The 288,358-nt window shown below is 44.6% G+C and overlaps 2 protein-coding genes across 4 annotated transcripts; both read left to right on the top strand.

The window, feature by feature from the left end:
* Positions 1-46,760: 46,760 nt before the first annotated feature.
* Positions 46,761-144,900, top strand: GALNT13 (polypeptide N-acetylgalactosaminyltransferase 13; the record flags this gene model as incomplete). 3 transcript variants are annotated; one of them, XM_080346946.1, is made up of 11 exons in its annotated part: positions 46,761-46,902; positions 79,229-79,397; positions 96,075-96,241; positions 97,879-98,086; positions 99,655-99,825; positions 107,803-107,920; positions 115,082-115,262; positions 126,377-126,516; positions 129,650-129,748; positions 135,358-135,492; positions 144,760-144,900. In XM_080346946.1, the coding sequence occupies 11 exons, from the start codon at positions 46,761-46,763 to the stop codon at positions 144,898-144,900; spliced, it is 1,671 nt and encodes a 556-aa protein (XP_080203072.1). The 3 variants fall into 3 exon arrangements, with proteins under 3 accessions (XP_080203072.1, XP_080203070.1, XP_080203071.1); XM_080346944.1 differs by lacking the exon at positions 144,760-144,900 and adding an exon at positions 141,956-142,141; XM_080346945.1 differs by lacking the exon at positions 144,760-144,900 and adding an exon at positions 141,986-142,141.
* A 21,381-nt stretch (positions 144,901-166,281) lies between these two features.
* On the top strand, positions 166,282-213,176 carry KCNJ3 (potassium inwardly rectifying channel subfamily J member 3; the record flags this gene model as incomplete). Its single annotated transcript, XM_080347116.1, has 3 exons — positions 166,282-166,959; positions 171,191-171,407; positions 212,593-213,176. 3 exons carry the CDS (start codon positions 166,282-166,284, stop codon positions 213,174-213,176), a joined length of 1,479 nt encoding a protein of 492 aa, XP_080203242.1.
* Positions 213,177-288,358: the final 75,182 nt, after the last annotated feature.

Raw genomic sequence — 288,358 nt, forward strand, 5'->3', positions numbered from 1 at the left:
AGGATCTGACTGCATTATATTGCTTCTGTAGACCTGAACCTGTTGCTTTGCCTTTCCTGCTCTGTTCTCCACATGTTAATCTTGTGCCTTTAAAGAGCTGTTAAATTGTGCAAAGAATATTTTATATCTGCTTGAGGTCCTGAGATGAAAAGTACTTGGCTTCAAGTTTCATTTTAATTATTGTCATATAAACAGTTAAGTAGCACTCTAGGAAAAAAACAGGAAGCTTTTTGTGTATCTGGGCAAGAAAAGAAGTATTTTTGTACAGTTTTTGAACTGTGAATGTTGTATCTATATGAAATGACTGAAATGTTAAAGCATGAAATTGAAAACCACATAGTAACTTAAAACACTGTCTATAGGATTTCTGTGAGATATAGGTTGATTTGGTTTAAAATTCTGAGGGTTTTTTTGCAGAACCACACCTGTAAGTGTTGTACCTGCTCAGTGCTTCTCCTTGGCTGGAGCTCAGGTTTCTCCATGCGGTTTGGGTGAAGGAGCCGGGATAACAGATCATCCTGGTTCCTTCATCTTGTAGCAATCGATGTGAAGATTATTTTTCACAAGCCCCAGTTCAGCTTTGACTTCCTTAGGCACTTTTGCTCAGAAGTGAAGATGCTCTGTAAAGCTTTCATAGTTCAAATATTTCATTTGTCTGATCTGGGTATTTCTGTGTGAATTTCTCACTCACTGATTGTGACAGCTCTGGGGAACCTGTGACTGTGATGCAGGTTTGATTGCCTTTGCTTTTGAGACATACCAGGCACTCCTACAATTTTCATGGTCGCTCCTCTGATTTTTGTAGTCACTCTTACAAATCACTGTTTGTAACTTGGGCAGATGTTGATGAGCAAATGTTCTGATGCCCTGCAGAGGGTTATGGTTGGTACAGCTGTGTTTGAATGGAGCTCATCTGAACCCAAACAGACATCAGGGAGTCACGGCTTCCATCCCCGCCACTGCTCTCTGTCTTCATTGCACCATAAAGATGAGGAGATGAGGTTCTCAGGGCCATGGGTTAGTGCCAGGGTTGGGTTAACAGTTGGACTCATGATCTCGAGGGTCTTTTCCAACCAAACTGATTCTGTGACAATGGCTGTTCTGGAGAACTTTGGGCTGTTACTGTACGCCGTGGGGATGGCCCTGGTGTCAGTCTGTGGTACTGGAGTGCCTTACTGCTGATACTGGCACTAGTGGCTCTATTAGTGCTGGCTTTGAATGTGCTGCCTCTTGGCTTCTGCAGGCTGCTTAAAATGAATGCTAGACCGTGCAGCTGTACTTTGCACTGAAGAGTCTGGCTTAGTGCTTAGACCTGCCTGTAGCATCAAACTCCTCTGCCCTTGCTTTAACCAGGAGGGGAAGGAAAACCCATTTACCAAACACTCATCGCTGCAGAGCACCAAAGGGCGGAGCAGCATTTTGCTGCCTACATGCTCTCAAAGTTCAGGCAAACCATTTCAGAACAAGCATCTTAAATGCACTTTCCCAGCTCAGACTGTATTTTGGGGAGAAGACCAAGATTAGCTGGTGAGAATTGTGCACGCAGCCCTGTGTTCGTGTGTTTGCTTGCAGAGATATTTACAGGCTCCTTATATTTGAATTTTGACTTGAAATTATTTTTAACTCTTGGGCAGTGTTTTTTTGCCCAAAGTGGTAAATCAGCAAGGAAATATGTCTATCACCTGTCCCTGTGGAGGGGAACAGCAGCACAAATCCTCCTTCCATCACTCCCCACAGACCTTCCCTCTCACTTGATGTCTGCTGCGATGTCTCCAGCTGCACATAGAGATAAACCAGATTCATTTCCACAGTGTCGCTGTTATTCAGTTTAGCTGTAGAGTGGCAACAGGAGCTGTAATGTGAGTGTATCGTATCAGTGGTGACACGTGTGGTTTCGGGGCCCTTCAGAAACGGGCTCAGCCATGCGGGAGATGAGCTCTCTCCTCCTCAGCCCAGGAGCATCATCTCCCTGTCCCTCACAGCTGTGCCGCAGACATTGATCTGGGTTTTTTGTGTGTCCTTTTTTGTGTGTTTGTTTTGTTTTTTGTGAAGATGACCGTTTTGCCAGCTTGAGTGACTTGCTTTGTTGTTGTTGTAGCCTGTGTTTTCCCCACTGTCTGGAGCAGGGATGCTTGGAGTTCAGATTGGTTGCATCATGCCCCATGCTGCTGCAACAAGTATTTATATATATAAATATATATATATGCTGCTATATATATCAGCAGCTGAGATTTTGCTGCCAGGCTTTCCCATGCATGTTCTGCCCCAACACCTGGTTGTGTGTATGTCAGACACACTGACCAATTCCTCCTCTCCGAGACAGACTTACTGGAATACTGAAAATAGATGCTCGACTTTGTCTTCTCCAGGTGCTGGTGCACCCAAGGGGAAAGGTGCTGGTCTGCTCTCCTGTGAGCAGCCTGTCCCTTCCCGCTGGCTGCAGAGGAGCCTGGCACATGAGCTTCAATTAGAATCACAGGATGGTTTGTGTTGAAGGGCCCTCCCCAGCTCCCCCAGTGCCCCCCTGCCATGACAGGGACATCTTCACCAGCTCAGGGTGCTCAGAGCCCCGTCCAGCCTGGCCTGGGATGTCTCCAGGGATGGTTCATCCACCACCTCTCTGGCCAACCTGGGCCAGGCTCTCACCACCCTCAGGGACAACAATTCCTTCCTCATATCCAGCCTGAATCTCCCTCCTTTAGTTTAAACCATCACCCCTTGTCCTATCGCAACAGGTGCTGCTAAAAGGTCTGTCCCCATCTTTCTTACTGTCCCCTTTTGAATCTGGAAAGGCCACAATAAGGGCTCCCCAGAGCTTCTGTTCTCCAGCTGAGCATCTCAAACTCCCTCTGCCTGTCCCACAGCAGAACTATTCCAGCCCTTGGCTTGTGGGCTCCTCTTGGTCTCTTCCCTCCATCAGCAGGCTAACTGCTTGCCTGAATGAACAAGAGGGAATTCACTGTAAATCAGCTCATTTTAAAAAATATATATATTTTAAAATATTTGTTTAAAAATGTATCTTAAAACATTTAAAAATATATTTTAAAAATATGCCTTTTAAAAGATTTTTTAAAATGGGATGACTTGAATTGATACCCGGGACTACTACAGCCTGTAGCTCTGCCAGCCCTGAGCATCTCTGCTGAGCAGTGTGGGGCTGCAGTGGGGATATTGGGGACCCCCCAGCTCAGTGGGTTTGGGTTCTGCTGAGCGTGGTGCTTCCCCCACTCCCCTCTTCGCCATTAAATGATGGATCATGTAATGTTGTTACAGTCAGACTGTGAATATGCATTTCACCACGGGCACAGGCTGGGTGCATTTTTTAAATGGAAGATACCGTATAACCTGCCTGCGCTTTCATGTCAAACTGGTGTACTTGTCTAATAGGTCACAATTATTGTGAAATAGTGTTTCCTCCTCACTGCCCTTTCAAGCTGTTTGGTTTTCAAGCTTTTAATAAAACCTTTTTAATAAACACACATGACATTACCTTATAGCCTGAGGATACGGATAATGTGTTATCTCTTTAGAAATACAGTCAAATTCAGTGGTATTTGTTCCTCTATGATACGCTACCACTAATCCTCCTGTGATTTCCCCGAAATGCTGTCATTCTGCTTCTGATATGTGAGATCAGCTCAGAATCCATCCCCAAAGCGCCATGTTGAAACCCTTTCTCCAGCTCCTTGGGACTTGCTCCCTTGATGCAAATCACTTCATTATTTTGGCCAATGCCCTTCATGTCAACCCCCATCTTCCATCTTTTGCAATTAATTCCTATCTAGCATTGATAAAATGCTTTACTGAAGCTCATCTGAAAGCCTGTTTTTCTTCTATCTGGAAAAATCTTTGCCTTAAGACATCGGGTGTGTTCAGCAGCAGCGGGTTGTGCTAAGCACAAGTGGTGCCTTATTTTGCATCCTCCCTCGTTGCTTAATTAATCTGGTGATGAAACTGCTTGTTGGCAAAAGTAATGCTGGACACTTCAGAGTGGCCAGAAAGCTCAACAAAAACCTACCATCCTGGCTGATAAATTTAGAGGCATGCTCTAATTAAGTATTTTGAAATATTAAGGATGACTCCTACAGTGTCCTTTGCAGGTGCTGATTTCCAGGAATTAATTGCATGCGTTTAAGATCTGTGTGAAGATGGATGCAGCTTTCGAGTGATGTGCTATCCAGAGTTGCAGGGTTGCTGACTTGCAGGGGAAATAGGTTTAAATCCTGTGTTCACTCTGGAGGATTTCTCTGTGTCAGTTAAGGAGCTGTTTCCAAGGAAACACCTGCAATCAAGGGCAGTAAGCAATTAAGTGTGTTAATTATAGCGGGTGGTGCCATGAGACCCAAACCAACCTTGCTGAGGTCTGGGATGTACCCTGGGATGTGACATGGGGAGAGATATGGAGAACTAAACTGAGTAACATGTAGACAGAGGTAAAAATAGACAGAATCCCATGTAGGTTTGTCAAATGGACTGGTTTTTCAAGTATTTTAATAGCAGAACAACTTAGCAAAGCTTCTGTGCTCTTCCTCTAAAGACACAGTGCCAGGCGACCAACATGCCATAAAAATGTTCTGTAATCAATAGAGTAAGACAAAAAAAGCAATTGAATTCTCTTATATTTACTTAATCACATAGCATTTGATGCCTGACCTTCAAGTCTTTTGGACTATATTAGATTTAGTATCTAATTATCAGCAACATGAGCGCTATTGATTTAATATCATGATGCTGGAGTGATCTAGTTGTCAGGAAAAAAACTTTCATAATTGTGTAGGATTGGTCCTGAAGAAACTTTCAGAAAAACAGATGTTTGGAATGAGCAGTGTAAAGCTCATGGGGGAAAGATTTTGCTAAGAGAGATTTTGTTCACTGCCACTGCAGTATTCTGGTGCTTTTTTATTTCACTCAGTTATAAAAAGTGCTTGTGGAGCATAATTTTGTAAAATTAAAGAAATTACGTCCAAGAAAGCAGCAGCGTAGGACAAGAAAGGCCTTGAGAGGCTGGAGCGAGTGGAGAGAAGGGAGCGGAGCTGGTGAGGGGCTGGAGCACAAGTGTGATGGAGCGGCTGAGGGACCTGGGGGTTCAGCTGGAGAACAGGAGCTGAGGGGAGACCTTCTGATCTCTGAACTGCCTGAAAGGAGCTGGGAGCCAGGGGGGTCGGGCTCTGCTCCCCAGGAACAAGCGTCAGGAGCAGAGGAAACGGCCTCAAGTTGCCCAGGGGAGGTTGAGGTTGGATCTGGGGAACAATTTCTTCCCCAAAGGGCTGTGGGGCATTGGAACAGGCTGCCCAGGGCAGTGCTGGAGTCACCAGCCCTGGAGGGTTGGACAGACGGACATGAAGTTCTCAGGACATGGGGCAGTGCCAGGGGTGGGTTATAGTTGGACTCAACGATCTTGATCCAACCAAAATGATTCAATGATTCTATGAGCTATGACTGACCATGCATGATGGTCATGGACTTCATGATCTTAAAGGTATTTTCTAATGAAAATGATGCTTTAAAACCTGAAATTCAGAATAGTGTTGCCATGCCATACATGTGATGTAACATCTTCAGCATCTAACACAGGTGGTGTCCCCAGCTCTCCCATCACTGACTGCAGGGCATCACTGTGACCGTGCTGGGATGTATTCTCCATGTTCTGGAAGCTGTTAACACCAATATTCTTGGCTAAGATGCAAGGTTGTCACACAATGGCTTTTTGTGGATGCTACTGTTGCCAAGCAAGGTCGGAAAAACTGTGTTTATTCTTCACAGACAACTGGGGATATTATTGGTTTCTCAAAGTGATTCGACCTCTTCAGGTATTGCTCATGATGTACCTGCTAATAATGGACTCTGTATTTACCACCTTTTATCTTCCACCATTTCCAAATGTTTTAAAGGATGCCTAACTATTCTTGTACTTCTCTGCCTGAATCCTAAGCAGATTTTAATGCTGTTTTCACTCTATACTCAATTATTTTATTGCAAGTGTTGCATAGAACCCAAAGCAGTCTTCTGTGTTGAAGGGAAATTTCTGTAATATATTAGATATGAAATCTGCCAGATTTAGACACACTTTTTTTTGTTTAGAGTCTGTTAATGCAGCTGCTCCATAAGGGGAAGGGGGTGTTTTGGACCCTCTCACTGAACAAGCCATCTCAGGCTCTGGAGCTCAGTGTCAGGGTTGCAGCTCACACTGGAAAAGGGAGCAGGATTTTTCCTTTTTTCCTTTCTAAACAGAGAGTAAAAAATATATATATCTGTAACAGTTGTGTGCTGTCTCTGACAATTGCCTTTCTACATGCTGGGAAGGAAATTGGGCACAAAATGCCCATTAAAATAACAGTAGTTCTCATGCTCGGTTCCCCGTGCACGTTACTGTGCACATCCCCATTTATATTCCATCACATGCTGCAAGTGTGAGCGCGTCTGGAGCAGGAACAGAAGCTGCATTGAGACCAGGAGTTAATAACGCATTTTTCACACCTTCTATGCTGTTTGGGATTTCTTCCCAAGCTGTGGCCAGGAGGATTTAATCTTGCTGACATTGCTCTAGCCCGAAAATGAAATCTGTTAAGTATTTTGTGATCTTCCTTACCTTCCATCAGGCTACTCTGAAAGCGTGAAAGGAGGAAATTGAGGTGGTTTGTCTGTGTTTTTTAGCTGCTGTTCTCCAGTTATGTGTTTGTCTAAAGGACTCAGTATTGCTGTTTGTAGTCAGGTAGAGAATACTAATGGAGGTAACTGGTGTTTTACTGCAAAATGGGTGGGAACATAGCAGTAAATAAGCTCAGTATGTATCTATTTTATATGCTTTTTTATATCCTTTCTTTTGGTGTTGTGTGCATAGTATTTTGCCTGACAAGTATTAACCATTACAGACTGTTTTCTTTGAAAAATATTGCTGGACACACCAGGCTTCCCAAGGGAACCTCATTTTCCAGTGGTGGTGTATCCAAGTACATGGGCAGAATAATTTTGCAGTGGCTTTGGTGTAAATTCTGTCTTCTGTGGACATGTTGCTCAGTACCTATGTGGTTGTTATAACTGGTCTGTGATGATCTAATTTACATTAGTTGTTGAATTCCCCACTGGTGCGGCTGCACCCACTGGGAGTCTTTGCATGCCTACAAGGTCCAACATTGGGCTACGACACCTCAGAGTGGATACTGACTCTTCATGCAGTTTTGAGACTCTGTCTGGAAGCTTATCTTCATATTATCAGCTCTTCTGGAAGTCTTATTTGAATATGCAAATAGCTTAAGAGGAAAGGGAACCTACTCTTCTAATAAAAGATGAACAAGGGTGGAGGGAATGCTTGCTCTATTCTGCTAAAAGATATTAAGTTCTTCTAAAGACAACAGGTAAAACCTTATCTTATGACTTAAGATATTAGATCAACTCCATCTGTTCTGAGGAGGTTGTTTGTATATAAAAATAAAGTTGAGAAAATCCCAGTTTGATATGCCTCATCACATCCTTAGGACTGACCTGTTAAGCCTTGAAGACCTCTCCCAGTCTCAGGAGGCAAAGCTGGTTTACCTTCTGTAGAGGGAAGGTTTCTTAGGTGTGGTATCATCAAAGCCTGGCCTGAAGAACAGAGATCTGAGCACCATTTTCTCCTCAGATGGGAAAATCTGGGCTTCTTGAATGTGTTGGCTCCTGGTGGCTCGTGTCACGATAGCTGAGAGCAAGAGAACAGGAGTAAGAGGTCTGAAACAAATGCCAAATGAGTATATTCAAGCAGGAATTATTCCAAACTCATCCTAATATTGTCATTGACTTCCACTGAGGTTCAAAATGCACTCAGAATATCATGGGATTTCTGAGATGTGTTAGAAAGGAAGATTATGAGAAACAGACTGCTGCTACAGCTCTTCTCTCCTAACAGGCTACTAACTTTGGAACTGCTGCTTGTTGGTTAAAAAATAGCAGCACTGGAAAGCATTGGAATGGTGGCATGATAATGCGGCAAATGAAAGTGAAGGATAACTGTAAAGCATTAGAAGACAAAGGCCCTCTCAAGTTATTCCAGATATACGCAGCCCACAGCTAATCAGAGAATTTGGTTGAATTTATCAGCTTTTGTCAAGTTTTAGTGGCCGTGCAGACCCACTTGTGGCAGGTCTGTGGTTTGACCACACACGGGGTCAAGCAGGGATTGATCTCACCATCACCTGCTGGTTGATGGTCTGAGTGTCAGTGTGGAGTTAGAGGTGAACCTCCTCTAACTCAAATGTACAGAAAACTCTGATTTTGTGTGCCAGTCCCACCCTATATGTGGGGACATTTGCATTTCTGATGATGAAGGTGTAGGGATGTCTGCTGGCAGTTGACTTCTGCTTCATCAGCCCCGTTTGGCCCTGCTAACGAGCTGCTCTGCCCCAGGGAAGCTGGCTTCGCTAGGTGAGAAAAGTTATTTATTCTCCTATCCTGTCTCGTTCACAGTCTTTCCCGAAAAGAAATTGTCAATCACGCTTAATTGCACTAAATTATGTGTGGCAGATTGGTAGAGAAGTGCGGCTTGCTCTGGGCTGAGATGAGCCCTGCAGAAGCGAGCTCTGGTACGTGGATTGGAGATGAGGACGCAAAGCGTGTGCCAGTGTGACCTGTTAAAGCAATGCTGGAGCTTGGGGTAACCAGAAAATGGGGGGATTACTCCCACATTTCTTGAGGGTTTTTTCACCAAAGCATTTTCCATTTTTTTTTGGCTGAGATGCAATATTTCTTGCATTTGTAGATATAACATAAAGCCTTTGATTAGCTATACATAAGACCTTAAATTCCTAGCTCATCTATGCAGCAGGTTAACATGTGAAATAGGCTAAATCCCAGGAGAAGGTGGATGTTTGCTTTAAGCCTCTTGCAGTCAATGACTTTAGAAGTCTCCTCTCCCCTGGGCTGTCCATCCCACTGCCACATTAAGGCCATGGCTTTGTGCAGAGCCCTAGGTCTTTACACCTCCCAGGAATTCACAATTCACCTTATTAATTACTCAAGGTTTTTTTTTAGCCAGTCCACTGAACACTGCAAATGTGAAATGATCAAGAAAAACATGGAACATAAGCAGGAAATGTTTTTGGTGCAAACGATCCCCCAAGGGCTCAAGCTGTGTGCGATGGGACGGAAGGAAAGTTCAAGAAATGTCACGCAACTTGAACCTCTTGTGGATGGAGGCGGTTTCACACCAGCAGGGCTTCCCCCCAACATGTATGCTCCCTCTGGGCATGAAAAAGCAACTCGTAATTTTAATGCAACTCTAACCTGAAATGTTCCTCTGAATTTTCCAAACAGAAATAATCAAAATACCCCTTTGCACTACAAGCCCTGGTGCACTGGAAAGCCACGCTACAGGCTTGCATGTAGCCCATGCTGTGTTTAGGAAGGTGGCTGCTCCATAGGATGGGGATGCAGAAGGGTTTGGATGCTGCCACAGGGGATGGGGAGGCTGATGCTCAGTAGGATGGGGAAGCAGAAAGGTTTGGATGATGCTGCAGGGCATGTGGAAGCTGAAGGCACTGACACTGCTGGACCTCATCCTGCAGTGAGTGTGAGCTGTGTGGCCAATGCACAAGATGAGTTGAGGTGTACAAGCACCTTGGTGGTCTCTGGTCCCACCTCTGCCCAGCTCCAGGGCAGCTGGACCAGGCTGCTCTGGCTTGTCCAGGTGATTTTGGGTGTCTCTGAGGATGGAGATCCCACATCCTCTCTGTCGCCATCCCAGAGTTTGGCTGCCCTCCTGCTCAGTGTGTGCTTCCAAGCCTCCAGCCAGGGTTTCCAACATCACAACTTGTCCCCACCATCCATCCAGTGCCCCTTGGAGCAGAATCCATCCCCAAGGCTCCATGCCTGGTGGGTACAGGGTTGCTGCCTTGCCATCAGGAGCACAGCCATGACTTGCTCCGGCTTTGCAGGCACCTGCTTTGAATAATAATTACTGATTCCCCTTAATGATGTTCTTCTTTTGGTATGTGCCTATACAGAAAAGTACCTTCTCCTGGGTCTTTTCCTTGGTACCTTATTCTGTTTCAGCCAAGCTCAGAGCTGAATTTATCTGCAGTCACTGGCCTTAGCAAAGCACAAAACAATCTGTGTCATGTCCTCACCACTTATCTTCACTCCTGCAAGCTGCAGCTATCAGTTAATTCAATCAGGACTGATTAGACAGTCAATGAATAATTAGTCAGACAATTTGTGTGGCACACCAGAAAGCCTAATCGCTGTCAAAGGAGTCCCAGTGCTTGCCACTGTTTTAAAATACAAAATAAAATGGATATCACGGCTGAGTTGACCTCAGTTTCTGCTCTGGAGCATCTCTCACAGTTTCTGTTGATGCTGCTGTGAAATTGGAGCTGAAATTGGGAACCACCAAGCACAGCCCTGTGGATCTCGCAGCATTTTTGGAGCGTTTTGTCAGTTGTGCTCTCAATAGTAATAAACACCTTGTTTTAAATTTAGTTTTACACTTCCAATATCCCGTGAAGGATATCTAGTAGCAGAAAATATCATATTCTGGAAAAGACTTTTACTTGGTTGAAACAAATCCAAGCAGAGGAAATAAAACCCTCTGAAATCCTGCCTGGTTCAAAGAGTCCCATTGCTCTATAATGAGAAATCAGACATTTCTGGAGTATTTGACACTAAAAACATTCATTTTTCCAAAAAGATAGGAAGTGCTAATCCCATAAAAAGATTACGTTTCTGAGGATAATGTTACATTTCTGAGGATAATATTTTACAGAATCCATATGCTGGGATCTGTGGTGGGTGATTGCTTGTGTATTTATTTAGGGAAAAAGTAGGGCACAAAGTCAATCAATTGCTGACCTACCACTTCCAAAATGGATCTTGCAAAGTCTCCTTTGTTTGCCTTGGATGTGACAGTGATTTCAGGTTATCATAAACCCGGGTTTCCTTCCTGAGCTGTAGGACATGGCACAACCAGATGAAACCGCTTTTTTAATCTGTACTTTTGAGCCGGCAGCCCCTGGTGCTGGGCAGCCCGGGAGCCCCCGTGTCCTCAGTTCACATGTAGAACTAATTCCCATCCAATCCTCCCATCTGGTTTTGCTGCAGCCCCGCTGGTGCGGGGACACTGAGCCCCGCTGTGCGCTCTGACCTGTTTATCCATTGCGAACCGAGCGAGTGCTGCAGCCAGCTCACCTTCCACAGGAGCTCGTGGGGTTTGCTGCAGCTTATTCACTGCTATTTAAAGATTGTCTGATATTTGTGATCACCACTACATGTAAACAAAACCAATCTGTGCTGTTTAAATGACTGATCAGATCAGTCTCATGTTGCTGCTGCTTTTTCCTCCCTAGACATGTGCAGAAGCACCTGGAGCATAAGTCTTTTTGGTTTGATTATACCAAATTCACTTTATGTGAACTATATGTTATGACATATGTTAAAGCATCACTGGTTGGCACTTTCCATTGGTTGGATATATGCCTGGTGCACTTTTTGTGGCTGTTATTTGAACAAAACCGAGTTGCTTAGGCTGTAGTGGGAATCGCACAGAGGCAGATACTGGGATTGTGGAGCTGCAGCAGAGGAATCTGTGTTCTCGCTCAGGGTTTGTATCGACTTTGCTGGTCTGAGGTCATTTCTTGGCTTGCACTTGAACCTCTTCAAAGTTTCTAGAAATTTTCTTTAAGTCTTGCAATACTTGGTATTTGGAAAATAAAGAAATGTAAATGGCAGAGTGAGGTGACTGTGTGAGACTTTGGGGCTGGACACAGATGGAGGATGGGAGCGCTCTGTGCAGGGAACGACTTACCCTCAAACACAGACACTAATTCAGGCCCCCGCAGAGCAGGGCTGCACCAGCATGACACTGTGCCTGTGCTAATTAGCCAGGTTAATCCTCAGCATTTAATTCAGTAGCGCTAATTATTGTAAGTCGTGTGATATAGCTGTTCTGCTCCCAGTCTCTGACCACGTTTGCCCCACTTTGGTACCCGTGGCTCTCGCAGTGATGCTTTGGGCACGTTTGCAAGAGCTCAGTGGCTGAAACCAGTGATGTCCCTGTGGTGATGAGCTCCCATGCACAGAGCTGTGTTTGCAGGCTCAGTAGCTGGTGTGTATCAGCGGTGAGGAAAAGTTAGCTATGCAGGAGAAAATTAAAAAGGGACAAAGGGAATAACCTTTTCCAGGGGCCAGCCATATTCTTTCTCCTCAAAACTTCATCCTGGTTTGCTTAACTGCAGGTTGGCAGTGGTGTCATCCAAAGTAGAGGGTGTCATTTGAAAAACAAATGCATATTATAGTCTGGAGATGGGTTACTTTGGTGACTGGTGTGTGAGAACCCAGAGCCAGATGAACAGCAGCTCTCAGGGCTGATGGACTTAACCCCTAAAACCTCAATACCTGTGTTTCTTCCCTTCAGAATAAATGTGAAAAGTAATTTATTTTGATATGCAGCAGCACTCAGCAGGGCAGAAGCTGATGCTGCGATGGTTAGGTGATATTAATTAGCAGTCTTGTGTTCTTAGTTCAGCAGGGTGGGCTTCCCACGGCGTTAGGGAAAAGGAGCCTTTGGAGGAGGATGCGAGATGGTGCTGGAGATGCTGGAGTGGCCTCTCCCAGCACAATGGAGGGCAAAGGATCACTTAGGGACCTGAGGAGGTGAACGTTTAATTTGGGTTGAGACCATCTGGTGATGCTGCAGCATCTCTGCTTCGGGAACCAGACCCCGAAGTGTGTGAGTATGCACAGAGACCTTTTGCATCAGGGCTGTGGAGATGGCTCTTCTGGAACACAAAAATATCAAGTATATACTTGCTTACTGCAGTCAGCAGCATCTGTGCCACATGGGGATCATGCTGTGCAAGATGAGCATGAAAACTAAAGCATCCTCCTAAGAAACAGTCTAAAGGAGGCAGTTTCTACATTAACTTTTCTTCATTGTCTTTGTAAATTTAGAATATACATTTAAGCTCAGGAGTAACCAGCTCCCAGAAAGAAATAAACTCATGGCCCAGAAAGGTTGAAAAATTAGGAAGATACTCAAATAAGCAAAACATCAGACATGATGAAATAAATATTAAATATGAACACAACAAAATCTAGGACCTCAGCACAGGATTTGTGAACACTTATGTGCTAGTAGAATGTTAAAAATTAAATCAAGGAAGCCTTAATATTTTAACAGTCAGTTTAAAATTTAACCTGTGTGTTTCTTTTGGTCATCTGTGCTGCACGGCAGCTGGATTGCTTAGTGGTCCCAGCATTACTGAGTGCAACCAGATGCTGTGATTTCCCCTAAATGCAACCAGAAGCCAGACCAGTCTCACCAGTGGCAGAGGGTCCCGTCCTCCTGGGCTCTGTGGTAGAGCAAAGATGCTCAGCCAGACCTGCAGGGATGCTGCTGCAAAGCAGGATGAGACGTCACCTGGGAAGGTTTATCCGCCAAAGCGGGTCAGGAGAGGTTTTATGGGTAAGCCTGAGGGCTTAGGCTGGGCTGGGATCAAGCTTGGAGACCTCCTGGAGAAAAGCTGCTCCTGGACAACACGTGTCCCTGCAGCAGCAGTGACGAGATGGCTCTTGGAACGGCTTCGAAAATAGAAACGTGCAGCGGCACAGTGCGTGTCTGTGGTGTGAATCTGCAGTGTAGCAGCGGCCTCGGGGATAAAAACACACTTGTCTTATAGAGTTAATATACACTATTCAAAGAGGAATTCTGAAATGATGCAAGAGACATTTCCCCCAACATTACCATGTAATGTTTGCAGTACTTTCTGTTAAAGCACAGTAAAAATAAATACACTTTTAACACTCTTGGTTTCCCAAAGAAACGGGCATGAATGCAAGAGGACCTAACTGGGGAAAATAATTTAAGATTGCATTTAAGTATTTATTAATTGATGCATTCATTTGCGTATCAACTCAGATTTGTAAGTGGTTGTGTTTCTAGGCTGAGCGTCTCTTGGGCTGCTCACGGTGCCTGTGAAGCTGCTTTGCCATTCAGCAGGGATGCGGTTTGTCACCCTCGGTGCTGAGGATCTTGCTGGTTTTTACCTGGGAGCTTAAGCAGAGAGTCAGGGAGGAGTTCGGACACTGAGCTGTTGTTTTAGGCACTAAAATACCTGAATCCTGCACACAACATTGCTCATCCTAAAAAGGTCCAGCTCCTCTGCTGGACCTCAGCTGCGAGGCAGGTTTTGGGGACAGTCTTGGGTCCCTCTGCAGGGGGATGAGAAAGTCCCCATCCCCTTATCTGTAGCCCGGCACATCCCTTCTCTGGTCTTATTTCCCCTTCTGAAAGCTGCGTTTCTGCTTCTAATACTTACAATGTAGAAGAAATATCCTTTAATACCTGGCTTGTGGCGTACACCTTCCCATTATCGCCTTTGATATGGTTTTTATCACTGTATGATAAATCATAAGGAGAGAATTTCTTGCGAGAAGAAATAACACACTTATGTTGTGGAACCAGAGCACAGACCTAGAAATGCGAAACCCAGGAATAAAACTCACAGCTTGGAAAAGCTGGGTATTAATAATGTACGATCATATGTACACCGATATCCATGGAGAAAACGTTACAGCTGGAGGCAGGTTTGCACTCACTTTGCACATCTCAGTACCAGGCTGTGGATCCAGCTTTTCCCCAAGCTGGATCCTAGTTCTAAGGTTAAGCAGTCATCATGTAAAGCCTGACAGCAACATTGACTTTGGTCAGTCTGGTGTTAACCACTGATTGGAAACGGGGACTATCCAGCCCTGTGCAGGTGGAGCTGCAGTCAAAATCAGAGCTGAAGGCAGAGCTACAGTCTTTCTGGTTGCTTATTTTAGGGGGGAAAATATTGACACAGGGCATATACCACTTGGTAAAGATGCAAGGCCAGCATCATTAGTATACAATCAATGAGCAAAATAAATGTCGGTGCAGAAAAGGTTACAAGTAATCCGTGTAAAATTTCCCAGCCCAGGTGAGGCTGGATCAGCTCCTTTCAGAGTTTCCTGAAGCCTTGCCCCTAATTTTTAGCTGGTGATCTACAGGTAAAAAAGGTGTTAAATGTCAGAGGCCCTGAAACCTGCTGTGCAGAAGAGCCAGGAAATGAATATTCTGAGTTAATCTTCTTAATAAAAATACATTTTTAATATTAATTAAGAGTCCCTTAAAGGATTGACTTTAAATCAAGTTCTGCCATTTGCTGTGATTTTTCAAACCAATGTGGTAAAATCGCAGCAGCTCAAGCCCTTTCAGCTTGCATATGAAAAACCTCATTGTTTAATGTTGCTGTGTCTTAATTCACTTGTAATTTTTAATAAGCATTTTAAAGCTACAAGCGGTTGTTCTTTTCCATGGCAGCTCCTAAGGTTAGATTGCATTTTCTTGCAGAAGTTAAAAGGGAAGGTTATTTGGCATATTCAAGTGTTTTGCTGTATCCCATCAGTTTCCAATTCCAGCCAAACATTGATCTGTGTTTTATATTCTTCAAAATTATATTAATGCTCTGTACCCACAGCTGTACCCCTGTTTCTTCCCTTAGAAGAGAGACAACTGAAGGACCTTTGGTCTCCATTCTTAGCTGCTAATTACACCAGATCTCTTTGCCTTTTACCCTTTTTTCTGTAGTTTTGCACACAGTACCTGACTGCAGACGACTCGTGCACAGCTTTGCAGATATTTGTGCTTGGCAACGGTAATTATAACTTGGTTATGGCTCACAGAAGAAGCTCATTGGGAGTAATAGTTAATTTTAAATCCTAGAAGGCAGGAAGCCACAGAAGCTGCGGTACTATGGCTATGACTGAGTGGTCTCCATCGTCAAACCCATCATTTCATCCATCACCTTCCTCCTGGAGAACCAGCCAGACACGGTTCAACTCAAGGCTCCGTGTTAGGCTTTCATGGGCAGTATGAAACACATCCTCAGCCCTTCCCAGCATCACCAGTGGGATCCCTGCCCCAAACTGGTGTGGCCATGGGCTGATGCCCATGATGGAGTCAGATCTTTGATTCCTCTACTGTCTCAGCAACTAATGGAAAACAGCACCGTGACCAATAGGGTGGGATTTTTTTAAGGCCCCCAGAGAATAATCACATTAAAGTAGGTCTCATAAATAATTCACCACTGCTGACTTAATGCCTTTTTTGTGCAAAGGCCAATTATCAGAATAAACATTTAGCTTTATGTAGATCAGTAAATGAAAAAAGTCACTTCTATGACATGTAATACATGCTTTCATTTTTAAATCGGGCTACCAAATACAATTTTAAGTGCCTCTCTCCCCACTATTTTTTAAAATGTTCCATTAAAAAAAAAAATCTAAAAATTAATCTGCCAAGAGAGAGAAATGTACTTTAGACATTGTTACAGCTACTCTTGTTCTCAGATTAATGAAGCTTTATATTAATGCAACAGTTATTTTACTGGCTTCATGGAAAGGTACATCTTTCAAGTTTTATTGCTTTAGTGGTCAATGTTCAGAGAACTTCTTTGACTTCAAGAAGAAGTGATGGGATTTGTGGAACTTGTGCTCTCCTGGATCAGAGCTCGGTGTGATTTAAGTGGCGCTGTTGATCTTGCAGAAGAGTCTCTCAACCATTATTCACTCCTCTGAGAAATATGTGACTGTTGAAAGCCGTTAGATATTTACCACTATTGTTCGGGTTGTCCTGTAGCAAGATGAATTGCCCTGTTTTACTGATCACAAATCAGCATCACAAACACTACGTTCTGTGATTGCACTTCATGTAATAATTTATATTTTCTTTAGTAAGAATGTGGCTTATGGGTTATAAAATAGAAGCAGTAGAAATATTTAGTTAATGGGTATTTTAAGCCAATGCAAAAAAATGATTTGCATTAGAACTTCTCCAACCCACCTGCTTGTATGGTTGTATCCGCTTCCCAAGCAAAGCAACATTATTTTTATCAAGTCCATCTGCTAGAATTTAGAGAGGGTAGGGAATGTGGAGGAAAGGTGTCATATTTTACAAATAAATATTTGGAAATATAGTAGGAGTATACATTACATGCTACCTATTTGTTTTGGATAAAGTGTACTATTTCCTTGCAGACATTGCTGGGTTGTCTGGATGAGGTTAAAGGCAGCATGGCCTAGGGAGACTGATGCACTTCACCTGATGAAACAACCTGTATGATGAAACAAGGTGCTCATAAAGTTGTTTATGAAGATTGGACTTGACGATCTTTTCCAACCTCAGTGACCCTGTGATTCTATGATCTTTGGAATCTATCTATATATATGAATCCAGCTGCCTCTGTTTCTTTGATGTGGCCAAGCTTATACAGACTGATAAGACTTTAGCTATAGGATTGACTTTTTGGACAAGTTACCAAAAGGTGCTGCAAACTGATTAATATTTACCAGCAATAAGGATGCTGTGCATCTGAACTTGTTTTGGGGAGCTTAATTTTATTTAACAATCCAGACTAAGAAGGGTTCTCTGCGATGTACTCTCATCTGTCACCTCCCATCCAGATGTTCCACATTAGGTTCCATGGGCTTCAGAAAATAGACTGGAAACCACATATTAACTGAAGTATGCGACTCATTAACTGAGAATTTCAGAAGAAATGATCAGCAGAATTTGTTCCCATCTTTATTTTGGTTGTTTTGTGTTCGAGTCTCGCATACTCAGTTCCAGCGTTCCTATCTAGGTTAGGTGTTTGGGGACTTCTCCATCTCCTGCTGTGATTTCTCCGCGTCTGAGTTTCTGTTCGCCAGACAGTCTTTGCTGATAACGTGTGGCTTTGGAACATCAGGTGGAATTCCTATTTCACTTGTCTTTCCTTTCTTCTTCCCCAGCGTTGTTTCTCTCCCCTGGCCAGTTATCTCTGAAGAGCACATCTATCTCTTCTATTTTCTCTTTCTTGCTACCACTGTTATCTACAGCTCAGTTTCTCATACCGTTATGAAAATGTTTACTCCCTCTTTTCTTTTTCCATTCCACCTGCACTCATACAACCATTTTTTCCCTTTGTTTACATCTCACTGATATTTTGCATTAAGTAAAAATGTACTGCTTTTGCTTAAAAGAAGTAGATCTGACTGCGTTTTCAAGGCCTTTTGGTGCGGGACTGTGCGTGGGGCGGCAGAAGGTCCATGGCCTCCTGCCCTCAATCCCTATGAACCCCTGCAGAAAAACTGCAAAGCGAAATTCAGAGTGATTTCCAGCTTTCTGATCTGTATCAAATGGATGCCATTAGTACAGCTTGTTGTACAAGATCCATCAAGATGTCTCACGAAAAGCTGCAAAAATTGCCTCCCATTTAAAAATTTTATTGCTACATTCAAAAGTCAAGTTTTGACAAAAATGTTGAAGAATTCCAGGAATTCAGTGAAAACTTTTGATATATTTTTTCTGCTCTTGAGATCTGCATTAACACTTTATACCACTTCAGTTGGCTGGTTTATATGCATATACATGTGGGCACATAACTGTGTATATGTGCGTATATGTGTGCATATAACCTTACACAGGGATTTTTGGTTTTGTTTCTCTTCATATGACTTGAGCCTATTAAGTGATTAAAAATATGAATTCATGGGCTTCTGCATAGGCGTAAGTTTATGGTTATGTAGTTGCGCCAAGTGTTTCAATTGTTGTTGATCTTCAGGAGCAATGATGCCACAGTGACATTGGGGACACTGCAGGAGCTCCTGTGATGGGCAGCAAACCATGCTCAATACATATGCTTTTGTATTACCTGCCAAGATGACCCCAAACCACAAAACTTCTTCATTTTAGGAAACAACCATTAGTCAGCAGTGTCTCCAAATTCTTGTGCAGTTCTGAAAATTTCTAATTTGTCATAATGAAATCATTACAAATGACATTGTCATGAATATCACCATGCTGTTTATCATCATAGCTACAAAAGCATACATACTGTTACAGAATTGTAGAAAAATAAGTACAAAGCGACGCAGAACGGCTTAGTGGCTACAGTGTATGGAATAAAATAAGTTAGTGATGAATTTTTTTAACAATATGTCGTATACATATAGGAAATCAATGACTGCATTGTTTCACACCTGCAGTATTGCTTTGCTTGTATTTTTTCTGGCAAGTTTTGATTTAATAGGTGCATTTTTCAACACCTCTGTTAACATTTAACAAAAAATTAATAACTAAATGCAGTAATTTCTATTGAGTGCCAGCGGCTCTCCTGCAATTCCTACAGCTGGGACTAACAAATCCATGGTCTATGGCGCATGCAAACAGGCTTCAAGTGATTAAATTTCCTTCTTTATTATTCCATTCTGTTTCCCTAAATGATTTCACAGATATAATTGGGGACCTAGTCTAGTTCTTACTTTATATCCAGTGAAATATGGTTCAAATGGCTCTTTGAGTACCTTTGCAGACAAGAAAACAAAGAACCCACACACAATTATCAGTAATTAGCATTCTTATAAATATCTAGCTTAAAATGGCTAGTAACTGCCTGTCTGTTTCCAGGACAATAGTGAAATATCAGTCTCCAAACACGTTCTTGCAGTATATTTAAAGATTTTCAGGTGATTTTTTGTTAGTTGGACCCAGTAGCCACTGAATAGATCAAGAAGCATTTATGTTTTATTCACTATTCAGCTTCAGCTCCATTTAGTTCAACATAAGGGGGATGTAATATTAGAATTTTCCTGCAAAATGAATTATTCCTTGGAAGTGATGAATGGTTTGGGAAAGCGCTATCAGAGCTGAGAGCAGTTTTGCTAAGCTGTCCTACTCTCCATTGTCACATTATCAAAATACACCGCAATAAAGGACACTTTGCATTCTCCCATTTTATACTACCAGCCCACCAGTATCCTCATAACACATAGTACATACATTATTTAATATGCCTGTTGCTCAGAGTCTCTGTTTATATTGACTTGAAGTTTAACTTCATCATTAGCTACCAAAGAAGTTTCCATATACACAACTATTTTAATCGAATTGAACTTGTATGTCTATGGCTTTTTTTATAATGCTGCAGATTATTTTTTCAATCCTATTCTATGTGAAAGCAAATCTCAGCTGCAGAGTCAGAAATGAATCCAATGTCTGAATGGGCACAGCACAGAGACTCAACGACATTCTGACCTCTTTGACATATTATCTGAACGTAAAGTTTAGACAAGCTGGTGGGCAGTAGGTCCTGGTAATGTCTGGAAAGCATAATGCATGTAAGAGTGTATAATGACCACTTTTTAAAGCAAATTTACTCATTTTGCTAAGGGAAGGACAAAGAATTGAGCTGCAGGAGTTGAGCTGATCAGTGCCACCAGCAGTTTGTGGTGAGCTATGGGCACATGGGGCTGTGTGTGCCCATCGCGGTGTCTGGAACCGCCGCAGCACGTGTGCCCCTCTTTTCTGTCCTCTGCAAAATCTCCTGTGCTTTGCGGTCAGGTTTGCATTTACACAGGTACCAATGGAAAAATTGCAGTGTCATGCTTTAAGTTCAAAGCATGCAAAAATATTTCTGGAAATACTTTAAAAATGTGGGGAATAATGATATTTTTTTTTTTTAGCCACCCCATCTGTAGCGGCGTTTGAACATCACAGGTAAACTCATTCTGGGTTTGGAACAGGCACAAGAAATTTACATCCAAATTCTAATGTGTTTAGACGCCATTAAGCTCCTGAAAACACAGAACTGGAATGAAACGCCTTCCCAAGCACAACCACAGCGCTGCAGTCGCGGTGCCGGCACACGTGGGAGCAAAAGTGCTGTAGACAAACACAACAGGCTGAACAAACAAGCAAGAAATGCTCCATATGCGGAAAGGAAGCAATTTGTAAGCACCGTGTTCTCCAGCAAGGCACAGAAAACAGACACCAGACAAGACGCTCAGCAATAACCGTTTCATGGAATTTAAATATAGCCATATGTCCCTGACTATCAGTAGGTTAGTTGTCGCTTTGTCATTGCTGATGGTGTCTCTTTTTAGCTCCTCTTTTCCGTATGTCACTTTCTGAATAAATGTGTTGACAATATTAACACATAATATTTTCTAGATTGAAAAAACCTCCAAGAAGATGCAGTACGGTGGTATAATTTGGGGATTTCTGAACATCGGAGTACCTAGTTTTTAGGTTTCATTTAATTGCAAATATACATTGGTGATGCTCTGTGTAAACATTTGGCTTGGAGTTGTACTCTGCAGCTCAGGAATCAGTATTAATGGTGATTTGGAGACATATTACTATCAGGTATTGTAATATACATCATAAATGTCCATTTGAAGCTAAGATGTTTATGCCCCATCATCCTTGTAGAGATTGACTTGTTTTATTTTATTCTCTTCAGTTAATTTTCTCAGCCATCGGTGAATTATTTTTTGTTTCGAGTGTCTCATTTATTAAATGTCTATGTAATCATTTTTACATGCTTCTGAATATCAGTGTCTGTAATCAAGTGTTTATTCACTTCACTTCATCCCAAGCTTGTCTCAGAAAAGGTTATTGGAAAAATCTTAAAGTTTAAAATTGCAGAGTGAAAAATACCTCTCTGCTTCTCGTAAAAGGTAATCTCCAACCTTCTGCTGCTGGCACACATCCACACAGCTGAGCTAGGTAAAGAGCGAGTCCCTCAACAGATGGCCATTAAGTCCATCCCTTGAATGGCAACCAGTTTGGGAGCATCAACCTTTCCGTGATGCGAAGGGTAAAGCGGGAGGTGAAGTCACTGTTCACCTCGTATCCAGCCCGTGAATTTTCTTCCTGGGCTTTGTTCACACCCTCTACAACCCAGACAATCTCTGGATCATGGTTACCATGCTTGATAATTGCATCCTGTAAGCTTTAATTATTAAATGGAAAGTTTCACAAAAGGAGTGTTCACCTTTGATATGGAGCAGAAGGAAACAGACTCTTGTTCAGATAGAAGATCTGAGTTTCTGACAGTCGGTGATAACTGAATTTTGGGTGTTCTAGATTTTCTACTGAGGTGACATATCCATGGAAGCACAAATCTGAAGCACTTGTTTATAGCTGGAGACAAGCCTGGCTAATTAGCAACCAGTCCTTAGCAAATGCAGGTTTTGAAACATGATTCAAGATCGGGACAACACTTTCTTTTGATTTGTCTTATCAGAACACTTCAAAACGTGGTATTTTGAAAGAGCGTTGGTGAAAAGTGGTTAAACACCTGCTCATTCACTCACATCCACTTCAGGAAGTTTGGAACAGCTTTCACAGGCTCTTTCTTCCTTTAAAAACATTGGTGGTCTTTGTTCAAGAGATGAAGGCAGCACAGGTACCGGGAGAACATCCCTGCCTGTCTCTATGTTCTTGTCTAAAATACACACTTTAAACATGCCTCCTTAGAGCTGACATGAGCTCTGGGCTAAATACTCAGTGTGTGCACATGCCATTTTTCTTTCTAGTTGTGCTGTCTCCCCTGACCATTCTGCTGCCTCTGTATTTTTAGATATTTAATATTGTGTGTCACAGTAATACAGAGTATCAGTACAGAGCGTCTGGAGATCTGTGCACGATGCCATGCAGGTCTTTTCTGGGCATAATTCTCCAGGTTTCACCAGTGCCCAGGCTGTGATTCCAGAACATCTTGTATTTATCAGCTGAATTATGTCTGTTGTTCTCCTACATTGCTGTGCTCACTTAAATATCCAAGGGCTTCTCTCTCTCTGGGGCAATCATTACCTCTAATAGTCTCTTGGATACTTTAGGAGAATTTCGACATCTGTTGAGAAACCCAAACTAGTTTGGATATTCTTTACTGTCATCTGTTTTGCTGATGTCCTAGAAAAGTTTTAATTAAAAGAGAACTATTTGTAAACAAGCTGATTTGGCCAGTGGCTTTCAAGTATAAAGCTTAGTTGTGTTACAACATTGATTTGAATTTCTATTTCAGTCTGTATTACAAGCTTTTTGTCTGTAATCCCCTAGATTGCTTAGAAAGGTGTTCTTTGGCCATGGAGTTCTGTAGCACTTTAATGTGGCCAGTTTGATCTGACCTCTGCTTTTTCACTGTGACATTTCTCTGAGTGTGACAGTCTACCTTAGTTACATTTAAAGAAGAGAGATTTCTCCAGTTTCTTCCACGTACGGATAAATACTTTAGATTTCAAGAGTCTTTATCCTACCAAATTACCTGGTACTGAGCCTGCCCCAGCTCTCTTGCAACTTGGCTGCTCCTGAGATAATTAGAGTATTTATATCTTTGGCTGTCTGATCTTTGCATTCTCTTAGCTCATCTGTTACACCCCACATTTTAACTGCCAGAGTTTATTACTTACACAGCTTTGAAAGAAAAAAGTACCTGTGCCGCATCTCTTGTGCTGTTGGCATCGTAACATCCAACCTCTATGGTTCCATTCGCTATTTTTAGCTATTAAAAGGAAATTTTTCATATGCTTGCCACATTGGTTATTTCTTAATTACTTGTCTTTTTTTAATAAAATGGTGGGGTTGTTTTTCTTTTTCTTAGATGGTCCAGTTTCTCCTGAGGTCTATTGTGTAAACACTCGGAAAAGTTTCAGACACACAACTGGCGAGTGAACTGCGGTGCTACTGAAACACTGGACTCAATAAAGACATCATAGCTTCTCTCCATAAATAAATCAGTGGCTTTTTTGTCTCCTGCTAAACAGACATCCTTAAGATGAGAAAATCCATTACCATCTTAGTATAGTATTGGAAAAATGGTTATACGTTAAATAGCTAAAACGGGTATATTAAGTCTTTAATTAGCCTTTTACTAAAATACTGTCCATGACTTGCACATCTCTGTAACTCTTTCTGTCTGCAGTTAAGAAAAAGATCTTATTCCTGGGTGGAAATCCAACACTGTAAGTAGACCTTTTTAATAACTGATGAATATATCCATCTTTAACATTGATTTTCACAAATGGCTAAGCAAAATCTTTTGTAAGGATGATGGCATGAAGATTACTCCAGATATTTTGGTGAACAAATGATGAAATGAATCAGTGAAATTTCATCTTTTGTTTTCCCATATATCTATCTATCTATCTATCTATCTATATATATGGTAAGCTGGCTACCAAGCGCATCACATGGACACTGGTATCTAAACACCATCCTCAGTTGTATGACGAGAGTTTCTTGCACAGAAAAGCACAAGGGTAAGCAGTTCAGAAGGAAGAAAAGGACTTTACCTGTTTGAGTCAAGAGAAGTGCGCAGAAGTGTTACTTCGCAACAGCTGTGCAGACGAGAAAATAGAATGAGAACTGAATTTCAATTAAAATTCAGAAACCTTTCATAAGAAAGAAAGCTACAGAAAGGAAAGAATTGGTGGATAATTCAGGATATTATTGAATGTTTAACTGCAGGAAATAGCAGAGCTGTTTCAGCAAGAGGTCCTTACATTTATTCATTAATTCTCACTTTGTATCTGCAATAGGGCAGCACTAGATCTTTCTTGCCTATCCTGTTTAATCCCTGTGATGTTTCTCTCGTGGAGACCAAAAAGACCTGGGTCACACACAGACCTGTATAGAATGTGCAGCAAATAATAAGCTTTATTATAGCAGCTGCCAATGCAAAATTTATTTCTGAAAAAGAAAACCTCTGCAAAAATAGCCATAACCTTGGCTTTCTAGCATCCATTATTTTTCAAGTTAACCCATGTAAATAATTTGAAAAGTTAACACTTACTGCACAATATAAACCCACCATAAACATTTCTTGCATTATTATGATAGTCGTGATAACACATTTCCCATTGCAGCTCCTTATTTCATAAAATATAATAACCACTAAGAAGTATGTGGTTTGTTGTTTTGGTCGATATACTAAGCATGAATACAGATTTTTCTTTTTCCTTAAAGCCATAACATTTAGCTCATCAGACATCTGCATCACTTGACTTCATTTGACCGTTGTGCTTGGAAAGTACATATCTATATATATTGAGAGCACTTTAAATGCGATCAATATTCAGCACGTTGCCAATAGTGGTTCTGTCTCTCTGTAATTCGAAGTTCTGCTGTGTGTCTGCAGGCACAGGCCTTTGGCTGGGTTCACCGATCCCTCCTTCCCCTGCGGTCTGAGGATTTAAGTGCAACCATCCTTGGAGCTCTCTCAGTGCCACAGGAGGATATTCTAAAGTTTAAAGTCAGGCTCAACATCTGCAAACATCTGCCTGAGCTCCCTGTAAAGCCAGTTGTGAGCGCCTCCTCCGGAGAAGGAATCTCAGTGGAGATTATTAACTTAATTATGCTCTCATTAGCATTTGTGAACCTGTACGAAGGAGTTCTCTACACAACATGCTGCGATAGGAGTTTTGAAACTTTTAAATCATTAATCTATTCTGCAATTGCTAAACTTTGGTGACAGGGCTGTGCAGCCTTGCAGACAGTGAGTGCAGCAAACAGCCGCATGTCCAAGGGTTTTAGATTTTGTTTATATATTGCTGTGTTCTATCTTGGCAAGAAAATGCCTTATTTTCCCCTTGGTGATTTTCCCCGAGCACTCAGGAACAGGCCAATAGAGGCAGCTGGTGGCACTGGGGTCACTTAGGAACAGAACCATTAAGTGGTGCAGGAGCCTGGAGCATTGATTTGGGGAGCGGGCAGGCTCCTGCCAGCCTGGGTGCTCCACAATCACCGCATGCAGATATTCCCAGTTGGCACCAATAGCTCTATAGCACGAGGGAAAATGGTGACATCTGCCAGGACGTGTGCATGGAGAGACACTACGGTGCACTACAGACACCCCATCAAACCAAAGTGCTGTTAGTAATTTTACAAGAACAGACTTCACATCGGCTATTAATGTAGTTACTTGGGTTGGAAGGGAAGTGCTGGTTTCTATTTTCAAACACTGAAAGAAGGTTATGGCTGGCGCAGGTTGAATAATTCTTGTACAACAGAGGCATTACAAAGTGATTAATTGAGCAGGATGAGCGGTAGTGTTAGGAATCCACACGTATTGTGTTAACGACGGGTTTCTTCAGCTTTGTCCAGAGCGCTGCCGTTTAACTGGGCTGCTGCGGCTAAAGCACAAAATGGGGGAGAAATTAAGACATTTAACAGATGTACAGTATAGTTAATGTCTGCATAATTTTATTTAATAATGTTACAATTTTTTATGGAAATATCTATGAAATGTCAAGAACGGAGTGGACCGGTCACTGTTACTGCTTTAGCATTTTAAGACATTTTAAACTCCCCTTTATCTCGTTATTCCTGCCCAGTAAAGGACCAGAGACATCAGATTAAAAAGGTTTACTTGGATAAATACGTATGGTAAAGCATCTCTTTTTTCCCTCTTCAAAATCATACTATGTCTTCACTTTAGTGCAAATTATACATATTTCTACCAGGTATCTACTGCTTTGTCCTTTACTGTTAGGCCTTTATTTCATTAATAACTCATACCAGCCTACCACTTTAGGCATCCGCCAGCTTTGACTGGTTTTGCTCAGGGATATCAAGCTGAAGAGGTTTTCAGGAGCGATCTGGGAAAGCAGATTCTGCTCCATTTGGTGCCTGAGTTTCTTTATTGACTAATAGGAACCTGCTCTCCCTTGGAAAATAAGGTGACATACATCTGCTATGTTTGTGATCTTCCTTTACACGGAGGCAAGCAGATTTGCCATCCTCTTATGTAGGGGACTGAAAATAAGAATTGAAACCATATAATAGATACTTTTGCACCGTTGCATTAGCCTGGGGTGGTTTTGGAGGCACCAGCTCCAATGAGCTCCCGATGGCTGTTTCATTGGTATAAAATCAATAGGGTACATATACTGCTCTAGAACAACATGGAGCATCAAGGAGCTGTTACAGAATGTGTGAATTTAGTGATATAGATAACATAGAGCAGCGGTGCCACACTGTCACCCCCGTGGATAAAAGAATAGCAGAAATAGAAAAGAGATGCTGTTGTGGATCTATGCAGAGAGAAGCGAGAACACACCTGGAAGACAAAAGAGAATAAAGAGAGAAACTTGGGTGTTCGGAATGACTAAGATGGTGTCTTTTAACCCATTGTCTACTTCAGTGTGCAAAGCAAACCAAAATATTTAAGTCAGTCAGCAAAAGAAAACACCACAATGAAACTCAAAGGGAACTGGAATAGTTTTCTTTCAAATCAATGCATTTTCCAAGTGGTAACTGTTTTTTAGAGATATGAAATAGGGAAATCAGAGGTACAACATTGTATTAATATTTTCCCTTTATAAAAAAAGTATTGAGAAAAAAGAATGTCAATAGCCTTCAAAGAGTAGAAAAGCAGACAGGATGTTTTGTATGAACGTGGTTTGAAATGCTGATTTCCAAAATCAAATAAGGAACAATATTTGTGCGAGGAATCTTCATGAATTCCTGTCATAACGTGCAGTGTTCATGTCATGGGCAGAAAAGCCGGGGAGAGAAGAAGGAATTTGACAATAGGATGAACATGATGCAAAAGGCTTATAAAAATTATAGGAAATATTAAATGATCCTTTACATAGAGACATCTGAGAACATCTCCTCTACTCATTTTGGTAAGCACAGAGTAATGAGATCAGATTGGGTTATTTTGCTCCTACATGTACAAACGCCGATGCCATCTCCCCAGCAAACAAGATAAATTGTCAAAAAGCATTAAAAATGAATGAATAATGTTACAGCTTTGCAGTAGGAAATCATAGTTTGGGTTCAGATGCAAACAGCATTCTTTTAAATCAGAAACATTTATATGCTGCTCTATGTTCACATAAAATAGAATAATTTCAGATTATGTCAATAATCTGACTTGAATCAGTTAATGAGTAGGAAGAAAGTCTGAAAGTAACTAATTCTCAGCTGTAAATAATGCACCCTGTTGTGTAAGAACTGAATTAGAAAGGTTTTCCTTTCCTTCTCTTTTGATAGTACACTTCACTTCTTTACAAGTAATATTTCTGTTATCATTATAACAGAACCAAACCCCTCTGCCTCTCAATGGAGAAAGTGCAACTGTGCGAGACACCAAGTTTACACCCAATGGGTAATGACTGCTCATTTAATTGTAAGAAAGAATGTTTGCATTTATTTTTGAGCCAAAAAGACTGCTGGCCGCTATTACACATATGAAAACGTGATATCTCATTTAAATACGTGGCAGCAGCTACTGACAGAAGCAAAACTAACCCCAGAAAACACCGGATATAGAGTGTCTGTTTTCCAAATATGAATGAGGTCACCCTTGGATGTGATCGATGTGTTATTAAAATGAAAGATTTCCCTAGGCAGAAAGCCATTAAGCCTGAATTAATGCCACAAATATCTAACAGCTACTTCAGGTGAATAATTCTGATTAAAATATTGCTGTAGCTTTCTCGACTCACACTCCATGAATACGAGCCTGGAAGTTAAGAGTGCGACGTTTAGCACATACTAACGTGTTTATATATGATCCAGTGGAGAATTTGCTGTGGGTTTTGTTATTTGGCGCTGATCCTCTGGCGGGGAGCGGAGGTACCGCTGGTGCCACAGGGACAGTCCCGCTCCAGTGGGATGTGAGCACTTGGATTTAATTTCCTCCTGTGCGTAAGAGAGCTCCAGCCTGCGCTCCCGTCTCCTGGGAGGCTGCTGCCTAATGAGGCAGGAAAGAAATTTCTCTCAGTCCATCCTATTCAAGCCGTATCGCTTTGTACGGAGCCATTAAGTATTAATTGAGCCAGAAAGCAGGTAGAGTGATGCTGTGGGTAGTCGGGTCCTCAGCCTGCCTCCAATCAGTGGTTAATTTTCTCCTGTTAAGTAGCTGTTAGAGTGGAGACTTGGCCCCAGGCTTGCTCAATGGAAGCCTATGAAATGATGTCCCTTGATGGCACGTCCAGGGACACAGCACGGAGATTGTCACCCTCATAGAATCACCTTGGTTGGAATAGACCTTTAAGATCATTGAGTCCAACCATAACCCAGCCCCGGCACTGCCCCTTGTCCTGAGAACCTCCTGTCCGTCTGTCCAGCCCTCCAGGAATGGTGACTCCAGCACTGCCCTGGGCAGCCTGTTCCAATGCCCCACAGCCCTTTGGGGAAGAAACTGTTCCTAGATCCAACCTCAGCCTCCCCTGGGCAACTTGAGGCCGTTTCCTCTGCTCCTGGTGCTCGTTTCTGGGGAGCAGAGCCCGACCACCCCCATCTTGGTGGGCTGAAAAGCGTTATCAGGTAAGCATGTGAAGTCCTGTTGAGATGCTCAGAAATGTCCACGAGACCTCCCATGCAGCACTGGCCCCATCGCCACCCAGTTATCACATGATATTTATTGATACCTTTATTTTTTGTAAGCACCAAACGCATTTGAAGTAGTATTTGGCTCACAGTCAGAGGATGGGTGATCTTGATTTTAAAGAGAATGCTCATTTTACTGCCAGGTTCCAGATACAAAAGCATCTGTAAAAGAAAAATGAGAAAAAAAGAATACAGGTAACTACATTTCGCCATTGCCATCCCAAAGGAAGATAAACGTCCTCATTCGCTGCCGAGGGAGTAACTGGACGTGCCTGGGTTTGCCGGCCTCCCTGGGCCCGCTGTGAATTATTTCTCCTGTGGCTCACGTGTTGTTTCAAGCGTGACCTGCAGACAGTGAGATCAAACTCCTGTTCCCATTTCGTGTTCGCTATTCAAGACTCTGCCATTTCTAACACTTTGACTTTATTTTCCAGAACTCTAATTGAGTTTGCAAAACATTATTCTTCCTCTGAGTTGAGAGCAAAAAGACAATAATGTCTCCCATCAATGCCTCTGAGGTTTCCAGGAGAATATGTGCTGAAATCCCCAAGGCCATTTTATGGTGTGAATTCAAGACACTTCTTATTTCTAATAAGAAAGCTATATGACTTCCAATATTCATAAAGCATTGTTTCTATATAAGATTTTGAACTGCAATTTGCCGTTCTTGCAGATGGAGATTTGAAGCACAGATTACAGGAAAAAAACCCCAAACAATTGATAGGATAATGCTAGTAACAGAAGTTTTAATTTTAAAAAGGAGATCATTTGAAGGGCAAAGATAAATTGTATTGACAAAGAAAATTGAGTTTTACTAAAATGATGCCTGCATTTACCATAGAAGTTTTACTATGAACAAGCTAGAAGAAATGACTAGAGCAGACGTGATCAAAATTGTTGCTGCGGTTTGGCAAGGTGGCAGATCTTTATCTGACACCTAGAACGTTGTTAAGAATTAAAAACAAATATTACAAAAGCATCACTCTTCCTCCACAGGTGAATACACAATCCAATTTTAGCATCCGAGTGCACATACAGAAACGTCCTTTAGAATTTGATTTACTCTCCATGTGGGACAAGGATGCTTCTCAATTAAGCACTCAGTTAAGGACCCTGTCTTAATATAATGGCCACAGTGGTGATACACAAGTCAAAATATTTTGTGTCACATAACCAGTCTTCTAGGAAGTGAGTTTTATTCTAAAGTAAATCAAAAGCTTGGCTACCCCACCTTCTCTCTACTCTGAAAAGGTACACATCACCTGGGGAAAAAAAACGTACCTAACCTTCCTGTTCCACCGCAAACGAGTTTTCTTAGCTTAATTGACTTAATGTGTTTTTATGCCCTTCGTGTTTTCAACAACCAGTCACAACGAAAGCACTTCTGGTGATGGTAAGTCATGGGTAATGAAAAATCTCCACTTCAGCCACTCCCACAATGAATGAAGCAGCTTTGCTGGGAAGGGTAAAGGAGTAATAAACTTGTAATAAATGTCACCAAGATGTGAGCCCTTTATTGGAAAAAACCTCGCGTACTGCTCTTAAGAACTGCAGCTGTCAGTTATACAAATGGTAATGTGCATTGAGGGAAAGTAAGCTATAAATCCTTTATTTCTGAAATGAAATTTTATCAAACATGAAGAAATAGGTTGATGACAAAATTAATTCTCTGGTAATGACAAATACAGGTGCAGCTGGATTACAGTGTTCTGAATTCAGGGCAAAAAGGATCTTCCCGAATATTTTCTTGCGTCAGAAGCTCTTTCCATCCCAAGGTGCCTGTGTCCTTTTCATCGTCCTCACCCTCAAACTGAAATATGGAACATGGACCATGATTTTTACAATCACTGACTGGTACTGAGCTGAGATCTGAGATTCTTTCTGGGTCCACAGCTGTAGAAAGAGACTCAAATTCAGTGTCAAGCTTTAGACTCTATTCCATGTGTTTTCCAGCTTTACTGATCTTACTCATATTTTTAAATTTTAAGCAGACTGGTTCATCTAAATAATAAGCAAAACATGGAGCAGTATTGATGCTAATGCCCTGACTTCACTTCCATTACCGGAGAAATGTATTCTATTCTTTAATTAAGAAAACAGAAGCGGAGGTAAATGATTCCAGAAAGACAGGGCTAGCAAGAAGCAGCCCCGGGTTCACTCTTTGTAAATGTACAAGAAAAGACGTGCAAGAAAAAAGGAAATGAAATCACCAAGCCCAGGTGACATTTGTCTAAAGTCTGAAGTAACTGAACTGCTGCCAAATGCGTGTGATTTATCATTAGACACACCTGCTGCATCAGCTGAGTGCACCGAGTGTCATACCCTGCTTTAAAAAAGCTCTAGGAATTGTGTTTGAGACATAAAAGGAGTACAGGACATAAAGTATTTAAATACAAGGGTATTTCAACCTTCTCATAGAGGGCAGGAAAATTTATCTCAAAGGTTATCCAGTTTCTTTTCCAATGGCAAAACCAGGTTTTACCCGTAGTCGTAGAGTCAGTCTCTGTCAGAGGAGATATGGTATTAACTGACGCATTAGCTGGAATTGCTTTAATGGTATCAATGATATTTCATGGGTTTGATGAACAGTTACATTTGGTTTACCTCTGGTTCTGAATTTGAAAAGGTAATACAGCAAAAGCAATAAAATTGAGTAAGTAGAACAGTACAGGCTGCTATTACCTAACAAATACTAAACGAATTACGCTGAAAGGTAGTATACATGCTATAACTGTCAGTCTGTTATCTATCAGCCCATTTTATTTCTATTAGGCGGTAGGAAAGAGTTCTATACTTTGTGTAATTATTGATGTAAAATTCAGACAAAAATGAATTGGCTTCTTCCTTCAGCTTTGTTTTTCTTTCTGTGTAAGATCACACACAATTGAAAGGACCTTTTCTAGGACAGAAATATATTAAAAATACTTCTTTTTTCCTTCAGCCTCACCTGCCAGAACCAGGAGGTTACCTTCTGGCACAACACATTGCTGATAAGGTCATGGTAGATACTCCAGTAGAGCTAGGAATACAGTTTTTTGGCACAACGATATATGCATTTTAAGTAATGCAACACAATATCTAAAAGCACTTGCCAAGAAAAAGCACAGGTTTTATTTAAGTGCTATTTGGTTCCAGGCTGTAAAGGCTGAGCAGATGTGAACTTAAGCAGGTTGCACACTCGAACTGCTGATGCCCAGCCTGACTGTGATAGCGGTTACACATCTGGAAACAAAGGGATGCTCTATATTCCTGTTTTTTCTGGGGAGAAAAAAGTCTAGTAGGGAAAAAACACACAAACCAACCAAACACACACCAAAACACACAAAAAACGCGCAGGGAAAGATGAGTGGAGAGGTGGAGTGATTTTCATATAAGGGGAAACTGAAGTGACCTGGACTTTTCTTCTGCATGTAAAAGCTGAGGGAGAAGAAAGACTGAAGCCTGTGAAATCACAAATGTCGTAAGAAAAGGTATTTAAAATGATTGTCCACTGCTGCTGGGAACACACAAATGCAAGACCCCCCAGCAAGAATGCCAGGCAGCAAGAGCACAGCTGCTGTGGAGAAGCTGAGCTACTTTTATACAAAATGTAGAATTAACCTTGGAACTCTGTGGCTCAAGCTCTTGTCCAAACCAAAAGTCAAACCAAACTGAAATAGATGTTAAGAGAAATTCATAGGCAATCTAAAAATAGATGTTAAATGTGACGGTCCGAATGCAGCCCCCGCACTGGAAACGCCACACTGCTAATTGCTGGAAACACAGATTGCTGAGACAATAATTATTTTATATTTTTACTCTTTATTTTATACTGTTTTCCAAACCTCCACTCCAGATCACCACCTCTGATCCAATCCAATATGTCCATTCTTCTCTTATGTGCCCTTTACCATCAGACTTTAGATATTATGGATATTTTTTTCCTGAAAATGGGATTCCGTTTGTCACAGTTACCGGCATGTGGCCCACTCACAGTACATTATAAACCTGATGCTTTGGTGCAAACCCCACGCTGCTACGCAAGCCATACATTTAAATTTGCATACATACCCTTGCATGTTTTGTTCATTCTCGTACCTCTGAGGCTTTATTTTGCATTCTTAATTTGTCAGGAATACATTGTATTTAAAGGACGCTAATACTGTGTAACTCCATATAATGTGAGTTTGGAGAAATAAGCCTTTCCCTGGCCTTATGAATCACTTGGCCATGATATATTAAGGGATAGAAAAAACCAGAAAATAATGGGTGTCAGATAAGATAGTGCAGAACTGCTGACAAGACCATTGCTTAATACACACAGTTGTAGTCAAATCATCTGGAGCTGGGAACGATCAACATCTTTAACGGGCCAAAGACAGAAGCCTTGGCACACACGGGGGAAATAACCGCGATTACGGAGGAGCCCAGTTCTGAACATCCAGGGGAAAATGTGCTATAAAATCTTTTTGATCCAGAAAATGCCTTTTATACCTCAGTTTAAGGATCTGTGTAGTTGTACTGTCAGGAGCTTGTTGAAAGTGTCCTAGTAACATCTGGAGCTTTGTTATTTTCATGAATATAAATATAGCAGTTGTCTACAATACAAACTAAAAGGAAACCCATACCAAGAAGTGAATGTTTCTGCTCTATGACAGTTTGTGGTTACTAATCTGGTGGTGAAAAAAGTCCCTCCATGAGATAAAACTGCTCTGAAGTGCTTTTAAACTGCTCTTTCCAGGAGGTGGCATGTCCACACAGCACGAGGACTGAACGAACCTGGCACTCACGCGATTTTGCTGGTTCTTTTGGTAGTTATTACTTTTGATGGAGATTGTTGTTTTAAGGGTGCCAAACTCTGGTGGATTGTTATTCTCTTCTACCACGATAGCTCACTTTTTCCCACGTGGAACAAACACACTACTCTTAATATTGACAATGAATAAAGAATACTTCGCACTTCTCCAGGCAACATCCATTTCTGCATCTTAACACACTTTGCAGGAAGCAATTAATGCTTCCATCGCCGTGCGAGGTTAGAGATAAGGAGGCTGCAATGCAGACAATTTGCCTTGCTCATCCTCAGAGCAGCACACAACGGGGGATTTCCAGCCTTGTGCTCCAGTGCTAGACCCAGTTCTCTGCTTTCCTGATACTGAGTCTACCTTAGGAGTCGCTTAGTACTTTACAGGCTTTATATCATAACATTGAACATCCTTTGTACTGCAAAGAGATGTTAAAAGATTCTGAGCAGCCTTTTGGTATGTTATGAGAAGAGAAACGAAGGTCATCAAATAATTTCTTTAAATGTTATTTTAGAACATAGTGAAAATGTTTTTATTAAGTATATTGTGGGGGGAACAAGGAATACAAAGTGCCAAGAGGCTTCTCATCCTCATATCAAAGCAGATAGTTATGCAGTTAGCTTTCAGCGGCAAAAAGATATTATTCAACTGGCAATAAAATAAGACAGGACTTTTTCACTGCCACATCTGGTCACACACAGACGGGGAAGGGGGCACCCCAAGATAAACCCGCTTTATCAAAATACAAAACTTCCCAGAGTTTATCTGCTACCCCCTGAGAAAAAAGTGGATGTTTATGCAATCTGTCCCTGGCTACTCATGTAAACAGGATGGACAGCCTTTTTTCTTATGCTTTCCATTTGCAATAAGTGAGATTTGCCTCACAAAAGGAATAAAACTTCAGCCAAGGCTGGAAATGTACTGCCAGAGGTTGGGCCCCTAGAATTGGGGGTTGATGGTCTGAAAAACACCATAACCAAGTGTGCATGAGGGGACTGCTCCACTGGGACAGAAAGACTCTGGAAGAGGCAGGTGCTGTCTCTGAAATGTACCTGAAAATGGTGAAATACATCAATTCCAGTGAACATGCTTCAACGAAGTGTAATTTATTTATTTATTTATTTATTGAATGGAGAAATACAATGTTTTGGCATTTTACCGGTGCTGGAGCAAATGGAGAGAAGGGAACGGAGCTGGTGAGGGGCTGGAGCACAAGTGTGATGGGAGCGGCTGAGGGACCTGGGGGTTCAGCTGGAGAACAGGAGCTGAGGGGAGACCTTCTGATCTCTGAACTGCCTGAAAGGAGCTTGGAGTCAGGGGGGTCGGGCTCTGCTCCCCAGGAACAAGCGCCAGGAGCAGAGGAAACGGCCTCAAGTTGCGCCAGAGGAGGTTGATGTTGGATCTGGGGAACAATTTCTCCCCCAAAGGGCTGTGGGGCATTGGAACAGGCTGCCCAGGGCAGTGCTGGAGTCACCATCCCTGGAGGGCTGGACAGATAGAGATGTTCTCAGGGACATGGGTCAGTGCCAGGCGTGGGTTATGGTTGGAGTTGATGATCTTAAGCGTCTCTTCCTACCCAAACGATTCCGTGAGTCTCCCGCACGCAGGGCTGGCACTGAGATCCAAGCTGCCTCCTACCCACCCGTGACCAGCCGGTCACCGACGCGCACAAGCCAACGGGGCACGCCGGCGGGGTCACTGTCCCCGTGGAGGCGGGGCTGGACTGGGCTGGACTGGGCTGGGCTGGGGGGACGCTCATTTTCTCCAAATCCCCCCCGAAACAGCGGGATCGCCTCCCGGCGGGGCGGCCCCGCCCGCTGCCCTCCGCGCCGCCGCTGTTTGCGGGCATCGGAGCCGCCCTTGCCCGCCCCGCTGCGGGGACACCCCCGCGCCGCGCCCGCTCCGCCGGGCCGAGCCGCAAGTATCGCGGGACCGGGCGCTGCCCGCGCCGCCGCAGCCATTTGGCGGCGCGGCTGAGAAGGAGAAGGCGGCGGCTGAGCCGCGGCCACCGAGCCCGGCGAGGCAGCGGAGCCGAGCGCAGCGCAGCCCCGGGGCCGCTGTCCCGCCGCGCCGGGCCATGGGGAGGAGGAGGGCGGTGGCCCCGCGCTGTGCCCCGGGCGGGCGGCGCTGCTGAGCGCGGGGTGTCGGCGGGGCCGCTGCGGGCTCGGGCTCCCGCCGCAGGTGAGCGGGGACGGGGTCGGGTCCCTGGCAGGAGCGGGGTCGGGTCCCTGGCAGGAGCGGGGTCGCCCCGCTCGCCTCGTCCCCGGCTCCGTTATGAACTTTCGGTGCGTGGCGGCGGCTCCGCGGACGAGCCGGGGCCGGTACCCGGGGAGCGGAGCGGCGGGCGAGGCGCTTCGCGATAAACCCGTCCTTACCGCATCCCCGCGGCTTTTCCTGCCGGTTCCAGGCAGGTTTTTACCCGGTAGAAACCTCGCCGAGCAGGGAGGCGCCGATCAGGCAGCTATGCGTGCTAAACTGCGATTAAACCCGAGCCCTGGCTTGCAGGTCTCTCCCTAATGAGCTGGTGCCGGCTCCGCTTTGTGAGACTGCGGGCACAGACGTGAGGCTGTGCATCTACACATAGAGTGTGTTTACGGTGGTAACGTTTTGTGCTGTGAATTCCGGGTTCCCGAGCTCTCCGAGCCCGGTTTGTTGCCGTTCTCCCTGCGCTGTGTCCGCGGGCGGCAGCGCCGGCTCTGCCGGCCGCTCCCGCTGGTTTGCGGGGATGGAAGCGGGGAAAACGCAGCGAAAATGAGACCGGGCACAGCTGCTTTGGAGCTGGGGCTTTTCTTCAGAACGCCGTGAAGTTAGAATGCCAACTGCTTGCCCAGGAATCCGGTAAAAAACTTCCTCCGAGCTAACAGGAAATAAAGTTTATTTTGCAGGTAAGAAATGGATCTGAAAGAGTAAAGAAACAAAATAGCTGCTAGAGGTGTCATTATTTCTTCTTTGTTGCAAAATGAGAATGGGCTGAGTATTTGTTTGGGTGCTCCAGGGTGGCTGGAAATAGTAAAGGAAAAGATTAACGGGAGATTAAGTCGTGCTCAGAATCATGCGGAGGAAAGCAGGAGGCAAAGATTAGTTTAACTGGTTGATGGTTACTGGGCTTTGAGGAAGGAGACGGGGCCTTAAAGCTTGTAATGGTTTTCAGGTGGTCTTTTAAATTTTCCCGTGTTGTGCCCTGGGTTGACAGCGGGTCTGATCACCGCTGAGCATCGTGTTCTGCATTTGCCAGTCAAACCACACAAAGGTGCTGAGGCTAATGAGGACAGCTTAAAAATGTGGAATAACTTGAAAAGTGGCACTTTATCTTTTGGTAATGTTTTAGCCATGCCTGGTACTACAAATGCTTTAGGATATATTTTTTTTCTTGTTTAGAAAAAAAGTGGTTTTGGATGGCATTAAACTGAGAGCGTGTAACATGTCTGCGTTCCCCCGGGGTGATTTTTTCGAGGTTTAGAAGGGCTCTGTGCTGAAAGCAGTACTGTAAGAAAACAAAGCGTGTGCTGTATCTCCCATCTCTGTGTCCATACACAGCGATGAGTGTTTGCCAGTTCCTGGGGTGAGCGACGCTCCGGAGATGCTGGTGCTGGTAGAGCAGGGAGAGCCGGGCTCACGGTCTTACCTTCCTTACCAGCTGTGGCAGAAGCTTATGAGCGATTTATTTTTGGGAACGTGCGGAATTGGGTTGCGTTACTTTCCTCGTAATGTTAAGTGTTTTGGGTTCAGGCAAAATACGGGAGAGATCTACCGATTCCCCACTGTCAGGTGATGGAAAAATTAAGACTGAAGAAGAAAAGCGGAATTGCTTGTAAATAAAAAACTGGGAAAACTTGTAATCTTTTTCTGTGTAAGATAGAGTTCTTGTGGGTTCTGTACGTAAGCAGGTGAATTCAGGAGAATACTTTTCCTGAAAATATGGGAGAATTGGGATCCATTTGGCTGTACATCACTTTTATGAATGTAAGAAAATACAGGGTTTTTTGCGTGTTTGTTTTTTAATCCAATATAGCGAGAGCTGTGCACTTGCAACAGAGCTGCTCTCTTCAAAAACTTAGACATGAGTGGGGAACAGAAAAGGGCATTGGACAGTGCAGACTATTGCTTTTGTGATGATCAGTTTTAAATTGGAGCAAGAGTGATGTGACAGCTTATTGTCAAAAATGGCCTTTTTAGTATTCTCAAACTTTTTTCCAAGACTGTTGTTCTGTTGCATGGGAAGAAGTGCAGGAGTTCTGATTTCCTGGTGTTATAAGTGAGTTCCTTTGGCCTTGTGATGTAGATAAAAAGAACCAACAGGTCATTTTCTTCACAAACCAGGTGAAATACACGTTTTCCATTGACACAGTCACACGTGTTTGTGGTGGGTATGTCCTCCCTTGCCTTGTGGTCACTGTTTGCTTGACTGATCTCCAGTTCCAGTCCCTTCATGCACAAATATCTTGGTCCATGTGATCAGCAGGACTGGTGCAATGTGGTCAGTTGTTTTTTTGGTGTTAGTGTGATGTTAATAACGGGGTTGGAGTGCTTGGGCAGCTCCTCTGTCTCCATGGGCTGTGTTTGTCCAGGGTTGGTGGGGAAGTCCCTGGTCTATGGCTGTAGCCCAAGTTCTTCCTCGGACACGTGTCCTGTGGCTTTTTCCTGGTCACTGTGTCACCGCCTGGCTTGTTCCAGCATTTTTTTCTTGTTTGAAGAGCTGGAAAACCCAGGGTGGTATCTGTCAAGTCGTCAATACCACTCAAGTACTCGTTACTATTTAATTTGGCTGGTGTGTGGGAGGGCACCCGCCACCTGAAACCAGAATAAATAGGTTTGTCTGCTAATTAGCTGTGATGAGGTCGTGCAGCAGCTTGTGAGGTGGTGGGATGGAGAGGGCGATGCAGACCAAGTTGAGGAGAACCCAGTGAGGTTGGTCCCCAAGTCCTCGGGGTTATTTGATCTATTATTAGCTGGGCTGCACTTTGAGGGAATAACATGCAAAAGGGACTGAGAGGAGGACTCTGGATTTCTTCCAGTACATTATAGCACCTGGGATTGTTTGCTGATATTTGGGTGGCCCATATGTTTTTAGGTGTGTTTATTTTTTTTAGTTGGCTTTATGTTGGTGGAGCGTTGTGCCCCCACATTGGTAGGAACAGCCTAGTTCAGTAGAAAGTCAGTATCTGAAAGCAGGGGGTTTAGAGGGAGCGAACCCAGATAAATCCTTCACAAATCTGAGGTTATTTGCAAGCCAAGTGACTCTGAGGTGTCTCTGGGCACAAAAAGCTTCTCTTGCCTGGGTGGTGGGATGTGGCGCTTTGGGGATGGATCCCCGGAGGAGCCGCTGTTAGTCCTCACCCAGCTCTAGTCCCAACAAAGCAACGCGAAATAAAGGGAAGGCTTTTCTTACAAAGGCGTTTGGTGCAGATGAATTAATCCTTTTCCACTTGAATTTCTGAGTCATGGAAATGCATTTTAAGATGAAGAATAAGTCTATTTTTAAATGTCAAGCAGCTTATTTCAGGAAAGGAGAGAGGGGGAGAAACTAATTCTTAAAACACAAAACACTGGGTGGCTTTAATTGGAGATACCTGACATTTTTTTCACTTCTTTTCTTCTTGCTAAATGTGAAAGAGCTTCCTGTATTGATCTTGGAGATTTATAGTTCTGGCATTAGAAGTTCTTCAGATAGCTGTACATGAATTAATAAACTGCTCATATTATTAAATGATGATTCATGGTTTTTGGAGACTGTAGTACATATTAAGGTTTGGTTAGATCAATGTAGTAATACAATTTTTGTAGGCAAAATATCTTTTAAATGTATTTATTTTAAAATTAAGGTGTGCTTTAGAAAGGTAGGGTTGCAAACCTTAATAGTTTTCAGAGCAAGCTTGCCTCTTCGGATTTTTAATGGCAGTTGCTCTTGTAGCAGCTCTGATAAATTTAATTTATAATGCGATGTAGCACATTCTACCCAAAGTTTAACCAGTGGACTTTAGCTTGTGAGATCATATTCTGTGATACCACGGATGAAGTTACAATTTATGAGAGGTCTGTCCGTTCCCGCTGGCTAATTGCAGGACTGCACCGAATGGCATCGGATGCTGGCTCTGCACACATTGACAAAAATAACAACGCCAGATCTTTCTGTGACCGGTGCTTAAATATTGTTTGGTTTTAGTCCTGCAGCTTCGGGAAGCGCAGCGGAGCCGCGAGAGGCAGGACAAGCGCACCGCGCTTTGACTTATTAGAGGTGAAGGCTGGGAGCTGGAGGTTTTGGAGGAGCGGAGCTCTGCTCTGCCTGCCCGAGGCTTTGCGGTCGCTCTTGTTTCTGCCCGGGCATTTCTCCCAGCAAACTTGTTTGTGCTCACTCGTGGGCTGACCTGCCGGCCCCTCACGGGGCTTGGGCTGGACGGAGCAGACGTGCGGGTAGATCGGCTCTGAGAGGTGCAAACGCTGCTTCACCGCAGGGCTTTGTGGATGCTTTTACTACTGAGGTGCATTCATTCTTTAAAAATTAAGTATTCTGCTGCTATCACGAGCTCAGCGCTCATTAATATGGACATCACTTGAGTGTCAAATGTTGCATTATAACAAGGATTTGCCAACAGCGGTAATTTAATGTGTCTGAGTTAACTGGTCCATAAAATGATCTGGTATTCTCGTCTATAGCACTCCTGTGGTCGCTATTAGAGCAGCATCTACGGCCATCTGAAGGTTTCTATTTCTTTGCCTTTAGCCTGAAATCATTCAAGTCCGTACGAGAGGAGTATTTGAAAGGCGGTGAATTGAGATGCTTGCCAGCACGTAGAGATGTCAAACGGGATAAATTTCAGTGCTGATGGAGGTGTGAAGTCACATACGCTAAAAGAACGGTCGGCGTGACAAATAGCAGATGCGCCAGCAAATGCAGCATGCCTCGGTTAGATAATGAAAAGGCTGGAAATTGCCCCTGGAGCCAGAGCAGGAACGAATCTCCATCCACTCTCTCATCTTTCTAATGCACCTGCTGTCTGAAAGCTGCACACAGGGATGGGTGTGTGCCCCAAAAGGCCACCCAAGGCACTTTTCTGCCCCCTTTTCCTCCCCCAGCAGTGTATTTTTCCCCCCGCTCAATACTGTGCATTTAGAGGGATGTAAAGGAAGAGAGGGAGAGGAGTTGTGTGTGTGGTTTGGTGCTTTGCAGGGATATTGGGGAAACAGTCTCTGTGGAAATATGCGGCTGTATACAGTGCTGTTTAGTCAAACCTATACTATAAAACACCCATGCAAATAAAAGATTTTCAGGAATAGGCATTTTTGATTCTGTTTTTCAGCCGTGAAGTGTTGCATCTGTGCCATGTGCTGCCTGACTGCAGTAATAACTGTGATGGGAATGGAAGTGCAGCCCCGTGCCCCATCATGGCAGTGCTGGTGTCGCTAAGGCATGTTCTGCTGGGTTCTCTGTTCCTCTCCTGGCCTCGTCCTGTTGGTTAAAGCTCTTCTAGTGGAACTTGTCTATGTGTGCCCTGACCAGGAGGCAGATTCAGGTCACCTTTTTCTTCTCCTGCGATACAGGTGTCAGGCTGCTGGTGGGATTCTAGGCTGTTTTGGTGTCCTGTGTGGTATCGTCTGGTGCATCCTCAAGGCTGCCGGTGTAATTCTAGGGTGTTTTGGTATCCCTTGGGGTATCGCGTGGTGCATCCCAACAACTGCTGGTGGGATTCCGGGGTGTTTTGTTATCCCGTGGGGTATTGCCCAGTGCATCCCCCTGGTGCTGTGGGCTCAGCTCTGGGACAGGCTGGAGGAGCCAGGAACCACTCGGCAGTGGGAAAAAGGAACCCCCTCCCTGAGGGTGAACCCCAAACCCCGCTGCTGGAGAGCCAGGCTGGTGGCCGGAGGGACCCGCGGTGGGGGAGCGGGCAGCTCAGGGGCTTCGGCAGAGCCGGGTACCCGCAGGAGCATCCCCTGGTTGCTAGGCAACCGCTGCCTGATGCTGCACCGCAGCTCACTGGAGATGCATGCAGATGTGGCCACATCTGGCAAAAGGAGGAGGTGTGGCGTTCCTCCTCACATCTCCTGCAATACCCAGTAGATTAAATCGCCTTTTTCTCAGGGCCTGGCTCCTGTTGGCACTTCATTAAGCTTTTAGAGCTGACATTAAGATCAGTGTTGACTTGAAAAGTAACGTTCAGCTCTGTTTTAGAGAAATTGACTGGTTTGTTTTGAAACAAGTACTTTCATAATAATAATGTTTTGCAGTTTGTATCCTTTTGAATCTAAACATCTGGAGTCATTAGTCAGTTTTGCTGGTCGGGGGGGTATCCGTGGCCAACAGAAGGTGCTTTGCACAAGTTGCAGTCTTGCAGGTTTGGTAGATGAGGCTGAGATCAGAGTAGTTTTGATGTTAATTTGGAAGATGTAGTCACAGTTCTAGGGTGTAGATGGGCTCTGGGACTCTAACTGTGCTTCTGTAGTAAATCAGTAAAAGCGCTGAGTGATAAATTGCGCGATTCTTCTGGTTTTCCTTGGAGGAACTTTTGTAAACAGTTTATTTCTGTCTTGCCCAAGGATTAGGACGCTTAATACGTGCTGGCTCTTAAGAGTGGCAACAGATTAAGGGGCCATTCAAGGATGTGCTGATACTAATTTACAGGAACTGGCTGTTTGAAGAAGTGTGGAGATAAAATTTGATTATGTTTCCTCTGGACGGGTTTTTTGCCTGTGGTGCTTGAAGCGCTGCTGTGTTGGACCTTCTCTTAGCCCTACTCTGTGTTGCTGCAATTTACGGCTCCTAAGCCTGAAATTGCCACAATTCTCCTCAACAAAGTGTAAAGACTAAAAAGCAGCTGGATGAAACCACTGGTTTGTGAAACAGGTGGATGCTCCTTAAAGGAGCCCAGAGCAAGACATGGTACAAAAAGCCACGTTCAATGCCCTGGAAAGGTGTTCCTCAGGCTGGGGGCTTTCAGGTAACACCTGAGATGAAGTGTTTATGTGCAGCCTGGTTTTAGTTTTAGTACTTTCAGTCCATTGAGTCACAAGACGTGAAGATTATGCTTCTGGCTTCACAGACTGCTCTTTCACTTGGGCAATGCTCATTTTTCTCTGTCTCTCTGGTGTAAGCGCTGGGGAGCATCTCCAGGGTGGGATGGGCTGGATGCTGGTCCTGCCAGAGCAGCATTGGAGGGGAACGATGGCTTTGAGGGGTCCCAGCAAGTGAGACCTGGGGGCTGGACCCTTTTCAGCACCACAAGGGAAATACTGGCTCGAGAACTCGGGCTTTTGTTGAATCAATGCACTAACCTGGGCTACGTGTCGGGTGGGACTCCAGGAATGTCGCTGGGGAGCAGAAAGTCTGTGCCCTACAGAGGGGATAATACATAGATAGATAGATAGATAGATATTTTCTTTTATTACACAGAGATATTGTTAAAGCGAATTGAAAGCTTTTGAGGCAACTGGATAGAGCAGTGATGGGTGCCATGGCTTGGAGCCCCTGAGAAAATTAAATATTGTTCATTCTAGGCGTGGATTGAGTGGTATAAAATAAACAGGGCACAGGACTGTGTGGTGAGTGGCAATAAGCAATCCTGAACAACCGCTTCCTTTTCCCCAGGCTGGTCTGCCGAGTGCGCTGCAGAGGGGCTGGTGTATTTTTAGTGCGTGAGAAAGGCAGGTCCAGGCTTTGCAGCTATCTTTAATTCTGCCAGTTTTTCAGAGCTTGGATTTGCAACCTCCATAACATTCTCTTACCACAGCACTTTATTGTGGCAATTTTAGGAAAGGCTGGCAATGCAGATGATTTCTAAATTTGCATACTGTTTTCTATTACAATCCCCTGGTTTTATTGCTTGTAACACTGCCAAACTGCAGGTTTTTTTGGGCAGGAATTTCCCTTGCTTTGTTGCCACTGGTTCCTATTTTTTAAATTTGCTTTATTCTTAAAGTGGTAGCTGAAAAGCCCAGTATATTTATCACAGGATGTTTTGGGGTGAAGGGACCTCCCCAGCTCCCCCAGTTCCCCCTGCCATGACAGGGACATCTTCACCAGCTCAGGTTGCTCAGAGCCCCGTCCAGCCTGGCCTGGGATGTCTCCAGGGATGGTTCAGCCACCACCTCTCTGGCCAACCTGGGCCAGGCTCTCACCACCCTCAGGGCCAACAAAATACCTGCTGGTGCGTTTTCTCTGGGCAATGAAATACTTTATTGAGTTTCTTCTTTTACAAAAGTTATTTCTAGGGGGTGCGGAGTAGGAGGCTTGGCTCTTTGCCATGAGTAATCCTCACATTTATAGCAGAGCAGCCCAGGGCTGGATTAATGGTTGGAGCTTGAGGCCAAAGGCACTTTGCCGCATCTCGTCCCCGTGGTGAGATGCGGGGTGTACGGGGGTGGGTTTTCCATCATTGCTGCTGTCCACCAGCCTGTTGCACCAGCTGGATTCAAACACTGCGGCTTCTGTGTGTGCCATTTGTTTAAAAACTGCATGGCATTGGGAATAGGGGTTTCCGATGGCCGGTCCGTGAATGTGCCCCCTCATGAGGTTTGCTCGCTCCTATTAAACCAGAACTGCTGAAGGGAAGGAATTTCTTGTGTGTTGTGAAGAGCCTGGGGAGGCAGCGCCTTTGTGTCCCAGCTGGTGCTGGACAAATCCTGTTCCGCTCAGCGCCACAAGAGCCCATTCCAGCCACCTCGGCTCCCTTCTCTTTTTCCTAATAAAGATCTCTGTTATCTTTTTTTTCGTTGTAATTTCCTATAATTAAGCTGTTCCCATTGACTAACATATAAATGAGTTGTGCTAACCTGAGCCAAGGATTCCTGAGCCCTTGACATTTTCAATCAACCGACTGTAAATCACTTCTGCAAGAAAAAGAGCTACAGGTTGTGTTTATATACAAGACAGGCGGAAAAAATTATTAATGATTACATAGTAAAATAGCGCTTCAAGAATAATTTGAAAAATTATTTAAATCATTCCATCTTATTGGTTCAAATGAACTGTGGTTAAATTGTAATATACATTTATTTTATTTAGGGACTGTATAAAATGGAGATGACTGTTTTTTCACCTGCTGATTGAAGGAGGAGATAGACTGGAGGAGTTGCTGGGTTCTCGTGTCCCCATGTGCCACCGCAGTTCATGTCACAGTGTGTTCCTTGGGGACACCTCGTTGGGAGGGACAGAAATCAGTGTCATTCCAAAGTGACATTGCTGAGTGAGGTGATGTGGCAAGGGTGTGACGATGGTAAAGCTGGGCCAGCAGTGACTTAAGCCAGGAAAACTACCACTTGTGCTACCGCTGAGGGTTTTTCAGAACTCAGATAAAAACCAGGATGTATAAAATTAATTAAGATAGGCAGGTTAAAATGTGGACAAAATGTATGCGTGCTTTTATTTTTTTTTTTAATCTAAGAAATGTCTTCATGTACTAGAAAAGACAGTCAGGCCGTTTGTTTTTCTGTTTTGTTTTCTAGGCGCTCGGGAGGTTTTGCGGTTCAGTGCCTGGGGCCATGGCCCAAGTGAAGCTCCCAACCTGCACGTGGGACACGGCCCGTAACGGTGAGTGTCACGTTTAAATCACACAGAATTGACTGGGTTGGAAAAGCCCTCAGAGATCATCCAGTCCAACCCTTGGTCCAACTCCAGTCCATTGACTAGATCATGGCTCTAAGTGCCATGTCCAATCTCAGCTTACAAACCTCCATGGCCGGTGAGTCCAGCACCTCCCTGGGCAGCCATTCCAATGCCTGACCACTCTCTCTGTACAGAATTGCTTTCTCATCTCCAGCCTCAATTTCCCCTGGCAGAGTTGAAGCCCATGGCCCCTTGTCCTATTGCTGATGCCTGGGAGAAGAGCCCAATCCCCACCTGGCCAGAACTGCCCTTCAGGTAGTTCTAGAGAGTGCTGAGCTCAGCTCTGAGCCTCCTCTTCTCCAGACTAAACCAGCCCAGCTCCCTCAGCCTCTCCCCATAGGGCTTGTGCTCAAGTCCCTTCCCCAGTCTTGTTGCTCTTCTCTGGACCCACTCAAATACCCTCATCCAACTTGCAAATCTGCCTTAGACTTACGCTCCTGCTTATCTATTGGTGACCCAACTTAGCGTTGCAGGCAGGACTCCAAATATGTAGGTGGTGAGTGAGGCGTAATTGCGCAAGGCGGTAGCGAGGTGGTGCTCAGAATTGTTCTGCAGGTAAGAGTTAATCACTTTTAGTGCTCAGAGGCTGTACTTAAAATAGCATTACAAACATATTGTTCGAGGAAAATGAACATTTCAGTTTTGCTCTTTGCGCTCCTCTGTCTAATGTTCAATAAAATGGTGAATATCAGGACAGTCTGTTAGCATTGCTTTGTCTTTTTGTGTAATCTTTATGCAAATTTGTTACCTTGCATGAAAGGGATAAATATAAATATAAAATATTTGTTTCTAAATGGAGGGCAGTAGAATGGTGAATATTAGAATAGTCTGTTAGTGTTGCTTTGTCATTTTGTGTAATCTTTATGGAAATTTGTTACCTTGCATGAAAGGGATAAATATATATGTGTATATATATTATATATGTTTCTAAATGAAGGGAAGTTATGTAGACATGCGGAAGTCAAAATGATATTTGTAGAAGGATGGTAGAAACCAGAAAATTCCGGCATCTATGGGAAGGAACAGATGCTTTAACCTTCTCCACCCTGCACTTTGCTCTACATTTTTCAGTGCGATCTGTGTATTTGTTATTATAGCTAATCCGTACGTCTCTTTGCCGGCAGTGGGATGCTCGTCCCTGCTCCCCCGTGGGGCTGCACCCGCGGGGCCGTGACTCAGCTGGGCCGGTCCTGCCTGTTCCCGGGGCGGACGGACAGACAGACAGACGCCAGCGATGAGGAGGTTCCTCTACTGCAAGGTGGTCCTGGCCACTTCCCTCGTCTGGGTGCTCGTCGACGTCTTCTTGCTGCTCTACTTCAGCGAGTGCAATAAATGTGACGACAAGAAGGAGCGGTCCCTGCTGCCCGCGCTCAGGGGTGAGTGTCCGCTGGGAGTATTTGACTCCATATATCCTTCTCTCTGCTGTCTATGTCATTTTTCCAGTTCAAACAGACAAAATACCAGGATCTGAAGTACTTTGTTTCCATAGCGCTTTAGTGGTTTCTGAATTAGTTTCAGTTTATTTTAGTGTTTGAGCTTTGCCTGAGTCTTGGATGTTTTCCTCGGTGAAACTCTGATATGTGGAAGAGAAAACCAAAGTAAGTACGTTAAGGACCATTGTTATCAGAAGTCATTTAACCTACAAAAGAATTGAGGCTGTTTTTTTTATTGGTGAAAGTTCCCTGTAAGCTTGCTTCTAAACTCTGCCTGAAACTATCATTATAAAAGATGCTTTGATTCCTTCTACTGCATGAAAACATGAGGATCAAGTCTCCAATGCAGATGGAGCAGAGAGTCTCATCTCACCCAAATATTTTTAGCAATGTCATTTACTAAAGGGGAGTTTGTGGAAACTGAACCTTGATGGACCCTACGAGTTCTCCCGCTCATAATTGCTCATTTCCAGAGCAGCCGCAGTGATTTAGTGCTTGCAATGAACCTGACGTGACTGTAGGAACCGTAACGTGGGCTCCCGAATGCAGTTCAGACTATAAAAATAAGTAAATCTATGGGAAATTCACAAGAAGAAGAAATATTTATGAAATACAGGTGTTTGTTTTTCCTTGTAAATTAACATCCTATTGTTAAGAAGTTCAGGTTTGGCATATGGGAGGAGGAGGAGCCTTTGAATCTCTAATAGGATTGAAACAAGATTAATTACAACTAGTGCAGCTGCTTTTGTAACGTGTTTAGTGTTGACAAGAGACAAAAATTGTGTCTGAGGCTGTTCCTCTCATCATAAATACATAAATACACTGAAGCACCCATCCTGAGGTGGATTTATCTGCAGGATAAATCGTGGTCATCCCTCTAAAAGCACTTCGGGGCTGTGGTTCGCTTGAGTTGATCATTTTGCAATAATTCGAAATGAAAATACCATTCAGCGATGGGTTTGTGCCCTGGTAGTCCTCACTCAGATTGTATTTGGGACACTGTGCTTTGACCTTCCAATCACAGAAATAGCTACATGGTATTAAAAATTAAAAGAACAATTCAGTTGTTTCTCCAAACAAAAATGCTGATGTTGCTATAGTTGTTGGGTTTTTTTTCCCTCTGTTTAATTGAATTATTGTATTTTTAAACAAATATTAGGCAAGAATCTGGCATGTTGTGAATAAAACAACCCATTTTGCCTCCACCGCTGCAGAAAAGGGATCATAGACTGTTTTTGAAATATGCCTCAGAGTTTTCTCAGGATTGATTCCACCTTGTGATCGGTCTTTAATCGGTTGTGTTTTTTGCGGTGTAATTGGGTAGTTTGTAAAGAGAAATATTAGAATGATAGACTTTATTTAAACAACTCTGAAGTCAATGAAAAGAAACCCCAAACCATAAGCGCGTGTCCCTGCTACCACGACTCACATTTAAATGGGAATGTCTGCAGCTCGCCAGTATGAAATCACCTTTTTGACCCATTTTTGTCAGCACAACACCATGCTCTACTGGCCTTTATTTTGACACGCTCTGCTGCCTGGACTACTTGAAATGACTTATTCTTTCTTTACATTTAACTTACTGAATGTCACATGCTGTGCGTGTTCTGAAGAGCCGAGCTTTCCACACAGAAGCTCTAAGGGCAGCGCCGCTGCTGCTTGCTCTTCGTTTTCAGAAAGCGCTTATTGAAAACGTGACATTATTTCTACTTGAAAGCCTGGCAAAAGCAATACTGAGTGTGTTACAACTGTGTGTGTTCTGCTGTGATCCTGGAAGAATACTTGATTATCATGTACTTTAATAATTTTGTATAAAGTGTGCGATGTGTGGGGACACTAGCGCCGCTTTATTGAAAGCTGATTGCTTGGCTTTTTGGTGGGATTACTGAAATTCCAGATGGCTTCTGCCACAAAGGAACATCCTGAGAAAAAGCAGAGTTAATCTACTTTATTCATAAGTTCTTGATTTCTTTTTAAAAGGGGAAGATAAAATAAAGCAATGCTCTTATGTTTAAAAACACGTACTTCACCGGTACCTCTACTCTGCTTGGTGACATTAAATTACAGCAATTCCTGTAAACAAGAATCACTAAACATTCTCATCTAAAAGATTTTGGCTTTAAGAAAACATTATTCAGCAGATGGGGGCTGCTAATTCACTGAACAAAGACTTGCATAAAGAGTTGCAACAAACTCACTTTTTCTTATTGTCAGTTGTAACTGTTTAGGTAACTTAGCAGGTAGTTTGTGGGGTTTCGTGTTGGTGTATCCAGAGACTTTAAACACTGTACAGGCTGTTCCAAATGAGTGCATGTGCCCTGGAGTGAAACTTGTATTCCCGTCTGCTACATTCAAAATTAATTTGTCTGACTTTTGGGGTTTTTTTCCACTATCCTAAATATTTCTTGTTCTAGTAGATATGCATACTGATGTGACATCATCATAATGATAATAAATATATATATATATGATAATAAATAAATATATATATTTTTTCTTTGTTACGGAGATTTACCAAAATTTCTTCATTTATTTCTGCTGAATTACGTGTATTCTGGTGGAATAATTAGAGGAGTTTTTTAATCGTTATCTTCGATCCAGCAGTTTACTGAAGCCACGAGCCTTTAAGTTGAAATGGAGCTGCTTTTTTGCTGTAAAGTACCTGCCCGGGTGCCATCACCTTTGTCTTGTTAATAGTGTGTTTGTCAGGCTCTGAATACCTCTAATTGAGAATGCAGATGAGCTGTGAGCAGAAAAGGTGACATAATTACAGTATTTCCATAAGGAAAGCCACAGCAAGAATCAATATACTAAGAGGAATTTGAATGGGATGTGGCAATCCAGCGTTTGAAGTCACTTAATCCATCACCCTTGTCATTAATTAGGAAGATTCTGCTGGTGCAGAATGGGGTGTTTAGAGGCTAAAGAGGTAAACGTGCTGTAATTGTGTTGTAATTGTTGCGTATGAGGTGATTGGGCAGCTCTGTGTCCCCATCCGGAGGGTCGGGTTGTGCCTCTGCTCCTTTCTTCCGAGGTTTTGGTGCAGCGTGAACACTCCTTGGGTACCCAACACAGGGTTCTTCGGGTGATAAATGCTGAGGAGGTGACAGAGGGTTATTTCCCAGGACACGCATCAAGCAGACTCTTGGGAAGCTCTTCCCAGAGCCATCGATAATGCAGAAGCAGCATCGTGGTCCCATCACGTTCCCAGAGGGGCAGCAAGCTGCACAAAACCTGGAAACTCAGGTTTTACCTCGAATTTCAGGAGGTTGGGAGTAGGTCTGACCATGCCTGAAGAGCTATAAGCAAGAGGGAGGTTTCATTTCAGAAGAGCGACAAGAGAGAGGGAGGTTTAGTGGAGAGCATCATGTTGAGTGGGAGCTGGATCTGACTCCTCCCCAAACAGAAATGAGATAGTGCTTGTTCTGTCCCATGTTCTTGTGTGGCTTCCAGCGAAGAGTTGTGCAACTTGGTCACGTTCACTGCCAGGGTTAATGACAACTCTGTTCCAGATCTTTCTCAAGGAAAGGTCTGTTGTGTTTGTGGGGTTTCTTGTTTTTTCTTCCCTGTAAGGTGTGTGTGTGTGGGAATGTATCTAGTTTTACTCAAAGTACGTCTTATTTAAAGTACTGGATGGGCAGAATGGCAGATAAGCAGAAAGGCAACTGCCCAAGGAAGGGAAGCAGAAGCATTTTCTTTAATGCACAGCTTACTCAGCACACTGAGCTTACAATGAAGGAGATGTTTAAACCATACTGGAACGCCATTAAATTCCAAGGTGTGAGATTAACAGGTGCCTTGTGATGAAGGTATGGAAGAAGGTACAGTGTGTAAAAGCTGGAGCCACGGTCCTTTTGTGTAAAAGATGGCTTGAGTGTTCTCTTTATTGGTCTTACGGCAATTTAGTGAAAATGTTCTTATTAACTCTGGAATTCTAGTTGTCTGGACACACAAATGAAGTGCTCTTCAACACATAATTGATGCATAATTCTAAATAGCTGGGAGAAGGGTTTTACACCCTGAAACAAATTCATAAATGTTATATATAATATTACTGGAGCTGTAGATATTTGCTACATATGTAATAGTAAAGCCAGTTGCCACCAGGGGTGTCGTAACATGTCTAATAAGGTGACCTGAGCAGTGCAAGAGCAGTACTTCTTTGGAAAAGTATTTACTCCAGAAAACACGCTAATCTCTAATTTCAACTTCAAGTATAATATGTTAGTTAACTGTAGTATTCGCTGTTTGGAAAGCTGCCTTTGGAGACACTTGTTTATGGCAGTTTTCTGTCCAGATTAAGATTAAAATATGTAGTGAGTTCAAGGGAAGTAAAATATTGCTTTCCAAATAACAAACCGGGGAGCAAGTGCCATGAACAAAACAGTAATTGTGAAGAAAGTGTGATTAATTAAAACGAATGTATGTGAGCAATGAGCATTTTGGTGTCTAATGCTTTTATGCAGATTTACTTTCTGTGTTAGTTGTGTTCTCAAGAGCTGCAGAAAGTCTTTGTTATAAAACTAGTAGAAATTGTTAAAATGATATTTTGAAGAAAACTCGGTAGAAGAGGATGGTTCATTTATTCAAATCCTATAATGTATTTTTTTAAAGAGAAAAGCTGTGTGTTATGATCATATAAAGCAAGTGAATGAAACACTTGGCCGCTGTGATAAAAGTTTGGGGTTATGGCCAAGTTTAGAAAAGAAGGCGTTCATTTGGGTAGTTTCCATAGTAACGTGTTTATCTCTCAGATGACTGTGTGCATTGCACTGTCTGCAGTAACAATAGCAGCAAATATTTTTAATAGCACGCCATAAAGATTTAATAGATGGATGGATGAGTGTGTACGTTGCACTGAAATCTTGTCACTCATTTGTTGACAAATAAAATTTCAAAGTGCTGATTTGGATGTTGTGACAGCACATTAAGTTTATTTATAGGTCTTCATCACACAGTTCAAGAAAAGAGCTTTTCTGAAGCTTGTGGAAGTGTCGACAGATACCAGATAGTATGAGGCGATTCTCGAGGTCTCTTGGTGCCACGTACAATGGTCATGGCTGCAAAGTTGTGCTGCCCCTGGTGCTGCTTTGGGAAGGACCGGCAGGATTAGAAAAAAGAGAAATATGTATTTCTTGTGCCAGAACCAGAAAATTGCTGCTGCTTCTGGTGCTCAGAAATATGGGGACGCATCAGAAATACGGGGATGTGTCAGAAATATGGGGACTTGGCCTCAAGAGACCCAGTTTAAACAAACAAAAACCAAAGCGAACAGAAGCCCAAACCAAAACCAACCAACCAAAACCCAAACAATTAAAAAAACCCCAAACCAACTAACCAAAACTCAAACAATTAAAAAAACCCCAAACCAACCAACCAAAACCCAAACAATTAAAAAAACCCCAAACCAACCAACCAAAACCCAAACAATTAAAAAAACCCCAAACCAACCAACCAAAACCCAAACAATTAAAAAAACCCCAAACCAACCAACCAAAACCCAAACAATTAAAAAAACCCCAAACCAACCAACCAAAACCCAAACAATTAAAAAAACCCCAAACCAACCAACCAAAACCCAAACAATTAAAAAAACCCCAAACCAACCAACCAAAACCCAAACATTTTTGACACCCAAGCATTTTTGTTGCTTTCCTAATCATTTTTGTACAGATCAGGTTTATCTCAAGGTTTATTCCTGAAAGTATTTGATGTAAAAATACATCATCTCTCAGATTTTTTCATTGAGTGAACTTGTACAGTGCATATATGCTGTGTATATATATATCTATATGTGCCGTACACTATCCAGTATCACATGTATATACTCACTGTGTACACGTGTTTAAGCTCTAGAAGTTGCTCAGGTCCATTGAAGGACCGTTGTATCAGAAACCAATATGGAAATCTTGGAGCTGCTATTGAGGAAAACTTGTTGAGTTATTTTCACGTACTTTGCTTGTTCTATGAAGTAGATGCCATTAAAAATTCAAGTTTGTGTGTATTTCAGCATTTTTGTGCATCACCCACTCCTGCCGTAGTATCTTAAATGTGTCCAGTTTATTGAGCTGGGTTGTGATTGGAGTTTGTGAACAAATATCCATGGGAATTGTTCGGGCGATATTGAGAACTGCAGTTGTACCTTGTTGACAGCAAACACAGGAATATTGGGGGATGTCAGAAGCGCTTTCCATCCGTGGGAGCTGACAGAAAACTGATGTTGGAATGACATCATTGGAATGATGTTCTCCCCAGCTGCCAGAAGTTGGGTAACTGCAGAGCTGCGCTTTAGAGCCACCTGGAAACGGGCGCTTCCCAGTCCCCAAATTACTTGTTAAAATGGGATTTTTTAAAATTTTTTTTCCCCTGATACATTAAGTGGTTTATAATGATGCTTTTTAGCTTTTTGGTTGTCGTATTGGAACTAAATTGTTAGTGTGAAAAGCTTGCGCGGGTCTGTTTCTTAGAGGTATGAATAAAATGTTGTTAATTTTACATAGCATTTCGGATTTTAATTGAGAAAGCAATGAACTGTTGGGGTTTTTTTTTTTGGGATTGGTTATTTTTGCTATTTCTCACTTTTTTGAAGTGCAAAAACTGTGTCACATTGACAATATTATCCCTGGTACCCAAATAATTTCCAGGTGTCCTCATAAAGCCTATCTGGATTTCTGCAGTGCCCTGGGTATGAGAGCACTGCCTGGCTCATCTGAACTCCATCAGCTTATCAGGCTGTACCATTCCTTATTCCTTTCAATTTACCTCGCTCTTCTGCCATGTTTTCAGTTAAGTTTTTAATGCTTTAGTTTCATTGCTTTCATTTGTCATGGCAGAGCTCGTGAATGATGCGTAGGCATAGATATGTCTTGATGTTTGGGGCTGCATAGGTTTAACAAACGTATGTATTCTCCCATTAACAGCTTAAATTTTTATGTCTCTTAGTACAAGAGAATAGTAGTTTCCATCTAAATTGGGGATGATTTGCTTACTCTGGTAGACTGATAAGTATTAGTGGTTTTAATGATGCAGGTACAATGTAAAATTTTAAGTACAAAACCTAGGAACCTGTAAAAAGCTGAAAATACTTAAAGGGAAATGATGGTTGAATGTGCAAGGCAGGAAAATGTATCATCATTTCTAGAAACTTTAGAGATGCCATTTGAGAGGCAGCAGGTTTGAAATGAAGATGCAATGCGGGGGGGGGGGGGGGGGGGGGGTGGTGATTTTGCATTATAACCAATAGTTTTCTCCAGAACAGTTATTCTGATGGCAAGGTGTATAAACTGCAAGGCAGAACAAAGTAGCTGCTCTTTCAGCTGTGTTGAGAAATGTCAAGTCATCCCTATGAGGATTAACAGCAACCCAGAATGTGGAAGATCAGCTTTCCTTTGGAAGGGCAGGATGCGCTTTTCGGCTGCTTTGAAGGTTTTTAGGTTTTCTAGCTCATTTTTTTGTGTTCAGCAGATGGATCTTAAGATTACTGGGAATTCTCAGGTGTTATCTTTTCTTTTGGCAAAGCCCCTGTCCCCATCTGGACCCACTTGCTTGCACAATTTCTTGACAATCGGCACCTCGGGAGAAAATAGCTTTATGGAAACTGGAAAAGTTTCATGGAAACCTCATGTGCTTCTACCTGATGGCAGAAGCTTTTATAATGGGTGTTATCTAAAAATTATGACTCCTTTCTTGTTATTGATGCCACATTCCCAGACTGCTAATGAAGCTCCACTGATTTCAGGAAAAGTCTGCAAATTAGGGTCAGTGCGCACGAGGCTGTTTGTGAGAATTGAGCCCTGTAAGGGGAGCCCAGGCTGCCTCCGGCCCTTCCGAACCCCGTGGTAAATAAGCTTTAAATCGTTCTACAAATGACACTCCATATTCAATTCTCTTCCTTACTGTTTGAAGCTTCAGTGCAGCAGAGTTTTTCATCTTGATTGAGTTCTGTAGAGGTTGTAAGAAATACAACAAAACGCTGGGGAAATCAGAATTACGGAGAAGATGTACAGAATAACAAGCGACGCGCCGAGTCGGATGCTGCAACTTTGCTGTTTTGCAAAAAAGTGGTTTTTTATGCCAGCTGTAAACCACTGTTTTTATGATTATTATTTTTTCTAGTAGGGAGTTTTGGGGCAACTTTTGAAATAAATAGTAATCGGTTTTTTCAGTAAGAAATACTTTAAAATTGTGTTTGTCAGTATTAGTGCAGAATAGAAGTTGAATAATAATGAGAAATCATAATATCTATTGTAAAGTAGTGATTGTTTCTCTATCCGGATGCCATCCTTTGAGATTGTTTTAATAGATGTCACGCGGAGTATTCGTGTCTGTGTAATGAAAGTTTTCAGCTACACATGTTCTCCAGGGCCTTGATTGCTAAACCTGACAAGCTAAAATGAGCTTTCATTTGCATAATAAAGACTGAAGAATCGGAGTGAAATTCATTCCAATGTTGTCCTTCTTGTCCTTGGGATCCTACTCTGTATTAAAGCAAATAAACAACCACCAAACCGGGTTCTTGCCGTCGAGTTGCCACACAGGAAAATGCATTTATGTGAGTGAAATTAATACAATTTGGTATTTTGTGCCCTTTCTGCTATGCCAACTGCTGGTGGCAGAAAGGTGTCGTTTACCTTTAGTATGGGCTAAAAAGGGCGCATTGTCTGATGAAATCTAGGAGGTGTTTCAAGACTGAGTTGTGTGGCCCTGGTGTGATGGTGCATTAGAGCGAATTACTGCAGCCGAGTGGTGGGACTTGACCCCCAATATTGAGTTGTGTTCTAAAGAGCTAAAAGCTTCCCCAAGCCTAAACAGCACCAGAAAATATAGAACAGTTAATCCATGTATTCAAACTGTTTAAAAACTACCTGCAAATGTACAGAAAAGTATTTTTTCATTGATTGATATACATACGCATAGAACCGTTAATGCAAATACTCACCCCCAGTTCATACCTTAACGTCTTTTTGAGCATTTTCTATTAAATTTACGGGTATTTGTTCCCCTTTAAAAAGCAGAATGCGTTAGCAGCGTGTTGCGCTCTATTTCGCTGTTATCCTACAACTGTGAACACTGATATTCTTTTCTAACCCCCACACTGAGGGATCGGTGGGTTCGGACTGAACACAAGTTCATTTTCCCCATGCCCAGAGGAGCTGCTGCCATCAATTAGATCTTCCACATTGCTCTCTTTTCAAACTGTTTTTCCTGGCTTATCTGCATTTTTTTCACTATAAATATTGGCTGGGTTTACTTAAAGCATGATAGAATCTTATAATTTACTTTAATGTGCAAATTCATCTTTTTGCAGTGAATTTTTATAACTTTATTCTTAGGGCTTGATTAAGGTCAGAAATAAACTGGAAGCATTTAACTCCTAAACTGCTCGGTTTTCTGCACCTACAATGCTGAGTGTACCTGCCCCAAATGTTCTTTTTCTTCCCTTTTAATTTTGTTTGCTTGTTTTTTCCATGACATTACGTTTGTTTTTTCCATGACGTGACGTTTAGTGTTTTGCAATGGGCTGTGTTGTGATCTCTCCCGGTGGTGTTTTCTTCTTTCATCAAGAAATAGTACTAATAGTAACACTCACTTTCAAGTTTACAAACATTTGACCAGCAAAGAAACGTTTTCAAATAAATTAAAATACAGATTTGGTAGGTAAGTCTAGTACAAATGTACAAGTTAAGAAAAGTTCATTTATAAGGCAAGTTTTGCTCGTAGGCTTGTAGGAATAAGAATAAAGCTGATGTTTAATTCCTTCTTTCCCCTCTTTAATGAGGTTGTGTCTATCAGTGCAAGTGTGTTAAGTTTCTGTGCACATGGAGCCAGCGCTGCGTTAACACGGTTGGTGTGGATTTCATTTGCTGTGCTGTTTTACACCAGAGACAGCAATTCAGAACAAGCCGCCCACGCGCTGCCTGAAACCGCTGGAATTATTCCTGGAAAAGTTGGGCTTTTCAGTAATTTTTCCTGTGGTTTGCACAGCTTGCTCTTAAATGTGAGATAATTTAAAATCTAATCATCCAAAGAGTATTTTTATACGCACAGTACCTAGGTGTGTGCTTTGGCTACAGCACTGAGAAACAGCGAAAGAAAATATCTGTAAAATTTAGAATTTAATTGAATTTTTAGATGAATTTAGATTAAATTGGTCAAATTCTGTTGTGAAGCTGCCGTGGTCAGCAGCAGGTTTTGCCGTGCGATGCCGAAGGAAAATATTTGCTGTATTATGTTATAGAATGTCTTAACGTATCAAAGATTAGTGCGGAGGGGTATATTGTATTTTGTAAAGGAGCATTCTGCTTTCACACAGAATCACAGAATGGACTGGGTTGGAAAAGACCTCAGAGATCACCAAGTCCAACCCTTGGTCCCACTCCAGTCCATTGACTAGATCATGGCACTAAGTGCCATGTCTAATCTCAGTTTAAAACACTCCATGGCTGGTGAGTCCAGCACCTCCCTGGGCAGCCATTCCAATGCTTGGCCACTCTCTCTGTACAGAAATGTAAAGATACATTTATGCTTAGCTTCTGGTTTTCCCTATTCAAACTGAATTTCTAAATTGTTTCACCATTGGGCGGCAATGAAATGGTTGAAAACCTGTGAGTTCTTTTTTTTTATCATAACTAATCAAAAGCTGTTGTTTATAATTATTTGCCAAGCGCATCAGGCAGGTGTGTGCAGGAAATTCTCTTTGCACCCTCAGTTCAAAAACTTGCATTTTTTTTCTCTTTTTTTTTTTTTGTATATATTATAAAATTGGATGGAGTCTCCTGAGATTTTCTTCCAAAGAACTGGAGCCGTGTCTTTGTTTTGAGCTTTATAGACTTTGAGGTGTTTTCATTTCAGTCAGTACATTTGGACAGGAGCATAATATGTTGGTTGTTGTTTTCCTGACGCAAAACAAAGTAGATTAGATCTCTAATCTCTAATGCATTTCTGTTGAATTTCACTTCCTTTTATAAGTGGATTATTTTACTGTGTGCGAGGGTTTGGTTTTTTTGTTCTTTTTAATGAAGTTGAACTGGGCACTTAAAACATTTAAACATGAGCATGTGTACAGTTGGTATAAAAACCGTAACAGTGCAAAGGCTGCATCAGTCTGATATTGCATTGCATTCCTTTTGTAATATGCCAAAAGTAATGATAAAACTTGATTTTTTGTTTTTCTCCTCTTAGTTTTAGGCAAAATGAATCACTTTGTTCTAGCGTGTCTAGATCTCCTCCTAGGGAATGGCAAATGAAGACCTATTCCACAGAATAATCATTATTAAAGATGTTATGTGCACCATTTAGGAATATTGTGCCATTGTCACGCAGTGAGATCTTCATCACTTGGTCCTTTAAAATCCAGAATCCCACTTAGGACGAAGTGGAATTATCTGGGATATAAAATCCTCTTGTGTGCCGGACAACACATTGATTTGCACCAGCTTGTTATGGGGAAATAGACACTTATATATTGCTTTGCTCATGTGCTTTACTGGTTTATTTAGTTGTGCTTTTATTCAGTTGATTCAACTTGTTTAATTAATGTACCGTGCGTAAAATAAGTAAATAATCTTTTAAAGTGGTTTACAAGTAAGTGAGGTTTTACTCGGGGTATATATACATGTGAGGGAAATGGAGGAACTTATGAGTAGCAAATATTGAGAATATTTATGAAGAGCAAGGAGTTGTCAAAGACAGCAATGAAATAGATTAATGCAGTTTATTTAGAGGTGGTGGCTCTTGTTTGTCTGGTGATTTAAAGGCTGCGGTGGTGGTTGCTTGTCTCTAAACCGCAGTTTTTCAGTGCTCTTTACTTCAGAAGCCCATGGGCTGCTGCTTACTTTTGTCAATTTGGTGTTTCCACTAGTATTTTATTTAGGAAATGGCACTTTCCAAGCACGTAGCCTTTAAAGCCCCGGGGTTTTTGCTGTTTAACGTTATGGGACCTCCATGGAGGTGGTGCTGTCTTGGCAGAAATGATGAAAGCAACATTTAAATAAAATCCCCCAGAACCACACCAACCACCCCCAAAATCAACCGGAACACGCACCAAAACCACATAGACCTCCCTAATAAAACATCCTGTGTAATTATTCTGGTGAATTCTGTTGTAAATGTCACAGGCTCTTGCACAGAGATAATTCCGCTCTCCAGAATGTGCTGAATTACACGAACAACGTTCTTTGTGCAATGTTGATATCTGAAAACCAAATAAAACTTGAGTCATAAAAGACTTTATCCATTAAGCGATAAGAGCCCTTTGTAATAAAAACTTGTCAGTCTTCCATGGTTTAGGAATAATTTAACCATGTTAAATTCTCCTGCTTTAGGCTTTATATAGCGGCAATCTCCCTTATTTGCTACTCCAGTGGAAATCATAAGTTTAAATACGGCGTATTGGGACTTAGCACTGGCGGGTTCAGTGGTTGGTTCCACTTTTGATAGTCTTAAAATTTAACTGTGTTAAATTATCCTATTTTGAACTCCATAAAATGTCAATTTGCCTCATTTTGCGACTCGGTGGAAGTCATAATTCTGAGTCGGGTGGTTCAGCGGCTGGTACGAGTGGAGCTGCTGGAGGCCAAGAGCTGCGGGTGGTTTTGTGGACCTCAGGCCTTGTTTTGTCACAGACATCGCGGTGGAGTTTGATGGTCCTTCCCCACCAGGACTTGTGTGTGGCTGGTGGGATGGGTCAGGGCACTGATCAGAGGATGGTTTATATTGGAGGGATGTTCCCAGCTCCCCCAGTGCCCCCCCTGCCATGACAGGGACATCTTCACCAGCTCAGGTTGCTCAGAGCCCCGTCCAGCCTGGCCTGGGATGTCTCCAGGGATGGTTCACCCACCACCTCTCTGGGTGCCTGTTCCAGGCTCTCACCACCCTCGTGGAGGAGAATTTCTTCTTTATATCTCATCTGCATCTCTCCTGGGTCAGTTCAAAGCCACCACCCGTTGTCCCGTCACTGGTGTCAGCCCTAGGGTGCTCCAGGGTGAGGGGTTGGGTTGTCTCCTTGGAGGAGAAATGTCAAAGTAGCTGCATTGAGCAAAAATGGGGTAGGAAGAGGCTTTTGTTGGCTTTTTGTTGATTTGGCTACTCAAAGGTCTGTTTCTGATTTGAAGGTTAAAGATCTGTGTCACCAAGAAATGTTTCATTTGAGCATTTAATATAATGTCCTCAAGGATACTGTGTGGGATGGTATTCATTATTTAGGTATCTGTATAGTCCTGAGCGTTCGGTACTTTAATCCTTTTTTATATGACATAACAAGGCAATGAAATTGAAATATATGCCATGTAAAAAGCATATTTATATATTGTGTTTGCTATACTTCAATAATCCTTTAGTTCTTTTGTTTTAAGTGTGAGCAATTAGGTTGTGTTATGGATGCTGAACTGCAACAATTCACCCTCTGGAGGGGGAGGAGAAGGGTGTGGGGGTGTTAAAACACATCCAAAATTTTTTAAATTGCGTATTGAAAATTGCCAGGAAGCTCAGGTATACCTGTAGATACAATTTTTCTTATAGAAAATGTAGCTAGTTTTTTGTATGTGTTACTTTGTGCTTTGTTGTGGTTTTGAGTATGCTGGTGTTCAAGGAGAGCATAATGCCGTCTGTACAATGGGGATTTCTTCAACTGCCTTCCAACTGCTGGTCATGCCATCTTTAATGAGGTGGTTGTGCTTGAAATCATTTCCTTTTGGGAATGTTTGGGGCTTTCTATAGATACAGAAGTTGCTCTGATATTCTGAGGGTGTGCTTAGTAAAAAAAAGGAAAAAAAGAGAAGAAAAAGGAAAAAAAATGAGAGTTTGAACTACACATTAGGCAAGGCAGATGCTACAATAGTAAATGCTGTTTATATTACATTGCATTTTGTGATGTGGTGACACGGTAAGTCCCAGAGAAAGAACTGCTTCCCCACAGCAGATCATGCAGATCATGCATCGCAAATTTAACTTCTAAACTAAACTGGGCTATTCTTTCTTAATGCTAGTCCATGGTAGGAGGATTAAAATAAATAAATAATTAAAATGAGCTAAAATGACTCATTCAGTAAGTGTGATGAATGTACATTCTTTCACTTAGAAGTGTAGACAACTAACGCTATAAAACCTTAAATATTGGGTATTTCTGTATTTCTGCATTTCTGCTGGGTTCTTTTGAAATCAGAGGGAAAATGGAAGACGGAAAATCATGAGAAACGAACAGTTTAGAGGTCAAGTAAATGCGAAAGTGGTATGATGAGAAAATAGTGAGCATCAATGACTTGAGGACTTCTCTTCCTAAAGTCTGTCAGGTGCTTCTAGTAAACCATGGATAGGTGGCCATTTCTGAAATAGCATTTTAAAAAGCCAGCAATTTTGGGAGTAGGAGTTAATAGCCTATTTCTTTTCTAATACTATAAGGTATAATTAAAACCTGTTGCCAGAGTGAAAGTCTAATTGCTAATGTGAATTATTATACCAAGGTGACCTACAACAAAGGAGAGTATCAGGCATTCAGTGGCAGTTTGGAGCTCCCAACTCTGTATTTTCAGATCCCTACTGCTTTAGAGGCAGAATTGCTAGACAATAAACATGGAAAAAGAAGGAAAAATCTTCCTAAATTGTCACATAGCGTACGGTTAAAACGACCTCTTGAAATGGTAGAAGTAGATAAATGCCACCATCAGTTTTCTTTGTAAGTTTTAACTTTAGCTCGCAAATACCTGTACACAGGCTCTTTATTACAAATGTTTTTCCCTTTGAGCTTTCTGTAATTAAGGATGGCATTGATCTCCAGGCTGGGTGATGTGCAATCCTTGCCGTAACAGCAGGAATTGTAAGTTAGAACAATATGGAGAATTCGGTTCAGTCTGCCAGCAGCGAGCTCCACACCTTGGGGTGCAGTTTGAGTGGAAATTTAAATGTTCCTCTGGTTGGCTTGTAGGAAAAGTTTAAACTCTTGCGATTAGTTCAAGTTGTGGGTGGAATGGTGGCAATGGAAGGGAAATATTTCCATGGGTGTTTCCAGGACCGCTGCTGCGTGCTGATCTCTGTTTGTGAATATAAGAAAACTTTACGTTTCAAACTGCCCAAAACTACCAGCTTTGCAGATTCCTCCGGGGATGCATTTAGTCATTCTTTGCTCATGTTCCAGAATATACGCTTATTCCATAGAGTGCTTGGTCACCCTTATGTTGGAGTGAAATACATACATGAAGAAATAGTATCAATAACAAATTAAGTGCAACTCTAGAGCAGCAGAGCTGTTGGAACATCTGGCAGCAGCGCTCGCTCCCTTTGGAGCTCAGGAGTTCAGCTGGTTCAACCCAGTCACCTCTTGGGCTTGGTCTTTATTCGCTAAAACTGAGATTTTGTGTGTTGGGCTGAAGATTGGAGACTAACACGGTCAGTCAGTGTGCGTGAGAAGCGTGTGCTGTGATGGAAACGGTCTCGTTTGTTTATAAAATTCATGTATTGTGCAGTTGTGAATCTATTCCAGGCAAAAGCGCGGAGCTGAAATGGGGCAGAATGAGCCCTCTCCATGAGTCGCTTTAAGGTGCTTTTAAGGATGTATTTTGTGAAAGCTTTGTGCAGGTTGGTAAGGCGAGGCTTTTATTTGCTTGGCTTTAAAACAAGCGAGTAGGAGGGGTATCGATGTTGTCTTGGCTTATTTGCTCTGTCTGCGCCTTTAGAAAGCGTTGCAGACGCAGCGTTTGAAAACACCGTCTTGTGAACGTAAAACTTGTGTTTTATCCTGCAAACGGAGAGGCCGGTAATGAGATTTTTATCTAAGTGCTTCTGGGAGTGCCCCAGTGATAATCTCATAATTAATTCCACCTGGAAGAGGGCTGCAACCAGCCGCTCGCCTCTGTTAATTGGCGCTGGGTCGTCTGTCATGGGTGCAGGTGGAGACGGATGGGGATGCGCTCCTGTGATCCGCTTATGATCCAGTTCTGCGGCACACGGACCTTCTGTTCATCAACCAGGGACTCCTTGTGTTTGCTAAATTGTTGTGGGATTTATTATTATAACCTAATGCAGCCACCAGGTTATGTGGGGAGGAGGCTAAACAAAAAAAAAGGCAGCAATCTCTTAAGATTTTCTGGCACACAAATCTGATGTCTGTGTATTACCTGTATTTTTGTTGCAGTGTAAAAGGTTGGTGGATGCACAGAGCCATGATGCGTTTATAAGAGAGCAGGCGAATTAATGAGTGTCTTGAAGCTTTGGCTGTTCTGGAGTCCGTCCTTGTGTCCCTCTCTCTATCCTGTCCCCAACCAAAGAGCATAAGAAGACTGAGATGCCAGTGCAAAGCGTGGGTACCAAATCAGGGTGTCCTGCACCCCAGGACCCAGGAGAAGTGTTTGCTGGGAGGAGAGGGTGAAACAGTCCTGGTAACTGTGTTTACATCAGCCATATGTTAGCGCTGAGCTGTCTATAGGTACCTGACGCGGGAAGGTTGGTGCTGAAGTGATTTCCCAAAGTGACATCAGATTCTTCTTGTTCTGGGAAGGTGCTTTCTGGAGGACACAGTCGTCCTTCTTCAGATGTCAAAGTGTAGGTCTGCAATGCTGACTTCTTGTAGTGCTCATGCGTTCACGGCTATGAGAGCTGCTCTGGTTGTCGACAGATGTGGCTTTACTAGTTCTAGCTTAATAGGAATTATAATAGGAAGGAGAGACAAAAAAGGGGAAAGAGACAAAAGTCTTTCTGTGTGGCCAGCTTGGGACACTCGAGTAAACTCAGGAGGCCATCAGATATATGCAAATGGGATTAATTTAGTTTTATTTTACCTGAAGGAAAGGGTGTACGTCTGTGTGTGTAGTTGCAGTTGTGTAGGAGCGTCATTCACATCAGTGGTTTGATGTTCCCGTGGTTTGAGCTGCTTGGAAATGTTCTTGGTGTTCGTGAGGAGCAAAATATTAACCTACTGATTAAACAAATAGTATCCAAATTAATTTAAATTTAGTTTTCAACCTTTGTGTTTTACTTTTGAAATTGCTGTTCTGAAACGTTTGGAAACAAATCTGCACGGCTCCCTTGTGCTGCAGGAAGAGTTCACGGAGTCACAGAACATTTCTGTGGGAAGGGACCCTCAGGATCATGGAGTCCAACCACAGCCCACCCCAGCACTGCCCCGTGTCCCTGGGAACCTCATCTCTGTGCTTTTTAAACACCTGATTCAAGCCTCTTTGTGCTTGATTTCACTGTGTCTGTGTGAAAGGCCCCTGGATATCACAGCTTTAATCAGGATTCATTTCCTCGCACTGAAAATGTTTGTTCTTAAAGGGATTATTTTCAGGGAACACAAGTCATTACTCTTTGTTGTGTTAGTTACTTGCGGAGCTGATGGGTTTAAATTTGACATTTTTTAATCTTTAGACCCTATGCCACGGGCTACCATAATGATGCTGCTAACACATCCATTAATTTAGCTAATGCTGCGCCAAATTTACAGTTCTCTCGTCTGCCGCAGCCATACATAACTGCTGAAACACACACAAGATGTCACGCCCCCACAAAACCTCCCCAGAAGAATAAACATATTGATGTATCCTCTAAATGCAGTCTGTCTGTTTTCCTGCAGACTTCGCTCTGTGCTGCAAATACATTTCACGGAGTTTTGGAAGCACATGTTTAAAACGTAATTAAAATGAGTTTGTGTGGAAATTTGCTCCTCTTTCTTTGCCCGCACACGTGCACACTGGCGCGGATTCCTGCGCTGTGAAACCCTCTTTGCTTGTGGGTTCCTTTGTCTGAGATCCGATCATCTTTGACAACTGGGTTTCTGGTTTTGCGTTTTTAAATTTGTTGGTTTTGACAGCACATTTCCTATCCCTCTTCTGCCTTTCTAGATTAATTTTTGCCACTATATTCTTTCAAATCTTCTTTGGTTATTCTTTATATACATGTTTATAGATGAAGTTCTTAGGGACATAGTTTAGAGGTGGACTTGGCAGTGTTGCATTAATGGCTGGACTTGATGATCTTAAACGTGTTTCCAAACTGAAACAGTTCTATGATTCTGTGATATATACTCACTTTTTTTTAAACTCGGTTAATATTCTGTGGAATTTTTGGTATTTAGCTCTATCATCTTAATGTCTCTCATCAGAGGTGTATGATTTTTAATTTTACCTCTGTTTGGTTATATGTTGTGGAATTTGTACGTGCCACTTCTTGGCCGTTGTTAATGCAGCAAAGTGTCCATCCCAGGGACTGAGTGGCAAATGGGCACCGCTGCCAATCTGATCCATCCCTCGGCAGCCGCTTCATTCTTAAGATCTAAATATCACTGTCTGATCCTCTAATAAGTCTAAGATTTTATTTTTAGTTTTTTCTGCCAGTAGACAAACTTGTATCTTCGTGCACATTGGAATAAATAGTAAATAGTATTTTGGAAGCCCAGACTCTGCAGGCGGTGCGGGACGGTCCTTTCCCCACTCAGATGTGTGAGGGTTATGTCAACAGCACGTTGTAGTTCATTCATTTGATGTTACTAATAGAAATTTTATACTGAATGAGGAATGTATGAGGACTGTGATTTGCATGCGGTAAATGGGCCGAATGGTGAGATTGAAAGACTGTTTTGTTTTGGTTTTTAAGACTGATTCTTTTCCATTCTAGCAGTTATAACATTGTACAGCAGACGTTCCATGTGTATTTCTCATGTTCTGTACAGACCAGTCTCTTGGCTGGTGTATGCAGGGGGAATTTGTGGATTCAATCAGTCACTGATGGTGTGTTACTGTAATGAAAAGGATAATCTTGTCCTTTCTCCATCCTTAGTTAGCTTTTGCTAATAGGATTAATGGTGCATGCCTGTGGCCAGAAAGCTGATGTTTCAAATTTGATGCAAATAGCATAACCTGACGCATTTAATGCCTGCAAGTTAGAAAAGCATCTGTGACACCACAGTCATCATTTAAGATGTCACCACTGTTGTCATTTAAGGCCAAATCAGATGTCATCTGATATCAGCTTGGCCCGTAGTTCCCGGTTATTGAGTCGTGAATGGGAACTGATGGTGATGTTTGTGACTATGGAGGTTTTTCGGGAGGTGTCCTGATGGTCCCCAGGGGCTCCAACAGCCACCTCTGCCATTCTGAGTCCATTTCAAATTCTGTAGGTCTTTGTATTACAGTCTTTAATTTTTTTTTCTGGTTTTCTGAATAATAAGCCATGGTAAAATTGTTACACATGCCTATGAATCTATTTTCATTTCTCCTGGCCTTTAATTAGAGATGAGATAATTTCTTTCCAGGTTCTTTTCAGTATCCGGCTCTTTAGTGTTTTTCTTGCCAGTAAATCCTGGTGTGTGATCCCATTACTTCTTGCTAGGAAGTGACTAATTGGATTAATAGATGATTTTGCCCAAAGCGTGACCTGGCTGTGGAGGAGACATGATGCAGGAGACTGCAGGTGGTTTATTATTTATTATTTTCTAGTTATTTTCTCAGTTATATGGTGCAAGTTTAGCAATGACGAACTTAAGTCTAAACTTCAAAAGGTGTCACTTGCTAGACCAGTGTGATTTACCATCTGTGGGAACTGGCAATGTGCCCTTTTTCTGCCCATAAATCATGAGTTGCAGTGATTTGTGACACGGTGGTACAGGACTTATTACAGCCTGCACAAGTTAGTGAGTCTAAACTAGTCATAAAAATAAGATTTATCACCAAGTAGACACCATGCTTTAGGTCAACAGACCTAAGCAGGGAAGTGTTTTTCTTGATAATGTATAAATTTTCATAAATTTTCAGTAGCTTTTCTTATAAGGGAAACTGAACTATGATCCTTTTGGGTGCAGCAAAATTTCCTTTTTGCGTTTCGTTTTCATGGCACTTAACAAAGCGTAATATTTGTTAAAAGGCATATCCATTTTTACAATCATGTCAAGTTTAGCCGGCCTCTTTGCAGTAATGAAGCACTTCATTAAAACTGTTTTTCCTGCAGAAAACCCTAAGAGGAGGGTAGCAATAAGCAGTGTGAAAACACAGCGGTTTGAGCTGCAGGATGCGGAGATGGAGACCTGAGCGCCAGGCTGCCCGGGGCTGCTGCTGCTGGGGGCACACGGCTCTGCAAAGTTTGGTTATAAAACATGGTGAGGCCACACCTGGACTATTGTGTTCAGTTCTGGGCCCCTCAGCTCAGGAAAGAGATTGAAGTGCTGGAGGGTCCAGAGAAGAGCAACAAGACTGGGGAAGGGACTTGAACACAAGCCCTATGGGGAGAGGCTGAGGGAGCTGGGCTTGTTTAGTCTGGAGAAGAGGAGGCTTAGAGGTGAGCTCAGCACTCTCTAGAACTACCTGAAGGGCAGTTCTAGCCAGGTAGGGATTGGGCTCTTCTCCCAGGCATCAGCAATAGGACAAGGGGCCATGGGCTTCAACTCTGCCAGGGGAAACTGAGGCTGGAGATTAGAAAGCAATTCTATGCAGAGAGAGTGGTCAGGCATTGGAATGGCTGCCCAGGGAGGTGCTGGACTCACTGGCCCTGGAGGTTTTTAAACTGAGATCGGACATGGCACTTAGTGCCATGATCTAGTCAATGGACTGGAGTTGGACCAAGGGTTGGACTGGATGATCTCTGAGGTCTTTTCCAACCCAGCCCATTTTGTGATTCTGTGATTTGGAGCAGGAACTCCCCATGCTGCTGTTTGTCCCATGTTGACTCTTTGCCAAGGGAGGACTCGTCTCTCCTGATGTTCTTCGAGCACAGCAGGACCTTGTGCTCCCTGGATTCGCATCTGTAGGTGGATTTGCCCCTTGCTAGCGAATTATATGAATTTTTCCTTCTTTTTTGTTCCTTCTAAAGCAAATATCTTAAGGCTCATTCACAAGGCAGTGGCTCTTCAGAAATAAGCTCTTTTCCTTTTTTTTTTTTTTTTTTTTTAACACTGAAATATCATTTTCTGGGCTGGACCAAAGGACGTAGCCTCTGTGCAAGGCTGCCAAAGTACATAATTACCCCCTAAGCCTCCTATCAAACACCGATTAGGGTAACGCAGTGTTACCTGCTGGCTCACCGTGTGTCGATTCAAGTGGTGGTTGTCCTGAAAGTAATTAATCCCGGTGTTCATAACTAAATGGACTTGCATGGGTTGAATTGCTTTTCCTCAGGCTCACCTTATGTGGGGATGCTCAGCAGGTTCCTGCTGAGTTTGAGACGGCAAAAGGCACCGTAGGTTGGCGGTGGGGAGGAGGATGCTGCTCTGTTCTCAGCATCCCCCCCGTTTCCCAGGGGACTTATTTGCAAAGCATTTCGCAAAACTAGTAAGAAAATGCAAGAGGTGTGTTTTTTTTCTCTCAAAAATTTGTTTAAAGTGTAGCATGGTACACTAAAAATGTCAAACTGTTCAGCCCTGCAGGAAAAAACCACAGATGATAACAAAGAATCTTTTACTAAGGATTTACTGAAGATACGTGCAAGTCAATTCAGGCGGCTATCAAACATGCCTTTGCTCATGAATGTGAGGAGAGCACACCTGGTAATGAAAGTGGATGTAATACTGAGATGGAAAGCAATTATATGTCAGTAGTAGTTTAACTCTATGAGGCAACTCTGAAGTACTGGAACGACAGCCAAGGTGTGTCAGGGAAGGTTTAAGACGTACAAGTAAATGGAATGCCTCTTCCCTTCATTCCATGCAGTTACTGTCTGATTAGTTTTGTCTTGCAGAACGCTGGCTTGGCTGCCACTGTTCATCTTACGTTTGTTACTCAAATATTTTGGGCTTAATTTGTAACAGTGAATTCTTCAAAATAAAGAGCTACTACCTGGAGGTGCTGTATTCTTTCTTTAGAGAGAGCTTTTCATTGTCATGTTCATAAAGATACTGTTTATTGACTGGTATTTGGAAGGGCATGGACTAGAATGGAGCATTGTTTTTATCCTCTTAAAAACACTTTGTTCGGTCCAGCATCTGTGGTTTCTTAACTTTATATGACAGCTGATTTACTAAAAAGAGCAATTATGTTCCTGAAGGGCATTGAACTAGTATGGTGTTTAATTAGACTTTGAATTTGTTATCGAGATCCAGCAGTAGCTGTTACCACAGTGCAGTAAACAAGGCTGGTAGCTGCGGAGACCTTTGATTTTAGATCTCATCACTTAACTGTGTGTAGGTTCTTTATGAATTCATGAAGAACGTTCATGAGGGTTGATGTTTTGCTATTTTTTTATGAGAAGATGCCTTCTTTTGGATACTATGTCTTGGAAATGGCAGCCAGTAAGTAGACTTCAGTAAGTAGACTTCACATCCATCCTAAATGGAATAACATCTTTTTAAAAATGTCATGTTGAGTTTATAGACCCCTCATCCCCTGTGGGTTTTCTGCCCTGGGCCGTCAGTAGCAGAATCAGGGTTGGCTGATGTGTCTCTAGACAACAATGCTAAAAAAGTGTGTTTATGGCAGAAGTTACACAGAGTTCTGATGCTTTTAGTGTTGGAAAGCAACATCTGTTTGGTTTTTTTCCAGACTCATGGAACTCTTAGGTTGAGAAATGCTGTGAAGTGAATGATCTATTTAATGATGTTTATGACAACTTTATAGGATTTATTGCTACTGCATAATTAAAACTAGAATTCTTTATGTTCCGGATTGAGATAAGTGCGTGTAGTTCTGAGCAGCAGAGATACATCATGTCAATGGTAAAGGACTGTGAATTGATCCTTTGGTTTATTGGATTCTGTTTGGTGTTTATGCCAAAAAATTATTTGTGATAAAATATCAGGATGGTATTGAGATTCTTACAATAAATAAAAATGTAGAGAAATATAAGCATAGCTGTATAGTAATGATTAGGTCTTCTAAAATCTCCCATTACTTTTGCTTTTTACACAGAATTATATAGGATCCAGGTTCAAAACAAAACAACCCCAAACAAACCAAATCAACCCAAACCAAACAAACCCAAAGCAAAGAAAGCAAATCCCAACAAAACAGTGCAAAACCAACCAACCGAAACCCCCACGTTTCTGTATAGCGGGCTGGTAAAGGTTATTTTGACTGAGATGGCGATGCAGACAGAAATACAAAATACCAGTGGGGGTGGATTTGATGAGATGCACCAGGTGACTCTTGGGGTTTTTTCCCGCAGCTCCGTGATATCCATGGCAAGGAGATCACAGCTGTCTGAGGGCAAGGGGAGGATTTGGTGGGTTTTGCTGGATTTTGGGTCAGTGCTGCTGCGTCCCCATGGCTGGAGGCAGCGGGAGGCAGCGCTGTCAGCTCCGGCTGCGCGGCTGTAAATAGGATTATTGCCTTCAGCCGCCTTGTTTGAAGGAAAAATGAAAGGAGATAAAATAAGCAATGGAGTTAATGAGCTGAAATGCTATACAAGTAATTTAATCACAGAATCCCAGGATGTCAGGGGTTGGAAGGGACCTGGAAAGCTCATCCAGCGCAATCCCCCCATGGAGCAGGAACACCCAGATGAGGTTACACAGGAAGGTGTCCAGGCGGGTTGGAATGTCTGCACAGAAGGAGACTCCACAACCCCCTGGGCAGCCTGGGCCAGGCTCTGACACCCTCACCCCCAACAAGTTTCTTCTCAAATTTAAGTGGAACCTCCTGTGTTCCAGTTTGCACCCATTGCCCCTTGTCCTGTCCCTGGTTGTCACCAGAAGATCCTGGCTGCATCCTCCTGACACTGCCCCTTTCCATATTGATCCCCATCAATGAGTCCCCCCTCAGTCTCCTCGTCTCCAAGCTCCAGAGCTGGGAATTTTTCCTTTCCGATAGGTTTTGTTCCTGGCAGCTGCAGAAGCCAGACCCTTAGAAAAGGAGTTTTCTGCTTTGTTGTTGATGTTGTTCAGCTCCGTGCGCTGGTTCCTCCCCGCACAGGTGGGGCGTAACCCCTGGGCAGGGCTCTAGCACGTCCTACGGAGGCAGATTTGGGATTTTTGGAGGGTGCTGGTGGTTCTGAAGATCTCCAGTTGGATCGTTGTTCTTGGGGGTAAAACAAGATTCACCTTGTTATCTGTCATGGGTAAGTAGAAAGCGGTATTTCCACCTTCCTCTGTTCGAAATTTCAACCAATTAATAATACATGAACAAGACAGGAACAACTTATTGCCTGGACAGTTTCTGGAACAACAAAATGCTTTTTGGTGCTGTGGGTGTTTTCCATTAAGTTTGTACACGGTGCCGCAGAGCAGGTTTTTGGGGTGTTCCCGGGCAGGGGGGACAGTCCCCTCTGCTCTCTGCAAAACAGCATCGTTATCTTTGCCGTGTTATTTGTGACTCAAAACCAAAGCGTAGGTGTTGCAACCAAAATATAAGGAAGGAAGATGAACATCTGAGGTGAAAAAACAATCAAAAAAAGGCACAGATGATGAGCCCTTGCATCTTCTGAGTGTTGCCGTGCTTATTTGTGCAACAGCCCCTGTGCAGTGCTTGACTGAATCGTTAAATAAATTGAATGCTTTCAAATCTATTGGGCTTTGCTTCCTCCCCCTTTCTTTATCTTGAATTTTGTGCTTGCTATTCTCCACTCCACCAAAGACCTCGGCACTTCTAATAAGCCCTTGCGAGGGGGTTGTTTTTGTTTCCAAAGGAGCCCTATCTGCGCTGACAGATGATGAAAAATGTCTGCAGGCAGAATGCTGGAAAAATAGCATTTTCATTCTTTGTGGGCATGCTTCATGTCAGTTCCATTATCCCCGCGTGCACCAAGATGGTCATTGAAGAGATGAGCTGTTAATTCTGGTGCTTGGAGGCAAAGCTATTTTTGATAGGCGTATTTTTTTTATATTTATTTTATTTTTTTTAAAACACACACTTCAAAAATATTTGAAATCCGCTTCAGTAAGTTAACAAGCAAACCTGCTGAATCACTGCTCCTTCTTAGTTACAGCTATTAAATAGAGTTAACCGAGGCACCGTGAGGTGCATACAGATGCATGTGGAATGTCTACGTGTATGTGGATCCTTCCCAAATCACAACAAGGTGGGGAACTCTGCAGATTACTTTGCTTTTGAGATCTTGGAAGATAATCACAAAATAAGGCTTTTGCTGTAAATTAAAGCAGCTTTACTAGAAGTACATGAATTTGGTTGGTCGGTTGGTTGATTATTGTTTTTTCTTTGGTACTTGATTCAACCCAAGTTCGATTTCATGGAGTGAAACCCGTGGTTCAGGAAAGGCAGACAGGGCTGATTTCAGGTAGTTTGGCCTCTCTGTGGGGACAGACTAAATCAAGTAATTCTACCGCTTGGAAAAGCAAGGAGCAAAGGAGGATAAACGGAGGATTTGTAAAGGCATAAACAGGCAGAGAAGGTTGATTAGGGCTTCACTCTGTCTCCCAGGGTAAAAGCCAATGAAAATGTGAGGTAGCAACTCCAGAGCAAATAAAAGGACGCAATGCTCAGGTAACTCATGCAGTTCATTGGCAAAAAGATGAATGGATTTAACAAGGGAGCGTGCAAGCAGATGGCCAGCTGTCAAAAACACCTGTCTGCGTGCAGGGTGAAGGGAACATCTCTGCAAGAATGGTTTTAAAACCCATCTCATCCTTTATGCCATGATCTATTGGTTGCTCTGAGACATCGTACCGAGCCAGACAGACCCTTGTCCTGTTCTAGGAAAGGATTTATCAGCTTGTGATTTAATGTAAACCTTTCCCGGATGGACACAAAACAAGGGAAGGGGTTTGGGTTTTGGTTTGCTGAATTATAAGAGGAAAAACTGGAAGAGACCTGAAGACACCTCATTTAATCAGTTCTGCTGTTGGTATTGTTTGTTGGTATTGCTGTGTTTTGCATAGTTCTGTTGTAAAGCTGAGATTTCTCAGGTCCCCCCGTGTACTTGTCCACCTGGGCTCAGCCCTTGAATATTCTCAAAGAGCATCAGTTCTGCAGTTTTTATGAGTTTAGCTCTTGAAGATTCTTCTATTTCCTCAGGTCTATCAAGGTACGAGTATAATTCAATAACTCATTTCGTTGCTTGGATTTCATTGAGGTTTCCTTGACAGGCTGTAAAAACTCAAAGCAAATATTAAAAAAACCCACAACACTCCAAAACCAGTAACCCAATTAACTCCAATTATTTGATTCCCGTGTTGTGGGGGAAGCTCAGGTCACATTCTGAGATCCACTTCCATCCCTGTTCTGCTCTCATTTTCCTTCATTTTAAATTTGAAGCTCAAGTTCGTTAATCAATGTGATTTACAGGGGAGAGGAGGAATTGAGGTCTCTGTTTCGTTAAAGTTTTCACAGGGTGAATTCTTAATAATAGAAGATTGAGCTAATACAGTCATTTTGGACAGAAGAAATGTGTGTGTTTGTCATAGGCACCTGGCAACTGCAATGGGATTAATGTGATAGCAGCTATATGCAGCCATCCTTCTCTTTGTTTTCTTTACTATTTAAGATGTGTATAAATATATGTATGGGTATAAATGTAATTACATACATATGTGAAAGTATTTTCCTCCTGCCCTTTTCCTGAACCACTGGCTGCATCTCCAGCATGTCCTCGTGTTGGGATGGATGCTCTCCTTTCAGATCCACAAGACGTGTTGCCCGAAACTCATCCCTACCGAAAGCAGAAGGGCTTTCTGATGCTAGTACTCACATTATTTTCTGAAATATTTCACTTTCTTCAACTTACCCTTGTGGTGGAGTATTCCCTTAAGTATTTCAGATATCTGGAAATTAATGGTTTTGACTTAGCGTCATCTCGTGTAACCAGTATACAGGAAAGATAGTTAATGAGCTTTGATGACTGCTGAGGATTAAGACATTATTTCTAAATGCACTAAAATATATGTAGGTCAGAGAAACCTTATGAAATGTTTGTGTTTACAGAGCTGGCAAAAAACTGTTAATGATGGGCTGAGACTCGTTTCACTCTGCGAAGGGTAATATGGTCAAGGTAAGTTAGAAATATTATGAATCCAAATATGGTATTCTAATTAAGTGCTCGTAAAAGTGAATTGATCTGGTATGCATAAATGATTTCCCCAGTTACTTCAGCTTATAAATCCTCACTGGTTTTCCATATGTCCCATTCTGACCCCCGTGTTGGAGGCTGTTCCCAGGAGCCTGTAGTGTGGCTGAGGATGCCGCCCAGCTCCCCAAATCCCTTTTTTCTTGATTTTTCCTCATTTTTTTCTGTACGTATGGTCAAAACCGCCACCCATCCTGGTGCTGAGGGTCAAGATGAAGTACAACGTGAGGCCAAATTACCAGCACCTGTCCCTAGAGCTCAGGAAGGTCTTGTACAGCAAATAAAAACTCCATCAAATGCCCAAGGAGTGGGGTGAAAACCAACACAAGCCCATGGAGACCCATCAGATCACAGCATGAGGCAGAAATAGCAAAGGATGGTGAAGCGAGACCCTGGAGTGTTGTCCAAGGGCAAACCTGGTGAGGGAGGTGGGGTTTTCAGCGCAGAGGAAAAGCAGATAACAGAGGAGTCCAAAGTTTTCTGTTTCCTCTTTGTTCTTGGTATTCAGTGAAACTCTCGCCTTACTGGCAGCAGAAGCACTGCCAAAGTATTTATGGATCAGACGTGCTAATGAGTTTATTGATTGTCGTGGTTGAGACAGACAAACGACACAGACCAAGTTCTTTCAGGATGAAAGTAGTAGATGCCATTTATTGCCACAAGTGCATTTTTATACAGTTTTACCAATTCATGTGTCTCTTCACTATTGGTTACAAGTTACAGCAGTAACATGTCATTGGCTATTTTTGCTATCATCAATGTTACTCTTCTACTCCCTTCTCTCTCATGGGTGCATCCTTAACATCTCTGGATACTCCTATCTTTCTCATGGGTAGGCTTTCATATCTTCAAGGCTAATTTCTGTTCCCATGCCCTCCGTCAGGGAATCCACGGACCCACTGTAGTCCCCCACAATCGATAATTCTTTACTTTTTATATAGAAAAAATTAAATGTGTCAGCTTCTTCCACACTGGCTTCAAGGATCGTGGCTGCCCCCAGTCCTGCCAGGTCCCCATTGCAATTGCAGGTTATTCAAAATAGGAGCCTGGGGGTGAGCTCAAGTCTTTTACCTGTGGGGACCTGTCGATTTCTGTGGGGTGAACCACCCTTTTCCTTCGGGGGGAAAAAAATGAAGGCAACAGGGCCTCGAAGATCTTGTGCTTTCCAAGTTGGAGGATTTTCGGGATGATTTTCGGAATGATTTGCAGGTCCTGGGCAGCCCCTGCGTGCAGAGCACGTTTGCCATCGCGCTGCAGTGGGATGCAGTTGGTATTCACTGCGGAGTCATTCAAAGTCAATTATCTTCGCTGTGCTATTGAAAAGAGGTATAAAAGCTGTGTAGAAACGGTGGTTTTGATGGCAAATTCTAAGTGATATTTTTGAAGATGTGTTCTGTAAGGAAATTGCTTGCGATGCTCATTTTAGCTCATAAACCCCAGTGCAGGTGAAGAAATTCGTAATCAGCAGCGTGTGTTCGCTGATTGTTGCCTCTTTTACCATTCATACGTTCTGAATACCTAATAAACAGATTTATGTCTTTAATTCTCTAGATGAAGGGATTCTGCATTATGTTTATGTCCTCTGATTGAGGAGTGCATGTGTGCGTTTTACATAAAGATTTTGGGATGGAAACTTGAATACAAATTTGGTGTTTCGTAAAATATTCTGAGCAGCCTGATTTGAAGTGTGCTGTGTGAATGAGGTGTGCTGTTCTGCCTAGAGAAAGGGGAAAGCAGAGCATGGAAATCCGGTGAAACCACAATATCAGTGTTTGGAAAAACAATAACATTGTTTTGTTTGCTTCAGATAAAAAATAGATCATTCAGAAGGAATATTTATAGCGGCTTTGTGCTTCTAGAAAGACAATTTTGGTGACGTACCTCGAGTTAGCGATGTTCTGACACCATCTGTAGATTCTCAAGACTATGCAGTGCTACCGAAAATTCAGTTTTCTTAGAAAAATTTGGACATATTGAGTATTTGCAAAAGCTCTTGATTTGCTAACTAGTCATGCCATCTCTGGTATTATGATGTTTACTTGGTTCTCATTCTAATATTTGACATACGGCTTGGAAAATGGAAGGTGATATTTCTCCTGACTTGAATATGGTTGGATTCTTGTGTGCTTTGCATCTGCTGGGTTTGAGATGGTTGAGATGGTTTGTCACAGAGTCTCGGGGCTCAAAACTTGTTTATTCAAAAATGGGAGAGAAAATGCAAGAAGAAACGGTCCTGGGTATGGATTCAAGGTACATCTCTGAAAATGTTTGTATATATGTGGTTGTTCATTCATAAACCCTGTGCATCTTCTCTGAAGATTTAATAAGCTGAGGTGGCTGCATTTTAACCGTAGCAGAATTAAATCTGTTTCTCTATCACTGAGATGTGTGAGCTGTGATTGAAATTCAATCTGGTAATACTTTGCCTTGAACAAAACTGCGAGAGTGGAAAGGCTGTTTAGGAAATTTCTGATTAGTTTTATATTAAACTTCAGGACGGGAAAAATCTCTTTGAAGTTGTATCTTGATGGACCTTGGTAAATAATAGAAAAACACAGAATCTTGTAATGAAAATCATTTTTGCAGATGAAGGAATATATAACTCATGCTTCCAAGCTAAATAAACAGAAGTTTTCAGACCAAGTTTAATCCGAGTCCCTGCGATGGAAACTGCAAATGAGCTGGGGTTTCTACAATAATGAATTTACAGTGAGTTTGTTGGTTTAGTACAAGGAGAAACAGCAACTGTTGTAGTAATGACCATGCAAATAATGGGTTGCTCAGTTATTTTCATTTTTTTCCCCCTAAACAATTTGTTTTAATGAGCAGTTTCTGATTTCTGCAGGAGAAAATTGCCGCTGAGATATTTTTAGCCAATCCCGAGGTATTTCAGCAGCAAACAAAACTATTTTGGTGTGCTGCATTTGTTTTGGGTGCCTCACTGTGCTCCCCAGTACAGACCCTTAAATGCAGCTTTGGAGGCAGAAAACCAAAGAATTCCCCTTCCGAAAGGTGATGAGACTGAAGGATGCCACCACTCCTTTTCCTCCCTTTTTCATCCCTTTCTTTCAGGAATTCCTTTCCATTTGTTGTGTTTCCTGGGGAGAACGTTGTTGGCCAAGCTCCTTTCTGTGATTTACCCGTTTTTCCATGGTTTCAGCAGAACAACCCGACTCTTATTTTTCCAGCTCCCCGTTGCTACTGAGATAAATTTGCCCTCTTTGCCTCTTCCAGCAAAAAAGAGGCAGAATTTATTTCCACCAACACCATTTGCAAATTGCCGTCTCTGAGGAGCCTCGTCGTTTCTCCAGAAAGTGATGATAGAGCGGAGCTTAATTACCGGCCATTAAGCCCAAATATTTTATGTTTGCATTATGCATTACATAAATACACCTTATGAAATGTTCTGAGAGGAATTTAGTAGCATATATAGCATGTAATTGTGTGTGTACATGTGCAGTGCAGGTTTCTGAGCGGTTCTGGGGGTGAAGCGTCGCTGGGGAGGTGCAGGATTGTGCTAAAAGCACAACACAGCTCTTCTTCTCCTACTTTATTTCTTTCCACGGGCACTTGTCAATGGTTTTGACTGTGAGGTGTATTTCTAAGAGGAAATTCAGCCCGTTAGGGAACATATATGGCAGTGTAGTTGTTAATTCTTTTCCCAAAGCCAGGTGAGAATCTTGGGATCATGGAACATCAGGTTGGAAGGGACCTCAAGGATCATCTGGTCCGACCTTTCTTGGCACAAGCCTGGTCTAGATAAGCTGGCCCAGCACCCTGCCCACTGAATCTTAGTGTCCAGCATTGGGGATTCCACCACTTCCCTGGGGACGCTATTCCAATGGCTGATTGTTCTCAACAGGAAAAATGTCACAGAATGGCTGGGGTTGGAAGGGACCTCTGGAGATCATCTGGTCCCTTGTGTCCCGTCAGAATCTCCCCACCAGTAACTTGTACCCATTGCTCTGTGTCTTCTCCATGGGACTCCTTGTAGAAAGGATGCTGCCCACCCCAACACGCATCCCTGGGGATCCCGTTGGGCACAGAGGGCGTTGGAGTCACTGTGTTTTAAGATTTAAGCATCTACCCAAGAGCAATTTCATCTTTGCAAGTAATCACAGCAAAAACTCATCATTTCTTCCTGTTGCAGCACGTAAAGGTGCTGCTTCTCATCCAAGGGAAGGATGAAAAATATACCGGATAATACCGTAAAATGTTCCTCGCTCAACCAAAGCGTAAACTAGTATTGCCAAAATCAAATTTCTGTGCCCAGAGTCTGTAACGTTTATTTTTAAAAAGCCTTTTATGTAAATTTCTGTGAGGTTGTTGTAGGAAACCCTGGTGTCTGGTTTGCTTGGAAAAATCATACATTATTTTCTGAAAAAGTCACTTAGGCTCCTTCCCGTGCATGTTGTACAAGAGTTTATTCTGCCAGCATCTTATTTTTTTCATTGCAAAAATAAATTATTGAATTATTCTTCAGCTAATAAAGAAGCCTTCCTAAGTGACAGTCTTTCAAGATATGTAGCATCAAGTGTCTGAAAATAATTTTGATACAAAAGATGAAAAATTAATGTGATTGCATCAAAATAAAACTAAGACTGCTACATCCCTTTATTAAGACAAAATGCTAATGTTGGACTACGGCACAGAATTTCACAGATTTCACGTAGTGTTTTCTAAAAAGGCAGCCCCGTCTTGTTCATTTTTGTGTGCTTGTGCGAGGTGATACTATGATTTTCCTTAAAATTCCAAATTGACTGTACAGATGTTTATCAAACCTACTCTAATAACATGTAAAAGATCCTCTGCCAAGGTTGGGATACTGTTATTTTTCAGGATGGGGTTTTTTTGTTTGTCACTGAAAACTGATGGAGTTATTTACTTCCAGGGATGGGGTGATGCTATCTCATGCCTGGTACTTAAAACTAAATTAAAATAATAGTTGATTAGAATTAGTTTAATATACTTATTCTTCAAATATTTTCAGTAGCTATAAATGTGTCTTCTGAACCTTTTCTGTTTGTGGAATCTCACGGAGAACCTGGTGCTGTGCTCTGAAACCCTGGTGTCAGTCTCTTGAAAACAGTGATCTACTGTCATGATTGCAACCAAAAGCTGCAAGCGGCCAAATCTGGGGTTTTTAATCATCTTAGAAAGTAACTAAAAATAAATTCAGCTGCACGTAGAGATCAACCTTACAGCGGAGCACAGGGAAAATCGTGCATTGTTGTTTTTCTAACATTCCTTGTTGAACACCAAGAGCGGTGGAACCCGGTTGGTGAAGAACAAAACTGCTGCCCACGTGGTAAAAGTTGCTTTTTGCACTCTTGTCTTCCAGCCGTTATTTCTCGGAACCAGGAGGGACCTGGCGAGATGGGGAAGGCCGTTCTCATCCCCAGGGACGAGCAGGACAAGATGAAAGAGCTTTTCAAAATCAACCAGTTCAACCTCATGGCCAGCGACCTGATCGCCCTCAACCGCAGTTTGCCCGACGTGAGGCTGGAGGGGTGAGTCTGGTTCATTAGCTGCCGTCATTAGCAGTCGCCAAAGGAATCTATTTGAAAACACCAGGATTTACCAGCTCTAGGTTCGATTTCTCATGCAAGCTTTCTTAGGAGAAGAGTTACTGCATTACAAGCGTTATTATCCTGGGTGATATATCTTGTGAACAGATGAAAATTGCCAGCTTAGAGCAAATATTTTACGTTGCGGCACGTAACAAAATGCCCTCTGGTGTGTCTTATCACCTGCAATCAGTTCAATATTTTTTTTCTTCAGGGAAAGCTTCACTTTTAAGGTTTTAAAATGATAAAATTATCGATGTCTACTTTACAAATTTTCATAATTTTGCTGTCGGCATTTAGAAATTGATATTTTAATGCTGGTAAAGACAAAATGCTACCAATACTAAAAACTACCTGCAGGACATAGTTTCCTTTTAGTTTTACCCATAGGCATTCCTGGAATAAGCAAAATTTTATAGAACATCTTTCAAAATGTTTTGCAATGGTACCAAAACCGAATGGCGTTTTATGGGGGCTGTATTTTGTTTTTAAGTCTAGTAACGTATTATCGTTATTTCTGAGTAAAGCCTGAAGTCTGTGTGTTGACTTTGAGACTGAGGAGCAGCTTGGGGGGTGTTTCACCAAATCCATTGCATTATTTTTTTAATGGAATTTCCAGATTAGTTTTCCAAGTTGCAACAGTGGCCTTGTGTTTACACATATATTTGACATCAAAGTACAAACGTGCATGTTTGTCTCCATTGAAATAGCGATTCTGATTGCTATCTAAAGTATCTGTAACAAATCACGGTACTTAAAAAATCAGGTCTGTTGTAGATGTTTTCAGCCATTGGAGGATTTTGTCCTGTCTCCCCACAGCAGTGTTAAAGCTGACAGAATAGGGCTATTTTATTTGAAACTTTTGCATAAAAGGACATTCTCCTAAGAATCTCCGGCTGAAATTGCCTGCGTGGGGGAGTATCCAAACTTACCTACTTCGGCAAATACATTTTTAGAGGTGGGGGATTTATTTTCCAATTATTTCTTTTTTTATAGAAACCTACTATTGATTGATTTACCTTTTTCCAGTTCAGTTTTTCCCCTGTTCTACCTCAGCTACGTGAATGGTCTGATTTATAGGTACTACAGCATATAACATCTAAAAATGGAGAGAAATATAAGCATAACTCTATACAAGTGGTTTGGTCTTCTAACATCTCCCATTACTTCTGCTTTTTAACCTGAATTATCACTTAGCTAAAATCTTGCTTATTATGCTTTGTTTGAAATGAAATTCCTCAGGTTCTCATGAAGTTTAGAACAAAATAAATGCTTTGTCCCCTGGGCTGTGTGTGTAAATGCGCTACATGCTCATCGCTCGCCGGTGTGGCCTTTGCAGCCCATGAAGGGACAAACCCCGGCAATTGCACACGCCAGAACCAGAGCCACTTGCAAAGCCTCCTGCTCTGTTTTGCTTTGGCCTTGTCCTGGGAGCAAACCTTGGCTAAAAAGTGCATATTTTGGAAAGACAGGTGAAATGTTCAACTCATTGAATAGTTCTGCTCAGTCTAAGGGTGATTAGCTATTCAATACCGAGAGGAATCTGTCTAAATGCATTTTCCTGATGAAAAGTTCAATATTCTTTGTTGAAAGCACAGGCTATTAATGAAAAAATAAAAAAATCTCGTTTTCCTCTTCAGACAGACGCTTTCTGTACATATCCCGTCTTTAGGGAGTATTAAATTGTTCTATTAAATTGTTCTGAAAGCCAATTTATAATGCTTTGCTGTTAAGGAAGAATATGATTTTATGGTTAATATATTTAGTCTGTGACAGAAAGACATATTTTTATTGACGTAGGGGACGGAGGCATCCGATTCGCATTGGGTGTCTTAACTCATTGTGCCTTTTGTATTATAATGCAAGCGTTTCTTTGGGAGGCCAGGAAGGTTTCTGTGGCAAAATTAGATGAATAGAAGGAAAGAAAAATAAGAAATGTTCTTGCTGGACATGCTGTGTAGTGGGAAATTCATAATAACCTGTGTAGGTGTGGATAGTGCTGTGCACGAGGAATTACCAGCTGGTGATAAGGTCAGTGTTGTCACGGTGTAAATGTGTTAAGTGCGCTAAACGCAGCAGAAAACTTGAAGACGGAACTTTGCTGGGAGGTTTTGGGGTGGGATTGGGGAATTTGGAGCCAGGATCATCCCTTGGAGCTCAGCATCTCCCCATGGACACAGCGAGTTTCAGTGTGGGGCTGGTTTAAGGCTGAGATATTGGTAAAGTCACCACATGCATCTGGTTTTTCTCAGTGATGTCCCCTCCTGCTCTCGGTGCTGTCAAGTAGAAGCTTAAAGCAGAAAATGATGTGTCTGACTTCCCACACCCTGTCCTCAATGAAAAGATAAGCTCAGCTTACATGTTGGTCCTGCGTTTAGGAGGTTTTATGGTTTTCAACTGTGCTTTAACCCTAAACGCAAAGTGTCATCTGGTGACGTTTCCCCCAGCCTTTATAGCTCTACGAGAATTATTCAGTTTTGTGCATGATAATATTATGTCTATGTAGCAAAAGAATGTCTACAAATAGGCGTAAGAATTCTGGCAAGAAACAGCCCAAGAAAAAGAAGAGTCTTGTTGCAATTTCTCATTCTAGGAATTCATTCTTCAGCCGTGCTACAGCACAATTGCTGGCAAAGTCATTGGGAAGAGGGCAGGGAAAGGCAAGTAGTACAGTGATGTGGGAGCTTTTTCATTGTTGTGAGGTGTGTGTATATATATTTTTATATATATAAAATATATACATAAGATAATAATTTATATATAAATATATTATTATTTTAAAATTATATGTAATTTTATTTTTATATATATATGTGTATATAATCCATTCCTATTCTGTTCCTGTTCTGACCTTCTTCATTCTTTTCCCCCCTTAGTTCCTCACTGCCCATGTTTATTCACGCAGATAGTATTATCATGTCCTCCTGACGTGCGTGTGGAGGTTTCTCCTGCTTTGCCAAGGCCGCTGTCCTCTGCTTTGCTGTGCTTCAAGGGGTCAGCGTGCAGTGCACGGGGCCGGAGGAAGGCTCAGAGATGCTGCTCGGTCCTTGTCGCTCCCTCGGTTTGGTTCTCGCATCCCACAGCGGCAGATATTCATAGTACCGGAGCCCTCGTCTTCGGGATCGTCGCTGCTTTTGTGCCTCCAAATGGTCAAAGTCGTGCTGTGGCGAATGGAGGGGGTGGGTGCGAATGGCATCGGAGGCTGAATAAGAAAAACAAAATTAAACGGGGAGAAAAAATCCAAGAGAATCCTTGTTTTTTGACATTAGCGCATGAAAGAGCCCCTGAAACTTTTTATGACCTTCTGCTTTTGATTAGATGTTTGGTGGCTGTCAGCTAATTCTGTAACCACAGTACTTGTGTTTGTAAGTTGAGAGAGGTGTTTTTTTTTTTTCCCCAAAGGAAGAATGTTAGATTTCTAAAAAAATGTTGATTTTATGAGTTTCAGCAAAGCAGGGAAGGCTGAGTTGGTTGCTGGCTAATGATAAACTCCCTTTACGGTTTTGGGAAATACGGCGTCTGTCTCTTGTCTCATCCTCCTCGCACACAGGGATGTTTGTGGATAGACCTGGGGTGATGTCCTGAGCTCAACAGAGTTTGCTCTGACACCTTTAGGAACAAGGTCTCCAAAATCACCTCCAGTGTGCCATCGAGTCCCATCGTGTTCTGCTCTGTGTCGATATTGTAGTTCCAGCTGACGAATGCGACTGTCACGCAAACACTTTAACTCGCTCCCCATCGCATCTCGTGTCGTCTACCCGAGAATGTCCCTTGGTTGCCTGAGTTCTGTTGGTAATGCCCCACTGGAAGATTTTAATCAGTGTCAGGTCTAATTTGAAGTAGCTATTGATTAAACCTTAAACCCGATTTAATTCAACATAGAAATGTTTAATTCTATTTGTAAGCATTTTCTCTGACAAGGGAAGAAATCCATTTTCGATCTTTTCTGGATGAGCAAGGTTGCAAGTGCTGTTCCACAAATTGCTAAACCATTATAATTGGATTTTCTTATCACTGAAATTTAGGCTGAAGTTAGCTGGTGCCTTGTGTGTGTGTGTATGTGCTTAGGAGGATGTGTTTCTGATCAGAAACAAACTCGCCATTACTCTTTCTTGAATTGTAACGTATCTTAAATTCGGTTCCATGGTTTTGTGTTGGCTTCTTCAAAGCAAAACCCTTGACAAGTGGTCCCAGGGTGGGGGAAAAGGCTCTGAAGCAGCAGAGTAGAAGTGGCAATCAGTGCCTGTGGAAATTTCCTTTGTGCAACATCCTTTAAGTGCCTTGAACTCCGTGTTACAGGGCAGAAGGCTTGATGAGATTTGGTGTTTGTTTTTACAAGACCACTATTTGTTTTTCATGCAATTTAGCCATGTTAAAGGAGAGTAGATTGTTTTGTTTCATGTTGTTCATGTCTAATCCATTTGTTTTGCAACAGCAAGTGTTGTATTAGTTCTTTTTCCAGCTCTAAGTCGTGGCAGATCAAGTACATAAGAGCTCCTTTGTTGCCAGGTTTGTCTGCTTGCAACTTCATATAATGAAAGGCTAACTATTTTTCAGATTTTTCTGTGTATATAGTCGCGCATAGCGAAACTATAAACCACCCATGAACAAGCAAGCTCAGGGAGAAATCACTAATTAGTTTTGTTTAGAAATTACTTTGAAATGACAGTTTAGAAATTACTCTACCTTGTTTGGGGAAATCGCCCAGGGTGACTTTTGGTAGGGAGAGAAAGTACATACAGGTAATCTGGGTAAGATCAAAGCCAATTCCCAATGTATAAATTAGCTAAAGACTGTTAAGATTAAAAAAAGTAATTCTCCAGCAATGAGAAAAATATGTTTGTGAGTCAACAGATGGCTTCTCAACTGGGTTTGTGAGTCTTTCATCTGTACTTTCCCACAACAAAAGGAACAATTAAAATTTGTTGCTATTTCCCCTTTGCTGCTGTTTCTCCCATAACGTTTGGGCTTTGATTCCGCTCTGGTGTTCAGCTCTGCTGTAGCTGTGCCGCGCTGGGTTAGAGAGATATATCTTATATATATGTGTGTGTGTACATATATATATGTATATGTATATCACATAACTCTCCCTGCAAGGGGGGCTAATGAAAGGAGAGGAGATGCGTTTGGTCACATTTACAGATAAATGTAAGTTGGCTTTTGCAAAATGTGTCCTTGCTGTGCAGCATCTTGGTATATTTGCGCAAATTCCACTTAAAATATATTTTCTAACCATTGAGTAGCTGGTGTTTCTAAAGGTGACCATAGTGTACCACATTAACTTACCAGGTTTTTATTTATTACTCGTATTGTGGCTGTGCCCATTGCAAGCCTGAGATTCCAGAAATGCTTATAGCTCTTTTATTACTGACTTTGTCTTCTTAAATTATTTCTAATTGTTGAACTCTTGATTCCCCCATCCTGCCAAAGCAACAGCAGCTTCCACGAGGTTCTTACACGTAGGATTGCTCCTACAATTAAACATCTCCTGCTGTCAGAGTGTTGATAGAGGGTGATGGATGCAAGGAGGGCTCTGGCAGTTAGTGATTTGTGGTTTTAATGCATAAGTGAGAATATTATCTATATATACATGTGTGCCAGGTGAAGCCTGCTGTAGGTGATGGGACAGTCGTGGGTGCGAAGGGAAGATGTTTGATCCAAACGCCATCAGCAGAGCACCCGTGTGTGAGAAGAGAAGCAAATGCGAGGGCTCAGCAGAGGTTTATTTGTACAGCTCATTTAAATGGAAGCAACTTACCCTGGTTAATCTGAAAATGGATTAAGCTTCTCTGCATCTGGAGGTGCACATCTACATCTGAGATGCTGTTAGGGAGAAGGGGTTGGGTCTGGAGGTTGTGTCGGTGTTTTTGGCTGTTGACCTAGTTAGTTCTCTGTATTTAGTCTTGGAATTTATTTGTAGGCATGGATAGATGTGTATCTTTGAAGATGTCCTTTGTTCCAAACCTTTGGAAGTTTGCCTTCCAGAAAGGTAAACGTACTTGTTTGACACAGTTTGGTGTGGACTGTGGTCTGCTTTGGAGTACAGCACTGAATATGAGGAGGTGTGATTGTAAAATAGAAGCAGTCAGCTCCTCGTCAAGTGGTAGAATAACTGAAAGCAAATTCCAGTTCCTGGCAGCACAGCGACCTTGGCAGAGGGACCCCCGGAATGGCTCAATTAGGTGTAAGGAGTGATCTTATCAATAGAGGACTTTATATAAAGAAGAGATATTTATTTCCTCTATTGTTGGTTTCAAATTACTTGAAATATTTATAAAGTAATAACCAGTTTGTATAAAAGAAAGGGTATTTAGTTCCTGTGACAAACACCTCAGTGTTATTTGCAGTATTGTTCTCTTCCCCCCCCCCACCCCGAGTAATGGATTTGCAGTTTCTCTTGCCCCCAGCCCTGGTGGGACTTTTCCTCCTTCCCATTGCATCTTCTGCTGAGGGTGGTTAATTGAAGGATTTAATTTGCATGGCTTACTTATCTTTTAAAAATACACGGCTATTTCACATTTTTAAAGTTTGGGGAGGTTACCCATGTTGCAAGGATCAGAACGTTCCTAGTCTTCCCATAAATATCCTAAATAACATAACAATAAGTTAAACCTTTAGGTGTTTAGTCCTGCTGTGGTGTGTGCTTTGGGAAAATACGCAGTGTTTGAACACAAAGGGTGGACGTTTGTGTTTCCAGCAGCTGGTCCAGGGACGGTTCCCCATGTGAAATTGCCTCCCAGTAGCGGAGCCGTCCCCTCTGCCCGGTCCTCGTGGCTCTCACGGGCCCTGCGGCTGCTGCTGTTGGACCAGCCAGGTGTTGCGAGGAGCAGGTTCAGCTTTGTGATGTGCCCGGAAGGGAAATGTGGGAATGAATCTCTAGGTTCACTTGAGGAAGTGAGAAGAGGCTGCAAAATTGCATTCAGCAGCAAGAAACAAACTAATCACGGTTTCCTTACCAGAACAAGAGTCCTTAATGATTAAATCATGTTGCTACCTTTTTTTCTTATTTTTTAAAGAGGACTGAGACAAGCAGGTGCCGTTGCAGCCTGTTCGTTGATGCTTCTGCACCCGGATCACCACTATGCATTCATTTCTGCAGGCAGCTGAGCACTAGACAGTCAAAGCAATAAAGAACCTTGGTTTGGATTTTGTTAGCAGGTATGTAGAGAGCTTCAGCATCACAGTAGGTCTCTTACGAACTCCAAGCAGCAGTAAAGACCAGTGTAAAGTGACTGCCTGAGGCAGTAGAAGCTCTGGCCACCACCCAGCGTCTGCCCTGCTGGAGCTGGTCATGGTAGATGCAGCACTGGGCACCTGCTGGTTTTGGGGTATCTGTCCCACCCTGCCGACAGCACGGTCTTGTTTTGGGGAGCTGCTTGTGGCATGGAGAGGAAATTCACTTTGTCGCAAAGGAGGAGTCTGAAATAGTTGTGAGAATGCCAGGAAATAAGCCTGCGTGGATAACGATGCTCCTGTTTCGCGTCCTCCCTATGGAAGCTCTGCACCTTGTGCACCTTGTGCATGCCTTCAGAGAAATCAGCTGCTCTCCACCTTATCCCCTGAACGCCATTGAAAATTCATGCATTATTGTTGCAAGTAAGAACACAACAAGAGAAAGTGATTTCCCAGTAATTTATGTGGTGGTGTGCGCAGACCGGAAAAAGCACTTTGAATTCAAGAGGCTGTGTTTGTTGACTTCCAGAAGTCGTGCTGACTTGGTTGTGGTGCGGCACCGATCCCCCTGGGTTGGCAGATGGAAGGTGGAGGTGCAGGGATGTGCAGAACTTCACTCCCTAGCTGGGGCGTCTGGAGCCGTGTGAAAGCAGAAGCATGTGAAAATGATTGCTTTGGTTCTTGCATCCTTTGTTACATATAAGGTGTTTCGGGGATTCAGAATTCATACTTGTTAAAATACTTTCAAAATTGCTTAACTAGGTTGAGTTTAGCTCGGTGCATTTCAAAGGAGATTCAGCAATGATATAATGAAAAATGACACTGGAAACAGAACAAAATTCATGATCAAAAACCATCCAGGAAAGCCTGATCTGAACCGTAATTACCATTACAGATCTTTGATTTTTGTTGGAAAAAGTGGAGAAAGTACAAAGGGGCCTTTAGTATCGTCCTCTGAAAAAGAAATAGTGTCCTCTATGTTGTTTGCTTTTTATAATACAGTGCCGGCTTACCGTGTTCCTCATCAAACATAAAAAGAACTTCTGAGTGTTTAGTAAGTGACTGCTGAAGTAACTTCTGAAATATTAAAATGGAGTTTGGGGTTGAAAATCCCCAAAGAGGATTAGATATTGAAGGCTGTACACGGAGCTTTATGAACAGCGGTAGCTGAAGGTGTGAGTGAAGGGTCTGTGCTCCCACAAACCGCAAACCTATTTATAGTGTGTAATGGAACACCAAAGAACAATTTTCATAAGGTATTTTCACATCCATCATCTGCTGGATGTAAAAATTGGTTAGCTTGGGAGGATTTTGATACAGGGAAATTCAGTAAGACAATGTGGATGCAGTTCCAACACAGCTCTGCTTTAGGTGAAATGAATTCTTGTTCAATTAATTTCTGTTTGCCTTTCATTTGCATAGATTTCAGTTTAAAATATGAACTGGTGCAATTTACATTATTAAGGCAGCATTTAAAGCTGTGTGCTCTGAGGTGCTAGTGCTGTTCTGGCAGGAAACTCAGACACTCAGCTGCCTTGTCTTCTGCTCATAATGCTCCACCATAGAGTTCATCTTCACCATTTCCCTGGGTAACTTACAGATCTTATTTAAACTAGATGGGAAGAGCCTATTTCAAGCTATTTTTGTAGTAGGAGAGTTGTTGCTTACTCTGGAAACAAACGATTTCTCGCTGTGGAAGCTAACTTGGACTGCAGCATGGGCTTTTTAGGAAGCAGAACCGAACCCGAACAGTGGCGACCTGCACGTGAGAATTGCATTGAGAACTTGGAAAGGGGAGTTTGTGATGTGGAATTGGCCTCTAAACGCAGTTTTCTGTAAAAGCCCGGCCTGGCTTCCGAGGGCTCTGTGGGTGTTTGAGCAGCTCTGATGGCTGGACGGACCCCAGCCTGCATTTGGCTTCCCAGGAGGTGCTCGGGGTTCCAAAACCACTTTAGCAAGGTGAGACAGAGATTTTTTTTGCCGTTCTTTGCAGAGGGAAACCAAAAGTGGCCTCCCACTACCACTGAACATCAAATATGCTGATTTTTTTGCCTGGATATGTTTTAAATTTAGTTCACCTTTTCCTTTTGTTTCTAAATGCTGTTGAAGATCAGAGGCAGATGGAAACATGTTGAGTACTTCTGTGGGTATCACCGCTGTCCCACTGGAATAACGCGATACACAAGTGCGCTCTGGAAAGCACACAGCAAAGCACAACATTCGTTATGTGCTATTAGCATAGGATAAGCATCCTGATGTGCCTTGGCATATAATCGATACGCACTGATGCGATTTGGCATCTTGTGAGGTATCTGAGCATGATGGCGGCGTGTTCTGGGTCTGGAGGGAGATAAAGAAAGACGAGTGGCTGCAGCTTCGCTAAGGAGCGATGTCTTCATCTCTGCAAGGGCGAGGGACACCTGGGCATCCAGACTTGCTCTTGGGGGTAATGAGAACTGGCCGATTTCAGGCTTTCTGCATTTCATCAGAACATTAGGATGAGAGGAAATGGCCTCAAATTGCACCAGGGAAGGTTGAGGTTGGATCTGGGAACAATTTCTTCCCCAAAGGGCTGTGGGGCATTGGAACAGGCTGCCCAGGGCAGTGCTGGAGTCACCATCCCTGGAGGGGTGGACAGACGGACATGAGGTTCTCAGGACATGGGGCAGGGCCAGGGCTGGGTTATGGTTGGACTCAATCTTGAGGGTCTCTTCCAACCAAAATGATTCTGTGATAAGAGGGGTGCCTGGATTTCAGCTCTTGCACCGCAAAGCTGTGGGGTGATGTTGGAGAGGGAACAGGGGGGTACATGCCCAAGGTGCCAGCGTTGGTGATGGGTGCTATGGGAACATCTCGGGCTGTTCCTGCCTGTTTTTTGAGGGCATCCAGTGGCTCAGGAGGTGTCACTGGCTGCTGAAGAAATGCCCATGGCTGTGGGGTCCCAGGGGTGGCTGTTTCTTGACCTTGGACTGGGGCTCTTCATGTGGCAAAACCGGTGCTGGTGTGGGGAGCAGCAGAGCCTCCTGTGAGGGAAAGCTGCTTGTCTTGAATGGGCAATCTGGGTTTTTTAAAGGCTTCATTGAGAGCTGCATGTTAGAGAAAATGCACTACTACACAGCAGCGAAGCCACACCAGCCCTCAGCTGTGAGATTTAAACACCAGAATAACCTAGAAGGAGTCAATCACGATAAGCTGTTTCATAATCTTTCCTTCAGGGTGTGTTTTGCCATCTGTTTTTGTTGGGAAGGTGCAGGGAGTGGGGGATGAGGATGAAGGATGGTGACAGAAGAGGGATGAAGTAGTTTTGGTAGGTGCGATGAGCTATTTAAAGGTGAACTCATCAGTTTTTGTCTAAAATTGTTCTTGATCATTCTTAAAAAATAATGTGTGAATATGATGCTAAATTAAGACAGTAAGATAACTGCAAAGTATGAAGTTCTCTGGAAGGTGACCACACCTGTGAAAAGATGAATTTATTGATTTGCTTTATAACTTCCGATGTTTTGGCAGTTCACTTAACTGCAGCGTTGTCATTTCTAACAGGCACTTTTGCAGAGGATCTTGCTGCGTTATGATTAATTTATCACTTCTGGTTATGCTGCTTTTTGCTATGGGTTTATGTGCATTGCTGTGACATTAGGAGTGAGTTTTTCCCGTGTCTCGATACTGCTTTCAGTTTCTGAGCGATGCCCTTTTACCGATAAGGGTGGAGGCAGCGAGCGGACACGGGGGTGATTCTGCCTCGGACCAACGGGGGGTTTGTGGTTCAAGATGATCATGTTAGCTGGAAAGAAATACAGCAACAGATTGTGATGTGATTGAGCAAGTTTTTTAAACCGAACTGATTTTTAAATGCAAGAATTCAATGGGGAAAGAGGCAGGAACTAAGGGGCAAAAGAGAAACAAGTGCAAAAAAGAGAAATTACGTGTCACTGAGGCAGAGAAGTGAGGAGATTCTAGAGTCATAGGATCATTTTGGTTGGAAAAGACCTTTAAAATAATTGAGTCCAACCATTACCCAGCACTGCCAAGTCCACCTCTACCCCATGTCCTGAGAACCTCATGTCTGTCTGTCCAGCCCTCCAGGGATGGTGACTCCAGCACTGCCCTGAGCAGCCTGTTCCAATGCCCCACAGCCCTTTGGGGAGGAAATTGTTCCTAATGTCCATTACTTTTACATTTCTTTCAGATGTTTCCTACTTACTGCACGTATTAATACCTTCCCACAATCATACGTACATTGTGATGCTGCAAATTCCAGTGGAATGTAGTGTTGCCTCAGAACATTGTTCATCATAAATAATAAATACCTGTGAGGAGAGAGACCTGGCTAACCCACAGAGACAAGTTAAGGTTGCCTCTGTGCCTATATGTCAGTTCTTATGTATGTATAGATAAACCATCTACATACATGCTTGTGTAAATATATATAAACCTATGTTTCCTAGCTAACTTGGATAATTCTACTACAGACTGGTTTCCCGTGCGCTGCTGGCCCTGAAGTGTATGGAAAATCTGGTCACACAGAGGAATCACATCAGGGATCTGCATTACCAGCCTTTTCTTTATGGCTGTTAGTCATTTATGTTTTCACTAAAACAAAGCAATAAAAGGTAATGACTAAATAATCATCAAGATCCCTCAAGTCATATAAACTACAAATATTTAACACGGTTCTGTATGTTCCCAAATGCATCATATACAAAATGCTGCCTGATAAATTTTATATAATATTTATACTCTCATTTCTTTCCCTCCATATACTTTGCTTTCACGGATGATCTTTTACCTTGAGTTTCTTCCCTGAGAAGTTCAGCCCAGCTCTGGAAGGGATAGAATCACCGTGCAGCCCCGCACGCTCACATCGCCTGCACACGGCTGATGGGCAGGATGACAAATAGGTCATCTCGCTCTGTTTCCATGTTATTGATCTTGGAAAATGTGTTTTTCTCACATTTAAACAGCTGTATTTCCTTCATGTGTATTCATAAAGAAACATCTGATGACTGCGTGAGAAAAGCAGTGTTTCTGGGGAAGAGTTTCAATGTCGGGGCATGTTGAACAATCAATCTGCACTGTAACTGCGCAGGCTGGCGGAGAGGGAGTCCTTGTGTTCCGTAGCCTGTGAGTAGCAGATGACTTATTTATTGTTTCTTCAGCATGTGGTGTGTTTTTGAATTAGAAAAAAATGCAGCGTGAGTCATTTGTCATTTCAGGAAAGCGACGGGAAAGGTTTTTATCTTCTGTGCAGTTACAAACACTTCCAAGTGAGCAGGGGATCTGGTTGGGGCTGAAAGCCCATTAGAGGTGAGCTGGAAGGGCAGGATGGAAATGGGTGGTGACTGAGCCTTCCCTGGGGAAGGACACAGGGAAAACAGAGCCCACATCCCCAGGATGTCACACCTGTCATGGGACGTGCTCCACCAAGAGAGGTGGTGGCTGAACTATCCCTGGAGACATCCCAGGCCAGGCTGGACGGGGCTCTGAGCAACCTGAGCTGGTGAAGATGTCCCTGCTCATGGCAGGGGGGGCACTGGGGAGCTGGAGAGGTCCTTCCCAACACGAACCATCTGTGATTCTTTGGGCATGGGGTTCAGAGCGTGGGACAGGGTACAAATCAGTCACATTTTTACGGATTGTGATTGTTTTCCATCGCACATCTTGCAGATGGCAACGGGAATTGCTTTAAGAGCAAGAACAGTGATTATACACCCACTGTATGGCTACATTATTACTGATCTTTGCTGTTTAACTTTTAAAGTGAATCAAACGCTCATCAAAATTGCTTTGAGTGAGTTTAGTGAAAACTAATCAGTGTCTCGCTTCCACCAGAGAGCAAAAGGCTGTTGGTAAAAGCAAACACTTCCAAACCAGAGCAGTCTCAGCCTTGCGACAATTGATATTTCAGTTTCTGTATCTCCTATCTGCTCCTTCCCTCATCTCCATTTGTTTTTAACCACGTGGCTAGGGATGTTTTTTGCTTAATTCAAGCGATAAGTGTTTTCACTGTAGGAATGATGGTTCTGGACTCGAATCATCCCAATGACCAGTGCAGGAGTCAGCTGTGATATACACTCACCAGTTAACGAGCTCTAATGATGTCCTGTCTGTGCACAGTTTGCCAACTCCAAAGCAGCTGCTTTTGAAAAATGTGGTCCTTAAGTCAGTGTCCTGCTGTGCTGGAAACCTTCTGAGGACAGGAGGGAAGGAGGAAGGAATGAATGCTCTATAAGAAATAAAACATGAAATGATGCAACATGAAATATGCCCTGAGCTTCTGCCCCGAAATGTTGCTGCTCTTTAAGTTGGGGTTCTTAGGGACATGATTCAGTGGCAGCGTTGGGTTAACGGTTGGAGGGTCTCTTCAAACCACAATGTTTCTATAATTCTATGATTCTACAATTAATGTGTTGCTGCCCTGTTATACTTCACGTTCCTCTTGCAGGCAAAGTGACCGAAATCATTACAGTGCCCACATAACTTATGCTGTCATGTCTATGTTGTGCTTGTGGCTTTAGAGGGAGCCCTAAAACTTGGACAAAAAACCCTGTGTTTTGTGCACACAAATTATGAACAATCTCAGCAGGTCTCGTTCCTGGTGCCAGAGCGAGAATGGCAGTGCCCATCTTTAACAGTGCCTGGTTAATGTCTTGCCCTTGGCCTCTGATTTGCAAAACCAGCACAAGTGGGGGTCCAGAAACTCCCAGCAAACAGAAGAAAATGGTTGTGGAGCCGCTCTCTGCTTTGCTGGGTCTTATGGAGGTCGGCACAGGGCACGGCTTGCCAGAAAGACTGGGCTAAACATTCCCCTTGGTGTGTCAAGTGCTGCAATAACATCTAATAAGCTATAGATACACGAGGATTTAATGGTATCATAGAGACAAACTACCAGCATTTACGTTTTCTGCTGAAATCAAATGACCCAAATTAAAAGAAGCGGATGGATTTAATTTAGTCTCTGATGAGCAGATGTGATATCAACAAATCCCTGTACGTCACTTGGTGTACCTGGGGAAATATACATAACAGACCTGCAGAACAAACTGATCTGGAAATTGAATAATCCTCCTTCAGAGGGGGTAAATCCCACCTTGCAATTTTCTGGGAGACTAAGGAGGGATGTGCAGCAGAGTCTTTTGGTGTGGATAGAGGCAAATGCCATAAAAGAGAAGAATTCCTCACTTCATGGTACAATATCTGATGTGGAGTCATTATGAAAATTTAGAAGCAGGACATATGGAAAGGATGCTCTTCATGGATTTTCACGACCTGATTTCTGGTAATTTGGATTGCTCTGTCTGCTGAAAAACGTTGGACGTGCGGCCTCTTCATCAGTGTCCTCAGTTCACCCAGCCTGGAACTTCTCTGGGTACCATAAGATACCTTGGAGAATAATGAGAATGGCAGTTAAAGGACTGAAGATCCTGGCAAATCCTACGTGATGATAAACATTCTGTTCCTTACTATTCCATTTGCACCGCAAAATTAGTGTTGAACTCCAAAAAAAAGGGAATATACTTTCTGTGTCTCATTTCATTACTGACGTGCAATTCTGAATATTTTTAAACATAATCTTTTGCAGCGGTTCTTTTCCGGTTTCAAAAATTGTGTCTGTTTTAGCTGTAAATAAAATGACTTGTGACATACAGGATTTATTCCAGCTGTGTAGATACTTCGAAGTGGGATGTTGAGCTCTGGAAGACAACTCCGAGTGTAAACAGCCCTTCTGCTTTTCAGTCCTTGATATCTGATTTCAGATGCCAGGGGTGACGTGAGACGCCTTCCAGGGACAATTAACGTCTGCGAGGAAAAACATGAATCCAAAATGCCCTTTTTTGGACATGTTGTCCTGCTGGGCTCATCCTTTTTGAGATGCCTCTGGGTGAACAGAGGGTGTCGTCCTGCATAGTTAGTCAAGGAATTTTGTTTGTCTGAACTTTTGAATGGAAATTGCAATTGATGGAGAGTTGTAAAATTACTTATATTGCTGGAGTTGCGAAGGTGGGATGGCTACCAGCAAACTGCAGTGCTCCTCAGCAAATTGATGTCAAGACTGATGGGGATGTGTGTGTGGGGAATATATATTTTCATATATATATCTATAGAGAGAGAGAGAGAGTCACTATTAGCATTGGACTTTCTGCTGTCAGATCTAGTTACTAATGACTTATATGTGTATATATAAGCATGTATGTGTATATATATATATATATATTCATATTACCTATTGATGTGTGTAAATATATATGCCATTGTGTGTATATATGTACACCATAAACATTTTATCTGTGCCACAGAAGCTGGTGATTGTATTCTTCTCTATTCTCTCCTCACTTTGTACTTTGAAAAGGGTGGTCACGATGTTGTTTTATCTATTTTTCTTTAAATGTCACCATGGCAGAAGAAAAGGTTAAAGAGTTTTGTTATGGTAGATGATGTTTGAGAAAGAAACTGGATGGACAAGGTGTCTTTTCTTCAGGGACCTTATTAATTTGTTCCTTGGCCCTTGACAGAGAAGTTTTCTGTAGGGAGGAGGCTGCTAATGAATAATTCACTAATTTAGAATTTCTTTTAGAGAAGCTTCAAGTTTGCATTATTACAAAAAATACACTAAAGAGCTGTACATAACTTGTTCTTGCTTTAGAGTATCAGAAAATGGTATGATAGTGAAATAGAAAAGTGGAGACAATTTAAAGTCACAATGGTTAAGGATCCATATTAGGTGTGTTTAAATGATGTGACTTGACCTGTGTGAGCAGGTTGATGTAGGCGAGTTTGTATCTTTGAAATGTGTCCAAGATCTGTAACAAATCTGCACAATTTTGGGCTGTATTTTATAAAACGCAAACAGTTTTACTTCACTTCCACAAAAGCATCAATATTTACTATCTGTTGCTCACTTTGCCTTAGTTTCTATGTTTTCCAAAACCAGGTGAAATTATTGACCTCTTTTTCTTCCAATGAACGGGCATATAGAATGTACGAGAAATAGTCATTTTTTGCTTCTTTTTGAGAAATTGCCGAAGGCGGGAAGGTCTCAGATGCCTGTGTGCTTTAAAACACAGAATTTGGGGGTTGTCCCCATAATGACTATTTGACCTGAGTGTAACTGCTCTGCACACTCTGTATTCCCTGCCCTGCATCCTGGGGCAGTTTAGGTTAGCGATGTTGGGCCCCGTTGGCTGGCTGCTCGCTGTTTCCAGCCAGGAGAGCTGTGACCGTGTCTCGGGATGCTCTGCCGTGTTTTCTTAGCGAGAAAACAGGATTTGAAATTCTCTTTGCCTTGGGGCTTCTGGCTCAAAGAGGCCAGGAACTGGTTTGAAGTGTCCTCTGCTCACCAGGCTTGAAACTCCTTTGTCAGGCTGTCCCAGCGGTAGAATTTAATTAAAGGTTGACCCTCCTTTTCTGCCGTGTTTTGTTTGGTTCTGTTCTTCTATTTCGTGGCAGGTGCAAGACCAAAGTGTACCCCGACGAGCTGCCCAACACCAGCGTGGTGATCGTGTTCCACAACGAGGCCTGGAGCACGCTGCTCCGCACCGTCTACAGCGTCATCAACCGCTCCCCGCGCCGCCTCCTCGCCGAGATCATCCTGGTGGACGACGCCAGCGAGAGAGGTGGGTTTTTGGGGTGGTTTAGCGCTGTTTTGGGGATCCCGCAGGGACGAGGGTGAAGCTTGCGGTGGCTTTTGTTGGGCTGGGCTGGACCCATCACTGCTGGGGCTGCAGCAGACAGGCTGGGGGGTACAGAAGGGGTTAAAATGCATTTACAGCGAGTAATGGAGCCAAAGGTTGGTTATCAGGTTGTAAACCATATATACGGTGCTCCTGTCCAGAGTTCTATTAATGCTTTCTTGCACTGTGGCTTATCATTTCACATTACCGTAAAAGACAGTCCCTTTTTCACGTCTCTTTCTGTCACTGTCTCTTCAAACCCCCGTTCTGTGCTTCGGTTTTCCTGATGTCCAAACCAAGCCAATTTCCCTCTATATTTGTGATTCATTTCTTTTGGTCTTGCCGTTTTTTTTCTTCTGTTAAACCCAGGCTTTAGGAGGCAAACAGTCTGCCGGTAGAACCGAGATTACCTGGAGAGGAATTGCGTGACATTCTGGGAATGGAATTAATGGAACGATGAATTTTCCTGGAGTAGCCAAGTGTATATAATGGCAAATAAAACATATAGCTGCAACCATTCAGGGACAGAGGGTGCAAGCCTTTGTTTCTGCCCTGTGTATCATTAACAAAACTCTTAATTGCTTCAGGAAACAAAGAGGCTTAATGTTTGTCTGTGAAGACTTTAGCCTGAGTAACTACAATTTTTCCTAAAAGCAAAGTTCTGGGTTCCTAAACAGCTCAAAAGGTGAAATTCATCAAAACTACACATATTTGTATTTAACCGTAGAAAAACCAGCAAAAGCGTGATCATTTTGCGCTCACTGTTCATTGATGGATTATTGCAAGGAGAGCAGTCCTGGCTTTTTACCATCTCTGTGAGGTTTTTGGGAGATGCTCCAGTAGGTGTGTGTGTGCCCATGTGTGTGTGCCCGTGTGTGTGTGCTCGTGTGTGTGTCCGGGCTGTTTCCCGTGGAACCGCAGCAGCGCAGCTCTTGCTCTTGGAAAAACCTCTAAATGTGTCAAAACGCGTTTCCCGTGTTCTGGCAAAATCCGCGCAGGACAGTCCTGGGAGGGGCCGGCACGACACGTAGACTCTCTTGTTATATTGGAAGCACTTGGCAGGTGCTGAGCTTAACTAAGAATCATGGGTTCAGTCATTTTAATTTGTAATTTAATTTTAATTTTATATTTAATGTTAATTTTAATTTAAATTTTTATTTTATCTTTAATTTTATTTTAAATTTTATTTTTTAAATTTATTTTTAAAACTTTATTTTTAATTTTAAATTTTATTTTAATTTTAATTTTATCTTTAATTTTTATTTTTATTTTATTTTATTTTAATTTTTATTCTTATTTTTATTTTTTATTTTATACTTTTATTTTTTATTTTTATTATTATTTTATATGTTTTTATTTTTATTTTCTATTTTAATTTTTATTTTTATTTCATATTTTATATTTTAAGTTTTATTTTATATTTTTTATTTTTATATTTATATTTTAAATTTTAAATTTTAATTTAATTTTATCTTTAATTTTGATTTTATTTTATTTTAATTCTTATTTTAATTTTAATTTCAATGTCAATGTTAATTCATTTTTTCTTGTTTTTCACTCCTTCCCCTGCTCTGGGGCAGAGTTCCTGAAGGCCTCCTTAGAGAACTACGTGAAGACCCTGGGCGTCCCGGTCAAGCTGGTGCGGATGGAGCAGCGGTCGGGGCTGATCCGCGCGCGGCTGCGCGGGGCCGCGGCCGCCTCGGGCCGGGTGCTCACCTTCCTGGACGCGCACTGCGAGTGCACCCTGGGCTGGCTGGAGCCGCTGCTGGCGCGGATCAAGGAGGACAGGTGGGGGCGGCGGAAAAAATAGACGCTAAAATAATTCCTTCATCTGAAAATGATTTTTTTTTTTTTTAATTTATCGGGAAGATCTAATATTTGTATCAAAATCTCTTTTCTAAATAAATGTGTCAGAAGCTTTTGGTTCCTACAGCAAGATTTCTGTTGCTGACGGTAGAACACTAATACTAATACTAATGCCAGTGATGATACCAACTTGTGCCGTTTATTTCCCCGAGCTCTGGGGGTCCCCCACCCTGAGGGGCGTCTTTGGCCCTTTGTTTTACCAGACACAACTCTGTGTGACCTCTAATATTCTCTGACGTGTGCTTTCTTTTCTCTGATTTTGTTGCTTTGCTTTTTCTTTTTTTCCACCCATTTTTCTTTTCCCCCCTTTTTTCTTCTTTTCCCCCCTTTTTTCTTCTCTTTTCCCCCCTTTTTTCTTCTCTTTTCCCCCCTTTTTTCTTCTCTTTTCCCCCCTTTTTTCTTCTCTTCCCCCCTTTTTTCTTCTCTTTTCCCCCTTTTTTCTTCTCTTTTCCCCCTTTTTTCTTCTCTTTCCCCCTTTTTTCTTCTCTTTTCCCCCATTTTCTTCTCTTTTCCCCCTTTTTTCTTCTCTTTCCCCCCTTTTTTCTTCTCTTTCCCCCCTTTTTTCTTCTTTTCCCCCCTTTTTTCTTCTTTTCCCCCCTTTTTTCTTCTTTTCCCCCCTTTTTTCTTCTTTTCCCCCCTTTTTTCTTCTTTTCCCCCCTTTTTTCTTCTTTTCCCCCCTTTTTTCTTCTTTTCCCCCCTTTTTTCTTTTCCCCCCTTTTTTCTTTTCCCCCCTTTTTTCTTTTCCCCCTTTTTTCTTTTCCCCCCTTTTTTCTTTTCCCCCCTGTTTTAACCCCTCTTTTTCCCCACTTTTCTTTTTTCACTTTTCTTTTTTTTTCACTTGTTTTCTTTTTTCACTTCTCCTTTTCCTGCAGTTTTTCCTTTTTTCCTTGTTTCTCCTTTTTCTTTTTCCCTTGTTTTCTCCCTTCTCCCTCTCCCTCTCCCTCTCCCTCTCCCTCTCCTTCTCCCTCTCCTTCTCCCTCTCCTTCTCCCTCTCCTTCTCCCTCTCCTTCTCCCTCTCCTTCTCCCTCTCCTTCTCCCTCTCCTTCTCCCTCTCCTTCTCCCTCTCCTTCTCCCTCTCCTTCTCCCTCTCCTTCTCCCTCTCCTTCTCCCTCTCCTTCTCCCTCTCCTTCTCCCTCTCCTTCTCCCTCTCCTTCTCCCTCTCCTTCTCCCTCTCCTTCTCCCTCTCCTTCTCTCTCTTCTCTTTTCTCTTTCTTCCTGCTTTCCTTGTTTTTTTTCCTTTTACTCTCCCCAACCCCCTCCCTTTTCTCTTTCTTAAGGTGTTGCCTTTTCCCCCTTTTTTTTCACGTAAAAGGCCCTGCAAGTGAGACCTGGAAGCGGCCGTGTCCCCCGCGCAGTGCCGAGCAGCCCCTGGGCAGAGCAGCATCGGAGAAGCCTCAAAATAAGCCCAATATTCAGCATAACATGAAAGCATATTTTGTTTAAAAAAGAGCCAATTTTTTGTTTGGTTTTTTTTTTTCTTTTTCCAACAGGAAAACCGTCGTGTGCCCGATCATTGATGTGATCAGCGACGACACGTTTGAGTACATGGCCGGGTCTGATATGACGTACGGGGGGTTTAACTGGAAACTGAACTTTCGGTGGTACCCGGTTCCCCAGCGGGAGATGGACAGGAGGAAAGGAGACAGGACCTTGCCCGTCAGGTAAGGACAACAGATCAAGAGCACTTGTTTATGTAGATAACAATGCTTAATAGCTAAGATTTTGCTGCGATATCAGAGAGAACACATCAGGTAGTTGTGGCACATTGCTCAGGGCAGAGAACACCGAGATCTGACCGTCCTTAATGCTGCAGCATAGCTGTCAGAGCTGAGAAAACTCATTTATATCTTCTCTTCAACATTCATAAATTTAAAATACCACCTGCTTTTTAAATTCCCCCTGTTTCTGCAAATAGCCTGTTGACCTTGTGTGTTACTGTTTTTTCATAACTTAAGGCAAATATTAGACTATATTTCGGAAATACACGTTTCTGAACATTGAACCCAAGTGTTTGGTTATGGTGGTTTACACTTCGAATGCATGCGTCTAGTGCCTAGGAAATCAAACCGATGACCATGCAAACTCAGTCAGAATGATCTAAGAGTATATCTTGAATTCCTGTGGTTGTTCCTGACTTGTTTAATTGCTCAAACCAAGGGCTGTAACAAAACCTCTAGGAAAATTTTAAATGAAGCTGAAACAGAGCACATTGAATATGTTACTTGCAATGGGTTATTTGCTCAGCTCCAATAGCTTCTGTGGTCTTCATAAAACAAGTAAAAAAGCTCTCACAAGTGGATGTAATGATTTCAAACCTCATTTATGCCAGAAAATAGCCCAAATCTGTCATTTTGTGTCCTTCAAAGCCTGGAGTCAGGGGAAGGGCTGGATTGTTTTGCATTTTAGATGTGGTTCTTGTCAGGAGCAAACAGGGTCCCAGGAGCAGGAGCATCCCGCCTCTTCTTTCCTTCTCTTGTAATGGAGTCCTACTTACAGTTAATCCAGAATCAGACACGTAATTGACTCTTAACATTATTAAAACAAAAAAATAGCTGGTTTTTTTTCCCTCTCTCCCACCAGCTTTTGGCTGGGGATTGTCTGGGCCTTTTTGGGATTCTCCAGGTACCATCAGCCCTGAGGTGTCAGAATCACGGACGGATTCTGCATGCCCAGAGGAGAGGCAGGAGAATCCCTGGTGCCAGTCAGGAATGGTTTTGGCAGCTCAGGCCACCCGAGTATTCAGAAAATGGGGGGGATAAAAATAAACAAAAGCCAAACCCATTCCAAAAATGTAGAACCAAGTTGGTGAGTTCATTGTTTTCGTGCCATGTTGCTTTCTGCATTCTGTATCGTCATTTCAGCCTGGTGCAGATTGACTATGTCCTTATTCGTATCTTTCTTTGTGATCAGTGGAATGAGTCTAGAATATACAAACATCACTGGCTTACGTGTTTATTTGCATATATATGTAATATAGCAGCTGCACTCAAATTCTGCTTTTTGTTACACTAAAAGTCTGTGTGATTGACAAAAGTTTTACTCAAAATATTTCTCTTTCATAATAACATTAGTAGATTCCTGCCTTTGCTTTCTACACTTAAAATCCTGAGGCGTGCATTTGCAAGCTCTTGAGTTATTTTCTATACAGATGTATTATTTCTGTATAACTGGGTGTGTATTTGTGGCGAAGGTCAGGACGGCTCGCTGCCGAGAGCTCAGTTTGGGTGACAAGGTGCTGCAATTTCTTTCCAGTTCCCGGACATTTGCCGAGGGCCCCAAAGGAACTCTTAGATGGCCAAGTTAGGTATTTGAGTCAAGTCTCCGCCTTTGTTGGGATCTCTGGATTTAGTGGGGAAAAGGTTAGTTGATCCAGGGACTCTGGTATGTTGTCACACAGCGCAGCTGTGCCAGAGCTTCCTTACCCACACCCCGCAGAAAAGGGACATTGCTTGACGTATTCTTAGCAAACAGAAAGGTGGGGATTTGGAAGTGTCCCTCATGCTAATTAGTGTCCCTCATCCTAATTAGTGATGCCTTGCCCTGGGCAGGTGGGGTTCTGATCCCAGATCCCTGTGTGGGTGCTGCTCTTGCTCTTCACACACCAGTCCCGGCCACTTTTGCTCCTTATTTTCTCCTTCAGGTTCTTAAACCCCAGTCTGACATCCCTTCTCTTGTTCTCATGGGTTTTTTCCTCCCTTATGTAGCTTTCTCTCAGGTCAGCGAACACCCCGAGAGCATAACCTTTCCCAGAATAGTCCAAAACGCTCGCTCTTCCCCAAAGAATCACAGGTTTTGCAAGGGCAGCAAAGCCTTTCCAGTTTGCAAATGGTCTCAGTTTAAAGGCGGTGGGTAAGGGTGGGCAGTTTTAATGATGGGGCAGCGAGTCCTGGACCTCCACCCCGAGCCCTTCTCAGTATCCCCCATCCTGGGGAAGGAGAGGATAGAAGTCAGTGGGCATTGGATACTGAATTTTTATTTATTTAAATGTACCTACAATTTTTTTACATGTACAATGATCAGAATCAAAAGTAACCCTGGGGAGCTTTCACTTCACAAGGTGTCTTTGCTAGGACCGAAACTATAAGGTGAGAACAGGAAGGGGCTGCTTAGAAGAAATCCCTGAAGAAAAGGTTGATCCTGGAGACAGAGCTGGTCAAGGGGAATGTTTCATTCTGCGGACTTCCTTAGGATCAGGTGAAATGTGGTTTTTTCAGGTGGATTTGCAGAAATCAAATCTGAACTGTGGCTTTGAATGCTGATGTGACCTGAGCTGTGGAGCTTGGAGGAGCTGCCAGGTGTAGCTTTAGGGCTACGTTCCTTACCCTGAGGGTACAGAAACCCCAGGGACTCACATCACTGGGTATATATGTATTTTTATTTCATTTGAATAGCAAAGGCTATTCATTGCTGTCCTCAGGCACTTCAGGATTTTATCCTGTTCCCATATAGTCAGTGCTGTAACTTCCACTGTCACTGGAGTTACGTCCAGCTTTGTGGACTTTCTAAATGATTAGACCTTGCCAAAATCTGTTATTTAAAGCCCATTTCTGTTCCCAGAGGGCTCTCCAGGTGCAAAACTGGGATGATTGCCCTGTGCAGAGGTGGAGCTTAAAGCTGAAGCTTCCAGCAGCTGATCCGCGGATGTGGGGAGGTCTGGAGTTGGGAGGATGTGGGCAGTGCAGTTCCCACTCAGCTGGGGCCGGTCCATTGGTGGCTGTTCATGGGTAGGGTCAGCAAAACCAACGGTCCTGCTAAACCTTTCATTCCTCTTTTGCCTCTGGAAAATCCTTGCACATTATCTGTAGTTGGCAAAACATGCTTTGTCTTCAAGTGAACTCATTTCTCCTTCTGTGGTTTTGCCTGCGGCAACAGGAAACTTGACTAAAATCAGTTGACAAACATCTTGTCTTCTTACATCTGCGGTATTGAAGACATGAAGTGTTTCTGTGCTGGGCATTTACAGGCTCTGCATGGCTTGTTTCTGGTGATGGCTTTAAACTGGAAGAGGGGAGAGGTAGATGAGATACAAGGAAGAAATCCTTCATGAGGGTGGTGAGAGCCTGGCCCAGGTTGGCCAGAGAGGTGGTGGCTGAACCATCCCTGGAGACATCCCAGGCCAGGCTGGACGGGGTCTGAGCAACCTGAGCTGGTGAAGATGTCCCTGCTCATGGCAGGGGGGGCACTGGGAAGCTGGGAATGGCCCTTCAACACAATCTGTTCTGTGATTCTATACTTGCCCTTTATTTTTTTAAGCTGAATACAGTCCAGGCTAGTATTATAAATACTACAAAACTGTATTTTTTTTCCAGAAAAATATTTTCTAAAGTATAAATTAGTTATTGAGAGAAAAAATACAAGAACAAATATTAGGAGGATATTGTATTTATCTTCTTACCAGGGTAGATTAAACTTAGAGCTGACTACATTTAACACTGCCTGGATGATGTACATCAGTGCTTGAAACTGGTGTATGATCCTTATTCCAAGCTATATAAATAGCGATCTTGTTCATTAGTGGTGTTGTCCCTGTGACATGACCTGTCTTTGAGGAGCTCTCAGCCTGGGGATGTGACCTCAGCATCCCCCCACGAACAGCTCCACGTCACCCCCTTGCTGTCCCCCCAACATCGGTGGGATGCAGCAAGCCCCATGCTCCTGAGATACTTTGATGTTCTGCAGCTCCTCCTATGGGGAGTTAAAAGTGCAGATATATGGGAATGGGAATCCTGCTTACTGCCAATAATTACAGGAATGAGAAGCAGACGTTATATCCAAAATAAAAGTGGGTTTGAATGATGATTAGAGTTAATCATAGCATATTACTATATTTGTTAGTATGACTCTGTGTAGGCAAAATATAGCTAATAGGCACAAAGCTGAGAAAGGAGCTGTAGGGACCCGTACACTTTCTAATGTCACTTTTTGAGCTGGTTTTGCAGTGGGAGCTGTGCAGATCTGTTTGTGGAACATTAAATTTACATAACAGAGAGTAGCTGCCCGCCGCTCTTCGGTTATTTGAAAATCTGTGGTGTATATTGGTGCATAGTTACATTTTACAGCATGAAACTCAGCACTTCTAATTTCAGTTAGTGAATATTAGGGAAACACTGTTTTTCATAAACAGCTGCTGTTTCAGAAGAATCCAGATCTGTGTGTACAATTCATTCCAAAATCGCTTAAGGCTGAATCTTTGCAAGAACGGGAGATTTTGCAAAGACTCTTCCTGCAGGGAAAAAGAGGAGGAGGAGGAAGGAGAGGAGGCAGAGGATGAGGGTTCCTGTTGCAGACAGGAGTGGGGATGGTTTTCTTTGCCTGAAACCAGTGCCACTCCTCACGTCAGTAGCTGGTGAGGGTGGGAGGTTGGGATCTGGGGTTTGTTCGCACAGCGCTGGGCACGGACTCATCACAATTTCTGTTCTCTGCTCCCCAGGAACAAGCGCCAGGAGCAGGGGAAACGGCCTCAAGTTGCCCAGGGGAGGTTGAGGTTGGATGTGGGGAACAATTTCTTCCCCAAAGGGCTGTGCGGCATTGGAACAGGCTGCCCAGGGCAGTGCTGGAGTCACCATCCCTGGAGGGGTGGACAGACGGACATGAGGTTCTCAGGGACATGGGGCAGGGACAGGGGTGGGGGAACAGGTGGACTCGATGATCTTGAGGGTCTTTTCCAACCAAAATGATTCTGTGACTCCAAAACGTTTGTGAGTCACTGAGAGTCCTGTGGGAACTGGGCCAGTTGTCGGGCGGGTGAATAACCCCAGTACTGACACAGCTTTTGGGATCAGTGTCAGTAGTTTTGCACAGACTTACAGAGTTTCTAGATAATCAATAATAGACATTTCATTTAAATACACTGTTTTTGCCTCAGTAATCATCTGGCACATGAACAGTTCCATTCCAAAAGATTTCGGAGTCAGCTTTGTGTTGTGCTGCCCACACTAGATGGTGTTTATCTGTCACGATACCGGTGTCAGGGCACAGCACCCGGGCGTCCCCACCTGCTCCACAGCTCAGGGTGGCTGAGGGGACCCGCAGGATCCTTTGTGGCAGAAACCCAGCAAAGCAGCTTGGGGACCGGGGGAGGTTTAGCCCCATCCAAATGATGGACAGCTAATTAACTGAACTTGCAGTGCTGGGAGCACAGGGAGAAAAATAGGAATGAAGTGTTGGTAAACTCAGGGTCCGGTCTTATTGCATTGCTAAACCGCTTACTTTTCTGGGAGTAATGTTAATCAGCTCCTGCAGAAGAGGAACTAATTGCACAGCAGGCAAATTACCTGGATTTATTGAGTTTAAGTGAGGCCTCAGCCTCTGCAGCCCAGCACCGTCCTGCGGGTCTGAGCGCCTGCACCGCGTGTGTGCAGGGGTGTAACACCCACACCAACCATAACCTGACACAGTAATGACGTGTGCACATAGCGGTGTGCGTTAGCTAATTAATGTGGTGTGTAGGACACATGAAAGCCGCTCAAGGAGGATGCGGGAAGTGCCCGAGTGATTCTGTCCTGCCACGGGTGGTGGCGCCCGTGAAGCCCAGTTCTGGTGTTTGCCTGCATTGCACATAAACCGCTCCGCTCCCGTTGTCTTGCTTTTGGGAAAAATTCCAGGAGCTGGTTTTAGATCAGTGTTTGCACAGGGCTTTCTCCAAACACAGGAGCTCCCATGGAAGCTGAGCTGTAACTGGGCAGAAGCGCCAGTGCTGGGAATGTTGCACTGCAGAGATTCAGGTGCCTGATGTGACCCTCGAGCATCAGATATTCCACGCAGGCTTCACAAGAAGTTCACCAAATAACCAAATAAACAAGTTAATTTTGGTGAGCGAATCCTTTGCAGACAGGCCAAGGCCACTAACATGTTCGTGTGTGGTTGTACTTGGTGCATTGAGCCTTTACAAAACCCAACCTCGCCCACTTTGCTGTTGGTTTTGAATCTGAGGGCACAAACATGACCAATACTTGACTGGCAAATCTTGATCCACTGCCACGTTAACATCCCCAGAGCTCCTCACTGGCCGAGCTTGTAGTTATGAGGATGCTGAGACCTCAACCCATCTGTCACCCGTTTGTGTGATGGAGCTCTGCATGGACACATTTGGGCTTAAAACCCATCCTTGGGGCAACCCCTCTAGCTGTGCACTTGAATATGTGTGTGTGTGGGTACCGTGCATTGTGTGGGAGCCATGGGTTGGTGTGTACATCATGTGAGAGCTGTGGGTTGGTGGATACATGGTATAAGAGCTTTGGGTTGGTGGTACATCGTGTGTAAGAACTGTGAGTTGGTGTGCACATGGTGTGTAAGAGCTGTGTGTTGGTGGGTACATGTTGTGAGAGCTGTGGCTTGGTGGGTATGTCATGTTTAAGAGCTCTGGGTTGGTGGGTACATGTTGTGAGAGCTGTGGCTTGGTGGGTATGTCATGTTTAAGAGCTCTGGGTTGGTGGGTACATCGTATGTAAGAACTGTGAGTTGGTGTGCACATGGTGTGTAAGAGCCGTGGGTTGGTGGGTACATGTTGTGAGAGCTGTGGCTTGGTGGGTAGATGGTGTGTAAGAGCTGTGGATTGGTGGGTACATGTTGTGAGAGCCGTGGGTTAATGGGTACATCATGTGTAAGAGCTCTGGGTTGATGGATACATAATGTGTATGAGCTGTGGGTTGGTGGGTACGTGGTATAAGAGCTTTGGGTTTGGTGGTACATCGTGTGTAATAACTGTGAGTTGGTGGGTGCATGGTGTTTAAGAGCTGTGGCTTGGTGGGTATGTGTTGTAAGAGCCATGGGTTGGTGGGCACATGGTGTGTAAGAGCCATGGGTTGGTGGGTACATGTTGTAAGAGCTCTGGGTTGGTGGGTACATGGTGTGTAAGAACTGTGGTTTGGTGGTACGTGATGTGTAAGAGCTCTGGGTTGGTGGGTACATGATGTGTAAGAGCTCTGGGTTGGTGGGTACATCACGTGTAAGAGCTGTGGGTTGGTGGGTACATGGTATTAGAGCTTTGGGTTGGTGGTACCTCGTGTGTAAGAACTGTGAGTTGGTGTGCACATGGTGTGTAAGAGCCGTGAGTTGGTGGGCACACGTTGGTGCAGTAACTCCAAGCCCTGTTCCTGCCAACTGCAGCGAGCGCTTTTCATTTCATGTCAACTCTAAATGCAGAAGAACCATAAAGCAGATATTTATAGGGAAACAGGACATCTTAACACAAAGAGAAGTTGCACTCTGACTGGATTTGCCCGTTGTAAGGATTTATAATCCTGTTAGGAGAGATTACGCCTGGTAATTTTATGCACATTTAGTCTCCCTGTAAGGCAAAGCTGAGGCATTAAACTCTCTCCGCTAAGCATTTCAGATTGGATTTGCAGTGCTGTTCTGGATGCAGGAGGCCAAAATTCCATCCACTATCCCATGACAATGCTCCTGAAGTGCCTCTGGAGATGGGATTGTGGGGGTGGCGGCTGCGGGGAGCTCTGCCTTGCTCCTCGCTGATATTTAAGTTGCTGTACGTAGAATTTATTTATAGTCAAAATGTGTGAGGTAGTGAAATGTACTGTAGTGTCACTGAATAAATTCCACAGTGTCTTTCAAAAGGTATTTTTTCTTTTTTCCTCTTTTCTTTTGTTTTCTTTTCTTTTCTTTTTGTTTTCAACTAGGACCCCTACTATGGCTGGTGGCCTATTTTCTATTGACAGAAACTACTTTGAAGAGATAGGAACTTACGATGCAGGAATGGATATCTGGGGTGGCGAGAATCTTGAAATGTCTTTTAGGGTAATTGCCGTTTTCCTTCATTTTCTGTCAAAACCCACAGTTGTGCTGTAACGCTGCGGACAGGGCGCTTCTGCTTGAGCTGTCACGCAAGTCATGGCTTCATGTCAATCCTCCAGATATTTGGCAATGCCTCATTATAGTATTTTGGTCCTTTTTACTGCATGAAATGTTTTATTACTGTTTGACGATTTTTACACTTTCAAAATAATATCTATTTTAGTAATACCTTTATAAAAGAAACAAGACTTTCCATGAGCTAGTGAAAATGCTAACTGGCCTAAACGAGATGTACATTTGTATAGTATAAATAAAAATAATTTAAAAAAATTCAAATATGTATTTTAACAGCAATTTTTGAAAGTGTATGTCATTATGAACTTGCAAGTTCTGGCAGAAAAGGGGCTGCACTGGGGACAGGGGTGTTGCCCATGACAAGGATCAAATCTCTTGGGGTGAAATGCATTTGGTCATTGTCCTTCAGACATAAAGGAGAATGGGAAGATTGAGCCTTTGATAAGTAATCGTTAGAAAGGATGTTGGAAATTACTTTGGACATCTTTGATGTGTAACAATTTATGCATTTTAAGTAAATATACAAAATAAACCCTGGTGTGCCTCTGTAGTACCCATAGCACATCATGGGGATATCCTCCTTTTTTATTTCATATTTTCTGTCCAGCCTGGGCTTGTGGACCATTTTCTATGGACAGAAGCTCTTTTGAAGATATTTGTGAAGCAGGTATTTCTAGAGAGGATCAACTGAGAATTTGAAAGCATTTTCAGGCCATTTTCTATAAGCTGTAATAGTTTAGAAGGGTAGAGTTACTTCTTCTGAGCGTTAACGTCTTAGATCAGTGGATTTCCACATTTTTTGGTGTAGAGACCCCTAAGAATATTCCTCAGATGTATGTAGGCCCCTATGTAGGAGTTTACTTTAACTTAAGCCCTTTAGTAAGCTTGTTTTTCACGTCTTTAGAAGTGATCCTAGCAGCCCAGCACTGCTTTAAAGTGTTAAAGATGTGCCTCCCGTAGACTAAATCTGTGTATTGCTGCTTATTTTTCAGCAAGTGTCAGCGTACGTGATTTCCGTGAAGTATGTTCACCTAGTTTAGTGAAATGTTAAGATCAGAATTGCTGCTGCACATTAAACCCTGGCAGAGGGAAGAATCTCAAAGCTGGCGTTTGTTGTCACTTTTTCAGGACCAATTTTGTGTCATCATTGCAAAAGGTCCTATTTTCATTAGCGAGGCGTCTAAAATATTTAACTGGTTTTTTTGGAAGAACGCTGGGTTTACATCATCAAAATTATACTCCCCGAAAAACCAACTTTAATAAAAAGGGGCAAACAAGGCGATTTTTATTAAGAATAGCTGGAAGCGGATTCTCTGTGGGCTCCTTTTGGCAGGGGCTATTTTTGTTAACAAAGATACAAGCATTGATCATTTTTCTGTCAGGCCTTGTAAGCGCAACAGAATAAAACAATTTCCAATTCCACGGCCTTTTCGTGCTCCCTGGTGTAATAGATTCATTTTGGCAGAAAGCGTTTGATCTTCTGCTGAGAGCAGCATGTGAGCAAATCTGCAGCTTCCAGCTGCACTAAACTCCATATCCTTAATGCACGCTCTTGCTTGAATAATGCCAATATATGTGCAAAACCTGAAGTTTAGCAATTTAATGGTGGTTTTCTGTCTTCATCTCATGCTGTTCTGCTCTGTCGGGATTCCTGGTGTGGGTCATTCAGCTCCTGGGTGGGATGATTTGGGGTTTGCGTAATATTAATAATATTTGGAGGGTTTGTTTTTATTATTATTTTATTTTCCTCCCCTAAATAATCGCTGCTTGAGTCTCACTTCAAATTGGACTTGAATTCTATTCAATTGCCTGTGTGAGTAAGCCAGCGATGGGCTTAATTTATATGAATTTAGAGAGGGTGCTTGTCATGCGATCTGAATTTTGTCTTTAAATTAAAAATGTCAGTATAAAATATGTGGAAAAACAAAGGCCAAGGGTTGCCATGCTCTCCACAGAGAGCCCCAGGGATAAAAGCGGGGAAGCAGTTCTACCCTTATTAAAATAAAATAAAACAAACATTATTTTATTTGTTAGAACTGAGGCAGAGCGGGCGAGGAGAAGAACTGCGTGAGTTTTGGGGCACTATTAGAGGACATTATATGCTCAGAAGGTTTTCCCAGTTGAATTTCAAGAGTTATTACCAGCCTGGAACACGCACATCAGCCCAATAAGAGGGCAAAACCAGAAATACAATGATGTGCTTCCAGTGCCAGGAGATGACCATGGAAATGCCAGCAACCACGCAATTTCTTGGTATTTAGAGCTTTCATCTGTAAAGAAAATCACCAAAATAGTTGAGTACATCAAGTATCAACAAAATACCAAGGCCTGTGGGTTTAAAAAATGTATCTGCTGTAAAACACATGCAGCAAATTGGTAGCGAAGAGCATGGAGGGGCTGGGGAGGCTCCTCCAGCCGCCGCCTGCAAACCTGCACTTTTAATTTGCTCTTGAATTCTGTCAGTGGTTTTTTTCCCAATCAGAGCATACCCTGAAAACCTGATAGTCAGAAAGGAGCTCAAGTAGCTTTGGAAAGGGGATTAAAAATAATCAGTTCATCAGAAAAAAAAAAAAAAGAACAAATAAAAAAAACGGTTATTTGCTAGAATAATCCAAATAGGCCAAAGCAAGGCTGGAGAAAGGAAATGCCCACTCTGCTCCAACAGCAATGAACTGCTGGGTATTCTCTGTTTTCCGGCAGCTGCAGAAGTGCAGAAGAGGGTGTGCAAACGTTTCCTGAGTGCTGTGGTTTATTCATATGTTGTTCTCCACGTCTGAAATTTCTGTCTTTACTGTCGTAGGAAGTCTTGTATTAAATGAATAATGAGCAAGGACATTTAATTCACTTGTAACTTAGTGTAGTATTCAATCCATGGAAATACTGATATGATAGCACATGTAAATTTCATGTCAGATTATTTTCAGAAGTTCACCCTGACGTTGACGTTAATTTTGTGTGTTGGCGAGCGGAATTTGAGGTATATAAATCGCAATCACCTGGCAAGCAGATTGGAAATCTCTCTCTCTCTGCTTTTCAATATTCCTTAGCTGTTTCACTATATTAACTAACTTTAGGAGCAGAGTTTGCTCAGAGATTGTACTCAAAATACATTTGTATGCTTACATTTAAAGCACACGTTTTTCCCTTCCTTTGGACTGCATTAATATTTCTGTATGTTAGGATTATTTGGTTTCTATATGGAATCAAGATATACCGGTCGATTTCATTATAGACATCTTTGGTATTACAGTTTTCAGGATTTCTTTCTTTTTCCTCATTGTGACTCATGCATCACTGTATAGCAGCCAGCAAGCTTAACTCATTTAACGTAACTGTGTGTACGTGTTTGCTTGCTTGCTGACTGCACTAGTCTTTGGGGTTTTTTTACCGTAGCTTTGATCTGTGCGTGTACACAAGATGTTTAATCTGACACCATCATCAATAAACACTCGTGTACCAAAAAGACCCCTTTATGTAAAAAAATATTTTCTAAAATGGCATAAATAGAATTATGAACATGTAAAGCGTTTCCTTGTGGTGTTTCTGTAACCTGAAGAAGTTTATCCTGATATCCGATCTAAACCTCCAGCCACCCAAACACACGCAAACATGGGCAGAGCTACATGAGTATTTTTACTGCTTGTTCTAAGATGAGGAGTGAAGCCCCAAAGTTGTTTCATTTTTATTTGCCTGCAGATTATTATTAGCCTTAAATATTTCTGAGATTTGCGGGAACTGGCATTGACTCAGTGTTGGAAAATAACAGAAAAGGAGAAAACGCTGAGGGCGGGCTGCAGGGAGGTCACACCGAGTTTGATGCGGTCATTTTATGCAGTAATGGGAATGGTTTTAAAATGTCTGCGAAATCAAAGGTAGTTCTAAATAATTCATGCCTATATTGAAACAGGGATCATTTATGTGGGCAAATACAAGCCTTAGTTTCAATTCTATGGCATGCAATGTTTTACCACAAACTCTGAAGGAATTAGTATTTGTAAGCAAAAAGAGAAGTAGGAGATGAGTTAATCTCGTGTGGCTTTATTAAAAGCTAAATTACAACCTGCTGGGTTTGACCGCTCGTTTTCCAGACCGAGGAAATGGGGCAGATCTGCTGCATGTTCTGCAGCAAAATATTACAATAAGGGGCATTTTGGAAATAATCTCCCGAGTCGGGAGGAGATGGAGATGGATGGGAACTGGTGATGCTGAAGGCCGAGATGTCAGGCGGGGGACAGGGCATGGTCAGAGTGTCTGAACTGGAAAGTTGCAGCTGGATTTGGGTTTATTTTCACTGAATAACTTTTCACAAACGGTGGGGAATAAACTCCTGGAATGTGCTGGGTTGGAAGACACAGAGAGGGGTTTGAAGTCTGATGGAAGTACCATGGTTAGTGGATTTGGGAGAATCCGCCCAGGGGGAAGGAGAAGGGTTAAACTCCAGAGGAGAGGGGAAGGGAGGCACCTTCAACCTTCCAAATTACGATGTGACAGTAACTGGTTTATGAACAATTCAGCATGAAAATTAGAGTTCAAACTATTTTTTTAATGAGATACCTCTATCATGTGCAGGAATATTTGCAGCCTGGCTGTGTTTAGTCCTTCGGTGCTTTTGGTCACCACCAGGGCCTGGATTGGCCATTATGGTGGAAAGGAGGTTGGTAAATAGGAATATTGCTGCCCCCAGGGCTGGGGTTCACACAGGGACTTTGGGATGATGAGAAGGACTGTAATAAAGCAATAATTCATGCAATCATTGCCACGTTCGGAAAATCTGGGCACGTTGGAGGAAAGATATAGGTCATTGGAAAAATCTGATTCCCAAGCTGTTGGATCAAGTAGATTCTACTCTTGGAAATTTTACTGGATTAAAAAATGTTATTAATATTAAAATTGAAAAGCCCGCAGCAAAATGTAATGGCAGTTTTTCTCAAAAACTCTTGGAGAATTAACACGGAGCAGCCACCAGTGTCAGTAAAAAGCTGCTGGTGGGTATTAAATACCTGGACTGTGGTGTTGGCTACAAAAAGCTCTTCAGTCGCAAAGAATCCGGGACAATTCTGGTGTTCAGTATAGTTGTGATGAGGAGTGATCACATGTGTTACTGTACTGTGTCTGCTCTGTGGTAGGAACACAACTCTGGAATCCCACAATCCTGAACCGTGATGAGTCGTTTTCCCAGGGAATACTGAGGAATGCTGGCTTGCCTTTTTAATAATATTGAAAAGATTAAAACCCTTTTCTTGTGAACAGAGCTGCAGATTCATCTGCATTCCTGTGACAACTGGAGGAGATAGCAGATCGTACAAGCAGAGCCAAAAATGGGCTTCAAAAACTGCACAGGGATACAAATCTTTAAAACAATGCTGGCGTGGGAGGGATTTCCTGCCGGGGTGGTTGTTGGAGTGGGGAGCACGAGCAACCTGGGGGAAATGCTGAGCTTTTGGTGGAAAAGCTCCTATAATTTCATGTGCTCGTTAGTGCCCTGGCCATAACGAACCTGTAGCATCTATGGCAGTTTGGTGCACGTTCGTTCCCTTTTTGGCGCAGTCGCCTGTTCCTCAGCATCAGCAGCTCCAGGTCTCACCTGAACTGGTTGTCACTGAGCCACAAAGCACAAGATGTTAAACACAAGGATATCTCGATGTTGTTGTTGCTTATCCCAGCAGAGTATATCACTTAGCATGCTAATGAAATTATATAAAAGGGTTTGCCCTGATGAAGTAAGATCTGCGTTAAGTTACTATGGTAACTTCTGCCTGTGTGGAGGAGCTCTAATTACAAGGCTGCACCAGCTTTCCTGCTTAAAACACCCAATGTTTCTTAAATTCTCTGTTTTATTACCAAGAGGTATTGTAAATGTCAGTCCTGCTGGCTGCTTAGGAGGAGGCTAAAGGAAAGGGTGGGCTGAGCCTAAATCAGGAGCTGGGCAGTTGGTGAGTCCTTTCGTGATGCCAAAAATGTCAGGGAAACTTAATGAGGAGTGAATCCTGAGGAATAAATATTGTCTGGCAGAACAGCAGAGTTGCGAACACTGTGGGCATCCCATGGGAATCCTCGCTGTGTTGCCCGTGTTGTGTCTCCAGTTCTGCAAACCTGGACCTTCAGCCTTTGGTTTGTTCCGTAGTTCTGTTCAGAGCCCAGAGAGATGGAACGTTGCAGAGCAGTGGTTAACATGCACACTGATTCATATCAGACCAAAACACTAGTGATTTGACAGGAAAATAGGTTATTTCATTTATCAACAGGGTTTTATAGCCCAGAATTATTTTATTTTATATATATATATTTGTGCAGATATCTTGAAGGCACCGAGATTACTCAGAGTACAGATTTTGTCTCCAGTAGCAGAAAGGGACAGTTTACACCTAGAACTTCATCAAATTCTCTTCTTTGCCTGTAACTATTTTTGGTTTTTTTGAGTTGATCATGATATTCACCAGCATAGGAACCAGAGAACATACATTTTGTGTCCGTGCTTCACCTCTGTGGTTTTGTCATGTTCGTGGCTGTGTGATGTTCAGAGTACCTCTGCTTGCTGCTTTCTGTCGCTGTCTGTGATGCTCACCCACATCTGCTGGACCTTTGCTCGGGGTGGGCATCAACATCGCTCTGCTTTCAAAAATAGAGACAGATATCTATTTATATATATGTATGAAAGTGAAAGTTCTGTTTCTTTACATATTTTGAAAAAAAAATCTATTAGATTATAGAATATATTATAATATTAATATTAACATTAATAATTTTAAATCCTGGAAAATTCAAATACACAGATGACATCCCTCCCCTAAGCTTAACCCACTACAGCCTGGCTCCTTCCTAAGGCCACGGCTGGTGTATATTTATGTTGTGAGGCCACAGAACCATGTGAACCATTCACCCACGTTGCAGTTAAAGCGTTTCCACTGCTACCAAGAGTTGTGCCCCTGCTCTTTCCTTATAAACTTTTACTTTAAATTCCCTGTTTGAATTGTGACCTGGGGGAAATAAATCAGGAGTGAGCCGCTCCCGGTCCCCCAGAGCATTGCTGTGAACCGGGTGTGTTTCCTAGTTGTTTGGCTCATCGTTCTGTGCGTGTTTGGGTTCCAGATCTGGCAGTGCGGCGGCTCCCTGGAGATCGTCACCTGCTCGCACGTGGGGCACGTGTTCCGCAAGGCCACGCCGTACACCTTCCCCGGGGGCACCGGCCACGTCATCAACAAGAACAACAGGAGACTGGCTGAGGTCTGGATGGACGAGTTCAAGGACTTCTTCTATATCATATCCCCAGGTGAGAGATTATTTCCTGGTCGTATGGTGTTCTCTAAAGCTGTCTGGAAAATGGGAAAGTGTTAAATGTAAAGCACATGCGGGTAAGTGCAGATGTGCATGCGTGGGTATGTACTAAACAGTGAGAAATAACAGCGGAAGTGCTTTCACACAATCACACAATCCCAGGATGTCAGGAGTTGAAGGGCCCTGGAAAGCTCATCCAGTGCAATCCCCCCATGGAGCAGGAACACCCAGATGAGGTTACACAGGAAGGTGTCCAGGCGGGTTGGAATGTCTGCACAGAAGGAGACTCCACAACCCCCTGGGCAGCCTGGGCCAGGCTCTGACACCCTCACCATGAAGAAGTTTCTTCTCATATTGAAGTGGAACCTCCCGTGTTCCAGTTTGTACCCATTACCCCTTGTAGAGTGGGGGCTCCAGAACCTGTTGGTATCTCCAGATCCTGTTTGTCCTCTACTGTCAGTGCTTCTTCCAAGTCACCATGAGGATGAGTTGCTGCCGTCAGGTGGAAGAACAGGTCCACAGTGAAAGCTGCTGATGTTTGTCACGACTAAACGGACACCACGTGCCACATATGATGGACATGCACGGTGGGTTCCACTTGTACTGGATTTAACAAAACGCAGAGGATAAACATACCATGAGTGAGAAACAACCGCGGTGAGAGCATCCTCTTAAATATGGAAATTGAACTTTGTGAGATAGGCAGGATCATGCCCTTTATAATTGGTAATTATATCTACCCAATTAAAGCTGAAAGAATGGGGCGTGTGACAGAAAATTCAGCTGACTGTTTCTAACATAATTGGTTTCTGTTCTTCTGCAAGAAGAAGGGAATAAATTGGAAAAAATAAATGTAATGCTGACAAATGGATGTCTAATATGTTGTAAAAGTGAATTCAAAACCCATGTAAGACGCAGTCAAGTTCAAACCATAAATATATCACATGGGCTTAGCTATTCCTTAATTCACTTCTCCCTTATTAAGTTCTTATTTTGTGCAGTCTCATAATAGCAAGTTCCCATTGCATTTTTGTTGAATGAAATGCATTTCTAATAATTTACCCTGAAAGCATACATTGTCATCTGAGTGTGAGGCATGCAAATACTAACAATGTATATTCACCACGAAATGTATGTGGTGAATACTTTGCGCTCTCCGTGCTTTTGTATTCTGCTTTGACAGCAGGTTTTTCTCAGCTGATTAGGAGTTAGTTGCTTTGAAGCATTGAGGTGAGCTGAAGCTCTAAAAGTAGCATACTAGGGGCTATTTAAAATACAATACAATTTAAATGAGATATTAGCAAAGTGCATTTAGAGGTGATGAGAACATTGATATATAATACATGGTAGAATAATTTCAGTTTTAAGAAGAGTGCCAGATGAAACTGCTGCTGGATAGTTTTCTAAAATGTGTTAATATTTCAGTTAAGAAAGACTTCCAAATTGGCCGTGTTGTGATTTTCTAATTCCTAAATGCAGCATTTCCAAATCCTGGATGGGAACTATTTCTGTCTCACTCTTTCTCTCTTCCATGGCTTTTCTTTTTGTTTTGGGGGCTTCTAAACAAGGATCCATTTGGTTGTGGCAGGAGTCCCTATAGGCCTTGATTTTTTGTTCATTTGGATTTTGTTACCTGTTTGGTTGGTTTTTGTTTGGTTTTTAATCCTTCATTTCCAAATAATTTCTACTGAGCTATTCTGAGTTGCTGGAGTGAGGAATTTAGTACTGAAGAAAGGTTAAGTTTGAACGTAGAACTTACTTGGTATGGCCTTCTTCAGTCAAAGCAGTAGGTGGGTGGATGAGTAGATGGGTGGATGGATGAGTAGATGGATGGGTGGATGGATGGATGCTCTCCAGGTTTGGAGGAGTGGTGAATACTGACCTGTCATCTTCTGGACTGGCCAGTATCTGCGGTTCAGCTGGGTAGAAAGTGCCCGAAATGGATGTTTGGAATCATGCAGATGCTTTTGATGCCCAAAGCCATGGTGAAACTGTCTAGAAGGACACCTGCCACATAGAGGCCAAATGAATGTTTGTTCTGAAGTTTTCTCATTAGCGCTGAGTCTGGTCCCTGTTACGTTAGCTTCTGAAATCACTTTGAATAGTCAGTTTTGCGCCACCCTTTACAATTTCCCAGGTTCCAGCGTGCAGTGGGGGAGGATTTTGTCAGCAATATTTTTTAACTTGGATGTCCAATATAAGGCTTTCTAGCCTGCGTTTCATCAGCCCGGTTCTGAGGTGAGCAGACATCCCTTCTCCCATTGAACAGACCAATTCCTGCCGCAGGCCATTTTAATTTAGGCTCCAGAGCACAGGTATAAATGTGAGACTGTCTTTAACAACCGTTTTTCAAGTCTGATATCCAGTGGGATGCACTTTCTTTTACACCAGTGTGATACCAAGGTGGCTCTGAAAATGCCGTTTCCATCCAAAAAGAGGGAAGATAAGAAGACAGAGAGTCCTTCTGCAAACAAAGTGCAATTAGCTTCTGAAATGGGCACAAATCAGCAGAAATTTAGTGCTTCTGAATGTGGTCTCTTTTTTACGCGTGCGTATCTGCACAAAATTTTGATACGTAATTCAAATAGAGAACCTATGGACAAAATTTAATTGAAAGAGAAAGGTGGCATTAGGTCAGTAATCAACTGTTGTCATCATCAACAGTGATGTTGGCAACACAAGATTTATATGAATCAAAACTTTGAATGTGTTGCTGTTTCAGGCACTGCAAAGGATTTCATTGTATGTCTCCTTTATATTTTCACATCCTTTTTTGAGTAATTTATCAATATGCTACATTGAGAGTTAAAATGTGATGATGATGATGGTCCTCAGGATTAAAAAGCAAATGGAGGAGAAAAGTACTTAGAAGTTTTAGAAAATAAAGTTGGCAATAGCATTTTAATGAAAAAAGTCTTGATAAAAATGCGTAGGAAGTAGTAGATTTTTTTTTTAATGGGTCATTTCTAAATGTCAGAAATAATTTCTCAGTATTATTAAGCTGGGTTTTTATCCTTTTGTCTGGCACGCTTTTCTCTTGGTTTATTAATCTGAAAAATACAGATCTCTAGATAATTCTGTTAGAGAACAAAGAAAGTTGCATTTTAGTAATTAGGTCTCTGAAGCTCTTATCTATCAGCCAACACTCATCTCCCCAGTTCTCCTCCGGGACCTGATTCATTTGCTTTCTTAGACGATGTCCTAAGAGAAGGAGGAACCAATGGCTCTTCACGGTGGCGGCATGTTAAATATATTTCTTGGCATAATTAGGGTGCACACCTAGTAATTATATTTCAAGGTAAAAGTCTTGATCAAACAAGTTGTAAATTGCTTTCTTGATGCTGTCTGCTTGTAAAAATCCAGCGCCGCTGACAAAGAGCCCATCTGACATTTTTTGTGGTCTTAGACATATTTGAAATTGCTGCCTTCCCTTTTCTGTATAGAAGCTGTGTGTGCATAAGAGAAAAAGTCGGTAATTTTGGTTACCCTTGAATTGGGCCATTCTGTATCTGTTTCTTGCCTGTTTGTGGCATGTGCTCTGATGAGTTAGGAACCAGAATTTCGAATGTATCTAACCTATATTAAAAAAAGGAAACCCATACAGATTAAATACTCTGCAGAACATTTGGAGTTGAAAAATAGGCTTAATTTGCCACATAGTGAGGAGAAACAATTCTTGTAGAAAAAATACGCTATTTGTAGAGTATTTCACTGGCGTGTGGGGCAACGATGCAGTTTTGTTTTCGCTGTGTGTTTTGGAGTGCAGAGCGGCTGAGGCTTGGATGGGTTTGAAAACCTGAGCAAGATCACAAAGTATCATTGTCATAAGGAATACTTCCCATTTGTTTCAGTAGAAATATTGCATTTGACAGGGAGTTTAGAGTTTTTCTTGGCAGGAGCCTGAGAGTCTGCAGCGTGATCACAGCCATCAGAGCCAAAGAATTCGGGAGCGTTTAGAAAAGTCTCAGAAATACTGAATTAATTCCCTTTCTTAGGAAAAAATAATAAGAAAACTTGATTCTGAGAAGTGGAGGAGCTGCTGCGTGTCACCTGTGTTCTCGTGTTCGTGGCTCCGAAGCCCATCTCGTTTCTGACAAGGTTGAAATGGTGCTGGGTGACTGAGCTGGGAGAGGAGACTTTCCTCCCAATTTGGTACAAACCCTGGCCCTTTCCGGACTGCAAGAAATGGTCTTTCCTGACTCCTTGGGCATGCAAAGCACCCAAAATCAGTGCTTTCCGACCTCATCCCGGTGAGGTAAAACATGCCAAGCTACGAAGCCAGGTGCTGTGTATTCCTTTATTTCAATTCTCTCTCCTTTGCTCTGTATCAGTCTTTTATCAACATCTCTAATTAAAACAAACAGCTTAATATTAACTAGTCTCAGTTAGTATACTTAGCAACCAGCTTTCTGTTCTTTTCACCGTTAGCCATTGAATTCTCAATGTAATTGATGTAAATCAACAGGGCAGGATCACACCCCAGGTGGTTCTTTGCTACTAAACCAACACCTTTGTCTCTCACGTGCAAATTATTTATTATTTAATTATTTCCAACCCCCGTAAGCACATACAAGTTATGTACCCGGATAGATTTGCATGTATGGACCTTCTCAGCCTGTTCCTGTCACCAGCACAATATTCCTGGCAGCTTTATTCACTTATTTTTCAACTTGGTTCAGCATATCTCATCCCACTCAGCCTGTATATTCCTGAATGTTGGCAGTTATGTCAATTTATGCATTAAAATACCATATCTAATCATTGAATGGAAATAATTACATGCTCCAAATAGACCTTGCATTTGCACAGTCAGCTGAAAAAGATAATGCACATAATAGTTCCGTTTCTCTGAACACTTAGTGCCGTGCAAAACCTCTTTATCATCTTCATACTCAGTGAGGATCCAGTTCTTACCTAGTTTATTAGAATAACACTAAAATGCAAAGTTACATTGTTTTCCAAGCGCTTTATTTAAAGCTTTATTGAGAATTTAAATATAATACTTTATAGTTTTAATTTGGGATTATGATATAAATGCTTGTGCTTTACCGAGATTTACCCAGCAGATGATGCACAATCCTCCTTTCAAGTGTAATTATATAATTAGGCTGATAATGAGTGTATCAATTTGGGAAGCAAGAGCTCTTGATAAACATTTTCACTCTTCCGTTACCTGTTTAGCATTGTAGTGCTGGAGAGTTGCGAGAGCCGCCAGTGCACTCCTGCCAAAGGGAGGGCACTTAATGGGGGGGATGATCCCATGGTGACATCTGTGTGGCCACCCCATCACCTGCAGGACGGTGGCATCGGAGCGCAGGAGAGCGGCCTTGAAAAAGAAAGGGAAAAGAACAATGGAAAGAATGAAAAGGAAAATGGGAAAATAAAAAGGAAAAAATGGGAAAAATGGGAAAAATTAAAAAGGAAAAAGAAAAATGGGAAATTTTTAAAAGGAAAAAATAAAAAATCATTTAAAAAGAAAAATGGAAAAATTTTAAAAGATAAAAAAGGAAAAAATGAAAAATTATTTAAAAGGAAAAATGGAAAAAAAATAAAGTAAAAATAGGAAAAATAAAAAAGAAGGAAAAAAGAGAAAAATGGAAAATTTTAAAACGTAAAAGAAAGGAAAACACAAAAATCATTTAAAAAGAAAAATGGAAAAAATTTTAAAATAAAAATAGGAAAAAATAAAAAAAGAATAAAAAAAGAAAAATGGAAAATTTTAAAATGTAAAAAAAAAAGGAAAACACGAAAATAATTTAAAAAGAAAAGTGGAAAATTTTAAAAAGTAAGAAAGGAAAACAAAACAAATGGAACCTTATGAGAAGAAAAAAGGAAAAGAAGAAAAGAAAGGAAAAAAAAAGGAAAAATGGAAGAAAATGGAAAAATATTTTGAAAGATGAAAAATGGAAGAAAATGAAAAAGCCTTAAAAAGGAAAAATGGAAGAAAATGAAAAAATATTTTGAAAGATGAAAAATGAAAGAAAATTTAAAAAATGAAAGAAAACAAAAAGGGAAAAAGGGGAAAAAGGGAAAAAAAAGGCAGTGGGAAAATAAATTAAAACCCAAGCAATTAGCAAATTGCAGACAAGTTTTCCCACCCGGTGGTTGGCGGGTCCTGCCGTGGGCCCTTGCTCAGCCAGGCGCAAGACACTGACAAACTGCACCACATTGGGAAAAACACAACCAAACAAAGCCAAACCACAAACATAACCGCACAAAACATCAAACACAAAATATATTGACTCAAAGCAATTGTGCTGCAAGGCGCTCGTCTGCGTAGTGTCATTGACTGCTGCCCAGCTTCTCAAGGAAAATTGACGTGTCCGTGTAGACACCCACAGATTCTTGCACAGGAGATGTCTGAGCTTGGAGAAGCCAACGCTCTGGCATGTGTCCTGAATTGGGGATTTTTGGAACATAAATGCATGTACAGTGCTGGTATCCAGCCTTTGGTTGGCTGGTCAGGTGCACCCAGGTAATGTCGTTAATCAAAGGCAATGATATATGAATGAGTAATGCTCTTCAAACACCACTTAATGGTCAAGAGTCTCCAAAAATACCGAATGACAAGTGCTGAAAAGGAACAAAAGTGGAAGGTTGAATTAATTCTTGATTTTAAAGTATTCGCCCTCATCCCGTTTGTCGTTGGTTTTACTCTACTGGAATGTGTTGTTATCGCTCTAAGTAATAAAAATGGTAGTTACGACCAGGTGAAGATACTTACAAAGCAGATATTGATGGCTCATCTGTTTGTCTGGTCTTAATGCAATGAATGGTGATAGAAAACGGATGTTTACATTTGAAAACAGCATTTTCCGTATTTTTTAGTCTAAAAATGGGCTATAATGTCACAGGGTTTCATGGTTTTCACAGGAAAACCGTTTTGCTTACCTGTCAAAATTCTTCAAGTATTTCAGTAATTTTACTGCTGAACATTCCCTCCTTGGTGCTGGCTATTTAAAGCAAAAGCTGCAAGTTTATTTTCAACTCTGCCGTCTCTTGAAACCCTTCCTGAGCCGTGGACTGGAGAAACACCCTCGTGCAGGATGAGTTTTACCCATAGGAATGTTCCATTGATAGCTATTGCACTGAAATTGATATTGTTTTATTTATTGTCTGGAGAAAACTGGCAGTGTAAGAGTTTAATTCGCCTCTGTCTTTCTCTCTAAAATATGTGTGCTTAAATATCACACATCACAGGTGTGTTTATAGGGTAAAGCAACATTTAAAGTCTTAATCTTTTGCCACAGAATAAGCTTTAAAAGCGCGACATGCGACCATGCAATGCTTTATTTGCAGAAGTATTGGCAATATTGACCCCTTGACTGGAGTGAGGAGATTTTTTATGTTAGGAATTGAAAGCGTATTTTCTCCAGGCATTTATAGCTGACGTTTCACTCAAAGTCTTCACTCCATACCATATTATATATTATGAAACCACTACCTGTATTTATCTTAAGATAAAGGTGGGTGGTGAGGATTATATTTATCTTAAAATAAGGTGGATGGTGAGGGTATTTTTTCAAGTTAGCACTGTTTTTTTGTTTGTTTTGCTTTTTAATGAGTTACATGTATTTTTTGGCATTATAAATGAGATGTGGATGGGGGCAGCAAGTCCCTGCTCACCGTGACACCGATTTTCAAAACCTTATCCTTACATAAAGAAGATTCTTTTCACTTAGGCAATTTCTTTTTCATTGCAGGTGAGTTTTATGTTCATGTTTATCACCATGAATTAATATCTGCTTTGCCAGTTTTGAAACTGTGCCCTTGTACGCCAGTTTGCAGGAAATGCCCATTAAAACATGCAGGTGTAATGCAATGCTGCAACCATTTAATTGGTTCTGCTGGAAACACATCTGCTGCTGCTCAAACCATCTGCTGCTGGCCTGAGATATCTCTATTATCATCCATTCTTTTGCACGCTGCGCTTTCTCCAGCTTCTTGTGATGTTTCATTTATTTCCTGCACCCAAGGACACCTTACTTGCGTTTTCTTATTTAAGCACAAGCAGATGGATTAGTCATTAATTATTTTTATGTTTCCTCCGAGTCCCATCGATTATTTAGCGAGCAGTGGCAATAAATAGGTATTGACTGATAGTAGCTTGGGTTTAAACGCAGCAGAAGGGAACGTGAAGGTTTGCTGGAGATCCATACGAATGAGTGAAGACAAAGCGGGGTGTGTGTGCTGGTGTCACCATGTGAAGGTGAATAAATGCTACCAAGTTCCTTCAAAATGAGGAAAATGTATAATAGAGGAGCTTTGGGAAAGGGAGGACATGGTGGCCACTGTCTCTGCATCTCTGGTGGGATCCCGAGTCCTGAAGAGCCTTGAGATGAACCTGCCCCAGGGAGGGGAACGTGCCCAACCCACCAGAGACTCCCCGTCTCTATGGCTGAGTTTTATTAACGGGTAAAACTAGAGGTTATTTTGCTCTGGTTTGTTTAATTGCAGAAAACTCAGGTGTGAAGTCCAGTCGGGTTGAGTGGAAAAAGGTTTGTTTTCTATTCCAGCAGTTGCAGGGTTGAACTGAGTGTGGAAATAGAAATCCCTGGAAGAGCTGTAAAGCAAAACAGAAACAGGGTGTTTAGTGAATCCACAGGGTGTTTTCATTGAGAGACAGTATTTCTGATTTGGATTGTAACTGGAATGTCCAAGTGTGAGCGTGTGGTGGGGAAGGCTGTGTTGTTCGCTCTAACAGTGTTAATATCCTTTTTCCTCATGTTCAGCTTCATCAGATCCCCACAGAACGAAGCACTGCAAACCCCAAATACTGCTGTTCTACTGATGCTTCCAGTGCCTTCCCATGAGGAAGATTAGCTTAACTATAGATAAGGGTTGAGTAGCACAAATAATAGTAGTGTGTGCATCTCTTTATCCGGAGGAGGCTGCAATCACAGACCCCCACTCCCCCTGTCCCGTAAAAGCTTGCTCAGAAAACATAATTTTTTTGTTTTTTAATAAAGTTGCTTTTCTGAAAACAAAGTTGTTTCCAGCGCAGTCCTGTGGAGCACGCATTGCACTGAGAGCTTTCCAAGACGGGCAGGTGTTCTTGGTCTTCCAGTTTCGGGACGTACATATGACAGATTCTCTGCAACAAAACTCCTGTTCATGCCCGGCCAGGTCCAGAGGTTCTGCTCCGAGTGTCGGTCTCCTTTGATCCTTTCGTGGTGAATACAGAGAGTCACAAAGTGACGGAACAGCCAGAGGGTGCGACTGAATGGAAGCAGAGGGTGTTTTAGGTGTTATAAGTTAAACTAGTGACTGCATGAGTTGCACTTAGAAAAAAATTGCCATTTGAAAAAGCAAAATATTAAATAACAGCCTCTGCTAGAGGATGGCACCACCTGGATTTAACCTGGGTTTGACTTCACTTTTCCACCATCCCCTACATTATTATGATGTAATTTCTCTATGCAGGCTACGGTTGAAGGGTTTATTTGAATACTTCTGTGTACTGAGGTTTAAAATTTCATGCTTTCCTGGTGCCTGAGTAAATGTCGCTTAATTTCTTGGCACCAACGAAGCACATTTGGTTTCTGAGGAGTTTTATCTGATCCGGAGCTGATGGAGCATCCGTCACCCCAGCATTGGGCTCAGGCTGGAGAGCTGCCCAGGAGCACCTGCCTTGACTTTAGCCCATAGCAATCATTTGGAGAGTATCCTGTATTTTAGTTAATTATCTAGAATTACAGTGTATCCTACCATTCCTCAATGGTACATAAACCTAATTTATTAAAGACATAACCAGTCTTGGAAATAGGGAGAAGAGTAGTTATCCAAAATTTTTGTTCATATAATGAATAGTTTTACTGCTGTTGTGTACTGAATTTCTCTAAAAATTGATACCGTCTTGTGCTTTAGAGCATGGTTTCCTAGCAGAATATGCTGATATCCTTGGAGTTTCACCTCTATGACGATGTCAAAATAAGATCCCATAAATAATGGAAAGCAGAAGCTGGTGGAAACGCAGCATGGATTTCAGATACAAGTCTGGAGTGTGTCTCAGGCTATTCCAGCTGAGTGCTGGCAGTTACTGCTGCTTTGCCTGCCGCTGTTTCTTTGGACGACAGCTCTCATCTAAAATTAAATTAGGCTACAGAGGGTATTTGACGTGCTTTTTGGTTTACTGGTTATTTTCTTAGTAACCCAGGTTGGCCAGGCACCTGAAGACTGGCCTGTGTTCCATTCCGTGATGCAGAACCACGGCTGTGTGTTGGTGTTGAAAGGGATGTTGCACGTTATTGATTCAATATTATTTTAAACTCACAAAGTCACATGCACTCCTGCAAAAGTCGGCTTGATAAGCAGGTAGAATATGGAAATGGTATTTGCCTGTTATACTTCTTTTTTTAATAGTTAAGAAGTTGAATAGATTATTTTCTTTCTTTCTTTGGCACTAATATGGTGTGTCTAATATAGCGTCAACAGATAACCAAATTGCCCAAATAGCTATTGTAAGTTTTGAAAGCACCATATATTGTTTTAATTTAAATAAGAACACACTGTACAGGGAGGATTTCCAACTGATTTCCTCTCTCCTGGATTATTATTCTGGGGTTTTTTGTGGCCTGTATTTGTTTCTACAACTGCCTGAAAGGAGCTTGGAGCCAGGGGGGTCGGGCTCTGCTCCCCAGGAACAAGCGCCAGGAGCAGAGGAAACGGCCTCAAGTTGCCCAGGGGAGGGTGAGGTTGGATGTGGGAACAATTTCTTCCCCAAAGGGCTGTGGGGCATTGGAACAGGCTGCCCAGGGCAGTGGAAAACATGGTTTGTAACAATGTGAACGGATACGGTTTTCCTTTCTTTAATATTTTGGAATGTGAATAAAGCAAAAAGTTCGGTGGTTCTGCCTTTCATTTGATAAATTATCTGAAAATAAAAAAATATAATTTTCCAAGCGTTTCAGTTTGCTGAATTAATTATTTAATGCTTTAGAGATCTACAGTGTGGCAGCTGCACATGTATTCACGTCTTGCTGTACCATAATTCCAGCAAATGGCTATTGATAAAAAGGCAATGGTGACAACTGGAGAAGGAGCCGTGATTTATGCTTTGCAGCTTTACAGAAGCCGTGCTTTGATCATCTGTTCTCGTCACCATTCCAGGTGTCGTTAAGGTGGATTACGGCGATGTATCCGTCAGAAAAGCGCTGAGGGAGAACCTGAAGTGTAAACCCTTCTCGTGGTACCTGGAAAACATCTACCCCGACTCCCAGATTCCACGGCGCTATTACTCGCTGGGTGAGGTACGAACCGTTCCCTTTGCTAGATTAAAGCAATAAGCAAATGATGCAGATGGAGGCACCGCTGAGAAGTTGAAGTGGTTTTGGAGAAAGGAGTGAAGTGCTTGTGTGCCTCTCTGGATCTTATTTATCCTTTATTTTGAGCAGGTGATGTTTTCTCTAAATCTTGAGTAAGGGGGCATTGCTATTCTGAATGTCTGTGTTCACCATTACAAATTTATCTTTTCAATTCAGTAGCATATTGGCAAAGTGAGGTTTGTGACTAATACTTTGAGATTATTACATACCATGCAGTAGTTGGAGCAGACTTTCTATCGCTGCCTGTCCCTTATATGTAGAATAGAAAAAGCTTTTTATTTTCCTTTTTGAGAAATGTGTTTGTTCGTGGCCGCCGTGTTTTCCACATTCCTAAGAACGCGGTGATTCCAGTGCCACCAAGAACTGAAGTCTCTTTGAAATTCAGATAATTCGCTGTTAAAATATTCTATTGAGTTGTACCTACGCCGACTTTTAAAAGCTCTTGAATGGCTTGATTTAAAGATAGCTACAGCTAGAATAGCGATCAAACGAGCAAATGGCTTTTTTACATCCAGGGAAGTAATTTACTATTGAAACTTGCGATTGTAGTGAAAAATAAAGGCCACAGTAGGATTTCTAGTTTAACTATGACAAAATAAAGTGAAACATGGTTTTACAGCAAGGAAAGAACTCATCTAACAAGTGTCAAATAATAAGGTTTTGTACGGTATTGTCAGACTGGAAAACAAAAGTAAGAGATAGTAATAAAATAGTTATTAAAACACCTTCTTTTTACCAACACAGCCTCCGTTTCTATGGAAACAGCAGTTCAGGCAGGATCACTGAATTAAAACTCAGACTTGACTATTAGAGCTGCCAGTTGAGCGGTAAAGTGGGTTTTTAGACGTGAAGCTCAGGTACCATCAGCAGTAATGGACAATTTTTAAAACATCAGAGGCGTGCTTCTCAGCCATTTTCCTCTCTTTCTGCAGGCTTTTAGGCTCGGGTAGGACAAACCGTCTGCCTTGGCTGGTGTAGCTGGGATCATTAGTCCCCACCTGGTCCATGATGGGACATGCGGGGTGAGGTGACCGGTCAGGAGGTGACCATGCTTCTCCTCCCAGCCCCAAGAACACGATGCCCAGCAGCCCTCGGGTGGGAAATGGGGTTTGCTGGCTCCTAAGAGTCACTTTTGGTAATAAATCTGAGAAAATTATTCTTTAATACAGTGTGGTGGAAATGTAATGAGATACTTAAAACTGTTTCTACCAAAAAGGTGATTTAAGGAAAAAGGCTGGGACGACCATCTGAGCTGGGATTATCATTTAAGCTGATCATCAGAATGTGGTTTAGGGACTGCAATGGCTTTGGTCTGACGAAGAGGAGGAGGGTTGTCCATCTCCTGTCCTGTCCCCCTGTGCCCGCAGTGTTTCTCCTGCCAGTGATGCTCCAGCTGGTCATGGGCACGTGGAATGGATGACACCAGAAAAACACCTATTGCTGTAGCTACAGAAAACCGCTTTCTTTCACTGACCATTTCCTTGAAAAGCAGCTGGGAAGTGTTGGAAACCAGAGGGTTGATGATCAGATGGCACTGGGGGCCTTTCTCCTGCCTTGGGCAGCTCTTGGAGGATCAAGCAATGAAGAGCATGAGCCCCTGTGAGATTTCTCCCCAGAACAAGATGGTGTGATTGCTTTCTGTGTGATTCTGAGAGAGTTGGGTGTGTTCAGCCTGGAGAACAGAAGCTATGGGGAGACATTATTGTGGCCTTTCAGTGCTTAAAAGGGGATGATAATAAAGATGGGGACAGACTTTTTAGCAGCGCCTGTTGTGATAGGACAAGAGGTGATGGTTTTAAACTAAAGGAGGGAGATTCAGGCTGGACATGAGGAAGGAATTGTTGCCCTGAGGGTGGTGAGAGCCTGGCCCAGGTTGGCCAGAGAGGTGGTGGCTGAACCATCCCTGGAGACATCCCAGGCCAGGCTGGACGGGGCTCTGAGTACCCTGAGCTGGTGCAGATGTCCCTGTCATGGCAGGGGGGGCACTGGGGGAGCTGGGAACGGCCCTTCAACACAAACCATCTGTGATTCTATAATTAACAACATTAGAGCAGGTTAAGAAGCGACCACGTGAGCTTTGCTGAGCCGCCCTTCCCCAGCATCATTAATCGGATCTCGTTTTCCCTGTGTTACTGAGTTAAGCCCAGTCTAGAGGTGTTGGTTTACTCTGCACTGGTGACCCTCTGAAGGTGGCACAGGGAACTGCAGACGACTGAGACTGGTACCAAGTGCTGCTGAAATATTTCAAAATAGAGTTTCACAACCATTTTACCAAAAGAGGCACCCGGAGATACATATTTGCTTTGCACAATTATGATAGAAAACGAGCCCGTGCTGCAGGGAGCGAGGAGGAGCAGGGGGAGCTGCGTTCCTACAACTGTGCGAACGGACGGATGAGGAGGGTTAAGAAAAAAGTAGTATGGAAATGCTGGGGTTTGTATGCGTTGGAGCTCGGCACCTCGGGTGTTGTATAATATCACAGAAAAGCTGCCGCATCACAGCTGTGTTACGGACAAATTATAGAGAAACAGTTTGTTTAAGCAGAGATGTTCACTAAGTGTCTTTGTTCTTCTCTGAGGACGCAGCGATTCTGAGGGAGAAGTTTTATTTAAGGACTTGCTAATTGCTCACAAAGCCTGTGCTCGGGAAGCCAGACATCAGGCGCTCTCAGACGCTGTTTCTCCCTCTTGGAGTAGAGTTGACCCTGCTGGAAGAAACTAGAAGTGCATATCTTGGGCAAGCCATTAGTTTGGCATTCTTTAGAACTAAAAGCCTCTTGTATTTGTTAAACAAAACAACACAAGGCATTGAATGAGATTGTCCTTGCGTGCAGTTCATCCTTACACTTAATATGTAATTTAAAATCTCATTATGCTCTTTGTAATTATTTTCATTTTCTTTCGGGAGTGTGACACATTTACCAACTGCAAGTTAAAATATATTCAGCTAGTTGAATGCACAGAGAATGGACTTTCTCCTGCAGTGATGTATTTTCTTCTGCACAAACATGGCATTTGCAGCCATTTTTCTTCAAGGAATGTTTCGTCTCTTTCTTCAGATTAGAAATGTGGAAACCAACCAGTGTTTAGACAACATGGGCCGCAAGGAAAATGAAAAAGTCGGCATCTTCAACTGCCACGGCATGGGAGGAAATCAGGTAAAATCAAACGAAAGAGTGTTGTATAATAATCTCTTCAGTGATGCTTGGGTCCTGCAGCTCAGATGTAGACGTGTTGTTTCGCTATAAAAAACAATAGCAGCAGTTAGCAAAAATATTACTGAAAATTCCAAAATGTGTGAGATTTGAGCGCAGGGGTTTTAGAAGTGGTCAGAAAGCCATTGTCTCAATTTACAGCTGCAGATTTTGGAAACATATGGGTACAAATCCATAGGTCCAGTGGAGTATCCGAGTGAATATATTGAATAGATTCCTGCTGATTAGAGTGCAGAGAAATGCACTCAAAGTTTCAGATATTAACATTAGAAAATCTGATCATGAATTTTAGTGTATTGTTTGGCATTGGGGAAAAATCTTTTTTAAAATGAAACGAGTAAGAATCTACATGACCTGTGGCTGAATTAATCTCTTTCTAAAATGTGTGTATGAAATATAAACATGCAGAATATTCATGCAAATTTAGGTTGTTTCATTAGTGGAAATTCAAGTAGTGGAGGCGTGGGGCGTTTCACTTGTGGCTTGGGTATGTTTGGAAGGGAGTAAAATCACTGAGCTCATTGCACCACTGATGGCTGTACCTGCTCTCTATATAAATAACAGTCAGCTTTGCATATTCCAACGCCTTGGATGCACATCAGCAGAGCTGATGAATTTGGGTTCGGTTGGGTTTTGCGATACGAACCTGCCCTGCTGCTGCGGGTGCTCCTGCACCATCTCCCTTTGCCCCATCATTGGCTTCATCTGAGAATTCGTCAGAATGTGCTGCAACCTCCTTTTCTTTGCATCTTTCTGAATGTAGTTGAGCCTTATTTCTCTACTCTTTGGTTTGCTTTACCTTTGGGAAAAGCTTTCTTCTGTTTTTCCCCGTAATTCTGATGGCTTTGTCAAATTAAAGGCAGGTCAGGAGGAGGGAGACGTGATGGTGAGTGCGACCAACTTGTATCTGATGCCAGCAGAGCCGTCTGACCGCAGCACTTGGGCCACAGAGAACTAATGCAGGAGTCAGACTTTACATTTTTAGGTAGCTACTTTCTCAGCTGCAGCTGTTCAGTAAGTCGTCTAAAAGCATCTTATGCACAAGAACAAAACTGTTGGTTTAGTGACAATGAGACACGTTTCCAGGTGACTGATACAAGTTAGGCACAAAAAGCAGAATTGGGCAGTGCCTGTGCAGCTGGTCTCAAACCGAATTGTCCCCATGGAGAGCTCGCTGGGTAAGGAACGCAGCACCCACTACCGACTGTACGAGTTCAGTGCTTTGATTGTATTAGTTGAAATATCTTGGGTTTTGTAAGGGGTTACCAGAAAGCAACTTAGCCCTTCTTTGCTGTTTCTGCCTTTTTCACCTTTTACCATCTCCTCTTTTCCCTAACTCACCTTTCTGTGTAGCTTTCCATCTTCTAAACAGACCCATTATGAATAAAAGTAGTTATTGCTTATATTTTGTCAGCCCATTTTGCCGATATATGGTTCCCCTTGCAGCGTTCACATCGTTCTTATGGGCTGAGGTTATAAACCTTGGGGCAGGACCTGTGTAATACTCTGGATTTGCTGGGGATGCAGCACAACGGAGCTCAGGGATCTTCAGCACTACTCGAATAACTGGGATTAAGGGAGAGCAAAGGAGCCGTGCCTGCGTGTTAAATAAGAGTTTATTTTATTTAGCAAAATCAGAATGAGAATAATGCCTTCTTTATAGAGTCTACGGAAAAACGGAGTTGCTGCTTCTTTAAATGGGCAGAAATAGTCACCAGGGAATGTGGGAGGAGTAGCCTTAGGTGGGTAACATCGTGGTAATGACGGCTGGGTAGGTAAAATGCAGAATCCATGTTTGCTGGACCTGCTAAGAAGTGTGGATTTGGCACAGCAGAAGGGACACCCTGAGGACCTGGACCCGTGACAGCTTTTTGCTGCAGATATGTGGGTAGACGTCCTGTATGAAGAAAAACCACCACCAACAAAACCCACCAACCCCAAACAAAACTCACACCAAAAGCCCCACATTGCTCCCACTCCTGTGAAGCTAAAAATAAGAGGGTTTTTTGCTTTCTGTGCAAAATGCTGAATGCACCTGAAATAAGAATAAGAGTTTAGGAAAGGACAGAGGATTCTGTGGTGGAGGACAAAGCTTTGGGTCTCCGGAAGGTGGCATCAGCACAACGAGGTGACACCAGTGTGGTTCCTGGGGATTTTTCTGAATGCGATAAACCCGAGTTCCTCAGCAACTTGAGGTGTCCCCAGGGTTGTCACTCTGCCTGTCTCCAGGAGATGCCACCAACCAGTTTTCTTCTATCTTATTTTATTTTTCTTACCTTGGCCATTTAGTGTAGTTCCAACCACTGAGTTCAGGCTGTGCCAGCGGGTGGTGATTACGGTGTTTCTCTGGATGAGAGTGATTCACTGGGAATTACAGGGTTCTCCTCTTGGGGCCGAGCGTTGAGATAAATGAATTCTTGGCACTCGTGGTTAGAGGTGGAGAACGAGTTTAGTATGAACTTTGTAAAATGGGAAAGTCACTTCTGGCTTGGCAGCGGCTGTGTCGTTTGTGGGTTTAGACGGCTGTGGGATGGGATGAGTTGTTTTAATGGCATTGACGATATTGGTATAATCTCTTCTTTTATAAATAAATCTGATCTCGACTTCCAGAGCATCCTCAGGGGAACCCATGGGCTATTTACCGAGGGGCTCGGAGCTGGGCACGTCTTCAGGTCACCCGATAAACTGAGAAATGACCCTTGAGTGGATTTAGTGTCTTCCTGGGGAGATACACTGTCGTAGTGGGTTTGTTTGGTGCAGTTTCAATATATTCCTTCAGGGTGAAAAGAAACGGAGAGAACAGCAAGAACAAAAACCTGTTCCATAACTCACAGGAGGAGAGGAAAAGCGCTTTCCTTGCAGCTTTTATTAGAGTATTTTAAACCAATTATGAAAGGTGACTTCAAAATAAGCCTTTGGGAGTTCTGTAGATAAGTAAAGTAGTTGTCAGAATAAATTAGATTTTTCAGTACTTAGTTATGTCCAGTGTATAACTGTCTTTATTGGAGGCAGACTTCTTCCTTCATTCTACACACTCATCCTCAAGGTTTAGTTCCATATCATGAAGTGCAAACTAAGAGTTTATGAACAATATTCTCAGTATTAGACTTCTTCTGAATTGACAAAATACCCTGGTGAACTGTTTTCCAAAGGAAAGGACAACCAAATATTAGGAGAGCAAAATTCTGGCCATGGGCTATCGCAGCCCCTATAAATATATAAATATACAAATATAAATGGCTACAAATCTGTATTGACCACTCCACTGATTTCCAGTTAATGATGCTGCTTGGCATTTTGCTGGTGTTGAACCAACTGATTATTTCTCAGGCGTTTATCAGGAGGAATACATTGTTAGTTGCTTTTCACAGGGAAGAAGTAGTGAAATTACTGGTGGTACGTGAGACATGTCTCAGTTCGGTCTGGCCAACGTCTCAGTCTCAAGCGTTGACTTTGATGGACCTTTGGCTTTGTAGGGTTTTCTTCTGCCTCTGAACTCGCTGTATGGAAATGTATTAATAAAGGATATTAACAAAAAATGAATGCAAAATAAATACATTCATTCCTATAAAAACCTGCTACTGCGCGTAGGCACTAAATCTGTTTATGTCAGGATTGCAAGCATTACAAAAGACAAGGTGTTGGTGGAAAATTCATGGTACCTTTTTGTTTTGCTCAGCTCCACAAAAAGCGGGAGAGGGTGGAATATTTCTGTGTCTGTCTGGAAAAGCAAAGGGAAAACTAGAAATAGCTTCATTTTCATGGGGATGTGCAGCTCCTCAGGCTTTGCAACCAGCCCCGCGTTTCGAGCAACATTTCCAGCCTTGTGCTGCCATGTGTGGCCTGAAATACGCTGTTTAATTAGCTATAAACTGCAGCATGTCCCTCACCCTCTGCTTTTATATAGCATTAATATAATTATATCTATAATTAATATGGATGGTAGCTAAACGCCAGCCTGATAATTTTACATCGTCTTAATTAGCGTTCATTTTTCTTTCTTGAGACGGCGTGTTTTTCAACCCCAGCTTCTGTAATTGTTAATTCAGACATGACTTATTCTTTCAAAAGATATAATGGAACAGTGTATTGCAATTATCAAAGATGAGAGGAAAAAGAAATATGCAAATGGAAACACATTTCAAAATATGAGTATTTACTTTCTGTAAAACACAGAAGAAAACATCTCTGAGGCTAAAAACATGTCTCAGAGGCTGGAAGAAAATGCAAATATGTTTACTGTAAAAAACTAACACAAATGAGTTGAAAATTAAAGTTAGAAGTTACTTCAGGATAAATGGTAATGGATAAATCTCATACTAATGAGCACAGTAAAAGATGAAATATCTGTACAACGTATGAGGGATTCTTGAATCCAAACTCAACTCTGATAGTGCTGTAAATTATATCAGTGGTTTTCAGAGTATTAGATTGTTTGGCCATGTTTCTTGCTGCAGTTACAGTGTGACACCGGGCAAGTAGGAAGACGATGACAGTTTAGGAAAGTTTGGCTTTTTCCAATGATGGGTTTGGTTTATCTGTTGTATTAGAATATGTGTGAAATTTCACAGGATCCCAGGATGTCAGGGGTTGAAGTGACCTGGAAAGCTCACCCAGTGCAATCCCCCTATGGAGCAGGAACACCCAGATGAGGTTACACAGGAAGGTGTCCAGGCGGGTTGGAATGTCTGCACAGAAGGAGACTCCACAACCCCCTGGGCAGCCTGGGCCAGGCTCTGCCACCCTCACCCCAAACAAGTTGCTTCTCATATTTAAGTGGAACCTCCTGTGTTCCAGTTTGTACCCATTGCCCCTTGTCCTGTCACTGGTTGTCACCAGAAGAGCCTGGCTCCATCCTCCTGACACTCCCCCTTTCCATATTGATCCCCAGCAATGAGTCCCCCCTCAGTGTCCTCTTGTCCAGCTCCAGAGCCCCAGCTCCCTCAGCCTTTCCTCACACGGGAGATGCTCCACTCCCTCCAGCATCTTGGTGGCTGCGCTGGACCCTCTCCAGCAGTTCCCTGTCCTGCTGGAACTGAGGGGCCACAGCTGGACACAAGATTCCAGGTGTGGTCTCCCCAGGGCAGAGCAGAGGGGCAGGAGAACCTCTCTGACCTACTGACCACCCCCTTCTAATCCACCCCAGGTACCATTGGCTTCCTGGCCACAAGGGCCCAGTGCTGGCTCATGGTCACCCTGTTGTCCCCAGGACCCCCAGGTCCCTTTCCCCTGCACTGCTAATAGGTCATTCCCCAACTTATACTGGAACCTGGGGTTCCTCCTGAGGACCCTGATTCTGTCGAACTCCCAGGCATTAAAGCCTGAGCTTTGTCCTGTAAAATTTCTTTTCCTAAATGTGATATTCCTTCTCTTAAGTATAATTAGCAGAGAGACTTGCCTGAAACGCTCATGCAATCCAAGGCAGCACCACCTCCATGGTTGGCCAAGAGCGTAGTTCTGCTCCATAGGGGCGAGAATTCTGTATGTTCCGGATGCTCAGCCGGCGCAGACTGTTGCTCGTTCTTCGTGACCGCTGTTGTTTTGTGTGGCAGGTGTTCTCGTACACGGCCGACAAGGAGATCCGCACGGACGACCTGTGCCTGGACGTGTCGCGGCTCAACGGCCCCGTCCTCATGCTCAAGTGCCACCACATGCGGGGGAACCAGCTCTGGGACTACGATGCCGAGGTACCTGGGGCTCAAAAATCCCATTATTGCTGAAAAAAGAGTTCCTCTCTAGTAGCTGGAGTTGTCCTGCATTCTTAAAAATTCAAACTATTCTGCACTTCTTAAGTCAAAAGCAAGATTTGTTTATTTTTCACTTACAAGTTTATTTCCGCTATATCTTAAAGATATTAACTCTGCATTTCCCTTGTGTCTAAGTATTTCCCATATCCCTGTCCCCTGTTGAGTTCGACGTCACCGTGGGACGGGAAGCGGCTTTTTCTGGGTTTTGAGAGCGCAGTCTCAAGAAATTGAGCGGCTTGAGGAAAATTTGTAAAATTAACACAAAATATGTGCAAATATCTCAGGATTTTATGCCCGAATAATTCTTCTTTTTAAGTGAGGCAGGAAACAGCAGATGAAAATTAAAACACTCATTTTAAGCGTTTGCTTTGGGATGTGGAAGTGCATGTTCGCATGGTGCAATTCCCTCAGGGCTATGAGCGGTTTCTTCAGGATAGGATCTTTATAACATTTGATGGTAAGGAAAAAGCAGACAAACCTGCCATTGCCTAATATTGAACTGCCAGGCAGAACAACAACGATACCATTGAGGTGCAGTTTCTCTGGTAACTTTTGATACATTCTTGAGTTTAATCTTAAAATTTAAACTAATTTTGTCTCTAATAAAGATTATTTTTCTTCTTACACAAAATGCACGAGTATTTTGATAATTTTGAGGTATTTCTGAGGATGTTCATGCCTGCAACTTGCACGGAAGATTTAAGGTCTTCTATCCTCCTTCGTTTCATTCCTGCAACAGAGGATAATTGATTTTTAATTGGTTTTAGATTGGTTTAAGTAGAAGGTGAGGAGTGTAGTGCTGATCACTGGCTGAGGACATGGACTTGGTGTCACAGGTTCCTGATCAAAACAAATATATATATATATATATTTATAAAAATATAAATATATATATATATATACACACACTACCAGTTGCTTTTGTTTGAATATTTTGGGCCCAAGCTACTGCAAATGACTTTGCAGTTTTAAGAGGGTCTGTGGTCACATTGCTCCGCTCCTCTCCGTCTCAAGATGCTGCATTACTATCGGCGTATTTCCATGATTGCAGAGCCAGAAAAATACAGACGTATTCAAAAGACATGCAGCCTTTTAAAAAGTATTTCCAATGTTGCATAGAAGTAGCCACTTTTACCTTTCTGCAGGAAAAGCTGAGTTTCTTTCAACCAAATACACTCCCCTTTATATTTAACAGTGGAACCGTGCTGTCTTCTTATGTTGGGCAGAATGGAAAATTTCTAAGTAGCTGTGTAATAACAAAATCATCCATTAGATGGAGCTCATAAAAAAGAAATACCCTTTTTGGGTTCAATATATATCAGGGGTCTCCAAGACAATGGTTTTGCTGTTTATCCTATGTATAAAGCACATCCCATCACATTATGTACCTTCCTATTTATTGAGGGTGTGCGGGAGGAAACACGCACCTCACAGAGAGGGGTTTTTCCTAAGAAAACAACTGGCTTGTGATACTTCTTTATTTTTCCAGACAAACAGTTGCAACACTTTGGCTGCGTTTGTATCCATTCTTCTTTTTCAGATAATTTTATTTGATTTACATACTGTTACTAAATTTTCTAAAATGTGCTAGCTTATTTTGATTATGGTATTTAAATATATAATATACAAAAAAATGGAGTCTTTTCTAAGACTTGACATCCCTCAATAATATTGCAGTTGTCATAGATATTCCTAGCACTTGGATCTTTTCAAACAAGAAACAAGGAGCTGAGGAGATTTTCTGGTGGTGATAAGAAAGGTAAATCTCGGATGTTTTCGTAGCTGCTTGTGAAAGTATCAGATTTAATCACTTTGGAGCAGGCTGTTCCAAAATCCCCATTTTCTCATTTTCTCATACCAAAAGCGTCTGAATTAGCGCTAAACGCCTGTCGCACTTGGAATGATTAATACATTTTTACTGTATATTAATACATTTTTACTGATGCCCATGCGTGTGCTGTGCACAGTGGCTGCTGTTATCCTGGGAAAAGCCACGTGAAGTAGGAAGAAATCTGGTTTTCATATGCAGGAAATAGTTCTCATTTAATCATTTTGATTAATCTCTAAGAAATGTATTAATCACTCCCCCACCCCTCCAAAAAGCCCCATGGTGGAGATATGGGCACAGCACTTTGGGGTTATATCCTTCTAGTTCTGTGCTGCACTGGGGGGAGAAGCAGCGTTTCCTGCACCACCAGAATTCACCATTTTTGCTGTTCTGTCCAAAATCCCGATTTGTGGTGTTGTTTTTCAGCGGATCCGCTCTCAGGGGTCAGTCACACACAGGGCGGTGTGCAGGAACGGTTTCCCCAGTGTCCGATGTCTTTAAAAAGTCTGCCCGCGTGGATTGTATGGGTTAAAATAGTGATGAACCTCTTGGGTTATCAGCTGATAGTGGAGATCAGCCGGCTGGTAACTGAGATAAACCAGCCGACACCAGCGGTAAATCAGTTGCTCGGTGTGTGTCAGCAAAGTTATCTCATGGAAACAGAGTATTTTGCGTTATGTCTGATAGAGTTAAAATGATGGTGTTGTCTTTGCAGGTCAGATAAATAAGGCAGTACTTGCCATCGGGGTTTTAATTGAATTTAAATAAGCAACATTATTAAGCAAAAGCAGTTGTGACTGAGGAGATGCTAAGTAGTACCAGGTTTACTTTTCTTTGAAGCAAAAGCAGTTGTGACTGCAGAGATACTAATAAATATTAGCAGATTGCCACAGGTCGCGGCACTGAAAAACATCATTGAAGAAAAGGACGTGGTTTTATGAAGTTAAAAAGGGCAGATGGATTAGATAGCACGGAAGGGACTGTAGTAGTTCCTGGCCCCGCCTTGCAGAATGCAGACACCGAAGTTGGGGTTCACAGAGATTTGCTGATGGAGGGAGTTGGCATAAGAGGAAAAGCTGCTCAAAGTACCTTCGCATCAATAACCTCTCGATTGCTTGTTATTTCATTTGCAATACGGAGGATATTTTACATCAGTTTTAGAAAACAAGTTGATTTATTTTTTTCTTTGCAAAGCCCAATATTAAGATAATCCATTAAAGTTTTGTATTTTAATATCTACTTGAAGTGGAAGTCCATGTTGAAATAAAATCATTTACCATCAAGAAGGGATATTTTTTTGTTGTTTAAGTAGGTATTTCTGTAATTCTGTTTTCTATTCCGGCTGCAGCTCTGGGGTACAGGCTCTGACCCCACAAATGGCTCCGGGTTGCATAAACCTCTATTCTATTGCTATTTCCTCCAAGGCAGTTTCACTGAGCTGCATCTTTTTCCGAAGCCAATAGGATGAGTTCTTTAGATATTATCTGTAAAAGAGAAAAAAAACCCTTAACATTTATATTGATATTTCTGTAGTCTAAATAGAAGCCGTTACATGCACAAAATGTTAATGGTGTCTGGATTTAAGGGAACACTACATAAAGCAACCCGCTGTCACCGGGAGCACGTCTCCACTTCTAATGCAAAATGCCTTTTAACACTTCAGGCAATAGCAGTTTACAGCATTTTTAAACTTTTTTTTTCCTTAATATTTTTATATCTTGCCAGGATTTTTTTTTTTAATCCATTACCTTCCATTATTGAATTTTAATGCTCTTCGCTCCTACTTCTTGAGCAGCACATTAAGCTCCCTGGCCCTTTCTCAAGCTGCCCATTACGGTGCAAGGGTGGCTCTATAAATCAGCTCTATGGATGGAATGTGCCACGTTAGAATTTCCCGGCTCTCAAAGGCTTCCTACCAGCAGGTGTTTTATAACATATTTATAAAGCATAAATGCTATTTGCTTGGGAACGGGGGTGGGAAACGCGGTGTCGGATCAGCAGATGTGGGGATGACGATGGGCTGAAGCCAGAGCTGCTCCCTCAGCACCTGATTTTGCTTATCTAATACAACCGTATTTTCCAGTTTTACTGATGAGATTTGTGTGTGTGTTTTCGCCCAATATTGGGGCCCTGGGCTTGGGGGAGATATTTTTGCAGGGTATACTAGAGCTGGTGTTTGGCTGCCCGGTGGGTCCATTAGGTTGGGGTTGATGCTGAGCTGTGACATCCCGGCACGTTTCTGTCCCTCTGGCGCGATGAAATCGTGTTGACCTGTGACACGTGAACGATCTCAGGTAAAAAATAACGCTGTAAATGCATCACATCTGATAGAAAATAGTTTCATTTCGTCATGTGTGAATAATGACGTCAGGATTTGATCTTGCATAACTGCTGTTATTTGTCACCAAACGCAGCGTCTGTGCAAAGCTGTTGGATTTGCCTTCCTGGAGAGATGAGACTCTTCACAAAAGTGTTTCTTGAGTCACTGTTGACTCCATTTTCCTTTTCTTTTATCCCCTTCCATCAGTATGTTGGTAAATGGGAATACAGCTTTGAGGTAAGTTCGGTGACACTGGTCCCCAGCCCGTAGCGCATCCCGCTCGCTCCTCCAGCAGTGCCGGGTCACCGCGACCCCACGTAGTGTCCTCCCGTACCTACCGTCCGACCTGCCAAACCCGCTCTAGTCACGTAGTCATAGAAGATCTCAGGCTGTTAGTGCTACATACAGAATATTTGGGCCAGAATAATTGTTCACAAATGACGTAAATACACGTCGTATCGTCAACATCTACTGGTCTACATCCTTCCAGCCATTACAGACTTTGTGACTATTTCTCTTCTTAAAGTTATGGGACTGGCTAGGTTTGATGTAATCAAACTAGCTTTACCATAAGAGATTATTGTCAATAATGTGAATATTGCTACAAATTGCAGTCTTATTACTGTGTATTTGAAAGGGCTTAGTTCTTTAAAAATGAGTAGGGAAAGCGTCACAGGTTTTTTGTTACCTTCTTAGAAAGTGATGTTGAATATAATCAGTGAAGGGGACAAACGATTTCTCACTTCCATTACTATGGATTTGCTAAAGCCGGTGCTGATTTACAGAAGCCAAACTCACTCTCTCATGTACCAGAAAAAAGTCTGGTCGGATTACCAAAATCATGCTTGGTACTATTTATACCCGTGTGAAGAATCTGCAAAAAATGTAGGCATTTAATATAGTATAAACATGCAATATAGAGAGAGTGTTACATTTCAAAGTATTTTATTTGTATACCTTTGTTTTCCCTTAAAAGAATAGTATAATAGGCAGAAGTGAACACGAAGCAATAATACATAATGAAACCAAAACAAGCATTGATGTTCACACTGGTTACTGAAAGTGACAGTATAAGGACATTTGTTCTTGGTATTTTTAGTGGCCTCTTTCTATGTACTTCACTTTTTCCCTTACCAAACCAAAAAAAAAAAAAAGACTGAAGTGAGCAATTCATTCTAAGACGATTTCACTGAAAAGCCTCATCTAGGATGAGCTGTAATTATGTGATACTGATCTGGAACATTTTTATCACTGAGCTTCAAACAGAAACACTCAAGCACTGATGGATCCTGTGTCCTTGCGCAGAGCTGAGGTCGGGATGCAGGAGGAGCATCCCTGGGGTGCAGGAGGAGCATCCCTGGGGTGCAGGATGAGCATCCCTGGGGTGCAGGAGAAGCATGCCTGGGGTGCAGGAGGAGCATCTCTGGGGTGCAGGAGGAGCATCTCTGGGGTGCAGGAGAAGCATCTCTGGGGTGCAGGAGGAGCATCACTAGGGTGCGGGAGGAGCATCCCTAGGATGCAGGAGGAGCATCCCCGGGATGCAGGAGGAGCATCACTGGGATGCACAGGCAGCGCCTGCAATCGTCAGGTACCGGCTGCTGCACCTTTGGACAGAATTTAGTGAAAAAAAGCTCCCCTGCATCTCATTTTACCAGGTATCGGCACAAAAAAGGAAGAGCTGAAATTATAGTTGGCAAAAAAAAAATCTTATCTCCTTATAGGTAAATGTTTAATTCATTATATTTTTAATTTAGTAATGCTTGAGTAAGCTTCAGGGTGTTTAGTACAGAATATTAGTGCAGTGGGAACATCAGCAGTCTGGGTGAAGATGTCCCTGCTCACGGCAGGGGTTGGACTGGATGGGCTTTGAAGGTCCTTTCCCTCCCAAACCATTCTATGGTTCTGTGATCATCTCTGCCCAAACCTCGCTGTGTGGTGGGAAACCATCATCACAACAGGGCACCATGGTTGTTGGGGGAGGATTCAGAGACACACTGAGATCTAAATTGCAAAAGTGGGTCTCAAAAGGCCCAGTCCCTCAGCGCAGAGCACTGAGAACATTTTTTGTGAAATTAAAGCGTAGTTCATGAATAAGCACAATTCTCCATCCATCATTCCCATCAGAGCGCTCTCTGCTTCATCTGCTTCACTGCTGTCTTACCCAGCCATCTGTTGCTTTGCCCTTTGTTTGTCTTTGTCCTCGTCCTTGCGGTTTGTTTTTTGTTTGTTATTTTCCCCATTTTTCTGTCGTGCAGACCCATACGTTTCTTCACATAATCACGCAGTCGTGCCTGACCCTCGGCAGGATCGAGGACGGCACCCGCGGGCCCACGGTGGAGGCTTGTGATGGCAGCGCCCTGCAGGCCTGGGCGCTCAGGAACTACACCAGGCTCGAAGTCTTTAGGAACATTTTTTACAGCCCCACCGATTATTTCCTGTAACAAAGCGGCTGGAGGTTGGTATGATAAAAATGAATATAACACGTCATGGCTTAAGCTGTTCTTAGAAAAATGCTTCTCCGTTCTCAGCCTGTTAAACTCAGCTGAATTACTTTCTTGTTTTCTCAGGTGATTATATATGATACATATATATATATATGAGGTAGATGTAGATGTAGAGATAGATGTAGAGGTAGATGTAGAGATAGATGTAGATATAGATGATGTAGATATAGATGATATAGATATAGATATAGATATAGATATAGATATAGATATAGATATAGATATAGATATAGATATAGATATAGATATAGATATAGATATAGATATAGATATAGATATAGATATAGGAAGTGGTGGAGTCACCATCCCTGGAGAGGTTGAACAGATGTGGAGATGAGATTCTCAGAGACATGGGGTGGGTTATGGTTGGACTCAATGATCTTGAGGGTCCCTTCCAGCCAAAATGGTTCTATGATTCTATATGTATGTAGATATATGATAGTATATATGTTCAATGTTAGTTATTCTTAATTTTAGATGAATTCAGCTACCCTGATCTATTGATGTCAACACAGTCGTTGCAATAGCTGGAGATTTGGTCCCTCTGCCAAGACAGAGAAATAATGCCGGTTGAGTGCTGTTTCTCAGAAGCGTTCATTTTGAAAATTCCCAAGCTTAAGTAATTAAGTCCTGGAGATATTGGTCACAAATAGCTGCAAATCATCAACACGTATTTTCGAAGCATTTACCACCGAAGGAATCAAAGTGTTGTGCCAACCAGAGCATTTTGCGAGGTGATCCAGCAGGTAGCGATGGGGCAGCAAAGCGGTGCTGGAGCCCAGGATCTGCGCTCCATCATTTGACTGTAACATATTCAGCATCTTCACTCACCAGAGCTATTATTTGCATATATTTAATAAGCAGGGAAACCATGGAGCTTGCTCCTGTGCATCTGCATGTCTGTACAGCTCGTTCTGTGTGTTCTCGCATTTCAGTAAAATAAAAATGCCAGGCTGGCTTGTACGAGGATCATATTGCCTTGTAATTAATTGTTTTCCAAGCAAACAAGACCTTTTTTTGTTAATAACATAAATAATGATAGAACACAGAAAGAAAAAATTTATGAGATGGCTAAAAATGCCGATGATATGGTAAACTAGCATGAAATTATACACTGAATTAAAAGGAGCAGCTGATAAAGGCAGCAGCAGCATTTTTAGACTTGTTTGCGTTTCTGGTTATAGCAGAAAATGATAGCAGCTTAATTGCACTTAAAACAATATAAGTGAAGAATCAGTGATGCTTTGAGCAGTGCTATTTAGTAAACAAGCTACTTCTGTTAGCTCTACTAATTCTTTCCTCTTGTAATTAGAGGAAAAAATGCCTTCTATTCATCATTGAATGCATATCAAACGGCCCCTCGGTGATTTGTGATAATATCTGCAGGCTTTTCTCTGAGAATTGCGTAATAGTTTGTTTTAAACTGAGGAGCGAAGCTCTAGGGATGAGCTATTAGAAGGATATTCATAATACAAATTGGGAGTGTTAATATGTGACGTGGCGACCTGGTGTGAACTGCAGTGGAAATTATACAGCACAGTGGTGCAGGTGTGTGTTTGGACAATAAAACTATATCGTTTGTTGGCCATGTTAGCATTTCCCTGCTGTTTAATGGAACACCAGGCAGTCGGGCTCTGCAATGGAGGGTTATATTTGGGGTTATATTTGGGTCGGGCTCTGCTCTCGGGGGGTTATTTCGCCCTTTTTTGTCTGCCCAGGGGAGCACTGGGTGCTTCTGTGTGTTTCGACATATGGTTCCACAGCTCTGGCCCAGCGCCTGACGTATCCTCTATGCGATTTGCATACAATACAGTTCTAGTTGGTTTTTTTTCAGGAACTGAAAGACCTTTTTTGCAAATAGTAAATTGGCAAATGCAACACTTCAAAGGCGCTTCCGTGTGTGCTGAGTTGCTGTGGTTTTGTGTGTAAAACCCCCAGCTCAGCCGCAGAGGGAACACCTGCTGCCCAGCCTGGTTTTATCTGAGTACACAACTTGGTGTTTAACTTCCCTTGATCTCTCCGTGAACACGTTCTCCCTGTGCTTTCAAGCAGAAGATGTTTTATTTCTTCAACATAAGCTCTGTTTCGCTTCTCACTCTCTCATTCCTCTGAAATATAGTGTCACATGTAGAAACAGAAAGAGGTTGAGTGTCCTGAAGAAGAAAAAATATGTTAAGAACCGAAGAGTTTTCACTTGCATGTTCCTGTTGTTCATATAATACTTAGCAAACGTGTTTCCACTGATCTGAAATGCACATGTGTTCGTGTTGCTCCTTCATCCAACATACTTTGAAATAACACTTCCCCGCACTGATGTTGTACTTTCCTGTTGCAGTTCCTTGCTGCTGGGCTCAGCAGAGGCGCTCACGTGTGCCCCGGGCACCCCGGCGAGCAGCAGGTTGCGTGGCTGAGGTCTTGTAGAGCCATATAAGCAATGAGCAGGGCTGAGGACCTGTCTCCTGGCTCGTACAGTGACTAGAATAAGAATACAATAAGACCCCAAATGCCATTTCTGGTTTTTATCTTGCCGCAGCTCTTGCTCTTCTCTGTTGCAGAAGCTCACCCTGAGGCACGTCAACAGCAACCAGTGTCTGGACGAGCCGTCGGAGGAGGACAGGATGGTCCCCACCATGCGGGAGTGCGGGGACGGGCGTTCCCAGCAGTGGCTGCTGCGCAACATGACCCTGGGCGCCTGAAGCTGCTGCAGATGTTCTGCCCTGGCCGGGATCTCCTCCTGCTCCTCGTCCTCATCCTCCTCTTCCTCCTCCTCCTCTCCTCGTGGCACTGAAGCCCTTTCCATATCCCAGCTGTCAGAGCAAAGTCGTTGACGTGGCAGCTCTCCACCTGCGCGTTAAAACCTGTGACAGTCCAACAGAAGCTCATCTGAGCCTATACATGTCAAAACACGCGCTGTTACCAACGCAAACGTGCTCAAAAATGGTTCCAGAGAAACCTCTATGAACCCTGCACCAAAGAGGTTGGGATGGGGGGTGTTTTCTGTGTGTCTCACATGGAGAAATGAGCTGATATAAAATGCCTTATGACAGTAAGTGGCACTGGGAACCACCCTGGCCGGCGTCTCTGAGCTGGGTGTGTTGGTGCTGGACTTTCTGGGTGACGCGGTGGGATATTTGCTGTTCTCTGGTGTCGAGGGGGACTCGGTGAAGAGCCACACTGAGCAGCAAAGTCGCCAGACAGAGCAAAAGCTTTGTGATTTGTGCTGGGAAAAAAAATGGGGTCTGGTGATTGGAAAAGCAGCAAAACTGAGCAAAGACTGCCCTTGGAAATTGGAATTGAGACAAATGAGGCAACAGCAAGAGACATGGGAACAAGATTGAGGAGGAGGAGTGATGCTAACTCAGAGCAGCGCAGACTGGAATGTCCTCTGCGACGGGAACAGGAACGGCTGGGGCTGATGTCTGGGGAGCTGGGGATGGAGGAACCAAAAACCAGACCAGGGGAGACTGGGGGTTGGTCTGAACTCCATCCCGAGCTGCTGCCCTCGAGCACCAGCATGTATTATACCTGCATCCTGTCCGAAACACAGACGTGGATCTGCACGTGGGTGGGACTGGACCGGCTCTCAGTTCGGGCTCCGGGTGTTCTTGCTTCCATAGCAACGACAGATGCTTATTTATATTTTTAATGATTTGGTGGCTTAACCATTTTGTTAGCGTGGTTATTACAAAAGCGCTGACGGCACACGGTCGTGTGGGAGGCGTCGCAGGAACCGATGCTGTGCCAGCCCATGGCAGGGTGTGGGGTGTGCCCTATACATACAGGTGACATTTCCTATATGTTCTGGTCATGTTTCCCGTGGCGTGACGGGCTGGGTTTTCAGCACTAATCTAATTTCCCATTGCCAAGAGGGTTCAAGAGACCTCAATGACAGGGCAGCAGCCGCAGTGTAATTCTGGCACGGGTAAGTGGAGAAATGGTTTCCCATGATTTCACTCACAGTTCCTCACAAGGTCTATTTATGCACTAGGTCATGAAAAAATGACAGTATTTTCTGTATAATGCTCTGGTTGTTATGGATTAATAGTGTCGTATATATGTACGTATTATAAATTTATAGATCGTCCATACTTTCTTGATACACATCATTAAATGAAAAACAGAAGGACATTAAATTGGAAAAGTGATTGGTGTGCATGCACGGGAGCTGGAGTGTCGTGGGTTAACTGGGGCTTGGAGGTCACCTGGTCCAGGCTCCCAGCTCTCAGGTGGGTCAAACGCTTCCAGTTCTCATCTTCAAACCGCCACAGAAGTACACAATATTGCTTAAAAGCTCACAAAACTGTAATTCTCCTTGATGGGAAGAGCATGCAAACATCACAAACAATTTGAACACCAATACCCACGCAGGAAAATAAAATAATAAATGGTTTCTTCATCTCCTTTCCAAGGGCTTTTGCCACATGCGCAGCCACCCTGTGAGGTTTTCTTGATGTCGTAGCCAGGAGGTGATGACACGGTGTAATCGATGTGTAACTGAGGTGCAATCTCAAAAACAGATGAAGAATATTTTTCTCCTCAGAGTGACTATAAAGGTTACTACTTGTTAATGATTGGACTCAATGATCTTCAGGGTCTCTTCCAACCAAAACGATTCTGTGATTCTAAGAGAGAAAACTGGCAGGGTTTGGGTATGGAAAAACAATGTGTAGGATTGTACTTATTCAGGAGCAGGTGGACCAGCCCTCGTGGTCCCTACACAGGTACCGCTGTGGGTCTGCACGCCAGCAGGATGACTTGGTGCCTGGAAATGATGCTCAGACCTAAAAAAAAGCACTGTTAAATTCAGTCCCGGTGGATATTTCCGTGCGCTCCGAGGGGCCGGATCCTGGACTTACCTCCCGGTGAGGATGCAGAACCCCACGGGTCTCATTCCTGAGGAATTTCACCCCAATCCCCATTTACGGAGAGCGTCGTCAATGCAGACACAGCATTGGGAGCGATGGGGTTTGGTGATGGGACGTGAGTTACCGCGCCTGGGCCCGGCCCTTTGCCAAGCTCAGCTGTTGCCTTGACAACTCCTTTGGGCTAAAATCCTTTAAAATCACTTGTTCGGTTGCCTCTGTGGGCGAGTGTCTGGAGTTCAGTGCCCACAGCCAAAAATCATCGGTTGGTCTTTGTTTCCCCGTGTATAAAATATCTCAGAAAGGCGTCAGGAGGGTTGACTTCTATTTGCGCGACGCGTTTAAAATGTGAAGAACTCTACAAATGCTGAATATTTATTGTTTTCACTGGGAGAGTGCTGCTGGCTCTCATATTTTTTTAGGATTTGCTTTGATGAAATGAGAGTGAGCTGTAATTCTGAGTGGAACCAGCAAAATGAACGTTTTGAAGAGTAAGTTGAACCATAAATTGCTGTAAAAAGCCGCGTTCCTTTGTATCTCCCGATGACTTTGGTTGATCCACGGAGGTCGGGGACACCACGGCAAGCCCAGAACTGAAATATTTGCACCAATCAACATAGATGGGTTTCTCTACCGATAAGTATTTCCCAGTCACTAGGAGGATTTATTTATTTGTCATGCTCTAATATGAAGAAAAGCTGTTCAAGTCCATGTTCTGATTTTTCTCTTCTTATTTAAAAGCAGAGATCTTCTCTGATACGACACTGTTTGCATTTTTTGGGGTAGCTGAAAGGCTAACGGCTGGTGAGAGCACACCACGTGTAACCTACGAGTAGCTACCAGCCGTTGTATGAACACCAGCGATGTGGTTCGATGTGGCTTCCCATGCTCATTCTCCAACACGTAGCAACACCCAGCCAGAACCATCACTCTGATATATGGACGCCCCCATTTTATTCTTATTTATTCTCTGCAAGCACCTATTCAGGACAGCTGGGTAAGCGATGCCTCGTGGTACTCTTGAGATAATACAAATTCTATTAGATTGAAACCAGAATTTGCTGGGTGCTTTCCAAAGCAGGAGTAGCAGACTGAGGTGTGCTGGTTTGGAGGATGCGCTCGCAAAGGCTCTTGAATAAGTGCTGGGGTCACAAATATAAGTTAAATTTATAAAAGTAGATTGTGGCTAAAAAATTACACGTTTTCAATGTTTTAATAGTTATTGAATGGTATACCGGTACTATTTGCTGTACATTTAAATATTTATACATTTTTGTAGTATTAAAATATACTGGTTTAGTTTTCTTCTGGTGCGCTTGTCTTTTTCTCTATGCACTTATTTATGGTGAAAAAAAACCAGACTTTCCACCACAACCCTGGTAATTTTAGGTCCTTTATTTAGACGTACGGCCTCAGCAATGGGCAGAAGAGCCTCTGCTGCTGAGTGCGGATGGAGAGGTGGCCATACGGCAGCGCAGCCGGACGGGTCGACCCATCCATGTGTGTTTGTCCGTCCATTGGCATTTAAGGCTCAATTTTCCAGAAATTCCCTGCAAAACATCATTGTGCAAGAAAAGCAAGCTTGGCCACACATCCGAGTCCGAGGAAACAGCCCAGGTCTGCCGCTCACAGCTGGACTCCTGGGCTTTGCCCTGTTGTGCTGGGTAGTGTCCAAATGCCGCATTAACCATCTGTGTTTGGGGGAAACAAACTAATAATTCAGAGGGAAAGAAGTGGTTTCCATCTAAATCCTGCTCCAGCTCTCCGTGCTGCGGGCACAGGGTTGTGGGGCTCTAAAGAAAAGGAATGATCTAATTATTTATGATAGACAATACGTGATGCCAGTGACAGGGCTTTAGTCTTATTATGGTGGTTGGATTTTCCTTTTCTGAGTTGCATCTGGAATCCTGAGGCAGCTGGACAGGTTCTGGTGAGACGGGAGGAGGAAGAGTGTGTTAAAAACAAAATAGTTATGAACATAAATGAAAATTAATCCTCAGGAGAGCGAGAGGTCAGTTCATCTCATTGCTGTAGCGGACGTGATTCCTGAGACATTTTTGCACAAGGAATAATATACCAAAGTTGAATTATTTCAGATTTTACTGTTAATTTCAATTTTCAAGCCTTACAGAAAGTTAAGCGAAGTGGTAAGAGTGTTACGAGTGATAGAAGATTGTGCCCCTTGATCTGCATTACTTTGGAGTTACTGACAAAGAAATGATGGTGTTGAAAATGATGAAGATTTTGTTTATAACAGCAATTTTAGTTTCCTGATTCATCCTTCTGCACTGTTACAGTGTCCTTTGATCAACTCACTTACAAATTGCTACCAGTTAATGTCTCATTTAATGAGATTAAGTCCTTCCAGAGCAGCATCCTTGCTCATGCAACTACAGAGGGGAAAAATTTAAAGCCCTTTTATCGGGGTTTACCTGCTTCAGATTGTCTTCAGAGAAACATCTATTTGTGTATTTGTTTCTGATGAGCTGCAGTTTATACAAAACATTGATCGCGTATGTGCGATTAAAAAATTGACTGTCAAGTTTCTACTCTGATTATTAAACTATTTTGCAAAGACGCAATTAACTGTAGAGCTTGTGTTAATTATAGCATGTGAATCGTTTAAATGAATCATAAAATAACCTATTTGTGAGTAATGAATGCAGACATGGAGGTATTTTTCCTTTTTTTTTTTGCATTTCTCAGAAATGTTAATAATTAGGACTCATTATAGAGCTAAAATTATGGTGAGGGAAACAACCTACATCTCATTTTCCTTAAAAAATGTGTGTATTTTAATCTCTTGAGGTCTGTTTCAGGGTTTTTTGGATGGAGCCCTGTGGGGCATCGCTTGGGGTCGAGGACAAATCCCACACCAGGGCGCCGCTGCTCAAACTGGTATCTCAAACCTGAACTGGGATCTGGGTTTGTGGAGTAGGGGTGGGAGGATCTGCCCTAAAACCCATATCCAGGCAGCGGGACTGCATAGCACAGGTTTGGGGACTCTTTCTGTGAATTCGGGTCATAAACATTAGCTTAATCATTTTATTTGTCATTGAACGCCGAAGTGGCTTTGTGTGCTGGAATTCCATAATTGCAGGTAGGGATGGAAATAGGCAAATTATCTCCAGAGGTGGCTATTGCCCACATGGGTTTAAATCGAACCAAACACAGCCCCTGCCCGTCGCCAGACGCAGACCGGCCAGAGGTTCCTCTGCCCAGAACAGAGGGATGGAATTCATCCATCCATACGTGTAATATAATGCGCACACATCACCAGCCGTGGGCTTCTTCCAGGGGTGCTACTGGCGATGTCGTGTTGCATCAGGCAGACAGGGAAACTTCGCGTGTCATGTTTTCTTTGCAGGGAATATGAAATCGAGCAGATACAAGAAGTTTAGATTTGTGAGTTAATTATATTTCTGTTGGCTGTTGAACCTGGACAGTTAGAGAGCTTCCGTTTGGGATATTTTGATACAAACATTTTAAATCTTAACATTATAAATTCAATTTGAAGAATCCCTCCTGGAGAGGGACTTCTTACAAGGGCATGGAGTGACAGGACAGGGGGTGATGGCTTTGAGCTGATGGAGAGGAGATGTACACAGAATCCCAGAGTGTCAGGGGTTGGAAGGGACCCCGAAAGCTCCTCCAGTGCAATCCCCCCATCCAGAGCAGGTTTTCTGGTTTCTGCAATGACAGGTCTTGGCTTCCCTTGCTTTTAATCAAATCCGTAACATACAGGAATAGCCATTTATTGCGATTATGAAGTCCCAGGAGTTGCAGAGTGAACTGTACATTTCCAGAACAGGTCTGAGATGTGAGAAAAATGTATTTTAAATGGGTTTTGTTTGAAGTGTAGTAAAGATTTTTGGCATTTAATAGGTGCAGCAGCAGAACGGAAGGATTTATATTCCATGCATTTAAAACAACCGAACAAATGGTTTTGAAAGCTATGAAGTTATGAGTACCAAAAGGAGGTAACAAAGCAGGTATTTCCTTCCTTGTGCTTTTGCACATCAGTGCTTACTCCGAATTTTAAACTGAAAGGAAAAGAGAAATCCCTGCATCTTGAGCTCTTCCTTCTTACCGCGGGTGTAATGAATTGCTCATTGATGTCCCAGAAATGCTGCGTTAGGTACAGGTGAGAAAACAACCTTCCACACAGAGCACGTCCTAGCGCACAGACTGTGTTTCTTCTAAAAGGTACCGTTGTTACAGCATACTTAATGCTATATATTCTTGATAAACATATAGCTTTTGATCATCCTTGTGAATCAAGATGATTTTTTTCTTCACCATAATGAATTCTGTTTCACTGATTGTGCTCTTCATTCTGTCCTGAGTCAGGGAACATGCAATATAATTTGCTATTAAATAAAATGGACATGATAAAGTGAGATAGATAGATAGATAGATAGATAGATAGATAGATAGATAGATAGATATAAACCCCACATATTCTCAGTAGCTTTGAAAGGAAATAGGAGAAGTTTTGTCTGAGAAAGCTGGCGGAGCCCGAGAGCTGGTTGCACACATTAATTACATTAATTTGAAGTTTCCAGCTTACTGCTGGCAGGTAAATTGTGCAAATGAGGAAACCCCCTGTTCCAAACGCCCGGGCCTTGCTCTGAGCATGGAGACACCAGATGCCTTGAGGTGCAGTGTTTGGTTTTCACATCCAAATTATCCTTTCATTTTATCTGGTTATGTATACCTAATTCCTGCCTTGCTATAACAACTAGTGGCCATTTATTTTATCTAAAAAGTGCTATTTCTTTGCAAAGACAGCCTGAATATTGAGGAGTGGAGTTATATGTCTCTGGAGCATAAATGAATTAAATGCCATGTTCAGGCGTGCAGGATGGAGTCCCAGCACTCCTGTGCACCAAACCCAGGCACCGACTCACCCAGGGTTTGCTTGATTGATGGTGTATTTCCATGCAACAAAATAGCTGTTTTTCTCTTCTCTCCCTTTCTCGGGGTCTCCTGGAGATGCAGTGATTTTGGGACCCATCGGGTGTCGGACAGTTTGCGTATTCACCCATCCCGGCTTCAAAGGAGTTTCTACATCAGTTAAAGCCTCTGACTGGGGTGGTCAGAAATGGCTGTGAACACCATCATAGTCAATTTGGGTATTTCCTTACGTTGTGCTTTTGTATCTCCTGAAAAATAAAAAAAAAAATAAATAAGATGTGCATAGTAATAAAAGTAAATTAGCCCCATATAATCTAAATAAAAGAAAAACATTGGAAGTCAAGTGAGGTTGAACAGAATTTATTTTGTATCACCATACCCCTGGTTACAATAGAAAAGGCCTTTATGGGTCTGGGGTCCTTTAATTCTTCCCGATGGGAGTCAGAGCATTAATTATGCTTTGTATTCACATTTTATTTTTTATACACACTGCCATCATTCACTGGAATTTGTTTTGAAGGTCAAACTGAAGGAACTGTTAAAAGCTGAGGGAATCTGCTCATGTAACCGTTGCAGGTGACTTGCTTTGCTTTCAGCGAATTCAGAGATAAGTAGTCTTATGAATATTGCATGAAAACATCCCTGGCAATGGCTCTTAAATGATTTAATTCTGAAAACCAGCAGAGTTTAGCAAAAGAACGGTGTTATCTCCCTGCCAGCTCAGCCAAGCGGGACCCTCAGCCACGGGGTCCGGCATCTCCGGCACAGCAGCCCCGGGATGCGGGGGTTCAGCGAAGCATCCCGCCCATCAGATCCCCAGATAATGATTTAATGCTTAGCAAACCTTTCCCTCCCAAGGAAAGAGCTGTTAATATGTGAATATTCATCCTAAGTTTGCATAACCGGGGTTGGGAGGACACACCGCGGTGCCGGTCGATGCCTCATCTGTCAACGTTCCACTCCCAGCTGTTCCCTTTCTGTTTAGCCCTGTAGCGCAGTATTAATGAAGAGAAATAAATTAGCTATTTGGTTTGGCACCAAGTCACAAATCCCCATTAAATATCGCTCCTGGCGTGCGAGCGATTTGCGTTAGTGCTGCGGGTGCTGGGTGTAAGCCAGGCTTTGGGAAGCCAGGCTTTGGGAACAGAGCCTCCGGCGCTGGGTCCAGCTTTGCAGCCACCGAGTTTAGTCTGAGCAGCAGCCTACGTGTCTCTGCCTTTTAAAAGCAACTGGTAGTGCCTTCCCGTAGAGAACTGGAGATTTTTATGCAAGAAAGGATCATTTTAGCAAAGGGCAGGCTGGCTGGTAGCGCGGAGGGGGGGGGGCATCAGCGCATATTTCCTGTGTTTGAGTAAAATGCATTTTAAAGAGGAATCGGCTCTAGATTTGGAGAACTGGCACATTAGCTGGAAGACTCAGTATCAAGTTGCCCTCGGTCTCGCAGGTGAGTTTATTCACCGCAGTGACGTTCTTGGAAATGCTTCTCAGGAAAAGTGCTGTCTCAGCATCTATTCTAATACTCCAAGACTATTCTTGCAAGAGATCAGTACATTTTAAATTACATTCCCCTCACTTATGTGGAGATAGTACAAAGAAGCTTTTTTTTCCCTCTTCCATTTCATTTGCAGGTGATTTTGAGTCAGTCCTAAAGTCTCCAACGCTGGAGTCCCCATCTCCTCCTTGGTTTGTTTGCTTTGGAGAGCTCACAAACCTTCACCTGGTGAGGCCATTGCGAAAAGCCAGGTGAAAGTTCCTCCTTTGGCCAAAGACATTATATGATTTGGAATCTTATACCTGCTTCTAGATTTCACAGTTCAAACACTGAATTTTCTTTAGTTCCTATACAGACATATAGAAAGTGCAAGTAAGCTGTAAAAATGCCTTCATAAATGTTCTGAATTATTTAAAGTTAGCTAGTGTAACTATAAGTAAATTATGTTATGGATACAAATTGCATCTTTGCTACAAAGCGGAATGAATGAGACGCACCAGGCAAAGACACGAAATGAAGGGGGAACAAGATGTTCAAATTAGATTCTATATTAAGATTCTAATTAGCCCTTCAGAAGCGATGCCAGAAACAAACCCATTCGTTTTGTTTTCCTTCTTTGGAGAAGAATAACCTGGATTTCCAGCGCCTAACCCCGGGAGGTGCTGATGTGTGCGCAGGTTGTGGGCTGGGGGCTGCGGGTCCCGTTGCTGGTGTTTTCAGAAGTATTGTCCTTTCTGCGCTTTAGAGGTCTGCTTGCTTCCTTACAGGCTTTTAAATACCGTAGCCAAACCAACTTTATTTTCCTGCTTGTTTCTGTTGGCTCGGGCTGACACATTCCAGTGTCGTTGGCTGAAGTGCGGCGGCTGCAGTCGATATGGCCCTTGTTTGAACACATCCAATGCAACATAGCGCAAAGAGCTACAAGATCCCATCGACAGATATTTTAAATGGGGCTCTCAAAATACTTCTGAACTCAATCCCTCCGTCTTAAGCTCCAGCCTGTAAAATTAGGGGAAGATAAAATCTCTTTGCCTCTCAGGGATTTGGGAAAAAACAATTAGCTTTTATGAAGAGCTCTGATAATGTAATGGCAGGCGTGACAGGAGAACACAGAGGGAAATGTATAGTTTCTGCCTGGAATAAAGCTTGAGTTATGTGCAGTAAATAAGGCCGGAGGCAAGGAATTGAACAGAAAGGGACAAAAGCACTGAAGGAAACGCTGCACAAAAACCCGGGAGTGGGGAACAAACCGTCACGGGAGCTCATAATTAAAATTAACATTGTACACAGTAGAGAGAGGAGGGGAAGCAAACCCAGGCTGCATAAGCAAGGTCAATTTGCCATTTTCTAATTATGTTTTCTAATTAATGTATTGTATAAAATTGTAGATTATCCCATTTTTTTTTTTCCAGAAAATATTCCACTCCAGCCTCTTTTTTTTAAATGGATCACCCCCAGCACACTCTGAGCATCACCAGCTTTTAATCATAGAATCATAGAATGTCAGGGATTGGAAGGGACCTGGAAAGCTCATCCGGTGCAATCCCCCCATGGAGCAGGAACACCCAGATGAGGTTACACAGGAAGGTGTCCAGGCGGGTTGGAATGTCTGCAGAGAAGGAGACTCCACAACCCCCTGGGCAGCCTGGGCCAGGCTCTGCCACCCTCACCCCAACAAGTTGCTTCTCATATTTAAGTGGAACCTCTTATGTTCCAGTTTAAACCCATTACCCCTTGTCCTATCATTGTTTGCCACTGAGAAGAGCCTGGCTCCATCCTCCTGACACTCACCCTTTGTATATTTATAAACATTAATAAGATCACCCCTCAGTCTCCTCCAAACTAAAGAGCCCCCCCTCCCTCAGCCTTTCCTCATAAGGGAGATGCTCCACTCCCTTAATCATCTTGGTTGCCCTACGCTGGACTCTCTCCAGCAGTTCCCTGTCCTAATCATATTGTTTATAATTGTCTGAATGGTGAAGCAGCTGAAAATCTTGACAGGACGTGCGGGCAGGTGGAATAACGGGGCTCCGCACTGAGCACAGATGGTGAATGAAGCCAGCGGGTACCCGGATAACCACGGGATGCACAGGCGCTCGGTAAAACCGGGATGCAGGCTTTCCTTGGAGGTGCAGCAGGAGCTGCTTTCTGGGGTGTTTTTTCTTAAACTCGAGGGCAATTGTGAGGACGTTTTCAGTTTTCTGCTAATTACTTGTGGTTTTCTGCAGTGCTGCAGCTCCCGGTGGCACCAGGGACTTGCTGCGGTGCCACCGCTGCGGCCACTTGGCTCTGGGTTACCGTAAACTTACCCTCAGATCCTCCATGAAAAGCAATATTAGTCATTAGTGTTGCTTTATTTCCTTGGGAGGGCTAATGAGGTGTGGAGTGAGGAAAAAGGGAGCTGGGAGATGCTATAAGAGAAATGGCTGCAGGAGTATTTCGAGCAGCCTAAATCGATGCTGGAGGAGAGAGACTTTTGCACAGCCCTAAGGAGCCGCTCGCTACAATTTACAATGAATCGCACAGCAGCACATTCAGTAACATTTCTTCCACAGGCAATGGGCTTGACCACCAGCACATAAAAACCACCACTTTTCAGCTGGTAGGCAGATAAAATGCACCACTTTTCAGCTGGCAAACTGAGGCACAATGCATGAGATTCACTGTCTTCTGTAGGCTTTAGAAACTGCATCCCAAAGGTGTTACATGCTGAGAAATGCTGGAAAATGCCTATTAGATATAAATTAAACATGGAAGGCTTAAGTTGAAGCATCGCTTTCATGTTGAACAGAGCAGGATCCATAAACGAGCCGTGCCTCGGATCAGATAAAATGGAAATGGGCAGCTTCTCCATCTCGAATGAAGTCGCTGAGATGAGCACAGATATCCGCTAACCAGCGCCAGCTCTTCCTCAAGCTGCTCTAAGATCAGGTTTTCAGCCATGTTTAGCTCGATGTTTCTGGTTGTTTGGATTATCTTCCTGATCCCGACTTCAGAACAGGGATCGGGGACATGGCGGCAGAGCAGGGAGGTCACAGCCTGGACCCATTAATGCTGGGGAGATGGAGAGGAGCAGAAGAACAATTTTTCTGCAGAAATAAAGGATCACCCCTCCTCTTTCCCCATGCACAGCAGTTTTGATGCCAGGGGAGAGCACCTGTCCTCCTGCGGCAGCAGCCCCTATGGAGAATATATATATTTAATAGATATATTTGTAATGTTTTGGAGGAATTAGTGTGTGATTTTTGCTCTGGCTGTGAGGAACATTGTGGGTGTTCTGATGCTAATGCAGCCCATCCTCGCCTTGTGCTGCAGCACAAGGAGCTCAAGAAACCCCCTTAGGACAGAGCCTAACTCCCTTCACAAAGCTCAGCCTTTCCTTCCCCTCCTTCCTGAACTTCTCAAAGAATCCTGCCCCGTGCCCAGATTCACATCCTCTGCTCTCCCAGACTTCAGGAGCAGATAAAACTTTCTTCCAGGAGAGGCACCTAGGCCAGTTTATTTAAAATCTGATGGGAAGAGAATAATTTGCAGACCTGTCTGTGCTGACATTTCAAGCAGAAATAATTGGGTATATTTTTAGCTGCCTACATTCCAGCAGAAACAGAACTAACTGCACATTTTCGCAAGGTGTGAGTTTATTCGGGGAAGAATTAACGATTCAAGACTTCAAAAAGAAGTTCATAAAAGCTTATAGATGACCCAGGGTTGACTCTCTGGCACTGAAACTTTGAGAAAACATTTATAAAGGAAGAGCTGGAAACACACACATACTTTTTTCTTTCTTTTAGCCTGTGTGAATCTTTTTGTTCTGTCAAATATCCCCACTGTGTCTTGCAAAGTTTAGTACGAGTGGTGGGAGGGCTGAGAGGGAGAGCAGGGACCAGCAGCCCCGGCAGAACAGGAGGAACCAGAGAAAGGGGGGAAATAACAGTGACCACAGTCTGGTGCTGTTATCTCATGGAATCACAGATGGTTTGGGTTGAAGGGACGTTCCCAGCTCCCCAGTGCCCCCCCTGCCATGAGCAGGGACATCTGCACCAGCTCAGGGTGCTCAGAGCCCCATCCAGCCTGGCCTGGGATGTCTCCAGGGATGGTTCATCCACCACCTCTCTGGCCAACCTGGGCCAGGCTCTCACCACCCTCAGGGCAACAATTTCTTCCCCATGTCCAGCCTGAATCTCCCTCCTTCAGTTTAAACCATCGCCCCTTGTCCTATCACAACAGGCCCTGCTGAAAAGTCTGTCCCCATCTTTCTTATCAGCCCCTTTTAATGGAACACGAGCTCTTATAATACACTTTTCTTAGTATGGCTTTAAAATATCCCAATAATCTTCAATCTCAAGCAAACCGAGGCTATGTACCCCTTCTTTTTTACACACACGGCTGTTCATTGTGTGACCTAATTTAGCATATATTAGCGGTTTACTATTCAGTCTGTGGTCCCTCAGCCATCCTGCCCGCAGGTCGAGCCCCGGGGATAATTCCAGGCGGTTACTGCCCCGGTGCTCCCAGCGATGCTGTTACACGGAGACAAGCAAATCCTGGTTTGGGGCTCCCTGATTCATTACCCAGCAGTGCCGTATGCTGTAGCCATTAATTTAATGTTCTGGAGGAAGGCACAGCCCTCTCTATTAGGCTGTGATCGCTTCTTTAACTGCCAGAGTGGACGCATCTCGACCTGGCATTAAAAGCAAAAGCTTTGCAATAGGCAGCAATAGGACGCTGAGTGAACAGCAGAATACGAATTAACCTTCCAGAGTCTGAGACGCAGGGAGCAGTGCAGGGGAAGGCTGGTGCTGATGGTGCTGATGGAAACTGTTCAGAAGTGGATCACATTTAAAAAAAAATATAAAAATAATGAACAGCTGTAGTTGCCAACCTGTTTAAATGCTGTGCAGTTTGTCTTTGCTTTCCCCCTTCCTTTTTGCTTCACTGGAAGAGCTTCTGCTCTGATACTGGAACAAGGTATTTTTTCCATTCTTGCCTTCACTGCAGTCTGTTGATTTAATTAAAGGGTTTGGTATTTTTTTCAAGGTTTGGTGAAGGAAGAAGGCCAGACAAGCCAAAATGTTGGGATGGGGCAGACCTCCCTCATTCACTCCAGGGATGAGTATCGTACAAAGCAGACAGGAGGATTCTTTAATTAAAACTAATTTACTGGAAGAAAAATACACAGTGTAGTGACTACTGCCACACTGCTCGGGGCTCCCGGCCCCCCCAGGAGCAGAGACCCCCTTACCACCTTCTCACGCTATTTCTTTATTTGCACTTTGCATTGATTTTGTCCCAGGGGTCCCATCCCTGTCTCTCTGTCTCAGTGTCTGTGGGCTTCCCTGCATCGTGGGGGCTCCTCAAGGATGCTCGTCTTCACACCGAAACATGAAACAGAAATAGAAACAGAAACAGAAATAGAAATAGAAATATAGGAATAGAAATAGGAATAGGAATAGGAATAGGAATAGAATAGAATAGAATAGAATAGAATAGAATAGAATAGAATAGAATAGAATAGAATAGAATAGAATAGAATAGAATAATAGTTCAGTTGGAAGGGACCTACAATGCCGATCTGGTCCAACCGCCTGACCTCTTCAGGTCAAAATACTAAAATACTTTTAATTTTCTTTACTCATCATCACATCTTTGGAGCGGGGAAAGAACAACCTCCAGAGGGGTTTTTGTTGGCTTTTGGGGGTTCTTTTGGTTGGTTGGGGGTTTTTTGGTTTCTTCTGGGGGCTTTTTTCCCTGAGGAAACCCCAGGTCTTTCTTTACTAAGATATTTCCTCTATTTTTTGTGCCTTTGGCAGGACTTGTTTTCTCCATGGGAGATGAAAGAGCTGAACACAGAGCTGTTTCCAGCCAAGGCCGGGGAATGATGCTCAGCAGAGGGTACTGAGGCTGATGGGGACATGGGGGGAGCAGCCGGTGATGGGTCCCCATCCAGCCGAGTCCCATCTTTGAGACCTTCTTTATGATGAAGAGGGAATAAAGCAAGATGAAAATAAATGGGATTCCTGTTTATGTGCTGGTGGGACTGTCCCTGTGGGTGCCGAGCAAGGGTTTATTTATGGAGCAGGGAGGTGGGGGCTCTCTGCTGAGCTGGAGCCCCTGCCCATCAACCCGCAGGAGGGAAAATGTTTTCCAGCCCCAGTAACCACTTCTGATAGCAATGGCATTTTATTGTCATGATTTACACTCGGTTTATAGGAAAAGTGGGGAAAATGCTAGTTTGCTAATGGCACAGATGGGAAATTTAGAGACTGCGTGAGTGCTTCTCTCCAGCTAATAGCCATTTATTCTCTGCAGAAAAGATGTTTGCTGCATTTCTGCTTTAACTCTTTGTCTGAAATAGAGATTGATTTCATCTTCTGATGAACACAGCCATACTATTCTATAACTTCCCAGCTTTACCCGTGCATCTTGGTGAACTATTGCCCTAAACCTGAGTTAGTTGTAAGCATATGCCATGTTTGCTTTCTTTTATGAGACTATTGTAGTCACTCTTCCCTTGCACTCTTGGTTTGAAGGTGCTTATTCCTCCTTGGGTCTAGTACTTTGAATTTCTTCTTACTGAATTGCACTTATTTTTACAATTCTAAATTATTTTTTCAGTTTGTCAAAGCATTTTAAATTCTAGTTTTGTCCCCACTTTTCTCGCGGCGCCTCTACATGTGGTATTGTCTATAGATTTAATAACTTCGCTTCTACCTTCCTCATCAGTGGGTCAGCCTGGAACCTGCTGCAGCCGCTGGGTGCTGAATGTTCTCCGCTCCAGCCTTGAGCCCCAATCTTGGCGGAGACACCGGCTGCAGCTTTTCAAGAACTTGCAGAACAGACACGGCCCTTTTTACAGGGAGGAAAACATTTCAGAAACCACGATTGCTGTCAAAATTCCACCGGCACCATTGTATCTTGGCTTTACGAGGGAGGTCAAGCGCAGTGCGCTGGGAGAAAGATGGATTTCCTAATGCTCTCTGGTAATTAGCATGTGTACACCCAGTGCAGCGCTTTGCCAGAGCAATTCCATCCGATTCCTCGGTGAGGGTTGTTCTGGCACCACTTCTGCGCTGAACTATTTGGAGTCGAATGAGCTCTGCTGGGGTCAGTGCTCGTACGCAGAGAGGGGCAGGGAAAATGGGATTTAGCAACAATTATTCAGAATGCTGATAGAGCATCCACCGGAACAGCGACTGGAGATGGGATAGATGGATCTTCATTGAATTTCCCCTGTTGTTACTGAACTCATATATATATACATTTAGCTTCCCCAATAGCCTGTGAGCAGCCCCACAGGGTGGGAATATTGGCATGTGAAGAAACACTACATTTTAATTTTATTTCCCCCATTTGGGTATCAGTCTACGTGTGACCTCAGGAGAACAAGGCAGCAAATTGGCATTGATCATTAAAGCAGAGATCATGCAAAAAAATGAAGCATGAAAGCAGCATGGATGGGGAAAAAACCTTGTCCCATCCACTTCTGTTGGCCAAAAAGGAAGATTCAGGCAATAAAGCAGAGCCGAGCGGGATGCGAAGGCCGCAGCAGCCGTCGTGTCCCGCACCCTGCGCTTTGCAGAAAAAACCTTTCATTTGGCAAAGTTTTTGGAAAGTTGAATGTAAGGCGTTCTGGATTTTCCAGGTTTTACCAATAATCGTAAAATTGACGTTAGCTTCAGAATAGCAGGAAGGGAGATATAATGTTTGTGGCCATTTGCATTTGACAGCTCAAAGTTTTGAAGCCCGATGTTGCTATAAATTAGTAGGACATAAATCAGCAGTAGATGCACTGAAATCAGCAGAATTCCACGTGTCTGGAAGCGCTGCGGGTGGTGGGGGCAGCGGGGGCTCTGCCGAGGCCCTGCAATGACTCCCTGACTCTGCAAACAAACCGTATAACAAATAGTGAATTAACATCAGTTGTGATTTATATTTTAGGATACTGCCCCTTTCCAGAGCCCTTTAAGAACCAGCAACGCTCATCTCCTGCATGTTCGGTCACCCTCGCTGGCTGCAGTCAGTGGCCTTGGGCTTCAAAAGGGTCAAAGCTTCACTTCCAGTTTTCGTTTTCAGCCTTCAGAGATACCAAACATTTAGATAACCGTGATGAGGACGGTGTGACCATGACTGTATGGGTAAGGTGGACATCAGCATCCAGAAGGGTCTTCCCAGGTAGGGAACTGTAATATTTCATAGAATCACAGATGGTTTTTGTTGAAGAGATGTCCCCAGCTCCCCCAGTGCCCCCCACCCTGCCATGAGCAGGGACATCTGCACCAGCTCAGGTTGCTCAGAGCCCCGTCCAGCCTGGCCTGGGATGTCTCCAGGGATGGTTCAGCCACCACCTCTCTGGCCAACCTGTTCCAGGCTCTCACCACCCTCAGGGCCAACAATTCCTTCCTCATGTCCAGCCTGAATCTCCCTCCTTTAGTTTAAACCATCACCCCTTGTCCTATCACAACACACCCTGCTAGAAAGTCTGTCCCCATCCTTCTCCTTCTAAGTCCTTGTGCTTATGTTGGACATCCTCTTTCACCTTTTTTTTAATTATTAATTTTTTTTAATTTACCCAGTGCTTCCTGCAAAAATGGAACCAAATCCATGAGTTCAAAGCACAGATGCACAATGCTGCCCCTGCAGCCAGGCGTCTGGGGCCATCTCCTGCATGTCTGTTTTAGGTGCATCCCTCCGGATCTAGTCAGCTTTTGTGTTTGTGGATTTGATTTTCGGGTGGGTTGTGCTGGGGACAGAGATGCGCTGGGGCTGATGTGCTGGGGCTAAGATGTGCTGGGGCTGAGATATGCTGGGGATAGAGATGTGCTGGGGCAGAGATGTGCTGGGGCTGAGATGTGCTGGGGCTGAGATGTGCTGGGGCAGAGATGTGCTGGGGCTGAGATGTGCTGGGGCTGAGATGTGCTGGGGCAGAGATGTGCTGGGGCAGAGATGTGCTGGGGCTGAGATGTGCTGGGGCTGAGATGTGCTGGGGCAGAGATGTGCTGGGGCTGAGATGTGCTGGGGCAGAGATGTGCTGGGGCTGAGATGTGCTGGGGCTGAGATGTGCTGGGGCTGAGATGTGCTGGGGTTGAGATGTACTGGGGGCTGAGATGTGCTGGGGCTGATGTGCTGGGGCTGAGATGTGCTGGGGCGGCGGGCACTGCCTGCGGCTGTAGTGATGCTTGGGAAGGGCAAGGCAGAAATTCAGCCAAGTGCGCGGTGGGTACCTCCTCATTTGGGTGTGCATTTGCTTTTGAACTAATTTGATGATTCACGGTGGAATTTTCTGTTCTGCAACCCAAGAACATTCAGCATCTCAATTTGAATTTGAATTGGAAATCCCCACATGGGTTTCCTGAGTGGCTTTGCATCCAATTAAGCGTTTGGTGCCCCTGCCAGGCAGCGCTGCCTCCTCCCGCCCTGGCGGCAGGACAGTTCCCAGCCAGACACACCGAATTACTGCAGAAAAATACCCGCCAGCTTGTGGTTTGTGTGGGGAAGAGAGTGTTCTGGGCTTTTCTTCCTGAATCTGCAGCCATGAAGTGAAGAGCATCACTGACATCAGGAGGAAACGGAGGCTAAGATGCAGTTCCTGGGTGTTTTCACCCTGTCCCGCAGCTACAGCTTTAATTAAATTACCAGGGACTTCATCAGTTTTGGGCTCCCGCCTGGGAGAAACAACTTTCCAGGGCATTCTGTAGAGCAGAGTGTTCTTGTCACCAAGATCATTCCTATGATGTAAGACATTTTTTGATGCCTATCATTTTCTTTTCCACTCGTGTTATTTCCTTACCTCACTGCAGGTGACAGAACAAGAACATTGTCAATCAGCTTGTCTCCCCAAAAGCAATAATAATTTTGATTTTAATTTCAGTAATCAGAACGAAATAGCTCCCATTAGACTGCTGTAATTCTGTAACCATAACATTGTGATTAATAATATAACATCTTTGCCTACTTGTAGTCTACAGACGGGAGAGAAGAGGCGGGAGAGGCCGGGCTGGGGAAGAACAGAAACCGCTGAGTGCAGGAGAGGGGAAACCGGAGAGGCCAGGGGGTTCTGGTAGCATTTGTATTAATTGCTGGGGGAAATTATCAGACATCAGCCATTGCAGGAGGAAAAGCAAGGCAGGGGACTTGAGAGATTAAGCATGTGAACAGAAAATAGCAAAGTTAGGACTCATTTTGGTAAAAGTAAATCCATTTTGCAACAACAAAAAAAATCTGAGACATAAATGCGGCGGTAGGGAAAGTCCTAGGAAAACAATGCAGAAGAAGGTGAAGTGATAATGCTTATGACAATGCTTAGAAAATGAGGTTTGGTTTTGCTTTCTAACATGGCTAACAGCTGATCACGCAGGTTTTCTCTGCGCACCCTCTCGCTGCGCTGTCCCTTCAGAGAACCGGGGGACACCGAAAGGAGAGAACACAATCGGCTTCTCGGCAGCAAAATGGAAACATTGCCAGGGAACAACAAGGGCAGCACGGCTTGCTAGAGAAAAATATCGGGTGGGAAAACATTGTTAGCTCTGCATAAGCTGTTATAAAACTTTATTAAAGTTATTGTGAGAGAGAGCCAGACTAATTAGTGTGTTACAAACAGCCGGACAGTAACGAGGATGATGGACATCCCAGCCCTCCCTAGTGGTGAAGCCGTCTGTCCCGGCTGCTGAGCTCAGGTTTAGAATGAGGTGCAGAAGGGACCGAGCAGCTGCCCAGCGCCTGGGCACTCTTCCCATGCCACGCACTAATGGGGTATTTTCCCCTTAGCCTCGTTAGCTGATTTTTAAAAATATTGTTATGCAACTCTCGTTCAGAGGGAGCCGCAAAGCCCACGTGTCCTGGGGAGCTGGCAGCTCGGATACTTGGGCAAGCAAAACCACCCCAAATCCAGTTATTGCCCATAGAAATTCTCGTCTGGCATTTCTGCAAGGTAATTTTCCAAAAGCCCCTTGAAATCCAAGGGTTTAACCGCATTATTCTAAGTCTCCTCAGAGCGCAGCCTTTCCAGACACACCAGGTAGATGCTGCTGAGCGCAGGTGATGTCCCCATGTCACCGGGGCGGCTTCAGTTCTGTCGTCTCTGAACTAGATTGTCCCTTTGTCTTTTATTATTTTCAAAATAACTTTAAAATCCCCAGCGGCCAAGCATCCCCCGTATCCTAGATACAATTTCCAGTTTGGTTGCTGTTGTTATTATTATTGTTATTGTTGTTATTATTATTATTATTAATTTTTTCTCTCGGTTTGAACATATGTACTTGTTGGTATTTTTGGGCTGACTGTCCCCAGCCTGGCTTGCAGGATCTCGCTGCCGTTTCCCCATCTCTCGTCCTCCGGTGGCCACTCTCCAGAATCTCTCATTCGCATCTTTTTGGAACGATGGCTGCGAGGACTGGACACAAAATCCCATTTGCAATCGTGTAATTGCCAAGTACAGCGATAATGATACGTTCCCGCTCCTGCTTCTGCTTTGCTTTTGTCTGCAAATGTCCATCGCATGAGACTTTCTGATCACAACATCATTTTTTGTCGACTTCTACCCAAGCTTCTCAGCCCCGGGTTCGGGTCTGTGCCATCCGGCTGCTCCTACAAGCAAAAAGCAGAGCAGGTTATTTTTAAAACACGTATTTTCCATAAACCTGAGCTGATGAACCTCCTTTGATGCCTCACAGATAATTACCGCTCGGCTATTTGGTTTTTTGCCTGTGATCATCGCCCACAGGAAAGTCTGTAAGTGTCTCATTTACCCTTGTCAAACACGGGAGTTTGTTTTTCTTCTGCTCTTTACCTAAAACCTCTTTTGAAACTTACCCGCTATTTGCAGAGTTATTAAAAATGGTTATTAGCAATTGAGAAATATGCAAATCCACCATTTTTTAAAACCCTCTATCCTCGTTACCTTGACCATGTAATCCAGAAATACCAAATGTGGAAAATGTTCCCTTAGATCGCCCAGCTTTTCCACAAACACATCAACAACATTTTTGAGACTCCTGTGTATTATTCCCGCAGTTCAGTTGGCAGATATTTTGCTCTTACTAACATATATTTCGAAGCCCGTTAATGGTCTCTGCTGACGAGGGCTCTTCCTCGTCCTTCTTGCTACTCTTTGCGGTTTTGTGCCAGTCACCGCGGGAAGGGATGGGGCTGAAGGGTGGAAAAAATAAGAGAAAACACGAAGGAGCCGGGGTGGCCCCTTCCCCTCCCGGCAGGTTCCGCGGGGACCGGGTGGGACACACCGCGCGGGGGAGGAGGAGGAGAAGGCGCGGAGGGAGATGCGGGAAGCGCGGCTGTGGGGAGGATGATAGGGGTGAGGAAGGTGATGGGGGTGAGGAAGGTGAGGAAGACACTGAGGATGCGGGGGGCGCGGGGCGGTGCGCAGGGCAGTGCGCAGGGGGGCGGAGCGCGGTGCGGAGCGCGGGGGGCGGAGTGGCGCGTCGGTGCGCGGGTCGGTGCGGATCGGGGAGCGGAGGGGTGCGGGTAGGGCGGTGTGCGGGGACAGAGCGGAGCGCGGTGGGGCGCGCAGGGGGTGGTGCGCGTGGAGCGGAGCGGGAGGCGGCGCGCGGGGCGGTGCGCGGTGAGGTGCGCAGAGGGCGGTGCGCGGGGCGGTGCGCGGGGCGGTGCGCGGGGGGCGGAGCGCTGCGCGGGGGCGGAGCGGGAGGCGGGGGGTGCCCTACCCGGGGCCGCGCCGCCCGTGCCGCCGGCTCCGCGTGGGTGGCGGCCGCGCAGAGCGGAGGCTCCGCGCCCGCAGAGCGGCGGCGCCGGGCCGGGCTGTGCGCTGCGCGGGGCGGCGCGGAGCAGCGCGGAGCATGTCGGCGCTGCGGAGGAAGCTGGGGGACGAGTACCAGGTGGTGAGCACCTCGGCCAGCGGGGGGGGGCTGCCCCCGCCCCGGGCCGCCCCGCGGGGGAAGCGGCAGCGCTTCGTGGACAAGAACGGGCGGTGCAACGTGCAGCACGGGAACCTGGGCGGAGAGACCAGCCGGTACCTCTCGGACCTCTTCACCACGCTGGTGGACCTCAAGTGGCGCTGGAACCTCTTCATCTTCATCCTCACCTACACCGTGGCCTGGCTCTTCATGGCCTCCATGTGGTGGGTCATCGCCTACATGCGGGGGGACCTCAACAAGGCGCACGACGACAGCTACACCCCCTGCGTGGCCAACGTCTACAACTTCCCCTCTGCCTTCCTCTTCTTCATAGAGACTGAGGCCACCATCGGCTATGGCTACCGCTACATCACCGACAAGTGCCCAGAGGGCATCATCCTCTTCCTCTTCCAGTCCATCCTGGGCTCCATCGTGGATGCGTTCCTCATTGGCTGCATGTTCATCAAGATGTCCCAGCCCAAGAAGAGGGCCGAGACACTGATGTTCAGCGAGCACGCCGCCATCTCCATGCGGGACGGCAAGCTCACCCTCATGTTCAGGGTGGGCAACCTCCGCAACAGCCACATGGTCTCGGCGCAGATCCGCTGCAAGCTGCTCAAGGTAGGTGCGGTGCCTTCCACACTTGTCCTGCGGCCACCACCAGTCCCCTGGGGACATCCCACTGTCTCCATCCTCATCCCCAACTGCGCACTGCCCTGAGGCTGCCGATGCCTCCGTGTCACTGTGATGCTCTTCAAGCTCAGCCATCAGGCACCAGATTTACTCACAGCTGTGTGATTTACCGGCAGCCTGGTAGGATTCATCACCGGCTTTACATGCATATTTATGTATTTCTATAAAATGCTAGATCTCTCTGACAAGTGAATACTTGGTAGCTCCTGTTCCTTGGTGTGGATTTTAAAAGAAAGCTGTTTGCCTTTCTGGCGTATTTCTTGGCTTCCATGCAATGGTGAGTCCAGTCAGGCAGAACTTTATTTATGTGGTGCATGAACTTCATGGAAAGCAGAATGCCTGGGTTAGACATTGAAAAATTGTGCTCATAGCCCTGTCTGTCCAGGGAAAATTGAGTATTTGTTTGAGACTCGCTACAGCGGCTGCATATTCATAGGGGAGATGAAATAAACGGAGTGGGTGGCAGGGGACGGCTTGGGTGACGCTTGATGCATGCAGAGCATCCTGCGGGTTTCTGTGGCTGGCAGGGCTGGGGGTGCTCGCAGGGACACATGGGGACCCCTTTACCTCAGGGGGGGACCCCAGAGAGCAGGCTGCCTGGCTTTCTCCCCTCTGGTGCCCCAGGCAGGGATGCTCATCTCTCGTCTGTGGCACCGGGAGCTGGCGAAGCACAAGTGCACGTTGCTCCGAGGCTTCTGGAGTTGTCGCGTTTTGGCCCAAAGACGTGGTTCCGATGGGGATTTTGCAGGAGGGATCGTTGCTGAGTTGGGGGGGACTGGAGGACCCCCACCTCACCCTATACGCTGGGGGAAGAGGAATGTAAAGAGTCTCTGTGATTTCCCTTCTCTCCTTCCCGCCGTGCCCGAGTGGTCACTGCAGCTGGGGACCGACATCGGGCAGATGCTCCCGCTGCCGCCAACCTGGAGGTGTCTATTCCCCTTCTGTTTTGAATAATCAGCTGAAACCTCAGTGAGGCTTTTCCCCGGTGTGAGCTATCGCTGGTTGTTTCCTCGGTCAGGAGTTTAGATGGGTACATGGGATGATGTGCAATTAGCCTGGTAAGTCATCATCCCGTCTTTAGAGGGCACCGCTGTGACCCCTCCAGCTGACGAAGCCATCCCGACCAGGGGGAGGTGGGACTGTCACAATTAGCGCAACTCTTTAATAGCATTAAAGACTCACAATGAGTCATTTCCATTACAAATTTTGAAATTGGCCCCTTTTTGTATCCAGAGGTGCCGCAAGGGGAATTTTAGAAGTTGGAGCGTGAAGCTTCAGTGTGGCTGCACAAGATTTCCCGAACTTGAAATGCGTGACAGAGTGTGTGATCTTCATCGCTGGCGTGTGTCCTGCCGCGTGACGTCAGGGACGGAGCCGAGGGGTGGAGGTTTTGCAGGTGTGTCCAACGTGTACATTCTGCATGGCCCCGTGTCCCCAGCGCTGCCCGGCCTGCAGGAGCTCTGCACACGGGCACTTGGAAATGTGGAGAGATGGAGAAGGGCAATGATGGGCTAAAATGTTTTTTTTCTGGGGATACAGTTGTAGCCGGCTGCGTGCGTCCCCAACCAAATGTCTCTGCACAGTGCATCCTTTTGCTGCTGGGGGCAGCAGGGCATGGCCAGGCCTCTCGGCCACGAAAAACAGAGGGAAAAAGACAAAAAGCAAAAGGATTGCAGTGGGGCGAGCGATCTCTTCAGACTGCCCGGCTTGCTCGAGCAGGTGGGAAGTGCTGCTTCGTTTTTTCTGCTTTGGTTTGCATAGAACCTTCATTGCAGGATTATCACAAAACGGGCTGGGCAGAGTTAAGTGTAGGGCTGCTCACAGATTTTTCTGCTAAAATGATTCTTTTTTGGTAAGAGGTTGTTCTGCTTGCACGTTCTATGTACAATTGGAAACCCCAGTCCACTGTTTTTAATATATATTTTTTCCATGTTAATCTTAGACTATACTGGAGGAAAAAAACAAATACAAAGCCTTAGAAGTGGCAAGTTAGTGCAAAGACACAATCACTATAATATTCACCTTTTATGTGAATCTCCAGGGCTGTAAAGAACTTGAGTGAAACAGAGGAGCCCTGTACTTTCCTCCCTACATTGCATTGAGTCAGAAGAGCCGTTTCTTCTGACAAATGCATTGACTCAAATAGCCGAGGTTACAGCCCACGGCACCCCAGCAGCTGCTCCCCGCCTGGTTTTAACCACAGTATTCTTGGGGTGTGGGATGCCTGGTGGAAGCGATTCCCTCCCAGAGCCGCTTCTTGCCCTGCTTGTGAGTGTTAGTGGGTGCTTTGCTTGTGTTTTTGTCGTTGTTACTGAGAAGTAGACTTCTCTCTGAAGAAAGAACAAACAAAGCCCTGCAGGCAGATTTATGCAGATGTGCTCTAGATGTTTCTTGGCTCCGATGTCTCTGTCTCAAACTGCGGGGCGTGTGCTGGGACAGGGTAGCAGAGGCAGGTGTGATAAACCTGCATCTTCACACGCCAAAATTAAAGCGTGTTTCTCAGCGTGGAACTTTGGGGCAGCGAAACACACGATTGTTTTTTGGGGGATTAGGTCTCCTTCAAACCCAGCCACCCTTCAGGGAAACTCTAAAAATAGAAACCAAATCCTAAGCGAGGCGCATAATCCGGTTTCGCTCTGTCTGCTGCCTTTTGCTTTTCGGCTCCCAAGCGCTGCGACCCCCGTGCAGGGGTTTGGCCGTTCCCGCACCCCTCGCATCATGAGGGAAATGGAGACAGAGGAAAAGTTGGGAAAATGTCGCTTTTTCCTGTAAGCATAGTTGTTTTCCTGTTAAAAAATGATCTTATTGCAAGTCAGCGGTGTTGCTCAATATGGGAAGTTTGACATCCGTTGAAAATGTAGGGGATGATGGAAACGCGTCTCACGTAGCGGTTGATGGATACAGCAGTTTGCAAATCTTCTTTTTAAAGATCTGAATAGTAAATAATGGAAGATTCTATAATAAAAATAATGACCAGAAGGGGCTATAATGTTCTATTCCTGCCTATTCATCACGTGGGGAGAAGGAATGAGAAATGGGAATGAAAGCTGGGGAGGGAGCGTTGGGCAGGGATCGCAGTGTTCACGGAGCGGGGATGCCCAGCACCGCTTGCAGCGGGGCCACGAGCACGGACTTTGAGGCTTTGGCTCCGGGTGTGATTGCACAGACTTGTTATAGAGCTGTTAAATTGGGGTTTCTCGTGTCTTAGCGGGCGGCTCTAACTGAAGCAGTAACCGAGTCCCCTTCTCTGGGCTGCTTAGGGCAAAAGGGCCAAACCGTCCTGAAAACGTCCCCGGGTGCTCTGTGCTCAGCTGGTTTGGGGCTGATTGGGTTGTTGTGAGGCAGCGCTGGAGATCTCTCTCTTATGGCAAAAGCAACTTCTAACACTTTTTTGTAATAAATTAATGGACAGTCCCTCGTGGGAGGGACGCTGGAGGTGGTTGTGAGCCCTTGTCTGCAGTTGCTGAGTCACAGCGTGGATTTGGTGAGGTTTTGGGTACCTCAGGGGGAGGTGTCCCCTTGTCTGAGCCCCCAGCAGGGACCCTGGTTGGGTAGGTGGCTCTGGGCACACTGCGTGTGCAGAGCTGGATGTGCGTGCTCTGCAACTGCCTGAAAGGAGCTTGGAGCCGGGGGGGTCGGGCTCTGCTCCCAGGAACAAGCGCCAGGAGCAGAGGAAACGGCCTCAAGTTGCCCAGGGGAGGTTGAGGTTGGATGTGGGAACAGTTTCTTCCCCAAAGGGCTGTGGGGCATTGGAACAGGCTGCCCAGGGCAGTGCTGGAGTCACCATCCCTGGAGGGCTGAACAGACGGACATGAGGTTCTCAGGGACATGGGGTAATGCCAGCGTTGGCACTAACTGTGTTTGGACTCAATGATCTTGAGGGTCTTTTCCAACCAAGATGATTCTATGATTCATCTCCTCCTGGGGGGTGATGCTGTGGCTCGGCGGCAGAGCCATCCTTCACGCGGGTGGCTGGTGTCCCACCAGCGCTCCTGTGTTTCAGTAAGATGTGTGCTAGAAATAATTCATCCCTATTCTGTGTGGCCAGCACTGGGCTTCCACCCATTCCATGGCCAGGTGGCTGGACCAGGATTTGTCTCGTGCTGTGGGGATGCCTCAGCGATGGCCGCTCCAGTGACCATCTCTCTGTCTCTCCCAGTCCCGCCAGACCCCGGAGGGCGAGTTCCTCCCCCTGGATCAGCTGGAGCTGGACGTGGGCTTCAGCACAGGGGCCGACCAGCTTTTCCTCGTGTCCCCGCTCACCATCTGCCACGTGATCGACGCCAAGAGCCCCTTCTACGACCTGTCCCAGCGCAGCATGCAGACGGAGCAGTTTGAGATCGTCGTCATCCTGGAGGGCATCGTGGAAACCACGGGTGAGTAGAGAAAGCCAATGTTCCGCGAAGCAGATGTCGCCCAGCGGGTCTTACCACCCACCTTTGAAAAATCAGGTGCTTCCGATTGCCCTTCAATCCAACAACACGGTCAAATTCTGCAAATACTTTGAAGCAGCCCGACTTGTATTTTCCTACAAAGTGCAACTGCTGGAGTGATTTTTGGCGATGTGTCTGTTACCAAGGTGATGTGCCATCGGGGCCGAGAGATCTCCGTCAGGGATGCTGGGCTGTGTGGGGATGCAGGTGGGGCTGTGCTCACTGTGCATCACTGGCAGCGATGCTGCAGCCCCGGCAGATGCTCCCGCAGCCCTCGCTTGGCTTCCCCGGCTGCTGGGGATACTCAGAATATCCGTGATGGTTTTTTCTGGTCCATGTGCCAGTGTCCCTGCGATTCTGTGCTGGGCGGCTTTGCCAGCGCTGGGGTGACCTCCAGAGCCTCGGGCTGTGATGTTCTGGTAGCCTGGTACTCATGGAGGGGAGTGAATCATCCGTGATGCTCAAGAAATGATTCCAAGAGAAACTCCCTGATATTCCAAGAGAAAGTCCCTGCTGTTAGCATAGCTGGCTCATGTCAGGGTTTCAGGGCTGACATGCAGACCAGAGGACTCCAGGTTGTGCTGTTTTCCCCCCTAGTAGAACTGTTTTAAAACACAAATGATTGAAGAAAAGGAATTTTGTAAATAGCTCATTGGAATTTGAAAACAAAGTGGTGTGTTTGTAGACTTCTGAGGTTGTTTTGTAAATATTTCAGACTTAGCCATTATACACAGAATGGAAAAAAAAGGTGGCGTTTTTTGGATCTGGAAAGCCTAACTCGCATAAGCTTGCAAATTTTGTGACCTAGTTTTATAAGATGAGATGAATATTGGGTAAAATAGAGCAAACTGTGCTCTATCTTGATAAAACATGGAGGGATGAAAGAGTTTTAAAAATGTGAGTAGATGAGAGAGGAGGGGAGCACAGAGCTGGGCGGGAGGAGAACCGGGGTCAGGGTGGTGAGAGAAGGTAAATACGAAGGTGGAGGTGCCGCTGAGGGTGGGAAATAAACCTCAGACTACTCTAAGCTGCAGCACTGTTGGTTTCCAGCAGGTAGTTTTTGCTGAGCCTGGCTCAAGTAAGGGAAACAAGACCAGAGGCGCGGGAAGGGGCAATCTCATCTGAGGGATGCCCTTGCTGTATGAGATTGACACTTGGTAGGTCTAAAACTTGCAGGAAGTCAGGGCCCATGTCTCTATCCAGGTGCTCTTCCAGCAAATTCTGCAGTTTCTGCTTTCCAGCAGAGTCTTTAGTACAGATTCTACCTCCCCTGTTATTCACCTAAAAGCCAAAACACACTTGGCAAGACAGAGGTCTGGCCCTGGGAACACAGTAACCTGTGTGCACCAACATGTGCGATTTGTGCTTACAAATGTACGTTATATAGCAAGAAAGATGGGCGAGTTTAATGTGGGATGTGTAGCTCTGCTAAGGTAAAGGGGATTTAATTCAGAGGCAGTTTTCTGAGGAGTCCAGAGGCGTAAGCGCTGGAGCTGGGCGGGCTGAAGGTCGGGAGACAACCTCATCCCTCCTGGTACATGTGCTACAAAATAATGGGTTTCTTCTCTTTGCAGAAATAATACATTGCAGAAATATTCCACCTAGGCTTACATCTCAGCTTACACTGTGCATCTGACACCCCACAGCCACCCCAGAACAGATGCAGTGATTCGAAGGGGATTGTTAGAAATATTATAGCATAATTTGCAGCTTGCTCTGTTGGATGCTTTGTAGATAAAGCGGGTAGGAGACTCGGTCTGTGCTTTCTTCCTCCTGGGTGCAGGACATCACCGACGCTCGTGGCGCCGCATACATCGTGTCAGAACGGCGATACGGGTCTTAAATGTCTGCTGGCGTGGAAAGAACATCAATAACCTGCAGCTGTTTGGAAAGCAGGGTGCTGTTTTAGGCTAGGTGTGAAAATGATGCGCTTTTTTTTGGTCTTGTCTCAGAAAGTCAGTGTGTAGGTCATATGTTTGAAAAGGCTTTTGCAATGAATGCTGATTGCGTGTGGCTGGAGAGTGATGATGGGCCCGGGGATGTCACAGGGCTGAGTGCTGTCTTAGGATGGGTTTCTCTTGCATCTCCGGGGTAAAATATAGTAGATATTTCCTACCTTTCCAAGCCTAGAAAGCTGCCTTTGTAGCAGCTATCTGTTACCCTCCTATCAATTACTGTTTGAAAAAAGTCATGGTAGATTTTTATCATTAAATTGAATTGGATTTTGAAGCTCGGAAGGCTGTGTTTCAGTGCTGGAGCACAATTAATATAGATGAATCTGTGTAATGATGAAGTCTTGGCATCTGGTTTCTTTGCAAAGGCAAGAGGTCCAGGAGCCAAGCTGAAGTGGGGAAGCGACGTGTGTCCCTTCCAGGGCATCTCCTGGGAGCCCCTGCCTGCCGGCTGTATTCTGAGTGTAAAACCGGACCCCAGCTCACGTGTTTCCCTGTGCAAACTGTTCATCCCACTCGTCTGTCACCATTCCTGATGGGGACGTGTCCCCCGGCCGCTTGGCTTCTGTGCCACGTCCCCGGCTTGAGAGGCGCTCCAGAGGAGCTGATAACATATAGCGCGGCTTCTGCACGCAGTCATCAAGCAACCTTAAAATACAGCCAATTTTACAGCCAATTTTGTAAAGCTGCTGTCTTATTTTCCTTTTTTTGTTGTTTATTTTTGTGAAATGACTCGAAGAGCATCACTACCATGGAGATGATAGTTTTCCTACCCACGCTGTTTGCTCCCCCTGCCCGTCCTTTCCCTGAACCGCTGCAGGAGGGTCCTACCCTGAGTCTTCGCTGCTGGTAATTTGTAGCATATTTAACAGAAAAGGCTTTGATATTCATCAGAGTTTTCAAGTTGCAGAGTTTAGAGGGAGAGCTGGTGCTTTCAGCCCACACTCCTGGTTTGTTTTTCAAGTGAATTATCCTCTGTGTCTGCCTGAAGAGCGCTGTGAAACTGCGTTCACATCTGCAGCATCCTTTGTGAAGAAGCGGGTTCCTCGCATGCCTCCCCCATGTCCTATGGAGATCTGCTGGTCCCGGCCTCACAAATTAGATAATAATAACTAATGAAATGTTTATTGCATGGAATACTCTAGCACTTCTCGTTTTCTGTTCGTACTGACATGACATAAGTGGCATTTAATTTGGGACTGAATGAGGCAGAAATACCTGTTAAAAAATAAACACAGGCTTCTGGTTCAACAAAGGAGCAATAAGAGAGAACTCAAGTCACTGGAAGGATCAGTGGGGCAGATTTGGGGCAAATCATCTGACTTTGCCATTTCCCATGTTATTCCCATTCCTGTCCTCCAGTATCGCTGCCTGGGGCAGGCCAGGGTGCAAGTGTCTTATTATACAAATCATAAAAAGTATTAGTGTGTATTGAGTATTTCTCACTCTAATATAGCCCTTGTATTCATAATAAATAGGGATTTAGGAGTCCTAATAGCATTTGGTTTGGTTCAGCTCTGTCTTTTGATAGGGACCTAGAGCTGCTTGGTTTCCTCCAGCAGGTGCTTATGAAGAGACTCCTTTTTCTTTAACTTTGTTTTCTGCTTTAATCAGTTGACTTTAGATACGCAATGTAATCAAGGGATTTAGAGAATCGGTAAATATATACAATAAATCTTGTTTTGACTGTCTGCAGGGACAGCGAAGATTTTTTGGAGAAGTCTAATTAGTTGTTTAAGCAGGATCTTCTTGCTTATAAATCCCACTTGGCTGATTAAAATCACCATTTCTGATGCCTCCTCTCATTAAATCATATAAAAATGATTTCTCATAGATGCCTCCCAACTTGATTAAGTTAATTTACTGCCTCGTCACTGAAATTTTAATTTCTGGGAAGTATAAACATTTCTTTCTGCTCTCCTTACCCTCCTTAATTACAGCTGTTAGGTTGTTCAGATGATCCCCCATGGAAACTGGGGAGGGAGGGAAGAGAACTGGGGTGTCCTGTCCCCACCAGACCCTCTGGGGGTAACAAGGCTGAGAACCCACCTCCCTTTCCTAACCAGGACACAGCAGCAAAATATCTCAGCAGACAGGTGCTTTCTTATTTATTTTTATTTAGAAGATCATGGCCACAGATGCTTTAGGTGACCATGGGTGGCTCTGGACCCTCCGCTCACCCCCCGTGACCCACAGATCAAACCCCACCTGTGGGTCGAACCGATTCCAGACCCCGGAGTTTGCCCTGGGAATGCTGGAGGATGCTCCACACTGGCGCTGGCCTTTGGTTTATCTCCATTATTGGAGGATGCTCCACACTGGCGCTGGCCTTTGGTTTATCTCCATTATTGGAGGATGCTCCACACTGGTTCTGTCCTTTGGTTTATCTCCATTTTTGGAGGATGCCCCACACTGGCTCTGTCCTTTGGTTTATCTCCATTATTGGAGGATGCTCCACACTGGCTCTGTCCTTTGGTTTATCTCCATTATTGGAGGATGCTCCACACTGGCTCTGTCCTTTGGTTTATCTCCATTATTGGAGGATGCTCCACACTGGCTCTGGCCTTCGGTTTATCTCCATTATTGGAGGATGCTCCACACCGGCTCTGGCCTTTGGTTTATCTCCATTATTGGAGGATGCTCCACACTGGCTCTGGCCTTTGATTTATCTCCATTTTTGGAGGATGCTCTGCGCTGGCTCTGGCCTTTGGTTTATCTCCATTTTTGGAGTGTCAGTCAGCAGTGGGAGAGTTTCCCAGCTCAGATGTTCAAATGGCTTTTCAGGATCCGAAGATGGTTGTGATTCATAAGGGTAATTGCTAATCACTTAGGATTATTTTTGATATATATGTTCAACCCCTCCATTATTATGATAACATATAATTTTGAAGAACACTCAAAGCATTTATTTTTCAAAACCTGTTGTCCTAATTTCACATTATTGTGATGGAGAACGTGAAGCTCCCTTGTCAGCAAACCTTCCTTGTGGTGTTCCTGGGGAGAACAAGTTTTGGCTGTTAGGCTGGATTCCCCTTCTGGGCCTTCTCTGCCTGCATTTACCAGCCTTTTCCCATTGCTGGATTATCCTGGGGCTTACCAATAAGCTGCTGAAATGGCTAAAAAAAATGAACAGTTAGTAAGCACCTGAAATGTACAGAAACCTGGCAGGAGTGGTACATGCATCCGTTTTTAAAACCTCATTAAATGTTATTTCTGAAACCTTTTAACATCATTTTCTGATTAAAGAAACCAAGCAGCCTGCCAGGCTTTTAAATTAAATAAATAGAGACGGAATCAAAGGCATATTCCACTCATTTTACTTTCAAAAACATGAATAGCTTGAATTATGAAACTCTGGGTCTCCACAGGAAGGTTTCTCTGAGAAACAGATACACAGGAATCATTTCAGAGCTGAAACAACTTGAGTGAACAAGGAGTTGTAACACAGATCTGAAAACTAATATGATTTAGGTAATTTGGAATTGTTTTTCCTATGTGTTATTCTTTAGGTTGCTTGGCTTTAAAGAAACCCCAATGCAAATGTAGCAATTTAAAAGGTGGAGCTTAAAATATATTTGTTCCGTTTTTATATTATCATTCAGATTTTGGGGTTTTTTGTTTGCTTGTGGTTTTGTTTGGTTGGTTGTGGTTTTTTTGGTGTGTTTTTTATTTTGGTTTTGTTTGTTTGTTGTTTGTTTTGCTGTGTGTTTTTTTGCAGATGTGGGTAAGGTATTGTGGGAAGAGAGGAGAAAACTCAGGAGTTAATGGAGGAGCTAACGAGAATCAGAACTTTGCATCACTTGGTAGCTGGTAGACATCATAAGTTAGACCTTGTTCATCCTCTCGCTCTCCTCCACTGTCTTACGGTACATTCTGTGACCGGATCTTGGTGGCCACAAGGTATCACCAATCTCATTGTGTTGACAGGGCAGAAATTTGGATAGAGAGGTAGGACGAGGAGCTCAAGGTCCAGGCAAACTCTTGGCAGCCCTGTGCACACCGACGTTGCTCCACCATGGATGGGCCCTTAGAGTCATAGAATGTCCTGAGTTGGATGGGACCCACAAGAATCATTAAGTCCAACCCCAGAATTCACACCTTCTTCACTCTGGGATTGCCCATCTGCACGAGGAAGGCACAAAGCCTTTGGTACCTTGGGTTTGGTGGTATATGGACATGCACTTGTGTCCTGGTGTTGGTCAGGGTCCTTGGCAGGGGGTGAGCGGAATAGGGGAGTCTTCACCTCTGCATCAGTGGGAGGTGACAGGGGTCTTGGGGAGCCCCAGGCAGCTTTTACCAGGGGTAACTCGGTGACTGAATTTGCTTAGAAACCACCTCTCTGAACCACTTCTCTGCAAAATGTCGGAGTCACAAAGGGTTGAGGTCGGAAGGGACCTCTGGAGGACATCAGGTCCAACCCATGTCTCAAGCAGCACCACTTAGACCCAGCTGCCCAGGACCACGTCCAGACGGCTTCTCAATATCCCCAAGGTGGGAAACTCCAACGCAGTTTTAGTGCTGAGACATCAGTAAGGTGTGTTAGATGGGAAGGCGACAGGAAAAGAACAATTCAGCAGTTCTACGTAATGAAAGTGCCTTTTTTTTTTTTAAAGCATAACCTGAACGTGATAAAATAGTCATTTAAAAATCTTGTGGTCTTAGCAGTTCAGCAAAACCTTTTTCCGGTGCTGCCGTTCTATAAAATCTATTAGTGGAAAAGCCAATATTTGTTGGTCGCGCAGGCACAGACATTTGTCACTGTCAGAGCGAGGATGCGCTGCAGTCGGGACCTCCGGAGTCCCTCTGCCCCCGCTGCTCAGGTGCAGCGCAGCCGAAGGGCTCAGCTGGACCAATAAAAGGGTGAATAAAGCTTTTTTTTAATGCTAATGAAAAGGTTTAAGGTTCTGGGAAAATGTAGCAAAAAGCATCTGGGTTTGCGTGCTCGTTCTGAGGAGGCACAACGGGGAGAGAACAGAACGGGTTTGGTCGCTGCAGCCCTTACGTAACTCTCGGCGTTGTATTTTGGATAACGCATCCCCCCTCCCGCCTAAGGCAGCAATTCCCCAGCGGGCTGAATTTCACTGCATAAAGCCTTTGTGACTCTTTCTCCCCTTTTTCCCCCTCCTTAGATCTCTTTGGAGATGCAGCAGAGAAAAACGATAGTGGTTTTAATGTGGAGCTCTGCAGGAGCCTTCCTTTCACCATATATAATCTGAATAACTGGTGATTCATCAGAAGTCATGTCTTTGCAAAAAATACTTGTTCACGCTTAATCAAACAGAATACATTCCCCTTGAACAAGCCTTCTTGTGCTGATCTTGTGCTGCGTGCGCTGGCGCTGACGGACCTTGTTCCATCAGTCTACGCATCTCGTTCAATTTTTACTGTGAATAAGTATTGGGCGGGCGAAGCATGAGCTGGTAATCTCTGGGGAAGTGACATGTGCAATCATCCAGAAAACTCCGGAGCACTAAAACTTGATCTCTGATATAAATCTGCACCGTGCCTCCAGGAAATTGAATGTATATAAGGAGAAAAATATGAATATCTGGTTCTCCCTGAGCGTATGGGCTCCGTCCCTTCTGCAGCGGGAGCCGTGTGGGTTTGGTTTGGGGATACTGGGGGGCAGGACCCACTGTGGGGGGGCCGGAGGATGGTGTTGGGACACACCAAGCCCTGGCAGGTTGGGGAGCTGGTTGGGAATGTGTAGAAAGCAAAAAGGGCTTGCATTTGTGAGGGAGCAAGCGCGACGCGGTTGCAGGGCTGTTTGCTTTCTCCTGCTGCGGTGCCGGGGGGAGCGATTCGCTCCCGTGAACCCAGCAGCAGGCAGGGATGCGGGGATGCTGAGTGCTAAATATAGACCCGAATCGCCCCTCTCTGGGAAATTCATGAACGAATGAGAGAGCTCTGCAGTGCTCAAATTGTGCCGTTTCTCTCCTATAGCTTTTTCAGTTAATAACCATACGTTGGAGGTCTTCAGTTAATTCTTGTCCTCTTACCATCGCTGCCTCTCCTGCCGAGTTCCATAAATGATTTAGTGACTTTTCGTATTTCTGGACAGAAAAAAAGCTTTGAGTACAGTAGCCCTGGTACTGGAGTCACAAGGATGTTGTTGATGTGCGAGATGGGCTGGAAGAGCCGCTCAACTCACGTGCACGTGTGGCTTGTGCCGGGAGCTGAATTTGAGCCCCAGGAATCCAAGGGACAGTTTATTTACCCGGGTCTGCAAGTGGGGCATCCTAAATAAGATTCCTGCAAAACAGTGTGAACGAAGAATGAAAGCCCTCATCTGAGGACGGCTAATTTTGTCTTAATGCAGGAAGCGTTTTGATTGCTGTTGCGTTTTGAATGGCTGGTTTTGCCATGTGTCTGTTTTCTATAATAGCTCTTTCTGTGCTAGTTCTACCTGGGATTGCCCCCAAATCTCCGTTTGCATTGAATGACTTTGCCATTTAACCCTGCCCTGAGTGCAGCCCTCAAAAGAGCCATGGGGTTAAACCCCGTTTTTAAACCCCTGCCCCTTTGGTCCCAGACACCCCCACATCCCAGATGTGGTCAGGATAAAGGATGGAGGTGATCTTGTAGCAGGGACCACCAGAGACAGAGCTGGGGTTGGCAGCAAGGCCGTTGTCTTAAATGGAGTTTAATGGGAATTAAATGGAAAATATTTCGTTCTGTATTGGTGCAGCAAATATATCCTTACTTCCAAGAGCTGCACTTTTTAGCTATTTCTTCATATATTGCATCTTTCTCATATTTTCCTCTAGTTTGTTAATATTATTGTAAAATAGATTTTTAAAGTCGTATTCTTGCACAGTCCCATTCTCTCCTATTCAGCAGCCCCATTCCTGCACCTTAGAAGGAAATTAAGTCTGTTTGACCTGATTTGCTCTGACAAATGCATTTATATGCCCTTGTTCGCTGCTGTCCCTCCGTGCAAATGAAGGGCAGTGGGTGTGCTGGGCACCATCAGCTTCCGAGGCAACAGGGGAGCAATGGGGGTAAATCAGCAACAACCTTAATGATACTGAGGGGTGAAAAGCAGAGCTGGAAATACCAAGAGTTCCTGGTCCCCAGTTGGTACCCAGTTCTGGGAAACCCTTCTAGCGCCACTTGAGTTTGTAAGCCAGGCTTAATTAGCATTGCGTTGGTGCAGACCCAGGGGTTAGCGCGGTTTGTACTTTGCCATGTTCCTTTCTTCCACATAATCAGAATTTTTATATTTTCAGTATTAAAAAATTCCTTGTACCTTTTCATTACTTGGAAACTCCGAGGATTCCCTGCTGAGCACCAGCATTCTTCGCTCTCCTTTCTATTAAATCTTTCTTGGTACAAACCCAAAGGTTTTTATTCTTTCGGTGGAGAATTCAACTCCAAAGGCACAATGTGCTCATTACTGAGCACTCTTTAGCTAGACCCACTAATCAAACTCTAACCCACTCACAGAAATAAGCACAGAACTGTTGTTTTCCCACCTTTCTGGTGGCTGCGAGGACTGTCCATAGGAGCGAGGGGCTGCTGCAGGCGTGGGCTGCAAGGTGCCAGCAATTGCATCTGGATGTTAGTGAAAGACTTCAAAAAGACTCTGTAGGAGTTTCCAGGATGCATCTGAACTGCCGAAGGTTTGCATGTGTTCCCAAGAAGAAAATAAGCGGTCATTAACTGGGACTTTCCTTTCTCTTTAACTTGTGCATAATCACAAGTTTTGAAGCTTGTTACACAATTTATTCTATAGAAATGACTGAAGTGACAATATTTCACAGTCCCTCCCAAGGCTGTTGATGACACAAAGGCACTGGGATGAGATTTGACTCTTGGTGAGTCTCTTGCTGCTTTTTTATGCTTGCCAGGTCGTGATTATTGACTGGTGCCAGACCAGACCATAGGTTGATAGTGTAGTATAATAAATGCAGTATGTGAGTACGTATAAGTAATATAGGTGTAACCGTGACATTTAGTAACTTCGGTCCTGCAGAGCAGGTGGAGCTGGAGGAGCAGAACTGTGCGACCTTTCATCACGAAGATGCTTCTTAATGTGTGTCAGGGCTGTGGGTTGGAATGTGGAGCAGAGAACAGCTGTGCTGTTGAACATCTGGTGAAGCACCAGTGGAAGCTCTTGGGAAGATGTAATTCTTTCCTTAGGTACAGAGAAGCATTTTCTTTCTTCATTTCCATCGCTGCAGCCAAGTCCCTTAAAACTCACTCTGTTTCAAGTTGTTTCTCATAGTGAAACCTTGATATTGAAACTATACTAACTCCAAAAAAAAAAAATCAGGAAAGAGAAAAAATGAGATTTTTCTTTTTACTCCATGTATGGTTTCAGATGTCGCTGCATATATGCCAGTCCTGTCCACATCCATCACCAGGGTGGATGGGGGGTGTTTGTGTTTGCCAGCACAGGGACTGCTGGATATCTGGGTGCCGCTCACACCCAGCACACCTGGTGTTTCTCATCATGTCACCGACAATCAGAATCTGAGTCCCCTGAGATGCCTGAAGTTACCAAGCTGTTCTGAAGGCCCACCCAGCAACCCCTATTCTCACCATTGGTGTCATGGCTTGTTGCAGTTGGAAAGGCAACAATAAAGCCCCAAGACTCTATTGCTTTCAAATAACTCATTTGAGTATCAGTGAAAATTCAGCTTCCAGGACAAGCAGGAAGAAGATTTGTGGTACCAATTAAACCCAATTGTATAGCAGATTGTTAACAAAGACTTCTCCGAACATATTAATAATGTATCTTGCATAAAGCATTCAGTGATATATTCTGTGTATGTATCATAAGTTCTGCTTTAGATAGAGAGAGAAAACACAAGCCCAATATCTAAGGTTTGTTTCGTTCTGGAGAAGAAAAAATGAAATAAGTAGCTGCACTTTACACTTTTAAAACTTAATGTGAGCTCCTCCCAACTTGGGATATTAAATGAAATATATTTATATAAGGCTGTGTCCTGGCTGGTGGGAAGGATGGAGGAATGAGTCCTGTGGGATGAGGGAGGAGGGGATGAAGGGCAGGCACAGACAATGGAATTAAACTCCTTAAACTTAGTTAAGATAAAGAATTGTCTGCTGACTCTGTTTCTTGTTGGGCCGCGTTTTATTAATCATGGACTTGCTTGAGTTGGTTGCTCTGGAGAACAAGGTCCAGCGTAGCGCTTCCCTTGAGCTGTCGCATCCTGGTGGGACGGTGGGTCTGGGGCATCCCTTGGGTGACACCATCGACCAGACTGGGGCCCGTGGCCCATTTGTCTCTCTTCAGAGTGAAATGAGTCCCGAGAACTGCCCTGTTAGGAAAAGAAGGTGCTTCTCCTCAGGAAGGAAGGTGTGACATGCAAGTGAGAAATACAATCTGCATCCTACATGTCCTGTATTGATGTTGGAATTCAATGTGGAATCTGTTTCAGTGTAGGAAACCATGGGCTCACAGAGGAAAAGGAAAAATACCTCTTTGAGATCCACCACATCTGGAAAAGAGAAGTACTGAGCGTTTCCTGATCACTGCTGGGAAATGAGGAGAGATTTACTGTGCTGTCCTGGAAAACGAGAACTTTATCTCAAAAATTCCGTCTCTTAGGTTGAGGTTGCAATTATTTCTGTATACTTAACAGTCTTCCTGGGCCATTGGTAACATTTCCACAGCCTGGTTGGACAAGGCAGGTTTCCCTCCACTCCCCAGGAAAGCCAAAACTCAGCACGAGCAGCACCGAGCGCTGTGGTACCCAACATGTGTGCTTTTTCTGGTTTAATGCACAGTGTTGCTCTCCACCATTAAGAACCAGTTCCAAGAAGAGGGATTTGTGGTGTTTGTGGCAAAGGTTTGTGGTTGGTGTTTATACACCTGCTGGTTTGGTTCCCTTTAAGGTGCATCCCAGAGCATCCACCTTCCTAAAGCACCGTTTTCTGGGAACAAACCTGAACGTTGCCCGTCCTGGCTTTGGTGTCTCACTCTGTCTACACAGACGACACCTTATCTGCTTTTCTTTTCTAAACCCGCGGGTTCGGCAGCAGCAGACCTGGCAGGGTCCTCATGGCAGCGAGTTGTGCACGTTTTTGTCTGTTTCTTGCCAAGCCTTGGTGAGGAAACAAGAAAATAAAAAGGAGTATCTTCAGTTTTAGGGGATGCGGCTCACTGGATATTTGGAAAGGGAAATCCCCAAGCCCAGGGCCCCTGAGATGGCCCGTGGCAGCTGTTGGCATCGGGGATGCTCATGGTTTGGGGCAGAGCTCCAAGTGTCATTAAAGGTGCTTTCACCTTCAGAGCGATGGAGCGGGGCAGGCGCTGGAGCTGCCGCCTCCAGCCGTGACTGCACGGACAGTCCTGCCCACGCTGTGCCCCGTATGGAAACCTCAGGAACCGTTACGCTCTTTCCATTTATAAATACCCACATGGCCTTTCCTTTTGCAGCTTAATAGATGGTGTTCTTGATTTTTACATAGCTGGTGGCAGGCAGAAATTTATTTTGGTTTGCAGTTTTTGTATTGGAGTCTTAGCCATTATTTTTGTGCAGCAGCTTATTCCCCCTTCTTTGTGAACACATCAGATCAACTGCCAATGCAGACTTTCCCTGGATGGTTATCCTCAATAAATTATTAATGATATTGTCAGTGGTTTTTGTCAGCAGCCAATTGATACCTCTTAAGTATTATTTATTTATTGTTTAAATAATACTCATCAGGATACCTGCCTCTGGCAGATGTTCTGTCTGCATCAGACCTGGAAGAAATGCCCAGCTGGGCTCTCCATGGATACCTGTTCCTTGTCCTGGATACCTTTGTGCTCGCTGTTCTTTATTAGAGCACGACACAAAGGGAGGGTTTCACTCATACTCCAGCTCACAGCAGCTCCCCCTTGGTGGTTTCTCATGCACTGACTCTCCTGAGGGGTCATAGGTTGCAATCCAAGAAAAAACAATTAAATACTGCTGGAACCTCTCTCATTGGTGTTCTGCAAGCTTGAGAACAGGCCCCTTCTAATATCATTTCTGTGTTCAGAGTGCTGAAGGACACTTATATTTTCCTGGGTTTTGCTTGCTCTGGAATAATGTGATTTACTGGGCTGTTTTGGTGGGCTGAGACATGTATTTCTTGGGGAAGAGCCCGTCTGGGCAGTGGGACGCAAAGGGCTTTTTCTGCCTACAACTAGAAATCCTATTTATGGGAAAGCTCTCCTCATTGGAAACTGGCATACTGGATTTGTCATTGGTGTAGAGTTTGCTTGTCAAGCCCAAACTCGTAATCGTTGAGTGAACAGCGTGCTTAAATGAGGTTTTACGGTTGCACGAGGCGCAGCGGAGCTCTGGTTCCATGTGAGCATCCGCACAGGGAGGAATGCGGCGCCTCAGCATCACGCTGCTGCGCTCTATGCGCCCATTTGAGAGACCATAGCTGACGGTTTCTGCCCCAAAACCCCTCTGCTGGGGAGCAAGCAGGTGGCACGAGCCCTTCCCGGGGTGGAAAACCCCAGCATTGCATTTCCAAACACCTTAAATGCCTTCCGCCGGGCAATTAGTGTCATCACGGAGCTGCAATGCTTGATGGATGTTTCTGCAAAAGGCTTCCTTGGCAAGTCACCCTCTCTCCTTCCTTGTGCTTGACTTCTCTGTTTCTCCTGCCTTTGGGAAGTTTTGGGGAGCAGCCGTGCGGAGCATCACTTACATCCCATAGCGAATCCAGCAAATAACCCGTGTCCAACGCCTTCCAGCAACCCGTAACTCAGTGACAAAACTTGGGGGTTCATTGGCGGAGGAAGAAGCTCGACAAGGGTTTGTTCTTTCATTCACAAGGGATAACTTGCAGCCCACTGCTGCTGCTTTGCACCAGCCGCAGGACTTGCAGTTTTATGGGTGAAATACAACAGTATTATTTTCTCTTTAAAGCCCTGTTATGTGTCTGCCTTTTTTTTCCTGCCAGGCCAAGGTGATATTGAGGCTGAAGAGGCAGCTGCTTTAACTGTGTGCGTTAAGAAAACAAAACCTGCACTAAGTGCTACTTTTAACTGACTAAATGACAATGAAATTGCTTGGCAGGAAAAAGTGGAAAAAGCCCATTGTGGGTGAGACGCTGTGATGTTTCAGGAGAGCGCTGGGGAGAAAGTTATTCAAAATATCATAAGGAGCTCCTGAATGTTATGGAGAGGAAAAATGTGTTTGAGCTGAAAACACCCCAGAGGTTCTTGCAGGTTTGGGGTGCGGGGAGCAGCCCCAGGCACTGGCCTTTTAGGGGCTGTTACACCTGCTGGGGGCTGCTCCTCCTGCATCCTTTCCTTGCCCATTCGTGTTGGCTTTGTGAGGGCGCAGCTAGAGAAGCAAGTGATGATGGGGGACATCTGTGTGTCCACAGGATGGGGCAGGCTGCATCCCCACCTCCCTGCATCCCCACCTCCCTGCATCCCTGCCTCCTTGCATCCCTGCCTCCCTCATCCCTTCATCCCATCATCCCTTCATCCCATTCCTTCATCCCTGCATCCCTTCATCTTTTCATCTTTTAATCCCTGCATCCCTTCATCCCGTCCTTTCATTCATTCCCTTTGTCTTTTCATGCTTCTATCACTTCATGCCTCCATCCCTCCATCCTTCCTCCCATCCTCACATCCCTTCACCCCCCATCCCTTCATCCCATCCCCGCATCCCTGCATCCCTTCATCTTTTAATCCCTGCATCCCTTCATTGCATCTTTTTGTCTTTTCATCCCTGCATCCCATCCCTGCATTCCTGCATCTTTTAATCCTTGCATCCCTTCATTGCATCCTTTCATCTTTTCATCCCTGCATCTCATCCCTGCATCCCTGCATCTTTTAATCCCTGCATTCCTTCATTGCATCCTTTCATCTTTTCATCCCTGCATCCCATCCCTGCATCCCTGCATCTTTTAATCCCTGCGTCCCTTCATCGCATCCTTTCATCTTTTCATCCCTGTATCCCATCCCTGCATCCCTGCAGGTGCGATGCTCCTGGGGCAGGTGGGATGTAGCCCCTGCTCTCCGCACCTTACGGGGACACAGTGTGACTGAGTTCTTTAGCATTGATCTGGCATTGGAGGCATCCAATAAAGATAATTGTCTTGGCTTGTTATACTGAATGAATCTTGAAGTCCAAAATAAATCCATTAGCAAATGTGATGGGGTTAAAATGTTAATGCATTACTGATAAATGGCAACCTACGGCTGCAGGAAAAGTTTATTAAAAAAGAAATTGAAGGGAAAGGAAGGTGAAAAATGGGCACCTGATATTGTGTCCGCAGTTCTCTGCTTCCAGTTATTTATTACTTTCCAGTCAATTAACTGCTAAGACTGGAATTTATCATGCTTGGTCTTTGCTTGGAGGAAAATATATTTTGGCATGTTGGTAGATTAAAGAAATATTTGCATTTTGGGGGTTATGGTACACGGCTGCACGTTCCTGCCGGTACCGCCGGCTCTCGCGGCACGCGGGGAGCAGAAATGCAGCACGAGAGGGACAATTAACATTGACTAAAGGTATTTTTTCCTTGATCTGACCTGATTACCATCTCCTGTCATGGATGACTTGTTTAAGAGTTTCTGAATTGTCTGAGCATCCCTACGTACGGAGGGGACTCTCGTTTCCAATGTATTTCTGGGGAAAGATGTTTAGAAGCTCATGACATTTACCCCCAGAGTCCCAGAAAGTTTCCATTTCCTTGAAAAAAATGGTCTGATATCTAACAATTAATTTCTTAGTGAGGAACAGCCTTGCCTGTTGTTTGATATTCGGTGTCCCAAGTGTCGATGGCTTTTGATAGGAATTATTGATGCGGATTACTTATGTAAATGCAATATAATGTGGCACCGTTGTGTGCTCTGCTCAGGTGACAGCGCATGTTGCTGCCGGCCAGCTATTTATTGAGGGGCTTTATGCAATATATTGATTTTTGGGAGATAAATATGCAATGTGCCAAGCCATTGCCCAGGTGATGCATGACTGTCGGGGCTTCAGAGTGGTCTTTGATCATTGTACTGTAAGTGCTGCGTTCAAACCCATCGATAACCACAGTGATCAGGTAACTGATGTGCCATTAGGTCTCTGCTCTGATTTTTGCCAGCTAACTACAGCAATTGTCCAGCTAACTACAGCAATTGTCCACAGCATGGAGGGGAGGAGGGAGCAGCCCCGTGCTGCTCAGGGGTGCTTTGTCACAAAGGTATTAAATTGCTCTTGGCGTTTATTAGCAAAAGTCAGCAGTTGTGCTTTGTTGGGGAATTTGGGAATTTGGTTTGGATCTGATCATCTTCTTTGCATCTTTGTCTGGGTCTGGGTCTTGCCACCCTCATTGCAAAACGTTTACGAAAGAGCCGTGGGGGTTATTTTCTCCCTGGTAGCAGCGGGAGTTGGTTTGAATACCCACCCTGGCTGGCTGCTGGAATGGACACATCTCCAGCACAGGGATTTGACACTAAAATACTGCAAATCAGAGAAAAAATCAGCATTTTGGGTTTTCCCCAAGAAATCCTTGCCTTTATTTCTTTATCAGCCCTCCCAAATGTCACTGTCCAGAACTCCTCAGCCAGCTCTGTATTGTGAATCACAGAATCATTTGGTTGGAACTGTCGGTAAACCGTATCCCTGCAAACCTCGGGACTGATGCTGCTGAGCTTTTCTTTGCAAGAGGTGCCTGGACTTAATGTTTAAACTACCAATATCTGTGCTTGGACACAGGATAACCAGACGCTTTATTAGTGTTTTGTGTATTGGAGAACAGTCGTGTAAACACACAACACTGGTGGCCAAGGTCTTATCATCTTTGTCATACAATGGTTCCTGTAATCTTTATTATTTTTTGACAAAAACTGAGCTCAAGGAATCCTTCTAGGAAAGAAAAGAAATAAATCTCTGACGCGAGGAGGAATTTTAACACAATGGGCAGGGCAGACGCATAAAGCAAATGCAGAAGCTGAATGAAGAGCGGATAATTTCCAGCCCAGGACTGCAGTGTGTCTGGCACCGTTTCCCACAGATAACACACCGAACCAGCTCCAGTCCCACAATCAATACATCTCCAAGTAAATAGACTTCAGAGGCTGTTTCCCTGTCTGATGACAGAATTGCTTGGTTTTTTGGGGGTGTTTTTGTTTTGTTCTGCCAGCACCAAATGTGCTCGCAGAATTTGTATATTGACAGAAAGTCAACTCCCTGGCATAGTTAAGACTTTAAAAAAAAATGAACATGATATGCATTACATATCACTTGCAATTACAAGAATGCATGTGTTGGTGTCAAGTGTGACGTGTACTGAGATTTTTGCAGCCCCATATAAGGTCCTCAGGCCACCGCTGTCCCCCCCGGGCAGCACCTGCGGGGTCCCTGCTCGTGGGACACAGCTCAGTGATGGAAGAGAAATACACCTAAATATACGGAGGGCTAACAGGGGATGCTGATTAGCAAATCTGTCTGTATTTGTTTTTAATATGAATCCCCTGCCATTGGCTCTGCCCCTGTGGAACAAGAAGGGCTTCTGCTTGCTTCAAAAAAAGTTTAAAAAGTAATGACCTATGGTTGAGCAAGTGATGTAAAAAGCCTGTTTACCCATTAAAAAGGCAACAGGTTAAAAAAGTAAGCACCTCCTTAAATCATTTCCCAGCACAAGCACCACCTGAAATAGGTAATTTTGGCAATGAGATGGTGCTTTGAACTGCAGAAGAAGTGCTGGGCTGGACTGGAGGCAAAATAATACGGGTGGATGGCAGTGAGGGCTGTAAAAACACCTGAAAAATGGTCAGGATGTCTGAGAGGGGCGAGTGTTGGGGAGCAGGGATTTGCTTTTCTGGGATGAGGAATGATTTTGGGGTGATTCTGGCACTGCTGCTGCGGGAGGTGCTGTCTGCATCCCTCCCATGGGCAGCAAGTGCAGCGATGGCTCTGAGATGCTGGGGATCCCACAGCTGCGCCCCAGTCCCATTGGGAACCGCCACGGGCTTAATTTGTGCAGGTCTAAGTAAAGATAACACAGAAACGCAGGAGGAAATATAGAGAAAATGTGGTGGCCTCTCGGAGCAACAGTTTTTCTAACGAGATTTCCTCAGCTCCTCGTTAAGATATCGATCAGTGTCTGCGGCGGGATAATTCAGGACGGAGCCGAGCGCTTCTGCAGAAACAACCAGGGGCCCGGCGTGACTAATTGTGTGTGATTAACGACACGTGTTCGCCACTGTGTCCAACAAGGCTGCCTTGCGTTCAGATCTTTCAGTCTTCCTTCTGCCCATGGCTGTTGGACATCTTGCGATTTTGTGTTGTAAAGGGCAAAACCACGATGCTTTTCTTGCCTTCCATGGTGTTTCTAACATTGGGTGGATGGGGGTTCCTGGCTGGGTGCGGCTTCTGGGGGGGAATAACTAAAAGTTGGAACAACTTTAACATTAAAATTACAACCTCAGAAAACAGGAGGGTGCGAGGGTAATAAAGATGACACCTGGACGGAGCTGTGAATTAATAATGTGGGTTTTTTTGGCGCTGAATTTGGTTCTCTTTCCACGTGAAGAGTTGCAGAGCTGTGTTCCAGCCCATCGGGCTCTTTGTGCTGGTCACCCCAATTCCACCTTCACTGTAATCTCAGTTCCCACATTAAAAACCACATTTTCCCCAGGTTCGTGGATGCAGCGATGGATGCTGTAACAGCACTGAAAGTGCAGGGTCTCTCATTTAGGAGCCATTCCCCTGGATAACATGCAGTAAAGAGGCCAAAATTGGTTGAGCGGCGACCCAGCTGTAAAGTCGGTGTGCAGCTCTGGTGAGCCCGAGAGAGAATAAGTATTCGTGAGTTATCAAAGAAATAGAGAGCCACACAAAACTCGGGACAGATTTCAGTAATTACCGAGAAATAACGAGATACATTAGAAGATTTTGTGAAAAGTCAACTGCTTTTGCTTTGTTATTCTTACGGCTAAGGATATGACAGAGAAGGCTTTAATTTTGAATATTGTGATTTTTTAAGATGTGGGTGAGGAGTGGATGTCCCGCTGAATTGTCCCCGGTTCCTGCTGTGTCTTTAGGCACAGAATGGCCAAAGGAGGGGCTGGTGCGAGCGTGGCCTGGGGCCATGGGGCAGTTAATGGTTCGTTAGCTGGTAGCTGGCCCCATCCTCTGAATTACTTTCCTGCAGTTTTGCTGCCAGATTGGGGCTTAAACGTGCCAATAAGTATTTTGCTGGCAAAGGAGGAAAATGGCATAAGAAAAAGAGAGAAAAGAATTAGAAGGATATTTAAAACCAAAGGGAGGTTGGGGAGTGGATTAATACATAAACTAAATTACAAAATTATTTTTCTTAACATAAACGAGCCCAATTTTGCTGCTTGAAGAGCACACAGATTGCTGTGTTTCTAAAGTGGCTTGCTCTGGCGTTAAGATTTAGTGTTCAAATCGTATTATTGCCATTGCGTCTAATGGGGAAATTATGTTTCCAAGTGGTACTGTTGATGTCATTTGGATATGAATTTTCTGTTCTCGTGACCGCCTGCCTTTGCTCTAGTTCACCTGTGAAAACACGTGTTTTCTTTGCCTCCTGTCTTTTTGGGAGCCCAACGCAGAGAGACTTTGCTCAAGCAAACCTGAAACACCCTGTTGCTTCGTACAAGCCCCTTATCAGGGCAATATAGAAACAGCCTTTTGGTACCTGAGGCGGTGCTGGTCTCCAAACATGTTGATCTGTGTCTTAAAATTTAAATCTGGAGTATTCCAGGGGTATTTTCATGGCTGCTGATGTTTTCAGACAAAGGGTGATGGTTTTAAACTAAAGGAATGAGATTCAGGCTGGACATGGGGGAGAAGTTGTTGCCCCCGAGGGTGGTGAGAGTCTGGCCCAGGTTGGCCAGAGAGGTGGTGGATGGACCATCCCTGGAGACATCCCAGGCCAGGCTGGACGGGGCTCTGAGCAACCTGAGGGGTTGGATGTGGGGAACAATTTCTTCCCCAAAGGGCTGTGGGGCATTGGAACAGGCTGCCCAGGGCAGTGCTGGAGTCACCATCCCTGGAGGGGTGGACAGACGGACATGAGGTTCTCAGGACATGGGGCAGTGCCAGAGGTGGGTTGTGATTGGACTCAATGACCTTGAGGGTCTTTTCCAACCAAAATGATTCTGTGATTCTATGATTGTGGGTTGTACACACCTCATCACCTGAATAATATCTCTGGCACTGTCTTATTAAAAGTTGGTTCTACACAGAGTTGCATCGCTGGTGTAAAACAATCGTAAAGCATTTTGCACAGGGTTCGGCTCCATCTGCAGCACCCGCGGGTCCAGACTCCGAGCACTGGACAGAGGGCAGACCCCAGAGCCTCTCATTAACTCTTCCCAACTGCCCTTCTGAGCCCTTTTAATCATTCATTCTTCTCTTGCCTTTCGGCTTCATAGCACGATACTTCACATACATTAGCCGCAATCATCTAACGGGATGCAAAGCGTGCTGCTAAGCACATTCGCAGCGTTTCGCCCCAGCTCCTCTCCTCTTCCTCATTATGCCGCAGATGCTTTAAGTTCGTGCAGTACGCAGTAATGGGGATGAAATTTCCCACAGCAGAACATTGCTGACTTAATGTTGCGTGGTGAAACAGCACGGATTTATATTTAATATTTCTGTGCAAGCGGGTGGCGCGGTGCAGGATTTCCCTGCTGGTGGCTGTTTCTCGCGGCACCGCTCGGCAGCCCGACCTGGGCGGGTTTTTAAAGCTGTGGGAAATTCATATAATGCCTTGTACTAAATGCCTCATACAGAACAAAAGGTTGATTTTGTATTTTGTGGGGTTTTTTTGCCTGGAAGAGCTTAAGACTTTCAAAACTGCCTGACAAACAAACCTCAAGATGTTGCTTGATCCATGGTGTCTGTGAATCCATCCCACCTTCCCACTCTGAGTGTTTTTGGGGACATATATTACCCATGTGAATGTGTCGCTAGCAGTAGCATTAAGGTAAATGTTGTTCTCTGGGTGCGGTGGCCCAGGGGCCCTCGTTGCAAGGGGAGATGCTCCTGCAGAAGGCTGAGCTCACCGTGTAATTAATTCATCAGCAAAACTCCCTGGAATTAGAGCTCTGTTCTGAGAGAGGCTTCTAATTGAGAGTAAACGGCTCATTAGCATTGAGCAGATCAACCTGAGAACATGAGTAAACACAAACACAGTAATTAATGACTTTCAGGTAGTGTGAGATGCTGTTCGACTCCTTGTGAACAGAGAGGGGGGACTGGAACAGCTGGATTTTGGGGATTCCAGGTGTGCTACTACAAAAGGTAATGTCCCTGGGGTTTGTGGAAGGGGCTGAGCTGATGGACACTCTGAAAAGTCAAAAAAAAAAATACAAATATGAGATAATTTGGTGGTGATAATGAAGGGAGGGGAGGAGACTGAGGTGGTGAGCCCAGCACGGGGATGAAGGAGAACTTTGCTACGTTAAATGATGCTCACGCTTGTCTTCAGTGCTGTTTGCTGCCCGTGAAGTGCAGCGGTACCTCGGGTTTTGTGTGAGGGGATGCGATGGAAAGGCAGCAGCTGCCCAGCAGCAGAAGAGCCTGTCTCCCTGTTAGTTCTCAGGAACGTTGCATCTTTCAGAGAGATAAGGATAAAAGCTTGGAAATGCAAAAAATGGTTTATAATTCTTCAGTGCACAAAGAAATGAGTAACAGACCAAAAAAAGGGGGGGAAAAAATGACTATTAATTTTTTTGCAAATGGAAGGGAGAATAAATAGACTCTGGAGAGCACCTGGTCACATCAGTGCATGGCTCCTGCCAGGATTTTTGAGATGTAGCTGGACTTGGCTTAGCAAGTGATTGAGGTTAACAACTTTGCTTGGTGTTAGTGCAAACGTAACTGCTTTTTGAGATGCACGTGGGAAGCCTGACGCTGCAGATGGAAAGTCCTTCAGGGGAGAGAGGAAAGCAGCGCGGATCCTAGCAATGCGCCAGCAGCCGGAGGGCAGCCCTGCACCCCTGCCGAGAGAAAGTCACCTCTGCTGGGTTTGAGGGGAAAGATGGAGGTTCTTTTCCCCTGCCCCTGGTGCAGCACACAGCCCCGAGCCCTGGGGAGTGCCGGCAGAGAACACCAGCCGAGCAGCGGCTAAGCCTCCGCTCCAGCCTTGCTGCTGGTCCAGCCTGCAGCTTGGGCTCAGCTTTTTCTTTGCTCTGGCTTTGCACTTACTGAGCAGGGTTTGCCCTCTCCACGCTGCAGACAGGAGCTGTGTTGGCAATAATAATAATAATGCAATAAATAATAACTCTAATAAAACGTGGATTTGTTGCGTTATTATTATTATTGCTATTACTTTGCAAGCAAATGGGTGGTGACTAGTAAGCTTTTGTCCTGCTGTGATGTGCAGCCTCAGCTTTGAATGCCCAGAGGCACCTGTGGAAGAAAATGGAACAGGCTATAAGACCTATAAGTTGTCTCCACGCAACGGTATTCAATTATTGCAAAGCTGAGTATATTAAGTGCGACATTACTACATGAAACTGCGGGAACTTTGACCAATGGCATTTTTATTGAGAGCTTTTCATATTCGAGAAGCTGGGATGTGGAGTTCGTGGAGAAAAACTGCAAAGGGCCTTGCCTTTATAACAGAACATGTGCAAAGCTGTGCATGCAGGAGCTTGCGAACTCTTTGGGGTTATTTTTTCTCCATTTAATGTATTCCCAACCAAATGAAGTTGTCAGTGCTCTTTGCCACACCGCGCAGCTTAATCCCCATGAGGAATAAACACCTGGGTCGGGGTCGGTACCAGCAGATAACGTGGCCCCTGCATTTCACTGGGAATCATTTTCCTAGGGTTATTTTTCGGTATTTTAGAAATGATTTTTAATGCTAGAAGCATGGTTGGCTGTACCCAGGCTGCGTTAAGTGATGTGTTTGACGCTCGGTGTGCTGACGGACATGTCGGTAGGCTGGGGCGGAGGATGCTCGGGGGCAGCCGGCTCTTTGGTGCTTGCCAAAATGCTTTTTGGTTTATATTGTTTTCAGTGCATTTGCAAGGAAAGCCTGTCATGAGGTGTCTCAGTCCTTAGGAGTCAGAATCCCCAAGGGAAAGACACTATCTAATGCAAAGCTATTAATCTGGGCCAAACTTGTTGCTGCTGGTCTGTGAGAAGGATGCGGCAGCAGAACAGCAAGGAGGGATGCTCAGAGGAGTACAGATGGGAGGAGTGAGGATGGAGTTGTCATCTTCAGGCTCCTCAGACTCCCTCACGTCTTCCCCAAGCCCCTTTTGCTTCCTTGGGTTCCTTAAAGACCCTCTGAGATCTGAGTGTGAGGTTTGTCCTCAGCGATTCACCAGCGAGTGCATCTTAGTCTGTGTATTTGTCCTGGGAAATAATAGACTTCTCCCCTCTGTTGGCTCTAAGTTGTGTTTTAAAGATTCCTGTCTGCAGCTCTTTTAATACAGGAAAAAATGCCAGTAGGGAAAAGGAAATGATGAAAAGTGGGAGTAGGATCTGCAGATACGTCTTGCTGCGTTATCTCTCGGGACGCTGATTACTCATTAAAATGTGTATTTTCTGTTAAACCTGGAAAGTTATATTTTCCTAACAATAACACAGCTTCCAATTGGTCTTTGAAGAAGTGAATTGATCTGCTACCTGCAATGCCTCAGCTGCTGTATCAGCCCACCCGCCTGGCGAGGGATTGTTTGTCTTTGAAGGGATGGGGGGAGAATTGTGTCAAGAGCAGAATTACTCACAGTGTTTATTTACAGAGTAAGGTTTTCTCCACGTCAGCCTCTGGCTACCAAGCAGAAATGCTAAAATATAGGTAAATACGGATTTATCTTTTTGTGAGGTCTTGATGAGTCGCCCCGTGCGGCACCAGGTCGGGAGCCGCTGGCCCTGGGGACGTGTGTGCGTCATTCTCCTTCCTTCCCTTGTCCCGACACCTCCTGAACTGAGGGGGTCACTAGTATAATGTCCTTACCGTAACTCAGTCTGGGGTTAGATATCCAGCTTTTCTGGCCAGAGGATAATGCCATGTTTCCTGGCTGTGACATTTATACGTGCATGGTGCCAGGCTAGCAAAGCAGCAACCTTTTTCTTGGTCCACTTAGCTTTAAATTACTCTGATAAATGGTGTGCTTATGGCATGGTTTTATTTCTTTCTGCTTGTGCTTTCTTTTTACAAGAATCGCTGAATTTTGCCTTTAAAATGCTGTGTCCTTTTCCTTGCTAAGGAAAGGAGATGGGTGCGGGTCCTGCCCTGCTCCTGTGCACCAGGGATCAGCTGTAAAGGTCTTAGCAGCAGGTCCCCAACCTTCAAAAATGAAGTGAAATACCCATTTCCCTGGCTCTGACGTGCGGTTTAAAGTAGGAGAAGAGAGGCTTGGGTTTTGTTTTTTTTTTTTCCCTAGGAATTCAGCACATTTACATCATCCATTATTAATGTCTCCACTGGAAATCTAATTCATTTCAGCGCAGCGTTTCTGCTGCCGCATGGAAAAGCGATGGATGGGGGGTTAATCAATGCCTACAAAACTGCCCGCAGCAAAGGGGCTCTGGTGACAGATCGCAGCGGCGGGAGATACTCAGTATTGCTGAGGAAAGGGAAGGATCATCAGGTGCCACAGCCTGGCATGAGGGTGCGGGCCCTGCTGGGACGTGGGAGTGTTTATAACTCAACATGGAGCTGTGTCCATCAGTAGGCTGAAAAGCTGTATTTCTAGAAAGAAGATGCTACACCACCTTTAAATGACTTTCCCATAGCAAAGAACAGTAATTCACACCGGCATTTGTGCTGGCTGTGTTGAATTTCTGAGTACAAGGGTATCACAAAAGAGAAAATTTGAGGTGGGGGTGAAAGAGGAGTGTTTTTTCCATAGAGTGCTTCATGGTGATGGTGTTTCTTCAGAGTATTTGTTGGTGAACTGAGTGCTTTGCAGCAACCTCTCCTCCTCCTCCATCTCTCTCGCCCGTCCTCCTCCATCTCTCTCGCCCGTCCTCCTCCATCTCTCTCGCCCGTCCTCCTCCATCTCTCTCGCCCGTCCTCCTCCATCTCTCTCGCCCGTCCTCCTCCATCTCTCTCGCCCGTCCTCCTCCATCTCTCTCGCCTGTCCTCCTCCATCTCTCTCGCCCGTCCTCCTCCATCTCTCTCGCCCGTCCTCCTCCATCTCTCTCACTCGTCCTCCCCCATCTCTCCATCTTGCCCTCCCCATGCAGGTCTTTCCTTCAGCCATTCCCAGCCCTTGAGGGTTCAACCAGTTCCACCAGCACGTTTTGGAAAGTAATCAGCAAATCTTTGAGCTGGGAAAACTGTTTAGCTCTGAAACACTTGCTAGATTTTATCTGCTCATCGAAAGCTTTCTCAATATGTTCTTGGAGTTTTATTTTTCACATTTAGCCTAAAACTGAACAAGTGATGGACACTAGTGAGCACTGCTCTTCAGTTTGAAGAGGTCTTTGGTGGTGATTGCCTTCTGAACAGCTCAAAGCCCGTTGTGTTAACTCATTCAGCCTCGTCCCGCAGCCCAATGGGTCTTTTCCCCAGGACAAAAGCAGCATGCTGACATTTAGGATTGGAAGTGAAAAAGAATACCGTACAAAATTCACAAGGAAATGTCAGAAATGCTGCCTGGCTTTTGAAATAGGAAGAAAAGTCATGATTTTCCCCAAAATGTCAAAAGGGGCCCTGACTTAGAGGATTTTAAACTAGCCCGGTGTGAGTTAATATCAGTTCAATTTAAATGTAAGGAAAAGGGTTTGTATATAAAATTAGAAACTCCTTATAGGCATATGGTTATTTGTACAGTACAGCTTTGAGTTGCGGCTTATTTATTCTCCTGGGGTGCACATGGAAATAACAAGTACGCTGCATGACATCACATTGCAATATATATAGTCACTAATTAACCTTCACTGACTGCTGTAATAGTCTCACTCCTGTGCACGCTGCAGGAAATTGTCTTCTGCTATATTATCTTCCCAATGCTTTCTATATAACCCATAATGTAAGATGGGGCCATAAGAAGAAAGCAGCATTCAATAACTCTGAGCCTTATCTGCCTTTCCTGCCTTTGCATCAGGAAATGTTGGTCCTGTTTTATTTTGGGGAATTTTATTTTAATACTGGAGAGGTTTGATGACGCTGCAAATGAAGGAACAGCTCTGAAATGTTGTGCACCTGGTGATATGAATTCACCTGTGTAATCTGCGGAGATCAGTCAAATATATTACCAAGAGGGAAAAAAAAACCAACACAAAATTACTGAATGCATGAAGATGCTTTTTTTAGAAGTTTGTCCAGAGGGAAGCCTGAGTTTGGCAGAGAAGAGCTCAGTAAGTTGGGGAGGTAACGGGAAGACTTCTCTACTCACTGCATAGGGAGACCTTAGATTTGGGCAGGCTGATTTTTCACATCTCAAATTTGTGGAAAGACCCAATTTTTTTGGATACAAGTGGTAAGGCTTCGTTACATCTTCTTTACATCTACTGTTGAGATTTTGACCCCATATGTTAATTCAAAGAGAAGAAAGCAGCTGCCAGGTGCTCCCTTTGTCCCTTCAGGTCCTTCACCCCAGCACCAGCCAACTTCCACTGCAGCTTCTCCAGGAGGATGGAGATGGATTGGCAGTCCCACCACCGCATCCTTGGGAAGGGTAGAGGGTTCCCTTGTCTGTTAGGAGGAGTCAGGGTTGAGGTTGCAGAGGACTCTGTGTGGGAGAAGGGCAATGGGTGCCACCAGTCAGGGTGCTCAGCCCAACATTGCCAACCCAGCTCATCTCCAGGGCTCTCACCTTAGGCTGCCGAAGCTGCGCCACGGGCGTCAGAGACAAGACAGCATGAACCTTGCTGTGCTCAGTCCATTTTAAAGTTGGTTTTGTTATTAAGCAAGCATGTTGTGTGGGTTCATGTCACCAGCCTCTACGTGATGGTGGCTGCGAAGCTCTGCACAGTTTCTTCTGAAGAGTAAGAGGGGAGCGAACTGGTCCTGTGGTTCCTCCAAGAGAAACATCTTTTGTCTTCCATCTTCTGCCTTCAGGATGCCAATCAGTCATCAGGCCAGGGCATAGGGTCCGTCCTTGGGCAGGGCCCAGCGTGGTGGTGTTCTGAGCGAGCCCTGTCTTCAGGGGCTGAAAGCTCAAGGTCATGGGCAACTTATTTCCTGCTCTTTGTGGCCAGGGGCTGCTCAGATGGGAAGAATAAAACCCAGTTGTGTCCCACCAGGTGCCTGGGGCTCAGTCATGGCTCTTAGGAAGATTAAAGCAATTGCATTCCTGTTAATTAATGCTAAAATAAAATCCCTAAAAGGTATTGCGGAGCCTGCAGAGCTGATGGGAAGGGCCAGCACTGGTGTGCGCTGATGTGTGGGACTCGTGCCTGGGTGGAGCTTTTTGAGCTGGAAGAACAAGTGAGAACATCGTTTTGTCTCCTCGCTGAGGGATGTAACATCTGACTTAAACGGAGAAGCGAGATGTCCTGATCAAAGGGAGCGCAGCAGATGTGTCTGAGCTCGCACCGAGCCCGCGGTGCAGCGGGAGCAGCGCACCAGGCAGGGAGGAAAACCTGGAATCTACGTTCATGCCTCCCAAATTGTAAATATTGTAGGAAGATGTATTAATTGTGTTGGATCTATAATATAGACGTTGGGTTAGATGGATATGCTCACCTGTATTCCAGGAACTACCTGCAGCACCATGAAAAGTTACTGCATAAAGATGAGAAAATCCTGATTTTGAGGTGTTCTCTTTTCTAAAGTTCGTGATTATTTTAACACTTCAGAGGCTTTTCTGGACCTATACAGATACACAATTGTCTTGAAAACCTGAAATTCTGCCAGGAAATGCTGCCTAATGAATGGCCGTGTGTTTGCAAGGACATACTCGTCTTCATACGACTGTGTTTATTTTCTATGGGCGCTGCTGGGACTAAGAGCACTATTTAAAACTACGTATTTTGGGTGGGCACCTGGCTGGGCATTGGCTTGTCCCAGCAAAACATCCATCCCATTTCTGTCAACCTTTGCTCTTCTCACAGATTGCTTATGAGAAGCTGTACAAATACTATTGCTGTAATTTAAGTGTAGTTCTTGACATAATGGAACAGTACAGATAATTGATGCTGGTGCTTGGGTGCCTGTAGCAACCTGTGAGGCCACTGCTGCCAAGGAGGCATAACTTGCTTTAAAAATACATACATATATATATATATATATATATATATATGTGGTGCAGCAAGGTGTGTCTGGTTTCCTGTATATATATATAAATACATATATGTGGTGCAGCAAGGTGTGTCTGGTTTCCCATATATCTATCTATCTATCTATCTATATACACACACACACATATATCTCTCTATATATATATCTATCTATATATACACACATATATCTATATATATGTATGTGTGTATATATATATACACACACACACACACATATATATGTGTGTGTATATATATATATGTGGTGCAGCAAGGTGTGTCTGGTTTCCTGTATATATGCATATATATATATATATATATATATATATATATATATATCTGTGGTGCAGCAAGGTGTGTCTGGTTTCCTGAAGAGCCTTTAACAGCCCCAGACATTGTCCCGTCCAGCCTGACAGTCGTTTCCCCCGACGCTGACAAAACCGATGCGTCTCTTCCCGGGGAAATTCTGCACACCCAACGTGTTTGCAAGAAACGTTTGTCAGCTGAAAGCGAAGGCTGTGCTGGAAATGCTATGTTTAGTTCAAGGGATCTTGTGTTAAGCACCGTGCATTAATTTTAAATACATGACAGAAGCTGTACCGGGCTGGGAGATGCTGATGGTGGAGCCGAACGATGAATGTTTCAAGTGCAAGACAGGCTCTCAGAGAGGTGCGGCTGAAGGAGCTGCGGCTCGAAGAGCCGGTTTAAACACAATGTCAGAATTTATCTGTGTGGCAGAAAGAACAGAATATTCCCTGGAAGCAGCAGGCGGTGGTTTGGGGTTGTTGGGATTGTCAGATGAGGAGCAGATGTCGCACTGGTACCGGGGCGCTTATGAAGATGAATAGGTTGCCATGAGATGTTTAGCGTTGCAAAGATATTCAACAAATTAATACATCCGTTAGACCGACAACACTAAATAAGGAAAGTTTATTTCTGAACACAGCGCTGTGTTGTTATTTCGTCCTTCTATGGATGCAGTTCATACCAAATGGCATATTATTTTCAGCTTAGAAATCGACTGCCAGGTTTATGGTATATAATGTATGGTATATTTGCACCAGCAAATGATGCTTTTCGGTATGAAGAGAAATAGCTTTTCCATCCCAGGAAGGCAGTCTCTAATGTGATATATTTCTTCAAGTTTTTTTCGGCCTGCCAAAGCCCTGAAGATTCAAGTGCTCTATTTTGGTGCTCAGCGGCATATGGCTGGGTGGGTGTTTGGAGAAGCGTAGGACCGCTGAAGAAATCGTGTTTTCAAAGGGAAGGGTTGGGGTTTGGGTTTCTTGCCTCATAATTAAAATATTCTCATTCAAAGAGGATAATTTATTTTAAATATCTTTATTTTTTTCCTTTCCTTTTCTAACTGGCTGGCACTTCTCTCACGTTCCGCTCTAGCCATATGTTCCTGGGGCATCCTCTGACCACAAACAATTTTCTTCCAATTTAACAAAACAATCCTTTTTTTCCCCTTGTATTTTCCCCAGCAGCCCCAATGGACAGTTAACATTGTGCTGCGAATGAAATCACAGCAGTTTTGGCTGCAGTTTGGATCCAGAACTCCATTAATTGCAGAACACAGCTTTTTAATTCTTAGTGGAAAATTGCACTTGCAATTTGAAGAGAAACCCAGCACAGAGGCAGCTACCCCGGGCTTTTCTTTAACAGTGAAGGAGAGGAGGTGGTTCAGGAAGTTCGGGGGCATCACTAACAAGGGAATAAAGTTATTCTGACATTAATTAAGGATAACTGAAAAATTCTTGCTTTTAAAACAGAACGGAAGGTTTGGGGTTGGAGGGACCTTCAAAGCTCATGCAGTCCAAGCCCTGCCATGAACAGGGACATCTTCACCCAGACTGAGGGGGTCCTATTGGGACAGCCCGTGCTTATGGCTCAGGAAAATCCTCATCGTGGTTGGGAGGTTCCAGCATTGCATTATATGGAAATGTGTGTTTTATGGTAAGTGCTCATCTTTGTTTTTAGAAATTATTTCTCCTAGAAATGAGGAAGGAATTGTTGGCCTGAGGGTAGTGAGAGCCTGGGCAGGTACCCAGAGCGGTGGTGGAAGAACTATCCCTGCAGACATCCCAGGCCAGGCTGGACGGGGCTCTGAGCAACCTGAGCTGGTGAAGATGTCCCTGCTCATGGCAGGGGGCTGGAACTGAGTGACCTTTAAGGTCCTTTCCAAACCCTTCTGTGATTCTGTTCTATCATCCTATATGATTCTGTGATAGAAGTTATGCATGGACCAAAGTTAAACAAAACACTTTACAATAATTTGGGCAGCCTGGATCTGGAAGGAGTTACTGGAGATGTCCCCATGCCAGTTGCAAGGTGTCCAAGCTGTGCAGAATTTCAGTGGTTTATGGGATGTGCGGTGCCCAGGCTGGGGCTGGGGAGGCGGACGAGGGTGTCCCCCCTTCCCCGGCGTTGCCGCCGTGTCCCCAGAGCAGGAGGGCTCTGCTGGACCTTCTCTGGCTGCTCTGAGGTTTTGAAAATATTATCAGCTACTAGCATGAGGCAAGTTATCATAGAACTGCGTTATCAGTAAAAATTAGGGAATCCTTGAGGCTGGAGGGGAGCTCTGGAGAGCGTCCACTGCACTTTGTCAGGGCACGGACAGACAGCTACGTTTTGTGTCAGAATATCACTTTATTGCCAGCTCTGCGTGTGAGCATCCTGCAGATATCCCCCTCCCGTGAGAACGGGTGCTTTGCCTCTCCCCAGTACCATCCTGCCCTCCCTGCACCCCCCTGCCCTCCCTGCACCCCCCTGCCCTCCCTGCACCCCCCTGCCCTCCCTGCACCCCCCTGCCCTCCCTGCACCCCCCTGCCCTCCCTGCCCTCCCTGCCCTCCCTGCCCCCCCTGCATCCCCCTGCCCTCCCTGCATCCCCCTGCCCTCCCTGCATCCCCTGCCCTCCCTGCATCCCCTGCCCTCCCTGCATCCCCTGCCCTCCCTGCATCCCCCTGCCCTCCCTGCACCCCCCTGCCCTCTCTGCACCCCCCTGCCCTCCCTGCACCCCTCTGCCCTCCCTGCACCCCCCTGCATCCCCTGCCGCCCCTGCATGCCCCTGCCCCCCCTTCATCCCCCTGCCCCCCCTTCATCCCCCTGCCCCCCCTTCATCCCCCTGCCCCCCCTGCATCCCCCTGCCCCCCCTGCATCCCCCTGCCCTCCCTGCATCCCCCTGCCCTCCCTGCATCCCCCTGCCCTCCCTGCATCCCCCTGCCCTCCCTGCACCCCCCCGCCCTCCCTGCACCCCCCCTGCCCTCCCTGCACCCCCCTGCCCTCCCTGCACCCCCCTGCCCTCCCTGCACCCCCCCTGCCCTCCCTGCATCCCCCTGCCCTCCCTGCATCCCCCTGCCCTCCCTGCACCCCCCCGCCCTCCCTGCACCCCCCCTGCCCTCCCTGCACCCCCCCTGCCCTCCCTGCATCCCTCTGCCCTCCCTGCATCCCCCTGCCCTCCCTGCACCCCCCTGCATCCCCTGCCGCCCCTGCATCCCCTGCCGCCCCTGCATCCCCCTGCCGCCCCTGCATCCCCCTGCCGCCCCTGCATCCCCCTGCCGCCCCTGCATCCCCCTGCCGCCCCTGCATCCCCCTGCCGCCCCTGCATCCCCCTGCCGCCCCTGCATCCCCCTGCCGCCCCTGCATCCCCCTGCCACCCCTGCATCCCCCTGCCGCCCCTGCATCCCCCTGCCCTCCCTGCATCCCCCTGCCCTCCCTGCATCCCCCTGCCCTCCCTGCATCCCCTTCCTCCTGCCCGCAGCCTGGAGCAGGGAATTAAATCACTCCCATTTCCGTGCTGCGGCTGCTGCTTCAATAACATCCCGGTAGGAGGGAAATGATGCAAAAAAACGGGAATGTGGCAGATGGCTCTGCAAAAAAAATCTGCTCAAAGAAAGGAGCTGAAGGGGGTGAAATGAGCTCTGGTGCACCCTGCACTGAGGTGGAAGGGGACGGAGCAGCCTCGCAGAATAATAGGGGTGTTTTGGTTAAAAAAAAAAAAAAAAGACATAAGAAAAATACCAGGCCAGATTTTCAACTAGTATTATAAATTTCTGCCACTGCATTAAATGTGCGTTGGACAGTTTTGTTCGGATAACTGAGGTTCTGGCCCTGGTTTTCCAGAGGAATGGAAGGTGCTGAGGCCGTGTGCAGGCTGAGCGCAGGACGGCAGCGCTGGAGGCTGCTGAGCTTTCCTTTCTTTCCCCTTTTGTTTTGGTCCATGGCTAATACAAAAGATGAGAGGTTACCTCACCTGATGGTAGCCTGTTGCACTCATTTATATGGAAAAAATATCCACATATATATGCAGTGGTACCTTGCTTTCACATGCAGGTTTTACGACATTTTCGAAACCTGCTCTAACAGTGCTAATGATGGGTAGCGGTGGCCCTGGCGAGCATCAAGACGAGCTGTCTATGAGCTGTCAGGAAACTATGTGGGTACGAGTGATTAAAAATTGCCCTGAGAAGAGGACCGGCTGATAAGAAAAATACCTTGGCTGTCAGCACTATTTTTTCAAGTGTCAAGATAGCTCCTGGGGAACAGCACAGTCTGAATAAACCAGGGAGGTATTTATAGTGCCGGAGCATAAACAACGTGTCTAAATTGAGGAGCAGCACAGAAGCCTGGGTTTGCTGTTCAGTGCGAGAGAAATTGAAATGTTTAGCATGAGACTGAGCTCTGACTCTTGCGTGAGTTGCTCTGCTCCCTTTTTGCACACGTGCTTAATTTGGTGAATCTCTGACCTCCTTTTGTTGGGGCAGTTTCTATATTTCAGTAATAAACGATGCCCTCAGCATCCCCAGCAGCCTCAGGCAGGGCTTGGACTTCATATATTATATTGTCATGAATCCATACAGCACCTTTTTTGCAGTTTTACCTTCAAGCCTGAGTTTGCTGCTTGCATTTCAGGAAATGCCTTTGTTTTTTCCCTTTAACAAAATGGTTTGTTTTCATTTTAATGAACCATTATTTGAAAGGTGATGAGAAGCGTTAAATGCAGAGGTGAGCGGGGGTGCCCGTCTCCCTCCAGGCTGCACTGGGACATTGAGAGCAGCCAGCGGCAGCCGCAAATTGACAGCAAGTTGTATTGCACTTCAAACTATCGTCGCTCTAATGAAAAAAAATACCCCCTGAAATGATGATGATGGGGAAATGTTAATGCTAAAAATAGCTGTTCTTTCCGAATAGAAGGGAAGCGTTCGAGCTTTCTGTCTGCTGAGAAGCCCTTCCGACAGGCTGTGCATTTCCCAGCCGTGCGCGGTACAGCTTATCCTTTTAACTTCCATCAAAAATAACCTGGCAATGAACATGGAGAGCAGAAGCTTGAGAGGATCCTTCGCTCCGAGCTTTGGGTCTGACCTCCCATTTTGGGCTCCCATTTTATGGCTTATCACAGAATTCAGACATCTATTGGTGTTTCAGCTGCAGGGTGCCAAGTGGCCAGATGTTAACAGCTGGGGATCAGACTGTTACTTTGCTAAATGTGATAAAACCAGCTTCTTTTCCCTGTATATTATCTACATCCCTGGAAGGGCAGAGATTGCTGCAACTGAAGCAACTCCTTTCTTTCTGCAGCTGTAAATCTTCCGTTAGCTGTGTAAGGGTGCAGGATGCGGGTACTGTATTGTTATGTCAGGTCGCATGTCAAGTGTGACTCTTGCCCTTGTGGCCTTAGATTGAAGTTGTAATTTAGTTTAATTCATAGTAATTTATTAGACATTGCTGGCTGATTTTTTTTTAACACTGTTGAATATTTTTGAGGCTTTGCAGATAAACTGTGGGTTTAAGGGAGGTAAAGACCCCTGTGCCAAGTAAAGTGTGTGAAGGGAAGAATCACTCAGCTCATGTCTCGACATTTTAATGTGCAGGGCTCTAGCTCTTCATAAGGAGAAAGAGAAAAATATATGACAAAATATAAGCATCTTTGTGCATTTTTGCCAGTAACTTCTGCTGGAGGGTTTCTCTTTGCTCCCATCCTGGGATGCCAAGGTGCCCTTTTTGGTGCCATTGGGACGATGTGCTGTTGAGTCATCCTAATGCAAAAATAATTCTCTCTTCCAACGACTGGCTGAGATTAACTTTTCCACATTTCCATGTTAGAAAGAACAACTCCTGCTGTCCCTGCGCCAGCCCTTGGCCAGCAAACTGCAGCCCAGAAACGCCAAAAGATTTAAGGGCAAATTTCTGGCAGTACCTCGGAGAGGGAAAAGAGCCACGTAACCTTTGTATTCCTAAATTACTTCTGAAGACTTTCACAGGGGGCTGTTAAAAGCTTATTAGTGGTCTGTGATTTGCCAACTATCAGCCAGCTTCTATAATGAAACAGAAGAGGGCCACATAAATAACTGTGCCCCCGTGATTTTTTTTCAAGGCAGTATATTACGAGTTCCAGAAATTGCCTGAATACAGCCAGCTCCTTCCAGGTTCTTTAGAAATTTAGGAATAATTTGAGGTTGTTATAGGACAGAATTAGTCAAAGCACTTATTTACAGACTGTGTTGTCTTCCATCTGCCCCATCACGAGTGTGGTGGGGCAGCTCTCGGTGCTGCTGGTGTTGGATGGTTTGTGTTTTTGCTGTTCTCTGGCCTCTTTGGGAGGGACCAGGCACTTGGGTACTTTAGGACAAGTCTAATCTGTCTAAAGACAGCATAACCACGTTAATGGCTGTGATTGGGCTCAGGCTTGCAGAGCCCAGCATGGGGTCGGAAGGCAAGTGTGCTGGTGGCAAGGGAGAGGTTGTCCAAGTCCAGCTGCGTCTGTCACCTGCAGTGATGGGGACATCACGGCCAACACAGACAGGACAGGGCTTTGGGTGATGCAGGATGATGATGCTTTTTTGGTGGCAACAACCATTGTCCTTTGGGATGCCTTCACCTTCCCAGGAACTGGCGTTATCCCATAGGGAAGCTGAAGCAATCGGGATCATTAACTGAATTATTAGGGTATAGGATGCTGGGGAATTCTCACCCCAACATCGTCCCAGCGGCACCAAACCTCCTCTGTGTTACACATTTATTGAGTGAGGACGTCGGGAGTGCTGGTCCCTGTCAGCGTTGGTGTTTCTTGAAATGGAATATTGAGTCTAAACCTGCTGTAGCCAGACACAGAGAAAAATAAAAGCTTAAGTAGTCTGCTGCCTGGCTGAGGTGAGAGAACTGCATCCGCTTTTCCAGCTCGCCTAAGGGCTCTAAAACCAAGAGTTCTACCTTATTAGAAATAACAACTTCTAATTAATAACTTATGATATGACAGAGAGATGTATTATTCTCCGGTGATGGCACTTGCTTCAGATAGAGCAAAGGAGAAAGCAGGATTATTAAAAAAGAAGTTCCTTTCGTATGAAACTTAAGGATAGAAGTATATTGGTGTAGGCTGTGCGCATCCTCCAGAGCTGCTCTGCTGCTCTTTATTTAAGGAAGGTAATGGAAATCTTTCCTAAATACGCGTGGCTGGAATTTCCCCGTGTTACAGACTGTGGCGTTGTGTGCTGGGCCAGATCAGTACAGATGGGTGTAAATGACCGAATTTAGTCAGTAGCAAAATTTCTACTCAGTCTGACGTGCTCTCTAACACCATTTCAGTGAGGAGAAGAGTCCCAAAACTTTGCTTTTTGCTTCCTTTAAGCTCATTATTCTTACAAGGTTAGAAATAGAATCAGCTCTTGATTTCTGCGGAAGGAATATAATTCCTGGAAACATCAAGAGACAACGTGGGTAGGGATGGTTTGTAAAATACAGGGTATTCAGACAAAATACCCCCTTAGCAACAGGGCTTCTGGATGGAAATCTCTTCCCTGGGATGCAGTGAGCAGTGGTTTTGCAGCCTCTGTTTTTGCAATGATAGAGGGGGGTTTTATTGGACACTTTGCTTGGGTTTTCTGCTGGAATATGTGCATAAATGTGCCCATTTTTCAGGTGCGTTGTTGCGATTTGTATGCAGCCAGAGCTTTGCTATCCGTAGAGAACTTTGTGATGGAAATGTGCGTTAGGAGTGATGAACAAAATGCATCGAAACCTTTTACTTTGACAAATGGATGGCTTTTTAATTATATGCACTGCATACAGCATGTTTGCTTTCAAACGAGACTTTAAAATGTATGTTACAAATGAATATTAATAATACAGGCAACTCGGTAAAATTTTAGCAGTCCCATTAACATGATGAAGGTGTAGAAGGATCTGCTGGCTGTGTACCCTGCTGATGAATAACTTCTTAAGGTGAAAAAAAAAGGCACAAAAAATCCAAAAGCCTTTTGTACCAACAGAAGAAGAGGGAAATGTATTGGTTATTGGTGGGTGTCTGTCAGCAGCCGGCCCCGCGCCCTGGCCTGGCCCAGCACGGCTGCTGGCTCCTGCTGCTTGATGCATCTTCTTTTGTAAAGGTCAGAAAGAAGCTACATCTGCATTAAAATAAAAGGCTTGTATTAATCTGAGCATGACTTAATGGAAAGTAATCCTGAGGCAGTTATCAGGAAGGGCTGTCAGTGTTGGCTCACACACAGGTGCTCCTGCTTTTGCTGTGGAAAGGAGTGGGAACACCAGCTGATGTTCAGTTTGGTGCTTTCCTGTCCAGGTGATCACAGAGTCATAGAACCATAGAACAGTTTGTATTGGGAAGGACCTCCCCAGCTATCCCAGTGCCCCCCTGCCACGAGCAGGGACATCGTCACCAGCTCAGGGTGCTCAGAGCCTGTCCAGCCTGGCCTGGGATGTCTCCAGGGATGGTTCAGCCACCACCTCTCTGGCCAACCTGGGCCAGGCTCTCACCACCCTCAGGGCAACAATTTCTTCCTCATGTCCAGCCTGAACCTCCCTCCTTTAGTTTAAAACCATCACCTCTTGTCCTATTGCAACAGGTCCTGCTAAAAAGTCTGTCCTCATCCTTCTCATTGGCAGTTTTTAAGTACGGAAAGACCACAATCAGGTCTCCTTGGAGCTTCTCTTCTCCAGCTGAACAGCCCAGCTCTCTCAGCCTGTCCTCCCAGCAGAGCTGTTCCAGCCTCGGATCATCTTAGTGGCCTCCTGGCCACTCTCCAGCAGGTCCAGCAGGTCTGTTGAAGGTGCAGCTCATGGTGCATGGAAGGGGAGAGCCCAGCCGTGGGTGATGTGTTTCCTCCACCACAAAGGGTGAACCTGGGTGTAGTTTTACCCTTGCAGTGTGATAGTTTTGGGGTGCTCTGAGCAAGACGAGGTTCTCCCAGCGTGGGATGTTCACACCATCACTGTTCAGGGACTGTGACTCTCCCCAGTGCCATTCCCAACTTTAATTCTCCCAGGAAAGGAGCCTGGCCCATGCGGTAGGACACTTGCAAAGAGCTGCAGCTTATTCTGTGCAAGGACGTGGATAATGGCCCCGGTCATCGAGTGCCTTATGCAACTCCGTTGTTATTGCTGTAGCAACACAAAGGAGATGGTTACAGCAGGGCTGTTGTGAGCTGGCAGATCCGAGTGTTTAATAGCAGAACAGCATTGCAGAGCTCAGAGCTGGGAGTCTGAGGCTTTGCTGAGGAAATGGAAAGGGCAGCAAGAGCTGGGAAACGCAGCAGAAGAAAACCTGCAAATTGATTTCTTGTCCAAGGGCTTATCAGAGCACGTTTAGCACCTCTTAGCATCGTCTGCTTAGTGTGGCAGGTATTCCCTATAATGACAAGCCTATTAGTCGCTGCTGTTCATCCCGAGAGGCTATTAAATAATTTGCACCCTCAGGTTTGTTAGTGAATAAGATAAATTGATTTTAAAGAAAAAATTATATACCTGCAAATATTTATCTCTCTAGTGAGCTTACAAAGAGTGGAACAAAATGTGAAGCTGATTTTCCTGAGTCTCAGCAAATACATTTTTTGATAGGGAATGGATATAAAACCCCTCTGTTGAAAGCAGCAGCAGCAGCAGGTTTGGGAGGTGGCAGGACGATTGAGCAGGAGGTAGAAATAGTCCCACAGCACAGCGGGGATGGGAGAGCCTTACCTGGCAGGCAGCAGCTCCCACATCCCAGCATCACCCTAGGAGGGCAGCATTGGCCGGGGGGAGCTCAGGGATGGGGATGCAGATGGGGATGGGGATGCAGATGGGGATGGGGATGCAGATGGGGATGGGGATACAGATAGAGATGTGGTGAGGATGGGGATGTGGTTGGGGATGTGAGTGTGGATGGGGATACAGATGGGGATGGGGATACAGGTAGAGATGTGGTGAGGATGGGGATGTGGTTGGGGATGTGAGTGGGGATGCAGATGCGGATGGGGATGCAGATAGGGATGCGAGTGAGGATTGGGATGCAGGTGCAGGTGCCAGCCACTCCTATGCGCTGGTCCCTTCCCCAAGCCTTGGCAGCATTGCTGACCCACCCATTCCCCCTCCGCCCCTTGTTACACCCCGCATGGTGTTTTGATAGCTCACCTTTTACTGTAAAGCTTAATTCTTCATTTTTTAGTGTTGCCAACACAAAGAAAAAGCCATGCAAGGCATTTCCACCCATGAATCAGCTCTCTGCGGGCAGCGTTGCTGCGGCGGGGGTGGCCACCCTGGCAATGTCCCCGGACTGTGGAATCATGCTGCGGGTGCAGCTCCAGCCCCCTCAGCAAAGCCTGTGGCACAGCAAGGTCAACAATTACCAACTTTTCTGTACAGAGAGATTTGCATTTTAAGCAATTTGTTATTTAAAGCGTAGGTCGCCGGAGTTAAGCAGCCATCTGCTTCACGGGCACCATAGAGCCAATTCCAAACGTGCTCCGGCCATTTGCATGAGTTATTAGATGCGTTTGTTTGCTAATGAGGTCTCCCTCGGAAGTCAGGTCTGAAGAAGCAGAGGGGGAAAGGTCTGGGTGCTCGTGGTGAAGGTTCGGCTGATGAGCAGCTGCAGAGTGAGGGACACAGATGGAAGAAGTACTCACTCTAATTACCATTTTTCTAAAAATTGCAGGGTTTTCTTCTAAACCCATTAGGTATGTGATTGCTTCCACTTCACTTAGTAAACAGAACTGAAACACACAGTGACCGGGTAAAAATACATCGTAAAGTATAAAATCTGTCCTGTCGGGGGCTGGGAAAGGGGGCAGGATTGCTGGTCTGGGGTGTGATCCTGCGGGTGGGCGAGCTCAGGTGAGGAACCTTCCCGGGTGGCAGGAGCTGCGTTCGGTGCAAAAAAACCCTGCGTTTATATTTTTCTCCTAAGAGATAAGCCATAAAACTGTGAGGTTTACATCTTGTGATATACTCAGATGTATTTGCAGTAGAAATCGCTATGCAAAAGTAAAGCTTTGATTCCATTAGCAAGAACATAGAGCGCAATAAAATGTTATTTTTCTGGCTGTATGTCACCAGGCGCGTATCCATCCCCTGCTCCCCCTCACTATCATCTTTCTTGTGCCTTCTGAAGTTTCCTTCTATTTGCTCCTGCCTCAAAGGCATTCTTGCCAGCTAAACAGAGGATGTGTTTGCAGAGGTAGATTTAACTTCCTGAAAACAAAATGTCATCTTTCCCGTTTGCCACAGTAGGATAAAATGGCAGGGTAGTTCTATTTACAGATTGCTACACATACCATTAAAAAAATAAAAGAAGCAGCAGCATTTCTTCCAGAAGCCTCCAGCCCTCCATGGCCATGGTTTCCCTCTGATTTCCGAGGTCGGATGGGTCACTGGGATGTCCAAGTCTGGGTGCTTGGGCGGAGGGAGGTGGTGGAGGAAGGGAAAGGGCCACGTTGTGCCTCTTAGTCATATTTCTTCTCCCCTGGTAATTTTTTGGAGCTTGAATCTCAGCCTGGCAGCGATGGATCTGTGAGCAGATTGCCGGTGAAGCCCTTAAAGAGGAATAGATGTATTTGGTAGGACGTGCCTGCTGCTCGCTGAGGGGTTGGAATGCGCTGGCGCCGGCTGGGTCTGTGCGTACGGTGCATAAAGCGTAAGGTCTGGTTCCATACGCGTCCGCCAGTGTGGTGAAAATATGGAATAACTTAGTCATACTTTAAGATCCTGACAAGTCCAGCTTCTGGGCAGGAACAACCCCAGGTTCCAGTATAGGCTGGGGAATGAGCTATTAGAAAGCAGCACAGGGGAAAGGGACCTGGGGGTCCTGGGGACAGCAGGGTGACCATGAGCCAGCACTGGGCCCTTGTGGCCAGGAAGGCAAATGGTACCTGGGGTGGGTTAGAAGGGAGTGGTCAGTAGGTCAGAGAGGTTCTCCTGCCCCTCTGCTCTGCCCTGGGGAGACCACACCTGGAATCTTGTGTCCAGTTGTGGCCCCTCAGTTCCAGCAGGACAGGGAACTGCTGGAGAGGGTCCAGCGTAGGGCAACAAAGATGATTAAGGGAGTGGAGCATCTCCCTTATGAAGAAAGGCTGAGGGAGCTGGGGCTCTTTAGTTTGGAGAAGAGGAGGCTAAAGGGGGACCTTATTAATGTCTATAAGTATATAAAAGGTGAGTGCCGTGAGGACGGAGCCAGGCTCTTCTCGGTGGCAAACAATGATAGGACAAGGGGTAATGGGATCAAGCTGGAACACAAGAGGTTCCACTTAAATTTGAGAAGAAACTTCTTCTCAGTGAGGGTGGCAGAGCCTGGCCCAGGCTGCCCAGGGGGTTGTGGAGTCTCCTTCTCTGGAGACATTCCAACCCGCCTGGACACCTTCCTGTGTAACCTCATCTGGGTGTTCCTGCTCCATGGGGGGATTGCACTGGATGAGATTTCCAGGTCCCTTCCAATCCCAAACATACTGTGATACTGTGATACATGACAATTAGCAGCTCTCACTAATTCAGTACCGGGTTTATTAGGTAATCTTGTATTTCCCTTTGTCAGCAGCAGCTTCAGAAGTGGCCAGAATGATAGATGTGAATTATTCAGTTACTTTCCTTCCTCTGTTGTTGGCTCCTTTGGCCTTGAGGCTGACAATTTAACAGCTATTGTATGTAAATGGTAGGCATGCCAACGCCTTTCCTTTTTTTACATTTAAAGCCACAAAATGTGTTTCATTGAAATGTTCAAAAAACCCCCAAGATTCATGTGCATCCAAAGTTGTCCGTAGCTGGTGAGGGTCTTTCTCCCTTGGTCGTTGCAGGGATGACGTGCCAAGCCAGGACATCCTATACCGAGGACGAGGTGCTCTGGGGTCACCGGTTCTTCCCGGTGATCTCCTTGGAAGAGGGCTTCTTTAAAGTGGATTACTCCCAGTTCCACGCCACGTTTGAGGTCCCCACCCCACCGTACAGCGTGAAGGAGCAGGAGGAGATGCTGCTCATGTCCTCCCCCTTGATCGCACCCGCTGTGAGCAACAGCAAGGAAAGGAACAACTCGGTGGAGTGCCTGGATGGGCTCGATGAAGTTGGCACAAAACTACCTTCAAAACTGCAGAAAATAACTGGGAGGGAAGACTTCCCCAAAAAACTCCTCAGGATGAGTTCCACCACCTCCGAGAAGGCCTACAGCATGGGGGATTTACCCATGAAACTCCAGCGGATCAGCTCGGTCCCTGGCAACTCGGAGGAGAAACTGGTGTCTAAAACCACCAAGATGATGTCGGATCCGATGAGCCAGTCGGTGGCCGACCTCCCGCCCAAGCTGCAGAAGCTGTCGGGGGGCGGCAGGATGGAGGGGAACCTGCCGCCCAAACTGCGGAAAATGAATTCGGACCGGTTCACATAACCCGACGGGACTCGGGGTCGTCGTGCGGAGCTGGAACTGCGGGCGGTGAGGGCAGGAGCGGCCCCTCCGCAGCCCCCGGCCGCTCGGTCGTGGTCCCGGGGGGCAGGAGCATCCGTGAGTAACCACCACGGGACACTGGGTCGGCATGTAGTATCACCACACGCATGCAATAATAGTGTGCAATTTTTGCATATAGTTTTATGGCATGACTCCTACTATATTTATACTGTATATTCTGAAAAAAAAACAATCGGAAAGGGACGTTCCTTTCCCCTGTATTTCTTAAGAGTAAGTAGTAGGTAAAACATGCGAGTGGGTAACTTTCGGGGTTAAGTTATAATTCGATTTGAAAAGGTTTATTTATTTTTTCAGATGTGGATTGTGATGTTTTGTTCAACAAAGTCGTTACGGTGCATGTCTTTTTTCTCAAAAAAAGGTGTATTAGTTAATTCCTAACACCAAATCTGCTAGCCTTAACTTAACTGCTGGTTTCTACTTTGTTTTGATGTTTTCTTGGGGTTTCTTTCCCTGCATCTAGGCTACTGAGAAAATTTGAAATATATTTCATAAAGCATTGCTTAGAGAAGAAACCTGTATTAATAAGCCTAGGGAAAACAATAAATAAATGGATAAAATTCACACTTTAGATACAAATTTTTTAAAACCTTTGTGATTTATATGTGCAAGAAAACCACTTTGAATAAGCCAGACGTGCTTGATTTCTCATGTTAATAGAACAGCTAAACATGAAAAAGGCTGAATGTCTCCATGAAGCCAAACGAGCATTTTTTCTGGATGAACTGCACCCCAAGGGCAGAGTCACAATTCCCCCTAATTCTGCAGCACCTGGATTTTCCTCCCTCTTGCTTTGGTGGCCCCATTGGGCCGGGACCGATGCAGGTGCTGGTTGCCAGAGCCGCCGTCTCGCTGCTGCGCTGCCGGCGCCGTCGCTCCTTACTGCTTTCTCTATGGTGAAAATAATGTTTAAACATGTTCTTAACTGAAGTTGACCCTGTGGGTTTCACAATGAGTAATACTTTGTATAAATGTTTGGTTTGATATCCTTCCGTGCTCGTGTTTGGGTTTCCTTTATCCATCATGTTGTGCTCCGGCGGGGTCTGGGCATTGTGTGGATGTCCCCGTCATCGTGCCACCCCGTGTCACCTCGAACCCTGCCCAGAACGCTGGAGGTCGGCTGTTGGGGTGCCCAGGGACACCCAGTCATGGTGTGAATTTTGGGGTTGTCCTACGCAGGGACATGAGTTGGATTCGATGATCCTTGTGGGTCCTTTCCAACTCTATGATTCTATGACCCGTGGTCTGCATTTGGGACCAGGTCACGATGGCTTCCAGGGGACTCGTTGTTGGAGGAGGAGGTCTGGGTGACATGGAGTGATGTGTGGCGCTGTCAGGGAGCTGGGTACAAAAGTCACCACCACCAATGGCTGGGAAAAGGGCTTTGTGTGCCATGGTCTGTACGGACCACCCTGGAGACCACAGCCAGGTGGTCCCGGGGATGGACATGCATGAGTTGGGAGGTGGAGATGTGGGTGGGCAGTTCTGACTTGAGGACTCTGGACCATCCTGCACCAATGCTGGCACTTGCTACATAACTAACAACAGCAGATCTGCCAGTTTAGGGAGGGAAAGGTGTTTATTTTTGTTATAAATGTTGACATGGAACAAGAACCCAGAGACTTGGTGCTGCTGGAGGGTCGGCTCCCGCACCGCTGCAGCTCTGCTTTCCTGGGAAGTTGCAATTTATGACCCATTGGTTGAATACCCAAGGACTTTATACTAACTTCCAAAGTTCCTTTTCATCATGTATCGAGATTTTTGAGTGGCACTGCATGTTTTTTGTACCTCTGCATGTAGTTGTTGAAGGGCAGCGTGCACCTCACTCCCCGTGCGCTGACCCCGTGCGCCACACGCCGCTGAGCAGATTGCCGATGAGGCAAGGGAAAAATCTGGACTTCTTTTCCCCCGTTTGCCAACACTTCCTCAGGTTGTCTTGTAAAATACTGCTGATTTTTGTACCACACCTAACTCTTCTCCCAGTCCTTGACTGACAGCAAAAATAGCCATGTGCAACTGCCAGGTGTCTACGCTAGAAACACCAAGTCCATGGGTATTAAATGGTATGATAAATGCTCGGCCGTTGGTGTGGCCGAGTGATGAGTCCTGCCAGCAGCCTTGAGCAGATCCGTCTGGATTCATAAGGAGGGTCTCCAGCAGCTTGTCCTCTCCTCAAAACCTCCTTTGGTTTCTCCAGGGTGGGGTTTCCCTCCCTGGGACATGGGGGTCCCACCTGGGGGTTGCTCGTCTTGTCCTGGGTCTCCTACCACCTCGTGTGGCTCATGGTCTGCTTGGCTTTTCTTTATGGAAAAGTAAATGTGGCTAGGAGCGATGGTGTGTCACCAGCCATGCCCTGGGGCCACCAGCATCCTCCCTCCCGAAATCCCAGCATCCCGTGCCTTTGGGAGAGCCAAGGGGTGTTTTGCTTTAGGCAACTTTGGCTTGAGTCTGTGCAGGAGATTATTGAATTAAGTAGGAGCAGCATGGATGTGTCCTACAAACTGAGCTTAAAATAGGTGACGGGGAGAAGTGCCGTAGCCATAAAATACACTGCCAGTCTGGGTGACTGCAGCTTCCTCGGCAGCCAGTACAAAAGAAATCTGCAAGTATTGAAACACTGGGAAAGTATCCTCACTTTTATTATATTAATGCCATATAAAATATTAAGTTATGATTAACTGAAAAGTTCAGTTTCTTTTTAATCAAAATATGCACCTGTTCTTGCTGGACGCAAGATTTTGAGGCTTGTGGTTTGTATTGCAGTGCATTATGTATGTTCAGGTGACAACATACGCGTCTTTCATTAATAGGAGTGAAAGTACAAACATAGATTATAACTTTCTTTAGTTATTCACTTTTAGGATTGATTTCTGGCTAATATTTCATTTTTATTGATGTGGCCACTTTTTTTCCTGGTTAACATTTTAACCCAGCCCCGATGCTTACGCTAAGAAAAAGTAACTGATTGCACAGCCGGTCTGTGTTCTCTACTGCTGAATTTATGCTTGAATTCTATTGTAAATTGTACATATTCAAATTAGAACAAACTAAATGCATTTTCTGGCATGCAGTCGATAACTGTATAAATGTACAAGCTGATTTGAATTATACAAAATAACACACTCTTGTATTCATTAATACTGCAAGCTCAGTTTTATCTAAAGCTATATTAAACTTTCAGAAATTGTTCGGTTTAAATGTGTTTGTTCTTTTAGCCCGTCCACTTTTTATTACTTTAATAAATGACTACGTATTCGAGTTGTTTAAGGGCTTCTGATTTCACAATTGGTGTGTACAAAAGGCTAATCTCTCCATTACTCCTGAAAGCAGCAAAAATAAAACCTGAGCTTAGTTGAGCTGCGCTTTGTGGGCTCTTTGGAGGCGGCTGAGCTGAGCCCGCAGGCTCCTTCCTGAGGACGGCGAAGAGCAGCGCTGAGGTAGGTGCTGAAAAGTGGGGGGCTCTCTAATCCAGGCAGCCCCGATACACCAATGTCCTGCTGAATTTTTGAACTTTACATGAATTTCTGCAATGCCATTTTCCTCTCTAGCACAGAGGCCGGGGAGCCTCTTTCTCTTTGCAGAGAAAAGCAGGAGTTTTTATCGCTATCTCCCCCATCCAGCCCCAGGAATTAAAGCTCCAGAAATCGATGGAGGCTGTCAGGTCTGTCCCCATTACAGCAGACCTTCCTCTTTGGTGTTTGCTATAAATTACCCTTTTAGCAGCTGGGTGGCACTACTTAGGCTGGGCAAAATACCTTCTGTGCTAAGAAAATAGAAATCATAAAGGAATGACTAAATCTGTGTGACAATAGCTGACTTTTTAACTCCTTCTCCTCCAGAGGCTGCTGAATGAGGGTTACTAGAGCATAACCATATTTTGTTTTTCCAGGAGCCGGTCAGGAACAGCCCAAACCAACGTGTCGGTGCTCAGAAAATTGAATTAGTTAGTGCCTGTGGCGCGACAGACACAACAACACGGGGCTGTTTTGGTCATCCCGTGTCACCAGACGCAGAATGCATTTGAATTTATTAATATTTCCTCAGCCGTGGTTGGAACAAAGTGAATTTGCAGTGCTTACTTAGAGATGTGAAAACAAAACTACGGGTAGGTTTTAAATACCTCAATATATTGGCAAACCCAGCCAGCAGCTTGAACTATGAACCCCAGCGCAGGCAGGATTTATGGATCAGGTCACCACCTACATCCATATATATATATATATATATATATATATATATATATATATTTTAAATAATAGATGGGGTGTCCACTTTACAAAAAATGCAAAAAAAAAATAGGGGAAGAGAAAGAGAGGGGCAGAGAGAGAGCAAACTCAGCCTAATTTTCCTATGGTTGTAAGTACTATTTAGCGTGAGCGTGATGCTGGTTTTGTTAATCTGTTTACACCACTTCCAAGCACTCGCTGATTGCTGCAGAAATGCACTTGAATTATTATTCCCCAGACAAACATCTGTGCATCACCCAGCGAGGCTGGCGGGCGCTCGCTGCTCTGCTGGGGTGACCCCAGCCCTGCAGCCGGAGATGCTTCGACTCCAGACATTAATTACCTGCTGGCTGAGACTCCTCTGGGGGTTCCATCCATCAGACGCCTGCATGTGCATCTCCCAGGGGTAAAGGACGTCTTAACCCAAATTTTAGTAGGGCTGTTGTGACAGGACAAGGAGTGATGGTTTTAAACTAAAGGATGGAGATTCAGACTGAACATAGGGAAGAAATTGTTGCCCTGAGGGTGGTGAGAGCCTGGAACAGGTTGGCCAGAGAGGTGGTGGCTGAACCATCCCTGGAGACATCCCAGGCCAGGCTGGACGGGGCTCTGAGCACCCTGAGCTGGTGAAGATGTCCCTGCTCATGGCAGGGGGGCACTGGGGGAGCTGGGGAGGGCCCTTCCAACTCAACATTATTCTGTGATTGTCACCTTGTGGAGTCCTCCCATGCTAGTGGGTCTGTATAGTGCTCACGGACAGTGGGCATCACCAAGCGATGAATGGAGATAAGCCCAACGTCCTGTTTTCTGACTACTAAGCCCAGTTTATGGTCATGACAACTAGGCGACCCAGTGGAACCACCGAGCCTGCCATCACTTTCATCCCATCGGATGGGGGATGCTAATGAGGAGCGAGCAGAACACCATACCTGATGACCACTTGTGCAGTTTGTCCCTGACACCACCTACCAGCCCGCTCCAGGAGGTCCACAGGCACCCACCATCACCACCACGGCCCCACACAGCAACTGGCATCTGGGTGCCCATCTCTGGTCACCCTGGTCACAGGCTTTGCTGGGATGGTGAAGGTTTGAGGAACAGCACGAGCGTGACATGGGGATGAGATGTGCTGGTGACTGCAAACGCCGTGGGCTCAGCAGAGCTGCTTCTGCGTCTCCAGGTACAGGGGTAAGGCAAGACACAGGTAAGAAAATAATAATTACATAATAATTACCTATGCGTTCATAAGAAAATACACAATCGGTGATGTCTGTGTATCCATAATACGATAGGTAACAACAGTCAAGCTAACTCTTTGCTAATTGAGATTTATTCCCCATTTGCACTCCCCAAACTTTTCAACCTGTTTGTAGGTTTAGATAAGCTCTTTGGGCACTGCTTTGGGAATCGGGTCTTTGGACTCGTTCCACAGCACCTGCGTGTGGTGGGAAGGAAGAGCGAGGGACAGCAGCATCGCTTGCCCTCGGAATAACCTGGGGAGACTTTTCTCTTGGCATCCGCCAAACGTTCCCTGGGAAAGCTCCAGGCATCGTTTCCTTAAGTGTTCTTGGAGCCTCCGTCAGTAGCAAAGCAAAGAAAAACAAATTAGTGCAAGTTCCAGCATAGGGACAATGCTGGTGTGATGCTCAGGATAAATAAAACACAACCCTACGCCCTGCTCCAACAAGAAATCATACAAAATGTCCTATACTAATTGACAATGTTGAGAAATCCACACTTAACAGCAAAATTAATTTTTTAAATATAAAATAGCGAAGCACCCCTTTGAGTCCATAAAACATAGCATTTTGTTCTAATTCTAATTCGTACATTACAAATTTATATTTTGCATTTAATGAAAATTGGGGAAAACTCTCGACATATTTCCCCAGATGTTTTATTTGATAATACCTTGCTCCTTTAGCCACAAAATTCTCCTTGCTAATAAGAAAAAATGGCAACGCTTGTACATTGAGACAACATGAAAGTAAATGTGGCGTGCTGGCGAGCCAGTGCAGGAATGGCTTTTCTGGCTATCACTGTGGTGTAACTGTGCCTTTGGATGGAGCTCATTGCTTTAATAGAGTGCTGTGAATGCAATTTTTGTCGCAGAAATCATCCCCTAATCAGGATGTCTGCAAGGGCAGGCGATGCAAAGCAAAGCAGAGCTTCTGCCACCTCCACGGGACACGGGTAAAAATGGCACCGATGTGACATAATGCGTCACAGCAGCGGTACCAGCTGCCAAAGCATCACAAGAGACGAGTTCAGAAACTAAAAAATCTCCTAAGCACGTCTGTCTCTTCCATCTTTCCACCCAAGTTGTTCAGTCTTACAGTCGCAGTAATGAGATTACCAAAGCCTAAAATACAAATGCGCATCCAAAGAGCACATAAATACAATTTCCCATTGACGTTTGTAGGAATGTAGTCATTTATTCTGCTTCAGCCATTCACCATGGCCTAAGTGAATGAAAAGCTCTAAGTGAAGGTAATTGATTTCTCTTTGACTTTTGTTGGTGTGTGGTTGGGGCCGGGCAGGCTGTGCATATGGGGCAGCGCTTAAACACCGCGGGACGAGGCAGCACTTCACGTTCATGTGGTTTTTCCCCCTTCTGAGAATGAAAAAGCAGGAGCTAAAGCTGCAGATGATGGGAATTCAGGCGGGTGGCGCGTGAGCTGCCTGATGTGAGCAGCTAGAGATAGGGCGGCATTTTGGTTTGGAAGAGTAGAGAATGGAAGTGGAAAAAGCTCTAAGAAGGGCTGTGGGGACGCTGCGAGGGGCCACGCAGCGTGTGGACGCCCAGCTCGGCCGTACCGTAAAGGTACACACGAGCACGGGCGTCTGCAGAACCACAGCGCACAAACATGCCCATTTCACACACTGTTACAGTACAAATGCAATTTTTGTCATTTCGGAAGGAGCTGCTGAGTATACCCAGTGTTGCAACATCACAGGTAAAACCATCACAAATGCCCCCTAGGACGTGCTGCCACCTCTGTGTCCGTATACCAAATTTCCTCCTATTTTAATTTCCCCACTCTACGCACAGCTCAAGCACCTTTTACTTCTGGTTCAGCAAAAGTGCCATAATGCCACCGGTCACATTGCCTTAATTGCCGATATTTAACGATGCCGCAGGGCTGTATTCTCCAAGGAGAGGTCCCTTCTCCTCTTCTCAGGGAGGGGACGCGTCCTCCTGCCCGCAGAGCCATGGGGTCTCACCCGACAGAGCTGGGGACACAAAATACAATTCAAATATTGAATACAATTTAAAATACGTGCCATAAACATTCAAAAAACTTCAATGGCCTCTTCCTGATGCATAATTTAGAATTTAATATTAAAAAAGACAGGAAGCAACAGTTTATTTGACAAGACCTATTCTTAATTTTTATGTAATATTCCTAAAGCGTCTTTTATAAAGTTAGGGTGTCATGTATCAGCTCCACCGCAGGTTCTGCACAGTGCAAATATTTTATAAGCAGTCATTTCCAATTCTGTACACACAATATTCGACTAGACCACAAGTCCTCCGTACAGACACCTTAACACTACTGCATAATTGATGTCTTTTATATTCTATTTTTCCTTGTGCATACACACTTCATTTGCTCAGCCCTCAGGAAATCTCCACTAAGGAGCCACTGTGAGAAATGTCAGCTATTGCTCTGATACTTCAGTACCAAAGTTAATGGAGCAGAAAGACAACAGCGGGGGAATGTTTTTAAGTGCTCGTAAGTCTGGGTGTTGTGAAGACAACTTATTGTCTCCTTAAATCCAGACAGCAAAATCTTAACCTGTTAACAAGTGGGTGTGCAAAAAACAAGCTGATTTAGCTGCCAGTCCGTGTCCTCGTTCCTCTCGCTGCCCTTTCCGTCCCAGCGGTGTCTGAGCATCATCCTGCCCGGGGCTGCAAACCCAAGATGCTGGAACGTTCGTTCCCTTCTGCCTTGGGAATCGCAGCGGCTGCAGGCTCTGCCGTACTTGGGTATTGCATGGTTAAAAGAACCTATTTAAATGAGTCTGTTAATGAACTTGGAGTCAAATAGGTATATTTTGAATTGTTTTTCTTAAAAAGAGAAGAATGGAGAGGCCTGGGGCAATGACAGGAACAACCTGAGGATGGAGGCTGCAGCATCTGCCCAACCTTAGAACCTTCCACTGGAAATACTTTGCTGTTTCAAAGCCTGTGCCACAGGTCACTGAGATCCCGTTGCCTTGCCTTGCTGTTGTTGGTTTGTATTTTTTGCTGTTGATTTGGCTGGGTTTTGTGTTGAATTTTTGCTTTATTTTTTGTTTGGTTTGGTTTGGTTGGTTGTTTTGGTGGTTTTGTTTGGTTTGGGGGTGTTTTTTGGTTGTTTGGGTTTTGCTGATTTGTTTTTTTTGTTGTTTATCTGGGATTAGTTTGTTTGTGCTTTTTGTTTGGTTGGTTGGGGGCGGGGGGGGTGGGTTTGGTTTTGTTTTTCCCCATCAAACTTGCTCTGGGAATGAGCAGGAGGGAAGGAGAGCAGCAGTGATGAGTGGGACGTGTCTGTATGGGCGTCGCTGCTGAAGCCCCTTCCCTTTAGATAAATAAGCAAATACTAAACTTTTGCTATAGTACGAAGTTCGGTTATTCTGGCCAGGCCAGCGCTGCAGGGGGCAGGTTGTCCTTCCATAAATACCTGGTCTTCCTGCTGAAGTGGAAGGGATTTAAGAGATTAAACTTGAATTACATTTCTAGCTCTCTGCTCCAGCGCTGTTTCAGTGGTTTGGTGCACACAGGCTTCTGAAGCACCAGGACATAGAAGTAACACAGACGGGATGCTTTTAATGAGAGCTGAACTTCCTTTCCACATTTTTCGGAGCTAGCATATTAAATATCATTGGAGAAATCCCCGTCCTTCAGGCTGCAGAGGGAGAGAGACGGTGTTTCGCACCCCGTCCCCTCTGACAGCCCGGGACGGACACACCGGCAGATTTCCATTCCAGCTGTGCGGTCCCACAGCTGGTTTAGTGTGGAAAAAGCACATTAAAAGCGCTCGTTCCCAAATCCCATTAGCCCCAAACCACCCAACAGAGGCTGTGGGCGGGCGTCCTGCGAACCCCTGGTGCTCCTGCAGAGCATCCTTCCTTCCGCTTTACTTCTTGTCTGCGAAATATTCCTCTAAAGCAGAAGAAAAGACTTTTAAACTTAATTTGTGATGATTCTTCCTGCTCTAAACTTGCTTTTTTTTTCTTTTTTGTCTTTTTCAAAGGTTGCAAGGGGCTGTATTGCAGCTTCAAGCAGACAGAGCAGGAGCAGAGGTCCCTTCCTCCCTTCCCACAAACTCTTCTCCTGAAGGACACCTTGTGTAAAACGTGAGTAAAGCTCCGAGGAGAACACCTGGACCAGGACCTGAGCCATCCCTGGGCTGCGACAGCCGCGCTCCTCCCAGAGATTCTGGGTCTTGTACACAGAAATTCATACACAGGATCCTCATGAGATTTTCTTTGTCCCTGTTGTCACCAGCAGACGATTATTGCAAGTAAAATCCACCTGGTTTGTCACAGGGTTGCGCACCCCGTGTCACCCGTGTGGAGGTGTTGGGGTGAGTTATATGTGTAAACACCTTTTTCCACTCTTTTTCTTCCCCGGGGTGCATTCAAGAGGGAGCACAACGCGCTGTTTAATGAGGCAGCGCGCATCCCGCTCCACCTTGTAAACCGGTTTGGTAGAAATGGACCATTTGTGGATTATCTGTTTCTATGGTGATAGATCGGCATAAATGTGTGCTGGTCCTGGCTGCCTTCAGCTGCCTCTTTTCTGCAGGGTCTCCATTATCGACAGTAAAAATACAGCAAGTAATTCCCTGCAGATCATCAGCTGAGATTTATGGACGAGATCACAAGCTTTAGCCTGTGAAAAATCACTGTGGCAAAACTGGCTGTACCAGTGCAGTTAATAATCACCGCCAGTTAATAATCACCACCATCCCCATGCCGGAGACATAGGAATTGCTATAAGGGAGGAAAAAAAAATCCATAGATGCCCTACATAGTAATAAAAAAGCAGGTGGATTCAGATATGAATTTTTAAAGCTATAGCATTATTTTGGGGGGGTTAATTAGAAAAAAGCCATGTATTTTTCTAAAATATTCCCCTTCCATCCTTAGATCTGGAATGTGCTGTTTCTGAATTGGGCTCCCACATGCCTGTGCGAGAGCCCGCGCTGTGCGCCCACCACGTCATTTCTGGAGTCAGTAGAGTTTAAAATGGAAATATTATCAAATCCTTATACACCCGTAAACGCCCCTGGGAACTGAAGCTGTTCTTAATGTTATCTACAAACCCTGGGATACAAGTTTTGCTGGAGTAAAAACTGACTGATGATCCTCTCATCCTCTTAGGATTCGCATCACAGCGGGCAGCCAGGGCGGGTGCCATCGCGCCTCTCCTAAAGCTTTAATATTTCAAATGTGTATTTGGAGACCACTTTCCTGGTAGGAAAAACCTCAGCACTCGGGAGAAGTGCCCTTTGGATTGAGGTATGATTGCAATATTTAAATGTGCTACGCTGCCCAATGCGAGCTTACTGCTCGCTGCCTCTATAGAAATAAGAAATAAATAATAGAAAAGTGAATTGCATGATGACTCAGTCCCCAAGAACTAAAGTCACAGAGTGATTGGACAAACTACGTTTATGTGGAGGAGAATTGACTGTTTTGGTGCATTTCTGGAGCTGGTTACAAAGGTGAACTCCATCCATTAAAGCCAAAAGCCAAAGCAGAGCGGATGCTGCGGGAACATCTTCAAACAGGGTTTCTTGCCAAGGTTCCTGTTGTCGAAGAGCCCACGTGCAGCGGGTGCAGGTGCAGGTTTCTTGGCATGTGAACCATCCAGTTGTTCAATGTCTGGTGCTGAATGTTGAACTGTTCCAGTGCAGCGCTTTGCTTTGGAAAGTTTTGATGTCAATAACAATTGTAAATAAGCAACAAGCAGCTGAAATGAGAAATGGCTGGTATGTATTCATACATATAACGTCATCATTTATGGAAGCAGAATATGTGCACACACCTGTATAATCCAAATTTGTGGATGGGGAAAAAAATCTTGACTCTAACCAAATAACAACCTTATTTGTTTGGATCAGACCTTTTTCTGCCTTACCTTTTCTTTTGTTTTAACAGCCTATTTGTGTCTGTTCTGGTGGAACTGTGCGCATAACCCTTATCTGCAGATATTCCTGGGGATTTGACCAAAGAATTTAAAATACAGGCTTCCAAGGAGCAGCAGCACTTTGGCATGTGCTCATTTTTCAGTCCTACATCGATATTGCTCACAAATATTTCACTAAGATCTTTGAAGGTAATGTTATCATGTTATAAAGTAAGTATTTGGGACAAGAACATAGGACGTGCCTGGTAGAAGTGATCAATATGTGATAAACACCAGTGAACCCTTATTAGACTTCCTAAAACCCTGTTTCATTTTTCTGATTTTCATCCTCACTGGTATAGCGGGGAAAGCGGGAGCAAGTATTTCATGTTTGATAAAGTATTACGTGTGCTTTCCATGTTTTTCCTGCCTCAACAAGCCGTTCTGCGGGGTGCATTGCTATGCGCAGCCAGGCCTGTTTGAAATGTTGTCGCTATTTGTAAAAGAGCTTTTCCCAGTATTTGATGTAGAACTGTGTTTTTATGTAGGTGGCTGTGATTTGAGTTGACATTAATTAGAAGAAATGCTAATATACCAGATGGGTTTGTTAAAAGGCACCGTGGAGGAGCAATGAGCACAGCGCTTACGCTTATGGATGTAGTTATGTATGTACGACCTACGCGCTACAGCATTGAAGAGACCGGTATAATGTACTTTATTAATAGCAGAGGAGTTTAGCGCCCTTATTTATGGCTGCGGATTTACCCTGGCGTCCTGCCCTTGCCACGGTGCACGCCGCACCAGCCTCCGGCGGGGGCAAAGCTGGAGCGAGAGAAGAGAAACCCACAGGTCAGACAGCCCAGCAGCTTTTAAGGCTGAATTTCAGATTGTTCTGAGCTGTGTACCTGGGAACGGGCTGCATTGCAGCTCCCGCTTGCTGCGAGGCACTGGCCAGAGCTGCATCCCCCAGCCAGACATCCCCAGGTGTCCCATGGGGTTTGGGGACGTGTCCCAGCCGTGGGGTGTGGGGACACGGCCCAGCTGTGGGATCCAAGCACATCGTACTCCGTAGTGGGTCCTTCATCCTCCTGGACCCCTCAGTTGGTTCCTGGCCTCCTGGCACAGAGCCCAGCATCCCGGTACAGAGCTGAGCATCCCAGTACCGATCTGAGCATCCCAACATAGAGCTGAGCACCCCAGCACAGAGCCGAGCATCCCAACATAGAGCCAAGCATCCCGGCATGGAGCCAAGCATCCCAGCACAGAGCTGAGCATCCCAACACAGAGGTGAGCATCCTGGTACAGAGCTGAGCATCCCAACACAGAGGTGAGCATCCTTGCACGGAGTCGAGCGTCCCGGTATGGAGCTGAGCATCCCAACATAGAGCTGAGCATCCCATCATGTAGCTGAGCATCCCAGCGTGTGTGCGGAAGGATGGAGCCAGACCGTCCTGCAGTGCCATGGTAACCGCTCCCCTTCTTATCCCTGGTGTTCTCCACTTGGTGTTTTGAAATTAATTATTGGCTGTAGAGCAGGAACAAAAAGGAGATTACCCACCCCAGTCCCACAGGTATCTGGGAAGAAAGAGCTTCTTGGGTTTCCCAGGGAGATCAGGATTAGGGAATGGTTCTTCTGTAACCATTCCAATCATCCCCATTGCCCTGTGAATCAAGAGGGTTTTGTAACAACACACATTTTACTAAGGATTTGCTACAGCTGTAAAAAACCATGGGCCTGTATTTGTTTTCTCGGCACACCTGAGCATCCTTGTGGTGTGGGCGGCTGCGTTTGGGGACGGGATTTGCACGCTGCAGAGGTTGTGCTTTCACACCCTCGGGAACCCTCCCCATCGCTGCCGGGCACCAGCGCAGCTTTCGGGAGGTGCCAACAGCATTCAGGGGGTATAGGAGGGGGTTTTTTCCTGGTTTTTCTTTATTCTCTCATTTTTTCCATTCCTTAAACCATCCTCAAAAATGTCAGTTTTTAAATAATGTGGCAACATGAAAGTCACTTCAAATTTATTTACTGAAATGATTTGGGCGGTGCAAGATACGTTATATGTGTTGTACATAGTGTATATACTACATACTATATCTTTTGAGAAGTATCAAGAGATGAAATTTTATAAAACATGGGCTTTATTAAGAGTCGCTGGGGAGGGCGAGTGTGGAGTGTGGCCGCTGGTCTGGCGGCTGAGTTCGCTGTTGATTTGTTTAATTTAGCTTTTTAAATGACTGGAAAACTTCAGCTGTGCTGGTAGTTTGTAAGTTTGGAACCTGGCTGATCTATTCAGTGTTCATTTTGTGTTTCTAGTGCTGTGTCCGTCAGAACTACCAACAGAACCTCGAAACATCTTTCAACCAAGATGGGCGGTTCAGGGAGCCCTGTTCTGACAAACCTGGCTGGGAATCCTGTCAACAAACGTGCATTATACAATCAGGTAAGCCTGCATAATTGTAATGCGTACATAAGACCAGTGTTAATTGCTTTGCAAGATGTGTTTTTAAAGATTTTAAAATTACATCTGTTAATCTAAGACTATTTGGGGCTATTAATCACCTTACTTTTTAATCTATAAATTAAAAGAGCTAAAAGCAGCTGTACAAATTTAAAGAGCACAAAGCCCTACATCTTAAAGGTGGGTTACATTTCCTTAGGAAGAACCACATAGGTTCTGAAATATATTTACATGTGTTTATATCCTATCTGCACATACTAAGTGAGTACTGTGTGCCTGTCGATTTATATTTATAGCTATGTGCATACAAAGAGAGCAAAACCCCATTAATACTGCAACATTTAAAAACATTCATTGCACTATATCTAAGAAGACAATTATATTTAAAATGTATATTTAAGAGAAAACCCTTTGTGGCGAGTGTTGCATGACAACTGACCTCAGAGAACCAAGGAAAGGACAGAGGGAACCTGCAGCCTTGCTGCTATTCCTCCCTTTTAAATATCATTCCCTTTCCGCAGAGTCAGAAGTCAGCGCAGGGATGAATTATATATGGTCTCTCCGAGACTATATTCACACTGACTCAGCCAAAGAGCCGGCCTACGCGTGCTATGGGAATTTTCCTTTCCTAGGGGCTAAAAGGAAAACAAAAATAATTGATTATCTTTGAGGTTCAGAATAATTATTTTGACTGTTACACTTCGCTATGCAAAATAACCATGGAAGCAGGAGCACTGAAAATGAAATGGTTTCTAAAGCGTTAGTCATTGTTCTAAATGTTAAATGTTAATTGGCAGTGTCATCCCTGGTTTCACTGGGAATGGGCCACATTGAGTGTTGTGTCACTGCAGATGTGCGGGGGGACAGCAGAGTGTTGAGCCCCCAGCCCCACACACCCCCCAGGCTGCCGACCTGCCTTGGAGCACTCAGGGGCAATAATGGAATAGCTGGAAACCATTAAAAAAGTGATTGATGGGCTTCAGTTGCCTGCAGAAGCAAAGGGCTTGGTGCTACATCCATCTTCAGCAACGGGGGATGTGGTTGATATTCCGTGGGAAGCTCACTAGGGTCAATCACCGATCCAGATCATCATCTATGAAATTCTCTTTTTCTCAGCAGTTTAGAAGTCAGTATATCTATAACAGGCAAATGCTGTGTTCCAGACAGATTATGTAACCAAGAGCAATAAACAAAATGCTTTTTTTAGGTATCACTGTAATTCCTATGAGGTTTTTACGAAGAAGCAGCAACTCCAGTTTTACGTTCTTAAATTGCATCAAGAGGTACGTGAACTGCATCCAGAGCTCTGTATCTGCTGTCACTGCCAGTTCAGGCTGAGAAAGGCAGTAATGTAAATGGGGTTTCTAGTGGCTATGTGTAAGTATCCTGGTGACTATTGGTGGCATTCCCATAGTGGACCAGCACTAACCTTACACTTCACAACCTCTCCATCAGTCCCTGCTGAGCAGTGTTAGTGAATTCTGTGCATCTCAGGGCAAGATATATAAATGAATATACAGCCTCCTGCACAAAGGAATAAAATGCTGGGAGGGGCATGGAGATTAGCAAGCCCTTATATATAAAATATATACTTTTATATATATATAAATACATCTAATATGTGTATAAAATATATAACACTGTGATTAAGAATAACCTACCAGCATAAATCCAGGGGATCAGGTACATAAGCACATAGGATTTCAGTGTGACATGGCTGGTTCTACCGGAAAAGTGTATCACTGAAATAAGTCCCCCAAATACAGTTTTATCCTGGCTCCCGCACCCTCTCTCCACTGTTACACTACCAGGTTGTGGGTTTTTTTCCAATACAAAAGTATTTGAATATTTGCTGCCGAGGTGTATTGATGCAGGTGTTGGTAACTTGGAGGAGCAGCCAGCAGTGGGTGCGGATGGCATTGGGTTCATCAGCTGGAGCTTCAGGATGTATCAACGCTTCCATAATGTCCATATTGATTTGGAGTTCCCGACGGCAGCTGCTGGCAGGGAGAGCAGCGGGATCCGGGGAGAGCTCCAGCAGCAACGCCCAGGACCCGCAGCCTCAGGGTGGAGGCGATTTCCTCTTAAACCCCACAAGCTTCCAAGCGCAATCCAGCCTGTTTGAGTCTGCCCGGCTTCCAACTTTTCCTCTTAGAACTGACGTCTGGGAGCGGGATTAAAAGAATGGTTTCTTGACTCTGAATCTCATAATGCTAAATAAATAAATACTGAATAATACAGGGCAACAAAGATGCTGCAGGGAGTGGAGCATCTCCCGTGTGAGGAAAGGCTGAGGGAGCTGGGGCTCTGGAGCTGGACAAGAGGACACTGAGGGGGGACTCATTCCTGGGGATCAATATGGAAAGGGGCAGTGTCAGGAGGATGGAGCCAGGCTCTGCTGGTGACAACCAGGGACAGGACAAGGGGCAATGGGTTCAAACTGGAACACAAGAGGTTCACTTAAATATGAGAAGAAACTTGTTGAGGGTGAGGGTGTCAGAGCCTGGCCCAGGCTGCCCAGGGGGTTGTGGAGTCTCCTTCTGTGCAGACATTCCAACCCGCCTGGACACCTTCCTGTGTAACCTCATCTGGGTGTTCCTGCTCCATGGGGGGATTGCACTGGATGAGCTTTCCAGGGCCCTTCCAGTCCCTGACATTCTGGGATTCTGTGAAATAGTAAATTGCTCCTTTTTTCTTTTGCTTTCTACCCCAAGTGGCACATCCTTCCCTGTCGCCCTCAGATTTCCACACATCTGGACTGACACAGGGACGCTATTTTGGCTCCAGCAAACGCAATGTGCTTGTCCCCGAGCCTGCCTGCGTCCCACAGCCCAGCAGCTTGGCAGAAAGCAAGATCATTTCAGGAAAGGAGAAACAGAATAGGAGGTGGGAGAGGAGGTGGTCTGGGAAATCTTGGCTCTTTTGAAAGACCCTGCTACAGTTGCCCAGAAAAAAACCAAAACAGAACAAAATAACCAAAGCAAAACAAAAAAGAAACCACCAAAAAGCCAACCAACTAATCAAATAGACAAAAAAAAACCAACCAAAAAACAAACAACAACAAAAACAAAACCCATAAAAACACAAGAAAAAACCCCACCCAGCAACAAAACCACAGGAGATATGAGAGTCTCTCTCTGCCACATTCACACATGTCACCACCAAACTGAAAACACCTTTTTTTTAATTAGCTGGGAGAGCAAAGTGCCACAGGCAGGAGGTGGACAGGTCTGATTTCCCAGCACTTCCCTCCATCTCCCCGTAATTAACTTCACCACAGGGACACACACAAAACACGGGAGGTGATGGATGCGGGAAGAGGCAGAAACCAAAATCCCCCTGCCTGGCATTAGTTTGGGTTGCAAGCAGCAGCAAAGCTTCACGCCGTACCTGCCCACACACGCTTCTGTCCACTGGGGATCTTCTTCATCCTTTCCCCAAGTTTTAGGACACCTGGAGATGCCCCTGGCACAGCAACACTGAATTCCCAGCACTGAATTCTCTGCATACCCTTCTGTAAGTGCTGGCCAGGAGGTACCCAAGCCTTTCCTCTTCCCCAGCTGATGCCTGCCTGCCTGAATCTTTTAGTCACTTAACAGCATTCATTTCTTTAAAAAAAGAATGTTCTGAAAATTTAAGTAAAACTAAATATGAAACAAAGTACAGTGGTATCCCTGAATATATTTCACCCCCAAATATTTTCATTTGAGTTTAAGCAATGTGGCAAATTCTCACATTCAGCAGAAAGAATACATTTAAGTAACAGGGTATCTGTGGGCAAATTCAGATGGTGATTAAAAAATAAAATAGGAAAGAATTTAATTTCCCTGGGCACCATCTGCAGCCAAGGGAGACAGAGAGCAACGAGCATTGTTTTACATCTATCTATCTATCTAGATATATATATCTATATAGATATGAAGATATAGATATGAAACCACTGAGCTGCTATAGATGAAAACTCTTCCGGGCAAATCTAATATGCAAATACTATAAATATCGTGATAAAACAATAAAAAATAATAAAAAGGTTGCAGAAAATGTCTGAAGGGCAGGGCTGCAGGCAAACTCCAGCTGCAGCGTCCCTGGGCCTTTCGGGGGAGCTGGGGGGACACGTTGCACCCCGGACCAGTCTGGTCTCTGTCTCATTCTGCAGCGTTGGCTGGAGCTTGTGATAACTGCAGAGCGATTCTACACCCTGTCGACATCACGGAAAAGCTGTATAACTGTCTGAAATTTCAGTGTGTGGACACAAAGAATATGGAGAACGTGCAGCGCTTGGACTGTTCTGCTTTTTGGAGCAGTTTTCAAGTCTTTTTTTTCTGAAGGATCTAATAGTGAACAGTGTGTCCCCCGCTGGAGGGCAGTTCTGCTGGATGGCTGGAGAGGAGCCCTGAGGACGGCGGGGAGAGCCAAATCTCACACATTTCTCTGCACAAAAAGCTTTTCCTCAGAACCACATTTCACCATTTCTCTATATGTTTTACCTAATTAAAACTCCTGGGAGAACAAATCATTTTTAGAGTTGGGATGCGCAAAAGTGTGGGGCTTAGTGCCTGCACTGTAAATGCTTTTGCTAAAAAAAGCTTAAAACAAAAAACCACCTTAATTCAACCACTTTGTTTTCTTTTTAGTTAAAAACATTCACTGACAGGCATTTTCAATAAAACAGCATCTCGTGGCTGAATTGCCTTTCCTTGCACATACAAAATTCCCACTGAAACAGGCAAAGGAAGACCAGGCAGAATCTCAATGATCTACCAACGGTGTGCAGAACAGCGGCCTTTGCAAACCAGAAGAAAAACAATGTATTCCTTCATTATTTCTTAAATAATACTGCTGAGTATGGCTTCTGCTGAGGTTGTGCAGGGCAGTTTGGGCATATACACGACATCCACAATCACCAAAGAGGCACTCATGGGGAAAAGCTTCAGATTGCCCCAGGTTCGCCTGCTTTTCCCATAGAGAAATTAATCAAATTAACTTTTCCCAGTTGCTGCCGGACCAAACCAGCAAGGGGCATGGCAGCTCCTGCGGGCTGCTTCCTTACCCCTCGTCTGGAAGGTGTATTTCAGCTGTTAATGCACAGCTGAACAAAAGCAGATGTTTGTTAATGTTTCTTTTCAAATGCACAGTGATTTCAGAGTGGCACCTGATATAAAAATGCTTCAAGAAAATTGCAGGAGTATCACAAAGCCATTACCATCCTGCAATACTTTGCAATCACCGCACAGGAACACCTTCATTTCTCTGCCAGAGGAAGCCATTAATACCACCCACAGCTGCCTAATGTCCCGCAGTGAATTATCTCCAAAAAGCACAGGGCTAACACATATTCCCTGTGCCTTTTGTTAGTAGGAAAGGGATTAAATGAGGAAATATTTGTCACAGGTGCAGAAATTAAAACAGCTGGTAAACACGTTGCTAGATTCAGTACCCAAGCCCAACCATGGATGGTCTGTAAGGTGATGCTGAAGTTTGCAGTAAAACATGACAGCAACTCACTATAAAACTCTTAACTCCAAGGGTTAACACCAGGAAAGCTGCAGCTGCTGCAAGACACCGAACAGAAAGTGGCATGTTCTGGTTCCTACCAGCGTCACCTCCACCTCTACCCCGTGTCCTGAGAACCTCATGTCCGTCTGTCCAGCCCTCCAGGGCTGGTGACTCCAGCACTGCCCTGGGCAGCCTGTTCCAATGCCCCACAGCCTTTTGGGGAAGAAATTGTTCCTAAATCCAACCTCAACCTCCCCTGGGCAACTTGAGGCCGTTTCCTCTGCTCCTGGCGCTTGTTCCTGGGGAGCAGAGCCCGACCCCCCCTGGCTCCAAGCTCCTTTCAGGCAGTTCAGAGATCAGAAGGTCTCCCCTCAGCTCCTGCTCTCCAAGATAAAACGATACTTTAGTATCATGCTGCCAACAGACAAGTCAAAATAATTATTTGGAAATACTGATTTTAATTATATTGTTCATAATAAACTCTAGAACATACTATCTTCTTCCAACCCAGATTCACCCACTGCTATTAAAGGTATTTCCAGCTGAGCATCATCAGGTAGAATAAAAACCACCAATGACTGACTCTACTGCCACAAAACACCCCAGTGTTTTGGAAATACAGCAACGTCCCACCTCACACACGTACTGACCAGAATTTGAGACCATCATGGAGCAGATATTCACGTTATACAAGGTGCTTGGGAAGCGATCAGTGATCAAGAGCAGAGTAACCATGGCAATTCAAACATCCAGCCCCATGTTCTGGATTTAAAGAAATCAAAGCTCTATCAAAAGCATTCAAGTATGAAAAGTCATTTTTAAATGTAATTATAACTTTTCACTATAATTAAATATGTTCACATGTTCCCACTGTCTTTTGTTTTCCTCAGCATCCTGGTGGCTTTGTTTTTATTTATTGTCTGCAGATACTAGTTTCAAATTCCCATACGAGTTTCTAAAAGCATTTAATTACATGCATTTTCCACCAGCAATTCACATGTATGAGCCAAATTCTTTAAGAATCCTGTTTGGCGCTTAAATAATGATTTCATGCATGGCACAAAAGCAGCCTGTTGTTATTGTTGTTGCTTCATCTTTTATCAAAGGGATACAAGCTGCACCAGATGAGGAACGATCTGGAACAAGATGTTCACTGACAATTTATTCAGCAAGTAAAGAAAGACCCACAGGTCTCAGCGCTGCCCATCACCCCGGAAAAGGATGAGGCCAGCACAGTCCCGCACATCTCAGAGCAGCACAGCAGGCGCCTGGGAGGTGGAGAAAAGCAGTGGAGAAAGAGCTGAAAATATCTGACTCTGCGTCATTAATTCCAGCTCTGACTGTGAAACTAATTAGCAAGGTCCTGAATATCAACAGCTACTTGGGAAAGGAGCAATGTTAGTAAAAAGCATCATCATATATATAGATATAGATATATAATTTATCTATTAAAAATATAGTTTTATATAACATACAAAAATGTGTTTTGTTTACTAGCATAATGATGTCAAGCATATTTTTAATAAATAGAAAAATGTACATATATGTGTTTGTGCATGTGTACGTATGTTCACAGCGGGGAGAGGAAGGGGAAGGGGAAGGGGAAAGGGAAAGAAGGGGAAAGGGGAAAGAAGGGGAAAGGGAAAGATTGTGCTGAGCTGACTCCAGTAACCCAGTATCCAGAGGTTATTGGGGAGGCCACCCTAGCAGGGCAGGGACTGCCCCTCATTTGGGGTGCCAGAGCCCCACAGCCCACCCTTGGAAGCCTGCTCAGCCTTCGCATTCCTGCAGTGTGCTTTCCTAGGTTTATTAGAGCAGAAATAATGAAAACCTAAAACCCGATTAAGTTTAATAAGTTTTTTTCTTCTTTCATGAGAGCTTGCGGACACATTAACTGCCAAATCATAGATTAATTCTGTTCATTGAGCTGCAAACGTTTTAGCAGAAATAAAAATCTGTCCTTCACAAAGATGGGAGAATTCTTCTTCCTACAGGTAACTTAGTAATGATAACACAAAATTGATTTAGCTTAATGGTCTGGAACTGCTGCTGTTTTAGGGCTCTGCTGGACCAAGTGCTTCTGGGTCTGTCCGTGAGCGGATTGGGCTGCTCAGAAGGAAAAGAAATGGTGTTTCTATTCCTGCAGCTGGTTTCCCTTGCTGACCTGGGCTTGCGGTGGGTTGGGGGCGGTGCGGGGAGCGCAAAGGGGTTTGTGCGCTCAGACGGGAACAAATCTGATCAACGTAATTGCCCAAACTGCCAGGAAAACCGCTGACGGTTCGTGTCCCTCGGTACCACCTCGCCAGCCAGCCCGGAGGTGACACAGCCGGCCGTTTGTTCCCGGCTGCATTTGGAGCATTCAACATGCTTTAAGCATTTTACAGAAAGAACTTTGAATGCACTGAACCAAGGAGCCAAGGCAGGAGATGGCACAGCCTCCCCGGCACCATCCCGCTCCCTGGTTCTGTGTGTGCAGAGCATCCCTTACAAAGGAGAAATGCAGGAAAACAGAATCATAGTGTTGAGTTGGAAGGACCTTCCCAGCTCCCCCAGTGCCGCCCCTGCCACGAGCAGGGACATCTGCACCAGCTCAGGGTGCTCAGAGCCCCGTCCAGCCTGGCCTGGGATGTCTCCAGGGATGGTTCAGCCACCACCTCTCTGGTACCTGGCCCAGGCTCTCACCACTCTCAGGGGCAGCAATTTCTCCCCCATGTCCAGGCGTCCCCTGACTGCAGACGTGTCCCACACAAAGAGCCACCGTCACCCGGGAGGTGTGAGCGGAGCTGGGGCAGGAGCGGGAACAGTCCAGCATGTCCAGCTCCACCACCTCCAGCATCGCCCAGACACGGGTACCAGCTCCTCACAGCCTTGGTTAATTTGGGAATTTGCTTTGCTTACCTAAGCCATCCCTAAGTTAGTGTAGTTACAGCAAGAAAAGTATAAATACTAACCCCCCCTAACATTTAAGAATGTTGTTCTATCTTGTATTCAATTAATCGATAACTTCATTTTGTGAAGGTTTCCTTTATCCCCCATATATATCCAGGCTGCTTCCTATATCCCCTAGATGGATCAGCTCCTCCGGGACACATTGCCTCTCTAACACAGCCATTATTTGCCATTTTCTTACCAGCCTGTTCATCTTTATCCCCCCGACCACGCCGAGAGCTGTGGGAGCGATCCAGCTCCCTCCAGCACCCACAGCATCTCTCCCTATTAAAAACCAACACGGCAGGTGGAAAAACATAACACAGCAGCGTCTGCTGCTGCTGCTATATTTGGATTCTCCTGTTGCTGTTTCCGTTGTGCCAGATTGAATTTATTTCTGCTAAATAACCATTAAATTGATCTGTTTGGACAGAAGCGCTATTCTAAATGAACCTTTATTGCATTTGTTCGACGTACAAACGTTGTGCTGAAGGTAACCATACCATCAGTGCCTGCAAGCACCCGGGCGCACGACAATGCAGGGACACAGATGATCTTTGCTTTAGAAGTCACATTCCCACAGCATCGCGGGAGCCCTTCCCGTGCTGACCAGTCCTGGGCTCGCCTTTTCTTCCTTTCTTCCCTTTTTCTCCCTAGCAGTATCATTGGCCTGACCCTCAGCATCCTAAACTGCATTTACAGATAAACAATATATATATAATCTGCTTCCTCAGAGTGTGTCGTGAGCAATCCAGGCTCGTCTTGGATTTACAAGGAGCTCCTGCTGGTCCCCTCGCTGCGGCTGCTGAAAACCTGCACCAGTAACGAATAACAGGAACAATTGCTAATATTTTTAAAAATGCACTTTGTTTTGTTAGCTTGTTGCAATGCAGATGGCTCCTGTTCTTGCCAGACAATGTCATTATTTGGAAAATGAACAGATGTTGGAGCCTGGTGTTTATAGATGAAAACTGAAGTCCTCACTTGGGCAAAAATGCACATTAGCTTAAAGAAACCTGTGTGAACCTATGGGCTCTTACGGCTGCTGGTAATATGCACTCTGCAATCTGTTATTTACTGAAACAGAAAGGGACGTGGCATATACCGAACCTCATTAAATTGTAGCTCTGTATTTAACTCAGATCAAAGAGTTTAAGGGTAAAGTGAGATACCGGCCTGTGTGTTATTTCACCTTAAAGCCCAGGCTGCATGAGTGAGACCAAGGCAAAACAAAGGGGCAAAGGATCCAGCTGATAATGGACTGAGGAGAGAAGGGAAGAAGAATTGCCCCAGAACACCACGGCCCTTACATCCCGCCTCTGGTGACGATGGTTTTCTCTCATGTACTGTATCTTCCTTTTTTGACTGTGCCATTTCCAACAGGCAGCGCCTACCTTCCTCCTGAAATAGCACGATCAAGAATTCTAAATGCATACGATTTTATTGTTTTGTTTTCCTCCTCCCACATTTACTGAGATAAAGGTCAAAAATAATGAAGCCACTCCAGAAGCATAAAATTTCCGCGGGAATTTTCTCTCTTTTGGCTCAGTCTCCCACACCAAACGCCCCATATTAAAGCAGATTTAGCAGCCTGCGTTAGGAGAGGGTGCGGTACGGGAGACGGACCATCAACCCGCGGTTTTCCTCCCAGCAAAATTCATTAGCAAAGCAGAACACTAAACCAAAGCAGAACACTAAACCACCACTTGCTGGTTACTGCTGGGGGCAGAAAACGAACGAGAGGCCACGTAAAATTACAGCCCATTTACTGCACTGGCAATATTGGATTTTTGAGAAGTATGAAGCACTTTTACAGAACTCTGTTCTATCATTTCACAGGGATTAAAGAAAAAATGAAAAGAAAAACCCAAACTGTTTCATAAGCCCAGCTCAGGGCTGACATCGCACTGCCCTAATTTACATTTACTTACAATAAAATCTCGAGCCACAGGTATGGGATGGAGCCACAAAAGACCCCACCAGCCCCACCACCAGACTTTCTACCAGCTCCATGCTGAATTTCTCCATGTAAAAAAGGATTCTTCATGCTGACACTTGAGGACTACATGGACATTTCCCCCCTCCCTTTTTTTTTTAACTTTATGATAAAATCAAAGACAATCCCCAAATCTACCCCAAACAGCTGAGTTACTATTATTCATTGATAATAACTCGTACTGTATAAACTGAAATTTTGATGTTTGCTTTCCCTCTAAGTACATAAGCTCTGTTTTAATGAGGACTCACATTCTGGAAGCACTCAAGCAAAATGCTCAATTTGGACATTTTCATTCATTATGAAGTTTGTTACCATAAACTCCTTAGAAATTTCATCCTGACTTGAGAAGAATCAAGCAGGGCCAAGGAGCCGGATTGGACTCTATGTGCCAGCACAGATGCTGCTCAGGCAGCGGGAGACAGAAAATACTGCAATTTAAAGATTCATGCTGGTCAATGAGGAGTGAGAGCAGTGGAGAAGAGGAGAGGTTTGCGCAGGAGGTTGTGTGGTGAGGACGGGCGGTTCAGAGGAGCACAAGCAGCTGGTGTGACATGGGGACTGTGGCTGGATGTGCCTGGTGTGCAGAAGCCAGGGACGTGTCCTTGAGGGGCACGGACACCAATGAGGAGAGTGCCAAGAGCACAGAGGGCAGTACCAGGGTTTTAATGCTGAGTGCAGGCGCAGGGATAACACAGACAGGCTTCCTTAGCGGCTTGGTTAACAGCTCTTGAAAAGAATCAGTGGAAAATGCAGATGACTGTGCCCGTTACTGAGGGAGCAGCCGCTGCACAGCACAGCCTCGGAGCTGAGGACATGGTTCACACTACTGCTCATGCCTGAGCATCTTTCCTGGCGCTGAACTGGCGCATCATTTCCACTCTGTTCCCCCAAACACCAGTGACCCCCCAAATCGTGACCAGCCCTTTGGTCCCACTGGGACGATGGAGAGCGCCCAGCTGGGACACGGCCGGACCCCGTGGTGCTCAGGGCAGGAGCTCAGCATCTGACAGCAAGCACTGCTTCTGCACCGAGAGACAGAACCCAGCCCAGAAAACAGACACGGGCTGTTCCACTCATCCCCAGGTTTCGACTGCATTCTTTGCAGATCCCCATCTTAATCACACCAGGTGATAAATACCCCGTATTGCTTAATTGAGTTATATCTTGTGCTAAGCACACAGAGCCGGGTCTGAAGCCACGGAAGAGGATGAGCAGGAGGCAGCAGAGCCCCGTCCCCAGCGCCCATCGCCCCAGCATCCCCCTGCTCCTCTAAACCAACTGCAAGAAATGCGGCTGGGGAAGAGGTTGAGGCTGGTTGCCAGGGAACACACTGGCCAGCGGCTATAACGAGATCCTGACTTCATTTGGTACGTTGGTTAAGTAGTGAAAACGTGGTTTTGCTGTTTATTTAGTGTACAAGCTCTGAAGGGCATAAAGTCCATTCCGAGGTTGCAGTCCTGCATTGTGAGGAAACGTATATATCTGCAGGCACAAACATATCAGGGCAAAGTATTTCCTGATAAAGGTTCCTCAGCATCACCTAATGAACTGGAATACATGGTCCAGCTGTAACAAACTATTTAGCTGAAATATCTGAATATTACAATGCATATCCAGCATTGATCAGAACAGGCACTAATGCACCCAGTGCTGAGCACGGAAAGGAAGAAGCCGTATTTATGCTAAAAAGACTTTTAGATCATTAGATATGCAATTCAGATGTCTTCTTCTGCAAATCCATTCAGCACAAGAAATGACTTTGCTGCCTGTACCACCTTCCACCCCCTGTGGCTCCTGCAGAGCTCCCTGGGGCTCTGGCCCGGGGGTTTTCCCCAGGGGAGGTTCAGCCGTGGCGCTGGATGTCTGGGCAGAGCCCGGCCCTAAATCCCAAATCCACAGAGTTCCCAACCCAGTAAAGTGTAAATTTGCATGTTGATGCAAATTTTAGCTTTGCACAGAGCCTTGGTTTCACTCTAGTAGCAAACACAAAGGGATTAGGTGTTGTCAGGCAGGAGGGGACAACGCTGGGACACTCCTCTTTTCCCTTGAGTTAAATGTTATAATAATATTTCCAATATAACACGTGCATTTGTGAGCAGTTAAAGTATTTAATAATTAGTATTACAATGGTCTTAGTGTACAAGTTACTTCATTGAAAATAAGGTGCCCTTTAAAAGTGGCAGCAGCTCCCCTCCCATGTGCTCATCAATTTTCAATAAGGTTGCAAACACAGAACTGGAATGTCTCAGGGAATGTAACATATTTTTGGTATCGCCAGCAAGCCACCAGAGCCAGCTCAGCCGGAGTCAGAGAATCATTTTAGAGCCACGAAGATGATGGAGTGGAGCATCTCCCGTGTGAGGAAAGGCTGAGGGAGCTGGGGCTCTGGAGCTGGACAAGAGGACACTGAGGGGGGACTCATTCCTGGGGATCAATATGGAAAGGGGCAGTGTCAGGAGGATGGAGCCAGGCTCTGCTGGTGACAACCAGTGATAGGACAAGAGGCAATGGGCGCAAACTGGAACACAGGAGGTTCCACTTAAATATGAGAAGAAACTTGTTGGGGGTGAGGGTGGCAGAGCCTGACCCAGGCTGCCCAGGGGGTTGTGGAGTCTCCTTCTGTGCAGACATTCCAACCCGCCTGGACACCTTCCTGTGTAACCTCAGCTGGGTTTTCCTGCTCCATGGGGGGATTGCACTGGATGAGCTTTCCAGGGCCCTTCCAACCCCTGACATGCTGGGATTTTGGTTGGAAGAGAACCTCAAGGTCATCGAGTCCAACTGTAACCTAAATCTAGCACTAAACCATATCCCTAATAACCTCATCTTTATGTCTTTTAAACATCTCCAGGGATGGTCACTCCACCACTAGGCATCCTGTTCCAAAGCCCCACAACTTTTTCCATGAAGAAATGTTTCCTAATGTCCAGTCTAAATGATTCACTTGACGGGACGGGAATAGCCCCGTGCCAACTTGTCTGATGGACATTTTGTGGCTGTGCCAGAGATACCTCGATAACTTCTGGTTTAACCATGATGGCAGATGTTGAGGAAGGCTCCTCACTGGTTGTCTTCAGGCTGGACATGAGGAAGGAATTGTTGCCCTGAGGGTGGTGAGAGCCTGGCCCAGGTTGGTCAGAGAGGTGGTGGATGAACCATCCCTGGAGACATCCCAGGCCAGGCTGGATGGGGCTCTGAGCAACCTGAGCTACAACTTCACCTCTATGGTCTCAGGTGCTCAGCATCCCCAATATCCACATCTCCTGAACCTCTTTCCTCTATCCACCCCCGCAGTTTGAGCAGCCAGCAGCACAGAACACAACAGGCAGAGAGCCAAAGAGCTTATTCTTTAAACTTTTAGTTTAATGAGGCTTCTCAAGGATTTATGTCTAACCCACCAGAAGCACAGGCTTGACCTCGAGGGAGCCATTATAAACCTGGCAGGCTCTCGCTCGCTTCCCCGCTGTTCTGTGCGCGTCCATCAGGCATCGCCACCAGAGCTTTCCTTCTCGATTTAACAGCTTTTGACCCGGGGCAGGAGCGCAAGGCTTGAGCAGAATAAGGAGGTAATTGTGGGGTTTATGTGAGTCGTATTTGGAGTGTGGAGGTATAAAATGGGAATTGATCCTCTTGGCCAGAGTAGAGCATATTTGTTAAAATGCATGCACTTCTCCTAGTTAAAAGGTTTCTCTCTGCCATTTCCTCAGGACATCTTAATTACTTCAGTTCTCAGGGCAGAACAAGCATCAGGCTCATCGCTGACCCCACTATGGCCGAGCGTCACAAAGGAACCCGAGTACAATTCCTCAGTAAGAACAAATTTAAAGGAGTTTTATGGCCAAAAGTAGGTCTGTTACATAGAAAGTTCAAGACTTAATGTTTTGTCATAGATACTTTATGAGCTGGAGTTTTCGGCATGTGGCCTGTTACAGCCTCCTTTGGGAACCCAAACGGTGGGACATTTGTCATTGCCGGTGCCCTGACTCACCTCTGCAATAAATATCTGAACTGTGATGTGCGTTTTGCACTTCTCACTACCAGCTGCAAAGATCTCTGCTGTGAATTTTATTTTCCTTCATTTACAGGGCATTAATATATATTATCCCCTATTTTATGGGATACAAGAGAATCCAAATTTTCAGGGAGGGTCTGTACATTTTGGCAGAAATAGTAATGACTAAACCAGCCTATTGTTTAACTTTATTATTTTCCTTTACCTATTTCCTTTTCTCTAAGTACTCACGAGGAGTAAAGCTGACATTAACCACTCATCTTTTTCCTTCTACAAATAATGAATCATTGAAAATCTCAGCTGCACAAGATCCATCATTACGAAGGATGATCTCAAATCTTCTGGTTTATTGGTCGTTTGCATCTACTCTGCCTGCTCTGGTGGCACAAATTACATCTAATTTAAAGAATTTTATGAAGTTATCATATGGTAATGTCTGGAATATTAAAAGGTGCTAATGTATATGAGGCCAAAGCCTATTTACTTGTCATTTCAAGCTCTATTAGAAGCATACAAACAAAATTTATTTCTTCCAAGGAAGATAACATTCATTTGCAAATTCTAACAGAGCCTGCAAGTGTCAAACTAAAATTAGAGTGTTTCCTTTTAAAATTCATATTTGAAAATTTAATTCAGAAAGGAAAGCTCTGACTTCCATGAGAGATGTAGAGACAACTTCAGACATAGATGAAGTCAGTACATTCTAGATGTGAAAAACAGGCACAAATTAATCAGACAGGAGAAAGTCACTCAACCATTGAGACGGATGCAAAAGAAACCCCATGAACATCTTCATTTTTTCTGTGGATTGCACATTTAGAGAAAGTTTTATTTTAAAAAAGGGAAAAAAAACTGGCTTTTTCTACAATGAGCTGACCGCATGTTTGTTGTTAGACTCTTATGCCACAAGAGGAGAGACGAGCGCAGCTCTGGTTAAGGCAGACTTGGAAATATTTTGTTGACGATTTGCTTGAAACAGGATACAGGAAAATCTACAGGATGCTCATTAATGGAAACAACAGCCATCGTTAAGGATTATCGGGAAAACCAGCAGAGAGGACAGTGACTGGAATATAAAACTAACCACCTGCAACTCTCCCAGTGTTTCCCTTGATTATCGTTGTGGTCAGACAGCTGGTGTGCAACCTCGGAGCAACCAGATTTCTTTTTAAACCTGAGCATATAAAGGAGATGGCAAGTGAAGAGCAGTGTCTGCCCCAAAATACACTGGGATGGCAGGAGAAGCAACCCTAATTCCCTGGGGATGGCAACACAAGGGAGCCTTTAAGAGGAAGCAAAATATCCAAGCAGTGCTGTCTCAGCTTCCAAAGGCAGAAGCACCTGCCCAGGGTCATTTCAGGCTGGAACTGCCCAAATCTGAAGGAGATGCAGCATCGTGGAACTCCAGAGCAGGACTTCAGTCCAAAGACCGGTCTTTTGGAAGTTACTTCGAAAAACTCACTCTCTTCATTTCATAGCAAACAGAAGACAGTTTTAACAAAGCACATTATGTTATCCTTGAATTTTATTGTCATCAGCAACACCTCTGGAGAAATTTTATAGGGCTTGTGAACAAAATCACAGCACATGCAATAAAGTGCACAAAGCCCATTACCAAAATGCATCCTCCGGAGAACAAATAAATTCTAAAGAGGTGTTAATATTGGCTGTGAAAGCCAAGAAAACAATTGGCCAATAATAAATCAGTTTATTATAGAAATGCCTTTTTTTTAGTGGGGAAAAAAAAATCAAGTACCACACAGTAAAATAAATTAGAGTTCTCTAACAACAAACGCGGTTAATACTGCATTCACTTGGACACTGATTTCTGGCTAGCCATCAGCTAATCAGCACAGGAGCTAATGCTGGAGATTTGCACAAATAGCAGATGGGGTAGGAGAGGACATCTGGGCAACCTTCACCACCCATTCCAGAGGTGGGCGCTTCCCAGCCTGGGGGCGTCCAAACAGAAGGTGAGAACCTCTGGGCACTAAGTGGGTTTCTGGGAAGGGATGCGATTTGGCCAACGCAATCCCATCATGTGCAGAGAGGAGCTTATACACTGATGGGACCATCATCTGTGAACAAAAACTCCTCCAGCTTTACAAATGTTCAGCCATTCAAGAAGGAAGATGTTCTAGTACTGCGGATTTGTTACTGAGCTGCTGAGCTGGAGCTGCCGTGGAGACAAGACCAGCTCAACCACAGCACTGGTGGTGGGTCTCATCCCATGGAGCTCGCCAGCCAGAGAGAACAACTGGGAGTTTTAACCATTAGCAACTACTCTTACGTTACAATATAAAATCAAAGTATACAAAATTTTAAAACCCCAAAGACTTCAAAACCAGACAGAAGCAACTACAGGCTGTGCCTCGGCAGGTTCACACCATGATGTCTAGGTCAGTCTCAAAGAGGTTACAAAGAAAACCAGGATTGTAGCACTCGTGAATACAGAATGAGATCAGATTTTTGAAGTGAAACAGTTTGGAGGCTTTCTGGCTTATAGCAGGAGATGACACATGAAAAGCGGTGCCAGAAGGAAGCTACCAGAATGATTTCTAAGCTTAGAAAAATCACCTTGGTTGTGAAAATCTCCCAGTTCTCATCCAAGGGATGAGAAAGGGCAAAGGCTCCTCTGTTCTGCAGACAAGAGCAAGGAGATGTGATGGCTACAAGCGAGATAATTTCAGGACTAAAACACAGATGCAAGTTTGATAGGAAAGGTAATTTTCTCTCGGTAAGTTATTCTGATTGATGCACATATTTTCTAAAAGAAGAAATTTCATGTCAAAACTTAAAGTACAATACATTCTCCAGGAGCTCACGTACTCAGAGAGAAATTATGGCTTCCCAGAGGGAAAGATTGAAGTGGCAGAAGTGGGATGGAGACACTGGCCCTTCAGTCTCCCTCAAACAGCATTTGATGGCCACATCCTCAACTCCCATCCCAGGAATGACAACAGTAATTTGAGCAATAGCTCAGAGCTCTACAACGCTAAGCTATGGAGTTCCCTGGTTTGCCATTTGCTGAATTGCCCTTAAACTTTTCTAGAAATTTATAAAAAGAAAAAAAACCAAAATTACTCAGAAGCAATAGGTTGTATGTTTGTTTGGGGTTTTTTGGTTGTTTGGTTGTTTTTTTGGTTTTGTTCTGTTTTAATTAGAGTATTTGTTTTCCCCAGTTTCTTTTCTTATCAATAAACACACACGATTTCACCTCCCAAAAGCTCACTGGAGAACCCATCAAGAACAAGGCACCTGCATCACTCCAAATGAAACAGACCACACAGCACAACATCAAGGTGAAACTACTTTCTAGACTGAACTTTATATGAATACTTTAAATATTTACCACCTGATTTATTTTAGACATTACCATCACTAACAAACTCTGTTGTCGAGAAGACCTTGCTTTCATCCTGCTGTTAAAGAGACAGCTGCTGCTTCTCCAAACAACTGCCCGCGCAGCACCTGCTGATGCCGTAGCTGGAAATGTGCATTACTTTATTTTGCTGGGGTATTTTGAAAGTATAGACTGTACAATCATTTATTAGAATTTCTATTTTTTGCTAGAAGTACGCCCTAAAGAAATAGACAAATCCAAACCAATATGTAGTCAGCTCAGCCTTTTGAATCATTTCCTAGGAACTTCAACCAAAGAAATGTATATTTATATTATTTAAATACTGCCATTCTTTCATGTATATTAAAATCTTGATGAAATATATATAATGCACCCTCATTTTTCTTCGCCTTTCCCCCTTCCATTAAGGTAAAGCGTTCCCTTATTTCATAGATTTGAGATATTCATAACTGATTAATCCCTATTCTTCATTATACATTCCCCCTGCCTTTAAATTTCAGAACATTTATTCAATGAAGCACTTAAGAAATGACTGCAGAAAACCCCAGGATCTGTTTCTATAGAGACAGGTCTGTCTTGATTCGGTAAAAGGCTTGTAAAAAGAAAAAAAGTGATAAAGCATCAGGTCAGCGGGCAGCATTAAATACGTTGGATAATTGTAATCTGCTGAGATTTCGGGTTTACAGATGGGTCTAATTAGTGAATAACTATTTGTAAAGAGATGGCACAACCTAATGGCTTTGCCATGGGACTCCCACGTCTCCAGGTGGAACAGGACACCGTGTCCCCTGTCCCTCCTGCTGCTCCTCTTGTCCCACACAGTGACCAAGCAGCAGCTTCACCATCGCTATGGCCAAGGGATAGAGGAGACTTAACTCAACTGGAGGGTAGTGACCACTAATGGAAATGCATTTACCCCCCAAAAATCAAATAACCAAACCACCCAGAAAGCTCCAAATACCCAGAGCACCATAAAGCCTTTACATTTGGTATTAAAGAGGAAAAAACAACAAAACACCCAAAGACCAGCTCCACCTTTGGCACTCAAGCCACACTGCAGTTAGCTTGAATAATTTGAGCTAAAAACTGGCACAGAAGCTGTGATATTAATACATATGAATACACTTCAAACTTTGCCAGCTGTGTGAAGGCTCCCTGCTCCAGGAGGCACTTAAATCAAGCTATTTGGGAAAGATTTATTTGCCCTGTTTTTTTCAGGTCACGGACTGAGGCTCATTAGATATTTGTGGGTAATTCATATCCCATTTCAAGACCATAAAGTATCCACCGTAGGGAAAACTGGTTATAGTTACACACCACGCGTATTCTTCGGCCCTTTGAGAAAGGGAGCAGTGATTTATCAAAGCACCGCTCCGCATCTATAATTTCTTGTTACAGATATGCTGTATTTTATACGCAGCACTTCAGTAGTTCTGATTAAAGCATATTTCAAAAGCTACAGAAAGCAGGGAAGGCTTTTTTTTTTTTTTTCTGTTGCTAAGTTTTTAAAAGGAGGAGTTGTTGTACCCATATTCCATATCATTATTGTCAAAAGGGTGATGAAGAGGCACAATGCACTTGGAACAGCAGTTGGTGTCATTGTGGCAGCGTTACACCTCCAACACCTCATTAAATACTCTTTCTGTAATAGACAATAAAATGATAGAGCTTTGTACTTTCTGCCCATCATGGATACTACTCTCACTCATTAGTTCAGTCTAATCATCAGGACTTTACTGTTTAATAAGCATTTCGACTTTTCCCTTTTGAAAGAGGACCTTCAAGTCCAGCACTATCACCTGCAGTCTACAGACATTTTCAAGCTAATTTGAACCACTCAGACTTGGAAACAAAAGCATGGCAAACGGAGGGGAACACACCAGGAAACTGCAAACACTTTGGTCTTGTTTTATTTAAATGATTTTAGGGCATTTTGAAGGGCAGCATGGGCAGTGATGGGCAGAGGGGTTGAGGGCTGCAGCAGGAGGGACTGGGGCTCTCTGAACAGATGTATTATAGGATCACAGAAGGGTTTGGGTTGGAAGGACCTCTCCAGCTTCCCCAGCGCCCCCCCTGCCATGAGCAGGGACATCTTCACCAGCTCAGGTTGCTCAGACCCCGTCCAGCCTGGCCTGGGATGTCTCCAGGGATGGTTCAGCCACCACCTCTCTGGCCAACCTGTTCCAGGCTCTCACCACCCTCAGGGTCAACAATTTCTTCATCATGTACAGCCTGAATCTCCCTCCTTTAGTTTAAAATCATCACCTCTTGTCCTATCACAACAGGCGCTGCTAAAAAGTCTGTCCCGATCTTTCTTATCATCCCCTTTTAAGCACTGAAAGGCCACATTAAGGTCTTTCTGGAGCTTCTCTTCTCCAGGCTGAACAAGATACAACAGAAACCTCAAACACACGATGAATCGTTGGCTCCTGATGGGACTGCAAGTTTTTACATCCAAAAATCATGCAATTCTCTTGTGAGCAAGTGGGCAGAGAGTGCCAGCTGAAAGGTCTGGAGCTCCAGGATGATCAGCACCCCTTGCACCCCTGCAGCACGCTGCCTATTTAAATGGGAAAAGGAACAGAAGAGAATTCCCACCACCAGAGCACAGAGCAGACACGCCTGGCCCCAGCATCCCTGTCCAGTTACCATGGAAACAACCTTGCTTCAAAAGGACAGTGCTTAACGTTCCATTGATGGGAAGTACCGTAGTGAATTCTGCCCATTTATGAAGGGGCAAATTTTGCACGTGATGCAATTCCTGCATTTGTGCACTTCATTAGATTCTGGATTAGTGTCTGGAAAGCTGTTCTTCCTACCGCACAGCCTGCGATGACGTTTATACCACAGGGATTTCTGCTCCCTCTGGCCCATCGCTGCAGCAAACCTGAGCACTATGCAGTGAAACAAAGCAGAGCTGGGATATCAGTATAAAAATCAATGGTCAAGTTTGCATAGTCAAAATATTTAGTAAAAGCAAAGTGCTCCCCAACCTTTTGCAGCTACACAGGTCATAGCAATGGGCCATTCTTGGCAGCCAGAGGGTCTGGAGACCACCAGCACCACCACCCCATCTTTGGGAAGACACAACATGCATGAAAACGTGCAGCACTGGGCCAGGAGAAAGGAAGAACAACTCCACAAATACTGGAGTTATCAGCAATAGTACCTCTTACTCAGGATACAGGCTACGTATTGAAGGTGCTAAGGTTTGCTAGTGAAGTAAAACGTGAGAGACCCGTGTATAACTGTACCCCAGAGGTCTTGCACAGGTAGCTCAGCACATCTCCTTGTTCTCCTTCCACATTCACATGTTGCATTTTCTGCTGGGCCATGTATGCATTAATGCAATATTTTGAATTTTATTAATTTATTTTTTGTCAACAGTTAAAATTTGCTTAATGAATAATGCACTAAATTACCACCTCAACTGACAGGCATGTTTTTCCCAAAAACATTAGTAGTTTTTTTCTTTTTGGTTATGAGTACAGTGTAACATCAGCAGGGCCTTCCCAAGAAGAAGGTCCTAAGCCTGAAAGGTATGTCTGGCACATGTATAAACCATGAAGTGAGCTCCTTGCATCATTCCTGCAAGGACACCTCAATATCACGTCTTTTCTGTCCCCCCTGTGCCATCCCCCATCATAGCAGAGGGGGTCCCCAAGAGCCCCTCGAGGTCTCCAGCATCACTTCAAGTGGCACCAACTCCACCGTGTTGTCCTAGAGAGTTTCTCCACGCTCTGTTTACAGGTTATTTATTAATATTTGCCTTTGCCGAAAAACTGTTACAACCCTGGGTCATGTTTCCAACCCAAGTTTGGCCTTTGAGAAAGTCAATGAAAACCTAGAATCATGTCAAATGCCACAGCTTTTCTTCTCATCTGTACATCAAGTCAACGAAGGTTTTATTTTCCATCAGCCCTTCCCAAATATTGACCTTGTTGTTTTCCCACCACTGTCCTGAGAGCGTCACCAGGACCTCAAATACTGAGGCTGAGCAACCGCAGTTTGGCTGCTTTTTATTTATTCAAATAATTCATAAAATTTGGCTTTCAAACAAATTTGCTGGTGCAAGGAGCTTCACCACTTCATTATAGAGGACAGAAGAACCTGTTCTTTCCCCACATGTTCTCTTGGGCTTCATATGAATTTTATGCCTCCTGTTTCTTGTGCTATTGCCTTCTGTATGACACTGACCATTTTATATACCCTACTCACTCAATTCAGATGTCTTTTCTGTCATTTTCTAAACTGAAGAAGCATAGTCTACTTACTTTTCCCTGTAGAAATCACTCCATACTCTAACAAATGAGAGAAAAATGTCAGCAATTATCACTCCTATAGTCTTTTAGAGGCCGGAGAAGGGGAAAGGGTGTCAGAGTAACGCTAAAAGTACAGATACACCTTCAATTTACCTATTAGGAAGAGACAGGACAAAGAAATACTCTATTGCTCTTTTGATTTATTGTGGTAGTGGGCACAGTGGATCAAGCCACCTGTAACAGCTTGCAGATGATGTCTGTCAGCCAGCAGTCAGCGTGATCTGTGCCTTCATTACCCTGATCCTTCGGGTAACCCCGGCAGCAGTGGAACAGAAAAGGGCATAAAGTAAACGTGAAGTGGTTTCAGTGAGGTTTCCTTCGGCAACCCGCTGACCGAGGCGCACGGGGCCATGACGGGACACGCCGTAAGTGTCACCATGCAGCTGTGGTCCTCAAATGACCCCAAGCCCCCTTCCCCAAACACAACCCCTGCTTTCCTACATTAGGGTTACAGGCGGCTACACACTTCACCTTGAAAAATAAACGCAAGTAGGTGGAAAGCAAGCTTTGCTCAGCCAGGCTTAGCTGGACTCACCTGCTAACATCAAACTGCACCTGCCGCAGCGCCATGTTTTATAGTTGGGTTTCTGAGGACCTCGGGATTGGGAACAAATTCTTAATTCATTTTATTATTTACATGATTATTGTAATTATTCTATTTTCAAAACTAAAATATGTAATCCTTACTCTGTAATGATAGTATTTGTTTTCCTTTAGAAGTACCACTCCCATTCTACGTGCTAAATTACATCAATTTGAAGAAGTCTGAGAATTGCTGCTTTATCTTCCTGGGGCTTTGTTTTGCATAAGGGTATTTGTGCAGAAAGTTCAGGATCAGCAGCGGGTAGTCCAGATCCCTTCTGTGAGAATATCAACACTTAATAATCCTAAAGAAGTAAATGCACAGAAGGTGAAAACCACAAATGCAGCAGTAACTAAACAATAATTTACAGGCGGATATATCATCAGTCCCTGGAAGTGGGCACGGCCCATGGGAGTGGGCTTAGATATGTCGAGGAGTATTGAAAATAACCTTCAAACTCTGAAAAATGGCTCCATATGACCACTTCGGCTTTGTATATTTTGTTAGCAAAATACTCCAGCTAAATCTTACCTGTTTTTTTCTATGCAAAGATTCCCTATCTGTACTAAAATTCAGGATGCACAATCTCATTAAACACAATTTTGTTGGACTCTTGCAATGAGAAAATAAAGTTGCTGATGATACGTTGTCTAAAAAGAGCCTTTTTCTTACACTGAAAAGCAAATAACTCACTCAAATCTATGGGATAATTCTCAGACTTTAAGTGCAAAGCACACAGCAAAGAAAGGAGTAGAAATTCAAAGCAGGATCACAACCAGCTCACGGTGCAGTTTTGGGGACTGTTTGGTCCCACAGGACTTTCCACAGCTGTAATCGCTTATAAATCCTGAAGAGCAGAGACCAAATAAAGCAAATGCACCCAAACGGGCTCAGGAACACAAAATTAAACAAGCTCCAGAATCTCAAAACACGATTGTCCTTCCAAACGATGTTGGAAGCGCTGTCACACAGGAGCGCTGCACACTCACTGCATAGACCGTATTACTCCCCATTTACAAATGTGGTTTTAAAGCACATGGTGGCTCTGCTCTTGCCCCCTGTTGCTGGTCACCCCTGCCCGGCCCCGAGGGTCTGGCAGCATCTGCTGTGGGTCTGTGGCTACATGGGGGTCCTGAGCCCCACCAGCCCCTGCTCCACATCCCCAGAGCCACTCAGCTCTGCCTGACACAGGCAGGGATGTTTAATTATCAGTCTCGCGTTTACAAAGTCCCATGCGGTGAAGCCGGTGGGCAAAAAAAGAGAAAATGGGGGGAAAAAAAAATCCATCAAGGGGTTATTCACCCATAGGAGTCTGATTCCCAGCGCTCTCAGCATCCCCGGGCTCCTCGTGCAGCACAAGGAGATTAAACACCCACCGAGAGCAAAGCGGGAGGGCTGCAGCATCACGTTATACTGGGTTGGGCTCCACTCACCCCCGTCTTCAGTATTTGCAGTATTCTTTTAATATAGAAAATAGCAGCATAATGCAAATAATTCAGTAAACTTTTTAGAGCCAAAAAATGAATTGAAGACGGAACACACACAAGCTGTTTGCTCACACACAGCTCAGTGTGCTCCCCAGTCAGCTCAGAAACCAAAGGAAGATTTTTAGTAGATGATCTTCTTCCCTACAGGAAGCAGCCAGGTGTTTGTATTTTCTGGGAAAAGTAGCCTTACATTTGGTAATTCTTAATAGCACATTTCTATAAAAGTTACATCAGTGTTGGCAACTGAAAAATAGAAAACCGTCAAAAATCTATTCTTACAATGCAGAGATGAGTCACTTCTCCTTCACAGAGCGAGGGCCCAGCAGCTTTCTCAGCCTGGGGAGGAGATATTTTGGTCATCACAATTGCTTCCCTGGAGCAATTAGAGGCATCCGAAAGGGGCCAGCTCTCCCAAACAAGTCCGCTAATCACCGGCCTTTGTCAGGCAAAATGTCAAAAGTTTGGCATTAAGACTATTGTTGGGAGACAAGAACAGTTCTTGCCACCATGGGAGAAACATCTGAGGTTGCAGCCCCATCCTGCTGCAGCCATGGACCTCCCGGGCACCCCTGCTCCCCAGATTAGTTATTGCCTTCAAATTCACCTGGCTTAGACATCGTTGTTTCTCAGCACAAAGTAGCATCACATCAGGTTGCATTTTATTTCAGCTACAATCCATGGGGGAGAAAATGAGCAGATGCCCCACCTGGATCAGCTTTGGCCAGATGGCACTTGGTGACAGATAAGAAAAATAATTCATATTCATGGAGAAACAGAAACTTTATCACTATTGGGGAAGCACGGAGACATAGGGAGGCAGAATTCATGAACTGCCCATGAGCTAAACCTTGCTGTAGGTGTAATTTTGGTTCAACCAACATTTTTGCATCTGAAAGGCAGAAAAGCAAGACACCGAATGTATTTATATTTCCTTCGAACCATCTGAAGCCTTGAACTCTTATGGAAAAATGACAAGTTGTCTTTTTGGGGGGAAACTTTTTATTGTTCAACTTACAATGCTAGGTATGATTCCACATTATACACTGTATTATCCTAATATGACCAAGTAACACCTTATTCAGAAGGCAAGCCAAGGGCAGGCAGAGGGGAGGCTCTGCTGCAGCAGAGATGCTGCTGTGGGAAAACTGCTCTGAATTTGCAGGCTGGTAACCTCCTGTGGCTGTTCCTCAGCTTCAAATATTGCATTTCTTTTTTTCTTTAAAAATAAACAAACAAAAAACCCACCCCCAAAACTGTCTTCAATCCCAACGCTGGGTAAGGAAGTTCAGCTCTGCTATGAGAGCCCCAGAGATTGTCACTTATGGGCTTGGCCGCCACCACCCTGAGGATAAACAGCACTTAGTAACTGTTAACTGGGGCCCTTGACTCTGGCTCCCCATCCTTTAAGAGCATTAAATTAACCCCCAAAAGAGCAGCTTTGGAGAGCAGCGACTCCATCCACAGCACATGGGCTGTGACCTGGCTGAGCACCAGTGCAATTAAACACTCAATTTACGTTTTTATACATTCAGGGAGAGAGAAGTAAGCAAACAACCTTTCCCCTTATACATTTTATAACAGTTTCCTAACAGAAACTAACCAGAGGTCAAGTTAACACCATAATAAGATTTTTGGAACTACAAAGACAAGACAGAATTATTCAAAGTCTCCACAATGTTTCTCCAGCGGGAACAGAGATTATGGAATACCATATAATTAGCATTCCTCAAACAAATGGACACCACAGCAGGTTCCATGGGAGATGCTGCACCTCCCCAACCACAGGAATGTAACTGCTGCACTTTCAGGTTTTATTGCAATTTGGTTTTTTAAATATTTTAAAAATATTTTTATTAGTGTTTATACTGATTTACAAGAGTGTCACCTTAATGTTGTCTCTAGTACTAAAGCAGCTGCATTTTTAAACCAACTTTCTTTAAATGGCATGAAATGGAAAATGAGACAGACCCATGCAACGGTGTGCTTGCTGATCCCGAGAAGGGCTGATAACAGATGTTTTGAAACCATTAAAAACTGACGAAAAAACACACTCTACAGCGTTTTGCTGCTCAAGTTGCTCAGGTTAAGGTGCCAGTTTTCCTTCTTTGGTTCTCCCTCCCTTTGATTTACTCATAAAAGCAGCAGCTCTGTCCTTTGGAGCGCTTGCTGAGCTGCGCTAGGAAATCATATTTACTGTAATCATCTGCCTTAATTTTCTTGCCTACCTTTTCCAGCGTGTTCCCTGAACTCCTTGAGCGCATCTGCAGCTCATTAGCAGGAAGAGCCCTGGGTGACACCTAATGTGTCGCTCCTCATGGCGCCTCTCCTGAGAGTCTCCCTAATTGGTACAGGAAAGTTCTTCCTCCTCCCGAGCGCAATCCCTCAAACTGTGTAATTAAGACAAGGTGTTAAAAAACAAACCAGGAACAGAAAAGCACTCAGCAGTCATTAAATGAAAATACCTTAATTAAGCGAAGAAAGTGGCTATTATTAGAAACTCATTTCTTATTTATAAGCAGCATAAAATTTTAAGGAGGATGAAGTCAGCAGTTGCCTGAGTAAAACTAAACCAATAAGGTCAAACAAGGCCAAAACAAGACCAAGTTTTTGATCTCAGAACTTGCTGGTGCTGGTTTTAGTTTGTTTGCTTGGTCACTCCCCTGCCCCAGCTCCTCCTCGCTCATAAAGATCCAGAGTTTAGTCTATATTTCAGCAGTACTTCAAAGCTTTTCCTTAACTTTAGGCATCTGAGCACAATTCAGTGGTACCTGCATGTCAGAGCTGCTACAACGAGCAACTTCTGCAGATGGAGTTTGTCAGGAAAGAGCTATTACCACAGCTTATATTAAAGACCTTACTCATTACATATTTTAAGAATTTATGTCTAGGAGATAGTGGCTGCTTAGAAAAGAATAAACAGAGGAAAAAGGAGAGTTGGGGCCATCAGGAAAATTATAAATAAAAGACATATGAGGCTGGTGAGACAAGATAACCATGAGCACCAGCGGCCATGGAGAAACTCCGTTCATTGAGCCACTGAGCTTTGGCTCAGGGTTAAGCAAGGACAGGGACAAATGAGTTGCAATGCAGACCTGAAGTCAATAACTGCACATGCTGATTTACACCAAAGATTTTTACTGTTTTACGAAAGAAAAATAATTATCTGCTTGACCACAAAATTACATGCTATTAGGAATAATTTTATTCATTTAATAATTAGAAGATTAACCAAAGCTCTCTATATAGCAGTAATAAGAGTTCATCTTGCACATTATGTGGATATAGTTCATTAGTTGCAACTAGCTAGCTGGTCTTAATTTAAAGGATAATATCCCTTTACCTCCTGCAAAAAATTACTACTTCCTCTATAAAGTCTATTAGTTCAGCAAATAACTACTACACCATTACCTTCATTTTGCAGGTGGCAAACTGGCCATAAACAGAGTAAATAGTAGCAGACTACATCAAGCTTCTTGGTATTCTAACAGAGTTCTTCTGAAAACACACGTCAAGTGGTGCTGAGCTTCCCATGCTCGTGACTTTCGTACCCAGCTCCTTCTGCTCAGTACAAAACAAAAGCAGCACGGAGCTCCGATGTTGCCTCCAACCACGAGGAAAATACAGAATCAGCATGGGGGAGGAAACAGGGATATTAAAAATGTTGCACAGCATTTGTTTCAGTTACGCTATATCTCATTTTCATCAGTTTTTTAGCAAAGTGTATAGTCCAGGGCCCAGGGTTTTCTGCTGCTGTTACATGCCCACGGCTCTAGAGCTGGAACTGGCCCTGGTGCTGCACATCGATTGCGGCCGAAACCCAGGGGCACACGCACAAGAAAATGTCACACACCCTCCCATGTCACTCCCAGGTAAGGAGCCGTGTCTGTAGGGGCACAGAAACTGTCACGGGGGACAGCCGCTGGTGACAGCTTCAGGAAATCGTTCTCAATGGTACAGAACTGTTCAGCTGGAAATGACACCAATTCCAAATTATAGAAGATTAACACACAAACCCACCACCTCACGGCTTAGCAGAGACCGCAGAAATGTTTTTCTCCAAACTCGAAATAAAACATGCTGCATTAGCACAACTTTTCCATGACTCAAACTATACTGTCTATTGAACAATTATTTCAGGTTTGTTGATGAATTTTTTTTTTCTTAATCAAAGGGGCATTATAGAATCACAGAATTGTTTAGGTTGGAAAAGAAATTGAAAATCATAAAGTCCAACCATTAACCCAGCACTGCCAAGTCCACCTCTAAACCAAATCTCGAGAACCTCATGTCCGTCTGTCCAGCCCTCCAGGGCTGGTGACTCCAGCACTGCCCTGGGCAGCCTGTTCCAATGCCCCACAGCCCTTTGGGGAAGAAATTGTTCCTAAATCCAACCTCAACCTCCCCTGGGCAACTTGAGGCCGTTTCCTCTGCTCCTGGCGCTTGTTCCTGGGGAGCAGAGATGGACTCCAGGCAAGAGGTTTCCAAAGACATCAAGATGAAGGGATCAATATCTACATGTACATCTGTAGATTGTATTTAGGGACTCTGCTCCAATATGCAGCAGCATTTCTTCAGCAGCCCATTCCCACTGGGACGGTTTAATGGCTTCAGCGCTGCCAGAGGGGAGGGCAGGGAAACATTGGGCCAGACCCCTCCTGAGCTCCAGCAGGAAAACCAGGGGATGGGAGATGGATGGGATATCAGGGAAAGAAACCCTCTTGCCAAGAGGGTGACCCAGTGCCAGGGGAGGGGGTGCAAAATGTCCATCACGGGGCTCCTACCCAAAAGAACCAATTTTTTTTTTTTTTTCAGTTGGTTGAATTTATTTTTATTCAAACAGTTAACGAGCTGAATTTTACTGGCAAAATCAGCCACCTGCTCAGGACTAAAGAAGCTCCCAAGATCTGCAGCTCCTGCTCAGACCTGTGCATGACAAAACATCATAAAACAACATTTTTCACATGAATACATACATAATAAACCAGAAAATCCATTAGCATAAGAGGCATATCAGCCTTGTTTAAGTGACTAGACACCAATCCACATATCATCCTGAGCATTAAAAAAGGAGACATGGGTACAACTAATTTCAGGTTTGGGTTACAGAGGCAGCTCCCTCGAAATCAGTCCCAGGGCTCCCTGGGAATGCTCAGTCCCCGTGTGCTCTCACTAGCGGTGACGCTCATCACAAAAGGGTTTACTGCAATTAACCCCAACACTTGCTTTAATCCCTTCTGGTACTAACGAGCTATCCAGTTTGCTCCAGCGCTACTCCCATTTGCACAGGAGATGTTCACCAGGAATCGTCACCCTCTGAATCAAAGGGTTATTCTAACAAACAGACTCTAATTACTCAGCTGAAGAACTACATGCTCATGAACACGGGCCCTTCCTGCATTTCCCAGGCTAATCTGATTACTGATGCTCTGCAGCAGCCACTGTGTGCCTTCGTTAGCAATTTGCAATATGCCGCAGTTCGGTACAAAATCCAGGAGCTGAGCTGGTGCTCTGAGTATTTGTACACAACATTTATGGTCTAGAGTTAATCACTGGGGAAGACAAGGGGAAAATTCTCATTGCAGAAACTGCTTACAGGGGATTAGAACATGAAGAGCATATTCATACTCTTCTTATCTCCTTACAACATTGATACCTGGAGCACATGGCAAGGGAGAGGGCAAACTGCTCCTCTCTTGGTCACCAGAGAAGACCAGACAAGACTGAGGATACTCATACCAAGCAGTTACTAGAACCACAGAAAAATATCACCCAGCTTATATTTATCGCTATAATTGGCATGAAGAATACTTAAACCCCAAAAGAAGGAGAATATACGTAGGTTGGCATTTAAAAATAGACATTTTAAAGCCATTTGCAAAGCATTTTAAGACCCAAGAGATGTCCAAGTATAGGTTATCCAGTGTTACAAACAAACCTCAACAGTGGCTAAATTAATGTTCTACCCATTTTGTTACTCTGAGTAGCCCAGGCCATGGAAATAGATTACATTGAGGACCATGAAAGCACATGGATCACTCAACACTGGGATAGTTAAGTATTTTAACTATTAGTTAACTGTTTTAATTACTATCTCCATCATTTTCTTAACAGTTATGCTAACCAAACCCACAAACCCCAAAGACCGCACTAACAGCTAGCCTGCATGGCTTTTTTAAGAGTCATGTCAGCATGTATGTCCAAATAGTGGGAAAAGCAGAAGAAATCAGCCATGAGTTACAGGGAATAAACTTGCAGACATTAATTTTAGAAGGAGAGTTTTATCGAAAACCAAAGTCCCTGTTGTTCTTCTAAGTGGAAGACCAAGTAACCAAATACCAATTGTTGACACAGAAATGGAAAGATCACTCCAGAATTCCCATTTTAGTATTCAGAAAAATCCTTATACACATAGATTCCAGCCTGCCTTGACAGTAAAGGGTTGAAGTCCTTCTGGACTGAAGCAATTACAGTCAAAGTAGATACTGGACTCTTAGAAGTAATAAATAATGAAGCCCACAGGATGGAAAACTGATCATTTCCACAGAGATGAAGGAGGGGAGTTCTTCTGGTTGTTTTTAAAGGCTCTAAACTGTCCAAAGTACTTTAATCCAGACTCCCAGGGTATATTCAACTGCATTTGCACTGTCTGAACGTTAAGCCTACCATCAATCCCCTTCTCGCCCCTCCCCATCAGGTTACACTGACTACATTCATTTTAGACTAAATCAAGCTGACCAAGTCAGCGAACTCCATCAATGCAGTAAAAACACTTGTATAAAATAATCAGAGCTCCTCCAGAGATCCTGAATGTTGCCTCCAAGGAGATACTTAGAGACTAAGATATTCCAGGCAGCTAATGAGTCTGTACAAGGGACTCCAAATCAAAACAATTGCCGAAAGAGAGATGACAACATCCAGGTCTGCATGCAAATATAGCTTTATCTGCAATGCAGATAGCTATTTAGCATCAGATGGAGATTGAAATGTACTTCAACAGATTGAATCTCCTCTAGCCTAAACACTGTTTTCATTTTTTACATGAAGCTGGTAATTATGTTTTCCACTTATACCTGGAAATTTCAGCAAATATTCTAGACAAGCTATTTTTGATTGGAATGATTCCATATGCTACAAAATAATGAGTTCGGTTTTTTTTAGGAGCCGTATGCATGACGATATCCTTAATGCCATGAAGGTTTCTTGAGAAAGCAGCGGTTCTTGTGAGCCTGCTCAAATACCTCAGGGGTGATTCAACACTTGTAGAAGGACAATGGAGCTGGTGCTCCATGGGAGGTCCCTTGGGCTGCAAGAGCAGAGCTGCCTGGCTTAACATGGAGAGCTTCTGGGGAGAGCAAAGTGTTGGACTGGGCTTGGGAGAAAAGGGAGCTATGTGCATTTAAGATCTTATAAGGCCAGTGTAACCTGAGGTATACACGTACTTAAATACATTAAGAAAAACACATTTACAATCTTTCCTTTTATTTTTAAATACAAAAACCAAAAAACCTACACTCTCACAAAGTTCAATTATATGTTTGATGACACAAGCACATTAACTGTGTTGGCCGCACTTTCCACTCTATCAGGCTTTTCTCCCGCTATCACTTTGCTCAGACTCGTGGCAACTCCTGACCTAAGGAGTGGCACAGGCTGGATGGCCCTGCCAGCCCTGCCTCCCATCCAGGGCACCAGAGCTACTAAAGCAATTACAGTCAAAGTAGATACTAGACTCTTAGAAGTAATAAATAATGAAGCCCACAGGATGGAGCCCACCTGGTCCCCATGCCAGCAGCAAGGACTGGGTCTGGATGAAACTGTCCCAGAATGACCCTTCCAGAGCTACGAGATGTCACCACAACTCAAGGAGTTGTTTGGTCTCGTCTTGCCCCTCCAGCAGCCACCCCATTGCTCAGACCTCATCTCCCACCTTGTCTCCCCATCCTCCTGCCAACGCCTCTGCCACGGCAGAGCATCCTTAGCAGAGTTGACTCAGGTGGCAGCAGAACTCCAACTACAGTCATGACAATACAAATCACTGCAAAAAACCCCCACATTTAATAGGGTTGTGAAACAGGTCTGCAAACTCAGCACTAAAGCTTTGACTTTCCTGAGTGCTTCCAAGTATCAGCAAGGCATGCAGCTTTTTTTCTAGTAACAGGAAGTCATTAAAAGGATTTAAATTCAAACATTAGATAAGCTAGAAAATCCACAAAAGCAAAGCTTTAGATCCACAAGTGAACAGCACACACATAGGACTCTTGCTACAGTGAGGGTCACCTCCTTGCATGGATTTGAGGCTTACAGAACCTTCATCATCACTCAGGCAAACCAGACCTTTGAGGAGCACAGACCCCAACCAAGGTGAACTTCTACTCAGCCTCAAGAACCCTGCAGTCCCTTCACCTGACCAGGGTGGCTGCAAGGAGGCCACCAGCAACCACCACCACCAACTTCAGGCAGAACTGACCCCACCTGCAGCCACCCAGACCCCTTCCCAAAAGCCCATTGCCACCTCCCCACATCCCACCGGCACCGCACACCCACCTGGTCCCCACGGCAGCAGCAAGGACTGGGCCTGGATGAAGCTGTCCCAGAATGACCCTTCCAGGGCAGCCCCCCACACCTGGGCCTGATTTTAAAATGAGGCATGTGCTCCTAATTAGCATTTGGGCTAACTAATTAGCAGTAATCCTTTTATGGCCTCCCAGGAGTTTGTGGCAGGCAGCTGGATCTTGGGCATCTGCTCTTGCCGGGGAGGTTGAGGTTGGATGTGGGAACAATTTCTTCCCCAAAGGGCTGTGGGGCATTGGAACAGGCTGCCCAGGGTGGTGCTGGAGTCACCAGCCCTGGAGGGTTGGACAGAGGGCATGAGGTTCTCAGGACATGGGGCAGTACCAGCGGTGGGTTATGGTTGGACTCCATGATCTTGAGGGTCTTTTCCAACCACATTGATTCTGTGATTCTTGCTGCAGGCTCTGTCCTACGCTAGCAGTGCTGTGAGGGTGAATGCTGCAGCTCTGACGTTACCTCCCCAGGCAGTTCTCACAACACCCAGCTGTGCCTTTCTGCGGCACTGTTTACCTTCTGTACCCAAACCAGCCAGGGTGCGCTGTTGTAACCCAGAGGGCAGGTGTGTGGGGAGCCCGGCGCCGGCATCTTCCACCCAAACAGATGGAGAATGCATTGAGTTGATCTGAAATGGAAGGCAAACAGGGAGATGTTTCAGATGTTCCAGACCAGGTGTCCTGCAGCAGCAGGAGATGAGCTGGAGATGCCAATGGCTGGAGCTGTGGTGGTCCCTGATGTGCCAACCAGGACGGTGCCATCCTGTCTATGTCATGTATGGGAACATCATGCGTGTGAATTGTGAAAACCATAAGAATGGGCATGGGCAGAGATTCCTTGGAGCTTTATGTTTTTCCTGAGTGAAATCAGACACCAGCATTCAAGGCGGAAAGGTCCCGTGCACAGGGGCTCAGGAGAGGCTGGGTGCAAGGTCTGCACGGGCAACACAGGAACACCATTTGCATTTGGTGTTTTCTAGAACAAATTACCACTGTGTGAACCCATTGCTGCTAGTCAGATTCTGGGAATCTGTGGCCTGATTTATTATGCCATTCCTGCAGTTTTATAGCTAAGAGAAATCCTGAAATACATTTTCTATCATGGGAAGACAATTTATGAATTACAGACAAGTGTTTTGTAATATTTTCTGACATCTTTCTCCTGATGGGCCATAGCTTAATTCTTTACATAAAATATTTTTGAGTGAATTAGCTGTTAAGTCATCATACTTCTCTTTTCAATTCTTTAGTTTTGATACACAAATTAAACAAGCCTCCCCAGCAATCTTGAGCAATATTTTTTCACTGACATCTTATTAATTAAGTACATTCATGCTTTCCAAGTATAGTCCCTGTACTCCAGGGAAAACAGACTGAGGTAGGACTGAAAGGAAGAAATTCAAGACCTATGAAGTTTTAAGCCATGAATGTATTAAATATCTAAATATCATTAGATATTGATAACATTTTTGCTTACTATCTATGTATGAGAATAAGAGGTTTTTACCTTTATAGAGGTTTATTGCATATGGATGAGTCATGCAAAAATGAATAATAACCCTGTTTCCCAAAGGAAACCCAACACCCGAGTGAAGAAAAGTCCTTGCACACAGAGTGCCTTTCCGCGCGGGTCTCGCATGACATGTTCTTTCATTCATAATGCAGAATTATTCATTGCGCTAAATATAACCTTGTTTCATTCGTTATGCTTCAGCTGCCAGCTAAAAACCCCACATTTGGCAAGGGTGGTATGTATGGAAACGTTTTCACATGTGGGGGCAAAGGGACGGGATGCCCACCAAGGCATCGCAGAACTGGAGCTCAGCTCCAGCTTCCCCGTGGCAGACCCCGCTCCCCTCGCCCCACCGCTGCGTGTTCATTCCCACGCTGGATGCTGGTTCTTCCAGCCAAAAGTGCAATATATAATTTCTCTTAAGGTCACCTGGGGAATAGCTGTATGATTAGGAGAGGTTGAGGTTGGATATGAGGAACAATTTCTTCCTCAAAGGACTGTGGGGCATTGGAACAGGCTGCCCAGGGCAGTGCTGGAGTCACCATCCCTGGAGGGCTGGACAGACAGAGATGAGGTTCTCAGGACATTGGGCAGTGCTGGGGGTGGGGGAACAGTTGGACTCTATGATCTTGAGGCTCTTTTCCAACCAAAATGATGCTATGATTAAATTGATGGTGCACAGATTCCCTGTTTGCAGATGCTAGAAGGGACATTTCTAAGCTTGCACATGCTCTGTCACCTGGCATGGCAGCAGCTCTTGCTGAGGCTCAGGTCACCACAGGACCTTGGGGACAGGGGACAATCAGTCCTGTGGCAGCACAGAGAGTTGGGGACCAGTGGGGAGCGACCAGACCATCCACCCTGATTTCCAGTGCCAACCAGCCAGCGCCAAAACCAACTTTAATCAGGCTTTCCCTGCACCAAAACTGGGAGAAAAAGAACATGAAAGGAAGGTCCAGCTGCTTGAAGCTACTCACATAGCGAATTCTGCTAGGATGGAGAAATGGTGGAATGGAGGCGCTGCCGTGGCTGAGCAATGAACCCGAAGGATGCTGGCTCAGCTCTGAGCTCGGCTTTGCCAAGGGGGCCCCCGCGGTAGCGATGCACAGTTACATTTTCCTTTTCCAGCAGCATCTCTGAGGATTCGTGACACAGATGCCAGAGATGAACCTCTCTGGGCAATAACGATATGGAGGAGGTGCGTTAAACGCGAGTGAGGATCCAGCGCTGAGCACTAAGGAGGCTGGATACAAATCAGACAGAGTTTGGGAAGCCTCGGTGAATTTTTTAATTTACATCTGCGACATGAAAGCATTTGTTCTCCTGACAACGGTAAAATAAGTAGATAATAGTATAATTTAAAATAGATTTTATGGTTTCTGTTAACAGAGTAATAGGAAAAATAGACCTCTTAAAGCATTTAATCTTAGCGGTAATAAAGGGAAGCAGCGAGCATCCCCAGAAGAGATCAATGCTCCATTTCCCCAGTATTTGCAAAATTCACTCTGAGCTCTGCCAACCTGTGTTGCAACAGCTTAAAAAGCAGCAGTAAAACACAGCGCTAGCAAACAAAACAGAGCGCAGCCGGGGCTGCAGGTACATAATGAACGGTTATAGTTTGCAAATGTGTATGTAAGTTAAATAAAGTGGTAAACGCAGCATATTTATATAAGAGATCTGCAGCTGTTTTCCTGAGAAACCATGGACTGATAGTGTGGATAAATATGAAACAGCATGGATAGCAATAGCACTGCGGGGCATATCCAAACCCAAAGAAGGCCATCAATATTTTAAACGTCTTTATAGTTAAATTGATGGAGTCCCATGAGGAGTTTCGGCTTTGTGCCCACCCCTGCCAGGGCTCTGTCCTGCGGCACTGAGCCCACCACAGCTCAGCACGTATATAATGTACACAAAATATTACTATATTACTAACATTACTATTCTGCAATGCAGGCAGGAGGTTCACATTTAAGGACTTCCATATTTTTCATATAGCCACCTTTTTTAACTGAACAGGGAAAATGAAGTTCAGGTGTAATTGTTTGGTCAAATGTCTGTGTGTGGAATTCTTCATTGTGGGCGATGCAAAGCATTTATGCATTTCTGCTTAAATTTATATTAAATATGCCGTAATTTAAACAATGAGATGCTCTGTTGAGTAAGTGGGACCATCAAATGCTGGCTGCAAGGACGTCCCGTGTACGACCCCCCCAAACCCACCTTGGGTTTGTTTGTAACAAAGTAGAAAGGGCTTGAACTCATTAGCTTTGTGACCAGATTCACCAGGTTCTCACCTGCTCTCTGGTTTTTAGGCGTTGAAGGACACCTTGCAAATCACTGGTCACCGTGTAAGTGAAGTCTATGTTTAAAAACTGCATTTTATCTGTTTTAAATCCAGCATGTTTGTTTGCACCAGCTTGGAGCAACATTGGCTAACCAGTGCTCTGCTGGTTTCTTGTTAGTTTTACTACACAAATATTTTCACGCGGATGTGCAGTATTTAACAGTTTAAAACATTTCTGCTTTGAAACACCTAACAAGATTTATTTTTGAAAGACTCATTTTTACGATTAAAGAGTCGAGAAGATAGCAACCATATTTCACCATGATAACAACTTGTTCATATTTATTACAAACCTCAGTATTAACCAGGTGATAGATGAGTACACTCATTTTTTTCCTTTGGACCATACAAAGGGAATGTTTTGGTAATTACCTATTATAAGACAAGACCCCCTTGAGTTACTGTTTGAATGATCTGACGGACTTTGTATCATTTCCTCTATAATTAAGCTCTTGACACTGGCCATAATTCACTCCTCCGTTACCCTTGAACCTTTCCGAGGCGTGTTAGTCCTGAATCCAGGACCCTGACAGGTCCCAGCTCCCAGTCCATAGGAGAGCAATGTCCTGCATGGAGCATCACCCTGCCAGGAACTGCTCGGGACATCACAGCCTTGTCAAACTTGCCTGGTTTTGCTCCCCAGCAATGGGAGCTACAGCGTGATTCTGCACCAGGGAGGCTGCGTCCGGTGGTGCTGCAGCCCCAGCATCAGGGACCCCTGTGTCCTCACACCGGTGAAATGACTCCCCTGTTTCAGACGCTGAGCACTGCCTGGTTTTGCAAACACAACAAACCCCCAGCGTACCAGATCCTCGGGCTTTCCTGCTCCCCGTTTGCTCCAAATCTCAAATGCCCCTTCCGAGAGGAAGGAAGCCAGTTCCTGTGGACCTCTTACTTTATTTTACTCTGCCTCTTAAACCTTTTTTCCCTTCTGCAGAAGGCAATGAGTACCTGAACGTAACCACCCACCAACCAGAAGACAGAAGAGGGTTTTTTCTGAGGAGCGTGTGTTTGGAAGCAGGGATTTGGGTGGGCTCCCCCTCAGCGTGCACATACACGGTCATCGTCTTGCCTGGGCTTCCAGCCTTCATGCAGCTTGCACGGTGCTGGAGCACCATGCTCCACCACAGGTCACTGTTTTAACCCAAGGAGATGCTTCAGAAAGCCCCTCGTGGTTGAGCAGACATCCTCCAGGACTGCAGGGCGCTCGGGGAGTGCCTCTAGGTGGAGGAGCCCCATCCACTCCTCATCACCACCTGCCCTGGTGACCACATCATCCCACTGGATCTCCAAGGGGAGACCCGAGCGTAGATGTTCCCTCCCCACTCTATGAGTGTGACAGTGCTCCCCCATGTTAAGGAACCCCCCAATACCTGAGACAGGTGTGTGTGTCCATCCTTTGCTTTCCTGGTGAGGTGCCCCCACACCAAGCAGCTCTACATTCCCATCAGTGTTCAGGTGAACCTGGACAAAGCTGCCAGCGGATAATCTACTTCATGGTTCATTGCTGCTGAGAACTTTCAAGTTTACAGAGGAAAAAAAAACCCTGTATAATTTGTTTAATGAACAAATATGTCCCTTTCTATAATTACATTTGATAGTACGCACCATCATAACATATCACATTGGCAGGTGCCATCATCTGGGATTTGCATGCTTCTAAGTTTGATGGCAACACTCGCCTTTTTGGACACATTGTATATTTTCCTTTAAGCTAATAACCATAAAATAGCATCCTGCTCTCAGTTTCAACCCAAGTCCTTTAATGACACTGTAGGGATTCGCACAACTGAACTCACCTCCGAGGCACTGGCGCCTGTGAAGTGGTTGCACATCATCTGCCACTGGGTCAGAGGCACATTTCCAGTTCTCATCCTGCACTTTTTAGGTGCCACATCTACCAAATCCATTGCTAAAATAAGCAGTGGAAAATCCAGCCATATACACTTTAAAGTCACCCTCCCAAAGCCCATACAAAATGAATATACATCCCTTAAAGACTGGGGTGTTTTCTTTAGCCTAATTTTATCCACAACAGTAAAAAATCTAATCAAAAGATCTGGCCTTGATTAATTTTGATTAACAGCAGAGTTATATGGAGCACATAAAATATGTTTATCTTTGATTGGGAGAATACGTGTTTGCAACAACACACTCTGCAAATCAGTGAAATATATTTAATAAGCAGGATCATCTCTCACGAACGCATTAGCATTTTCATGAGATGTCATTAATGTCAAAGCCAGAGAGCCAACGCCGTAGCTAAAATGTCAACTGGCTGCGCTGATAAAGCCAGTGCAGTAATTAGTTTTGAGAGCAATTAGAAGTCTGATTTTTGTAGGAAAAAAAGACACAGGCTGTTTTTCTTTAACCAAAACGCCCTGTCCCTGAAGTGCTGCCAAGGCAGAGAGATCAGCGCCTAGGCAGCGACAGCCAGAGACACGGGCTTGGGCTGCGCTTTCAAAATAGGAAAACGTCACCAATTAGCATTTTAACAAGGCGATTAGTACAATTTATCAAAGTGAAAGCAATAACCAATCAAATCCCAATCAAAAAGAGATTGCTCTGCTGCATTAGAGGGTTTTTAAATATGTATTTAGATAGAATATCTTTGTATTAAATGTATCGGACTAAAGTGCTTTTTTCATCGGAAAGAAATGAAGAAGCGGAGGATGGGTAGAGTCTGAAGATGATGACGGCAATGTCTTGGCACACGGAGTGATAGAAAGATGACGCCTCAAAATACCATCAGCCCATCTTGTAGGTGAGGATGGACCTGTGGTGATTTATCTCATACCAGCGCAGGTTGCCCAGCCTGGCTGCCCCCACACACGCTGACAACCACCCAACCGTCACCGAGCGTGGTCCTGCAGACGCAGCATTCCTCTCCCACCCCTTCCATTTAGTTACCTTTATTCCCAGCGAGAAGCCCTCTGGTTTTAGGTACCATCATTTTCTGGAGCGTGATGTTGCTCAGTGTGCTGCACTCCCAACCTTGTCTACCCAGCCCCATGGTTTCCCTGCCCTGGTTATCACAATCAATTATCTACAAATAATCCAGCTATAGGCAATTTATACTATTGAGTTAACCAGCAACAGCTATCTGTTGCACTTATTTGTTAAATACTTATCTGGTATGTCAATTCAATGTGCAATCTGGTATCAAAATAACAATTTTTCCCAAGTCGATTCATGGCTGGCACATTAATTCATGTTGTCAAACAGCCAGAAATGTCTCCTCTAACTTGCCTTGTGCTCAGCTCTGCGAGGTAACACCGAGCTGTGACAAAACCTGCAGAGAAGTACAGAGCAGCTAAAATCTGTTGTGGCCCCTCCATGGTACAGCAGAGACTTGACTCTTAAAATGGCAACTTAAAAAATCCCATCTCTTCTTTTAAAATGGATTTTTAATTGAGTTTTAACATTGACTTATTCTATTAATGCTGAGTTTGTTTATTTGACTTTTCTCTGTCCCTTTCGAAACCCACCTCAATCACATTGACCTTGAGGTTCTCCTGACCCTGGAATGTCAGTTCGGTATCGTTACTGTTCTCTCTCTGCTTTGCTAAGCGCTGTACTCCATGAAGGTTGGCTCTAAAAAACACCAGGTGTCAGAGCAGCGTGATTCCCAAGGAATGAGACACCAATATCTCAGCGTAAGGAAAAGACACATAAAAAACAGTCTAAAACCAATTCCTATATTCTTACTCTTTAGTAACTCAATTATATGCTACTCACAAAGCTTTTATCTCTTTTAGAAAGCTTGTAGTTCCATTTGTTAGGAATTGCTAGGCTTTGGGAGCAGGTATTATTGTTTTGGCAGGTGTGTTTGGGGTTTCAGGTTTTGTGGGGTTATTGTATATTTGTGTGCATTTTTTATTTATATTTATTACCTCTATTTCCATTTCCTTTGTTATAAACACTATCCTCTAGTTCCTGCCACCTTGCAGACACCCCGCAGTGCTTTTTCTCTCTGAATTACAGGTTTGGAGGCCAATGCAATTAGTGGCCTCCTGTAATTAATAGGAGACTACTTGAGGATTTCAAAGTCGCTTTAATCACTACAGAGATTTTTAAAGTGTTTGCTTTGTTCCCGGCTCTCGGCTGTTCTACGCAGCCAATTCAGACAAACACCCACTTTGTCGAGTATCGAGCAGCATCCCTGTACTTGTTCGCTGAGGCTGTTCTGGTTTCAATCTGTCCTACACCGACACAAGATGAATATTCACTCTGAGCTGCCTAAAATAGCAGCGCAGGTGCTGATGGGGTGTGAACGGCAGTTTTCAAAGCCGAGGTCACACACGATGCTGGATCTGTTGTGGGCCAAGACAAGAATTAAAAAGTGGGCAATATAACTATATAAAACACTTTTTCATTGGTTTTGTTTAATATTGGGGAACCAGATGAACTTCTGGTTAGCTTTTATGTGTACCAGTCTCCTGTAAAGAAATATATTTCATCAAGGTGCAAGTCAAATATTGATGTTCACTTTCGTACCTTGTGAGCATTTTCAGCAATTTCTGTTTCTTCATAGAGAGAATAATATTCGTGAGCTGTGGCTTTCTGCTGAAGCTCATCCTCAAACATGACCTTTCCACTATCGATTAAATGAAAGAAATCTGGTTTGCAATTGGTACTGGTGGCAGTCGAAATCTATCCTTGCTCATCGTTCCCGTGTTATCAGGGGCTGCGTACCCAAATGTGGCACAGAGCAGGACACTGGCATTCAAAAGGGTTTTATTTGAGCACAATAGTGGTCAGTTTTTAGTGCGTATTCACTAAAAACCCAAGAGAGGATAGAAGGCTGCTGGGCACTGCCTAAATAAACACCCATGAAGCAACAGGTGTGGAAACACAGGTGAGAGCTTGTCAGGGGTGGCTTAGGTCCATCACACAAAAATATAATACTTACCAGTGCAAATTTAGGATATACAGCATGTTGCTATTCAAGCCAGACTTTCACTAAATATAATATTTGAATTTTTATCTCTTCCTCCCTGTGGAGTAATTAATACAATTTCTTACAATATTCAAATAAACACACTATGTCTGTACTAGATCTAAAGGGAAGTGGATTCTTGCTGGAAGAGGAGTAACTTAATTATCTAAACACAGAAAGTTATGGTCACAAAGTTAGCCAAGCACCAGCTGCTAAATGATCATTGACAGTAAAAAAGTTACATTAAAAAAAAAAATCCAAGAGATTGATAAATAAAATAAATCCAAAATAACAGAATGAATTGATACCATAAAGATGCTCAGATGTATCTGCAGTCCTGGCCACTGCAGGAATGAGACCAGACGTGTAGGGCAGGAGGAGATTGTCCTTCCTGCACTGATGGGGCTCCCTAAGGATGGACCCAGCTACCATCAATTTTTAATTGCAGCCTCCTATTACAGTATCCTCCTTCTGACAAAGATTTAGCATAATTATTCTGCGATCAATATCTACACGTCAAGTATTGGCTAGGTCTGACCAACAAATTAAGCCAACATCTTGTGCTTTGCTAAGCAATTAGCAGGACCCACAATCTCATGCTTTATCCTACCCGTTTGCAATAGCTGTTCAAAAGACATGGTCAGAGATCTCCTTACATCCCACTCACCTTGCACAGTGTCACAGGAGACATTGCATATTGTAGGTACATCAGCCTCCTTGTGGTCCCTGCTTTATTTACCGGCTGTCAGCACAAGCTGGTACAAGAATTCATTTTCCTGTGGTCCTTCCTGCAAACACATCACTGAGAACCTGAACGCTGCCAAGCACTGATGCATTTATCCCCACCACGAGCTGAGTTATTGCCAATATTACAGACAGTAAACCAGAGCAGCTGGGAAGAGGCCACATGGCGATATTTGCCCATGGACAAGCAGAGCTTCAGGTTAGAGCTCAACGGGAAACTCCTCATTTTGTGCGGCATAGCAGAAAGACGTGCACTCCCATCGCCTTGCCCTGCCTCCTGCTCCTGTCGCTGTCAGTCAGTTATCTTTATTTCAGATTTTGATACTTTAATAAGGGCAACAAAGATGATTAAGGGAGTGGAGCACCTGCCTTATGAAGAAAGGCTGAGGGAGCTGGGGCTCTTTAGTTTGGAGAAGAGGAAACTAAGGGGGGACCTTATTAATGTTTATAAATATATAAAGGGTGAGTGTCATGAGGATGGAGCCAGGCTCTTCTCGGTGGCAAACAATGATAGGACAAGGGGTAATGGGATCAAGCTGGAACACAAGAGGTTCCACTTAAATTTGAGAAGAAACAACTTCTCAGTGAGGGTGTCAGAGCCTGGCCCAGGCTGCCCAGGGGGTTGTGGAGTCTCCTTCTCTGCAGACATTCCAACCCGCCTGGACACCTTCCTGTGTAACCTCATCTGGGTGTTCCTGCTCCATGGGGGGATTGTACTGGATGGTCCTTTGAGGTCCCTTCCAATCCCAAACATACTGTGATACTGTGAGGGACATGTGATGCCAAAGTGTCACTTCTGAGATGATCCTCCATCCCCTGGTTCAACCAGATGTTGGCTGTGCCAACGCATCACGTCCTTGGTATGATCTGTGGCCACCAAAGCAGAACAGATGATTTTACAAGTGTCTTACCCAGCATTCACATTTACACATCAGTGAGAAACAAGCAGCTCGAAAAGCTTAAATGTTGACTTTAAATTACTTTTATATTTGGCTTCCTGTTTAACTTGAATTTAAGTTTCTTCCTCCCCACTTTTTCAAAGCCAAGTGCTACATTGCTTTTATCCTGACAGCTCATTTGCTCACGAAACACCTTGTGCAAGAATGCTGGTATCACCCACAACCCTGTGCTGCCCCCACACTTTCCCAGCACCATCACATTTGCTGCCGAACTGAGCCTCCCCATGAAGCACAAGCATTATTATTGACAAGCTGCATCATCTCCAGAGAAGACACTGCTTTCACTGTTATTTCCCCTCATTGCAGTTTTTGATCTTCACATGGCAGAGCAGTTAAGGCAGAAGGAGTAAAAGCAAAGCACAGGACATTCCGGGGCTGATCGCCTCTGCCTGCTCCTAAGCCTGGAAATCTCCTTCCCCCCTCTTGCTTTTCCCTGTCCCAAGGTTTTTTCTCTGAGGAAAACCATTTCCCACATGAACTACAAGCACGTGGAAGCTATCAATTGTGATTTTCCCTCAAAATCGTATTATAGTAGAGGAGGCTGCAATTTTTACATAGAAAAGCCGGGCTGTCAGTGTTGGTTCCATCTGAATGAGCCTGAGCGGGGTCGGGCGATAAGGAATATATCTGTGCTTTTACAAGGGGCAGGCAGACCCACAATAAACTCTTCCATGGCATTTTACAAATGAAACACTGAGATTTATATCCAGCCTGTTCTTGTTTTGCCATGTGGATTATTTTCAGGTAAGACCCAAGGCTGCATGGGCTCAACTATTATCTCACCAAATCCAGAACTTTCCTGTGTAATAAACGCTTTCGTTAGTGTACAAACCTTCTGCAATGAAATCCTTTGAGCGGCTGGAGAACAGCAGAGTGCAGCAGAAATCTGGCAGAAACCCCCATCTCTGAAAATCATCCATCATGATTACAGGGGCGCTTGCCTGAAGGGAAAAAAAACAACAAAAAAAGCAGCTGCTTTCTTGTTATTACTTATTTTCCCACCATGATGAAAGAGCATCTGACCGTAAGTCATAAACTCAGCTATTTATAGGCCTGTAATTAAACAGCACGGAAAGTGTGAAGGCACAAAAGCGGTGCCATCTGCCATGCATTTGTGGCACCATAAATACAGATGAAGCGCTGCCGCTCCTTTTGTCCTTCCCAGAAAAGTTATTATTTAAATGGTGTTTCTGCAGCGGCTGGAGCCCAGCGCTGGACCCTGCCATGACCATCCCACCACATAAACTCAGCCCAAAGCTGGTCAGAGCCTTTCCCAACACCTTGGCCATCACAGGTGAGGTTCTCAGGGACATGGGTTAGAGGTGGACTTGGCAGTGTTGGGTTAATGGTTGGACTCAATGATTTTAAAGGTCTTTTCCAACCAAAACAATTCTGTGTTTCTATGTGGGCATGGTATCACAGCGCCTGGCCAGGGGTGCTCCAGCGGGATGTACCTCTGGTGAACATGTTGACATGGGCCCCAATTGGGAGTCTGAAAGCTCCAGTGTCCTTCCACCAGCCCTCTGTGAAATCACTGCTCTAGTTAGTAACTAAAAAAAAATATGTCTATACATAGCACATTTGAAATGTTATTTTAAGTGCAGTCAGATGAAATTCATCAATATCACTCACTACAGAAAAAGTATATTTGGCAAATCACAACACTGCAAAATAGACTCGAATCCCAGCATTTTGGTGACAAAGCGCTGGTCGGCAGGTCTGGGCTGAGCTGCTGGCTCTGGGGACAGGGATGGCCCGTTGGTCTTTATCACTGACTGGTGGGGCCTCGCTCCACCTGCTGGTCCCAGTTCCACGTCCCAAAGCATTGCAGTTGTCCTTGTAAGCCAACTCCTGCCATTTTTCCACCATGAAGTGCTCTGAATTGCAGCGAGATGGCGACATGCCCTTGCGTAGGTGAGTTTGGACAGGGTCATACAATTAACTGGGCAAGAGTCTTCAGTGTTTTTCTTATTATAGATCAACACTTCAATTAAAAGTAGTTTTCAACAAATGAAGTAACATCACTATAACCCCCGAGACAAGACCAGCTGTCTAAGGGGAAGCCTAGTGTTTGGGGGCGACGGGGCCGATGTGTGTCGGAGGGTGGGTGAGGGGACTGTGATGTCCCCCCAGCATTGGCCCCTGCAGATTCTGGGGAAGGGGACCAGGAGCCAGAGCAGCCGCTCTGCCAGGCTGGGCTTGGGGACAGAAGAGGCAGAGACCCTATTCACCGCAAAATTGCTCTGCAAAAGTCTCTTGAAAAGTCACGACTGAATTAGGGAACGTGAAGCCATGGTGGGGGTTCACCGCTTCCACACGGCTTTTCCATGGACACAGCTCCTGGGTGGAAGAAATAATCGAATCACAGAATCATTTTGGTTGGAAGAGAACCTCAATGTCGTTGAGTTCAACCATTAACCCAAAGCTGGCACTGACGCACGTCCCTGAGATCAAATCTCTGTCCGTCCACCCCTCCAGGGATGGTGACTCCAGCACTGCCCTGGGCAGCCTGGTCCAATGCCCCACAGCCCTTTGGGGAAGAAATTGTTCCCCACATCCAACCTCAGCCTCCCCTGGGCAACTTGAGGCCGTTTCCTCTGCTCCTGGTGCTTGCTCCTTGGGAGATGAGACCAACACCCCCCATGCCACAACCTCCTTTCAGGTAGTTGTAGAAATGCCCACAAAGACCTAAAATCTCCATTTTTAGCCCTGCTGTGGGTGCTGTCCTGGTTACAGCCCAGCTGGCATCACTCCTGCCAGACCCTTGGGGAGAGTGCTGGGCTCCACATCGAACACCCCAGCCCTGTCCCCTCGGCACCGCTGCCATGTCACTGTCCCCAGCCGCGTCAGCATGCCACCCATCTGCTGCCACCCTGGCTACAGACCACGCATGGAGCAGAAAACTGCTTGTACACAGATAACAGCAACAAAAATAGCCCGTAAGGAGCATGTGATGCCCTGCAAATAATTCTGAGAACTGCTCTTGAGCAGTTTAGATAAAGCTTAATTACAAGCGAGTTACTAGAAAATGCAGAAGATGCAAGAGGGCAACTCTGGCTTCTGCAGAGCCTGGTGCAATTCCCACCAAAATTAATGAAATAAAACCCAACATGGAGTAATCCAAGTACTCCAGAGCCAAACCATATCCTTAGAAACAAGGCACTTCAAGGGGAAAATTTGTAGTCCAGGCTGATGGTTTTTGCCTGCACTGCTTTCCCGTTGACCTGGCAACGTGGTGCTCCCGGAATGGCGCACAGACCCAGCTGTTCCTGCTGTACTGAGCTTCATTTTAGCCGACAGATGATGAAGCACCCCGCACTGGAAAGGACAACCACCTTCCAATTTAAAATGGAAACTTGAAATTAAAAATTAGCCCTAAAATAAAGGTATTATCTGGGGTAAGGTAAGCGTTTGGATGTCACTTCGACCCCTTAGACCAGTCCTGGTGAGAAGAGGGGCCCCTGTTTTGCCCCAATATAACTGGAGCCAAGGAAAATTGAGAGCAGAATTTGTTCACTGGAGAACAAAAGCTTTTATTGCTTTTTATGAAATACGACCCTGTAAACCAATACCACAGTTTTACAGTACGTGCCCTGCCTGCACCGGCCCCTCTGCAAGGGCTGCATGGACCAGGGGCTTCCCACAAGATACAGGATTATTTTTCCTCCCCGTTCCTTTTATCCAGCACCCCAAAGGCCACGAGGGCTCACCTGATTCTGACCCAGGTGAGTGGTGTCCCCAGATGTCCCTGTGTGAGGACCCGGTCACTGGTCTCAGGGCCACTTTGTGCCAACCAGCAAACAGCAGCTGATGTTGCAGACACACAGATAACCCGAGAGCTGGAACTACAGACTGTGCCAAGTACAAGGGCTTGCACAGATAGCTTTAGCGTGGCATTTCTTAATCTACTCTGGTGTATTCTGCACCCTTGATATCCTTTCCTTTATGTTTATCTGTATGTCTATATACAGAAATGTGTGTAGGCTGCCCTGGGCTGCCATGGAGCCCAAAACCTACAGCGTAACCCAGGGAGACTCAGTATTTGCTATTTATTGCACATGTTCCCGATTCACTTTAACATCCAGCTGGGTGCAGGGGTGCTGGCAGTCCTGCCAGCCTCGTGAGCAGCAGATGTCACCCCCAAGGACGTGCTGCCCAACGCCAGCCAGGGGACAGCTCTGAAGCCGTGTTCTCCTGATATGCCTTGTTAATCCTCACTTATGTACTTTTCGTACTTATCTTTTCCAACCATTTTGTAAAACCTTTCCTAAACACATTACATTCTGTAAATTTACAGGCTAGTGAAATTGCTAGCATTCAGAGCAAATCCGTAAACGACCATCCTGAGAGCCTGGCCGTGTTATTACAGGTTAATCCTCTGCTTGGTTACCAGCAAAGATCCAGGCAAGCAACCCCAGGGCTCGGCACTAACAGCAATACCATCCCCTTAATCTCTCTCTAGCAACAACGCACACATTTGTCTGCTAATTATTTAAATACTAGATGAAGATAACCAGGGATGCACTTCAGTTCTGGCCACGGGAGGGCTCGGAGGCTGAGCCTCGTGCATCCACCTCGTGCAGTGGTCACTCTGGTGTTCTCTCCTCCCTGCTGTGAAAGGGCGACCTCGCTCTTCTCTTCCACTGCTTCTGCACCTACCTGTGATGAGCTTGTACCTTTGCTTTGGGACAAGCAGTTGAATCAGAGGGAGTTCCGAGGTTTTGGGGAATATGAGGCTTTGTTCCTCTCCCTTCCCAACCTCACGAGCTCTTTAGCAGGACAGACTTTGGCAGGACAGACTTTGCTGTGCCGGCGTTGGTGCCCACCAAGCTACATATGAGATGAGCCTTTCAAGGCAGCAACGTAACAAGTGTTTTTACAAACCAGTACAAGCGCTGACAACAAAGATTTACATAAATGATGGTGAAAGTCAGTTCAAAGCCCACATGAACGTGTGCTGCATGTAGGGTCTGCAAAACGCACACTGGCTCGTCTCACCGTGCCGCTAACAACGCACAGGCTGCACCCGCCCGGGCTCTGCTGCAGGATGCTGGGATGCAGCATGCAATTAAAACTCATCAGAAAATGATGTTTGGGAGAAGTCAGGTCAGGCTTGTGCTCTCCATTGATTTTAATGAAGATTTCCTCCTCTCAGACACCAAGCTAACCAGTCCCCGGTACGAGCCTGCAGCGCATTGTCCTGGCCAGCGGGGCCAAGCATCCAGCTGTGGCTGGAGCACAGAAAATAAAGCAACAGATTACTGGGGTCCTTCGCTCCCCAGGAGGTACCACAGAAGCAGCAGGAGACGCCGAGAGCCAGGTCCTGTGTCCCCAGGGCTGGGGCTGCCGTGCCGTGCAGAGCAGAGTGGGGAAACATCCTCTGACCATTTCCCAGTGCAACACCAGTATAAAACCAACACAGCCTCCGAATTGCTCCCTGAGAATATGAAAAATGAAAGGCCTAAAGCACCGTGTTTTGTCTCCGAGCAGATCATGCACTAGACTGGCCACCCTTAACCAGCTTCAAAACCTGAACTCTTTAAAAAAACTGTTTCCATACACATTGAGACTCTAATTACCCCCTGGGGGAAGAACGGTGTTTTGTGAACACATCATGGTCAGAGTTTCTGAACAGCCGGACTTTGCTCCATTTCTCCCTACACACACTTTAAATACATTGGAAAAGTTTCCAATGTCACCTTAAAACCATATAGGAAGTTGCTGAAGTTGTTTTCTAATACCAGACACTGAGCTGCATTTTGTCTCAGATACCACGCCTAATAAACGCAAACAAACATCTAATTTTAACCAAACCTCCAAACCAGAAGGAAAGACCTTAGTGACCTGTGCCCATGACACACACTCTTGTTCGGAGCTTTATGATGGTGCTTCCAGGAGAAGGTGCCCAGGTGACCCCTGGGAGCCCTTGGGCAGCGTCACCAGCAGCTGGTCCCTCACTGTGCTGGCACAGCCAGCCCCGAGATGGACAACGGCATGCAGGTTACTTTTGCAGGGTTATTGCCTAAATAATCCTAAGGAAATCTATTTAACACGTTCATTATCTCTGCTCCGGGGAGCCCCAGACAGGATCAGCAACATAAATTTTATCTGGACAATAAAGCGGCAAATTAAAACTCCAGAAGAGCATAGCCTTGAAATCTTACACCAAAAGAGATAAACTAATCAAAACAAAACAAAAACCATAACCTATTTATCTTCATTATCTCTACGGATACATACATAGTTTAGACAGTCTTCCAAAGAGTAAAACATAAATCAAAACGTATGGAATATTTCCACTGAAAAAGAATTTCCCTTCCCAAGCTCGAGTTTGATCGCTGTGGTTAGAGCTCCACTCAGTGGGCTGCGACGGGGGATGCTCTGGAATCCTGTCCCCACCAGCAGGGCGGACACACAGGGAACACACAGGGGACAGTCCCTGGGAAGGTCTCCTGGCCCCTGCCCGCACCAGGGCGAGCAGGGTGACCTGGGGACGGTGACACCAGGGCTGCTGGTGACACCAGGGCTGCAGGAACACCCCTACAAGGGCGCTCGGGGGTCCTCACCCTGGCCGAGTACCTTCCCATCCATCTGTGCGGAGGTGCTGCTGGGGCCACGCAATGGGCAGCAAGCAGCTCAGAAAGTCCATCTCGCAGGGGCTGCAGCAGAGAATTGGGGTTGTCAGCAGCCCCAGAGGCTCCAGAGCCACCACATAGGACATTTATGGCACCTGTCCCTTTCCAGAAAGCTAACCACACTGCCCAGCTCCAGGCAGAAATCTATGCAGCTCACCCCAAGCAAACCCATACACCACATTTCCCCCCGCCAAAAAAAAAGTCTTAAAATCTGCATTGCAAACAGTCATTGAAAATCACCTGTCACCTATTTGGGCGGCAGCAGGAGGCCAGGAGACGCTCCCCAGGCCAAGAGCAGGGCTGGGGCTGCAGGAAAGCGGCTTTGCAAAAGTGCAGAATCAAGCTCACATCCACACAAAGCATCGTTCAAGTACGTGGCATAAGGAACACGCCTTTTGGGATGGAGTTTCTGGGTATTACAGGTGCAGTTGCCCAACCTGGCATGAGTAATTCAGTGTTTTTCAATGGAACCTCAAATGGGGTAGGGAACTCATCTGGACCTTGCTTGTGCTTCTTCTGCAGTTAGTCACCGCACATTTGAACAAAAAATGAGCTACCCAGCAGTAATAACCCCCAAAACTTGATTCTTTCTATAAAACAAGTGCAGAAAAAAATGTCCCAGCAGCAGCGCGAAGATGCTGAGCCGTGTGCTGATCCCTCTGGGTGACTCGGTGTGAGCCGCAGTGCTCAGGACAGCACCAGGACAGTTTACGTGTGTTCAGCAGGGTATCCTGCAACACAGCTGTTAGAAATGAATAGGGAAGAAAAGCCAATTTTATTAATATCCCTCCTCTTCAGAACCCGAGCCCCATCTGCTCCCCCAGTGCGGTTCCTGCTACCGGGCTGTGCTGCAGCTTGTCTGCATTTACCACCAGCCCCAACGGATTGAAACCCCTCCGTGCTAACAGCCCCCTGGTGCCGGGGCTCGCTGTGTCGCACAGCTCCTGGGAATGGGTTTGCACAGACGCTTCGTGCTTTAAAGTCACCTCGTGCCATCTGTGACCTCCCAACGTCTGCCCAAGGCAGCGCTGAGGTTCACCCCATGGGCACAGCTGGACTCCGGGGCTGGTCCCAGGTCCAGCTGCAGCTTGGTGCTTGAAAGTTAAACCAGGAACTCAGAGTCCCTCCCCATGCCAACAGAGGGAGAGTAATGGGGGTGATGGTGCTTGAAAGTTAAACTGGGAACTCAGCATCCCTCCTCATGCCAACGGAGGGAGAGTAATGGGGGTGATGGTGCTTGAAAGTTAAACCGGGAACTCAGCATCCTTCCCCATGCCAACGAAGGGAGAGTAATGGGGGTGATGGTGCTTGAAAGTTAAACCGGGAACTCAGCATCCCTCCCCATGCCAACGGAGGGAGAGTAATGAGGGTGACTTCTGAGACACCTATTTTAAATCTGTCAGCAAGAGTTTCTTTGTTTTAATTGAGCAGAAGCCACGATAAGGAGGAGCACGCCAGAATTAAAAGGATAAAGGAGAGAAATTAATTGAGGTCTGCAGGCAGTCATGAGAAATATCTATGTTAATAATAAACGTAAAGCCCAATAAATGTAATGATGTAACTACACCCATTGTGCTGAAGTGGGTTTATTTTAATCTCCCTAATAGGTCATTTCATGGCTGCTTTACCGCAGCAGCCTCCCCCCGCCTCCTCCCTGGCCTTGTGCAAAGGGTTCTATGTATTACTTATTATTATTTAATAAACGCAATATTTTTAATAATATTGTCTTCCTGGATGCAGTCAGCATGACCCCTGGCACTGCCCACCAGGCAAGCCAAGATGCCCTGGCATCTCCATTTTATTTTATTCTTTTTTCTATTAAAAAAAGCCCAAGCAACAGTTTAGCCAGAAGCCAGGGACAGCTGCTTACAGCTGGAGATAGTCACTTTTTTTTCCTAATTCTGTATTACTTGCATCACGTTTAAAAACATTTATTGTTATTATATCCCCATGAGCCTTTTTCCCAAGGCTCTTGAAAATTCTCCATCAAGTTGCTAAATGATACTACAAAGTTTCAGAGACAATGAATGTGAGGATTATCAAATTACTGGAGTCTAAGGTATTTTCTTCTGCTAACAAATATTTAAATTTGTTTTAAATATACTATTTCCATGAACACGCCATTTGAGTTAATTACTTTACTGTAAATGCACCTCTTAAATAATTGCTAAACCTCAAAAATTGCTTTCAATAATTGACTGAGTTTTCATAAGGAAAAATGGTGTTATTAAATCCAAATTAAATGCACATTTGAGACACTTAACTTAGAGTGCTAACATAGCAAACATTTTCATAATGTATAAGAAACAAGTTTGGAAGTTAATAGCAGGCAACAGTCACTCCACAGTCATTTACAACCATCCCCTTCCCATTTTTTCCTGACTTCCACATGTATGAGAACATTTTGAATGAACGTCCCAAAAGTTTGTAAGCAATTTCAAGTTTAAGACACACAGCATCTACAGTTTTCATCGCAGGGTTTTGTAAACCCAAACCAACTGGCGAGATCGTAGAAACATTTGGGTTTCAAGAGACAAATAACAATAATAAAATATAAAAACAATAAACATTTAAAAACGGATCAAATAATAGATTGGAGGAAGCGCAGGGCAGGCCCGTCCTGCCCAGGAGAGGCTGCTGGTCTGCGCTGGGACCGGAGGGACCTGCCCCTGTGGTTTCAGGGGTTGAGGTGCCAGCACCCACCAGTCCCACCAGTTCCCTGCTGGGATTGGGGTAAATCTTGTGTCTCCCCCAACCAGTTCCTCAAGGTCCTAGAGCCACCAGTTGCTGAAAACTACATTGTGGGGCAGATCACCTGAAGCAGAACTCCAATTTTCTCCCTCGGGATCTCCTTTGGCACTCCATATTTCTCATACCTTGCCATGCAATGTTCATCTTGCATCTCCCTTTATGCATCTCTATTCCCTTCGTTGCCCTTGGCCTTTCAAGTACATGGTATTTTACTTCAAAGTAGCATTAACCCTTGCAGGAAGAGCCATGAGATCCAAGCTGGGGAAAACAGCACCAAAAACAATCTTAGCATTTTCCAAATCAGACTTAATAAAATATCAGTGTGCTATCAAATACAGCGTATTTGATTCCACAAAGAGACAGGGACATGAGCACTAGAGGGAGGTATTTCCCCATGAACCTTGGATTCAGAGCCACTGAAAAACAGCAAAATCTAGCAGCAGAGAAAGGATATCTGGAATATTAAACTACGTTAATCAACTGCAATTAATAAGGGCGAGCTGCAACTCATCGTAATCAGCTCCCATCAGTTGCCAGTGATAAAGATATTAGCAAGCAGCAGATAATGAACTGATATTTAAACTGAATTACATTATTTAATGTATAGAAAGTTTCACAGTGTCTCACAGAGCAGATTGTTTGTATGTTTATTCCAATGAGCAGAAGAACTTCAAAGAAAGATGCAGCGAGTGGGAGCTGCCGGTGGAAAACGCGGCGAGGGGGTTAAACTGTTCTGCTTCTGCACAGTCGCAGCGCCCAAGACAGTTTTGCATAAGACATATCTGAATGTAAAAGTTGCACTGAACTGCTAAACACGCTAATTACATTGCTACGAAAAAACGATCGGTGGTAACGACTTGTGCAGCCCCTGCCAACGCTGGGTGCCTGTGCGCTTCTGACGCAGATGAGAAGGGCTTTTTAATTTCTCTCTTCGCAGTCTGGCAGAAACTCTGGCTAAAAAAATCTGTAACATTAGGGGGGTAAAAAAGTCCAGCAGCTTGTTCGTGTGCCAACCCGAGCCTGCGACACAGCGCAGCTTTCTCACGCCTTGGGATTTTGGAAAACTTGCGCACATTTGGAAAACAAAATTAAAAATTTTAAAATATTAAAAAAAAAAATAGATAGGGGGTAATTGCAGCGATTTGTGGGCAGGCGGGAGCAGGCGATGGGCTCCGAGCGGGGGGTGCGCTGGTACCGCGGCCGCATCCCGCCCGGCCCCCGCGGGCCCCCGCGCAGTTTCCGCGGCCGGAGTGTAGATGGAGCTGCAGCACCAGGAATGCGGGCGCGGGGCTGCGGGCACAGCACCCCCCCCCCCCACCCCGGCCTTCGGGGCTGTTTTGATGAAAATAAATGGAGGCAATGAAGAAATATCATTATAGGGCAAAAGCGCTGGCTGGTATGGAAAGTTAAATAACGCTTTTTCTTCAATGCCTGGGTGCTGCTTGACAAGAGACGGTCCCTGTCCTGTGTGATGCACAGTCCGACCCCACCAGCCTCAAAACTGGGCCTGACAGTGGGAAGGGGACACGAAGCTGAGGATGAGCCATTGGGTGCACACCTGGCCATAAGCCCACAAACGCGGTCACCAAAGTACCCTGAGAAGTGCTTAAACCACCAGATGTGAAAATGTGGTGAGGAAAAAGCAGCCAACACCTAAGGACAACTCAGCCCTGCTGGTCCATCAGGCTTCCCAGTGAGCATGGACACTGCTGAGGGAACAGGGCTGGCCAGGAAGGCTGGGACAGGGAGCTCATGGGGATGCCACCAGATGTGGTGGCCAAGCCAGGAGAGCAGGAAGCACAGGACCACCAGGAGGTGTTCTCAGGGTGCTGAGGAGGTGGCTCTGGGATAAGGCAGCGCTGGGCGGGCGATGCTGCCCGTGCCGGCACCTGTCCCACCGGTGACGCTCACCAGTGCGCACCCCAGCTCTGACAGGTGTTGTGCATGTGAACCCCGTGCTGGTGATCGCTCAGCTCGCAAACCGAGTCATTAGAGATCGGACTCTCTCAGCATCGTGCACACACAATTCCTCAGAGCCAGGGGCTGCAGCCGGTGACAATAGCGTGGGGCCACCTCACTAATCGGTGACACCAGACAGGCAGATCGATCGGTTGATCTCCAACACAACGTGTGAGAGGGGTAGAAAAACTAAGGCTCTAAAAATATGCAGATGTCAGTAAATTAATAATGACACGTGGCTGCAGCAGGGTGAGAACTGGCAAAGAGGAAATGCGAGTGCTGCTTATCGATCATAAAAATTTATTAATAAAATGGGTTTTGATCAAAGATATTATCATGTCTATCCACTTCTGTTTTTCTGCCAGGTTTCTAGTGGGTGTTTGGCCCATCTCAGCCACAGTTTTCATCAGGTGTGGTAAGGTCTCTGTAACCTACGAGTGGATATATCCACTGTATACAATGGTTGTTTTTATTGGCCTGGTGCCTACAATCCTAGCACAGTATTTAATATCTTTGCTTTCTTCACCTACTCAAGTTCATCTACACGAACGTCAAAATTAATCAAAATTATTTTTCTTGCAAGTGATGAATTGTTTTCTACGAAATGGCATCCTGTACCCGCCCTGCTGACAGTCGGATTGGGGACGACAACTGGTGTGTGCCAAACACAGCGGATGAATAAAACCGGCTTGTCTGGGGCTGGTTAGGGGACAGGCTCACCCCTACCTGCCTGCACATCTGTGATCCACAGGCTGCTCAGCTGCATCTGGCAAGAGGGAAGACCTGTTAGCCTTTGTCAGCCTTCTCTGGGTTCTGTAATAGTACGAATACAAATAAATAAACACAACCACAAAAAACCACAGAGTTCTTGTTTGTGAAACAGCTGCAGAATTGAACCAAGTCCAAACCTGTAGGAAAGATTGATGCTCACATAAACAATTACAGCTGTAGCTTAAGTGTTCCGTGATAAGCAATGGTACATATCAGCCTTTCACTTGCTGTTTCTGTAATAAAGTTGTTATAGCTACATTAATTAATCTAAGGGTACTTCTAAGCATCATTTTATCCATCCACCACTCTGAGGAAGCAGCATCTCTGGAGTTCTTCGTAAAATAATAAATAAGAGCAATATGAACTCTCGGCTGTTTCCAGCTCCTCTAAGACAGCTCAAAGAAGTTGCCATAGCCCCCACAAATGTGGCTCTGGCCGCGTCCTCGCCCTGACCTCGGCGTGGATTAATAGAGCCTCTGATTTATTCCTTCCAAGAATATTCTTTTACATAACGCTGCCACGCACTCAGCTGGTGCCGCTCTGCACAAGAGCGCAACGGAGAAGGTTTTGATGCATTCACATCACTTCTGTAAAGATGATTTGCACAATATTCACTGGAAGAGCTCGTCAGCAGAGCACGGGCACGAACGAGCGGCAGGAATTGGGATGGAGCTTGCGAACTGTTCCTATTTGTAGGACTAATCAGAATTATTATTATTTTTTTTAATGGAATATTTTTCCAATAAGAAAATACCATCTGGATGAGATCTGGTAGGGACCTGCTGGGGTTTGTTGCTTCTTTCTGACAAAATGCAGGCAGATTCCCGGGGAGCCCCCTTGTTGCGCTGCTGGGTCCCCCACAGCCCCCGGCTCATCCGCAGCGGCACCCGTATTTCCCAGATCCTGCACGTGTGGTTGCGGTGAAGCCTGAACCACCAGCCCTGTGGCACCGGCAGTGCTAGTGAGAGGCTCTGGCACCAAAACAGGGCAAAAACCAAACACCCAGAACCAAACAAAGCCCCCAAAACCAACCAGAAAGCCCAACCCGAGTAACTTCCTTTGTTTGATCTACGTGGAAAAGTGTTTGAGTGTAAAGGGCTTCCTGAGATGAAAGACGTTTTTCAGCCTCGACAGAATGAGAACTTCAGACACTGCGGATTTAGGCAAAACCAAAACCAAATGAAAAACCATGGCCAAAAAAAACCCCCAAAACCACCAACCAAAAACCAAAACAACCCCCCCCCCAAAAAAAATCAAACCCCCAAACAAACCCCCCAAATCAACAAAAAAAACCTCCAAAAACCTACAACCAACCAAACAAAAACCCACAACACCACCCCAAACCAAAACAACAAAAAAATCCCCCGAACGACAAAATAACCCCCATTATGGTATATGTTCAACTTTAAGACATATATCAGAATTTCTTCCAAAGAAAGGCTGTGCCTGGGCGTGTTTTGGGTCTGCAGGGTGGGAGTCACGGGTCCTGCTCCCTGGAGAGCCCAGCAGCTTCTCCATGGCCTCGAGGATGCCACAGCGGAGCTGCTGCCCAGCGCTCCGAACCCTGGGCGTTTCTTCCCAGAATCGTTACTACTGAGTGGGAGAAGAGAACAAAACACAAAACCAACCCACCAAAACCCCATGAACCACAAAAGCAGAAAATAAACAAAAAACACAATTGGGGGGGATTCAGAAAATGTAAGCGATTTGAAATTCAAAGGATAAAGTTGCACGCTGCTCTGCAGCTCCTCTGCGGTTGCTTTACTGCCCTTCTCTGCATGATTCCCACTGGCAATTCCTCCCTTCCAGCCCCAAATCCATCTGACAGGCGGCAGCCGTGCTCCTGTGCAAGGGCTGCACACAGGGAAAAGAACCAGCACCCACCCAAACGACACTTCATCCTTTGCTTTGCCTTCTTCTGAGCCCCCTGGCTGCAGAGAATGGCTCAGGATACCCACTGACCCCGAAAGGCAGAACATTTCTATATGAACTGGTACTATATGCTGCTTCAGAGTGGGAATCACCCCCCAAAAAAACAACTTTGGAAAGTTTTTCTTCATTTTTTGTTTTGTTTTGTTCCATTTCTGGTTTTGTTGGGGGTGTTTTCTGCAGGATGCCATTGCCCAGGCTGGGTTTTGGGGGGTCCCCAGGGTCCCCCGGGTCCCGCAGCACTAGATGGCATCGTTAGACCAGTGCGTTGCCCAGACCCAAATTAGTAGACAATTATCCCTCTTCCACTCCTCCTTTTATGTGATGAAACCGGTTACTTATAGCCCGCAGGATAAATTCTATAGGGTGCCTGACTGAGTCAGGGCCGTTTCTTCACAGGCTCTCTCTTCCCAGCTTTCACCTCAATCTGTCATACAGATTTGACACTGCATCGTTCCAACAGTGCTCAGAAATGACATGTATATAATGTGGAATATTGTGCACATTTACAGCCAGGATTTTTTTCCCCCCTTAAAACATTGCTTGCTATATTCTGGCAGTCGTTGTTCTGGAAATAAAATTAAGGGGCGGGAGGGGGAATAAAAAAGCAGAGGGTTCTTTTCTTTCTGTGTATCAGTGACCATCTTAAGGAAAAACTTTTGTTTAGATGCTAATGCTATGCAGGACAAAGTGCGTTTGATTTTTAGCGGAGGTTGTTAGTGCTTACAATTGTTCGGCAGTTGGACGCTAATTAAGGAGAAGGCAGCAGCGGCACCGCCTGCACTCGGAGCGCGGCGCTTCGTGGTTCTGTTCAATTAATGCTCCACATTATAAATCAAATTAACTGGTATTTCTATTTAAAAAGATAAAAATGAGTCCTTTTAAAAGAGCAACAAGACCAGTTCGCTAAGTCCGAGAACCCTTTTTCTTGAGTGGATTAAACATGTAACAGCAGCTTTGTCTTCTGGCTCTGCTGCTATAATCACCCTTTTCCTGCCCTATAGTAATAATCAGGGGCTAAATTCAACTATTTCATTCAAGAAAACAAAGCAAAAGTCACGATGAAATTTGAATGACTTCACAATTCAGTTTCAATTGTGGGTGAGCATCGCTCTAATTCGACGGCTGCTTAAAAGCAGAATTTCAGCAATATCAACAGCAATGCCTCCTTCCGCGATACGTACATATGGCAAACACACAAATATGTGTACACACACGCCTGGGATGTACAGAAACACGCACAGGTGGCAGCGATACCGACAATGACTGCAAATCCCCCCCCAGCACGGTTCTCATGTTCACCGGCTTTGCAAAGCGAGCTGCTCTGGCGCCCACGGAGCAGGCAGCCGGGGCCCAGCTCCTGCCTTCCTGCTTTGTTTCCCTTGGGTTTTTTTGGTTTTGTTTGCTTGTTTCCCTTTTCTCCCACCCCCCTCCCATCCCCTTAACATCTTCGGTGTCGCGGTCAGTGATTTGCGGCGTTAACCCCCGCGACGCCGCAGCCCTTCCCCGCTCCCAGCAGCTGGTTTGCATCAGTCCCCTCGGCTGTCAAACCGGGGGAGTGACGGGGGGTGCTGCAGGGAGGGGGCAATTACGGAGTTAAGGCCTTGGAATAAACTTTTAAATGATGAAGCATGTGTTGGAGAGAGAGATATTTCTTGTCAAGGCTCCTCCTGTGAAGGCAAACACGGGTTCCCTTCACCAGCACCCAAGTGCTGCCCCGGGGAGCGGATCCAGACCAGCTCTAGGTGGGATTATGTGGGTCTGGAAAGGAAAAAACCCTAAAAGCTAAGATTTATTATCACTGTTAGAAAGCAAAAGGTCTTAAAAAAAAATAGACTCTCCCATTTCTAATAATTGCAGTTGCTAGAAGAAATAAAGGTCCTTGTTGTGGTGGGTTTTCAGCAGGCAGCCTGTGCCAGTCCCAGCGCGGCCAGGCCGGTCCCCGCGGAGCGCAGCAAGGTGAAGGCGCCTTCCAAATGAAACACGTTGCTACATCCCTTCTTTTAATCTTTGTTTTTAATACTCGGCGCAAGAATCACAGAAAGCCACATGGTTTTGAATTGCCAGGCTTCCTTCATGTGGTTTGCAAACAAAAATAGAAACAAGGTGGCTGCCCGATACCAGCGGCATGCACAGCTGGATTTATCTATGAATCATGAAGTCTTTCCTCACCCTAACTCACTACCATCAATACTCCGTTTTATTTAGATAAAACCTTGCGATCCAGCAACACATTTGTGTGGTTGTGATTTCTGCTTTTTGTTTTAAAAGGTTATACTATAAGCTTTAGTTAGAACTTTTTCCTTTAACACCATTGTCATCCTCTCTGCAGGGAAAAAAACCAAAACTACATCTTGCCCTTAAAACCATCCTGATCTTTTGCTCCCACACTCTACTCTTTAATTTCAGTCTTAAAAGCTTGAGGAAAAAATAATAAAAGAACAGTTGTAAAATGCAGCAGTTGAAGGCTTGGAAGTGCAGCTCTGCAGGGCTTGGAGCCGCGACAACGAGGGGAAGGGTTTGTAACAGCCCCCAAAAAGAGCCCCTGAATTCTGCAAATCAAGAGAAGACTCTGCACGTGATTTATTTATGGCTTCTCATGGCCACGGCCCTGATTAATCAGCTCCAGTCCTGCAAGCGAACGCAGCCGCAGCTCCTGCAGGCTGAGGGCATCGGCTCCGTTAAACGCTGCAAATCAAAGTTTGCATCGCAGCGTTCAAAGGCGCAACATCGTTTGGTGTCACTTTATTAACTGCAGTTAGCTCAGGATAACACAAGTTCGGTTCAGGCACGCCAAGGATGTTTATTTTTACTTAAAGGTTTGTCATGGGCTGCAGAGAAATAGAAGCCACATATGGACTTATCTGCTGTGGAACCATGTAGAGAATTATTTTAACTGCAGAACTACCACTCTAGAATTCTGTTCGCTTTTCATTAGGAAATTTGTGCTTAAAAATAACATTGTGAGTTCGTCCTCTGCCTTCGAGGAAAGGAGCGAGGGAATGAGGGGTTGTGCACAAGAATCCTTATGCAAACTAACATTCTAGTCTCTGCTCCTTGAGAACTTCCCCATGCAGCCCAGAATACCGGTCTGAATGTGCACCAGAAAGCCCGAGATGCTGCAGGGCCATCCCTAGCCCCAGCCTCAGCCCCAGGGCCTGAGCTGGTTCCTCTGAAACCCCCCGGAGGATGCAGCTCTGGTCGCAGCCCTCCCAGGCAGCAGTTCCTCGTGTCAGGAGCCGGGATTAGGGGTCGCTCCTAACGCTAAACAAAATACCTCCTCTCAGTCGGCTGGTTAATTGTTCCTGCTGATGCCGTTTAACAGCAGCATCACCCCGGCATTCCTTAGCGACAGGATGCTGCACCCCTCAAGCCAGAGAGTTTTACCTGGAACAATAAAGAGCAGCCGGAATATTTGCTCATTTACAGCGGTTGTCGACATGCAGTGTGTCTTTCAGCACCAGGTACAAGTTACGGGTAAACGTTGATTTTCTGATGGGGCTGCTGCACTCAAACAGCGACGACTCGCGTGCGAGTAAACATCTATCACCCATCAAAGGCATCTCTGGAGCGCCCACCAATCACCATAGTAACTGAGAACCAATTACGGTAATTAAGATTCACATGGAGTTGTCCCTTATCAGCAGAAGCTATTCTATTTATTTATTTATTTATTGGTAGGTGTCTCTGGTGCTGGGCGCAGCGCGGCTGCGCTTCCCACCGCGGCACCGTGACCTTTCGCGGGGAGAGCCCACAGCGAGGAGGAGGAGGAGGAGGAGGAAGAGGAGCACCCCCCCTCCAGGCCGAAGGCAGCCCCGACTCGAGGTGCCCATCCAACCACACACCCCATGGGCGTTATTCCCAGGACGGGGAGAAGGAAGGAGCCCGTGATGCGGGCACAGGGTGATGCTTGATGGGGGACGGGGATGCTCTGAAGCCAACAATGCTTTTAAAACAATTAATAAATAAATTATATGCTATCAGTTCCACACGAGGGGCT

This window comes from Nesoenas mayeri (genome assembly GCF_963082525.1).
Source record: "Nesoenas mayeri genome assembly, chromosome: 6".
NCBI lineage: Eukaryota > Metazoa > Chordata > Aves > Columbiformes > Columbidae > Nesoenas > Nesoenas mayeri.